This window comes from Lemur catta, chromosome 8, assembly GCF_020740605.2.
Source record: "Lemur catta isolate mLemCat1 chromosome 8, mLemCat1.pri, whole genome shotgun sequence".
Classification (NCBI taxonomy): Eukaryota; Metazoa; Chordata; class Mammalia; order Primates; family Lemuridae; genus Lemur; species Lemur catta.
In genome coordinates, this window is record NC_059135.1 from 24855210 (window position 1) to 25142997 (window position 287788).

A 287788-nucleotide genomic window follows, 5' to 3' on the forward strand; every position below is an offset into this window, starting at 1 on the left:
CTGCGCTAATCAAAATAAAGTGGGAATACTATAAGGCTGTGGTTATTAAAATAGCTTGGTATTGGCACAAGAACAGGGACACAGACCAGTGGACCAGAACTGAGAATCCAGATATAAAACCATCCTCATATAGCTATCTAATCTTTGACAAAGCAGACAAAAACATACTCTGGGGAAAAGAATCCTTATTCAATAAATGGTTCTGTGAAAACTGGATAACCACATGTAGAAGACTGAAACAGGACCCACACCTTTCACCTCTGACAAAAATCACAAAAATCAAATCATGGTGGAAACCTAAGGTGTGAAACTATTAGAATTCTAGAAGAAAAAGTGAGAAAAACTCTTACAGACATTGGCCTAGGCAAAGAATTTATGAAGAAGGCCCCAAAGGCAATCACAGCAACAATAAAATAAATAAATGAGACCTTAGATTAAATTAAAAAGCTTCTGCACAGCCAAAGAAACTGTCACGAGAGCAAACAGACAACCTACAGAAATGAGAAAAAATTTTTGCATGCTACACATCCAATAAAGGACTGATAACTAGAATCTATTTAGGACTCAGGAAAATCAGCAAGAAAAAATCAAACAACCCTATCAAAAAGTGGGCAAAGGACATGAATAGAAATTTCTCAAAAGAAGACAGAAGAATGGCTAACAAACATATGAAAAAATGCTCAACATCCCTAATCATCAGGGAAATGCAAATCAAAACCACAATGAGATATCACTTAACTCCAGTGAGAATGGCCTTTATCAAAAAGTCTCAAAACAACACATGTTGGCATGGATGCGGAGAGACAGGAACACTCACACTGCTGGTGGGACTGCAAACTAGTGCAACCCCTGTGGAAAGCATTATGGAGATACCTTAAACAGATTCAAGTAGACCTACCATTCGATCCAGCAATCCCATTATTGGGTATCTACCCAGAGGAACAAAAGTCATTCTATAAAAAAGACACCTGTACCCGAATGTTTATAGCAGCACAATTCACAATTGCAAAGATGTGAAAACAACCCAAATGCCCATCAATTCATGAGTGGAGTAGTAAATTGTGGTATACATGGAGTATTACTCAGCTATAAGAAATAATGGTGATATGGAGTCTTTTTTGTTCTCTTGGATAGAATTGGAACCCATTCTATTAAGTGAAGTATCCCAAGAATGGAAAAACAAGCACCACATGTACTCACCAGCAAATTGGTTTCCCTGATCATCACCTAAGTGCACATTTGGGAATAATACCAATTGGTTATCAGACTGAGGTGGGGGGTGGGGAGAGGGGATGGGTGTGTACCTACATGATGAGTGTGTTGTGCACACTCTGGGGAATGGTAACGCTTGAATGTTCTGACTCGGGGGGATGGGGGTGGGGGAGAGGGGATGGGAGTATGACTACATGATGAGTGCAGTGTGCACTGTCTGGGGAATGGACACACTTGAAGTTCTGACTCGGGGGGATGGGCAGGACATGGGCAGTGTATGTGGCCTGAACTTTTGTACCCCCATGATGATAAGCTGAAATTTAAAAAAAAAGTATTATTAACTAAATAAAAATGAAAGCACAACTTATCAAGATTTGTGGGATGCAGTAAAAGCAGTACTTACAGGGAGATTTATAGCATTGAATGCATATATTAGAAAAGAATAAAGATCTATAATAAATCACCTAAGGTTTCACCTTAGAAAATTACAAAAAGAATGGCAAATTAAATCCAAAGTAGCCAGAAGAAAAAAATAATAATAAAAATTAGACAAGAAATCAATGCAATTGAAAATAGGAAATTGATAGAGAAAATTAATGAAACCAAAAGCTGGTTCTTTTAAAGGATAAATAAAGTCTATAAGCCTCTAGCCAGGCTAAGAAAACAAATTATTAATATCACAAAATGAAAGAGGGGACATCACTACAGATCCTATAGACATTAAAAGGATAATTAAGTAACAAATCTGTGGCCACACATTTGATAACCTAGATGAAATAGACCAGCTCCTTGACAGACACAATCTGCCAAAACTTACACAAGAAGAAACAGGCATTTGAATAGGCCTGTAATCTATTAAAGAAATTGAATCAATAACTTTCCAAACCAAAAAGCACCAGGCCCAGTTGGGTTCACTGGTGAATTCTACCTAACAGTAAAAAAAGAAATTATACCAATTCTCAACCATCTCTTTCAGAAGATAGAAGCAGAGGAAATACTTCCTAACTCACTTTTTAAGGCCAGCATCATCCTAATACCAAAACAAGACAAAGACATTACAAGAAAGAAAACTACAGACCAATATCTCTCATGAACATAGAGACAAAAATCCTCAAAAAAAAAAAAAAATAGTAGCAAATCAAATCCAACAATGCATAAAAAGAATTATAAACCACAACTGAGTAGGATTTATACTACGTATGTAAGGCTGGTTTAACATTCAAAAATCAATTAATGTAATTCATCACATCAATAGGCTAAAGAAAAAAGATCACATGATTATATCAAGAGATGCAGAAAAAGCATTTGACAAAATCCTGCACCAATTCATGATAAAAACTCTCAGTAAAGTAGGAATAGAGGAGAACTTCCTTAACCCATTGAAAAAAAATCTACAAAAAACCTAGAGCTAATAACATTATTAATGGTGAGAAATTTGAAGTTTTCCCACTAGTATCAGTCAAGGGAAGGAAATCCCCTCTCACCACTGCTTTTCAACATCATAATGGAAGTCCTTGGTAATGCAGTAAGACATGAAAAGAAAAGAAAATGTATACTGTTTAGAAAGAAGGACTGAAACTATCTTTATCCACAGACAGCATAATTGTCTATGTAGAAAATCTTAAAGAATGAACAATAACAAAAGCTCCTGCAACTAATAAGTGGCTATAGTAACGTTGGAGGATACAGGTTAATATACAAAAGTCAATTGTATTCCTATATGCTAGCAGTAAATAATTGGAATTTGAAATTAAAAGTACAATAACATTTACATTAGCACCCCCCAAAATTAAATACTTATGTGTAAATCTAACAAAATATATTCAAAATCTATATCAGAAAAATCAAAAAAATTTAATGAAGGAAATTAAAGAACTAAATAGATGGAGAGATATTCCATTGTTGTGAATAGGAAGACTCAATATTGTCAACATGTCAGTTCTTCCCAAATTCATCTGTAGATTCAATGCATTCCCAATTAAAATTCCATCAAGTGGTTTGATAGTTATAAACAAATTCATTCCGAAGTTTATTTAAAAAGAGACAAAAGACCCACACTGAAGGAGAAAAAAGTTGGAGGACCCACACTACCCTACTTCAAGACTTACTATAAAGCTACAGTAATCAAGACAGTGTGGTATTATCGGTGAAAAAAATAGACAAACAGATCAATAGAAAAGAATAGAGAGCCTAGAAATAGACTGACATAAGTAGACTGAACTAATCTTTGACAAAGAAGCAAAGGCAATACAATGGAGAAAAGACAGTCTTTTCAACTAATGGTGCTGTAATAACTGGACATCCACATGCAAAAAATAAATAAATCTAGACACAGACCTTACACCCTTGACAAAAATTAACTCAAAACAGATCACAGTCCTAAATGTAAAATGCAAAACTATAAAACCCCCAGAAGATAACATAATGGAAAGCCTTGATAACATTATCCCATTGCTATTAATTAAACTCTAGACTTTATTTGGATATACCAGTTTTGCCATTAATCTCCTCTTTCTGTCCCATGACTGCTCTGGTGTAACACACTGCATTTCATACCCATGTCTCTCCAGTCTCCTCTGACCTGTGACAGTTTCTCAGTTTATCCTCTTTTTTCATGAACTTGATGGTCTTGAGGAATAATGGCCAGGCACCTTGTAAAGTGTTGCTCATGTCTAGGTTCATCTGTTGTTTTTTTCTATGCTTAAACTAGAGTAAAATGAGATATTTTAAAGGAAATTGCCTTTGTTAAATAGTCCTATGCTAAGAAGTCATTTTCTGTGGGGGGTAGGGGAGGGTGGGGAAGACAAAACCTGTGAAAATCTTTTGGTTTATTCTACCCCATCAGACCCCAAAACAAGATTCAGCAAGATTAAATCACATATTGCAGCTCTGGAGGCATATGCAGATTTTAGAGAGTTCTTATGATTTAACAAAGCATTTTTTTCCAAGCTACTCACCTCTGAATATGTTAGATGCCCTGGTAGCCAAGTGGAATGGAACCGGAAGGGATCGCCTCCCATGCTCCTCTAATTAAGCTGAATTGAGATGCCTGCCTTTTGCCTGCTGAGGTTGGCATTTTTCTGAGACGTGGATTTGTGTTGCCATGCTTTAGGGAGGTCTAGGTAGGCAAATATTGGAAATATGTCAACAAGAATCTGCTGTATGTCCTAGAGATGTGAAAAAATGTATGCAAACTCACAGCTTTATGTACTAATTTTATTTCCCTATTTAGCCATTTAAATCATTAATAAAATGAGCCACATAAACTCTCAAAATAAAATGTAGTTTTAGAAGAGATTAGAAGTCTACAGTGGAACTGAATTTAAATGTTAGTAGCATTAAATTAAAAGTCAGTAAGGGATAAGAATGTTTGCCTATTTACCTGGCTACAGCAGCATTTATGGATACTTTTATTGCTCTGTGTAGTTTTTATAATAGTGCATAAATGGAAACCTACATAAAAGCTATCTTTAAATGCCATAGAGATGAGTAATCTAAAATTATTCAGAATCATTTTAACAACAATACATGGGCAAATTTCCATGGTCTCATGAGGCAGCTTAAAAACAGGAATTAGATCTTTACATCTAGTTATTTGTTTTGGATGGGAACAAAAGGAGAATTTAGAATTTATTTTTATTCTGATAGTCATGAAATACTGGGAGATAAAAATGCTTTTATCCAAAACTATAATCACATTTTTATTATTTTTCACATTCCCATAATTAGTAGTAATTCTACCATCAAAATAGTTGAAACTAATTCTTATTTATTTATGGATTTGGCTTACTATTAGGCTCTCCATAAAGAAAGTAAAAATAATGAAAACCACATGGGTAAAATAATGATCAGGGGCTTTGGAGTTAAACAGAACTGGGTTTAAATCTTCACTCAGCTACTTTGATCTGGAGCAAATTATCTAGCCTCTCTAATTGTTTTTATAGTTTTGAGATGGGGATAATGATACCATCATGTGTTACAATGATTATATGATAAAACATACTGAACATACTATGTTCAGTTCCTAAACCAAAGCAAGTGTACATCAATTGTTTATCTATGTTATTCCTAAGCAACCACAGGGAGGCCATTTTTTTTAACCTAGAAGAGCTCTGGATGCACAGGTAAGAGCTTTACTGAACAAGTGATTCCCTGTTTGTCTTAGGGAGAGGGCTTGAGGCTGGAGGAATAGTCAAAGCAGGTCTAAAGAGAAAAGACTGATATCCAGCCCACAAAACCAGTTTATAACTCTTTAGAAAAGATGAGAATGTCTTCCACAAATTTTGAACAAACTCAACCATATAAATATTTACACTTCCAAGATAAAACAATTGCTGGAACATGTAAATTACAGTTAAATAGCAATCTAGACAACTTCCTTCCTTTTACATGCAGCACATAAAATACCATAAAAACTGGCAAAATAATTGATCTCCATGAAGGAATCAGCCAAATAGTAATAATGTAGTTTAACTTTAATCAACCATTAGAGTTCTTTTCATTTGGGAAATTCATATGAATCTCTGTAATAGTTTTCTATGGCTGTCATAACAAATGACCACAAACTTGGTGGCTTAAAACAACACAGATTTTTATTTTACAGTTCTGCAGGTTAGACGTCCAATAAGAGTCTCACTGGGCTAAAATCAAGTTGTCAGCAGGGCTGTATTCCTTTCTGGAAGCTCTAAGGGAGAATCTGTTTTTCTGCCTTTTCCAGCTTCTACAGGCTGCCCGCATTCATTGGCTTACAATTCCCTTCCTCCATCTCCAAAGCCAGCAACTTTAGATCTAGTCCTTACATCACATCACTCTGACTTCCTCTTCTGCCTTCCTCTTCCACTTTTAAGGACATCTGTGATTAAGCTGGATCTATCCAGATAATCCAAAATAATTGTCCTATTTTAAAGTCAACAGATTGATTAGCAATCGTTAATTCCATTTGGAACTTAAATTCTCCTTTGCCCTGAAACCTAATATAGTCACAGGTTCTGGGGATTCAGATGTGGACATCTTTGGGGGGGGGGGAGCATTATTCTACCTATCACAATATCCAAGGGAGATCACCTCTGAAGTATGTAATATTAATCCCTGGATATAAGTAATATACTGTAACTCATACATACCTTATTCATTTTATTCCAAAAGTTCAAAAACAGGGTTTTTTTTGACAACTTTAGAACCTGCAAAGCAAATATGTTTCCATGTAATTTCACAAGAGTAATAAAGAGTCACATAGCCAAAATGATTCCTCTTTACATTAGGCAGTGAGAATTGGTTATCTCTAACTTCAGTCTTTCTTTTGGCCACAGGAAAAATATGGTATCAAAATTTACATCCACATGAATAAGGCATATAAAGCTATCTTCACATATCCTTGCAACTTATCATACCATTCAAATCTCTTGCATCTAGAACTTGCTCTATTTCCAAAAGGAAACATATCTGTTAAATTAGCAATAAGTACCTCGGAATGATGACTCAGAAAGTGAAGTTTTATATAGTGTGATTGAGATCTAGAATGTGAATACAGAAATTGTGTCAGGCTTTCCTTTAAATAGGCTCATTCAGAGTAATTGTTGATATTTCAAGCTTCAGTTACATACCATTATACCTAAAGATATCTGATTGCTTGATTCCATTAGAAAAAATTATGAACTATATAGGCTATCACTCCTCAAGCATATTTTAGAAACCCATTGCTTAATTCTATGTAAGTGCACTGTCGAGGTGAGGTGGCACAGATCAAATGTATCCAGCGCCCAGGCAGGTAAAGGAAATAAATGGACAGGGCCAGGTGGGCACTGGACAGACTTGAGCCCTTGCTCTGTCTAAAAAGGTCAGCCACCAATCAGTCCAGCTGATGGCTATCTCATGAGATCCTCAGGTACTTTCATAATTCAGAAAGTATAATTTTATGTGAAGTTGCTCAGATTTTAGATGCTGGCAACTAAATAATACACTTTCAAATCCCTTGGCAGCGCAAATAAAACACAGCTATGGACCAAATTTAGCTCATGCACCAGTAGTTTGCACCTCTGGATCCAGATCAGCTAATCATTGATAACTGCCTGATAGTTCACTCAATAAAATCAACAGACTCGTATAACTTATTGTCCAAGCTAATTGGATGCAAACATCATCAAAACCTAGAAGGAAAAACGTGCATATAAAATGAGATTAAGCTGGGCACGGTGGCATGTGCCTATAATCCCAGCTACTCAGGAGGCTGAGCCAGAAGGATCCTTTGAACTCAGGATCCCTTGAGCTGTAAGCCTGGGTAATACAGTGAGACACCATCTCTTAAAAAGAAAAAGTGAGATTAAGAACTCCTAGGAACTAAGGAGTTCTTTGGTCCTTGAAGGAATAAATTATGCCTTATTCTTTTTTATGGTCCAGCACGGAACATAGTATCTGTCTCATAATAGACTCTAAGTAAAATGTTTATTGAATTAGTGAATTAATAAACTTTAAGGAAAATCTTCATAACTCTGAGGGCTTTATTCATACGTGTTAGTGTGAAGAAATGGTGATCTAGCCTTAGATTTTTGGGGTTGGCTTAGAAAGTAAGAACTCTTTATATTTTTTATATTATCAAAGTATATCTATTCTAACAATAGTACTGCAATGAGTAATAAGACTTTTTATAATATAATGGGGCAAAATGAGATTTAACTTAAAAAAATAATGTAACAAGAACCTGAACCAAGTATTTGTAAGGAATTTTTATATTACAAAGTGTTTTCAATATGTGATTTCTCTTAACACAGAACAACTCTCTGAGGTAGACAAATGTACTCTTCATTTGAAAAATTGAACTATAAAAAAGTTAATCTCTGTCTCAGCCCATAATGGTTCTTTCCTAATAGGGAGGCAGCCTAGGGATGTAACAATATAGGATTGAATCAGATGAATTACCTACACACAATGGCACCTTCATAAACAGGAAGGGAAGGAAATAGCCTACACTGTGGCACAGAAGAAAAAGGAAAGAAAAAGCATGGAAAGAGGTGTCATATTTTTCAAAAGTGTTTGTAGATATCAGAGCACTTTATTCATCGTGACACTATTTGCATATTGGTTAAATCATTCAGCAAAATAAGATAGATCAGCTTGATCTGTGTCATTTTACCTGGAAATATGTTGCTCTGATACTTTTTATTTCCTACATGTATGTCTTCTCCACTAGAATGGAAACTTCATGAGAGTCAAAGGCTGAAACATATTACAAGTTCCTAAAATACAATCTACCCAGAAAGAATTAACTGATTTTTTTATTGGTTAATGAGCTACAAATATATTGGTGACAATATAGCATGATTAAAAAACATGGGACTTAATATATTACCGGCCTCTGAGTGGAGGGTTTTACAAGTTTTTGGTGTTCTTTGCAGAAAAAAAATTTGAGGGTGCACCACATAAACCAAGCAAGAGAAAGCTTTATTGACAGTGAAAGTATTAATACACCCTCAGGAAAGAGAACAAGCAGGCTGGAAAAGAGCAGCTGCCCTGAGAGAAAGTGGTCCTAGGTCTTTTGTAGTCTCATTATTATAATGAAGGGGAGGAATATTCAAGTCCAAGGGGTTGGCTTTTACTAAGAATTTGGGTAGTAATTCCTAGAATTGAGTTTCCTCCCATTTTCATACTTTGTACGGTTGCTTCAGAACTATCACGGTGATCTCAAGGGCAGAGAAATTTTAAAATCACAATGTAAATGGTATTGTAATGAGCCAAAGTGCATGTAAGGTGACAGAGATAGCTGACAAGAATTGGTTGAAGCCAGCTCTTGCCTGCGGTTATCAGCCCATTTTGTTTAAGGGCTGTTTTACTTTAACACCTGCACCTGATCTCCAAACACCTGCATCTGGTCTTAGCCCTATCTCCTAGTGTCCTGCTCTAACAAATAGATCTGTGTGTAAAACCATGCTCAGCCAATGACTAGCTGTGCAACTTTGGGCAAGTTACTCTACTTCTATGAGCCACACTGTTGTCTGTCAAAAGAGTGTCAGTTGTAAGACTTACTCTGTAAGTTTGTATTGAGGATTAAATACGTTAATGCTTGTAAAAACCTAGCAGGATGCCTGCTGATACATGGCATGCACTCAATAAATCTTTGCAAAACTGCAATATGCTGAAATTTCAAGTTTAGTAAAGTAAGGAAGCTAAATGCTGATATCTGTACATCTGGAGAAGGTAAATTTGGTTGGTTTTCAAAAATAAAGTGGGATGCTGGAAGGAAAATTTAAAAAGTAACCCGAAATGTATTTTTAAAATAAACTTTTAATTTATCCCACATGCCATGTGCTTATAGTAACAGATCAAACAAGAAAAAGATACAGATGCAGTGTGATTTACTATCAATATCAATGATTACAAATAAAATCAGTTGCAGACACAGGCTCACTAATTGAAAAAAAACCTTTCTACATGTCATGATTTACAAAGAAGGAGTGAAGACCTGATCTCTGGTCACAAAAGGGACATTGAAAAGGAGGGCTGTGAAATATTCCTTTTTGAGAGATTTTCATTGTTCCTAGAAACAAGTTTAATTGTCATAAATTCATTATTTTATCAATGTCCAGCCAACTAATTTTCCAATGAGTACTTGTTCTTAGATCTTTTATCTCTCAACTGACATTTTCAGATCCTAATTGCTCCTATGCACAGGCAAAACGAATGCAATGATATAAAGTACATTCAAGTGAGAAAGACAAGAAGAGAGTGCTCATTTCTTAAAAGGAAAATGACATACTAAATGATTTTTATCCTCTTTAGGGTGACATTTATGAGAGAAAGCTGGAACCAAGCAACTGAAACTTTTTCCACCCAAAGTAGCAGGAAAAAAATGAATAATCAAGGAGCAAGTACCATACATGAATCTAGAGGAGAATCTGATGTCAACATAAGGTGATAAACTACTCCATTGACATTTCCCTTTTTGTGTCCTTAAGATTTATAAGAGCCAGATCCATGGAGCACATAAACTTCTAAATAACACCCTAACCCTGAATTTTCAGCCTTCAGGCTCAAGCAGAGGAATGCCAGACAACCTTCCCTCCCACAACCGAAGGGACCAGCCCGTTCAAGCCACCGGTGCTGATTCAGAGAACATCCTCGGTTTCTACTCTGCATCCTTCAGTGTCTGGGTGAAATGCCACAGGCCTGGAAGCCTCCATCGGGATAGCATCGCCCTGCTCCCCGCAACCTTCCCTGGTCTCCTCGGGGACGGAGTGCGGCGGGCAGTCCTGCTCCGAGTTGCTCCCGACGTAGCCGGGCAGCGTCACGTGGCCGTCGGGCCGCCGGCCCGCGCCCTTGGCCGCCGGGCCCGAGACCCGCGCCGCCGCCTGCGACTGGCTGCTGGTGCTGTGCGTGACGGTGGTGAGCACCGAGCCGTACCGGCGGCTGCCGCACGGCCGCGGCCTTCTCCAGTCGGCGGAGAGATGCCACCGGCTCCACATCTTCTTCACCTCGGCCTGAACCTAAGCCGCGAGAAACACGTGCATCAGGAATCACGGGGGCACCGGCAAGCCTGCTACGAGGGTGTTTGCCTTGACCTCAACGATGGTCATAACCATGGATTGAGGTTCCCCTGTGGGCCAGGGACTGTACATAGAGATATTCCGTCGCAGCCTCAAAAACCTTCAAGATAGGTTATTTGTGGAAACGAGCCAACTGAAGATGAGAGAGGGGTAAAGAGATTTATCTAAGGTTAGAATTTAAATAGAAGTTGACATGCAGCTTATAGAAATATAAGACTTATGAGAGAGGAAAAAAGAAGACTCCGGGTTGGAGGAGAAACAGACATTGCAAATAGCGTCAGGCTCTCGCTTGCACGTGACAGCCTCGTCAGAACCCTTGCACCAAGAGACCTGACCAAACTCGCCAGCATGAGAGCCATTTCTTTAAAATGTATCATAGTCATCAGGAAGGGTAAGGCCCCAGTCTCCCCATCTCTGTGGGAGGACAGAACCCTAAGTTAGACACCTGCCTGCTGGCAGACGCAGCTGGCCTGGTCCCCTTTACACTGACCAACTTTGTACTTCTTTCACTTCTCTGACTCTACTGAGCCCCTGCACTGCCCCCTCCCTCCTTCTCCCTTTAAAATGCCCAAATCACCTCTGCCCAAATTGGAATGCGGCTCTGCTCTTTCCCCTACTTGTCAGTAGTCACTAGATGACACCAGCTGAGGCTGAGGGATAGAAGGCACTCAGTTTGAAAGGTGACTGCCAAGCCATCAATTTGCATAGGCATACTGAAGGAGGAAAAACGAGGAAAAGATCTTAATAGAAAAGTAGGCACTGCAAATGCAGTCTTAATAGGGCAAGGCTCTTGCTTCCATTCCTGCTTGTGAAGATTCCATTCTACTTCTATTGCCACTTTCCAGAAGGGAGTTTATTTGGAAATTCCATGGAAAGCAGTGGAAACTGGTAAGCTGATGTCACCTGAAACAATAAATGCCTATCTGTTCATCTTGACAAAAAATCAACATCTGGTCTACTCACCTCTCCTGCCACATAAGGTAAAAACAATACAGAAGTAAATCAGGAAATTAATGAATTACTACTTAATTTAAGCTCTTGCTGCAAGAACTGGACTAGCACACCACAATGTCCAAACCCTAAACATAGTCAGAAGCATCAGCTGGTCTATGGCAATAACAAGTAACCTTGTGCTTCTGGGGCCTGCAGAAAGTTTAAAATTTGAGAGAAGAAAGGTGGCAACTCATCCAACAGCAGGACATATTAAAAGTTACAAGGTAAAATGTGTTATACAACGTGGTTACTTCTCTCTGGCCAACTCCTAAATAAACTGATATTGTCCCATCATCATCCTGTAGTTTAAAAAATATCAAATGATTTGAATGGATTTGTCACAGGAAAACATATTTGAGTTTCTTAACATTCCTCTTGCAGTGGAATGTATGTTTAAGTATTAATTGGGATATGAAGGTCCCTGTCCATCCAAGTATTGATTTGTATTCCAGCAAGGTGTTTTTAAATATCAGAGCTTACAACTGAGTTGACATTTAAAAGTTCTGGAAGAAGAAGACCTTAGATCATTTACACTAATTCTTGCTTTCCCAAAATAATAGTATGATTAAAATAGCTCCCTTCTCCCCACCTTTTCTGTCCTGTAAATCCTGGGAATTTAAAAACTATTTACAAGCTAACTCAGAGCAAGACTTGTGGATGTCCAAGGTTCCTACAAACCCACCTCTCCATTGCAGTAGCAGTAGATGATAGACACAAAGAAACCCTGCAGAACAAACAAAAAAGAATGTTAGTCCACTGACAATTCACGAAGCTCACAGCACCAGAGTGTCTTATGTCAAAATGTATACATGGAAAAACTGGGTTTTTTTAAGATTGCTTTAGAAAATTATACAAATTCTTATCTCCTAATGTTTCCAAATCCTTAAGTTTACGTTTAATTTGTTTCATTGGTGTCAGCCCGAACCAAACAAGTCACAACAAAACACTCCAAGATACACAAAGAACAAATTTCTTTTATATTAGTTTCATTTATGTTGTCACTCAAGGATCACATAATGTCCATCCCCTGCTTGGTCAAAAGAGATATTTATAAGCTGTGAATGCTGAAAACTACAGACATAGAGTCTTATGTGGTTACTACATAAACTTTTCTTCATTCATTCAAAAATATTTATTGAAATTACATAGTATGTTATGAGCTGCTCAGCCTGACAGGGTTAAACAATCTAGCAAGACAGACAAGGTCTCTGTTCTAGAAGGGAAGAAACATGGATTAACATATAAACAAACAACCACGTGAGAAAAATGCAAGATGATAAGGGTAAGGACGTAAAATAAGTGATGTTAAAGAAAGAGAATGATAGAGTAGATATATTAGATGAAGAACTCAAAAAAGACCTCTCTGAGGAAGTGACATTTAAACTGGTTTTAGTGACAGGAACAAGAAGCCAGCTGTGTGAATATATGGGAAAAGGGAAACAGCAAGTGGGACCCCCTGAGGTAGAATGAGCTTGAGGAACAGGAAGTGTGGCAGGATAGTGTGGCTCTAACTTAGTGGGCTACATGGAACATGGCGGGAGACAGGTTGAGGGGTGGGCAGGCTCCACGCCATTCCTCGTATGACAGACAATGGCGTTTGAATTTCATTCTGAGTGCAGTAGGAAGCCTTTAGACATTTCTGACAAGTAACTGACGTGATCAAATTTATATTCTTAAGATTCTTCTGCCTATTGTATATGGACTAGATCTAAGGCAGCAGGAGACGCAGCAAATGAGTAAGCAGGATGAAGAGTGATGCACGTGAGAGACGATGGCAATCACATTTCAAATGAGATAAAATGTGTGGCAGCAACCTCGTCCTCTTTTTTGTCTCCCTTATCCCCTTCCCCTTTTTTGTCCTCTTCCTTGCCTTCATCTTTTTTTTTCTTTTTGCCATTCTAGAATATTGTGTATTTTTTTAATTTTTTTTAATTTCAAAATTTTTACGAGGGTACAAAGGTTTGGGTTACATCTATTGCATTTGCACTGCCCAAGTCGCTTTCATTTATTTTCCATACACACAAGCAGAGGTCCCTGCTCTGTATGTGTCACATATTTTACAAGATGTTTCATTATCTCTCCACCCAGGCTTGTCTGTGTGACAGACGGCTCTAGAACTGCCCCAGCTGTGAGCAGAGGATTAACCTGACCTCTGTAGGACAGAAAAGCACAAGCATCTTAGAATATCACCTTCTCACGGTCCCCAGGAGACAGGCGCATCAAAGCCAGAGAGAGGGCAGAGAAACAGATTGCCAGGGAGAAAAAAGAAAGTGAATTACAAGAATCAGATGACCAGGTGCCACTCTTTACCTGAAAGGAGTTGAAGAAGAGCTCACAGTGCATGCGGATCTCCCACCCGAGCCCGGTGAAGGAGTGGGGCAAGCACACGAACACGATGTAATGCACTCCAAACACCAGGACCAGCACCAGCGTGGATTTGGCCAGTTTCCTGAAAAAGAACAGCAAGCCTCTTTACTAATCAACTAGAGTGCCCTAACATCACTCTGAAAAGAAAATTACATTTTCTCCTTTAAGATGAAAGGGTGAATCCCTCTGGAGACTGTTCTCAAAATCAAACTAACTTTCACTGTTCCTACTGTGTATGGCTAGGAGTCAAAAACTAGGTAAAAACAAAACACAAAGCAGTGCAACGCATTGTGAAACGATAACAAATGTAATGATAACAACCGTTTAGGGACAGCTTGGTTCAATGCAGAGTAAGGAGAAGTTGCCTCAGGCAACAAAAATTTAGTGGGTATCCTGCTAGCTCAGCCATCTGGGTTTTTTCCTTCTTTGTCTATGACTAAGCTCTTTACAACTCTGTAGAGATAAAGGTTAATTTACAGAAAACAGATAGTAATTATATTCATTTTCTATTGTTGTGTAAAAAATTGCCACAAATTCAATGGTTTAAAACAATACCATTTATTATCTCTCAGTTTCTATAGGCCAAGAGTCCAGGCACTGGGTCCTTAGCTCAGAGGCTCACAGGCTGAAATTAACATGTTACCTGGGGCTGCATTCTCATCTGGACCTCAGGGTTCACTTCTGAGCTCATTCTGATTGCTAGAAGACCTCAGTTCCTTGCAGTTGCACGCTGGCTGCTGGCTGCTGGCTGCTGGCCAGGGCTCACTCAGTTCCTACAGGCTCCTCTTAGGTTCCAGCCAGAGGCACTCACTACCTGTCAGATTACTTCCTCAAAGCCAGCACGAGAATCTCTCTCCAGGCTGCCAGGATGGAGTCTTATATAACATATCATAATCAGAGGAGTGACTATCCTATCACCTTTATTTGCCATATAATATAAACTAATCCATGGAGAGGTCTATCTCATCACAGGTCTTACCCACACTCAAGGCAAGAGGTGTGGGGGTGTGGTGGGGATGATACAAGCATGTACACCCAGGGGCAGGAATCTTTGGAGCCGTCTTAGAAATATGCCCACCACAGCAATGCAAAGAATTCCTATCCATAGAAACATGAATTCTCCAGTGAAATGCCACTAATTATAACCCTGTGGATGTTGATAAGTTTTGCTAGTTTGCATCCCCTTATAAATTCAATTCCTCATTCATTATCTGACTATATGTTGAGTTCTATTTTGAATCAGTTGTAATATCATTTCCTTCATTAATTGAGTTAAATAAAATATTTGAAGTGTGTTCATTTATATTTATATGAGTTATGATTATTTCTTCTTTTAAAATGTATCCTTTCCTAGCAGCAAATGAGTTATAGTGGCATGTGCCAGGCAAATGTATACATGGGTTGTCTGTCTATTCACTTATTAAGCTGGGCTTTTCCACTCAGTTCAAATTATACAGCAATCCTAGGCACTGATTTTTTTTTCATTATCCATCTGGCCACCCACGCACATTGTTTGTACGTCTTTACAGCCTGGCTATCTGAAAATGCACAGCTGTCTAATGAGATGAGTCAGGAATGTACCAACTGATAGTGGTCTTCTGGCTTGCTGGAAACATGGTAATGGCTTGGTGTCCAAAGCCAGAAGAGGAATACAGAGGAGTCAAATGGTTTGGGGACTCAGTGTCCTGTTTAGAAAATAGGTTCCCAATTCTTACAGAATCTCTCCCAAGGTGATCTCTCCCCAGGTGAATAGGTCTGGGAAATGTCTGATTTATTTAAGAGTCAATTTAGCTTTAAAAAAAACTGTTGCTCTTAAGCCTTTCTTGATCCCTTCTGACCTTGAATTAACTTTTCCTTCTTTTCTATACATATGGCATTTTGTATGGGCATCTCTACTGGTACTTTCCTCACTTTATTAAATCAGTCCCTAGATCTGTCTTTCTCCCCGACTTTTATCTCCCCACACCATCCCCACTAGATTGTGGGCTCAACAAGAGCACTCAGCAAATGAGCTATTAGCTAATAAGCACCACACTCCTGTTACATCCTGTGCTGGTTGTCTCATTTTATTCTATTAATAACAATTATGTGAGAGATCTATTATTATCCCATTACTAGGTGAGGAGAGAGGCTCAGAGAAGGAAAGTACTCACCCAAAGTTACACAGTAAGGTGGTGATTCAGCCCTAAAATCTGTCCTCTTTACTATCACTGCATAATAAATATTGGTTGGATTTATTCTAAAAATAATAAACATTAATATGGGTTTTTTTTGTCTAACATTGACTAGAAAGTCAAATTAGCCAAAACATTCAAGTATTCTTTTACAATGAATCTTGTACTTTTTGTATCTCTTATGTTTTTCCAGTCCTGGCTTACTTTTCCTTACTTTTCAAAGGAGTTAAGTTGTAATTTAAAAAAAAAAAAAAAAGTCTCTGTTTTTTAAATCCAATAGATTATTTCATTTTCTTCACATCAGTCTTGTTTTAAAATAACTGATTGTAAACTATAGTTATACACTATGTCACCCTGGGGGAAACTGGTTGAAGGATATACGGGATCTCTCTTTATTATTTTTACAACTGCATGTGAATCTACAATTATCTCAAAATAAAAACTCTTTGTATTAATTCATTTCCATTTTAAACCACCATATCAACTAAAGGATTTCATGTACTTCTCAGAAGTCTTTGTGTGTGAGCACATGCTCGCCTGGAGAGACTATCTCAGCTCTGAAAGATGTTTTCATTCTTCCATAATAGTATGTGTGGAAATATGCTTAATAATAACTGTTTTAGGTGCCACCATTTGGAAATATATTTTTATTGTTTTATCTTAGCAAGAATATTTGAATATTTGTTAGGCAAAGTAATAACAGAATGAAATATAAGTTAAAAGGTACAAAAATGAGTTGATGTGAATTTAAACAGTCAATTAAACCTCATAGTAGGAATGTCACTGAGACAGGACACAGATTAATTTTCCTAACTCCATTTAAAAAGTGAGATGCTATTTAAACTTGATGGTGGTCTAAGGCCTCAGAAACTAAATACTGAATTGAATTCCCAAATTGATTCCAAGTAGGTTCCCACATTTTTCTCTACCTACATTTTTATCTATGGCTTATCTCTGGACATGATTAAGGATACTAGATATGTTTCTGCTATGAAAAAAAATGCATTTGGCTGAAAAATATTTTCCCTGATTTTTATTTGTCTGGACTGTTTTAATCAACAACTTCAAACTTTAAAAACTTCTGGGCACCAGATTATTTAAAAGTTATTCTAAATTCTGAGTAGTAGTAAATTCAATCCTTGATAAATTATTTTCTTCAATTATTCTGAGAAATCATCCCCTATGAATTAACTCAAAATATTATATATTCTATCCATTTTTAAAAGTAAGCCACCCTTTGTTCTCTCCAAATTTCTCATATCTCTTGGACAACATTTTACTAAAAGTGTAAGTTCACATCATTCAGAACTATAGAAATAAGCAGCTTTTGCTTAGAACTAGAGAAATAAGTAGCTTCCAAACACCATTGTACTTTTTCACTTTATGAAGATGAATGAAAGGTTATTTACATTTTCCATTGTTTTATCATCCTTTGGCCTTTGTCTTTGCCGATGGAATGTGGCATGAGACAAGCAATAGCATAGGCCCTTCACTATAAACTCTCATGTACAATTTATATTATAGTACTACCTTTTGCTGCACATTGAAAATAACTGCAGCTAGCAGCTGCTGATTTGTTACTACTGTGCATCCTCTCTAGACTCCAGGCCATTCCTTTAGTCTCTGCAGCTCAACAGTAAGTTCTACCTTTATAAATGATGGAGAGGAATAAATCAACAAAGGACTTAGAAAAGATTCGTGAGAGAGAACCAAAATGCTAACTGTGATTTCTTCCTTTCGGTGTCTAAGATAGCATTTCATAACAATCTGAGGCAGAAAGAAAGAGTTGCCTGCTTTGGAATTATAAAGCCAAATCCACATCCACTTGATTACTGGATGGATGTGTCCAGTTGGATAGACAGCACTATTATTCAGAACTTCCAAAATGATCATTATGAGAAATGGACACGCCCTTAAAATAGTTTGATGATGATCATAAATATACAGTTTATCTTTTTCATCAGGAAAAATAGAAGAATGGACTGACCTCTCTCAATCAATTCATTTGAAAGTTCTCAAAAATTTATATTTGGTAGGAGCCAATTTGATGGAAAGATTGAAAACAATACAGCATATTTCTTGGTTTTCTTGATTTTGAAAAAGTTCTTGATTTTTTCAGTTACGGCATATTTTTAGAACACAGATAAAATTGTCTGCCAAGATCATCAACAAGAGATTTTTCTGGGAGTTCATATATGGTTTGCGGGAAACTCTCATCTGCTAAGAACAGATTAAAAACTATACTTACTTAGAATTTAAGCACATTGGGTAGGTTTGGGGTTACTTATATTTTTCTAAAACATATATACTTTTCTACTAAATCACACAATTGAACCAAACAAAAATATACATTTATAAATTTATCTCTTAAATACATTTCAGATCAATCAATGTCTGTTCTTTAAATAGTAACCAAAATATTTCCTCTGATGGTTATATGTCCAGGAATTACCTGTATTGCTTTCTTGTGTCATGCCCAACTGCATTGGTCTCCCAAATTTTGGTAGCCAGAACTCTAACTGTATTCAGAAACAGAATAAAATTTAGCTGAAAGAGAAGGTAAGATGACAAGGAATTATTAAGTTGGTTGTCAAGATATTTATAAAAATTTACATAAATTGAACATTTTTCTATTCAAAGACCAAAAATTACTGATTCCATAGCTGTGAATGAGGAAATCTGAGAGGAGCTATTGGAAGGCTAGCGATTCTTAATTTGCCCTCATGAAAACACCAAGATGAAAAGTTCCAACAGCACTGGAAATACCAGAGGATGATCTGCCAGGATCCACAGGGACTTTCTAACCCAAAATTCAGATAAAGCCCTGTGGCAAACAGGCAGGACAAGGATAATAGCTATTACATAAATGTAATGGATTGCCCTTTTTGAAATGAATTCCCAGCTCTGTCTCTATTTAGGGAGAGGAATAAAAGAGTTGTTTTGGGGATACTATCTCTCTACAATGTATGAAAAGCACTGGGTAAAGTATATAAAATTTTTAAAAAGACAAGATGTTATATAAGAAAAGCTCCCCAATGTAGTCATAAATTGATGTTGAAATGCTATAAGTGTGGGTACCACTAGAGACAATCAAGCTCCGGCTTTAAAAAGTGGGGGGAGTATTGGTGAGATAAGCCCTTTTATGCCCAAGACCCTTAAGGATCAGTGAAGAGGTCTAAAATGAAGAAGAAAAGGTCTCCAGGTCTGGAGTCATAAAAAGACAGAAGCCTGAACCCCTTTCATTCAGGGATGCCTGCTGTCTAGAAAGTGCTACTACTTAGGAAAAATGGAAATGTAGATTGCCGAGAGTGGGCATGTGTCAATGCCAGAGCAGGAGCCAGAGAGAGGACTCACTGAGTTCTGCATTCCTGGGGATAACTTGTCTTGCAGAGTCCTCAATCATTTCTGGGATTTGGATATTGGATGATTTGTGTGCCTCGGTCTCCAACTCAGCTGATCATCTACATCAGCCCTGACCCTCCGCCACCTCTTTGGCATCTACCATTGACTACCTTGTAAGCACCTCTCAATAATTTCACAGCTTTCTACAGGAACTGAGGGCTGGGTCTTGAGCCCCATACCCTGGGGGAAGGACAAAGATGTGCTTGGAGCTGATGAAAGGAGACAGATGTTTCCAGGCTAATAACAGCTGCCAGTTATTGAACACTCTCTAATTTAAAACCTCACATGAATATGGAATAGACCTCATTATTTTTATTATATCCATTTATTATGGATGAAGAAACTCTAGCTCAAAGAGATTATCTGATTTTACCTGGGCTACTCAGCAATCAGCTGGAATTTGAACCCTGTCTGTCTGAATCTATACTGTGAATTCTTAACCACTGTCTGATACCTTCTCTTCAAGAGGATAAAAAGATACAAAATATGAGAGTTGAGAATTTTCATCTTCACCTACTACAACACTTGGCTCACATACACAGAATCCTTTTCAACAAAACGATGAGAAGCTGCTTGTCTATCACATGGGTGCTGCTTTCTCTGTGGTCAGATTTATTTTATGCCCCATTAATTCCTCTCTCCCTAAGACAACAGTCCCTGGCAATACGATGTAACTGGGGTAAAGATATTGGGAAGTGATGCTGTGCAAGTACTGTGTGAAGGACTAATTGGTAGGAGCTGAAGCTGGAAGAGCTGTGGGGGCAATGGCTGCTGGAGATTGTCATTTGTCATTCCCTATTCCTGGAAAAGGAAGAAGTGTAGACGGCTTTGGATGGGTCAACCTTAAGCTCCACCATATTAAAATAAATGCCAAGGACCAAGCACTCTGTCCTCGGTCAGTAGACCACACTAAACAAATACTGCAACCCCCCAGAAATTTAACTAGATGAAATAAACACCAACCAGTTCCTCCATTTAATTACTGAGGAGATATGTTCAAGAGCGACCAACTGGATTATGGAAAGAATTAAGAAAAATTGAGACTAAGCATAACTTGATGGATAAGTAAACTTACAGGATAAGTAAACAAAATCACACACATGCACGCACATACATACATACTGATACATGCAACAATAGCTGGATGAAATTCTAAATAATTATTCTTAATAATTTAGGAAAATATAGACTATAGGCTAATTAGAAACTAAGTTATTGACTACTTACTATTCTAAATGTTTTTTACATGAATTGACTCTTAGTCTTTGCAACAGCTCAATGAAACAGGCATATTATTGCGCCCATTTTACAGATGAGGAATCAGAGGCACAGGCTATGCAAAGTATACCTGGCCACATAGCTAGCAAGTGGCAGAACGTGGATGCAGCCCATGCTGCCTAGATCCACAGTGTGTGATCTTAACCACAGTGCATCCTGCCCATAAAATAGAGCTGAGTTATTAGCAGGTTGAGGTGAAGACAGAAATGTTTTAAGAGCAAGATGGATTAAAAGATGGTGAGAAATCTAAAATAGAACCAAGTTTTAAAATCAATATTAGAAGCAGCAAAGAGTAGATCTGACAGAGCAGGAAAATGAATTCAGCAATTTAGCAGACACCTGAAGAATCCTCCCAAGTGGAGGGAAAAAGAAAAAAGGCTTACGTGATGATGTATATATACGATGCTTATATGGAAGGCATGAAACTGGGAGTAAACATGCTGATTATTTATTTTTCTGAAGAAAATATAATGACAGAACAAATCAATAAAGACTTAAAAGAAAAAAATCCTAACTAAAGAAAAACGAGTCTGCAGATAGAAAAGTGACATTATACACAGGGCAAAGGAATCAAAGAGAACAAGACAAAGAGGAAGTTTCTGGTGAGATTCTAGAAGTATTAGTAATAGTAGTAGTAGTAGCACTAGTAGTAGTAGTAGTATTCTAAAGGATGAAGACATAATTCTGAGAGATAATCATTATCTCTTTCATATTTCATGTAATCTTGGAGAGAAAATTTTGCCTGAAGTTCTACTTTAAGCAAACTACAGATAAAACAAAAGAAATGAAAAACAGAGCAGGTGTGGAATAAAATGACCACTAGTAAGCATTAAAGCCAATAACACATAGAATGAATTTTGTACAAACAGGGTTTTAAAGATGCAAATACAGAAATTAGATTCTTTTTCAATTAAAGATGTAAATAAATTTAAAGATTTGTTTGAAGTGAACCACAGATGAATTAAGACAAAGAACTCAAAATTTCAGCCATGAACTCTCTGGCTCCTCAGGCTTCCCTATCTCTGAGAACTGGGTCCTGGAGTTCCCTTTGCCTGGCGCCTTCTCCCCACTCCCTCCATTCACTGACCCTTACCAGGTCAGTTGTCAGTTTCAGGTTGGATGTCACTTTTTCTCGGAAGCACTTGTCACATTTAAACGTTTGCCTCGCCCACTAAGCTTAAGCTGTGTGAGGAGAAGCAGGTATCTCTCACCCTCTCACCTCCATTGTCTGCAATGTTCTTGGCGTTTAATCAAGATTTGTTAAAACAGTGAGTGAATAAATGAGTGAGTTTATGCACACTCTAAACACTACTTATTTTGGAGTAAATCAGCATATCCCCCTTCAGTGTAGAATTTTCACTTCTAGATGTGTCTCATAAAAGATATAATCAGAAAAAGAAGTCCAAATGTAGGTATAGGAATGTTGACTATTAGGAAATATCTATAAAACCATCTCTTTCCATTTGCAATTTTCATCTATACCTTTGGATACATGCCAGAAGGGGTGCTTTCTCCCCAGTCCTGACTTTTCCTTCCAGGGGAAGGGACTCAAGTGATATGCACGTCTTTTCTCTCCCCTCCCCTTTATTCACTCCATCCCTGGAGGAAAGGGATTGAAGTATTGGAGGAGTAAATGTGGGAAGAGATAGTGAGTTTGCTTGACACAGCCCATCCTTCCTTATCTTGGGAGCTTGCAGAGCTTGGGAGCTTGGGAGCTCTGCAGCATCTCCTATCCTTGGAGATGCTGCAGTATCCTGTCCCCAGGTAGGCTGATCCTGACTAATTATGGGGTTCTTCTGTAGGCACACTTGCCTAGCAGACCTAAGGTTGCACCCTCCAGCTCAGCCTCCAGCAGCAATAAGGGTTTAGTTTTGGTTCTCTCTCTCCTCCTTTGCTTTGTATCTCAACTTATTTAGAGTCAGGGCAGCCAAAAGAGATGCTATGCATTAGTTGCCCTCAGAGATTCTCTGAATACATCATACCTTCTCACCCATATAGTGGCTTATTTTGCAATATTATAAAAATAAGAAATTTTTTTTTGCTTTGCTTATTTGCATATTGGTACTAAATATGGAACTTTTAGATAATAGGTTAATAAATTCCCTAATCTATATCAAATACTATAATTTCATTATCTGTGTAACAGGTATACAGACAAAATATGTACCTCATTTTTTTATCAGTTGGAATTCAATTTATAACTTAGGGACAGCATCTATGGTAAATGTTAAAGCTTTGATTTCATTTGAAGTTTTATTTCTGACTGATTTAGAAAAGGAAAGGAGTTTCAACATATGAATTCTGGAGACAAAAAAAAAGAAAAGGAAAGGAAAGGAGTTCGGAAAGGGAGATTTTTCTCTGGGGAAAAATCAATTTGGTATTTGTGATTGTGTCAAAGATCAGAGATTAAATTTTATCTATTTTTCTTCAAATTCCTTCCTTACCAGTCATCCGTCTCATCTCCACCCCTTGTTTTTGTTGATTGTGCCTCCTTTAATAATGATTGGGGGAAAATGAATCATCGACCCAGCTGCAGCTAAGAAGCATGTACCTTGTTTGTCTCCTTTTCATATTTTAAAAAACGTACTGGATATCATATTTTTAAAACTTATCACCTAGAGTTTTTCCTGAAGCCTTTTATTAGAAGTACTATCTTATTCCTTCTACTAGAATTCCCTAAGATATCTTCTGACAGGTATGTGGAACGAAACATTTATAAGGAAAAAAAAAAAAACCAGAAAATCTTGACCTCTCTATTTAATGCACTCTAAGTAGTATGCAGCCTCCTCAAGTCACCTGCTTGGTTAGTCATTCAAATTAGATCATTACTCACACAATGAGCAAGCCCATGACAAACACTGCAGACTATTCATTGAACAAAAAGACTAGTTCCTAACTTGGATGCACAGTGGTAATGTGAGGCACAGTAAAGTAAACATCTAGAATCAAATAAATATTTACCAATAAAAAGTGACCCCAAAAGAAATAATCACCATTGCCTCATATTTTTCTAGTACCCATCAACATCTATAATGCAAACCATAAGCTCTCACCATTACATCCATTCTTTATAGTTTATTTAAAGGTCAAAATCTCTGCAATAGTGTTGTCAGATTAACATCGGGCAAGATATCCCCAAGAGGCTTCCCAACTTGAACTTTTTTTTATTCTATGGCTTATTTTTGTGGAGTTTCCCTCAACTACTGCTGAAAACAAGCATACAAATTCTGATGTCTCAATGAGTAATCAATCCAGATTTCCAATTTCATTTTTCTCTAATGCCAGTTCAGGGTTGTTTTAAAGACTGAGTTTTAGATTTTCTATTTTATTACTCCCATTCTATATACTTTGCTTAGATGTATGTACTATAAGAAAAGTGACTCTAAAAGAAATGTTTTGTTCAAGTATAAAAGACATGTCATTAAATTAGTTATATATTTACATTTTTATTGATGACAATATTTATCTTTTCTTGGTTCCTTAAAAAAATACTTCAACTTATTGTGCATTCATATTTTAGTTTCAGCCAGGATGAAGCAACCTATTGCACAAGGAAGAATTTTGAGGCTTTATGGCACCTCCAAAGACATGGATTTAAATGAATGGCCTATGTGGGATTGACCTCCATCAAAACAGCAAAACCCCATCACCCTGACCAAGATCACCAGCTGCTGCTGCAGTACTGGTCTCCCTTTGTTATTCACATTAGCATCTGACAGTTGTTTATGATCGTTACCATTTTAATGCGATTCTTTCACTCCTATCTCTTTCTTTGGAAGGCTACATCAAGAGTACAGTCTCTCATATAGATATCAGAGTTAATCAGATAGCACTATGCACTTAAAGATGATAATTAGTATCTCTCTTAAATAGACATCTGTACCTCCAAAGTAGTTCATCTAATCCATCTGTCACATGCCTCCAGAGTTTCCTTTTCAAAAACCCAAATCTAATCAAATCACTAACCTGCTTAAAGTCTTTCAATGTTTCACCATAATTTCAGGAAAATTCCAATGTACTTGAACACAGAATATGAGTGCAATCATGATTCCACTCCCATCCAACTTTACAGTCTGATCTGCATTTTCTGCAGATGCACCCTTCACTCCAGCCACAGAAAACATGACATGTTCACTTAGCATGTGCTAATTTTTATGTCAGGAAAACGCTTCTCCTCTCTTAGCCTATTAGGTGATTTCCCTTTTTCCTTAATATTTTTGGTTCAAATCTTACCTTCTTGGTGTTTCCTTTACTAAGCCCTCCAGACAGCGTTTGGTGCCTTTTCGTCCCTATTCTTAACTTCATGATGGCCATAGAAAGACTTAGACAAGCCTGTATTACTACTACATAAACCACCATTTCTGTTAACTACCACCTCTGCTAATACCATGCCACTGCTACTGCTGTTATCACCACTATTAGTATTGCTACTACAGACTACTATTTATTGAGTGCTTTTCCTTCTTCCCAGTTCCCCAGTTTATCTACTGGGTATGCATGTTTATTTATAATATCCTTCAAGAAGTATTTATTGAGAGCCACTCTGTGCCAGGAAACTTGCTAAGCACTGGGAATACAGATGGTTAACAGAAAAAAAAAAAAAAAAACATGGTTCTTGTTCACATAAACCTTGCAGTTTGGTAGGCAAGATGGACATTCAACAATCACAAACATCATACATTGTGATGGTATTGAAAAGAAAAATCCTCACTGTGTTGTGCAGATTATAATAGGTGATCTAATTTAGATTGGGGGAGAGATCAAGGAGGCCACAATGAAGAAGTGGCAATTAAAGTGAGGAATAGAGGGAATCACATCCCAGCCTTCCAGGGATACAGTGGGGCATATGGAATAGCCCTGAGAGGGGCAGAGGTGGATGAGTTCAAAGAACTGGCAGAAAAACAACACAGCTGAGGCATAGTGTGTGAAGGGGCATGGCCATGAGCAAGGAATGGTCTTCTCTGGATTATTAGGGATGTTAGATTTTATTATAAGTGCATGGAGCTCCTTGGGTGGGGACATTGATCCTGAAGTTAGAATCCTGGCTCCATCACTTGATAGCTGGGTGACCTTGGGCAGTTTCCTTATTCAGAGTTATTGTGAGAATTAGATAAATTGCTGTATATAGTACCCTTAAAACAGTGTCCAGCACATGGTAAGAACTATGTCTTGTTTGCTGTTGTTATTATTAATATTATCTTCATCCTTTCTGGCTTCATGACACAGAACAACTCAGGGCAAAGAGCACCACACTCTGAACACAGAGATTAAGTTCTGGGCTCATTTCTTCTTTTACAGGCTGAAATGAGGGGTGTGGGCCTCATGGTCCCTAAAATCCCTAAAACCTTCAAGGGTCTGAGATCCTGGAGGAAAATACATAGGAGAGTTTTGCTGGAAATCACTGCAAGACCATTTCACATTCAAATTAACCCAGAGATTTCAGCTTCTTCTTAGTGTAAGGCCAAATATAAATTAAAAATAAGAGGCTTGGTTCTCCTTGTTGAAAATGAGGGTAGAGATTTCCCTCCCCTCCTTTTTCTCAGAAGATTTACCTTAGAAAAGTTGTAAGTATTTTCTCATCTCTTTGAAATGTATACAAATCCTTTTGAAGATTAGATAGGCCTTTTGTCAGCTTTATAACCCAGGAATGTCTTTCTCAAAGACCTGGGAACCATCTCTTTGAAATGCAAACATCAAGGGAAATAGTATCTCCATCTGCTAGTTTCTATGGGAGGGTAGGAGTCTAACTTCTATAGGAGCCTATCTGAGGTTCAAAACTACCTCCTGTCATAAAGAGATGACAAGTTTGTCTTTCCTGCTGAGACAGCTAATTAGCTAATACAGGTGGTCACCCCAATTACCAGGTAAATTTAGGATGAATCATGTATATCAGATGCTATCATCAAGTCTTCTTACTTGAGAACTAGTTATTGTTTCTCTTGAAAACAATATGTATATAAAGGGTTGTATCTGCTTGGCTAAACAAAAGGGTGAGATTTCTTTTTGTCTTAGCTGTTTCTTAGCAGATTGAAAGTAATGCACATCACATTCTGGTTTAATAATTCAATACTAAAAGTGTTTTCTTTCTCTCCTAATTTTGTGGAGAAGATTTCTAGGTTAGGAGAATATTTTGTTTTAAATTATATTTCCCTAACAGTAGAAAGCTAGAAAAAAAATACTCTTATTCTCACCATTATGACAAAGGAATGCTGGATAATCTGAAAAAATAAAACTTAAAACTTTTTAAAATGCATTGGAGAGCCAAGTTACAGGATGATCACTTAACCCAAAATCTAAGGAAAGACTGGCACCTCCAAAGGGAGATGGAGTGTGAGCACTTGCTTCCCTGGGGCAGATGCTAAAAGCTACACAGAGCTGGTAAGAAGAATTCAGTTAAAATGTTTAACAAATTTCACATTGAACTATTCAAAAGAGAAAATTAAGAAAATGATCCAATTTACAATAACAACAAAAAGAATAAAATACTTAGCAATAAACTTAACCAATGTCTTGTGAAAGACATTGAAAACTGACATTGAAAGACATGAAACAGTGATGAAGGGAATTAAAGAAAACACAGATAAACGAAAACACATCCTATGATCGTGGGTTGCAAGAATCAATATTGTTAAAATGTCCATACTACCCAAAGTAATCTATGATTCAATGCCATTGCTATCAAAATCCCAATGGTGGGGATGGGGGTAGGGGCGGGGAGGAAGGGCAAGGTGGTGAACTAGAAGCAGCCTGTGCACGCTGCTCCCAAGGAGAGGATCGAAAGTTGCAGGTGGATGCTCGCTTACAGATGGGCTCTTGGAGAAAGCACTGTGAATCATCAGAGAGAGAAGTGGCAGGGGACACTCAGAGTGAAGGAGAGAGAGACAGGGTGATCCACTCGGCAAGACTGGAAGGTACCTGGAGGAGGCGTCCACACGTGGGGAAGGACAGGAGGAGAGAACCTTGGGGTTCCACGATTCCCCCGGGGACACTGCAACCTGAGCTGTGAGGTCACCCCCCACCACCACCACTGCAGACCTCTGGACTGATCAGGGAGCTGCTTGGAGTCTATGCAGTGATATTTCACTGGACAAGGCACAGCAGGGACCAGTGGCCTCTGTTCACAGGTTGCTGCAACTGATGCCATTCTGATCTCTCAGGTCTAGAGCACTTGGTCGACATAAGGCTTGGCTTTGCTGCAGTCACCTCCACATACCCCTGCACAGGCTAGGGAGGGATCAGGGAGAGCAGATGCTCTCATGCACCCACGTGACTCGGAGCTGAGCACCCCTCGCTCCCACGGGGGATTTGAGCAGAATGGGTGCCTCAAATGCCAACCAAGGAGCCCTGCGGTGACTGCCTCACTGGGACCTGGGCAGGGGAAGAGCCCCTCCTGAACAGCCACCTGGCCTCATGGCCCCACCTCTGAGGCTCTTACGCTGCCACTGGGCCCCACGGCCCCACCCATGTGGCCCCACCCTGCTGCTTGGCCCCACTCCCAGGGCTCCCACCCACCGACAGGTGGAAACGATCCCAACAGTCCAGTGTTCCACCAGAGACCTGCTAGCCATTAGCCACCATCACACCTGGACCCGAGTGGATTGAATGCCCACAGCCCTGACACCCATGATCACTGCCTAGATAGCCCTGCTTGGCTGCCACTGCCACTGCCACAGGGACCCAGGCAGAGCAGTCAATCATAATGCCAGCCTCTGTGGAGAGGGACTTGCCCAGTTCCCTGCTGGAGCTTACAACAGTGGCCTGGGGAACAACACACTACTCCACACAAAGATCATTCAGCACTGGCTTGGACTGTGACAATCACAAGGGAATGGGACAATACAGAACTCCTGAAGTACAGACTGTCTGCATCTGCTCCTCTCCTGTAGGCCAATCTTCTAGAGTAGTCACAAAAGTGCCATCTAGGGACCTCTCCTTCTTCTCACTAGGTAGGAGAGTTCTGAGCAAAGGGGAACAGATGCCCTGCAAACTTATCTGCCCTGAGCTGAGAGAAGAGGTTTCAGATGAGAAGAAACCAGCAAAAGAACTCTGGCAACATGAAAAAACAAGCTAGTTTGACACCCCCAAATGATCACAGTAGATCTACAGCAATGGTTCTCAACCAAAAGGAAGTTGTCAAAACGTCAGAAATGGAATTCAGAATATGAATGGCAAATAAGATGAATGGGACTGAAGAGAAAGTTGAAAACCAACACAAAAGAACCCCCCAAAAATTCAGGACATCAATGAAAAAAAATTAAAAGCCACTAAAGAGCTAGACAACTTAAGAGAGACTATAACAACTTAAAGAAATGAAAGAGTAATGTAGGGAATTTCAAAATACAGCAGAAGGCTTCAACAACAGGCTAAAAAATTTAGAAATAGAACTACCATATCATACAGCAATTTCGCTTCTGTGTATTCACACAAAGGAAATAAAATCAATATGTCACAGAGATGTCTGCTTCCCATGTTCACTGTAGCATTATTCACAATAGCCAAGATATGGAATCAACCTAAATGTCCATTGATGGATGAATGAATAAAGAAATTGTGGTATGTGTGTATATATGTGTGTGTGTGTGTACACACACACACACACACAATGAAATACTATTCAGCCTTAAAAAAGAAGAAATTCCTGCCATTTGCAACAATATGGGTGAACTTGGAGGACATTATACTAAGTGAACTAAGCCAGGCACAGCAAGATGAATAGGTTCTGAAGATCTAATGTACAGGAGTTAACAATACTGTATTATATGCTTGAAATTTGCTAAGAGGAGAAATCTTAAGTGTTCTCACTACAAAAAAAAAAAAGTTTAACAAATTGCTAAAAGCCAATTGTGGGCTGGAGAGAAAGTGGAGAGCCCCTGGGAGCCACAGACACAAGGAGATTCTTTACCATGGGCCTCCCTAGGTGCGAAGGAGAAAGGGGAGGGTTGGGGGAGAGGGCAGACAATCATGGGCTGGTGTTGCAGAGCTTGGCCCTCTCTTTACATCTTCACGCAGATCCAGTGGGAAGAGACCTAGGCTGCTGGCGAGGTTCAACACGGGTGCTAACTTACTGTCTGCCTGCTTTACCAGCAAGTCATTGGGAAGATCATGGGATGAATTAAGAAGCAGGTTTCTTTTTAATCAAATACTTATTGAATTCAGGAGCTGGACCTCACACAGGAAGCAAGAAAGTGAAAATGAAAACAAGAACATTAGGTTATACTTTTCTCACCTCGTGCTTTATTGTGTTTGAATAGAAGGTGAATCATGGAATGGTTTACCTGGAAAAATTACAAAAGTAAAAGCTTAATAATGTTTTCAAAATCTAAATATCTATTTCTTGATTACAAAGTAAGGCCTTCTAATACCCAAAAATAGATAATACTAAAATGTTTAATGATAGGGTAAAAATAACCTCCAATCCTATCAACAAGAGGTAATAATTACACTATTTTTGGTAGATGACTTTACAGCCTTTTAAAACAGTCAAACCAATGGCATGCTGGGCTTTATGGAACATGGGAGAGAGGACATTCTGTGATCACAGGGCCTCTGCATGGCCCGAGGAGCCCTGATGGGGCCACCCTGGGAGACTGTGGAGTCTGGGAAGCCAGATGGTCCCTGTGGGGCTTCTCAGGTCTGAGCATCCACTTACAGATATACAAGGCACAAGTGTTACCATTATTGTTGTCCAGAAACTGACATTATCTTTATTGCTTTATGGAGACATTTTTTAAGATAATGTGTTGGGGGAGGGTGTCTGCCTCAGTTGTGGGCAAGGCATTAACACATGAAAAATAAAAATGATAATAGCTAATGCTTATAGTGCTATGTGCCAGCCGCTGTTCCTAATGCAGTTATGTGATTAACTTGTGTAATTTACACTATTATTCCCACCTTGCAGATGGCAAAGGTGGACCCCGAAATTAAATAACTTGCCCAAGGCCAGCCTGCACAATAAAATTTCAGCCTGCAGGCTCAACAAAAGGGCAGGTCTGGGATTCTAACAAAGGCAGCCTGGCCCAGAGACTGTGCTTTAGCTACCGTGACACTCTAAGGTGCTCAGAAATGGCCTGTCTGAAAGGTTGGAAGCTGGGACTTGATGGAAGAACAGGCATTAGGCAGGTGACAAGCGGGGAGAAAGGTACACCAAGCATACAGAACAGCACAAAGGTTCTGTGGTGGGAAACATGACATGTTTACGGAACTAAAAGAAAGCCATCATGTGGAGCCAAGGCAGCAAGGAGAGAGGAGGTGATGTGATACAAGATTTGGGGAGGAAGAAGGACCCAGGTCAGGGAAATGGGAAATGTATTCCACGTATAAAGGGAAAGTACTCACAGTTCCACACCCCAGTTCCTGGTCTCTTTTGCCTCCCAACTCTCTCAGACCCACATCCTGTCCACTTGCCATCCTTGTGGCTTAAACCCCCACCCAGTAGACCTGTCATTATCTGGTTACCCTGAGGCCAGCAATAAAGATCAATTGTTTCAATAAAAATTGATAAAGATCAATATTTTCAATGAAAAATGTCCTACGATTTACTTTTCTCCACTGTCCTTTGCTTCAGTTCCTAATAATTTTACAATGATCCCTTGAATTTTAATAGGTTTTTCTTTTTTATCAAATGAAAAATCAAACTTAAGCATTATATAAAAATGTATGTAAGTTTAATAGCATTCATTAGTATCTCTTATTTATCAGTCCCAGTACAAGGCACTGAAGGTAAAAAAAGTAATAAGATATAGGTTGTTCCCTTAAAAAGAGAATAGTAAGATATGGAGGAGCAAACATATACAGAAGGAATTAGAAAGCAGGAAAATAAAAGGCTTAGAAGTGTAGATAAGGACACAGTACCAATGGATAAAAGGGAAATCAGAGTAGTTCATTTTTATCTTTAAGTTCATTGACATTCAGAAATACAGTTGTAGTTCTGGGTTGGTTTATCACTAGGTTAATATAGCAGCATTTCATTTACATTATAAATTAAAATTATAAGAGTTTACCAGTGAAAGTCATTGATTCAGTTATTTACAATCCAATTTTGAGCTTCTCCTAGGACATAGAGAATTGGGTCTAATTTGTTAACAGGATGTTTTAGCAGGGGTACAAATTGCCTTCTCTGAAAGTGTTCCAATTTTATTTTCCCTTCTAACCATTTACATTAATGGGCTTCTAAAATTAAGATTCCTTTTGATCTCTTCTATTTTTCTTCGTGCATTTTTCCTATGAGGTAAATAAGCTTTTATCTGACTATTTGGATGATCGTACAGAAACTCAACTACATTAATAGCCGTCCTTCTGGATCTAACAAGCCAATATGCTGATAAAGTGGTCGACATGTTGTTCAAAAGAAAACAAAATGGGAAAAATAAGAAACTGGAGAACAAAGAAAAACATAAAAATTAGTTAGTAATCAGGTTACTAAATTACTTTTAAGTGATTTAACATTTAATATTGGGACATTAGTCCTCTTTTTAAGATGCTTACAATCTGCATTGCATACATGAACACCAGGAAAATGCAAAGTGGTATAGTTTCTTCAAACCAAGAGAAGCTGATGCTGTAAAGTCTTCAAGGATGGTCAAGAGTAAACATTTAGGTGAGTTTTGTTAGACACAAAGAAGTGTGAAATTCTGTTTTCCTTTGCACCCTAGCTGCAATATACAGCTGAAATATTCCAGGCAGATAAGGTCCAATGCCACGTGCATTGCTGACTCCAGCCTTTTTTCCTATTATCTACTGACAGAATTCTGCAGGGTATTTCTTGGTATGGGACCCATCTAACTCCTTGGGGGAAGTTTGCCAAATAAAAGCTTTAGGAGATACTTTATAATGGATCACACTGTCCTCCTTCTTCCTCAGTAATTTCCCTCTTCTCCTGCTATTCTGTCTTTCCCTCTCTACCACCCCAACCTACTACCAGGTGATCAAAACATTAAAGTGGAAAATTATAATGGATGAGAAAGGAAGAAAGATTTAGGATCTTCCAGCTCCCTAAACATATTATATAAATGATCGTGGGTATTTTGAAGTCTCAGAATTGTCCCCAAGTGCTAGCTGATTAAAGGAAAGGTATGTGCTTTCTGCATTGAGTCTCAGTATCAGCCACAAATAAGGGTCTAATCCCAGACATAGATTTTCCCAACAGCTATTGCTGTACACGTAAAAGTTTCCCAAACCTACTATAGAATAAAGTGACAGACAAACTTTCTCTGGGTTTTAGTAGCAGCTTGGTTTTTGTTTTTGTTTTTTTTTTAACTATACAAGATTTTGAACTTACCCCAATAGCTGCTAAGATTGGTGCTTGATAAATCCACTTGATGTCTCCAGCGCTGAGTTCCCAGCACCTAACACGTACGAGAAAGAAAAAAAAAAAAAAAGACCTTCATGAATAAATTGGCAAAACAAATGGGTAGTGAGAATTCAATAGCATTTTAAGTTTTACCAAAAACTCCAACCCCAAATTTCTGATTATGAAACAAAAACAAACAGACAAAAAAATATTTTTTAAATGCCCAAACCAGTGAAAAAATATGTAATGGGTACTGGTTTTCATAGTATTAGCTACCACTTGTGGACAAGTAAAAAATTATAAATATTAGTGAATTACTTTTATAGTGAAAAGAGTTAAAACCATGTTTCCAGAGCCACAAAAAAGGTATAGTCTTCTAAATGTGTTGCAATTGATACATCACTTTTATTTTCATTGGCAAGCAAGAATTCTACCACTGAACCACCAATGCTTGACTTTTAGTTTCATTGGAATGGTCCTTAATAATTAAAACTTGGTAATAGAGAAAGCCTTCTCTCTTTCAGAAATTATAGGAATTCTATTTAATAACTCCTTAAATTGTAGAACACTGATAATAATGCAAATCATTCTTATCCATAGCCTGTCTTTGGAAACCTAGCAGCAGAGGTTGAAAGAAAATCTATTCTAGTAGCCTGGCAACCAACTGCTGGAGGAGGCATCAGAGTGGTCCATTCGTCTTCCAAACATTTAATGAGAACGCAGTAGGGCCAAGCTCTCAATCTGCTTGATACTAGGAATACTGAGTTAAAAGCCACAAGTTCTCCCCTTAATGAATTTTAGATAGAGTTGAGGAGACAGATGGTAATAGGCTGCCAAAAAAAAAAAAACAAGAAGGAAAGAAAGAAATAGAAAACTGGATGCAAACCATTCTTGTCCATAGAAACGAAAATTAGCTGTGTTCAGTGGAATATAATTGATTAGTGTCCTGTTAACATTATAGAGTTTTTGCATTTATGTATAAATTTTGAGGATTCATTTTACTGAATATAAACATGTGGTTCTTTGATTTTTCCTTTGAACAAATTATAACATCTTACTACTTCCCTCATTAACTGAGTTTAAAAAAAAAATCTTTGACAGGTGTTCATATAAGATCCATGATTGTATCTTTAATTTAAAAAGTTTGCTTTTAACAGTAATTAATAAAAACACTATTTGCCTATTTCTTACATTTATTTTCTGTTTCCCTCCCACTCTAACTAGATTCAAGTTCTACATGGGCAGGGATCACTGTTGTTTTGGTGTTCTGATGTATTACAAGTGACTAGAATAGTATGTAGGTAGTCAATAAATATTTGTTAGATTGAATTGCCATGAACTGAATGCAAAGTAAGTTTCACTCAACCTCACTCAATCTGGTTTTACTAATAAAGGTCTTACATTAGAATAATGAGCACAGAATTAATTAAAAAAAAAAACCTAGTTCCACCTAAAATTTTAATGTAGCACTTTAAACAGTTTTTTTTAATTAAAGATACATTAAAAAAAGGCTTCAGTTTTTTTCTCCTTAGACAATATCCAGCATTGCTTGTGGCAATGGTAAATGATATCTTATAAAGAAATTTGGGAGATATAATGATAAGTTTTTAATTCTAGATGATAAACTTATCAAGAAATAACTTTTTATGAATGAGCAATTTATGGATAATAAAATACTATTTCAACTATTTCTTAAAGGTAAAACATTTTCAGTACATATCTAATAACTATAATTTTTAAAGTTTAATTTTATGTATTGGCAATACATTTTTATTTTTAAAATCAAACTATATACAAAGACAGACATTGAGATGTCTCAATCCTGCCCATGTTTCTGCCTGCTTCTGCCCCTCTATCCATGTTCTTTTAGATAACATCTTTTATTACCTTATTTCATATACTTCCAATGTTTTTATACATATACAGATACGAATGTTATATTCTTATTTTCCTCTATCTTGCAAAAATGTAATGTATGCACTGTTAAACAATTTTTTTTTCCTCTTAAACGAGTATCTTTTATTTCTTTCAATATCAATACCAAGCAAGCTCAGTAGCACAGCATTCCATTGGGGTATATACCACAGTCAAATCAACCAGAACACTACACAGAAGTGTAATTGTGGTCCAGCCAAACTGAAATCTATTAACACACATTCAATGGATTCGAAATCTGAATAACATGGAAATATAACACACAGTGATTTTACACTTTGCACATTATTGAACATTTCCTAGCATTGTTTACATGCATCTATTTTTCACATTATTTAACCATGCAAGCAAGACAAGGGGACGGGGAACCTGCAGCCTTGGGGCCACATGTGGCCTTCTGGATCCTTGAGTGTGGCCTTTTAACTGAATCCAAATTTTACAGAACAAATAAAGGCATTTTTTCTGTGACATTTGGATTCGGTCAAAGAACTGCACTTGGGGATCTGGAGGGCTACATGTGGCCCTTAGAACATGTATCATACTCCCCTAAAAAAGCTTTCTACTATAAGGAAGGTAGCATATATTGTGTGACTACTGATTCACTAACTACAAGGCTTTTGGATTCCATAAATTTTCTTTTCAGTTTCTGACATTTGGTAATACCTGAACGATCTTCTTTCTTAGCCTCAGTGACATTTCATCATGGTGTCTCCTAACACAGTGGGATTCAATTAAATAATTCAAGTTCTACAAAATACTTGTAAGTGGAAATAGGTCAAAACCAGTTACCTCTAAAAACATGAAAAGCTTGACTTAAATGATTTTCAGTGTCAAAGTTTCAAATTTGCCCTTTGATATGAAAAAGAAAACTGAGATTTCAAACCTTTTTGAAGAAAATGCCATTAATGCTTGTTTTAAATTAATTTTTCAATGCCCCAGCTCACATGGTATTTTTAATGTGTCCCAGAAACTACTCTCTGTTCAGATTTTTTAAAATAAATTTTAACACTCTAGAAAATGCAGTTCTTTTTTTTTTATTTCAGCATATTATGGGGGTATAAAAGTTTAGGTTATGTATATTGCCCTTGCCCCCCCCCACTCCCCCAGTCAGAGCTGGTGGAGCATGAGGCACAAAGGTCTGACTAGAAAGTAGAACTTCCCACAGCCAGTGTTGGAAACAGGTGCACTGTTCTGCCAGAAAGATCCGTAGAATTGTACTGACTGCATACTCCATTCTCTCCACAACTCACGATCAGTAAGATAGAGGAGGTGAGAGAAGCCTGGCCCCTACAGCCCGTGCGGATGTCCTAGAAATGTCAGAGGGCATCTTTTCTTGGCACTTCCATTGCAGGCCCCACCCACCCTTCCTGCTGGATGGTGAAACAAAAATATAGCAAAGAAGTAGGTTTCTCCATTCATTAGCCTCTCTTTCCTCCTTTGAATGAGGTAGGGAGAAGATTATAATGTATCTTGTAAGGTGTTTTTGCTTTTAAAAAAAAAGAAAGAAAGAAAATTACTCACTTTTTAATTTCATTTGTCCAACCTAAACCAATTCATTATCTTAGCCTACCTTAGTCAAATAGCAATCTTGGTAGAAGTTTAGAACTGGAAGAGGCTCCCTTTGTATATTTGATAAAGTTTAGATTATTTTTTAAAACTAGATCTTATCTGCTTATCTCTAAATGGCCAGGATGCAGAGAAAATCAGAGTTCCAGCATTGAAAAGCTGGCTCCGAAAAAGTTGAGTCTCAAATGTAAGAGACATGAATATGGACCCCATCTATCCTTTGGAGATACTTAATATCTTAATATCTATTCTCTACACCTGAATGTTGTGACATGGCACTACGTGTAGGACAGATTACATCCAAGAAAACCCACAAAAACTTCCTGTCTATAGAAAACCTGAATTTCATGAGAAATTGAATCAGGCTATTTTGAAATTATGCCAGATAAATAGTAATATAGTTTAATTTTATATGCAAAATCAAATATAAAATGACCCCTTCATCCAATTATCCCAGATTAAGGCACTGTAAAATTCAAGAATTTATTCTGAGTAAAGCAGGAAGAATGAAATATTTTGTACAGTGGAGTCACATGATTTAACATATATTTAATTTTTTACATTAATTTAACTGTTAGTGCAATATTTAGTATGAGTTATATTTTTCAACATATTATATGCTCAATGAATTCTTTGCCTCAAAAATAATAAACATATTTCTTATTTTTCACTGAAAAGACTTATTAATGTTTTAAGATAGTTTATGGTCATTAAGAAAGAAAACAAGATAACTAAGAAAACTAATTATCTAATTCAGTATAAAATGCATTGTGAACTTACTTGCTTTCTCGCTGTGCTCAAGACCTGGAATATCTGTAAATGAATGAATGAGCCGAAATTCTGCTCGAGGCTGAGGATAAGCCTTGAGAACACATCCTGATGTTTCTGGATCTCATTTAATTTATCTCTAAAATGAGGAGATTGGACCAGAAAATGCTTCAGGTCCTATCATCGCTAAAATTCTGAATCTAGGTTATACACTCACACATCTCAGAATAATTATTACAGCATTACCTATACCTCTGTACTGACTCAACCTCCTTCCCACAGAAATCAAACAGCAGATGCTGCAAGTTTTCTTTAAGATTTCCGATATCACTGTGTAACAATATTGATAACAATGTAGGTAAAATTAGGAAATCCAAATAGCATAAAGGGATAAAAGCAGTAAAAATGCAAAGCGGATGCGTTTTGGAACTGAGGGAAGTTCATGAATGAGGAGCTTTGAAGCCAATAACAGGGACGCTGCACCTGAACTCTGTACAGTTCAGATTTGCAGGAACAGTGAGTGGCAGGTTCTTTCTAGAGTTCAAATGCTCACACAGCATGGCATTTTTTTTTTTAGTGCATACAGACAAAATAGAAATACCTAGTAACCCAAAACAAATATATTGCTTCAAATTAAAGAAAGGCTCCCAGAAGCTAATAAAATGGGAATTTCTATCATGAAATGTATACAACCTGTGGATATTAAATTGTATTCTGTTAACATAAAAGAATGCTCAGCATTACCGCCTATATAAATTAAAGCTGTCTCTTTAAATTGCCTTTTTGTTTATTGTAAGTGTGTTGTTAATCTGCTAGGGCTGTCATAGCAAAATACCACAAACTGGGTGGCTTAAACAACAGACATTCATTTTCTCAGTTTGGAGGCTCGAAGTCCAGGATCAGGGTACCAGCATGTCCGTTTCTGGGGAGGCCTCTCTTCCTGACTTGTAGGCAGCCTCCATCTCGCTGGGCGCTCACATGACCTCTTCTTTGTGTGCAGGGAGAGAGAGGCAGAGCAGGCTCTCTGGCATCTCTTGTTACTAGGACACTACTCCTTTCATATAGGGCCCCACTCCTAGGACCTCATTTAACTATAATTACCTATTTATAGGCCCTAACACCAAATATAGTCACAGTGGGGAGCAGGGTTTGCACATATGGATTTGGGGGAGACACAATTCAGTCCATAGCAGTAAACTTGACCATGAGAGAAAACAGCAGGTACCTGGATCCTTTTCCACTTTCTCCTTTTCCATTCTTTGACTCATCATTATTAAAACAGAAATGATATGAAAAAATGATTGTTTCAGTGTCCATTCATCATATAGCCCCTAAAGAGAATCACAGACAGCTGGGGGCTCTGGCCAAAGTCTATCTGAGCCAATTGAAAGTCTTTACCAGGCAGCCTGCCCCGCAGTCAGCCAGGGAGGGACAGACAGAAGTAAAGGTGACTTACAATCTATCAGATATTTATAAGGAATAGTGGGAAATAGGCAGTCAAGATTTTTTTCTATTTATATACAATGATCAGGCCTTTAAAATTATGGATTCTTTGCCCACACTGAAGGTAATAATATTTAATGTTTGAAGTTAGAATTTACAAAGCCCTTTCATTAGGGGTTCACAACCTTAGTCATGGCCGAGAATATTATTCTCATTTTCCAGATGGGAAGACTGAGGCTCAGGAAAACTGCCACAACTAGTGAATGGAAGAAAAATCACACTTCCTAATAACTCACAATTGTATTAGCTCAAACTTTATCATTGCTCAACAGATACTTAGCAAATGGAGAAAAATAGCCAAATGGATCCATAAGAATTGATCGATATGCATTGGAGAGTTCTCTATTGTAAAACAGAGAATGTCACTCATGATCATTTAAAATTCACAGTTTGTTGGAAAAAATAAGACAGTTATGCATGCACATTAAGAAAAATAGATGGTAGATAAGAAGGGATAATTTTATAATATGCACACTAAATGCTACAGGAATTTGATAAGGAACATTTTACATGGTGGAGCAGATTTCAAGCATACTAAAGAGGTAGAGCATTTGTAATTATGGGGCTTTTTCCTAAACACCATGAAATATAGATATATTTAATTTTACCATGTGAATGAGAAAAACATGTGCCAGTAGACAGCACTATATGTATACATGGAATACAAATAGATAAAAAAGTGAATTGTCAAAAAGTCCGTGGTAGCTGACAGCTTATTTCTGATTTAGCAAACAGAAAGAACTCTAGAAGTGGTAAAAGGACAAAAGGCTAGATATAATGAAGGTAAGAAAAATACTTCCAATGTACTATGGACATTATCTACTGTATGCTCCTAATTATCAGACGTGTTAAATCAAGTGAAGAGTGAGAAGCTGACAGTAATATTGTGAAAGGAATCCTCTACAACTCTCCTCCTCCACAGATAATAGAAACCCCCTTATCTCAACAGAAACATCTCCCTGCGCACTTGCATTTACTGGGTTTACTGACATTTACAAATGTCTGAGATCCAATTCCTTCTCTACCACTTATGGCTGTGCAACCTTGGCACAACTTCTCTGGCCTTGGTCTTGTGGAGTTGATATAAGGTTAAATTAACTCAATATGGGTAAAATTAGAAAGTACCTGGAATGTAATCAGCACTCAAAAATGCTATCTGCTATTTTTATTACTATGTTTCTCCAATTTCTCCCCCATGTTCTGGTAATGATCTTTATAAAAGGCAAATTTTCTGTCATCATCACTGTTCAAGACCAAACATCCTAATGTGGCCCACAAGGGTCTGTAAGGCCTATCAGGCCTGTGAGCTCCCACCCTTCATCTCTCCTACAGCCTAACCTTTGAGCTCTAGCTTTAGCAGAATCAGGGCTCCATCGACTTCACAGGACAAAAATCAAAATAGCATAAACTGGATTAATGGAAGGATACGTCCTGCTTTCTAATGGAATAACAATCAACAGAAATGTTATTTTTTAATTTTTTAATCAGACATTACCTGTAAGTACAAATTAATGAAACAATTAAAGGAATAATACTTCTAATGAGTATTTAGCGCTTACTACCAGTATATTCCAAACATTTACATACATTATCTCATTTAATCTTATAGCAACAGCCCTGTGAAGAGTAGTACTCACTTTATTGGCATTTGACAGAAGAGGAAACTGAGGCTCAGAGAGGTTAGGCTACGCATCTGCTGTCACAGAACCAAGAAGTGTCAGAACAGACCTGTCAGACCCCTGCCCTGAGCTCCTCCTCAGCACACTCCCGTTTAGTACCTCCTCGCTGCCAAGCACTGTGCTAAGTGCCTTGTATGTATTATACATTATTATGTCTGTTTTATAAATGAGGAACTGATACACGAAGAGGCCATGGGTCCTTCCCATGGTCCCAAAACTAGCAGCAGCTGAAGCAGGATTTGAATTCCAGTCTGTCAAAATCTGAAGAGAGTGTTCTTTACCACCACCCAGCATCGTTGTTCTGTACATTTTTCCCCCAGAGAAACCAGTTTTATTTATTTATTTTTAATTGACACATTGTAATTGTACTTTTAAATGCTACCTTAAATTAAGCCCATGCTACCTGGAAGATCCTAATGATTCACAAATAGCGATAGATTCCATTTCTAATGTGTGTTTCTTTTATTATTTACAAATATTTAAGTCTACTATAGAAGATAAGAAAACAAATGGGATGGATGAAACCCCTAATTTGCATTAAATATAGATAAGTGATCAACAAGTAGGTGTGTTAGACATAGGCACTAAAGATACATGAGGCAACTGGGCACAAAGCGTTCATGACATACTAAATATACAAGAGCCACAAAATATCCCTGATACACAAGAAGTGCTCAATATTCTTGAGGTCTTAATTCAGCCACTGATTGGTGAAACCCATTCCCACACGTACTTTGCCCAAGGAATGCAAATAAAACCCAGAGCTGCTCTTCAGGCTACCTGGCAATCTACAGCTGCAGGCCAGCGTGCTTGCCCCTCCATCTCTCTGAGAGAGCAAGTGTGTGTCATTGGCCCAGGTACCTCCTGTCTTTAAGTCCCCTTTTTACAATCTCATCTCTAATCCTCATAACCACACCACCAGGGGGGAAAGCTGAAGTGGTACAGAGAGAGACAGAAAGTATGAACATTGCCTATCCCACGAATCAGGTAGTGTGGTCCTTCCACCTCCTTGCACTATACCCTAAGTGGGTTCTCCTACCCATCTCTTTCCCCTTGCTTCATACACTGTGTTTTAAATTGTTTCCATAAACCATGGAGTTCAAGCATCTTAATCTGGTCTGTGAATCTTTCCATTCTATGACCTCTGGGCTAGATGGCTTGCTGGCAATAGATTGGAGGCCACCATAGCATGAAGGTAATTTCCCACATGACATCCCTAAAGGGCAATGGCATCCAGAACAGCAGCAAGTGTGAATCCTGAGCAGGAAGTCTGACAAATCTGAGGCTCTCTCCTTGTCACTTCTTTTCCACTCACCTTGCATCAGCCAGGGCTGCTCGTGCCACAGCCCAGGCAGCGACAAATGCCGCTGGAAACCCTGTAATCAGAAAAGGATTCAGAGATTATATTTCTTTTAAGATTGACAGTTTTTTTTCTCATATTCACCACACATAAGAATATACTATGAGCAGTTGAGAGAGAGAAACAAACATGAAAATTGTTGATACAGGAACCAAAAAAAAATCCACTTAAATTTCATCTTGTCAGTTTGGGAAGTGAGCAAGAACATTGATGCTTATTCCTGAAAGTCTGCAGATGAAGGCTGGTCCAATTTTCATTTGAGAAAAGTAAGGTAAAGCCACATTTGGAGGAGACTGAACTTCCTGGGGCCAGAAGTAGGCCGTGCTTGGTGCATTTGACTTTGACTCTCGCCACACTGACAGCCACGTGCTTTCAAGGAGTGAAGCAACAAGAGGGACTTGTGAGAAGCTGAGGGATGCTGCTGTTTTAAAAAATTAGAACTTTTCCTTTTTAAAAGTGGAAGGCATAGAGAGGCTACACAGAAAGTTATAGAATCAGGAGATTTTGACCTCTTCCTTTTTTGGCTTATATTGGCTCAAAACAAAAGCATTTGCATGTATTAATAACTTAACAAAGGGTGATCAGTATGTTAGTTTGATGATATTGAGCATGAGATATTTGTCCTTCATAAATGATAAACACCTTCTGCACTTACAACATCAAACCCATTATACTGATCTTGAGTCCTCTGCCCTCCCAGTAAAAACTGACTGTTCAGTTCATGTTACAGTAGATTAGACTCTGACATCACAAAAAAAATCATAAGCCATAACTTTTATGAAACATGCAATAGGGGACTGAAAGACTTAACAGATGACTTTTCATTATGAGGCCTTTACAAAAGATGTTAAAATAAAGGCTATATGGAGACCATAATGAAAACACTTCAGAAACTAGGAGGCATCTTACAAAGGGAGGAAAAAATCATTTTAATATAGCTTAGAATATTTTTTATAAAGCACAATATTAAATTCTTTACCTTTTAAAAAACACATTTGTAATGTTGTAGATATTCTTTCTTAGCAACAAAGTGAACAAAAAATAGGTTCAGAGAAAAATTTCAGAAAAAGATGAAAATAAATTTATACCCATAATAAAGAATTTCATAATAAAGAATTCAATTTCATAATAAAGAATTCAAGATGGTCACCAAGGAGACCATCTAAACAACTGAATTCAACCTCAGTCTGCCTTTATGATTGTTTAATTTTATGATTCTATATTCCCATTTTATTTACTGTTTGTATATAATTACTTTTTTAATCTACTCTAGTTCTGTGTTCTAGGAAATTTTTGTAAAACCAGATCTACCTAATTCTAGTTATTTCTTAGGTTCAGCCTACATATTCTCTCTCTCCATCTGTCTAACCATTCATGCGTTAAGCATTTATGAAGTGCCTATTTATGTGTGAAGGATTGTTCTAGAAGAGATAAACAATGAACAGATAAATAGACAATATCCCCATTTCCCTGAAACTTATGCTCTGGTGAAGGAGGAAAAATTAATAAAACAACTTTAATTATCAATTAGTGCTAAGAAGAAAAAATAAGAATAACACGATGTAAGGGGAGGGAACAGCTGCTTCTGAGAGCATGGCTAGAAAAGGCCCGACATATGCCCCTTGGCTGTTCTGCTGTCTTGGCCATCTTCAAAAGTGTCTGTTCTTGATCAAAATTTTCACATTTTATCATTTTTAGATCAGTATCTTCTGCTTCCTTTACAATCTCACGATCTGGCGATTTCCTGAATGATGTTCTATACAATATTAATTAATGGTACTTGAGTTGGCATTATGTTTTAGATGATAATTATATCAAATGTATTACATAGGCATCACATCTTAATGAAATTGCTTTTCTCATCTTCTTAGAAGATTCTTATGCACAAGAGTAGCATAGAGACAACCATGGAGTAATAAAATGGATAATCACTTTGGGGCTCTTTAAGAATTTTTTATCACCAATTTTAGTATAACATTATTACATAATTCAGAACACATAAATACAGGGAAATATTTGGAATTTGAATGTTATTTTAAACTTAAATGTTAACTTAAGTAAATTTAATATATAAATTTAGATGTTACTCAATATATGCATTTACTAAAAGTTGAGTTATTTTCATAAGACCTGTCAGTGTAAATAAATTTTGTGAAGAACAGGTTTTATAAATTTAAAATTTTGAATATGATACGTATGGTCAGGACAAGCAAATAGACAAACAAAATAACCTAAAGGGTCAGAATGCATGCTTCTTGTACGGGGAACTTTAACACATATCTCTGCATTTAAACTATATTCACTGCTAAATGGATGATCCATAAAATGAAAATTTCAAGCCATGATGCTTGTCTATTTTGTTGTCATTCCAATTCCAAAATTTTTGTGGCCAAATTAATAAAAGTTGTAGAGAAAGATAAGAAACCCATACTTGCATATAAGCTCACTATTTTGTATTTTGTATTTTCTTTTTCATAGAAAGTTTTGAAAACTAGTTCCCTGGGTTTCAGGAGGACAAACTCCTGACTCTAAGGAAGGACAAACTGAGTGATACAGCCCAAATAGACTTGATGGGAGGCCTGCGCCAGTTAGCTATCAAACCAGAAAGTAAATAGAGAAAAAAGAACTTATTACAAGTATGAGCAATGATGGAGAAATTTTAAAAAATAAAATATAACTCAAACAAACAAATGTCTACACTCATTGTTGAATTTTCTATCAGTATCTTTACAAACTTCTCGTAATTATGTGGGTGCACAGATAAAATTTTGATTTGAAAGCAAACTACTAAGAACTGTCAGGGAAAAATCCAAAGTGCTCTAAAATATATCTTTTTTATTTTTAGTAACTGCTGGTCAAAGATAAGAGAAAGCCTTAAAACAGATGAGCTGCCTTCAGAAATAAAACTTTGTGATAATTACTATTTCATAATAAATGAAATATAACAGCAAATTGATCCTTTGTCTTCTTAAAGGTTATTAATTAGCTAGCAGGAAATTCAATATTCCTTACTTCACATTTCAAATGTTGAAAAAATATTAAGGCAAAACAGGCAAAGGAATATTCTTATTTTGGAGGGAAAAAAAAACCTTCAAATTTCATCTAGAGCTACTTAGTGAATTTTTTTCCTATGCTGAGCACCTCATAACTTAAATATTAAAATAGAAATTGAGATCTGCAATTGTTCATTTTCAGACTCTTCTCAATTTTAACTACATGCAAGTTTTAATTCCCTTTAATTTTTTTTTTTTTTTTGAGACAGATTCTCACTCTCTTGCCCTGGGTAGAAAGCAGTGGTGTCAGTCTAGCTCACTGCAGCCTCAAATTCCTAGGCTTAAGTGATCCTCCTGCCTCAGCCTCGGAGTAGCTGGTACTACAGGTGCACACCACAACGCCCAGCTGCTTTTTCTATTTTTAGTAGAGACAGGCTCTCGCTCTTCCTCAGGCTGGTCTCGAACTCCTGAGCTCAAAGGATCCTCCCACCTCAAACTCCCAGAGTGCTAGGATTACAGGCATGAGCCACCTTGCCAGGCGTTCCCCTTAAGTTTTAACAAGCAATTTATTTTCTCTGTATCACATTGAGTTAGTGTCTAATGTAGTAATCACTCCAGTACTGATAAGTCATTTCTGGGATGTGAGCTAAATATCCTTTTTTTTAAATTACTTATGCCAAAAGTAATTTGAACGATTTCCTTCTGAAAGACATGGTAAATCCACATAATCAGTTTGTAATTTGTATGTGCTAAATGCAGTCAAGACAGTCCTATAAATGCCTTTCTGGCATTCTCATCATATGACCTAGAAATACAAATCAAAGATATGTCATTATAGCTTAGAAATTAAAAAATGACAATTTTTAATTTGAAATTATTGATAAAGCAGAACACTGACATATGACATGAGCATATCAGTTCTAAATATGTCTGGCCAACAAAGTGTTCTCTCGCATTTCCTCCAAAGAATCCTGTCAAGAATCTGGCCTAAGAACACTAACCATAAATTCAACTTGAAAAGTTTGTTACTGCTAGGAGGATTATAGACTTGATCTTAATAATTTTCATCTAAAAATAGAACAATGAAAGAGAAAGGGGGGAGTAATGATAAGAGGGATTATTTCAGGAAAATGGCTGCGGGAATGCTAATGATGGGCAAGACAGAAAGTCCTCAAATCCATAATCCAGTTTAAAAGGAAAGGTAATGCTTTACCCCAGCCTATCAAGGTGAAGCCCCACAGGTATTTCGTGTCCGAAAAAAAAGCCACAAAGATTAGACTATGTAGGTAGAGACCTTCCACCAGGATCCAATAGTAGTTTGTAGCCAAGAAGTAAATAAACATCGCAACAGCAATCTTGCACCCGATCTGTTACAAATAAACCAGAATTGCATCATGTTAGAATTCTTCATTGTACTGGATGCCAACATTAGACCATTAAAAAACAATTCTTCAGGGTTTTTTTTTTAATAGTCTAAAAGTTCTCCTATACATAGAATGGCCAAGATTGTTGAGAGACCAGAACAAAATTATTTAACGTAGCATTTTTTAAGACTATATAATTTGATTCTATTTTTAAATACGGTTTTTTCTTTTAGAAGTTACGAAAAATCACTTTCTTAATTTTTTTCTCTTTATATAAATAACATACAATCATCAGAGAAAATTAGGAAAGTATAGAAAAGCACAAACAAGAAAAATATTACCCATATTCTACCATGAATTTATTTTATTGTGGTCGTTTTTACGCAGCTATTGCTGTAAAACAAACTGCCCCAAAAGTTAGTGACTTAAAACAATAAACATTTAACATGTCTTATAAATGTAGGGATTAGCTAGATGGTTCTGCTGATCTGGGCTCAGTGCATCTTGGCTAGCCTCACTCATAGAACTCTACTCTCAACTGACTCACCATCATTTCCACTTCCTTCTATTGGGTAAAGCAAGTCACAAAACCAGTCCAGAATCAGAATTAGCAGGGACTACAAAGTTACAGGGCAAAGGCACAGATACAGACAGGGCATTGATTTGTACCATCAAGACAATAAATATGCTATATCTAATTTCCAGATATATTGCTTCAATGATCTAATTAACTGAATTATTGGGTGACTCTATTTACTAAGTAACACCAAGACATTTAAGAGCAGAATCAAATACCACAAAATTTTATATTGGAACAAGGCTTTGAGTCTACAATAAAGGAACTAAATATTGTGGGGTTTTAAATATCAAGTTTCTGGTTTTACTGACGAGTTTTTACTTTTGAAAGTGGTAAACCATGACAGTTTCTATGGTCCATACATCAAATGCCATTCCAATCATGTGTTTTTGGCAGTTTCCATTCCAGAATGTTCTTGAGGAAAGAATCCAAGCACTTTTAATCATCTACAGTGATGAGTGATTAGACATGAGAGGGCAGAATTGAGGGAACAATCATCACTATACAAATTGGTAGTCTATTTTAGTTCAGAGATCAGGTAAGCAAAAACAAGTTAATGCATATCTAGTACCCACTAAAATTTTACTTATTTGTAATGTTATACAAATCAGTAACAAGAGAAAATGGTGAAAACACTTACATATTGTGATTTGTCTATAGTAGGTGCTTCAAAGGAATTTTGTAGGTCATCCTGCATTATCAGGGACTGCAGCTCCTTTACCCCTATGTGAGCATGGACCACTCTGTCTTTGACAAAGATGCTTGTAGCTCTCAGCATGAAAGATACAAATAAGTGCATGTGGATATAGTTCCTAGTGCAATGCAATCGTCTATGGAGAGAAACATTCGCTATTTAGATCTGTATAAAATGAGAAATGGGGAAAGACACCCAGTATCCACCACTACCACTACTGGTCAGCCTACCCTCTCCCCAGGGATTTGTTCCAGAACCCCACATGGATACCAAAATCTGCAGATACTCAAGTTTCTTATATAAAATAGTGTAGTATTTGCATATAACATATGCACATCCTCTCATATACTTTAAATCATCTCTAAATTGCTCATAATACCTAATACAATGTGAATGCTATGTATTAATAAATCATTGTTATACTATATTGTTTAGAGAATAATGGCAAAAAAATAAAGTCTGTACATGTTCAGTACAGATACAGCCACCCACTTTTTTCCCAAACATTTCTGATCTGCAGTTGGTTGAATCTGGAGATGGAGAACCTTCAGACACAGAGGGCTGACTATATTGGTTGATCAAAGTTTTGTATTGATTCAGATTAAGCTGAATGGAATTGGACACAAGTTTTAAGTGAATAAAAAATAAATCACAGCAAAAGCAATAAAAACTATTTCTTTATGTGCTTCTATCACATAATTTTGAAGATTATTTAAGATGATTTTTTTGTCCAATGAAGGCAAAATCATCTGGGAAAAGTGAAATAAGTCATTATCTCCTGAAAGAAAATGTTTGTAGTTCATTCAACTCTATGCTGTACCATTTTGCAAACAAATACACTGCAATGCATACCTATTGGCTTGAAGGTTTTTTTCATACTGCTTTGATACTTTTTTAAAAAATTAGTATGTGGTTAATGGGCACAAAAATATAGTTAGATAGAATGAACAACATTTGATAACACAACAAAGTGACTATAATCAACAATAAGGTAGCGTATACTTTAAGATAACTAAAAGATGCTTTCAGTTTTTAAATGAAAAAACCCTGAATTTGTCATGATAAATGAACTGTAAAACAATATAATAACATTAGGCTGAATTAAAAAACTTGCATTTGGGAAAAATATTTGGAGGCACAGATTGTGAGACCTATATGTCTTTTATGGATAGGAACAGAACTCCCAGAAGGCACTGGGAGTCACTCACCTAAAGTAACCAATGATGAGAATAGCCACAGCCAAGGAACCAAAGGAAATGGAGTAGCCAACAGTGTACATTACAGACAGACGTTCAAAGAATTCTTGCTGTAGGGAAGAGATAGTCACATATGTTTTAGGACTATTTCACCAGGAAACTGGTAAAAAAAAAAAAAAAAGATAAAAAAAAAGATCATTTTTGGAATATTATTTCTAGTTTTCTTTAACTTTTTTGAGTAATTTACATGTAATAAAATGTATAGATCTTACATGAACATTCTGATGGGTCTTGACAAACCAAGTTCATTTGTGCCCCTTGCTAGTCAAAAAACCACCAACCATCTACGCCCAGGTAATCACTGTTCCAATTTCTGTCATCATGGATTAGCTTTCCCTGTTCACGTACTTTATATACTTCTTGACTGTTCTTAAATGTCTTAGAATTATACAGTATAGTAAAAGCTCCTTTTGTCAACATACTGTTTTTGATACTCATCCATATTGTTACATGTATAAATGGTTTGCTCCTGTTTAATTTTTGTTTTATTTTAAAATAATTATAGACTCACAAGAAGTGGAAAATGTAGTAAGAAAGGTCCCATGTACCCTTCACCCAGTATCCTCCAGTGCTTACATCTTACATAATTTTACTAAAATATCAAAACCAGGAATTTGATATCAATGCAATGTGTATATTTACAGTTCTATGTCATTTTTATCACATATGTACATTATGTAACCATCACTGTAACCAAGATACAGAACTATTCCACCAGCACAGAGTTCTCCCTTGTGCTGTTCCTTTGCATTGCCACCTCCCTTACTCCTCCCACCATCCCAAGCACCTGGCAATTATTAATGTTTTCCATCTCTATTATAATTTTTTTTCATTTCATAAATGTTATATAAGTGAAATCACATAGTATGGGACTGTTTAAGATTGGCCTTTTTCACTGAGAGTAATACCCTTAGGATCCATCCAAGTTGTTACACATATCAATAGTTTGTTCTTTTTTGTTGCTAAATAATATTCCATGGTACATACATAACCAGTGCATCTGTGAGGGAGAAATAAAGACTGCCCCAGACAAACAATCACTGGTGATATTTGTGAAGACTAGACCTGTTCTGCAGGAAGTACTCAGACCTGCATTACACACTGAACAGCGCAATAGACACCCACGAAATCAAAAACACTCAAGAGTTAGAGCCCAGAACCCAGACTCCACAATGGCTTAAGAGGTAAAACAAAACAATAAGAACTTACCCAACAATATGAACAGAAATCTACCCCAAATATCAATCCTCTCAGTAAATGTGAATGGCTTGAATTGTCCTTTGAAGAGACATAGACTGGCTGAGTGGATAAAACATTATAAGCCAAATATCTACTGTCTCCAGGAAATGCATCTAACCCACAAAGATGCTTTCAGACTCAAGGTCAAGGGTTGGAAAACAAACTTTCAGTCAAATGGAAACCAAAAGAGTGTGGGGGTAGCAATTCTGATTTCAAACAGCATAAATTTTAAAATAGCAAAAGTAAAGAAAGACAAAGATGGTCACTATATAATGGTGAAAGGAAAAATCCAATGAGAAGACTTAACAATTCTTAATATCTATGCACCCAAGACAGGAGCACCATTGCGAATGATCCTTTTACTGTGATGTTGATTCAGTTTATTAGTATTTTGATGAGGATTTTTATATTTATATTTAACAAGGATATTCAGGCCATTGTGTTTGCTTTATGCAGCCAATAGACTTTTTAATTAAATTATAGATATAAAGATAAAATAAATATAGCAATAAATATGCCTAGATATATAGTTTTTCTTTTTAGTCTTTCATTTTTATCCATATATTTACCTATTTTGGTACTCCTCATTCCTTCCTGCCAGTCCTTGCTTCCATAAGGAATACCCCAATGGCAATCATGGCAACAACAAAAATTTAAAAATGGGATTTGATTAAACTAAAAAGTTTCTGCACAGCTAAGGAAACAATCAACAGAGCAAATAGACAACTTACAGAATGAGAGAAAATATTCTCAAGCTACACATCCAATAAAGGGCTAATAACCAGAATTTACAAAGAACTCAAGCAAATCAGCAAGAAAAAAGAAAACAACCCTATTAAAAAGTGGGCAAAAGACATGAACAGGAGCTTCTCAGAAGAGGAAAGACAAATGACAATAAACATATTAAAAAAATGCTCAACATCACTAATTATCAGTTAGAATGGCATTTATCAAAAACTCCAAAAACAAGAGATGCTGGCATGGATGCAGAGAGAAAGGAATGCTTATACACTCTTGGTGGGACTGCAAATTAGTACAACCTCTATGGAAAACACTATGGAGAGTCCTCAAAGAACTAAAAGTAGATCTACCATTGGATCCAGGAATCCCACTATTGGGTATTTACCCAAAGGAAAAAAAGACTTTTCATCAAAAAGACACCTGCACTCAGATGTCTTTAGCAGCACAATTCACAACTGCAAAGGTGTGGAATCAAGACATCAATTTATGCCCATCAATTCATGAGTGGATCAATAAAATGTGGTATATGTATACACTGTAGTACTACTCAGCCATAAAAAGATGAATTAATACCTTTTGCAACAATCTGGATGGAACTGGAGACCATTTTCCTAAGTGAAGCATCTCAAGAATGGAAAAACAAACACCACATGAACTCACTATTAAATTGGAACTAACCAATGAGCACCCATGTGCACAGAGGGAAGTAAAACTCTGGAAATTAACCAAGGCGGAAGGATGTAGAGGGGAGTGGCAACTAACGGGTTCTATGAACACTATTTGGATCACATTCTCTTTCTCTTTACCTCTAATTTCACGGTAGACAGTTAAATATTGTCTTACATGTCTCAAATGGTTCAGTTTTATAATTTGTTTTACTCTGTTAGTGCTTCAATTGAGTAATGCTATTGATCTTTCTTCAAGTTTACAAACTATCATGCTATGTTCCATCTACTGTTGAGCATATCAGATGAATTCTTCATTTTTATATTGTAGTTTTCAGTTCTAGGACTTCCTTTTGGTTCATTTTTAAAGTTTTCATTTCTCTGCTGATTTTTCCTTCTGTTTCATGCATCTTTTTCACTAAATTAACTAACATATTTATAGTAGTTATTATTAAGTCATCATCTGCAAAGTCCAACATCTGGATCATCTCTTCTTCTACTCTTATTTTTAATCTTGATTTTGGGTCCCTGCCTTTTTTTATTACCTTATAGGCATTGTCAGTAACAGAATAGTAAGGACTGAAATACATAATATTTACTCCCCTCCAAAAAAGAGCAGGCCTCTTTTCTGTCAGGCTGCCTAGGGAAGGAGGCTGAATTACTCCATCATTAAAGGAGGGCTGGGATTTGTTGTAATTTTGCTTTTTTAGATTCTTTTTACCCTGGGTTTAGGTTTTGAGAATGGAGTCAAGGCTTTTTCTTCAGCAAACCTTGAGATCTGAACAGCAGCAGCCTGCAGGGGGCTGTTATATGGGTTTTAGTCCACCTGGCAGCTTTTAAAGCCGCAGAAGAACTCTTTCCTTTGGAATTATCCACCCTCTTTTTTAGTTGCTGGGGACTTCACTTTACTGTCTAGCTCTTCCCCAGTCTTTCTGCATCTCAGCAAATTTCAGCCTACCCTGTTGATCTGCCACAGTCTTCAATTAGCCACTGCCTTCCTTTAGATGAAGGCTCCGTGTGCCTAGGAGAGATCTTTCTCAGCTCTCCTTTGTCAGGCAGCTGCCTTGCTCTCAATGAGACCTGTGCATCTCTAGGGGATTTCTCTGGGCTTCCCTGCCCTTCCCCTGGCCAATGGGATGCAGCAGTCATGCACTTAGTGAAGGCCCCAAGGGCCTCAAGTGATGTCTGTCAGCTCCTCAGTTCTGATCCATGCCTTCTGCAAACTGTTGCTTTTCATTCTGGGAGAGGCCTATGCACATCTGGAGGGATTATTCTTAGCTCTCCCAGCACCTTCAGACTTTGGCATACTGCCTCCATTCACTCGGTGAAGGCCCAACAGGAAAGAACTGGCTGGTGGATAAATAGCTCACTGTGACTAGGGCACACTCCTTGGAGTTCTAAGCCCTATGCCAGCCCTTGTCTGTTAAAAGTTGGTTTAAAATCTTGACTCATGGACAATGTATATAACCTGTACCCCCATGATGAGCTGAAAGAAAAAAAAAAAGAATGAATGTTGGTAAAGACGTAGTAAACATAAATTACTATAAAAATAATGGCCAAGCCTGTGTGGGTTAAAAATAAAACATTAAAATATTAGATATGAATTAAAAAAAATAAAAATAAAAAAATAAAAGCTTGACTCTCTTCTTTTTATTCCCTTCTATGACTTGGTTGCTCCCCTTCTACTGTGGTCCTAGGGATAAATGCAGCCATGGGTCTCTTCTCTCACAGGAAAGGTTTGCCCATTTCTGGAATTTAGTTCATTTAAATTTCTTGGCATCCTCGGCTCACTGATGGATTTTTACAAATTATTGGTTTCACATTTTACCCAACTTATTGTTCCAACTACCCACATTCTAACTGGAAGCAGAAGATTTTGCCTTTTGTTCCTTTTTTTAAAATGTTACTTACTACATATTATTTTCTTTTAATAAAATATTAAAGCTTTTTATAGAAAATATTTGGATAATGTGTAAAATATAACAAAAAAGAGAAAAAAATCTCCCAAATTCTCACCAACCAAAAAAAAAAAAAAAACAGTTAGCACTTCATGTATTTCTTTTCATTCTATTTCCTATTTCTATGCATCAATTCCTATTGTTTTAATCATTTTCATTCTCAATTTATACACAAGTTTATTCCTGAATTTTTTTCAGTTAATCGTATAACAAAAAATTTCCCAAGGCAGCAAACTCTCTAATATATATATCTGAGCTTATTTAACCAGCTCTTCATTGGAAATTTAAATTCTTTGAAATTATTTGTTCAGTAAACATTTTTTCCATTCAGTTCTCCCATTCCAAATCCTTATGCTTGATCTTAGAAGTAAAATTATAAGATCAAAGGACATGACCCCTTCGAGGTTTTTTTAATATATATTGCTAAATTGCTTTCCAAAAGTGCATCTAGCCTTTAGACATGAGATATATTATATGGTAATTTATACAGTCTGCTACTGTCTTAACTATCATATACTAAAAAACTTAATAACCTTGTAACCTATCACTAGGTTTCCTTTTCTTCTTTTTATTGAAATAATTACCTCATTTTGCCAAGCCAATGATATGGAAATTATTTAGGGAAAAAAATATCTAAGTCTTATTTTCCCAATAGAGAAATTTATTTATTCATTTATTCTAAATACACATATTTTTAGTTTTTTGCTTTTCCTTCCTTATAAAAAAGTCTCATTATAACCATTAATAATTTATACCTCATAAATAAATAATTTCTCCCTACAGTATATCAAAACTTCAGGAGATATCTAGTTTTCTTATTAGAAGATATTTAATTTTCTTGAGTTTTCTCAAATTATTGCTTAAAGGTTGTAAACAATAGAAAACCCTTTTTGTGTTTTTAATTAAGAAGATAAAATTAAATTATTTATGCTAACAAAACTCAAATTTTAATTAACTTTTAAATCATTTTATATGAAATAGTGCATATCTCTGGTATATTAACCATCTTTTGGTTATTTTGATTCTTAGAATATACCGTAATCACAAAGAATGGTTATAAAATTAGAGTTCAGTATAAATAAAACCATAATTTAATTTAATGGCCATTTAACAACTATGAAAAACTTGTATTTCTCATAATTTAGTGTACAAATAAAAATCATCACAGAGCACACTAAAATATATCAATGAATGCTTATTTCTGTCAATGAGATTGAAATTATTAATATTTTGAAGCATGTTATATTAACTCAGTGTTGGCATTAGTGTATTATAAAGTATCTGACAATCTCCTCATATTGACTAATTTTATCCAAGAAGCTTTCAATGATGAAACACAAAACTGAAGGTCTTTCAGCAAATTACTCAAAAGCTCATTAAGAGGGTAGTGCTTTGTGTTAGAAAAGAAGAAATTAAGAAAGGAAGTTCTTTCTGATTATTAATGTAAAATTGAACAAAGAAACCTTTAACTCACCACTTCTCCCTCTCCACTTCCCCACAAAAAATCACCAGGCATAAAGAAAAATGTCTATTTGGGGGAGAGTTTTTGTATGATGGACTGTTCTCAGGGTGCTCATAAAAATCATTTATACACCAATTTATCATATTCACTTAGCATCATATATCTTCATGCATTTTTGCTCACGAGGTCTCAGTGAAATGACGTTAAACACAACTTTTAAAATACTATATACAACTTTAAAAATAACTCTCTAGAATTTCGCGAAGTTTATATATGATTGCTATGCTTGAAACAGTGCTGATGTAAAATTAGGACATCAGGCTCTGCTTTAAACCCTGCCATCAGCGAGTGATGTCATTCTGACTGACACTTAAATCTCTGGTTCTCAGTTGACTCATATCTGTGAAATTAATGTATTGTGCCGGAAATTTTATGAGATGCCCCTTGCTCCTCTTTAATCCTACAACTTTAATCTTTCATGTACTAATGTAATCACCTACTGACAAATCTTCTGAGATGGAAACTGCACCTGTGAAGTGCAGGGGTCCTTCAGGAATATAGAGCGGAGCTATAACCATTCTAGGTAACTAAGAAGAAATTGTGATTCATGTTGCTGACTACCTGTTGGAATTTTTAGACATAATATAATATAGCATAATATAATGTAATGTATATATAACATAATGTACTATTATAAATACACACACAGATATAAGTATATATGCATGTATTAATAGCTCAGCCAGGTAGCTCTAGCCTAACAAAAATACCAGAATGTTTCATATGCATCTGAAAAGATCCCAACATTGCTTTTATCTTTTATGATCCTCGTGTCATAAAATAAAAGGGTTTTTAATGTATAATAATTGACAATCAAGAATTGCATAAAAATATTATTCTACTTTCCCTTAGGGGTTCACAAATACAAACATTCCATTACCTTTCCTATGCTGATATCTGGCTGTAGAAAGCGAAGGCAGTCTGAGTAATTGGCCCATGTTTTATTTAAGCTGTGCATATAGTCCCATGTTCCATTGGGGTTACAGTGCCGGAAAGCAACTCCTGTAAAGACATGAAAGACGCTGAGATTACTCAGTTCATTTAGAGTCTATTACAAAAACAAATAAATAAATTTGTTTCAAATTAATCATTTCAGAAAAATTCAATACCTTTATGATTAAAGTCATAAATATAAGGGGGACACGGGACAGCCGATATTTTCCCCACTGTTCCTCTGGGCCAACAAATGAGTCCATCCCATTCTGGGAAACAATTACCTTCTGATGAGGAAAAAAAAAGTTTAAAGCAAATAAAGAAAAATCAAGCAGAGAACAAATGCATTCAAAATACAAAATTTCAACTCACTGCCTGTGGTGAAATATAAAAAAACTGGTAGTTTTGGAAACTAGAATAGGATAGATATGATGCAAATGTTACAAAATTCATCTTCCTGACTTCATCAAAGGCTCATTAATAGCAGCATTTTATTTGTATACATTAAAAATATTCAAATTATTTCAGTATATTAGTTATAGTAGTTATAGCAATTAATGTATAAGAAACATTGGAAGTCATTGTGAACAAGTTCTGTAATAAAGTTCCTCCAACTATCACAGTTGTAGCAACATTTTTATACTGGATTTTTAAAATTGCTGTTAAAGAACACGATATACACAAAACATTGCACTTTGCAGGCAAGGTTCAAGATTCAGCTTTACCTTTTTACCAGTCATTTTAGTAATTTCTTTGAGTCTAAAACTCACCTCAAAAAAAAAAATTCTCCTAAGCTCTACTCCTCTCAAGATGAGTCCAGAACCCCATCACTTCTCACAACCTCCCCTGCCACCAGGGTAGTCCCAGTCACCCCCTCCGCAGCCGGAATGGATGCAACAATCTCCAACAGTCTCCCCAATTCCATTCTTGCCTTCTGTGGGGCAGTTCTCTGGGTGGCATGGGACAGACCCAGTTCTCCCCGTCCCTTTTGCTCATGTAATAGTTCTCAAGAATAACCATAGAATGTACTGGGAACAAAACATCCTGAGATAAAGGCGGAACTGCCTGGAACAGCCCCGGCTTTGTTGCAGTCCCTCCCAGAAACAGGATATCCTTCAGCACTTTAGCCCAGTGCATCCTGTCTTCCCTGAGGTACAGAACCTGGGGTGGGCTGTTTTCTGGGCCGCCACCCCCACCCCGTGGCCCCTCCAACCACGGTCCCCTTGCTGTAGGCAAGTGGGACATGCGCAGTCGAGATCCCGTCTGCCTTGGGCAGCTTTCCCGAGCCTTGAGAGACCTGCGCCCGGTGACTCCCAGGCTCTGTTGTCCCCTGATGCCTGTCTGTCAGGAACAAACCTGCTTCACGTAACTTGTCCTGTGCGTGGGTGTTCGCTTCACCACGCTCAGACAAGTTGGTAAGGGGTGCACAGCCAGCCTTCTTCACAGTCTCCTTTCCTTTATTCTTGACACGATAGCCTAAAGTCTTCCCACAGCACCCCATCTCAAAAAGCCTAAGCTTTTACCATGGCTGAGGGCCCTATAGGATCTGCCCTCTCTCCCGGCTCATCTGACTTGCCCTGGCTCCGTCTCTGTCCCTAACTCAGTGCGCAGGCCCCGTCCACTCTTCCCGGACTTGGATGCCGTGCCCCAGACAGCCTCGGGCTATTCTCTCACCTCCTTCGGGTTTGTACTCAAATGTCAACTCTGAGCAAATGCTTCCCATTTAATATTGCATCCCAAAGCACTCCCTATTCTCTTTTCCTACTATATTTTTCCCTGATTTCTCATCACCTTCTAATATTAAATGTTATATTATTATTGTTTTCTCAAGCCACAGGATTTGAGAAACCTCAGGGTGGGAATCTTTGTCTGTTTTGTCTCATGCTTTAGCCGTGTTCCTGGAACAGCGCCTGGCACCTGGTAGGGGCTTAACGAAATTCAACGTCAATACTTTGTGCCCTTCAGGACTCCTGTCCATTAGTGATGACCTGAAGACAGCCTGTCAGCCAAGTTATGCCCCAGCTTCCCAAAAGGAGATGCCTTCAGTGAATGCCGTATTAGTTTTCTATTGCTACTATAACAAATTGCCACAAACTTACCAGGTTAAAGTAACACAAATTTATTTTCTCACTATTTCTATAGGTCAGTAGTCGGGTTGGCTTGGTTGGACCTCTGCTTATAGACCCACAAGGCCAAAGTCAAAGGCTGGGCGGAGCTGCACTCCTTTCCAGAGGCTGCAGGGGAGAATCCATCTCCTTGCTCATTTGGGCTGTTGGCAGAATTCAGTTCCTTGCAGTTGTAGAAATGAGGCCAGTGTTTCCTTGCTGGCTGTCAGCTGAGGGCTGTTCCCAACTTCTAGAAGCTGCTTGCATTCCTTAGCTTGTTCCCCCATACTTCCATCTTGAAAGTCAGCAAGTCAAGTGGAGTCCTTGTATTTTGAATCTCTCCTCCACTCTCCTTTTCTGTCCCAGCTTTGATTCTGCCTTCCTCTTCCATTTTTAAGAAGCCATGTGATCACATTGTGCCCACCCAGATAATACAGAATCACCTCCTCATTTTAAGGTCTATAACTTTAATTCCATCTTCAAAATCACTTTTGCCACATAACAGCATATAGAGGCACCATACCAGATATTAGGGCGTGGATATCTTTGGAGGGCCATTATTCTGCCACCACAAATACTGGCCATTATAATTCTCTCCATTTTTAGTTACTAGTTACACGAACTGTAGCTGATGATTTTTGTTCTAGCTAATGTTCATATTGTCAAGTTGTTTGCTCAGTTTTGAATAGTCAGCATAATAGAACCACACACAAACACTCATTTCTACAGAAAAGAATTCAGCATAAACTTGAAATTCACTTCTTAGTATCCACCATATCACACTGACACAAATACTTGATTTGCTTCATGGACCACTGAAGCAATAAGAAAAGAAAATGTCTTTCCTCGCCCACACTTTTCTCATAGAAGAGAACATTTTCTCAGAAGCAGCCTTGCTTTGCTCACACAATAAAAGCCTGCACTGTACATATCACAAGCAATTCAGGAACCCATCACATTGTGCTTCTGGTGGACAGCTCCACTTGCCTCTTTTCCCCCCATTACCTGCTTTTTGTTTGTTTTCCTTCTGGTTTATACAGTGGGATGAATCAATCTCTCCCACTGGATTCCGTCAAAGAGCCACAGCATTCCATTTACTTTGTCATTAACAAGTCACATGCCTTTATACATCTGAACTGTCTAATCAATATGTGCCTGATATCTATTGTACAGCTACATAAATTGGACCTGGAAACACATTCTTTTTTTCCTGTTACTAGTTGTCCCTCTAAAATGTATGCTGTTATGTCACGTGCTATTTTCTAATAAGAGTTAGTTTCAGGATGGAATAAGGTCTTCATATAAGTGTAAAATCCAATGTCCAATTTATCCTATAATTATGCAGTTTAAAAACTGCTATGGAAAAAGCTGTTTTTCTTCATGCTCTAAAGGGGACAGTTTTCTAGTTCCCTATAAGGTACCACCCCACACATGTACATACACAGACACACCTCCCAATATTCAGAAAACCCACACATAGATCATGTTTATTTCTCTGGTGGCTCATTGACAAAAAGAGTGATGAATATTCACAAAAGATAAAAAAAATGGGGAAGCCATGACCTCACCCAGAAAATACAGAGATCTTAATTAGCATCTTCTTTGATCTTCATTTCTATCCTATGTGAGTAAATACTTTTATTATTTGGCAAGAAACTAATTAATTGACTAATGGCTCACCAATCTCCCTTTATAAGTTAGCACCATTAATTATAACTCTGTAATCCTTTGTGTGTGCCATGAGAGACTAATTATTAGGAAGCCTGTCAAACCATGATATTTACACAGAACAATCAAAAATTTGGAGAATCTAACTTTTTCTCTTTCTGGTTCTTCAGTTATTTGTAGCAAAATGTGACCATATACTTGGAAGTAGAACCAGGATCAATCAATTATATTTTGGTTTTGGTTTTTAAATACTTGAATAGTTTTATAACTAGGTATTTCCATTTATGTTTCCATTTTTCATAAACATTAGGAACATTTTTATGTTCTTTTTATTATAAAAAATTTCAGAAATAAAACAGAATATTATAATATATCCATAACCTAGAATTGAGAGATTTTAATATTTTCCAATATTTATTTCATCTAATTTATCTTTTGCTATGCTATCTTAAAGTATAGACAGCATAACAGTTCACCCCTAAATATTTTGATATGCATCTCTCAATTTTAGAAGAATTTAAAAGCGAAAATTTCTTAAATTGGCTAGTGAATTCAAAAGATTATTCTAATTTTTTAAAAATTTAAAGTGAATAACATTTGAGTCAATTTGTATAGAATTAGACATTTTCATTGAAAGGTAGACCAAGCTTGACCATATTTAATTATATCCTATTTGTATGGAGAAGAATCTCAAAGTATCTTTTCTCTTTTAATATTTATTCATCTACATGTTTCACAGGATTCACATCTTCACAAATTTTAGATGCTACATAAGTTTACAAGCAGTTAATATGTTCTTTTAGGTGTAATTCATAGCGTGTATGACTGATTCACACTTGCTTACATTTGCCCATCCTATTCCATCTTCTTGAAATTTCATTTTACTTTCTCCTCCACACATCTAATTCCTACTACTTTAATTTTTTTATTTCAAAATATTAAAGGGGTACTAGTGTTCTTGTTACATGGATTAATTGTATAATGCTTAAGTCAGGGGTTTTAGTATGCCCATAACGAGTAGCATACATTGTACCCAATAAGTAAGTTTTTATCTCTCACTTCCCTCCTATCCTCCCCCATTCTGAGTTTCCAATGTCCTTTACACCACTATATGACCATGCATACCCATCATTTAGCTCCCATTTATTAGTGAGAACATGTGGTATTTGTTTTTCCTTTCCTGAGATACTTCACTTAGGGTAACAGTATCCAATTACATCCAAGTTGCTGCAAAAGACTATTTCATTCCTTTTTATGGCTGAGTAGTACTCCATGGTGTATATATACCACATTTTCTTTATCCACTTGTTCACTGATGGGCACTTAGACTGATTCCATATCTTTGCAATTGTGAATTGTGCTGCAATAAACATTTAAGTGCAGGTGTCTTTTTTATAAAATGACTTCTTTTCCTTTGGGTACATACCCAGTAGGAGGATTGCTGGATTGAATGGTAGGTCCACTTTTAGTTCTTTGAGGAATCTCCACACTGTTTTCCATAGAGGTTGTGCTAATTTGCAGTCCCACAAATGGTGTATAAATGTTCTTTTTCACCATATCCACCCCAACATCTATTGTTCTTTGATTTCTAATAATGGTTATTCTGATAGGGGTAAGGTGATAGCTCATTGTGGTTTCAGTTTGCAGTTCTGTAATAATTAGTGATGTTGAGCATTTTTTTCTATGTCTGTTGGCCATTTGTCTATTTTTGTTTGTTCAGGTCCCTTGCCCACTTTCTTTTTTTTTTTTTTTTTTTTGAGACAGATTCTCACTCTGTTGCCCTGGCTAGAGTGCCGTGGCGTCAGCCTAGCTCAAGCAACCTCAAACTCCTGGTCACAAGCTAGGACTACAGGCATGTGCCACCATGCCCGGCTAATTTTTTCTATGTATTTTTAGTTGTCAAGCTAATTGCTTTCTATTTTTTTTAGTAGAGACGGAGTCTCGCTCTTGCCAAGGCTGGTCTCAAACTCCTGAGCTCAAACGATCCGCCCGCCTCGGCCTCCCAAGTACTAGGGTTATAGACGTGAGTCACCGCACCCAGCCTTGCCCACTTTCTAGTAGAGTTGTTTGGTTTTTTCTTGCTGATTTGTTTGAGTTCTTTGTAGATTCTGAATATTAGTCCTTTGTTGGATGCATAGTTTGCAAATATTTTCTCCCATTCCGTAGGTTGTCTATTTACTCTGTTGGTTATATCTCTTGCCATGCAGAAACTTTTTAATTTAATTAAGTCCCATTTATTTATTTTTGTTGTTGCTGTATTTGCTATTGGTGTCCTAGTCATAAATTCTTTGTTTAGGCTGATGTCTAGAAGAGTTTTTCCTATGTTTTCTCCTAAAATTTTTATGGTTTCATGCCTTACATTTAAGTTTTAATCCATCTTGAATTAATTTTTGTATATGGCAAGAGATAGGGATCCTGTTTAATTCCTCTGCATGCAGTTACCCAATTTTCCCAGCACCATTTGTTGAATAGGATGTCCTTTCTCCAGTGTATATTTTTGTCTGCTTTGTCAAAAATCAGCTGGTCATAGCTATATGGTTTTATTTCTGGGTTCTCTAGTCTGTTTCATTTATCCATGTCTCTCCCTTTACACCAGTACCATGCTGGTACTACTGTAATTTTAAGATGAGATGATTATTCTTCCAGAGAGCCTTCCTTGATCCCTCCCTGATTAATTAAGATGCTTCTTCAATGGTTCCATAGTTGTGAATACCTCTGTTGTTGGAATTACACACCATCCTGAAAGATGTCTACCTTCCTTACCAAATCGTCAACCCCACGTGGCAAAGACGTAATCTTATGTATGTTTTTCAGTGATTACTACAGAATCAGCACATTGTGGGAACATAATAATATTTGTTGAACTGTTATAGGAATACTCAAGATGACAATGTTGGATGAGGTAATCTCTGAGATATCTTCTTACTCAAAATTTCATGAGATTTCATAGAAAATAGTTCATTCATCCCTCATAGATAATAATCCTTACAAATTGCTTCATGGTGATGCTTCTTCTTCTTAGTAGATTTGCATGTCTGAGATATCAAGGTCAGTGTTTTTTAGAGGTAGCATGTGCGATTCCCTTTTCAGACACTATTAGACTAGCCTTTCAGAAAACTCCCTCGTAGTACGAGACACCTACAAAGGCTGGATTAATATAAAAAATATTCTTTCTTAAAACATGGCTTAGCTGTCTATAAAGTAAAGGAATAAATCTGAGGCCAGAAATACAGGGAAATCACTGCATTTGGGGCTTAACTTAGAGGCCTCTACTGATCTTTTGCCTTAGAGCTAGGGTTTTGATGATGTCCAGGTAACAAAAGATGAGCCTGAGGCTTGATGAGGTTGGGAAATTGGATGGGAGACACCTATATATGGTTAGTATCCCTAAAAAATGATCCCTCTCTTAGTGGGTGGACAAGAAACAAAACCATCCTTCAGAAAGAGATTTCCTTGTTTCACTTTTGGCTACATTTAGAGTTAGAATAGAAAATAGTGGAGAAAAAATTCTTCTCTAAAAATTTCTAACTACATACCCACACTCATGTGTGGTCTAAATTTAGTTTAAGGTGGATTTAGATCAATAGTTCCTCTAGGAACCTTGCAGAAGGAAACACAAATTTTCTCTGGATGAATGCACTTTAAATGAGGACTTTATGAGTTCCTCATCATAAACCATTAGACACGTAAGGAAATAAGCCACCATGTGTGGTAGTGAGCATTGGCCAGCAAAGTCTGTGGATATTAGAATTATCAAATGCAGAATATAAAACATGTCTAGGAATGTAAGAAGAGATTGAAAGAATATTGAAATTACAAGGGACTATCAAAATTCAATATGTAGATTTCAGAAAATAAAAAGAATAATAATCAAAATTAACTAATGGATATATCAAACAGCCTTAGACAAAGCTGAACAAAGAGTTGGAAAACTAGAAAATATATTTGAATAAATTACCACAACAGCAGTAGAACAAAGGAAAAGAAAATATTTAAGACATGGACACACAAAGGGTATTATGAGAAGGTCTCATATTTGTCTATTTAAAGTTCCAGGAGGAGATAACAGACAAAATGAAGGAGAGCACATTTTCAAAGACAAAATAACGTTCCCATCACTGAATAAAGATAGATTTTTTCATATTCAGGAAATCCAATACATCTATACCTAGACACAGAGTAACAATGCAGAAAGTCAAAATCAAAGAGAAGTTCTTAAAAAGAGCCAGAGAGAAAAAGAGCTAGTCAGCAACAAACACTGAGAACTGATTTATCAATAATAGCAATGAAAGTTAGGAAAAACATGCAATAATATCTTCAGGTAATAAAAGTAAATAATTTTTAACCAAGGTTCATATGACCAGAAAAAGTATTTTTCAAGATTGAGACTGAAATAAAGACATTTTTCAGATTAAAAAAAAAAAAAACCTGAGAGCACTACAAGAACATTCTAATGTAAATAAATTTTTTATTAATAAAATAAAGACGTATTTCAGAAATAAGAAAAAGTATAATAATATAAAATTAAGATAAAACTAAAACCTTGTAGGACAATAGCATATAATTTGGAAGCAATTAAAGTATCTCAAACTGCTTATATTTTTTGGAAGGAGAAAGTTATTTATAAACTTTGAACTTTCTTAAATTAAATATATATGAAAAAAAATTAGGATAACCACTAAAAGAATTAAATGTATATCTTCCAAACTAGTTGTCAGGGAGGGGGAATGAAATAAGAAAAAGTCTCCATCCATCCAAAAGAAGGTTGGAGTGAGAGGAGTGGAAGAGGTCACATAAAAAGAGCTGGTGAATGAAATGGGAAACCCAAATAAGATAAGAGAATTAAATTTAAATACTGTAAGCTAGCTGTGGTGGCTCGCACCTGTAATCCCAGCACTTTGGGAGGTAGAGGGGGGAGGATTGCTTGAGGCCAGGAATTCAAGACCAGCCAAGTCAACATAGTGAGACTCCATCTCCACAAAAATTTAAAAAATAAAAAATTAGCCAGGCATGGTGGTATGCACCTGTAGTCCCAGCTACTTGGGAGGCTGAGGCATGAGGATTGCTTGAGCCCAGGAGTTCAAGGCTACAGTGAGCTATGGTCACAACACTGAATTCCAGCCATGGTGGCAGAGTGAGACCTTGTCTCAAAGAAACAAAACAAAACTATATTTTAGTAATTATAATTAATGCAATTAGGCTAAACTCTCCAGTTATTAATAATAGACAAAGATTGTCAGAATAGATAATAATAAAAAGTCCACATGTCCTGTTTATAAAAGATACTCCTCAATATAAGTATACAGAAAAGTTTAATAAAAGAATGGGATAATATGAGGAGTTGTTTAATGGAGATTGGTTGCACAACAATGTGAATATACTTAGCATTACTGAACAGTACAATTAAAAATAGCTAAGATGGTAAATTTAATGTTATGTGCATTTTATCACAATTAAAACATTTTTAAAGAATTAGAAAAGATATACAAGGCAAATACTAACCAACAGAGAAAGAAACTAGTATTGTTTATTCAATATTTTAATTTTTAATATAAGTTAAAATTATACACATTTTAATATTTAAAACAAATGTATCCTAAAGAGGGCTATTCCATATCAACAAAATGCTTAATTCATCAGGAAATATACTGTTTCTAAACTTGTATATACCTAGTGACATATGTTCAAAATACATGTAGTAAAAATATCCAATGAATTTGTCAATTTTTATTGACAAATTCATCATCATAGTAGTACATTTTAAGGTATATATATATGTATATATATATCTCAGTAAATAAAAGGTCAAGCACATAAAAAATCATTATGCATATAGAATATATGAACCACACAACTAATAAGCTTAATCTAGTGGACACTATAAAACACTGTACTCAGAAACTGGAGAACATAAATTCCTTTGAAGACCATATGGAACATTTACCAAAATTGGCTACAGTATAAGCCATTAATCTCAATACATTTTTAAAAATCAGTATCATGTAGACTATATTCTCTGATCATAACCAATTGAGAAAATCAATCACAATTTTTATAGTATTTAGAGACTAGCATGAAGCAGATATCAAACTACATTTATTTTATCTTTTTTTTTTTTTGAGACAGAGTCTCGCTTTGTTGCCCGGGCTAGAGTGAGTGCCATGGCGTCAGCCTAGCTCACAGCAACCTCAAACTCCTGGGCTTAAGCGATCCTACTGCCTCAGCCTCCCGAGTAGCTGGGACTACAGGCATGCGCCACCATGCCAGGCTAATTTTTTCTATATATATTTTAGTTGGCCAGATAATTTCTTTCTATTTTTAGTAGAGATGGGGTCTCATTCTTGCTCAGGATGGTCTTGAACTCCTGAGCTCAAACAATCCACCTGCCTCGGCCTCCCAGAGGGCTAGGATTACAGGCGTGAGCCACCGCCCCCAGCCTTCAAACTACATATTTTATTATAAGGATGTAATTTCAGGAACATTGCTGCATTTAGTAGGGAATTCAGAGAGCTCAGTAAACAACACTCCACTTCTCACTTGAATTTAGAACTAACAAAGATTGTATAGTCAGGCCAATGGAGATAAAATTATCATTTTATTAACAAAAAAAAGGTTTTTCGAGAATATGGCATAGCTGTGGGCTTGCTTATTTACTGCTCTGAATTCAACTTTCCACCTAAATCTGCAGACAGTATCCACAGGGATAGAGCCTGCCCCTCCGAACTTAACTGCAGGGTCAAGGGCAGACCGGTATGCACACTCTCTACAGGTAGACAAATCCCAAGGAGAGGTCTGAGGAAGAGACTGATGTGCACATGATCAATTGCTATTCTCAAATTCAGTAATGGAGCAAGTCCCACTCCTTCCATAGGGAGAGATGAGCAAGTGGGGTAAAGGGATTAAAAGAGTGTTATTCTGCTACACTCCTCTCCACATGGAAACATGGAATCACCAACAAGGACCTTCCTAAGACAAAATAAAGAGGGAAATTTGCAGTCTTTGGGAGAAGGGGTGGGAGACACAAGGAAACACAATTTTCTGAGCATCTTTACCTCCCTCCTGGAGTTGAGCTGTGATGTTGAGTTCACATTGTACTTTAGCTTTTAGCACAAGGACAATCTGCTCCTCTATAGTAATGGTGCCATCATAATCCAGCTGTAGAAATAAATAAAATACAAACATTCTCAGCATTTTTTTAAAAAGCCAGGATGTAAGCTTTGATTATTTCATCTTCTAATACAATTGAAAATGAGTTTTGATATCGAGCTATCTGAAATACTCCTTTATCTGAATCAAAATTCAAAATCCATCAAAATTTCAGAATAATCTTATTTTTACTTGATTAACCTAAAGAATAAAAAAACCTCATATCAGAAAATGTGAGGAAATTCTTAATATAACAAAGTAATTATATTAAAGGTAATATAATTATAAAAAATAATAAACATTGAAAATTTCCTGGAATGTTATGCAGATCCAATATTTTATTAATTCTCTCACAATATGTCAGTTATGACACATGGAAAGAGCAGTGAACTAGAAAACTAAACTTAGATCTACCAAAAAAATTACCAGTGAAACCTTCACTCAACATCTTTGGGCTTTGGTTTGTTCATCTATGATATAAATGGGTTATCTCAAATGGTCTCTAGTTACCTATTTGCCTTAATACTGGGACTCTCTAATGGTAAGATATGAACCAACATATTCATTGTCCATTAAATCAATATTTGTTAATACATTTTATATAAAACATAATGTGCTTATATTACAGTGAAGACTTTCATGTTCAAATATTTGTTAAGTAGTACATTTTCTTAAAAAAAAAAAAAAAAACACCTCATGAGAAAGAAAATCCCAACTATATAGAGAGAATAGAAAAACTGCCCTGGCTGAAGCCTGCGGAAGGTAATTGCAGAATCATAATGTCTCGCTAACTTGGACTTTCCTTTACACCTGCACCTGCTCCAAAATATCACAGGGTTTCTCAAAGCATTGCCAAAAAGCCACTATTGAGGAATACAAAGAGGTATAATAGCATTTAATAAGACCCCAACACACATGCTTCTCTACACTGCATACCGTGACTTCACTAGATATCTAGATATTCATTCCCACCGGGGAGCATGTTTCTAACATGTCAGGTGAATGATAAGTGATTTTTGGACAAAATCAAATAGATTTGGCTTTAATACCACCAGTAATGGAAAGAAAATTCCATTATTGGAAAACTTTAATTTCAGTGAAATACATTTCAAATGTGTTTGTTTAAATCACGGTGCTTGCATCACCTGAATCTGATGCCTGTGAAAATGTAGATTCTTAGGCTGCACACCAGACCCAGTGAATCAGAATTTTATTTCTGAAGATGAAGACTGGTAATCCTCATATTTCACAGGAACCCTTGGTGAGTCTTGAGTTTACCTTATAATTTGAGAACCAACATATTTGAAGGTATGAGATGATGTGAAGATTATTTTATCAGTCAAGTCTCAATCATAGAACAGAACTACTAAGATATTAAGATAGATTATAGAGAAGGGGGAGAATAAATTGTTATAGGGATTCAATTCTTAAATCAAATGAGATGATAAAACCAACAGATTTACCTAAGTGACAAATTCCTAATAATACAAACCTTTACAACTCTCAAATCATTAATATCAGGCTACAAAGACACGTATTTTCCAGAACCATGCTTTAAGGTAAGTGGGAAAACAAGCCTTTTTATATTATTCAATAAGATATTACAGACTCAACATAAGAAATAAAAAGATGTTTACATAATTAACCACAGGAAATATACTTAGAGATTATTGATAATTATGATTTTAAATGACACATAAAATGATAGCCTGGTCAGTTAAAGTAAAATGGAGGATATAGAAAGAAAATTTACCATAAGAACTAGTTTTAGCATTAAAAACTATCATCCCTGAAAATTATGAGTTTATTATTTTCTGATATATTAATATTTATAGTACAAAGAGAAATTCAGTGAATAGTCAGGCATATAGTTTTGGGGATTTCTGTACTATATTCATAGCTCAGTGCCCACATTATTTTAGTGATTTTTGTGAAAGGAAAGAATAAGCAAAAACTAATTTGAGGGGTTAGAATACATAATGGAATTTTAGCTATCAGGATAATGCAACACAGATTCTGAGTTATAAGTAGCTACACTAAAAGTGAGCCTAAAATCTCAGATATCAAAAAGAGAGAATGAAATGGAAACATGAGTCATCTGAGTGGGCATGACAGGAAAAATTGACTCCTTCCTATTCATTCTCTAGAAACAGTCATGTAACATTCAAGTTTTTTGTTTTGTTTTGTTTTCCTGGCTGTTTTATTTTTCAATTAAATAGTTACTTTCTTTTACTTCAATCTTAGAAAACACTGGGTAAGTTGTGCCCAAGTTTCAGAACTGTAAATTTGATTGAGAGAAATTTGGCTTCAATTATTAAACATGAACATTTCAAGTTATCCCTTGTACCATTTTTACTTGAACATATTCATTTTTGTTTCCTTTTGTGCAGATGTAGCCTTTCTATTGGAATAACCTTTTCAGGAACAGAAACATCTTATAAACTACAGCTTCTAAAGAGATTTTGTTCTCAAAAAAAAATTTAGCCAGTTCAGACAGGAGCAAGTTTTATTAGAATGTGCTAATTCATGATCTGTTATAAATTGATCTTTAGTCAGTTCCAGTAGGAGCAAAAAATGCTTGTTTTTTATATCGTTTTGTCTTCTTCCTTTGTTACAGGTACAAGCATTCTTTATCATTGAGTGACATTAAAATGATAATGTACTTGAAACAGAACAGAGATTTTATATTCAGTGTCTATTACTCCAAAAGCAATAATTGCATCCAAAACAAAAATGTTACATTCGTTATAGAAAAATGGATGTTAGTAATTTTTTCTAGGCAAGTGATCATCTACAATTTGAAATAAAATGTTGAATTCTAGTCTGTCATATATTTGATGGCTAACAGAAGCCTTAATTTTGTAATGTGTATTTCATTGAAAGTCCCTAAAGTTGTCATTATAAATACTAATTGTTAATGTCAGAATATGTAAATGTTCATAATTGCAATATTCACATTTATTTCATTTTCAAGTAAACATAAATCCATAAATTTGATGTATTTAAAAAGAAGCATTCTGGAACTTCCACGTATGGCATAATGGGGTAGAGGTACTTTCCCCTATTCCTTCCAGTAAGTACAACTAAAAGCCCTGGATGTTATATATAAAATGAATATAAGAAGATTCTGAAAGGTGGAGAGAAGATAGCAGAGCAGCTAGGGACCGCAGACCCTGAAAAACAACATGGTGGTAAATTCCCTGGGTTTCCTTTTTTGTTCATATATTCCCAACTTGGAGTAGTTGGAAACTCTGCAACACCAACAGGCACAGATAAAAAAAAAAAAAAGTCTCAAGAAAAGCCTGCTCTATAGCCAAGGAAGGAAAAGGGTAGCCTGACAAGATAGAAAACTTCTAGACATTAACAGTTTGACCCAAGCCAAACACCACAGGAAAAAGCTGCAGTCCTACCCCAATCCACAGAGCAAAGGCCAACAAGTTTTCCTCTTAAAGTTTTTCAGATTCGTATCTCAAAGATTCAACTTTTTACTGTATCTCACTACATGTGATTTGGGAATCTAGCCCTCTAGTAGGTCAGTAAGTACAATATGGTTCTCAGGTACTTACAACACAATTACCGTGAGTGGTAAAAAATTCAGTACACTCACAAACAAAATGCCTTTACTAGTATATTACCAATCTGGTAGGAAATAAAAGTATTCTGTGTCTTTTTTCTTCATGCTAAATAACTGATTTTAATAAATTCATCTTTAATACAATTATAAAACAACATTCCTGCCATTTCAACTACAATTGAACCCAAACTTCAAGTCTAATCAACAATAACATGTTAATTTTAAAAAGTTTTTAACTATAAGAGTATTAAATATAATACAGAACACTTAAATATTTAATGTTTTTATCACAATATTAAAAATAAAATTCTTAGCATTCTAAGGCTATCAAAAGTTCCCCACTCCCAGTCTTTCTTTTTTAAAACAAGTACAGTGTCTGATGGTGTTTATATTTGTTAAAAGTTTTTTTTAGACAAAAACTTCTAACTTCAACATAATTTTAGTACTTCCAAGCCACCCAAAAATACCTTATACCAGTAACAGGTTCATGGTTTTGGTAGAAGAAATCATGTCACAGAGTTTTAATGTTATAACTGGACTTTTCAGCCACAAAATAAAGCAAGAAAAACTAGCATCATTTAATACCATTTCTTTGTTGTTTTTTATTTTACCAATAAAGAACTAGATTTAATGTCATCATTCTTCATTCAAATGGACTACCATATGAGATTTTGGTTTCTCACTTTGTTATTGGTTAGCCAATTATTATCAAATGCCCAAAGACAATACTCATTAGAACTGAGCATCTTCACATGAAGGTAATTAGCTGTCATTTAAAGTAAAATTATTTTTCCATCCCTTCACCTTGAGTCTGTATGAGTCCTTGTGGGTTAGATGTGTTTCCTGGAGACAGCAGATACTTAGGTTGTATTTTTTCATCTATTTAGCCAGCGTATATCTCTTGAGTGGGGCATTCAAACCATTTATGTTGATTGATAGAATTGGTATGTGGGATGCTGTTCAGTTCCTCCTGTTGAGTAGTTGTGCTATTGTTTTGTATGAGCTCTGAGCTTTAGCTTTTGGGTAGTTTTACCCTGATGGGTGTCTATTGTGCTGATCCACGTATTATGTGGTTCTGAGCATTTCCTGCAGGGCAGGTCTGGTCTTGACAAATTCCCTCAGTGTTTGCTTGTCCAGAAAAGTTTTTATTTCTCTTTCATATATGAAACTTAGTTTTGCAGGATACAAAATTCTAGGCTGGCAGTTGTTCTGTTTAAGAAGACTGAAGATGGGGCCCCAATCCCTTCTGGCTTATAAGGTCTCAGTTGAGAAGTCTGCAGTTAGCCTGATGGGTTTTCCTTTGTAAGTTACTTGATGTTTTCACCTCATGGCTCACAGAAGTTCCTTCTTCATGTTGACTTTGGCCAGTCTGATGACTATGTGTCTTGGTGATTGCCTCTTTGCAATGAATTTCCCCAGTGTTCATTGAGTCTCTTGTACCTGGATGTCTAAAACTCTACCGAGACTAGGGAAGTTTTCCGCAATTGTTCCCTCATATAGGTTTTCCAGCCCTTGTGCATTTTCTTCTTTACCCTCAGAGATGCCTATGATTTTTATATTTGGCCCTTTTACATAATCTCATATTTCTTGTAGGCTTTGTTCATTCCTAATTTTCTGTTCTTTATTTTTGACTGACTGATTTAATTCAAAAGAGTTGTCTTCAAGCTCTGGGATTCTGTCTTCTACCTTATCTAGTGTATTTTTAAAACTTTCCACTGTGTTTTGTATTTCCTTAAATGAATTTTTCATTTCCAGAAATTCTATTTTTTTTAATGTCAATCTCTTTAGTGAATTTTTCATTCACTTCCTGAATTGTTTTTTTGTTTTCTTTGAGTTGGTTTTCCATTCTCTCTTGGATTTCATTGAGCTTCCTTACAATCCACATTTGGAATTCTTCATCTGTCTTTTCAATATTTTCATTTGGTTGGTATCCATTATTAGAGAGTGGGTGTTCCCTCTTGGGGGTGTCCTTTTGCTCTGACTTTTCATACTTCTGGAGCTCTTTCCCTGATTCCTTCTCATCTGGGGCAGCTATTGCTTCTTATTTTTGGATTTTCTTTTGTTTAGATGGGGCTTCCCCCAACACACATTTATAAAGAAGTTCTGTAGCATATTTTTGGCTTTGCTTGTGGGTGCTTTGATGGAGATCTAGGTTCTGGATGGATGCCGTGGTTATAGATATCCTTAGTGTGGTGGTTTCCTCAGTTGCTACTTGTTTGTAGGCTATAGCAGTGGTGAGCTATGTGTGTAGGCAGATTCCCTATCTCTGTCTCTCTTTGATGAGGGAGGATGGAGGTCTTTGAAATACTTTCTCTTTCCCCAGCCCTGTGGTCTTCCTAACAGTGTGAATTGTATTGGCATGCCCAGTTAAATCTCTGAGACAGTAGGTGGTGCTTGTGGGTAAGAATCAACCACACCCTGTATGACTGGGTTGGTAAATGCTGTAAAAGGGTGTGCAAATTGACCTCCCTGTCAGTAGGTGAAGCTTGCCAAAAAGGAACAAGCTGCAATGATGTTTTTGGATCCTGTGACCAGTTCTAGCCCCACAGGAGAAGCACTCAAATGCCAGGTGGTGGGTGAAAGCCTGGAATTTCCAGGTGAGTCATGTAGACTAAAATATAACCATATGAAAACTAGTAAGAGAAATTCAACTAGCAAACTAAGAAAGTACCCACTATAAAGAAGACATAGAGGGAAAATTTTAAAATTAAGATAATACCTTTCTTTTTGAATCATTAAGATACCTACTATCAATGTGTTCAGACCAACTAAGATTAAAAGAAAGAACATGGTAAAAGTGAATAGCCCTGGGCAACTAGGTCGCACGGGCAAAAAAATATAATATACCAGACTGAAGATTTCAGTAATATATTAGTGTGGTTTGCAAGAAACCTCAATGGAGGCTCTGCAAGCAGTATATAGGATAAAATTTCTCCACCAAAGCAGTGAGGCATAGCAGTAAGCCAGCTTGAAATAGTATTCTTCCATGCCACAGCTGATGTTTCAGAGCCATCACAGACAGGAGATGGTGGGCGATGTCAGAAAAGCGGAACATGGATGTGTGGGAGAAGGCCAGAGCCAGCTCATCCCACTGACAATCACCACCGACCGTGGCGGCCAAAGCAGCCTCACCCTATGCATTGTCTTTAGGATTGGTTTTAAAGGACATTTTTGAAGATTCAGGAAAGCCCCATGAATCTCTTTAAAGTTTCTTCCAGCTTTTAGAGATCTCTAAGCTTAATTAATCAACCTGAAAATTGTGCTTACGTTTTACTTACATGACTACAAAAAGCATCTAGATATTGTGTTACAGACTTTCTTCATCTAGGAAATAAGATGCCAAAATATATGTTGAGAGAAGTTCCACTTTGTTACTCATTATATGCATGGGTGCCTTCCTGAAAGCATTTTCTCTAGTAGTATAGGCAGAAGGATATACAAGCTTAGACATAGCTCATCCCCACAAAATTGGTTTAAATACATTGTTAAACAATCTTTGCTCTCAGAAAAATATATATTTAAAAAAAAACAAAAACTTTGTCTCATAGAAAATAGATGTGCCCTAATTATATAAGTAAGGGAAGTGACAAGTATAAATTATTCTCATTTAGGAAATTTCAGCCAGGTTGCATTTGAATAAATGGTTTCATAAAGGAGAAGCATAAGTTTACCTTCAGAAACTCTGGTTACACATATAAGTCTATTCTAATTTTGTCACCTAAAAATTTGGTCTGAAAATATTACACAAATTTTTCTGTTTGCTGAATATTTTAATTTGTTATCAATCTGTATCTTATTATTAAGAGTATTTTACTTATTATTACTTATAAAAAATAAAAATAAAGACAAAAAAATTAGTAATGATGTTACATCTGTGAAAAAACTAGAGCAAATATCATACTTAATGATAAATCTTTTTTTTTATTTCAGCCTATTACGGGGGTACAAATGTTTAGATTACATATATTGCCTTTGCCCCACCTGAGTCAGAGCTTCAAACGTGTCCATCCCCTAGACATTGCACACCACACCCATTAGGTGTGTATATAACCATCCCCTCCTTCCCCCTCCCACCTGCCCAACACCCGATGAATATTATTACTATATATGCACATAAGTGTTGATCAGTTAATACCAATTTGATGGTGAGTACATGTAGTGCTTGTTTTTCCATTCTTGTGATACTTCACTTAGTAGAATGGGCTCCAGCTCTATCCAGGATAACATAAGAGGTGCTAGATCACCTTTGTTTTTTGTGGCTGAGTAGAACTCCATGGTGTATATATATATACCACATTTTATTATTCTACTCATGTATTGATAAGCACTTGGGTTGATGCCACATCTTTGCAATTATGAATTGTGCTGCTATAAACATTCTAGGGCAGATGTCTTTTTTATAGAATGCCTTTTGTTCCTTTGGGTAAATGCCCAATAATGGGATTGCTGGATCAAATGGTAGTTCTACTTGTAGTTCTTTGAGGTAGCTCCATATTACTTTCCACAGAGGTTGTACGAGTTTGCAATCCCAGATAAATTTTTAAAATCAATCCCACTGAAGCAAGAAACAAGATAAGATGTCCATAATAATTACTACTATTCAGCATTATACTGAAAGTTCTAGCTAAAACAATATGATAAAAAGGAATAACAGGTACAGATATTGGAGAAATTTGTTACTATTCAGTAATAAACTTGGCAGGTATTAATAAAAATAATAGAGACTCTCTATGCTAGTAGTAAGTAATTAGAAAATATGATAAAATTACGATAATCATGATGATGATGACAACAACAACGATGGCTAACACTTACAGTAAGCAAACTCTGTGACGGGCACTACATTAAATGCTTCTTCTGAGTCCTCATGTAATCCACACACCAACATAATGAATTTGGTATTAGATCATCTTTCATATAAAGAAACAAAGTTTTTGAAATGTCAAGTAACAGAGAGTAAGAAACAGACTCCAAATTCAGTTCTGATATCAAAGCCCATAATGTTAACCATTTTGTATAGTTCCCCCTACCCCAGAAAGCTATGATTTACTTTGAGAGTCTATTAAGTTCCACCAGCCAATGTATTAACTGATAAACTCAACATTTAGCCTGCTTGTTTATCAGTTACTAAGATAAGAAAACTGTGGAAACACTCACTCTCTTAGAGATGTGCTTTACCAGCAGCATTCATCTCTCTGCACATCTTTGTGACCAGAGGCAGGTTCAGGTGCATGATGTGTGCCCACCTCTGCCCCTCAAATCAGAATAGAGTGACATTTTTAAAATTAAAAGTGGAATAAATGATTAGAGACTTGAGTTCCATGTGGGATCAAAGATGATGAATTTTCTTGGAATGAAAGAGATACTAATTATCTTATTCAAACATTTTTGGAGAACCTACCACCCAAAGGCATTATGCTAATCGTCACAGAGATCCAAATGGTTTAATATAGAGTCCCTTTACTGGTGAGTTTATAATCCACCAGTGATTTTATAGGAAAAAATCTGCATGCCCTTTTAAAAACAAGTTGGCAAGCTCTTTTAATCTTTTATATGTTCATTGAGAATATTGTTCACACATGTGGTTGCAGAGGTTCTCTACACAGAGATGATGGTAAAGACTTTCTTTAAGATCTTTTCTTCAGACCATTCCTTAAACTCCATAATCCAATATCCGAACATCTACTAAATATCTCACACTGAGCTTACCTAAAAACCTTCCCTAACCCATTCTTCCTTCAGTTAAGTGTACCTTCTAAATCTCTCTTGAATCCATCTATTCCCTTGCATTTCAACTTCAATGAGGACACACCAATTATTACTAGGACTCCTGCAACTACCTTCTGATCAGTTGCTCTGTCTTCAGAATGACCTTTTCAAAGAGGGAGATAGATATTAATCAAGTACTTATATTAATAAATGTAATATTATAAAAGCTATCAGTACTGTGAATAAAAAGTCCAACTGCTATCAGAAAGAAGTTAGGCTCTGAAGAAGCCATAAGGAATAAAAAGAAGGGGAAATAGTCTTGCAAAATTCTCACACGCCTACACACCCCACTTAAAAGCTTTTAGGGGCTCCCATTCATGTTTAGAAGTAATCTCAACCTAATAATCATTCCATTAAAAAGGCCTCACCTAATCTGCTAATAGAAGAGGAAAGAGCTGACATTTTCATTATCAGACACCTTAATGCTTTTATTTGTTTGTATATTTTTAAATACTCATGTTTTATGAGTAAATGTCATTGTAATGCTTATTCTCTGAGTAAATCCCATTTGACAGTGGAGCCAATGGAGATGCAAAAAGATGAAATAAACTGCCTAAAGTCACATAGCTGCTAAAAAATTTAAAGAATAACCCAGAGAAAAAACAAAAACAAAACAGAGGATAAAGAAAGCACATGGATGGGTTCTAGTAGACAACAAAACCAACTGAAGCTCAAGACAGGAAAATAAATGGAATGCATGAATATTGATCGAAAAATGGTCTATTTTTATTCACAAAGAACTGAGGAACTTCTGGGGAAGTGAAACCTAATCCCTGTGCATTGCCAAGAAAAGTCACATCTAGGTTTCTTCAATCTCATGGCTTCTGGGCTACTGGAGCTAAAAAGACTACCCACAATTAATGCAGCCAACAAGATGCCCAAACCCTGAGGGATGCAAGGCTTCCTCATAACTAGAAGACAAATGGAAACAGTCCTGGCATTCAACTGGAAAGAAAGAGAACAAACCAACTCTCAGATCTTTAACTGCAATAGTGCTTGTGGCAATAAGCACAATATAGAGATAATCAGCAGTAAAGTTTCAGTGTGATTTTGCCAAGGGTAGTCCCCTAGCTTACCATCTTGGAAAAAGCTGCCTATGTCCTAGGACTGTCCTCATTTTTCAATCCACCAGTAATGGTTCGTTGGTAGTTCCATCTATTATCACCACAATTTCCAATTAAAACATGAGTTGAGATAGAGTGTAGACCCACTAGATTTATCAATTTCACCCCTTTAACCTCTATACCCAATTCCTATTTCTCTACCTCCCATATATAAGCATTTATGTGAGATACACATACACATATCTAAATATGCTAACACATGTATTATTGTTTTATGTGCATGTATCTTAATGTATGTAAATGGTATTATATCATGTATCCCATTGTTTCTGTGTCATACCCTGTTTTTACAATCTCATCCATGCTAATTTGTATACACTTAATCCATTGCTTTTTATTGCAGCATAATACCCCGTTATAAACACTCAGATTGTCCCCACTTCTGTAACACCACAGGATTACTGCAATGATCATTATAGACCTGTGTGAGAAATTCCTTGGGATGTAGACCCAGGAGTGGATATTGCTGAGACAGAGGGTGTACACAACATCCCTAAGCAGTGCCTAGCTGATCCCTGCAATGAAGGCACCGCTAGGAGAGGCTCCAGAGGTAGAAGCCAGAGTGTAAGTCATAGCTATTCTGTGTGAGTTGAGTATTTTATCTAACATTTCCTGGCCCCATTTTCTCATTTATAAAAATGCAAATAATTACAGTGGCTATCTCATAAAGTTACATAAGAATTAAATGAGAGAATAAAGTACTTAGCACAGTATTTTGCACTTAGCAAGTAAATAAATAACATTATTTATTATTTTTCCCCACCCAGTAAGAGATTCCCAATTTTCCAGTAGGTTCTGAATCATCATACTGGAAAGTCAATAGAGCTCACCCTTTTCAGAGGGGAGAATACTAGGACATGACCATTTTTCCATAGCATGAGATTCCTCTGATGGGTAACTTTTGCCCCAGGGCTCTCCATTGAGTTGGCCAAAACTTGGTCAGATTTGCTTGCTGTCCAATCCTGCTTCCCCACTATTTCATCTTTCACAAGAATTATCCCTTCCTCCAATACACTTCTTGCATCCTGCACCCCTAATTCCATCTCAAAGTCTGTTACCAGAAGGATCCACTGACATAGTAAAGAAAATACTAAACAAGTGCTTCTCGTTAGCATGTGATAATTAGACTTTAGGAATTAAAAGAAAAATGCACTGCTGAGATCTATAATGACACCTGATGTATGAACACACTGGTTTTGAACTGTGCATTGAGACAAAAGCAACATCTTTACCAACCAAAAACCACAGTGATCCTTAAAATAACTAAGGAGCACTGGTCTATACTGTTTTGTGATGTGATTCAACATCTATTGAGTACTAAACATTTATCCTATATAAGTTTGGATGAGTTCCCTTTGGTGCTTTGTCAATATACTATAATTTTTTAATACATATATTAGCTAGGAAATATATTCATCATTAACTGGGTACTCTAAAAAATAAATAAAGCCAGGCTCATTTTTCATAAATACCCTGTCTCTCATACTTGGGATAACAAAATCAACAGCTGACATTTAGAGTAAATAATACCCAGAATGTATTTAGTCTATATTATACCTCCAAGTTAACTAATGGAACTTCAGAGTGGAGAATGACCATAATCAAAAGTAATAAGCCAAGAATTACAGAATTAAAAGAATCTTGGTTTAATACTACTCTTTTGAAGATGAAGAAACTTGAAGGTCAGCGAATGTGTCAATATGTCAATCACTTTAATTTAACCTTGAGACTTTGTTTAAAATGGCAAAAATTTTGACGCAGGTAATATATTACCACAAACTGTAATTTTATATCATTCTTAATCTATAAGCATAATGGAAATTAGTGTAAAGCAATGATTCTCAACCAGGGGTGATTTTATCCCCCAAAATACATTTGGCAATATCTAGAGACATTTTTGCTTGTCACATTTGGGGGTGAGGGGTGCTACAAACATCTAGTGGATAGAGGAGCCAGGAATGCTGGCAAATATCCTACAATATGTCAGACAACCCCGCTAGAACAAAAAATTATATGACTTGAAATGTCAATAACGCCAAGGTTGAGAAACCCTGAGTTAAAGTTATTATAGAAAAAGTTTTCAGTGTCCTGATTGCTTTATTGAAAGCAAAAGGTAAAGGACTTTTCTCCCCATCAACCCATGGTGATTTTTTTTCCTATTGTACTATATAATATCTCCCCATTTCCTTGGAAATAGTAAACTAGAACACTAAACAAAATAAATGGTTAATTTGCCTCTTACACAAGGAGGCGGTGTGTTTGAGCATATTATTCAAATGTCTTATGAGATAGAAATGTAGGATGTACATTGGAGATTATCAGAATTCTATAACTGTCATGGAAATTTATCACCAATTTTTTTCCAGGCATTCATATTCCTTTTGTTGTTGATTTTTTTTCAGGTTTAAGTGTACCCTACTTTTAAGCACCCATTGCTAACCTTATTAGTCAATGTATGACACACAAATTGTTTTAGTTTTTATCAGAATAAATCTACATGAAGAATTCTGGTCATTTTAAGTGAAGACCACTTTTAGCAGGGCACCTATGTCCTAGAAATCCCCTTTAAGTTTGAATTGATGTGGTTATGACTATGACAGGTTTAACACACTGCACTTTTAGAATAATTGAAATTTAAACTGGTCATAGGAAAGCCAAGAATGTAGTATTAAGTTTAGATAGTATCGGTACATAAACCAATGGCATAATTTTCTCACGGTGAAAGAATTTTTTTAATAGGGCTTCATTTGACGGTCTAGGTGCGCCCCCCACCGAACCGGAGAGAAATAACCTTGATTCAGTTTAAGTTCGCAGAGCTCTTAAACTGCGTAACATCCACCACTACACACACGCACCTCTTTCTAGCCCGTCTGAAAAAGCTGACTGTAAACCCTACATTTTATTTGACTCAAAAACATGTGCATATTAATTGCGACTTGCACATTAAAGAGGATCTATTTCTTGGGGAAAGATTGCCCAGAAAAATCTCTAAACGATATAGCAGTACAAAAATGACAAACCACCACGTATTCTTAACATTAACAACTGAGCTGTGCTTAATATGATATTTTTATTCTATTTAGTCTCCTCGCTTTAATGGTACGTGACTCTGTATCAGAGAGAGCCAGTTACCCTTTCATACAGCGATCACAATCTATCCTAGAAGTTTAAGCTCTCAAAAGCGATAGTAAATTGCCAGCAGACGAAAATAATTTTGATTAATTAAATGGGGAGTACGGAGTTTAGGAGTAAAAAAAGTTCCTTCTTCACCTTCCGGTCTCGCATCCTGATCCAGAAGCCCGTTCAGAAATATCCCCTTAGTTTGCAGACGTTAAGATGTTGGTCCGAACAATACCGACCCTAGGACAGCACCGGCCTAAAGCATTTATCTTTGCAGCTCCCCTAAACGCCTGTCGAACCTGCCAGGTGCGCTCGCTCGCGCACACCTTCGTCTGGGTCTCGCTAACGCCGCAGGCTCCGGGTAGCAGGCGCCGTGGGGCACTGGCTCTTACCTGGGCTCCGGCGAGGAGACAGCTGCTGAGCACCAGCCACCCCCAGACGTGGAGCGACGCCCCTAGCCCGGCCATACCCCGAAAGGCTGGAACGAGACGCAGAGACCCTCCTCCCAGAGCCAAGGAGAAGCTTCCAACTCGCCAACTTGGCCGGCGCGGGGCAAACTTCTGGCCAGGAACGAGGCGCAGCTGGAGCGGCCAGTGCCCGGGGCCACCGGCCGACGATGCGCGGGGTCTGCTCGCCGGCGCCACGCGCGTCTCGGTGCCCGGGTCCTGCAGCGTCGCGGTTCAGGGCTGGTCTAGCCTTCCGGGGAGAGCGGCTCGCGTCCCGGGCTCGCCGCCCACGGTGGGAAGAGGGGAGCTCCCGCGCCCCGCGGTTCTGAGTGCGCCCCGCGTGGCCGCAGAAACGCCTGGCAGGCGCTCACGCTCCTTTCTTGGAATCGCTCCGTCCCGCAGCCCAGGGGGTCCAAGGGCAACGGATTCCGAGGTTTGCTACCGCCACTCCCAACGCCCCGGGTCTCTGCTTCCCTCCTCTCCGTCCTGGGTCCCAACGCCCTGTCTCTAGGGGCGCCCTGGGACCACTGAGAGGGGACCAAAACTTCCCTCCTGTGCTTACGCGCGCTGACCATCAGCCAACGGGACACCGGACAGTGAGGTTCACCGAGGCCAAGCCGGTCACGTATCTGTGGCTGTTCACGGAACAGTTTCTGCAGCCCTCTAAAGTTCTCTGATTCATTTTCTCCTAACCACTAAAATAATTGTGGGGGGGGGGTGGAGGAAGATGAGAGAGAGAGATTATTTCTGGGTCAACATGTTTTGTATAGCATTGTGAGTTTTAAATCCAGGCATTAAAGGCAAGTAATATTCTTGGACACTTTGTGTGTGGATGTGTAAACACCTTCATGTGGGACAAAGCCTGTTCCTATATTGTCTTTAGAGGCATAATTATAAAGATGCCAGAGTCCTTGATTTACAGACATTGAGTCTCCCAGGATCTGGTACAGTTGGGAAGAAATAATTCCCAAAGATGAAACACAATAATTCACTGATCTCCTCTTCACAATGATCTGAGATTTCACACAAATCGGCTTTCATTTGCTGCCAAAACTAGGTTTGCTTTTAAAATGTGTAGATTATTGATTGCTGGCCAGCTCTAAAACACTTCAGAGAGGGAGCATATTTCTATTTCTACATGTCTGGAAACATTCACTCATCTCTATTTTAATAGCATTGTTTATATTATGCATATGTATTCTACACAATCTCGTGCTTTTATGAAATAGCAGCACCTAAATTATATAACATATACACATTGGCTCATGCCTGCAAAATTACCCCAAAAAGTTCACTGTCCACTAATTCCATCACAGATTTAAGGTTTTTGTTGTTGTTGTTGTTGTTGTGGGTTTTGTTTGGAACTCTTTGTCAAAATAGAACTGTCTATAGTCACTATTATCCAAAATCTTCAGTTTGATTAAATGATTTAGAATTGTTACCTGTTACATTACTATATTCAAGCAAGGTAATGGTAATAACAGTGACAGATAACATGTATTCAGCGCTGTATTACATTCAGTTACTCTTCTAAATACTTTGCATAACTAATCTTTACATGAACTATGAAAGAGAAGTATTATTGTTATGATATTGATAGATAAGGAAATACACACTAAGTATTTGCCCACAATCCAGATATTCTGTCCTTGTGGCACTCATTTATTGTCCTATTTGTGCAATAGTGTTACTACATTTTTTTTTTCATGTTCCTTAGGCCTCACAAAACCAGCAACACTTTTCTACCCGTTTTTTTTTTTCTTTGTTCCACCTCCCAAAAATTGAGACTAATTTCCTGTGCACTATAGCAGGAGTTTTGAGCCAGGAGTCCTTTCATGCTCTGCCTCAGGGAATCTGGCAATGTCTTAACACATTTTTGGTTGTGTCACACTTTAGGCATGTAGTAGGTAGAGGATATGGATGCTGCTAAACATCCTATAATTCACAGGAAAGACCCTGGAAACAGAGAAATATCTGGCCCAAAATGTCAATACTGCCACAGTTGAGAAACCCTGCATTACAACAAAAAGGGTACCCAAGACTGCTAGTAATTTATTAACTAAACATTCAATAAAATAAGATAGTCCTGTACACTGGAACTTACAATCAGTTTTTGTAAAACATATGCTATTCAAGTGGTCCATTCACACACACACGTATAAATCTACAAGCTCCAGACTGAAAGTATTCAATATTAAACTGTGGTAAATTAAAATGTTAACTAAGGTAAAAAATTATTGCATCAATTGCTGTGATATCATCAGGATATTTGTGGCTCTTACCATAAAATATATAACTGCTTATATAATATAATGGGTAAATTTGGAATAATTAGTTAACATTATTTATGAGCTGGTAACTTTTTAACAACAAATTTTTATGCAAAGTTGATGGATTGACTTACCCACCAAATTTCTTTTCAAAGAACATCTTGTGAATCCTTAAAATCAATGAAAGGCAGGGGACAGGTCTGATCATCTCCAATTATAAATGAAAAATGGGATTTTGATGATAAAGAGATTCAATCCTGATCAAATCACAATCCCAAGAAAATTGGTTATTTCTGGCAAAGCTTTCTTTTGTTCTGCTGTTGTTAATTTGCTAGTTTGTCTTCGTCTTTTACGGGTCCACTATGTCACATGCTGACTGCTGGCACCACAATCAGCTCGCATGTTTGGTAAAATGGGCTTTACCTGAGACCTGCTGAATCACTATAATAATTATCCTTGAACATGTATTTTAATGTAAATAACTGAATACTGCTTTAAAATAAATGTTTAAAAATGAATTTTTTATTAAAACGATATGCTCAAATTTAAGGGTTATTTTGAATATTTGTAAATTAAACCCATTATCGTCTTAGTGAAGCATTTCCCTACACCCTTGTCTTACCTGGTATTTTTCAGTCTTGACAACTTAGCAAAGATTATGTCCCATTATTGTTTCAATTTTAAATTTTGCTTTATTAATAAGTTTGACTATTTTATGTATTTATTGCTGATTGTATTACTTCTTTTTAAAATCTCCTGTTCTTGATGCTTGAGGGAAGAAAAGAACCGCCACACATTCTGAAACTGGATAGCCTGGGTTTTAATTCTGACTCTGCCACTTGCTAGCTGCATAACCCTGGGCAAATTACACAGTGGCCTCTTTTAGTCTTAATTACCTCGATTATAGAATGAGGGAAATAAGAGAACCTTCTTGTCTTAGTCATCTCCAGATGCTATAACAAAATACCATGGACTGGGTGGCTTAAACAACAAATATTTATTTCTCACAGTTCTGGAGACTGTGAAGTCCAAGATGACGGTACTGGCAGATTCACTATCTGGTGAAGGCCCACTTCTTCATTGCCCTCTGCTGTCTTCTCATTGTAACCACACATGGCAGAAGGGGTGAGGGGTCTGTCTTACGTTTCTTTTAGAAGGGCACTAATCCCTTATAAAAGGCAGAGCCTTCATGACCAACCACCTCACAAAGGCCCCGCCTCCTAATATCATCACCTTGGGGGTTGAAACTTCAACATATGTATGGGGGGCAGATAAAAATCATTCAGTCCCTAGCACTCCCTCAAAAGTTTGTTGGAAAAGTTAAATGAGTTTAACCTTTACAAACATAAAGCCCAGGGGAAATGCTCAATAAGTGTTAGCTAGTATGATTAGTATTATTTGATAATGATTATGATGATGATAGTTATTTTGGTTTTGTGATTATTGTCTATAAAAATGGGCAAAGGACTGTAGTGAGTTTGCATGTTCCTTCTCAATGTAGAAAAGCACTGTCTATATTTAGAATATTAAATCATTTCCTGATATAATTACCAAAATGTTTTTCAACTTTGTCGCCTAATTAGAAGTTTTTTTAAAAATGTTATATATCTAAACCTAATCAGTGTTTTATAGCTTTTATGCCAAGAAAAAAATTGCATACTAAAAATTAGAATATCTTTTTTCTAGTTCTTTTCTACTCCTTCATAATTTTACATTTAACATTTTGAAGTATCAATTTTTATGGTATTTTAATAATTTCTCCAAGTACCTAGCCAGTGAATGCAGCATCATTTATTAAAGAATCCATCTTTTTAATGGAAAAGCTAGTTTGAAGGGAGGTGGAGGATGAAAGTTGCTAATGCCTCTAAAATCACTTCAGTTTTTTATAAGGCTGGTCTGCAAGAAGAGGTTTAGAAATTAAAGCAGGGTTTGCAGATGGTTTAATAGAGCATCTCTCCATTTTACCTGTGGTGGAATCCCATTCATCAAACCCAGATGTCAAAAAACCCTTTCAAATAGTTGGCAATGTTTCCTCTGAGTACCTGACTTTTAGATTTGGAAAGCAGTAAGAAATTAGGCCTCCAAAGCTCAGTCCTGAGCCCTGTAACTCAGGAAGCTGGCAGATAAGAACAGGGAAAAAGCCTGGCCATTTAAACACAGTTATTAGTCAAGGTACAGCAGAAGGAAAAAGGTGCTCCACAAGGTAATGGCTTCTGTCTTGACTCCAAACTGATGTGCAGTTGCTCATATGCAAGTGGCTCACTCTCTGTTTAACCTGGGAAGGTTGTCAATAACAATAACAGCTTACCTCACAGGTTTGGTGTGAGAATTAAAGGAGGTAATGAGAATGTCAAAAAAAACTGCTATCAGTTGTACATACAGAATTATATGAATGACAGTAAGCTTGGTATTTGCAGAATACTTTCATATATACTATCACATTCAATTTATAATTATTAATATGCAAAGCCTATTATAAAATACTCAGCAATTAATTTGTAGCTTAAGGGAAAATAATGAAAAGGAAGCAATAGCAAATCTTAAAGTTTACCTATGGAGGATTAAAGAAAATAATTAATAAATTCAGGGCCCACCTCAGTCAAGATAAAGCCCAAAGAAAATTAAGTAATTGGACAATTATGTGCTTGCCACCAACTCATTTCTTTTCTCATAAATCTACATTTGCCCTAATTGTTAAATACCCAGTGTGCTGCATTTATTTCTTGACTAATTAGATAAGAACTTTCTCCCCAGTAGCTAACTAGCAGCCCCACTCAAGCTTGTCCTCCCAAGACTTAATGTTCTTCTGCCCTCTGTTATCTCTTGATGCTCTCTATCTGTAGAGGTTTGAAAACTTGTCCCCAGAATTCTTTGACGCACACTTCCCATTGAGAGGTGGAGAATTTATGTGTCCTCCCCATGATTCTGGGCTCTGTGACTGCTTGACCTATAGAGTACAGTGGAAGCTAACCCTGGCCTTAAGAAACTGGTATCTTCCAATGCTAGGCTCTAGGACTCCCTTCAATCTGGGAATTTAGCCACTGTGCTGTGAGGAAGTCCAACACGCCCACAGAGAAGCTCAAAAGAGACCACTGAGGACGTCAGGTATGAACCCTAACTGATATTCCAGGCAACAACCAGTGCCAACTAATAAGCCATATGAATGAGCCATGTTGGAAATGGATCCTCTAATCCAAGTAGAGCTGCCTCAGCTGATGCCAAGTGAAGCAGAGATGAGCCTAGTCCAAATTTCAGATTTCTGAACTAAATAAATGGGTGTACTTACTTTGAGTCATTAAGTTTTGGAGTAGCTTTTTACACAGCAATAATAACTGAACATTATCCCACTATTAAATTCCTAGGCCTGTGGTGTGACTATTTCATGTAGCTGCTAACATAGGATATGAGAACAATTTTATTTCATTAACTATTAGATCATTTGTGACCGGGATTCAATTCTGTCCAAATGCTAACTGGACAAGTAACGCTTTCTGCCCTTATAACTCCAGTTTGTCTTTCCAAAATCATGTGGCTTTTCCAGAGTTGATACATTTTTCTGTCAAGAATTTCCAAGAGCTGTGAGTCTACTCTAGACATGCCATATGATCATAGGATATTAGCATTTGGAAAATCTTTCAACTTCTTCCTAATACTTAAATCATCCCTACACATCTATAGCCATATTTCCTCAATAAAAACAACTCTAATGACGAAAATCTTACTACCTCAGTAAGTAGTGAGATTTACATGAAAAATATCTGATTGAATTAGCCAATATCACAGATTACATGGCTATAATTGGCTATAACAATAATGCATATTTTATAGTATTCTACATTTTACAAATTCGTTTCATAAATCTGTATCCTACAAAATATTTGCATCAGCAAACTGTACTAATCCCTCAAACAACCCCAATAGATAGGTAAAGTAAGGTTCCCATTTTAGTGGTGGTACCAATTTAAATGAGGAAACAACTCAGAATGAAGCTAAGTGACTTGCAGAAGGACACAAAGCAGCAAGAGAAGACTTTGGCTTAGGTCTTCTGTTTCCACATTTATTACTTTTCCTACTATCCTATCTTGCCCTTATATAATGTACTTCAGCATTTTTATAAAACTCCACAGATGTACCAAGTGCCTCCTCTGTTCATTTTGTCATTTCCCCCACAGAGATAACTTCCCAGTAGAATCACATTTTTCAGAGAGATTCTTGTTAAACGCAAAGATTAGTCACATTTTGGGCAGTATGACATATTTACAGGTGATTTATGTTGAGTCTTTCAGCACAGGGAGGCATATGCTCCCAAGAATGTCCCAAATAATACTAAAAAGAGAAATTTAACCTACATAAGAAAAGTAATGACCCTTTAATTTGGCAATGGATTAGGAAAGAATGTTGAAATTTTCAATCTAGTTATTTCTTTATCTCTTAAAAAAAAGTGCAAAAAGCCTCGCAAAAAAAAATGATGAAGAATTTTTGACTTAGGGAGCTATGATATTTTGTTGGCAATTTATATTAGGTACTTTCTAGATGCAAAAGTTCAGTGTAAGAAGTAAATATTGACAAAAACAAAGAAATAGAACATATAGGTTTTGTTCTAAAGAATTTATAGGATACCCATAATATCCTGAATTAAAAATAAATAAACACATAAATAAAAAGAATTTATAGGACAAAGCAAAATATCAATGTAGACAAAATAATGTATTATAAATATAGCTACAAGCTGCAGAGTAAGGAACTGATTAGTTTGGGGCCAAGTTACTTGAAGTAGGCTTCCAGGATGGTGGGAAGATTTGCAAAGCTTTTCATTTCATGTGTTTTGAATGGCATGAGCTCACTAAAAGCTGGATGTGTTATATTATGTGCAAAAACAGAAAGGAACTATCTGTTGGTAAGAATGGAAAGGTGAGGAGAAGTAGCAGGAGCTGGGAGTCCCTCAAAGCCTGGTTAAGGTAAAGAATTTGGAACAGCATGGTAGCCAGCCATACATCACTGTAAAGTTGAAACAGAAAAATATTTTTGTAGGGAAAGTGTTCTATTGGCTCTTGTAGAACAGATGCAGTGGACTGGAACAAGAGAGGTGTGCAAGAGGACAACTTGTAATGATGACACACCAGGGTCTCTGTTAGGCACCAGAGCTTCAAAGAGAATGACCCTGCCCTGTTCCCAGCACATCCCCAGTGCACTCACATGACACAGCCTTGGAAACAGTGGAAGTCCTCTTAACCCTGTGTGGGTGAGAGAGGATTTCCAGAGGAAACATCAGATCTGCACGTGAAGAATGGCTGTGTGTAACCTGATGGAAGACATGGAAGAGGGCACTCAAGGCAGAGAAGAAAACATTCACAAAGGCGGGTAGACGTGGGAGAGCGTGATGGATGAAAATGATAAGAAGGAAAACACACAGGAAGGAAGAGAGCTGAGAAAAACTTTGAAAGAAAGAAAATATTAATAGGACCTGGTCACTGAGTGGCATTGGAATGTAAAAGGGATGATGAGGCTAAAAAAACAAAACAAAATAAAACAAAACACCTCTTTGCAAGTCTTGGGGACCAAAAGGAGACTAGTGTTGGTAGTGATGGAAGGGCAGGAAAAGGTACTGTTTTTACAATGGACAGACGCTAATCTTAACTCCCCTAATATTCATTTTAGGTAACATTAGATCATACAGGTGGCAGGTGGGGGAGAATTTAGAAACTGAAGAGAATGTGAGATTGGAGACTAGGGCTAAGACAAGTGCTGTAAACAGATTTAGGAACAGCCCAAATACAAGTGGACGCTGAGACTGTGAAGAAACTCAATGTGTGTGAGAATATGAATGATTTCCTCATAGAATTCATACACATACATTCAGTATTTTCAAGCATGGCACAATCCTACTGGATACCTCCCCTTAGACATGTGGAGTACAATTAATGAATGAGCATGAAGTTTGTAAAATAGGTCTACTGACTCCCATGTATCATATCCAGTTGATTTCTATTCTAGAACTATGAGGTAAATACATGTAAATATATATTGAGATCTACTATGAAATCTGCTTTTATTTTCCACCCAAACAAAACTTTTATACTTTTACAGAAAAGTACAAGAGATATAAATACATCTGGTTAAACACTTGTCACCAAATATCTTTTCATAAAAAAATCTTGATTAATTGACTATAACACACATAAATCATATTTCCAATAAAATATAAATAGGCTTTAGAAATTAAGGAAACAAATTACTCTTAGCAAATATGTACTGAACTCTTGTTGACCTAATTTGCAAAACATTTAGATAAAATTAAGTTATTGTCTAATTTTACCACGTCTAATATTATTTTCTCTAAATTAAAATAAATCAGTGAGATATGCATAAAAAGTTATAGATAATATAACAAACCTAATACCAAAATAACCACTCACATAATTTATTCAGAACCATCTCTTAGTGATCTGGATAATGTTGCTATTTTTACTATGTTAACAGGTTAAGCCAGACATCTAAAACAGACATCCTAATAAGAAATTCAAATAGCTTTTACTATTTCTAGAAATATAAGAATATTCCATTGATGGAGATATCCTTTTATTGTAGGTAGTCCCAAAGAGATATACTGTTGACTAATTTAATAACTGGGCTTATATTTTTGCTTGGTACTTCTTGGAATATTTTAACATATTGCAAAAGAGGAAAAGTCTACTAAAATTAATTCTACCACTTACATTTTTAGAAATTTGGACATTACTATTTGGATTTCATATTTTATTTTGTTTTCAGTAAAGAAGTACTCTACTAGCCTCTGGACATATAACCACTACCATATAATATTTATTTTAGTAGGCTATAAACAGCAGCATTATCTGCAAAACAAATAGGTAGGTCAAATAGCTAAAAGAAATAACTTGGGCTTTAGGAAGAGTTTAATTTTCCAGGTGATATAACTGGAGACCTACTGAAATAATGTTGTATTTTCTATCGAGTTATTAACGAAGGTTTAAGACCCCAGAGACAGGGTAAGTATCAATATAAAGGGCTGGAGGGATGCCAGCATAGAGGTTTGCAGCTCCACTCTGTGGAAAAGGTGACCAGCAGACCTGCAAACTTCTCTATCAGGGAGACAAGGAAAACCTCAAATAAATCTCTCTGGAAACATGCTGTGTTGGGAGTTCCCAAGACCAGCACCTTTAGGCTTCATGATTTGCTAGAAAGATTCATAGGATTAGAAGCTGTTATGCTCATGGTTACTACTCATTACAGTGAAAGGATACAAATTAAATTCAACACAGGGAAAAGACACATGGGATGAAGCTTCCAGGTGTCTTCTCCCAGTGAAATCGCACAGATGCACTTAATTCTCCCAGCAATGATGCATGAAAACCTGTGCAAAGTGTTGCCAACCAGGGATGCTTACCAGAGCTTTGGTGTCCAGGATCTTTATCACCTGCTCCTGACTCCAGCCCCACCTTAACCCTGCCCCAAGCTAAAACAGGCATTGCCAGAGATCATATTGTTAGCATCAACTTCCTGGTCAAACTGGTATAGCATGGCCCAATGCTTCAGGCATACAAAACCATTCTTACCCAGCAGATTATGCCAAGGACTTAGAGTTCATCTCTGAGCAGCCACCAGAGGGCTAGTCCTGAATACTGGCCTTACTTGGGAATGTGAAACCCAGACTTGCTGAGTTAACCCTTTCCTGCACACATATTAATGATCAGATTCCCCAGTAAACATACTAATGGTATTTACTAGGAATGGAAAGATAATGGAGAGTCTACATCTATAACATGTCTTCATATAACAAAATTTACAGATTTATGGACGATATGGCTTGCTAGAAAATAGGAAGGGGGGATTATACAGTTAAATCAAGGGGCTATGAAGAAGAGATGTTACATAACTGAAATTATTCCTTTTGTTTAAACAATGTCTCTGCATATATTGCTAAGGAAGAAACTTGTCTGCTAAATATAAAACCAAAACTCATCCTACTATGTGAGAAGAGTGTTATTTTAGAAAGCTGTGCTGAATAGTCTCAGACTTCTCCAAGAAAAGACTTTCATTTGTGCTTGGTGTTTGCCCGATCCTTTGAATCCTTAGTCAAGTTTAGTGCTGGTTAGGAGCTAGAATTTAAGAGACTTTAATTTGATAATTCCAGCATTTGTGTTATCAAAAGAGACATTGGTAGATGAGACAACTCTTCTCTGCTTTAAGATTCAAATGGCACAATATTGAGATAGTAAATAAATTAGTAATATAACAACTTTTGGGGAAAGAGAAATCCCTTTAACCAGTTTTAACAGAAAGATCTAATTACATTCCCCAAACCACATTCACACAAATGACTCTCTAAGTAATGATACAGTACCCCTGAAAGAAGTTTTTCATTTTGAACACCAGAGTGTGATTGTCTTTCTCATTCTCCTTTGCAGGTTCTGCGTCTAGGGACACATATCTAATTCATCCACTAAATCACCATAGCCACTAGAAACAGTTGGAGCACTGACAGTGGCTGCTACAAAAAGTAAAAATTTCCAACCTTCATTTCCATAAACCAACAGGGAGTTTATCGGCCCACTTCTTGCATGAGACACATGTTTGACTTCCATGGTCATTCTCACATCAGATTTTTGAAGAGAATGCCAAGGAGTGCTAAGTGTGACATAGACTCTAGTTATACATTGAAAATTAAATAAACATTTCACTAAAGGTAATGAGGATATATCTGCTCTGAGACTTAGACTACTTCATTCTGAGAGAAAAAGAGACCAATATTTTTGAATGAAATGCCTAGTGTAGCAAATTCAGTCTTTTCCATGATTTCTGTGGCTTAAAGAATATTAAGAATCAAAGAGCCAATAAATTAATTTTCTATTTTTTTTTTTTTTTCTTTTTTGAGACAGAGTCTCGCTCTGTTGCCCAGGTTGGAGTGATTGCCGTGGCGTCAGCCTAGCTCACAGCAACCTCAAACTCCTGGGCTTAAGCGATCCTACTGCCTCAGCCTCCCAAGTAGCTGGGACTACAGGCATGTGCCACCATGCCCGGCTAATTTTTTCTATATATATTTTTAGTTGGCCAGATAATTTCTTTCTATTTTTAGTAGAGACGGGGTCTCACTCTTTAATTTTCTATTTTTTGATTTTTATTTTTAAGCTAGATAAATAAAAAGCTTTCTAGTAATAAATCACATGTATGATTATTATTATTATTGGATAATAAATATTTACTTTCAATAAGTATCTTCTGATATGTAGTTGGAGACTCAGAAAAAGTGAGTACCCCTCTCAAAGACAGGACTAAATAGCAATTTGTTTATCTTTCCAACAAACATTCATTAAATACCTATGTGCCAGGTGCTTTTCTAGGTTGTAGCAAAATAGTAGTTTAAAAAAACAAAACAACAACAAAACTTTCTTCAAATACCTTAAAATTTTGCTTATTAATGGTTGTGAATAAAACATCAATGCCTGGCACACTATGTTAAAGATAATGGAAGAGTCAGCCTAGCCATGATTCATTACTTCTTCTCAACGGTCATACACAGCCTGGAGATAGGGGAAAGGTACTATTTCAGAGTCTACACATTGACAACAACCTGCAAACTAACCTGAGCTAAATTCCATTTATAGCCTAGAAACTAAAAGATGTGTTTAATTATCAGTCCCCCCAGTGCGTGTGCTATCTTTTGGCATTTATGAAAGTTACTAAACTGTTATGGCTTCTGCAAATATAACTGGCAATAATCCACAATTTATTGAGTTAATTAAGCATAATAATTGTCAAGAACTAAAATAATGAGAAGGAAGAATTCTAATGGAATGCTGCATAATGCCATAGAGCTGCACCAAGAAATGTAGACAATCTGGAGACTTTTCCCCAATAGATTGTGTGTGTGTGTGTGTCCTTGCTTTTAATGTATTATTCTATAAAGTATGGCATATTCCTAATGTTCAGAGTAATGGAAAAAATTATTAAAAATTTAGTATTTTCTAGTACCTCGAATGTCTAATACTCTCTAATGCTTAAATTCAGATACAATGAAAACATCTTCACAATATGAACACCCTATTGTTGCTAATTAGAATCTCTTGATTCTAAGAAGTGGGCAAAGATGTTAACGCTAAGTTTACTTTATTTAATTCAACATATTCATGAAATGCTTAAATAATCTTCCATTGTTTTCTTTTTATTCATGATTGATTGATTGCAGTGACTTGGAACCATTGCTTTCTATATGTGTTATGCTCCAAGAGGTCTGGGCTATAGGGTGTCTACTGCTTACATCCATGAGTGCTTACTGAGTACCAGACCCTGGATTAGTATTCTCCCCCCTGGTGTAGTTGCTAGCTAAAAATTGCCTTTGAAGCTCTTGCAGGTAGAATTATAATATCAGGAGAAGCAGAAGTTCAGGGATATAAGTCACTGAACTGGTATGTCTCATATCCTAATCATTTGACGATGGTCTTTGACAGTTTTCTTTCTAAAGTTATATTTATTTCCCTGTGTCTACCTTATAATGACTCTTATCTCAACATGTCTGTTTCAGAGAAACCACTATTACTTGGTGTTTCAAACCACACAATTTATAATGATTATTTATGCAATGATAGAGGATTTCAGCGGCTACAATATCTCTGAACCAACACAGAGTAGGTATACAGGAAGATAAATATGTCCTAACAGGTTACCCTCACATCTTGATGGATTGGGACTCAGGAGTGAACATGACAGAAGAAAGAGAATTCATTGTGTTAAAGGACAACATGGAACATCACCTGAGGTTAGACCTTCCTGAAAGTATGTGTGGAATTATAGCTTCAGTGTTGTTGGGATCAATGTGATTGAAGGGTGAAGTCGTAAGACTTTGCTAGTTACTTCATAACTCCATCCAGGACCGTGTAACCTGTGTCCCCAAGAAGCATGATGCAACGTTTATGGATGGCTTTGAGTGAGAGAGCCCTGCAGCCAAATCCATGTTCTGCCACTGCAAGGATAGTCTGTGATGCTCGGATAAGATATTTAACCTGAGATCACCAGTTTCCTCCTCTTTGTAAAAAAAGGTTGTTATGATAATGTAATCACTGATTGAGACAGATATGGTCTCTGCCTGTCAAAGACTAATCACTTAAAAAGATTGCAATATTGTGACATTCTCTAGCTATAACAGTATGATGGTATAATAAAAAGCAAAATCACCCCAATGTTATTTTGCCTCAATTATTTTCATAATGGAAATTGGTCATCTAATTGGAAAAAACAGAGCTACATTTTAAAGGGAAGATTAAATTCTAAGGTAGTTAAATGGCTCTTCATTTCTGAAGCCCCAGGAATTTTTCCTAAAGGAACAAAGCAACAGAGTCAGAAGCTTCAGCCATCACGTGCTGACAAAGAATACATTCATAGTATGGTAGAGACTTTTAGGAGTATGTGTCATTTGTGAGTGCAATGTTATAAGTCGGAAACTTCCAGTTGGATTAATATGATTTCATTTGATATGGATGTCTGAATGTGCATCTGGGAAAACAGGACTGTTTATTTAAGATTTAGCACCACCATGTTCTAGCCATGTGATTTAAGGTACCCTAGACTCTCCCTAGAGATTTAGCTGTAAAGTAAAAAAATATATGTCCTTTTTATCTCATAGAATTTTTTTTTGCAAAATCCAATTTGATACTGCATGTGAAACTGTTTAAAAAAAATAAAGTGCTATCTCTGCACACATAAGATGGGATGACTATGAGGATATTATAATAGGTCAAATAATGATCCAGATCTCAAAAAGCAGAGGACACTTAGTCAAATTGTTGTCCCTTTGTGTATGGAAGTTCAAAATCTAAAAAGTCAAAAAGAATTTTAAAAAAGAGAAAACATTGACTACAAATTAACATTTAAACTTAAAATTCTGCTAACTGTTAATGATCTCACACATGTAAAATACAGACTCTTGAGATCTCACACCTCGCCTGTCATAAGCTGGATGCTTGTGTCCCCTTCCCGGAATTCTGTGTTGAAGCCCTAACCTCCAGCGTGATGGTGTCTGGAGGTGGTGCCTTTAGGAGCCAGATGTATGGAATGAATTAAAGATTTGATGATTCATCTATTTGCTGGCACTTTCTGTGTCTGAAGAGACACAGGAAAATGGAGGGCAAGGAACAGTAATCCAGCTGCTTAAAATAATTACCTACAGAATATGGTGAAAACAAATGCCCAGATTTCTGGGTCTCTGAGTCAGGAGAGGGGTGGGCAATTTCTTCATATGTGTTTTAGTTGGGAAGGGCTGCTTTGTTTCATAAGAAATGCTTTTCTTTGAAGTTTTTCCTCAATGGACCTAGTAGTAATTTTGGCAATAATTTCTCTATCAGACTTGGATATTTTTTATGTTCTGTGTTTTATTCTGTGTCTAGATCTTCACAGGTCATTTACCCCAAATTGGGACTGGCCACATCAAGGCTGAAAGCCTGATTCCATTTCAAATCTAGAGTCCAATAAATAAAGTTGACATAGGAGATTTACTAGTAATATGTACCTGAAAATTAGAGAATGGGCCACTGCAAATAAGACTACAGCCCAGGATAAAATTGCTGCTTTTCCCTGGCTTTACTTTGCCTTAATACTTTCCCCCAGATGACCAAAGATCTATGCAGCCAACCCTAGAAATGGAATTGCTGGGTCAAAGCTTAAGAACATTTTTTAGAATCTCTATTATGTACATCAATTTCCTGAAAATTTACATAATAATTTTAAAACTATTAATATGAGAGGCAAAAAGGGCATCTCATTATTTTAATTTGCATTTCTTTGAATATTAGTGAGGGAACTTTTTTTGATGTATTTATTAAGCACTTTTACTGCTTGCTTTTTAAATGACCACCAGTTCGTGTCTTTATTCAAAAGGCCCATTTTACAAATAATCACAGCACACTATAATTAAAGGACATGGTTTCTTGGAACAGATCATTTCCCTGCATATTGTAAAGAAAGGTACTACACAAAGGTATTAAAATTGTCAGGTGGTGAATGTAACTTGGAGAATAACAAGTACAAATAAAATTCTTCTTTCTACTTTTGTAAAGCACAAGGCTTTTATTTCTGTTCCAAGAAGGGAGTGGTGGAAGGTAGCTGAGTGCTTTCCAAATGTTTGTGCTGTTTTTGCTTATGCTTTTTTAGTCCAATTCTAAGCACTGAAAATTAGTTTGTTATACATACATAACAATAATCTCTCCTTTTGGAGTTATCAGGTAAATGTTTCATTGTTTTATGGGACTATATAACTTTGTAGTTTAAATAACAGTTCATCTATCTAATAGAAAATTCTAAAGGAAAAATGCGTGTCTTTAAAAAAAACTAGCATTCAGCAGCAGCACTAAATCAACAGCCTTTTTTACACTAAATTGTTATTAAGGGAACCATCCCTTGAGGGAGAGGTAATACAATGGTAATGTGTTTTGGGTTAACCCATCCTGCATACCCAGATCAGACTTAAAAAGAGTTGTCATTATATTTCTCCCCAAATCTCCAGAACCTCTAGTTAACACTTCTCAAACTTTCTCCATACTATATCATGCCCTACTCTTACTGGTTTTCCTGACACAAATCCTTAACTCTTCTCAAGTCCACTGGCCTAGCCTCTTTTTGACATGAGATGCCCACCCTGTCTCATTCCACCAGTCCAAACCCTTAAGGGCCTGGTCAATCCCCCCCTTCCCTGAGAAACCTGTTCTAACCTGTCCAGCCTATGCTGAACTCCCACTGTGCTTAACTGCTATTGCACTTGTTTTCTGCGTCACACATGCAACTGCCTGGTCACATGCTCTCTTGTTTGGGTTTTGGGTATTTTTTACATAAATACCTTCTCTTCCAAATTAAATATTAGTCGAGACACTCATTCCCTACTCCTAGCTTCTACACGAAGCTAGACACCCATTCCCCCCTCCTCCATTTGCTGCTCCCAGATTGTTATCTTCATCGTGGCAAACAGACATTCAGCTTGGAGGAGATCTGTCTTGACCAGAGCGTGCAGATCCCCACTGATGCTCACTGTGGCATCGGGATTATACCTGAGTCTCAGCACGGAAGTGACATTCAGCTGTGTCCACTGAGAAGCATCAATGTCAGCCCTCACATTCATGCATTATGTTTTGTGTTCAACTATTGGCGATTGATATGTCCCTCATGCATTACTTCAATATAATATATTTCTAGACTATTTTCTGGGATCACTCACAGGCCAGAAGAAATTTAGATAAAGAAGCTAAAAACAGGCACATTTTTGTTTGCTGCACAATATGGCCAGAATAAAGCAAATTTTAGAGTATAGTTGGATTTGTCACTGAACGTTGCATAAGTTTCACAAGAATCTTCTTTAAACATTTTTCTACCTTTTGCAACAATTCTACCAGAAAATTTAAGGAATTCCTTACGTCTCCTAAAATGCACTGGGGTCCCACTGGCAATGTTATATTATTTCTCCTTGGCCATGTATATCACTCCCCTAAATCTCTGCCTTGTAGCTACATGTGAACTGTTGAACAAAGATACCAGGGATACCTTTATTCACATCCATGCTCTTTAACAAGTTTCTGCCCAAGATATAAGAATCAATTGGTATGTGCTATACAAATAATGAAAGGAAAAATCTTCCTTACTTTAGATCCAAATATACTTAAAAAGAAAGAAAGAAAACATTTAGCATCTTAAAACCTCTGACTACTTCCCTTGGAATAGTTTTCTCACTGGTGAATTTCTAAATAACAATTTTACTGAGAAAAGGCTTGGTATAGAAATTATGGGGTTGGGCCAGGTCTACAGCTGCCAATTAGGGTAAGACATAAAGAGTGAAGTGGTTAGTGCACAGGTACAGACCTTAGACAGAATAGACTAATATTGATGAAAATGATAAGTCAGATCCCCAGATCCCCCAAGGGGGCAGTAGTGGGAAGGCAGAGCAAGGAACCTGGAGTGGAATCAATACACAAGGGCCAGGCTTATGAACCAAAGCACACTAACAGCATGAAGTGAACCTCAGAGTAATAATTCCAAAAATTCCCTGGAATAGGTTATGTTCTCCCTGTCTCAGTTCAGTAACTAGAGCAGAAAAGGGCCTAACAGCAGATGAATTTATTGATAGGAATAAGGAGGATCAGACTCAACTGAGATGGGATGGGAAAGCTAATGCAAAACTTTTCAACCCAAGTTTCCTGTGCGCCTGCTCCATCCACATGTTCCATGTATTACCTAGGCAATTCCTACACTGATAGAGTGGGAAGCTATTATTAGATTCTCTTATGTTGTAGATATAGAGCATCCAAACAGCTAGTAAATTTTTTCTTTTCTAAAACACCAAGTATGGTAGAAACATTTTAGAAAACCGTTTGACAGTTTCCTATCATTTTAAACATACCTAATACTTAACATATTACCTACCAATTCTACTACCATGTATCTATCTACACAGGAGAAATGAAAACCTGTTTCCACACAAAGACATGTACATAATAGCTTATTTAAGTTTTCCTCAAAACAGCTAAAAACTAGGAACATCCAAATATCCATAAAAGTGTATGGGTAAACACACTGGGTATATCCATAAGATGTAATGCGACTCAACAATAGCTGTACGTGTGAGCTGCTGAGCAGACACCAGATACCCATTTATTCCCCATCTATTCATATCCATGCTTTTTAGCAAATTCCTGCCCAAGGTCTAAGAATCAATTGACACATGCTGTGCAAACATGATTCCATTCATATGACATTCTGTTTGTAGGACTGAAGCCTCTGTTTTCTTGCTAGGATTAGGTTAGTTTCACCCACGATAATCTCCCTTTTGAATAACTCAAAGTCAGCTAATTAGGGCAAGTCACTCAAGAGGAGGGTATTCATTGTACAAGGGCCTGGGTCACCCGGAGTCATCTTAGAATTCTACCTGCCACAAATAAGTACTATAAAAGGTTTCCATTGCTATACTGAACTTTCAGATGTGACAGCATATTGATTAATAAGTGATTTATTCAAAATTTAAGTATAGAATAGTTTTGTTATAAAAATTCTAAAACTTAATGAAAAAATTATATATTGTATTACTATCAATTATGACAAGAGATGCTAATTTTCAATAAATGTTTAAAATGGGAAATAATAAACACCTGGAGATGTGTTTTATCCAGCAACCTACTAGAGATACCTGCAAGTTTCAAATAGATTTCTTTTAATTGGATGTTATACATTTAGGGGAGAAAGGGAAAGAGAATTCAGGCACTGAAATAGGCTCTTTGCATACACTGTATTAATTCTCGCAATAACCCAGTGAGGTAGAGGTTATTATCCGTACTTTACAAATGAAGAGGTAAATAAATTCTGAGGGGCTCAATAAATTTCCCCAAATAACAGTGCTGGTAAGTGGTGGCTCAACAAATAAAAGTTTAAAATAAATAACATGTGAAAGGAAAGTGAGATGAATAAATTGTGTGATTTACTGTAAAGAGTGCAGGACTCTGTGTCTGAAGATTTGGATTTACTAACCAGGAGAACTTGAATTAGTCCCTCAATTTTTTTAACTTTAATTTTCTTTAGTTGTGCAGGGGTTCAAGAGGAAAAAGAACATTATTTTTCTCACCAATGTGCAGAATGAATAAAGTCATATACATAATGGCTTAGCAGACTAGAATGTCACCTTTATTACTGATAAAGCCAATACTGCAGAGGGTGTCTTAGGTCTACCAGCCAATAGTCCCTACCTGTTAAGTGCAGGTTTCCAGGCAAGTCCACACAAGAAGAAGCTAGTGCTACACAAAAGACACACTCGATAGCACCTGGGTGAAGAGAGCAGAAAAAGACCTACATTTGTGGACTTTTATTAGATGAGTTCCAACCCCTTGAGAAACATGGCCAATGGCTGCACCTAACAACCAGGTAACTCACTCCATTTCCAAGGAGAACGGTAAGATCAGGGCAAGAGGCCAGGGGAATTTAGAAGTCTTCATCCAAGTAGAAAGGAGAATGATAATTTAGGTAGCAAGACAAAACAATGTATAATATATATAGAATGCACTGATCTTATTTCCAATAAAATATAAAGTACTTTTTTCCATCAATGATGAGGATAAAATTGCTGACATACATAACTCATAGACAGGGTTTTTATAACACCCAAGACAAGAGAAAAAAAGGCATTACTAAATTATAAATATTCTTATTAATGTCTGGCACTGTCATAATTCACACACAAGCATCTTGTAAATTTAAAGTGGACATCCTTTCACTCTGGCTGCTTCCTCTGCTATGTAGCTTTCCTGAACAAGTTTCCACTCGATATGACAGTTTGTGTAAACTGTCATATTGAATGGGAACTTGCTAAGAAAAGTTGACATATTAAATGGGAAATAGCTAAGGAAAATAACACTTACTGAGAAGCTACTCAGTGCCAGGGAAATTTGGTACACACTGTTCACTGAATCCTCACACTGTTCTGTAATAGGCATTAGAAAATTCCTTGGCTCATAGAGGTCATGTACCTTGCCCATGTTCATAGGGCTAGTGTGGATGAAATCAGGATATGCCAATTGCACTGGAAAATTGGTTTGGGATGATTAGGTGCCTTTGAATTTTTCTGATGGTAGAGACTTGTGGATCAGGTCAGGAACGCTCTGCGTAGCACACACTTACCAAGGGTCTTTTCATATGGAATTTAAGATGCACATTTTTATTTTTTATTACTGCAGTTGATTACCTGCGGAAGAACACAGGCTGAAATGATTACTAAATATTTCACTTATTCCAGGAAGTCTTCCTCTGTGAATCACTGGAGAAGCAACTATAAAACTCTGACCCCTAACTGTGTCAATGTACATTTACCCTGATTCTTCCTTTGTGCCTTACAATATACAACAGCATTTCAACAAAGTCTCCCATATTCCCATGAACACTCCCAGAAAGTAGCTGATGCCTGAATAAAATTTTTACGTACCTAGCCTGGTGTCAAACACAACTATTTGTTAGACACTACATGATAATCGTGGTATGAACCACAGAGTCACACTTTGCAGAGTCACAGGTGCATGTCTCCCTCTCCCCAACTGTCTCAGTCTGTTCAGCCTGCTATAGCAAAAATACCACAGACTGGTGAATTAAACAACAAAAATTTATTTCTCAATCTGAAGGCTGAGAAATCCAAAATCAAGTTGCTGGCAGATTCAATATCTGGTGAGGGCCCACTTGCTGGCTCATAGACAGCTTTCTCACTGTGTTCTCAAATAGCCACAAAGGGCAGAACGGCTCTCTGATGTCCCTTTTATCAGGGCACTAATCTCATTCATGAGGACTCCACCATCATGACCTAATTACCTCCCAAAAGCCCTTCCTACTACTATCATATTGGGGATTAAGATTTCAACCTATGCATTTTGAGGGGACTGCTGAAGGCAATCGCCTATCAATCCTGCCTTAGATACCTGAAAGAGGCATTTTTCATTATCACAGAAGGGGTGGAAGTGGGAACACATAATAGGGGCAGATGGAAGAGGGACTGAAGTACTGCAGAGAATAGAGCCCAAATATGGGAACATGACCAAGGCATGTGCTCGATATTACAAGATCAAGAAATAAAATGATGTGTCATTGGGTGAAAGCTAGATTTTAATAGATGATTCAAGGGAATGTTTTCTTTTTTTATACACTTATTACTTAATTACTTGTGTGGGATGGAGAACAAGTCCAAAAATAACAGTTAAAACCTTGTAGGTATTCTTAAAAATTGATTTGCATATTGTAAATGAACTTCTGCTGACCAATTCATGTGGTAACATGAAATATTAGCTTCACAAAAGAACAAGTTTTACAAAAATACTTAATCTTCAATCAACCAAAGCCTGTCTTATGAAAACCACATATTTGCCAGCCCAGATTTTATTTATATGTATAAACACACATTACAATCTAACAGTAGGTGTTTTAATTTAAAAAAGAACTATTCTAAAACATGGATAATAAAATTCTTTCTCAAGCTTACCTGGTTGGTTTTCTTTGTAATACTTTTTAAAGTGCTGGTTTATATTTTAAAAGCCTAAAATTTCAAACAAACCGCTTAACGCTGCATTATCTTGGCAAAAATGTAATCATTACTGACAGAAAAACTCAGAAACACCATAAGGCTAAAAATTAATCGTATGGTAAATTGGCACGCTCTTACAATGTATGAAATGGCAGTGAAGCACTCGTTAATTCCTTTTAGAATTATTGTGCCTAAATATTGCATTAGACTCTTTTAGGGCATGAGGAGCAGGCCATGCCCTGGTTACCTGATGTGCATTTATTACATGTATGTGAGGAAGAAAAGAAACGCTGGAATCTATTTGGACTTTATGAAGAGCTAGAAAAGGTTTCCCCATTCCTGAGAGAATAGTAACCCAGGCAACCCAAAGAGTGCTGGAGACACAGGCATGTGGTCACCCCTCGAAGCCAGCTCTCTCTTGTTCCCTGCTCCACCTACTGAGGCCACCATAGTAGTGACACAGCTTCTCTTCCAGTTCCTCCCTTTACTGCTAATACACACAGTACCTGTTTCTACTGCCTTCTCTGGAAATCAAAATGACTGAGAAAGAGAATTTAATCCAATCCATAGGTACCATCCAACATGGAGACTTTCTATGGAACAGAGAAACCAGATCCCTTCATAGGCTGGAGGCTCTGGTACATCTAACCTACGCAGAAAGTTGCTTTAGGAATAAGAAAAGGGTGGATTAATCAGCAACGGCCATGATAATCAACCCACACGACAAAAATCATGGGAGTTTATACAGAAGAAAGTGCTTGTGGACCTTAATTCTAAAGGGAAAACAGCCATGGCAAGTCCCTAGAGTTCCATGGCCTTGTAGCTAGCTCGCCAGTATGAAGAAATATTATGGAGAGGAAAAAATGAGTACAGAAAGGTCCCTGCCTTCATAGAGCAGCTAGTTTCAAATTATTAATAATGTGCTTTAGGTGGGATGAAATTAATATTTAGGTGTCTTCACAAGAGTTTTGCATTATCTTCTACCTTACCTTACCTTACCTCCCTCCCTGAGCCATACAGCATGTTTCATGAGAAACACTTGAAATTAGGTACTCAAGTTAAAATTTCTTCTTGATGTTCACAGGAGGGATGTTTTACTTTACAAAAGAGACTGCATCAAGTTTATATCTTTTTTTTTTTTTTTTTTTTTTTTGAGATAGGGTCTTGCTCTGTTGCCTGGGCTAGGGTGCAGTGGCATCATCATAGCTCAATGCAACCTCAAACTCCTGGGCCCAAGCAATCCTCCTGCCTCAGCCTCCTGAGTAACTAGGACTATAGGAGCATGCCATCATGCCTGGCTACTGTTTCTATTATTTGTAGAGATGAAATCTCACTCTTGCTCAGGCTGGTCTCAAACTGCTGGCCTCAAGCAATCCTCCCACCTCGGCTTCCCAAAGTGCTAGGATTATAGGCATGAGCCACCGTGTCCAACCCCCAAGTTTACATCTTAAAAAAAAGTCAAAGATTTTTGTAACCAACATGATTCTCTAAAATTAAAAAAGTGAAAACAAGTCTCAGTTCTATATTCACTTAATGATAACATTCTTTATATCAACAAATTTGTCACATTGCCAGTAAACAATCTCTGAGAATAATGTTTGCCTCCATCAACAAACCAAACCTTTATCAGTCTTTATATCACATCTTATGATTATTTTATAACTATTGCCACCACTAAACTGCAAGTTCCTTGAGGCTAGGAGTAGCATCTTCCAACTCTGTAGCACCAGTACCTAGCCAAGACTACATGTTCAATGCATGTTTGTTGATTGAATAAGTGAAGGCACTGCCTGGATTTAGTTGCTTTTAAAAATAAATGCCTTTTCAATTCTAAAGCATAATCAATATGCATTTAGGCCATTAGATTTCACAAGTGTGATAAACCAAAGATGACCTTCATAAAAGCAATCAGTGAGGGGTAGAAAGCAGACTACAACTAGTGAGGAGAGTTAGTACTAATAAAAGGTAATAGGGAATGTGGTGTGTGTCTTCTATAATAGAAAGTTCTATAATAGAAAGACCAAGTAAAGCAGAAATTAAAGGCATGGTAAAAATAGGGGCTATTTTTTAGAGAAAGAGCCAGAAGACAGGAGAGTAAGGGATCAAGAGTAAAAGAGGAGAGAAGAGTTAATCTTGAAGAAGAAAAGGAACTCTTTCTCCTTGGGATGAGATTAACAGTACTACAGACGAATTAAAAAATAAGTTCATCTAGTTCACACAATGAATTAAAAATATTATAGACTATGTAAATAGACTATCTGTACTATAACACTGGGTAATCTGAGGAGGCATAAAATTCCACCTAAAAATTATATTTTGTTGCTGCCCTGAAAATATATAAGAAAGTTCTTCACTCATACATATTTTTCTGGAACAATAGTAGGAACTGTTAATTATTAGTCTGCAATTTTAAAAATCAGTAAATACTGTAGTAAATATAATTATCAGCATTAAAACCTATAAATCTCATCCATAAGATGATTTAAGCATGAACATTTTAAAACCATCAGCTTGTTTATATTGCTACATAAATTAATATATTCTTGATCAAAAGTAGTTTCCATTATATACAACTTAAGTTTTCTACAGTTAACTAAACTTGGTTGGAAGCAAAACAAAAAGTATTTTAGCACCATTCGGCTATGTTAATAATTATTTATTATGTTAATAATTTTCTCAGTGAATTTGCATACCCCTGTGCACACACACAGAGCAATTAGGGAAAATGTTGCAAAATCAAAAAGGAATTGAGAATCAAAGTGACATGAAGCAAAATAGCCACAGATTGATTTATTCCAGAGGAAACTTCTATTCACTAAGTGGTCCTCACTGCCGGTATAGAGCAGGAAAGTGTTGCTAAAAAAAAGTATTGTGAACAGCACATACCATGTAAATGAGAAGTGGCAGACAAAACTCCCAGTCTTAAGGCAGACAGACAGAACATGCCAGATAGCAGCTTCTGGACCTAGATTAAACCTTACCACAGTGAGCAACCCCCTTACACCATAACCAAAGAGCTTGTATTTCTGAGATGTCTTAGCCTGCTTCTTCAATGTCACCTACAACTGCATTCACTTCCAACAGACAGAAGAAAAAGCAATCCTCTGAGATTTGAGTAATACTTCTGATGTCTACCTACAGGCATTTAGGAATGAGCACAGAAAAGATAAAACAGGGTCCTTAAACAGTAGTAGTGTGATCAGACAGAACAGACGTTACTGGAGGAATCACTTGCAGAACACCAGGATGGGCTCTTCTTTCAGCAGTTTGAGCTAGCCTCTCCTAAGAAGTAATTCTTGAATGATACTATGTTTAAAAGACATGACTTCAGGGAGTGAAACTATCAGATTCTGTGGGACTAGAGCTGTCAGATGGGTTGCCCCCAGATGAAGTAGCATGTTAGCAGAAGAAATGCCCATCAAATTCTATGGAAAAATCTAGAGGTACCTACCAAGCTTTGCTGCCAATAAGCTAGTTGCTAAAGGGACTAAATTATACCTAGACATTCTTGAACAACCTTGAAGTTCTGCTGCACTTTGAAGACAAAAAGAGGCAAAGAGAGTAGCAACTCCAGGGTTCTTTGCTCCTAGGAGTGTGCTATTAAGATGATTATGTATATCCATGTCCAAAGTCATAACTACATGATAGTATCTCAAGGCATATTTTTGCATATTGAGCTAATGAATTTTTTTCTCCCCAGTTATGTTATTGTCTATTCTGATTTGTTACAGAAAATAAGAGAAAAATATCATTTTTAAACTAGTCATGAATAAAGAAAAATTAATGCCTTCTGTTTCAACAGAGAAAACATTATATCAAATAGTCAATATAACCTTTAGACACAATCTCTATAAAATCTCATCTTATACGGGTTTGGGCTTCTGGCCAGGAACCAGATTTACCCTCCTACCTAAAATAACTAAGAAAACCAGGCAAAATATATAAAACTACTGTTTTTAAGACAGTGGATATCATCCAGTAAAAGACAATAATCCCTGGGAAATGAGAAACAAATAAGGTAAGTCCTGTCTATCCCAAATTAGACCTGGAAAGTTTCTAGGCTGAGGTACAGAGAGGAGCAACTGTGGAGGACCCTGTTCTACTCTCTGGGTTGAGGAGACGGAGTTAAGAGTCCAAGGAGAACAAGGCAGCTCAAGTTCGTAGGAGAGAATAGCCGAGGCGTGAGAGCTGCACAGAGAGAAAACCCCAGAGATCTGTCGAAGATCCCACTCAGGTATCCAGCAGAGAAGTGACCATATCCATGAGAAAACTATCCAAGGCCAGGGAAGGAGCCATCAGAAATGGCAGTACATTCTCTTTTCACTTGCCTGTCTTCTTCTAAATTTAGAACAGTTGGTTCTTTGAACTGGGAAAGAGGGAAATATTTTGACAGTAAATATAAAGGGCAAAAAGGACCCTCTCACTTAATTTCATTAAAATCAAAGTCTTGCCTTTCTGTGCTACACAAAGAGGGGCCCATATGGCGCTGTTCTGGATTCCCGTCGAAACTTTAAGGGAAACTTTCACAACATCCAGAGCCCTGATGTCCTGCAAATGAAGGAGGATGACTTTAAATTCCTTGCAGCAAGAACCCACTTAGGTGGCACCAACCTTGACTTCCAAATGGAACAGTACATCTACAAAAGGAAAGGCGATGGCATCTACATCATAAATCTGAAGAGGACCTGGGAGAAGCTTCTGTTGGCAGCTTGTGCCGTTGTTGCCATTGAAAACCCTGCTGATGTCAGTGACATATCCTCCAGGAATACTGGCCAGAGAGCTGTGCGGAAGTTTGCTGCTGCCACTAGAGCCACTCCTGTTGCTGGCCGCCTCACTCCCAGAACATCCACTAACCAGATCCAGGCAGCATTCCAGGAGCTGCACCTTCTGGTGGTTACCAATCCCAGGGCTGACCACCAGCCTCTCACAGAGGCACAGTACGTTAACCTGCCCACCATTGCTCTGTGTGACACAGATTCTCCTCTGCGTTACGTGGACATCCCATGCAACAACAAGGGAGCTCACTCAGTGGGTCTTGATGTGGTGGATGCTGGCCTGGGAAGTTCTCCCCATGTGTGGCACCATTTCCCGTGGACACCTGTGGGAGGTCACACCTGATCTCTGCTTCTACAGAGATCCTGAAGAGACTGAAATGGAAGACCAGGCTGTTGCTGAGAAAGCTGTGACCAAAGAGGAATTTCAGGGTGAATGGACTGCTGCAGCTCCTGAGTGCACTGCTACTCAGTCTGAGGTTGCAGACTGGTCTGAAGGCCTGCAGATGACTCTGTGCCTGTTCAGCAGGTCCCCACTGAAGACTGGGGTTCTCAGCCTGCCACGGAAGACTGGTCTGCAGCTCCCACTGCTCAGGCCACTGAAGAGGTAGGAACAACCACTGAGTAGTCTTAAGTTCTTCCACAAATTCTTAAACAAGATGGAAATAAGGCTGATGGAAAATAAACACGAGTTTTGTTTTTTTTTCCAAAAAAAAAAAAAAATCAAAGTCTTTACGGTGGGGCTATTCCTATATACAGCATAGGCATTCATTTTTACAAACAGCGTTGAATATATTATTTCAATGGTGGATATATGAAGCAAATTTATAAATGTATATAGACATATAAGGCAAATATATAAAGCACTTAAGTTTATTTGCTTTTAAATAAGAAGCTTTTAGTGCTACTTTCTTTTTTCTTTTTTTTTTTTTTCCAGACAGAGTCTCGCTCTGTTGCCCAGGCTAGAGTGCCATGGCGTCAGCCTAGCTCACAGCAACCTCAAACTCCTGGGCTCCAGCAATCCTACTGCCTCAGCCTCCCGAATAGCTGGGACTACAGGTGCAAGCCACCACACCCGGCTAATTTTTTCTATTTTTAAGTAGAGACAGGGTCTCACTTTTGCTCAGGCTGGTCTCGAACTCCTGAGCTCAGGTGATCCTCCTGCCTCAGCCTCCTAGAGCGCTAGGATTACAGGCATGAGCCACCACACCCTGCCTTTAGTGCTACTTGCATTTGGAAAAAAAAAAAGAATTACATTTCTGAATAGAATATGTTAAACTATTTCTAACATAAACCTCCACCTGAAAACTACAAATTCTGAGATGTAAAAAATTGTTGTCAAGGAATAACTTAGAAGACATTTAAAGCTCAAGTAAAGATGTTTGGGATTGGGTTCCCCTAGTCCCCGTGGTCACTGTAGGGCTGCTTCTGCTCTGAAGAGCAAATGCAGAAATTTTAGTATCAAGTACTTCAGGGCCCTCTAGTGGCCACTGCTCACCACTGCAACCTCACTTTGGTTCCTCTTGAGCCTAGCAATCTTGCTCCAACCATATGAGCAGGAACAGCTTTTACAGCACCTTGCTAAATGCCATGTAAGAGCAGGCAATGTCCTAAAGGTGAGAGTTTATCAAGTTAGACATTTCTTCCACCCTGACACACATATTCTGGAAAATTTGAAATTTTTCAATGCAACAAGCAGCAAATGACAGCAGGGCCAAATTCAAGACAGCTAACTCCAAGGATGAATTAAGTGACATTACTACAATAAAATTATCTCTTCATAGCTTTTGAGTTTAACAAATCAGAAATATAGATTTACAAAAAATAAAAAAAGTTCTTTCAATAGTGAAGACATTGAAAAAAATTTCTAGGGCAGCAACTACTGATTTACACATATATTATTCTGTGGCTTATCAGTTTTAAGACACTTCACTTGAATCTCTACCTCATCTTTTTTCTCTTTTGTTTTAGCCTAACACATCAGAATATATGTTATAGAGCATAAGTTTTCTTTTGGGTATAAATTGGGGATGGAAATATTTATTGTTCACAATTTCATCATTAACACAATTCTTTGTGTACTCTTTTCCTTTATGTACCTGTAATGGACACATTCTCCAAAACTGATAACTATTGCCTAGAGTATCAGTTCTCCCTGAGTTTCATAAACTCTTTCTTAGTTGATATGCCCTAGTTTATATAACCACACCTTTCTAGTATATTAGGCATTTGTTTCTAGTGTTTTACTATTACAAACAGTACAATACTTAGCATTTCTAAAAGTCTACCTACTTCTGAACATTTAATTAAGTGAATGTTAATCCAAAAAGCTGATCAAATTTCAAATATATTATTATTGCCAAGTATTCTAGATAAGAAAACTACTTATATGCCATGATAAGCACTTACATGGCCTAGAATGGATTTAAACTATAATAAACTTGCCCCAGCAGAAGTACTCATCCAGCCCTGGTTAATCAGACTTGACCAAGGATCCTTTCTAAAAAATAATCCCTAATCTTTTAAATGACAGTCTCTTAAATCAACCAAATAATATATAGGAAAATCTAACAGTATCTGTCATATATAAACATAATAAATGTCAGCTACTGAAAATTTCTGCCTTGCACTTCTGCAACGTTAGTGGTGAACCAAAAAGGAAACAAGCAGGGAAAGTGAAAAAGCAAAAGTAACATTTTGTTCTGTCCTTATGATGAGTATGTCATATCACAACACCCAGTGAAGGGGGGAAATTAATACTTTGCAACCTGTGATAACCCAAAAAGTCACCTTATCCAGTTCAAGTTCCCCAAATCAATGAAACTTTGGGCATTTCCTGAAAGTTACTGCAACACTAACAAATACATGTTATACTTGACTATGTAATCTCTGCAGATATAACACTTTAAAAACACTTTTTCTACCAGAAATAGACTATAAGCTTGGTCATGTTGGGAGAAAACTTTTCCTCTGTCAACTTAGGTTTAAGTGGTCTTGGGCTTGTGAATTAATTGACAACAGATTAATAGGAGATATCATCTTATACCCATTAGGACATCTACTATCAAAAAAGAAAAATCCAAAAATAACAAGTGTTGATGAGGATGCTGAGAAATCGAAACACTTGTGCACTGTTGGTAGGCTTATAAAATGGTACAACCACTGTGGAACCACTATGGGAAACAGTATGGAGGTTCCTCAAAAAATTAAAAATATAACTACCAAATCCAGCAATCTCACTTCTGGGTATTTACCCAAAAGAACTGAAAGCAGAGTCTCAAAGAGGTATTTGCACACCCATGTTTACAACAGCATTATTCACAATAGCAAAGAGGTAGAAGCAATCTGCATTGGTCAGGGTTCTCCAAAAAACCAGATCACACACATACACGTAGATAGATATTGTATATATTACATATAGATACATAAGAGGAGATTTATTATGGAAATTGGCTCACATTGATTACAGAGGTCAAGAAGTCCCACAATATGCCATCTGCAAGGTGGAGAATCAAGAAAGTAGGTGCTGTAATTCAGTCCAAGTCCAAAGGCCTGAGAAACAGGGAACCCTATGGTGTCACCCCAGTCTAGTCTGAAGACCTAAAAACCAGGGAAGCCATTGGTTTAACTTCTGGAGTCTGAAAGCCTGAGAACGAGGAGCTCTGATGTCTGAGAGCAGGAGAATATGAATGTCCCAGCTCAAGAAAAAAGGAAAGGGGGTGGCGGGGAAGGAGATATTGACATACAAAATTAACCATCATACAACCCAAACTTCTGTGGAAGGATAAATGGATAAACAAAATGTGGTACATATATATGATAGAATATTATTCATCCTTATAAAAGAAGGAAATCCTATCACATGCTACAACATGGATGAAACTTGAGAAATTAAATGAAATAGCCAGTCACAAAAAGACAAATACAAAATACAGTATGATTCCATGTACATGAGGCATCTGAAGTAGTCAAATTCGTGGAAACAGAAACAGAATAGTGGTTACCTGAGGCTTGGAGGTGAAGTGAAATGGAAGTTAATGAGTTGTGCAAGATGAAAAAGTTCTGGAGATCTGTTTCACAATATGACTGCATTTTACAGAATTGTGCAATTATTAATAAAAATCATTAAGATGGTAAACTTTATATTATGCATTTTTTTACCACACCCCGCCCCCACACACACAAAAATCAGAGTGCTGCCTGGGCGTGTCCTGCCCAGAGTCCGCAGGCCAGGGTGCCCTGAGAAGCCACAGCTTCCTGGTGGAGCCCATCAGCCGCCACCCTAGAACAAGGACCGCACCCAGGTCGCTACCTGCCCCCAACAAGGAGGTGCACAGCTATGGACAGAGCGGGGCCAACTTGGCGCTAGCTCTAGTAGCACAATATGCAGATGAAGCCAACTACTGGGCGCCCACGAGTGACCTCACGTGACCTGCGGCACAGACTGAAACGCCTACCTTTGGACGCTGAAGGGCCGCTCGCTGCCCCCTGCATTCGCTGGGTCCCCATCCAGAAAAAGTTTGCCGCGAGCGCTGCCGTGTCACCTCCATCTTAGTTCAGCGGAAGAACGACTGGTGACTGTACAAGCACATCAACATGCCCCTTCACTCCACCGTCCTCAGCCTGGACCTAACGAGAGCTGGGTCTTCTCAGCCTGCATCAGGGAGGTGGAGGAGCAGCCGACACCCACACCGTGGGGCTCCCGGGTGCCCTCTGCAGAGCCCGCGCTCGAGTCCGGCAGGAGCCGCGGCTGGGCGCTCGGCGTCTGCTTCTCAGCCAGCGGGTGCCACGGGGCCGGGTGAGCCACGACAGCGCTGTCCGCCTGGCCGACGCCAACAAGAGGATGGCCATTGCAAGCCTGGTCCCCGCCCGAGACGCTGCCGCTGCTGGCCCTCACCTTCCTCACAGAACACGCCTGGTGGCGGTACTGTCTCCGGACGGCGCGGCGGGGATGATGAGCTTCAGCAGACGGCTGGCTGTGCCCAAGCAGAGCCCTCGGCGCAGTGACAGCCCGAGAGCGACTCCGGAACCTCAACAAGAAGGCGAGCAGGGAGGGCAGGGCGGCGGGGCCCCGGGCTCAGCCTCAGCCCGACCTCAGATCTCGGGGCTCAAGGCGGACCACGCCAGGAGCTGGAGCTCTGCACCAACCGGCACGGAGCAGACTGCGGCGTGAGCGCCTCACGGCGAGGAGCTTGCAGTCGGCCTTGACGGGCCTCAGGATCAGATGACCTGTGAGGAGTGCGTTGCCCTCATCCCAGGTGCTGGGGAAGGGGGGCAATGAGGGGCTTGGGGAGGTCAAGGGTCGCTTTGCTGAGTATTTTTAAGGCACCAGTACAGGTCCCTATGGGGGGCGTTCCCTCAGAAGGGGAGCGGACATTGGGGCGCTTTTCTTCCCTATTCAAGGAACATGCGCCTTTTTCTTAAAGAAATGGTTTCATTTATTGTGGAAAAAATGCCCCCAAAGCACTATGCTGGTCATGAACTGCTTCAAAATATAAAACTGTAATTGTGGGGCAAAATATAATTCTTAAAAACTTTTTAGTCTCCCTAAGTCATTAACCCAGGAATTTTATAAGATAATTAACTTCCCACACAGGAGACTTCTGGGTGAATGGGGACCGGAGAACTCGCTGAGCCTCCTCCCACTTCTTTTGCCCTGCAGGAAAAAGCGGAGACAGTGAGCCAGAGGTGCCCACCGCGCCAGTCTGCGCCCTCCCCGCCTCCCGGCGCAGCCCGGCCACCTGCCCAGCCGCCTCCACCCAGTCGCTCTGACCTTCACCCCACGAATCCAGGGAGAAGGTGGGCCGCATGGGTTCACGTCCATAGGTGCTACAGGTGGCAGGAGACCTGCCTCCCACCGCACCGAGAAGCTATAGCACGAGCCCCGCCCACCCTCAAATTCAGCCAATCACAAATAGGAAAGGGCAGGACTTCCCTGAGTGCCCTATCAGGAAAGCGAAAACACAGGAAGGATGGGAAAGCCAGTGCAGCCATGCCTATCATTGGCCGAAATGAACCACGGTTTAAGTGAAAGACATAGTCTCTACTTGGAAAATAGAGGTGAAGAGAATGAACAGAAAGTGCCGAAGATGGAACTGCCAGGCCAGGGAACAGGCTTGTGCACCAAATTCCATTCATTTTCTTTTGTTGTTAATTCCCTCAAGCAGATTCAAAACTAAATGGAGTAATCAGATTCTCAGTTTATTGTTAAGTCTTCTTTATTTACAAGTTTTCAAAAAGTCAAGGCAGTTATCTTTTAAGTAACATGTCAATTATATAAAACAGCAGGAATCAAAGTAGAGAAATATATACATATAATACATTAAGTACTTTCAATATTGTTGAGTTTTTCATATTAAATAAACTGTTACAATTTACAATGTTGTTTCTCTAGTTTAAAATTCAACCTGTCAAAAGACATAAGGTACATTTTTTTTACAAAACTGACACAGCAGTATTAATAAAACTGCTAATGATTGTAATTTTTATTTTTTCTATAATACACACACCTATGTTACAAAAACAAAAACAAAAAAACATTGCACTAGATGGTTTGAATACTGTGTAAGTCAGTATGTTAACACTTAAGGAACAATGAACGGCCTGACTGTTTCACCACCAGGCTCATTCACAATAGTTTTACTCTTCAAGCTCAGCAAACTTTTTCTACAGGTAGATTATGTTCATTGGCAGTTTTATACAAGCCCACTGCTTAAGAGTAAAATGCCAAGAAGCTGATGGCCACAAAGCCATCACAAAAGCTGATGCCAATCTAACCTAACTATTTACATTACCCAATAAAAGCCAGAGCTAGAAAACTACTCACTGCTAAATCATGGAAAAAAATTATTAATATAAGACATTTTGGAGTAGGAAATTTTGAATATCTATAAAGTATTCAACAAACTACAAAAGGGCTCGCAACAGCTTATTCCCAGTATTGTTATTAGGCTAGAATAAGAAAACAGTAAATCCTTTCTATTTTTTAAAATAAGTTTTGATGGCATCAAAAAGCTTCACATTTACAAATAAGATTTTTATACAAAGCAACGTGTTGACATAGTTTTCTCTTGCTACTATCAATTATTCTCAGGATTCACACTGCATTCTAAGGAAGGAAGTATTAAGATTTCTTCCTCATTCCTAACTTTTCAAGCATTGATACTCTTTAGGCCTTAAAAGGGAATTCAAGAGAAGAAAATAGTCAATGCTAAACAATGAGTAGCATAACATTTTAAACATCTTATATATATATATACATAGTAGTGGTCTAAATAAGAGCAGCAAGAAGCCAGGCATATAGTTCTACCACTCAAAACAAATGGTTAAATTTTGTATTCCCCCTTCATTAACACAGCCCAGACATTAATTTTAAAAAGGACAAATAGCCCTTGTAAGGTGGTAACTACTGCTTCAGAATATACTATATTTGAATTTTTTTTAAACCATAAAATTACCTACAAGGCAGTAGTACTTACATTCCTGCTATACACATAGTACTGAAACTAAAACAAAGAAACAACTTTGATTACAGCTAGGGGGAGACACCACGTACTTCAAGTGTTCGTGACTAGAGGGGGTACAGGAAATGAACAGGATAAATAACCCCAAGTCTCCTGACTGAAAAAAACAACAGAGAGACAAAAAAGTGTTGGCATTTCAAATCAGACAGAAAATCCGTTGTTCCTGCACACAAAAGAAGTTAACAATTTCCACGTATCTTTCACCTCTATATAACTCCTTTCCTAGTCTTTGATGTCAAACCTGAAATCATCAGTGTTTTGTGTATCTTCAAAAGGCACATACACATGTTTTAAAAAGAGGTCGGGAGGGGCTTATCATCAGATCAGTCATAAATCCTTGGTCAATTTACTTCCAGTTTTACCCAGAACAAACCACATTTTTAATAAGCACCAAATACCAAACTACTGTCTTCATTCTCTAACGCAAACTTTCCAAAATATTCCAACTTCACTTACTTATTATACTCTCTGTAACTGAACATATCCAAATTACTTATTATGTGAAAATTAAGGTGCTATTATAGGTAGTCTGAAAGAGTGGAATCCTTAAAACTTTATGAATCCCCAAATTATCCTTGTTACAGAAAGAAGCCAAGAGGATATATTGTGGGATTATAGTTATCTCCTCAAAGAAACTACTCTGATCACTTTTTAAAACAAACAAAAATGCTATTAAACAAGTTCCTTACTAAGAATAATTTTCTCTCTTAACATTTCTTAGTAGTCAGAACTAACCAGTATGCAGAAAGTTAGAAAAATGAGGATGTCCCCACCAGAAATTTTTTAATTCTATAGATGCCACTTAAATTGCTGGTTGTATCAGCAAAGACATTTTACCTCTATAAAAAACAAGCAAGTCTTTCCTTCTCATTCATTTTTTTTGGATTGGGCCTAATTCATTTTTTATATTAAAAAACTTCTTGATGACTTCTCCCTTTAGGGATTTAATAAATGCAGACTCATTTACTAATGATAACTATGTTTCCCTAAAAATGGAGGGAAAACCTAGAATATGAGCATATGCAGATAAGTATAGTTTAATATATCAATTACATAAAAGTTATAAACAAGCTTTAAAAAAATAGCTCCAAAAAAGGCTTAAAGTTAGTAGCCACCTCTCATCCACAGAGAAGACAGAACTTTTAAAAACATTAAACATACTCAAGAAAAAGTCAAACTGAGATGATAAAGAACTTCACAGGATTCCCAGTTTAAGTCAAATTTCTCAATAAAACAGTAAGTGCCAACCTGTTTAACTGGCCATTAATGGAATAAATCAGAATTTTTCTAAAGGTTTCAGAAATTCTGATAATAGGCAACATTAAATTATTACATAAAAAATACAAAACAAATTCAGCAGCTTCATAAATGCTTTGTAAGTAAAGAACATGTCAAATGTGACACCATAATAGGCACAATCTGTGAGACACTGCTTTCTTCTTAAAACGATTAAGTTAGCAACTATGACAACCCATTTTTTCACTCTATCTACTGATCTCTAACTTTAGTCCTTTAAAGTCTTAGGTGAGAAAATTTTCATGCAACTTCCCAACCTACAGACAGCTAATCTGAAGGTATCAAAAACCAAAGTACAAATCCATGGAATTTTTACCCTTCAAAATTATGGATAGTCTAAAGAGCCACAGAACTCAAAGTCCTTTGCACAGAGTGGTGAATATGGTAAAGAAATAAAACATGTAGCTTATTTTTGGTCCTTTGTTCCTGCCCTCTTTTCCTTCATCATCCATTTCAAAATATGTGCTTGATTGATTTCAGCAATTCAGACCCAGGCCTGTCCAGTGGTCTGGTACCATCAGGAAATACTTGTCCATTGCTTCACAAAACCTAGTTCTGTACAACTCTGGAGACACCACAGTTGGCATTTTGCCTAAGATTATGAAAGAGAAAAGGGGAAAGAAGCTGTTATATAATTGATCGGGCAACTGATAAACTGCCATAAGGACACATACCCTGGCCCAGAGAAGTCTAAATGAGGAGATAAAGTTATCAACTGTGCCACATGCCATGGGACAGGGTCCTTCCTGATAAGATTTTCTATTTTAAAAGACTAGCTTTTGCCTAGTGATGAAAGATATTTAAAAGCAAAAATGAGACTAGCAGTGCTTAGAGAATACAGAAGATCTCAAGTGTTAAGAACAACCTCTTATTGAGAACCTGTGGCTTTTTTTTTTTTTTAACTTTTTATTTTGAGAACCTCAGCATTTTAACACAAATTTCTACCCAATATTTCCCTAACTATAGTACTCCCCTTATTATTTGGTCATTTTGGAAATGACAATGAATTAAGAGATAGTCACTTATTTTTTAGAACTAAAAAAAGAATCAGTATCCACTTTAAATTTTAACTAATAAGAAGTACATGAGAACAGTTTAAAGAGTAAACAAAACAAAAATTCTGCTCACCTTGTCCTCCTAAAATTCCTGTTGATTTCACAACCATCTCAAGCTTTTTGTCCCATGTAAATGTTCGAATATAATCTGAGGGTAGAAGGAGGGGGGTAAAGTTAGCAGTAAAGTCATGCAAATGATTATGACTACCATGTCTAAAATAGTTTACTTTCATGGAGTGCTGATGATATGCCAGGTGCTATTCTCAGGGTTTTCTCCATATTAATTTGTTTAATCCTCATAACAATCACAAACAATCCTCATTTATTAGTGACTCTTTTTTTTTTTTTTTTTGGAGACAGGGTCTCACGCTATTGCCCAGGCTAGAAAGCAGTGGCATCATCAGAGTTCACTGCAACCTCAAACTCCTGGGCTTAATCCTCCTGCCTCAGCCTCCTGAATAGCTGGGACTATAGGTATGCGCTGCTCCATCCAGCTAATAGTGACTTTTTGAATTCACATTTTTTGATAAAGGTAATGAAAATGGAAATGAGGAAGGTGAGTAGAAGGGGCTAGAATGAAAAACCATTATTTTTGGAAATTTCAAATGAAAGTTTCTAAAAATACTCAATGAGGTATTCCTAGACTAGGTTCAATAGAATCTTTGTTTTACTCTAGCTTCAATCATGAACTGTAAGTAAAGTAGACTTATTGACTTACCTATAATTCCAACTACTAGCTCATTGCTAGTATCATCTCGCCCAACCAGCAAAGAATAATCTATAATGAGGTGGCTAGAAAGGAAATGGGAGTCGCTATGGATCGAGGTTCTCAGCACAGCTTTGGAATGAGAACGAATATACAGAGGATTGTCTCGAACCATCTTTAGGAGATTTTCATCCAGCAAGACCACATCACAGCTTTCTTTCCCAGTATCAGTTTTTACATTTCGATTCCTAAGTGAGCCCTTCAAATCAAAAACCTAGCAGAAAGAAAATCTTTGTCATTTATGTGTGAGCTGCCAAAAATGGTTAATTAATTAAATTTAAAAGGCAGAAAGACTCCTGTAGTCACTATCATTACATACCCTTTTAATCTTTAAATTTAATAATTTTTATAACTTAAATCACTAAATACATGCTGATATAATTGTATAATACATAAAATACATAATATAATTCTTTTTTTCTTTTTAATTTTTTTTTTTTTTTTTGAGACAGAGTCTCACTCTGTTGCCTGGGCTAGAGTGCCGTGGCGTCAGCCTAGCTCACAGCAACCTCAAACTCCTGGGCTCAAGCAATCCTCCTGCCTCGGCCTCCCAAATAGCTGGGACTACAGACATGTGCAACCACACTTGGCTAATTTTTTTTCTATGTTTAGTAGAGACGGAGTACCACTCTTGCTCAGGCTGGTCTTGAACTCCTGAACTCAGGCAATGCTCCCGCCTCGGCAGTCCAGAGTGCTAAGGTTACAGGTGTGAGCCACCATGCCTAACCTATGGTACTATAATTGTATCATATGAAATTAATACCTGGGTACTCAATCACTGAAACGTCAGAAATACACTGGCCAATTTAATCAATTTTAAGCTACATTAACGAAAGTAACTCCAAAAATATATCTGGATCATAAAAGCAGCATTAAAAAAGAGAGAGATGCAAACAGTCTAGGAAACAAAGTTTTGATACCAAACTCTTATAATGGCAACATAGAAGCAACAGCATTATTCCAGGAATATTGGGATGGTAGAAAAAGCAATGCACTCAAAGATTAGGACCAGTACAACCCAGAGTGTACTCCACAGACCTGTACTGGTCAGTTGCTCCTAGCTCACACTGATGTTAAGGAACTAGCCCCAGAATGTACATAAATTAAATCTTTAAGTACACTGTTTAGTTCAGCTGATGTTTTTCTCATAGCAATAATGTTCTCAAGGAAGAAAGCACTGCACTGAATTACACTCTAGCACAAGCTCCATAACTCATCACAGACTAGAAACAGTTTAAGGACCAGCACTTTGCAAAGCACTGTTCTAGAACCTAGACCAACCTGAGTTCTAGGAATAGCTGAGTGGCTTTAATAAAGTACTTAATTTCTCTAGGCCTCAGCTTCTTAATCTTTAAAACTGAGATGGTATAAGTAGATCTGCCTTCTTATTCTACCAGTTCTATGATTCTGTAAGAGAATATTGGATATGTTAAATTTTAGGACCAATCCACATCAATAATTCTTCTTTGTTCTTTCCTCCAAGGCTCAACAAAAGTTAATTTTGGCCTAGCAACCAAAGCTAAATATTTACTATAAAATGGAAGATGTTATTCTCTGATTCATTATATTCGAGGACCAAATGTACAAAGGGTTCCAGTAGCTAAATGTTTCACATAGTCCAATATCCTTACCTGTGCCATCTTTCTCCCATAGAAAAGATTTTCCATGACAAGGAGATCTAACTTCTTTTCAGTGTTGTTCTGAGAGTTCTTATAACCAATTCTGTAAACTCCAAGAATTTTGGCCAATGCAGTGGGCCTCTAATCAAGAAAAGATCAACGTAAACTCTTATCAAAAAGAGTTATTTATAATTTAATACCGATACCTGGATTATCTGTGTCATGTCTGAACATGATTTTCTATTAATATGACCAGCCAAAGGACCCTGAAAGAAACTCAAACCCTTGAATCTCAGAAGTGCATATAGCAGCAATGCCAGTAAAAATATCAGATCTTTAACATTCTTCCAAAGGATAATCCTTCAGTTGCTCATATTCAAAAACTTAATTAGGACATGTAATTTCCCCCAATTACAAACAATAAAAATAAATCATAACTTAAAAAAACCTATGTAACTCCTTCATAATCTTATAGGAGGTGGAGTCACCACTCAATGATAAGTGGGCAAACCTGGGCCATTGGCCTCTAGTAATGGGAGGCACTCCCTCATTTCTCAATACATGTTTCAAATTTCTGTCTCAGCAAAATTACTGAATGTCCAGCTAATTTCACCCAGTCTTAATGTCTTAAGCTGATTTTTATTTACATACTAATGAAAAGCAACTTGCTCAAGATCACTTGGTTCCTCACTGGCAAAAGTAGGAAAAATATACTTTGAAATCTCTGCATTCTATCACACCTCAACAGCACAACAGAGACCCAGTCATGTCCTGTTCATATCTTACCTCAAGAGAAAACTGCCATTAGGACTAACCCTCAGGATGTGAAAAAGCCCAGCAAACTCTGATTATAGACCAAGGTTTGGGATTTCTACCTTTTGTTGAACAGCATTTGTAATGTAATTGAAGTAGTGTGGTGCAAAGTCGAGGAATGACTGGACTTCCAGACGAGGCATTTGCTTCAAAATGAATCTATCATCTAAAAGGCAGAAATTTCAAGGGTTTATTCAATCACAATATATACTGTAATATATAATACATCATTCCAAAGATCTCAAATGATTTGGTTGCTTTATGATTGTAAGCGATATTTCTGATGTCACAGTGAAAATTTTGATCAGAGAACAATTCTCCAGTAACTGAAGGGCTAGAAGGGATCCTGAGAATTTCCACAGCCAAGAACCCTCTACTTTTGACAGTAGCATACCTAAATTCATTGCTAGATGATCACTTTTTACAACTACTAAAGAAAACTTTATAAACTCCTTTGTTAATAATCTAGTAAGTCACATTTATGAAAGTTCTTATCAAGCAACATCACTTCTGTTGCATTTTCTCAAATAATTATGTTTTCACTGGGTACAGAGAATGGAATATGAAGTACAAATGGTCATGATATTCTGTAAACCTTAATAGGTTAAGAACTTGACCTTTCTATTTTGAGGTTAAATATTTTCATTTTTACCTTTCTCTCACCAGTTCTCAGGTACCCTTTTGAGTTTTCTAAAAGTTGTCTGTTATTATTTATATTTGGAAAACTCAGAACTACAGAGAATCTAGTAAAGACTTGATCGGTGCCTAGGTCTCATTACAAACATACACATGCATATTCTTTTAAGTATTTTATTACATCCTTTCAAAATATAAGAAAAGAAATAGTTTGCCAGTAGATGACACCATCCTACTTCTGTTCAAGTGATTCATAAATCACCTGAAGAGAAAAGATGGAGATTAATCAGTAAATGACTGGAAAAGATTTACCTTCAGTCGCATAGAAGGCAGCTCCTGATTTGCCTCCTCGGGCCTGCCAGGGTGATGAGTGGGAAAGGGAACGAATGAAATCTTCCTCACTGCTGCCCAGAATCACCTCACGCATCTTATGAAACTCTCCAGCATAGTAGAGCCGACAGTAAAACTTTGCATTAGCATCAGAAAATTCTATAAACAGAAGTTTTTTTAACAAAAAAAAAATGTGTTTTAGGATTCAGAAAACATCTTTTCCTTCTCTCCTCCATTCCCAGCCCTGGCCCAATGCAACCATTTAAGTTTCTCCATGATAGTATTTTTCATGTTAAGTCTAAATCCTTGCTTATCACAATTCTGTTAAAGTGGTCTTCAAGGGAAATTAACATCTCATGACCACCCTTACATATTTTCAGAAAAAATATCAAACAGTAATAAGACTCAGATCTAATTTTATATTAGTTACTATATTTTCATCATCGTACTTTTACAGCAATTAACAAACATCTTAAAATTTACTGTAAATGATATTATTCTTGATCATATGTTTCTGGCAAATATACACAATTCTGAATGTTTTGTCAATGCTCTATGGCTCTAGATTACAAAATAAGTAAATATTCAAATGTTAGAAATTAAATAAAAGCATAATTTATAAATTAAATTATAATTTAATTAAATTTCTGGGTTAAATTTCTTTATGAATTGAATCATGTAAATCTATAAACTACATTACAGTTTACATATACCTCATGTCAGTATGCAAAGTTAATATTCATTTTAAGAAACAGGATATTTATCTAGTAAGAAACTAGAAGTCTTAAATAATAGAGTTTAACCCAATTACAGTCCCTCTCCCCCAACCAACAATATATTATTTCATACTTACGAAGTTCCACATGAGGATTTGTGATTTGTTTCTTTTGTGTATCTCCTCCGTCTACCTCATCTAAAAGGTTTAATATCATTAGTAAAGACAAAGTTTTAAGTAGTTATCAGTTCATTTTGCCCTTTTCCCCCCCAATGTAACAAAAATTAGCAAATCAAAGTAAAAATATCCAAGTCAAATCACTATCAAGCAAGCATTAAATATACAATTAAAATTGTGTAAGCAATTTCAATGTATTTTTTGAAATTTCAATTTTTAGATTAAAAAAGAGAATTCAGGTTGAATAATTTTTCTTACATTTTTGAGTGATTTCTATGATAGAAATACAGTAACTCAGCTCTTATACCAAGAATTTCCATGGCTTCTTTATCAGAGTTTTATGACCAGATTTCCCCATGTATGTGGAATAATGCTTCCCTGATAGTTTGTGCTGCTTCCTTTATCATATACTAAGATATACATATAATAATATAAAATATATTAGTCTACTTCAGATCTATTTTTTGTATTGGATTTGTCTGGCAAACCTGCTGCCAGATCCACTGTTTAATTACTGTAGATTTGAAATACATCTTAATATCTAGAAGAACAAATCATTCCCTAAGTTTCACTTTTCAAACACTGAAGCCTTCCAAGGATCACATTTAAACACCTATAGCCTAACAGCAACCTACAGGATACTAAACAGATATCTTAATTACTACTCAAAATTTATTATAGCAGTCGCTATTTTTTAAACTACTAATCATGGTCTAACCCAGGGATCAACAAACTATTTCTATTAAGGGCCAGATAGTAAATGTTTTACTTAGCTCAACTATTTAACCTGCCAATATAATGTGAGAGCAAGCATACAATAAGTAAACAAATGAGTGGGCCTGTGTCCCAATAAAACTTTATTTACAAAAACAGGTCAGCATAGTCTGCCAATTCCTGGTCTAAACCCATAACCAAACACAATGAGGTAGATATATTTTTTAAATATCAAAATGAAGGTGGACATAAATAGCCACAACCTTACAGGGACCAGAAAAGAATGAAAACATTTAAGGGGATAGCAGAATGAAAACAGTTGAGTATATATTCATACTATGAGTTACATAGTGAGACAGATGTTTTTTTACCTGTGTAATGTCATGTAAACCTTGGAAGACATTGTTTTGCCACTTTACAGATATGGAACCTAAGGACTTCTGATGCTACTACAAAGTGATAACAATGAAATCTATAAACAGTTTGACTCTCCAAGTTCCATGCTTTTTCCCCTCTACCACACTGAGAAGTAAGAAGAGAGGGAATGCCGCAGCTTCTGCAGTAAGAATTATCTACATAAGGCTATAAGGAACATAAACAACTAAAATAAATAAATCAAAGCCTAGAATAAGTACATTTGGTCTCCTTTAACACACCTTGAGACTCAATGCCTTGATTCTCTGTCCCCTCCTTGCCCATCTGCCCAACTTGGTAGTAAGCACTGTCTGCTCCACGTAAGGTCTCTCTCTTCTGGGAAGAGAGATCAGGGCTTTTTCCTGCTGTCCCTCTGAAGAAGGACAACATTCCAGAAGGTTTTTTGGCTTAAAATAAGAAAATAACACATTAATTTTAAGTATAGGTCACTGCAACTGGAAAATAAAAAATTTTCAATTCATTCCTTTGTTAGCAGTAACCACAAATCCGAGTAACACAGATACTGTCAGTTGCACAGATTATTATTCCATGTGCTGCTGCTACTTGAGTATAAATATCTGAGAAATTCTCTAGAAACCCTTTCAAAAAGATCTTTCAATGACAGTCAATATCTTAAGCAACAAGATTAAATTAGGGCTGAGTTCTTACAATATTACAATATAGCTAATTAAACTAACAAAACAATTTCACAAGCTACAAAATTCAGTTAAAGATAACATCTTTGTGTCATTTGCATTCCTACATTTTAACATGAGAAAATATAAGATTTCATTTTTAGCATTCTTCCAAAAAAAAAAAAAGGGTCATAGGATGGCCAAGAATTTAATAAAGCTTGCTCTACACTTTTATTCCTAGTTTTGAGCTTCATTCATCATACTATTAATATGTATGATCCTAATCTTGTAAATTTACCATTTATAAAATCCATAGAAACTATACTTAGGGTGGTAGACACTATCAAGGCCTCTTTAGTATCTACTCCTATCTGGTTTATAGCTAACAGAATTCTGATTTTGGAGGGCAGGGGATAGCTATGTGTGAGCCCCAGGAAATGGATCACAATTTGTATGAGCCAACCAGGATGTGCTGCCCTCTGCTTTCTTGGTCTCCTTCACATCAGAGGTGGCCCTGAGACTCAGTTCTGACCAATGAGACTAAAGAGGGAGCCTCTGCTTTCCTAATAAAAGAGAACAGCTGAAGCTCGCACCACTCTTCTTTCTGTCTCGAAAGTGGACAAAAATGAAACATTTTTGACCAGGGGGAAACTTAAGAGAATCAGAGAGAAACTATCCCTGTACTGAAATAACAACACTGACCAGCTAGACCAGTGCCAGCAACTACCCATGTCCAGGTTTGATTATTTCAGAAAAATAAACTATCATTTGTTTAAGTCCTCATAGTCAGGTTAATTTTCTGCCACTGGTAGCTGAATATATTCCTAACTGACAAAGTCAAAGAGACTCAAACCCAAATTCAACTCCAGCTCCATCACTGACTGTCTAATCTTGAGCAAGTTACTTAATCTAAACCTTAATTTTCTTTCTGAAAAATAAGGATATGACAAATAATATTTTGAGGCTATTGTAGGGATTAAGATGATAATGCATGAAAATTTCTTTTCATAGTGCCAATAAGGCTATAAAACTCAAAAAAATTTAAAAAGTAACTTGCTATTTACATCTTAGGTGGTATATTTTAAACCGAAAGCTCTAGGAAGGAAGATCCTCTTTTTGCATAGACCAAGGAGTTTCTAAGTGTTTCAAACTCAATAACTCCAATTTGCACTTAAGGTAAGAATCAAAAAGGAAAAGTAAAATATCTATAAAAGATGATATAAAAAATGTTTAAATTTACATATATTTCAAAGACCAGAAGTAGTAAATCCTTGCCAGATGGCACTTGTTTTTATGTGTTTTCTTTTTCAAACCATAACTTTAAATATAACTAATTATGAATACTCCTTCATTTGTAATCTTACTTGGTTGTGGTTCTGCTTCTGCAGGACGGTTTGTCTGGCCACCACTGATTTCAGGTAATCTAATAGGGCTGCTACTCTTTGGTCTGCTGTCTAAAATACTAAAATGAAAAACAAAGGAAAATTTGGTTGTATACTAGTTTGAGATAGAAAATAGGAAGTAATCTGATTCCTACACTTATTAACTTCCCACCTAACTCCACCCACAACATCAAAAATCTGATGCATAACTCATATAAACACAGGTTGGAACATGGAAGAAAAAGTCTTTAAATATCTACTGGGTATTAAAAAGTAAAACGCTATAACTATAAAAACATATGGAAGTATAGACTTTTACAATATTTTTCCCCAAGTCCATTAGCACTAGATCAGCACCTATAAGTCAAACAATTACAGAAAATACCAATTTCATTGTTCTTACACTAGTTACCATAATAATTCAGATCAAATTTTATCATGTTAATAGAGTTGGAAACCCTATTTCAGTAAGGATCGTAACAATGGGCCTGTGACAATTTCTACGTAAATGTCTAAAATACTGAATATGCTAAAAGACTGGTTTGGATTTTTTTTTAACTATTAGGATCTTTAGCTATAATGAACAATTCACAGATACTTTGAATTACAAAGCCATGCAGTAGATCACTAATTTTATAAGTTACTATTTTTTTAAATAAAAACAATAACTTTTTCATTTTTTTTTCAAAAACATTTAAAGTTTAAACCTGTAATATATATTGAACAGCCATAACAATTATCAGGAAACTGTATCCCAAGGGACCATTTAAGGTTTTTTGCTATATTTGAATTTTGTTGTCTCTATTATTTGTTGTCTCTATTGAAATATGAGTGCCATTATCTGGATCCTAGAAATTTTTATACTGATAAGATGCTATAATAAAACTGAAGTACAAGCATATAGAAAATGATGATATAACTAAATTAAAATAGATTCTACTTAATCATGAATCACCTATTTGTTGGAAGCCCTTCTTCGGCACTGTTCCACAGAGTCGCTTTAGACAATTCCTCTAAGGCATTTCGGTATTCTTTACAACTTAGGGAAGAAATAGGTTGAAAAATGTTAAACATTAAGTTCTACTTTAAAAATAAATCATATGCTTTAGAATAAGTTTTGCAACATGGAAGCACAATCATTTTAAGTGCTTAAATACATTTTGGTTAACTAACAAAAGCAATTAAGTAGAAGCTTTACAAGGAAGGTCAACGTCTTCACAGAGAATAGAAAATACAACCCATGAACTCACCAAGCAGTATCAATATCTTCAGCAAAGATTTAAAAAGATTGTGTACTGACACTTAGATCAAATGACTTCAGGGGTTGAACAGCTTTAAAGTCTGGAGGTGGAAAACATGACCCACCAACTCACCAAGCAGTATCAATATCCTCAATAAAGATTTTAAAAGCCTATGTACTGACACTTAGATCAAATGACTTCAGGGGTTGAATGGGTTAACTTTAAAGTCTGAATCCTCAGGGTTTAGTACAAAAGAGAATAAAAAAACTTCAGAGTGCTTTTCTACTTAAAGGTATTAAACTTTAAGGGAAAAAATTTATTTTTAATGTTCTATTAACCAAAAATAATCTGACTCTTGGACCAGCAGTCTTGGGAGCCCTGCTTTAGATAAACCTAATGTCATGGAACAAGAGAGGCATGTTAAGGATATATTACTTTTCCAAGACCTTGAAAGAAAATGACCTCAACTAGAATACTTGCTTCCTAATAGTACAAAAAATATATTTGATTTGGTTGACTTCCCTACCTTTTTTGTCTATTATCAATAAAGTGAGAAGCAAATACTATCTTCATAAAGGCCAAAAGGTAAAGATAAAGAATTCATCATATGGAATCTTATAAAGGAAAAAATTCCTCATTACACAAACAGTAAACTCTAAACTCCATAAAGGTAGAAGCACATAAGTCTATTTCTTTCACTCCTGCATATCCAATACCTAGTATATCATTTTGTAGACATTTAACTATTTCTTGAATAAATGACTTATTATAACCACTACCTAAAATGTTTGATGTCTTCCAGTGGAAAAAAATTTTAATTAAATATCCTAGATTCTACTTAAAATAAATTCAACCACTTCCAAGATACTTTTAGAATTCAAAATCTTTGCTCTTTTAGCCATACTATATAAATATTTTTAAAGTATGATACCTCTTTAAGACATATGATAATGGTGTAAATTAAAAAGTCAGAAATGTCTATGAGGTAAGGAGTAAGAACAGCTTACAGTAGGATCCCCTTATCCACAGTTTCACTTCCCATGGTCTGTTACTCAAGGTCAACTACAGTCCTAAAATATTAAGATATTTTCAAAGAAAAAGAGAGATTACATTCACATAACTTTTATTATAGTGGATTGTTAAAATTGTCCTATTTTATTATTATTACTGTTAATCTCTCATTGTGCCTAATTTATAAATTAAACTTTATCATAGGCATGTATGTATAAGAAAAAACATAGTATATATAGAGTTCATTACTATCCATGCATTCAAGCATCCACTGGGGGTCTCAGAACATATCCCCCATGGATAAGAAGGCACTACTGTACTGTAAGTAGGAACACTTTACTTCATGTGTATGTGTGAAGCAGGAAGGAAGTGGAGGTGAAGAATATAAATGAGTGAAGAATATAAGAAAAGATATTCAGATGATACATGGCAGGATGTTCCAAGTATTATGTCAATAAGTAAACTGAAGGAAGGGATCAAGGGATACATATTATAACAGAATGGTTAGAGAATTCAAGAATCAGTAAATAATTTGCCTACTCAATTTGGTCATTAGGAGCTTGCTTAAGAATCATCCTATACTCCATTATTTGGGTAAAGGAAAGGTTTCCAGGTACAAAGAGAATAGGCTATCACGACTAAAGACATATTTTGCTTATAATTAATCATTTTGCTTTATTCTATCTGAAAGATCCCCAAAATAAGGCCTATAGACATACATAAAATATACAGATATAATAACAGGTGAAAAAGTCCCATGAATAATACCTGAGAGCAAAAGCAATGATGGAGCTGGGTTCCTTTTCACACACTGCAATAGGCACTCGTTCATGTTCATACATTAAGTAGTGTTTATCTGGATCACTGTTCAAATTTTTTGAATACATAAGTAAATAAGAATAAACTTTGCAGAAAATCACATGTAAAAACCATTAACACATTACAAGTAAATCTCAGAACAATTCTGAGTTAAATAAATACTGTACAATAACAATACAATTAAGAAAGCCGAAATGTACGCATATGATAACATGAATCAAACAGGCAACAAAAAGATATCAAGAGAAAGTTGTTGAAGGCAATCAGAAAATTATAAAAATTAGGTTTCAAATCGGAGGGTTCTGAAATAGTCACTTCAAAGAAAAGTTTCCATACTGCCAAGACTTTGCTCATATCAATCTCAAAAAGAATTTACAATGAACAGTGGAAGTCTAAGATATTTTGTTCTATTATAAGCTTGAGAGAAGTCTTCTAGACACTGTGGGGAAGACATACTGCTAGTCCAAAAATAAATAACACAACAAAGGCACTCTACTATTATCACATGGAAATTCAATTTTGCTCACCTGACTTTCACTCTATCTGCACTGGGCACTGTTAGGCACCGTCATTCATTTTATTAATATTTAGGTGCTATATTCTAAGCACCTATTGTGCCGGGGATGTAACATGCAGAAAAACTATTATTAAGCACCTTACATGTGTGAGATGTTAACAGTTACAATGGTGAAAAAAATAGGCATCACAGAATTTATAATTTAGTGGGGTAAAGAAACAAATAATCCTACAAATAAACATAATCACTGTGATAAGTGCTATGGGAGAATTATTAAGGAATGAATGTTTGCGTTCCCCCTCCCCAACTCATATGTTGAAATACTAACCCCCAATGTGATGGCATAAAGAGGTGGGGCCTTTGGAAGGTAATTTAGGTCATGAGAGTAGAGTCCTCATAAATGGAATTCGTGACCTTATATTCATGACCTGAGAGAGCTCTCTAACCCTCTTTCTACCACGTGAGGATACAAAGAGAAGATAACAATCTACAACCCCAAAGAGGGCCCTCACCAGAACCCAACCGTGCTGACATCCTAATCTCACACTTCTAGCCTCCAGAACTGTGAGAAATAAATTTCTGTTGTTTATAAGCCACCCAGTCTATGGTAACTCATTACAGCAGCTTGAACTAAGACAGGAATCATGAGAGCACATAACAAAGAAAACTAATCTGGCTGGGGGAGGGAGCTGGTAACATTTGCCTGAGAAAGAATAGGACTTAATGATTAACAAAGAAGGTAAGAATATGAGGCCAGGCACAGTGGCTCACGCCTGTAATCCTAGCACTCTGGGAGGCTGAGGCGGGAGGATCGTTTGAGCTCAGGAGTTCGAGACCAGCCTGAGCAAGAGCGAGACCCTGTCTCTAGTAAAAACAGAAAGAAATTATATGGACATCTAAAAATACATATACAAAAAATTAGCCGGGCATGGTGGCACATGCCTGTAGTCCCAGCTACTCGGGAGGCTGAGGCAGGAGGACTGCTTGAGACCAGGAGTTTGAGGTTGCTGTGAGCTAGGCTGACGCCACGGCACTCTAGCCCGGGCAACAGAGTGAGACTCTGTCTCAGGAAAAAAAAAAAAAGAAGGTAAAGAGTATGAAGGATCATAGCCCATTCAAGAAACTAAGATATTCGGGTCTGAAGTAGAGAAAATGGGGACCTTTTACATACTACTATCATGTGACATAACATATACTGTACTAAGTCTCTACTTGTCTCTTCTCCAAGATTATGAGCTCCTAAGAGCAGTGATTTTTTTCCTTATGAATCTTATTCTACATCATAGGGCACCAGAGTAGGCACTAAATAAAAGTTTGAATATTGACTGAATAAATATATAAGTCAGTTAAGAAAAAACAGAAGATCTAATTAATGTTCTCCTTTTGGATATACTTGTACCACGATAACAAGAGCTGCATTTGATGGCCACACAGGTCAACCAGTGGAAGAAAAACAAACTTTCACAGCCAATCTATATTCTTTCCCAATCTGAGTGAGCCCAGCACAAAAAGATCATATAAAAACTATTATAGGTCACTATAATTCATCATCACTGCTAGAACAATGGCAATGTCTCAGGAAATTATTAGGCAGTAATACCATCCTCATATGCAACCAGCAATGTTTTTATTATTATGAGATAATTGATATAGCAGTGTACCTTCAAAAAAAAGGTAGATATATTGTTTTCAGAACTAGTAATAGTGAGAATTAAACAATATTAGGTAATGCTTTTTTATCCATTCATCTACTATATAATGATTACATGTTCTACAAATTACATTGTATCAAAAGACATCTCTTTTATTATGATGAAATGAAATCGAGAATGGAGAAAGACATATATACCAATAAATATTATTTAAATATGTAGAGAATAAGTCTAGAGACTTTTTTAAATTAAACACCCAATAGCCACTGGCTTTAATAATACTTACAAAGGAAATGGAATAGGATTATAGCTATTTCCCGGAAGCAAATTTGCAAAGATGGCTTTCATGGTTGACTTTTCCTTCACCTGACTATCTGTGGATCCCAGCAAATGTCCATCAAACACATCTAAAATGAAAATTAGTCTACTTATATATTAATATTCAGAGAAAATAAAGAGTATAAAGTATTGACTTTATTTCTTTTCCTTTTTAGAATATAGACACATGCACACTTAATTACCAATTATGGTTTAAAATTTCTGATCTAGGAAAAAGATCCCTATAGGATGAAACAGGAAGCAACAGTGAAGCATAATAGCACTGACCCCAAGGGACTTTTTTTTTTTAAACTACTTTAAAACTTTTTTTAAAAACATTTTGTTAACATCTCTGAAACTGAGATCATCCCACAATCAACCATTACAGCAGCCAGACAACAGCCATGATGGGATTACTGCTTGGGCATGCATGAACTTAGTCACAGCTGTTCATGTTGTCACTTCAACTCAGTTATGTGCACTGTGGCTATTACACCTGAATTTAATAGAAATTTTAAAGTTAATTTCAAAGTTTATACTATAAGTAAGTAGTTACTGCTTAAATAGAAAGCAAGGAAAGAGAGGAGCAAGACATAAATTTGCTGTTATGAAGCAAATATTTGTTGTTGGAGAAAATGCTGCAATTTTCTTACTTTCTTACAAAGCTACAACCATGTGCTTCATGAAACTTAAGAGAATAAGATCCCCAGAAGGTAGATGAAGCTAAATGACATCTTGTTAATGAGATATTTACGTATCAAGTAGTACAACTAAAGGAAGAAATAATATGATAAAAAGTTGTATCTAAAGAAGCATTTTTAATAAGTATAAAATAGAAAAATTCTAAGGGATAAGAAAGCATTGTGTAAAGAATCAGCAGTGTTTTTCTTCCTTGGAGACACATATAAAGCAAAGATACATCTTTCAGTCTTACATCCAATGAAGTTCAGTAAAAGTGACTTAAACTGTACCTTCAGAACCGCTGGCTGTATCTGGCTCAGGGGGCCCTCCCACGGACTGCTCAGAAAGGACTTCAGGTGGAGTGGGTAACTGGAGATGGGTAGAACTGGTGGAGCTCTGGCTGGACAGGGTTGTTAAGAAACGATCCTCTAAAGAAAGATACAATCTTAAATGAGTCGTTTACCAATATTGCATCCATTTATTTCTACCTAATATTATTTTTTTAAATGTCAATTCATATTTCCACTTTCTAAAACATAGAATTTTCACTTCTTAAAAATCATCTAGTTCATACAGCTCATGTCATAGAAATTGACACAAAAATCCAGAAAGGTTATATATGACTTGACCACAATCAAATCCTGGTAGCAGTATGCAACTGTCAATCAAGTCTGACTCCTATCCAACTCTTCCCACTACACCACAATGCCTACCTAAATATTAGTTCATTCAGTTTAAAAGAGAATGAAATTAGGATACTATGGGGAAAACTACATGCTTATTCTAGGGGAGAAAGAAACCATTAAATCATAAGAGAAAAATACCAAGAATTACAAGTTGAGCTCTTGTTCTATAAAGATAGTCTACATAAATTTCCACACAAAGTTTCTGTGATGACACCAACTTATTCAATGAATACTGTGAAAGATATCTTTGAGTCTAGAAAAGAGTTTAGTGACATTAAAAATATAAATTAAACTTTGTAAGATTTTTACAGTGAAACCTGGGGGTTGACTTGGAACAAGCAAAATAGAAATCCAATTTCCTTTTTTCTATTTCTTCTTCCTCCAATAACATCACCCTTTGTATTTCATGTATTTCTACAACCTAATTTTATCTTTATATCAATATCCCATATGATAATCTTAAACTGATAGAGTTACAAATGCTCAACAGGAAGAAAAGTCTATCAATAATTGCGCCAGAAAAAAATGCTCAAAGTTGGCAGTTAAAAATAACTTGTACACTAAGAAATTTCTTTAAATCCAATGGCAAGTGATCACTAGACTTGAGAACCAACCTTTTTCTCCATTTTGAAGCCCTGGGGAAATATTCCGCGGAGATGCATCCATTGCACTGATCTACAGAGAAGTAAATACTTCATTCTTAAGGAAAACATTAAAATAACATTTAAAATGTTTTTAGCCTGGTGAATCTTAAACTGTTTGGTCTCAGGACTTGTTTATACTCTTAACAATTACTAAGGATCCCCTTAAGTTAAAATAAGTTTTTGTTTCCCTCATTAGAAATTAAAACTGAAAAAGTTTTAAAATATGTATCTAGTCATTTAAAAATAATAAGTCCATTACATATACACATAAGTAACATATTTATTAAATAAAAACATATTTATGTTCCAAAATTAGGAAAAAATGGGTGAAAAAGTGATATTGCTTTATATTTTGACATATCTTTAATGTGTAAATAGAAGACAGCTAGATTTATATCTGCCTTCTGCATTTAATCTTTTGGGATATATTGTTATTACTGAAGTACATAAAGAAAATTGGCTTCATACAGATATGCAGTTGAAAAAGAGAAAATCTGTAGAGCCTATGAAAGGGTCTTGGACTCTCAGGAGTCATTGAACCACACTTGAGAATAGTGTTCTAAATAGTAGCTCACTTCTTAGCATTAAAGCATCTGGGAATACTCAGGATTATCCATTAAGCCTAGTAATCTTATATTATCTAATGAATCTTCTCAATTCCTATTATTTTTATATAAGAATATATTTAGAATGACTATAAGGCCCATGTCCAATTTCATTACAAAGACATTTCTTACGTCTTCGATTATAGGTCACCATATCAGAGACACCTCCCTGGCCACTCTATATAAAATAACCCACCACCTACTCTCTCAGCAATACTCTCTCTCTCTGTCTTCATAGATTTTTTACATATTTTTTAAATGTTTATTGGTTCATATGTTTATTGTCATTAGGCAAATGTTCCACAAGGACAGTAACTATGGTCTTTGTTCATAATGGTATGTCTTGACCTCAGAATTATGCCCAGCACACAATAAGCCCTAGAGAATTATTTATCATGTAAATACAGTAGTCTTCCCTTATCCATGGTTTCACTTTCTTAGGTTTTAGTTACCTATGGTCAACCTTGGTCCAAAATTGTTAAATGGAAAATTCCAGAAATAAACAATTCATAAATTTTAAATTGCATGTTGTTCTGAGTAATGTATGGAACCTAGTGCCATCCTGCTCTGTCTTGCCCAGAACACGAATCATCTCTTTGTCCACCATATCCATGCTGTCTATACTATATACCCCTTAGTCACTTAATAGCCAGTTCTGTTATCAGATTGACTGCCATAGTATGGCAGTGCTTGTGTTCAAGTAACCCTCATTTTACTTAATAATGGTCCCAAAACCCTCATTTTACTTAATAATGGTCCCAAAGCACAAGAGTAGTGATGCTGGCATATTGCTATAATTGTTCTATTTTATTGTTAGTTATTGTTAATCTCTTACTGTGCCTCATTTATAAATGAAACTTTATCATAGGTACATATGTATAGGAAAATCATTGTATACATAGGGTTCGGTACTATCTGTGGTTTCAGGCATCCACTGGGGATCTTGAAACATATCTCCCGTGGACAAGGGCTACAGGATTTCAAATCAACTTTCAGCCTTTCGAAAGATGATCATCTGTTGAATGATTTTGTATCATCAATTCTGTGTCTACCTGCTATAATTTAAAGATCTTACACCATCAGCTTTATAGTTTGTTCAGTGGACAAATGGAAAGGCCACCAGCAAACTGCATTAGTCATTAATAACCCTAGACTAGCTTTCAAATACTAACATACATATCATCCTCAGTAGCCTTATTCTTAACTCACATCTAACCTTTAAGGAAAAGTGATTCCTACACAGTTGTTTAAGAGACAAAAAGGAAGAATTCATTATATATCACTAAATAACAAAAACATATAAGGCACTTGAATCCATCACTCCATGAAAATATTCTTCTACAAATACTATACACTGTACAAAAAGAAAATAATCTCTCAAAAGCTCTTATGATAGAACATGAAGCCCTTATAAGATACTGGCATTAATTCATGTGAAATACAGTCAGTGTGACAGGCAGAATTCTAAAGTGGCCCCAAGATTCCCAGCCCCTGGTATATATACACCTTCTCTCAATTACTCGATCAAATACAGACAGTCCCTGACTTAAGATGGTTCAACTCACAACTTTCAACTTTCTGTCTTTATGATGGTGCAAAAGCAATGCACATTCAGTACGCTCCTTGACTTCCAGTGGGGTTATGTCTGTATAAACCCATCATAAATTGAAAATATCATTAAGTCAAAAATGCACTTTCAACATTTAAGATGTTTTCAATTTATGATGGGTTTACCAGGGCATAACCCCATTGTAAGTCGAGGAGCATCTTCACTAAATGAGGAATTGCTGTGAAGGGATTTTGCAGATATAATTAAGGGCCCAAATCAGTTGACCTCAACATGGGGAGATTACCCAGATGGACCTGACATAATCCCATGGGTCCTTAAATCTGTGTCTACAGATCAGAGACCGAGAAAATAAGTGATTTGAAGCACAAGAAGGATTCAATGCATTGCTGCAGGCTTTGAAGACAGAGGGGATCGCATGGCAAGAAATGCAGCCAGCCTCTAGGAGTTACAAATGGCCTCTAGTCAACAACCAACAAAAAAACAGGGACATCAGTCCTACAACTACCAGGAACTGAATTTTGTCAGCAACCTGAATGAGTCTGGAAGAAGATCCTGAGCCTCAAATAAGACAGAAGCCCAGGCCCAAACCTTAATTTTAGCTGTGTGAGATTCTCAGCAGAGGACCCCAGCCATATGTGCCAGAACTCTGACCTACAGAAATTGTGAAATAATAACTCTGTACTTTTGGACACTAAGTTTGGTGTAATCTGTTACCAAGCGAGAGAAAACTAATATAGTTGGGAAAGACTAATTAAATCAACATGTAGAACTTAGAACTTACCCACTTCAGACACCTTAAGAGTTTCTCATTTAAGTACAGAGATAAAGAACATCCAAAACTGTATAGTAAAATACATGAGGACTGTATTATATGCTTAGAGCATCCACAACTTTTCCTCTGTAGCACTTGCTGTCACCATGATGCTATCTTCAGTGATGCCAGTAGATAGGAGCTTTTATAAATATTTCAAATACATGTACTATAACAGGTCATTTTATTTCAGGCTAGGATATAAAAGTAATCCAGGTCCCATTTCCTTAATACCTCATAATTTCAAAATGCAAAACCCTACTTGTTACTATTAATAAAGTGTGTATTAAACTACCACTGCTAAGTGTTATAAACAGAACTAACTATATATCTATCAATGAAGGACCAAAGACAAGACTGCATTTTATTACCTTGCTTTCCTCCCCTTGTCTCAGTCTTCCAGGACTTGGAGGAACTGAAGGTCGCTTTCTACCCTTTTCCTGCTGGAAAAGGTCCTGTAACCTATGGCCAAAGGCAAAAGAAGCAGCAGCAACAGAAGAACAAAAATATATGGTTTTGTTTCCAGCACCTTGAATGATGTTTATAAATTTTCTCTTTACAACCTTGAAAACTTAATAAATTTTCCTATTTAGATTATAATAGACTTTAAAGTTGTATATAACTAAGACTAAGTATCTTAGTCTGTATTTAATCAACTAACCAAGAGCTCTTGTTGATATGACTATAGTTATAAAACAATAGAAAATTATATAGAAAAATATTTCTCAAAATATTTAAATAAAGGTTTAACATAAACATGTCAATATATTTGAAATTCCTGGCCCAAATACCAATAATCATTCATGGCATACTAACTCAGTTAAATATGATTCAATAGAGCACACATTTGAAAAAGCATTGTTTCAAATTATATTCAAAAAAAGCCTGTTCTCATTTTTGGTTTTACATCTTCACAAACTATCTAAAGATCTGCATATATAATTTAAAGGATAAAGGGAAGGGAGGGTGATAGAACACAAAAGCTTCTATAACTTGAGAGTAAAATGAACATTCATAATCAATAAAAACTTTTCAATTTAAAAATATTATGGCAGAGCAATGTGGCAATAATATTAAAAGGAAACCAGACTGCAAAATCATACCTGTTATTCCAAGCTTGTAGCACTTCACAGAGACTTTGTTTCTTGGCAATGAGTGACTCAAAGACTGACTGTAGTTGCTGAGGGGTATCTACAGAGGAAGACATGAGCCTTGCTTGCATCTTCTCAATCCAGTTCTTGAACTCGCCTTCTTCCATCTACAAGGAACAGAAACAATTTCATAAACTGAGGCATTATACACACAACCCCTAAAAGAAACTTCTAATAAGTTAATAGTTACCTTTTGAATTTTCTATCAAAGAAATGAATTACCTCTTTTTGTGCAAAAATATCTTCCATTTTTTCCTCTCTTGTTTTGCTAAATGTATCAGTTTTCAAAGATGCGAGTCTTTCATCAACAGCAAGATATACTTGTGAAACCCTAATAAAAGATGGAATCAAATTTTCTCTCACATAAATAGAAAAAAAAGGTGTTACATACAAAACTATAACTGAAATATGTTTTATCTAATTAAGAATCACATATAATTTTGCAGAGCAAAAAACACCTGCAAGCACATACTTTAAAAATATATATATATATATATATATATATATATATTCTTTTTTTTTTTTTTTTTTGAGACAAATTCTTGGTCTGTTGCCTTGGGTTGAGTGCAGTGGCTTCCTCATAGCTCACTGAAACCTCAAATTCCTAAGTTCAAGCAATCCTCCTGCCTCAGCTTCCCGAGTAGCTGGGACTACAGGCCTGCACCACCACGCCCGGATGGGTTATCCCTCATATTCAGGCTGATCTTGAACCCTGCCCTCAAATGATCCTCCAGCCTTGGCCTCCCAAAGTGCTAGGATTACAGGCATGAGCCACTGCACTCGGCCTACTTTATAAATTTTACAGTTGTTTGTTCTATGTGAGTTTCACTTCTTTTTTAATACTTTTCCGTATTGTCTGCATTTTCATTTTTTTACACCAAGCACACATAAGCACAGTTATTTACATTTTCAAAGCAAGTTAAATGAACAAACCTGATACTTTAAAATAGCTGTAGATTATAGACAGTACTAAACAAAAAATGATAATTAAAGAAAGTAGAACTTACTTTTGAAAGAAGTCCTTCAGATCCTGAAGAAGGGACACTTTTAATGGGGCCTGACGTTTAATGAATATTTTGGGGAGTGGAACACATACTTCAAGAAGCCGAATGGGAGAATAACTGAGAGAAGAAAAAATACAAAAAATAATAGAAAAATAAGAAATGTTTTAATATCTTAAGAAGAGCTGGATCATGCTGGCCAACCAAATCCTTTAAGGCATAAAAGAAAATAAAGTTTCTGTAAAATGGCATTTTAAAACAATCATAAAGATACTGATATCTTTCTGATATCAACAAACATCCTCCCCAATTTTGGAAGGGTTTGGTTTTGTTTTTTCACGGCATTGTGGTGCCATCATTTATCCCTGGCAGCTATCCTCATCTGCTATAAAAACAAAAATGACTTTGATATAAACCTTTTCTATGAATGAGGAAAGGAACTTCTTCCTAAGATTAGACATAGGTATTCATTACTTTCCCAGCTCCTGAGGTTTCTTCATGAGTCTTTATTTCCTTTCCACCTGAGAATTTATATTGACTAATAAATGCTACTCCCTACCTAGACCCTAGATTCACGATTAAAGCTCTTGCTTAAAAAAGGAAATAAACTCTAATTATTTTCTTCATGAGTCTTTATGTCCTTTCCACATGAGAATTTATATTGACTAGTAAATGTTACACCCCATCTAGACCCTAGATTCATAATTAAAGCTCTTGCTTAAAAAAGGAAATAAACTCTAATTAGCAAATATTTCCTGAGAGTCTATTATGTGACAGACACTGTTTTGGGTGCTAAGGATATAGCACAAAACAAGGGCCAAAATTTCTGTCCTCATAATTCAGAAATAACAAAATTTTGGTAACAAACAAAATAAATAAATATTCAAAACATGTATCAGATGGTACATACTTTTAAAAAAATAAATTAGGAAAGAGAAGCAGGGAGTGCTTGGGGTAGGAGGGTATCAGGGCAGATGAAATCTGAACCAATACCTGCAGAATTAAGGAAACGGCAGGAAGATATCTCAGGAATGAGCAATTCAGAGAGGGAAGAACAAAGCGCAAGGCTCTCAGGCAGGAACCTACCTGACACACATAGCTGAGGCCCAGCAAAGGAGGCTGCAGTGGGTTACGTGAGGGGAGAGAAGGTGGTCCTGGGCAGCCAGAGCAGGTAGGGGATTACAGGCCAGTAAATAGACTCTGGCTTTCACTCAGAGTGAACAGACACCCTTTGGAGTGCTTAGAGCAGAGGAGTGACATGAGCTGATTTTCCTGTAAAAGGACCACTCTGACTGCTTTGTTGAGAGCAGGCTGTAGGGGCAAGGCCAAAGGGAGATTGGCAGAGGCTACTGCAATAACCTAGGTGAAAGATAACACAGGCTCAGCCCAAAGTCGTAGTGGTAGAGGTGGCGAAAAGTATGTAGATTCTGGATATATTTTGAAGGCAGAACCTGAAAGCTTTCTCGAATTATTTAATACCACAATGGTAACTATCCACTCTTTGAACACAGACAGAATTTTAGCTCTATCAGAAATATCTGATTATCCTTATGCTAGTTAATGTCTTATTCTGACAGTCTTTCGGATGCCACAACAACGGTTGAGAGTGAAGCCAGTAGTAGAAGATTGCCTAGGGTTCAAATCTTGACTCCATCGTTTACTAGTTCTATAAGTGAGCATAATATCATCTATTTCTTAGGAGTAAATAATACTGAAAGCTCTTAGCAGAGTCTGGCCTTCTACATTTGAAAGGGTAGAGATGGAGAATGACACATACCTACAAATTAATTCAATCTAGTAATAGTGAAAATGTTACTATAACTTCAAGGGATTACGTGATCGGGTACAAGGTCCCTTGAACTTCTTACCTGAAAGATGCCACCATCTGGTTATAGGAGAAATACTGGTGATAATCATGATGGATGGAGTGACCACATGGCTCAGCATTGGCTCTACGAGTGTACTGGTGCCCATAAAATCTAAGTTCAAGGTATTTTGCAAATGACATAGACCAGGACTCATTGGAAAGAGCAACAACTGGTGTTACCTAGAATTCAGCAAAAATAGTTTATCTAGTCACATATTGACCATCTTCTTTAAAAAATTATATATTTTATCTTCTAACATAAACCAAATACATTCTGACTGCAGAAAACTGGGGAAAGAATGAAAATTCAAAGGTGTGTGAACAAATGTGAAGCTGAAAGAACCAATCCTTCAAGATGGATCTGGAGTGGCTAACTGGCTTTAAATTTAAAATAGAGCCAAGCAACCATTTGCTAAGTAGAGATCACACACTGTACACTGAGTTCTCCAAAAACCCCTACATTTTTAACTTTGAGACTCATCTGAACCAACCAACCAGAACTCACCTGCCTCAACCAATCAAAACTAAGAAAGTTTTAATCTTTCATTTGTATAAATGGATCTAACTAGGAACCTAGGCAGGAACTTTTGCTATAAAACCTGAATCCAGGGGATCACTTGAGCCCAGGCGTTTGTTGGAAGCTGCAGTGAACTATGATCATGCCACTGCACTCAACCTGATAGACCAGCCTGGGAGACACATCGAGAACTCCTCTCTTTTAAGAAACAAAAACAAACCAAAAAACCCCCGGAAGCCTCTCTTTGTTCTCTGGAACACAACGCATCTTCAGTTTACATTGAAGGCTAAGTCTCCCTGGTTTGCAAACTGTTCACTAGAATAAAGTCTTTTTTCTCCAAATTCCTTTTCAGAGAACTTTTGTTCATAGGTAGGTAGAGTTGGGAGTGGTGAGGGAGAGCAGCATCATTAATAATCCCACCACCAACATCAATAAAATAGTACATGTTTATTTTCTTTCTATATATGAATACATATATATTAAATACATAGCCACATAGCCAGTATATTTATAGAAACTCTTTTCTATAATTAGCTTTATAAACTTTTCTTTTTTTACTTAGCAATATAACATGAATATTTTCCCCCACAAAATAATCTTGTACAACTTTTTAAATAGCTACAGAGTATCTTACTATATAGACATATATTTACCAATTCTTACCAATATACACTTAAGACATTACTAGTTTTTCCTTATTAGAATGCTGCTCTGAGGAACACCTTTATATATACATATTTACAAATGTCTGTAATTATTTCCTTGGAATAAATTAATAAAGGTGGGAATTGTTAGGTCAAAGGGCATGAACATTTATACCGTCCTTTGACACTTTCTGCCAGTGTCTTCCAAAACAGGTACACTGGTTTACACCATCTCCAACAGTATTTGAGAATACCAATTTCCCCTCACTCTTACCAATCCTAGGAATTAGGATTGAAATCTTTCAAATGTGATTTTCTCAAAAAATTCTTTTAAAAAGGCATTTTACTGGTTTCATTTATACTTCTTTGACTATAATAAGTAAAATTTATTTGCACATTTATTGGCTATTTGCATTAAATTGCTTTGTCGTATCCTTTGCCCATTTTTCTATTATAATGGAATATAGAAATTTAATAGTAAGTGTATTTATGTTTGGTTACATATGGTGTAACTTCTCCTGACACTAGAAGTTTTTCATTTTAGTATAACAAAACTGTTTACCTTTTCCTTTCTAGCATAACCCCAAAAGCAGAGATTTTTGCTTTAAAATAAAGTGCATCTACTGAAGCATGCAAAACATAAAGATCAAATTTGAGTTATTCATTTAGTGCAATGGTTAACCTGCAAAGTTCACATATTCTACAACAAAACATTATCAGCTATACAACAGGAAACTAAAGGCCTATAAGAACAAGTATGAAAGTAAGACTAATAATTGCTAGAAATAGTTTCATGTCTGTATGTTTGCTGATACAGGAGGAGGTGTGATTTTGCCTTTCTCTACCACTGATTAATATGTCACACTATTTATTATTTTATCTGTGATTCCCATATGCACCCTCCAAAAGCACACTCCAAAATAAGCCAATTAAGGTAACAATTAAGTTAAATTTGGTACACACTCACTACAATTTGGATAAAAATTACATATTAAAAACATAATATTGGCATCAAATATTTGTTCCAGAGTTAGAAAAGTAAAGAGAGGCATGCAGAAGAAATAAGACACATGCCCTTTTCTCAAGAACATACATGAAAACCAGTACAAATCAATTTCAACATGGTCTCATCTGTATCTCTTAAGACAGAAACATTGATATAAGCTCCAATTTATCATACAAATATCCTTATATGCTACAGTTATTGCTTTATAAGCCCATCTCATCCTTTAGAGGACAGAAGTCATTTCTTAATCTTTTTCCACTCCTAGGGCCTAGCATAGTACCTGGCACATAGATGGTATTAAATAAGTGTTTTCTGAATAAATAAACAAACATAATTGAGAATTGTCAAGATACAATCTCCAAATATTCTAGTGGACAAGGCACTTGTATTTTTCTTTAATGACTGACATATTCCCAAGATGAGATCTTCAAAAAACAAATATTAGATTGAACATATAGCAGTGGAAGGTAAAATAAAAAGAGCCCAATGACAAATAACAAATCTAAAGTAATACAGACCACTCTCCCACCAAAAGAAGAACTATACAAATAAATAAATGACACGTAAAATATTATAGCAACAGAGAACATTACCTGTTTGCAGATTCTGCACCAGGAATATGTGAGAATTGTATGTTGATATCCAGGTACTGGAGAATCTAACTCCTTCAGAATTATCTGCACACAGCCTTGGCCATGGACAAAGCGCCGAATGTGATGCACCATGGGGGTATCACAGAACATGCTAGGACACTGATAAGAAGGCCTTTGACAAACAAGAGAGTCCTTCTCACATTAAGCATGAAACAGAGAAGCCATATATAATGAATAATGGCAAATCAGAACCACTGTCGAGAAAGTGCAGCATCCTTTTTAGAGTAACAATGACCGGTGAACAATCTCTACAGAGACTCATGCTGCTCTGAGACTGCAGTTGAACATCCTGTCTTCAACTATAGCATCGTGACTTGCATTCTTTAAAAGCACCTTCTATATGCCAACAGTTTTAAAACATTTCGTTTTACCCATTAAAAGCCTGACATTTCTGGGAATTGTTATTTCCTATAAAGGGGATTGATAAAGATTAAATTACATGTGTTTTGCCATGTAAGTGGTGCGTGACAGCACTAGGAATTAAAGTGAGGTCTAGCTAATTTCAACATTTCCTTTGCCTCTCATGTGAATCACTGTAAAAACAGACATGCTGAAAATGTCTGAGTGATGGCAGGGTAATCAGACGAACAAAGATATGAGGAATGCACTGAATAAGATGTCCCAGTATGAATATGAAATAGATTACTTCTTTGTATGGTATACTCTGATATGTGCTATGAAAGTAAGTACTCACACAATAATATTTGACATTCAACTCATGTTTATGTTTCAGATTCAAAGTCTGGGCATCAAAAATGCACAATGGAACATATAAGGAAATTTGCTCTTACCTGAAACAGTATCTCTCTAAAAATATTCCTAATGTAAGATCATTCTTTCCATAAAATTCCATCGTTACTATCCTAAAAGAAGAGATCATCTCTTAGAAACATAAGAATTACCACACTCCAAAGACATTTCATGAGACCACAAATTCTAATTAACCTGTTATATGTATAGTATTTATAATGAAGTATCAAAGCAGGTAATATTCTCTGTTGCTATAGAACAGGTTTTACCTCAACCAGTAAAATAGGTTTAGACTATCCATACTATGGCATCTTTTTCACTCCCAGTACATTAGTATCTTATGAAACTATTTAATGAGTATACGTAAAAATATAGTATTAATTGAGTGAAACTAGTTAGGAAGGAGCAAAAGTTTCCTTTACAAAGGCTTAATCCCTGTCAACATAAAGTGGGATTCCTGCTCTCTAGTCCACACCTTTACTGAGCATGGAGAACAAAAACTTATATTCTTGCTAAAGCACCAATTCTTAACTTTGTATCTAACTTATAAATGCCCACAAATAAGAAAGTTTGGCCACATACCTGTCAAAGTCCACAACTTATTCAAGCCTTGACCTAAGGAGTCCATACACTCCCAGAGAAATTCCTAATAGGCTCCTCCAGCCCAAGTACTCCTGCTGGAGCTATACCACTACTGGAAGAATCCTTCATCTCACTGCTGGAAATAAGTGCTTCAGGTGTCCAAAATCAAAACACGGAACACATTTTGTCAGGTAAACAGTGTTCCAAAATAAGCAGTTAAGTTCCATTCTATTTTTTACGCTAAAGGTAAAGTATGTTATGTTAAGGCTATGTATGTCTATGCAAGGCTTTTTGATTATCATTTGAAAAAAATAATTTAAAACATTATAAAATGAGTTTCTATTTCTATCAAACCACTTAGAATTAAGTTTTAGAATAAAACCCATTAATAAGTCAAAAGGCTGACTGCTTTTATAAAAATGATATGTGAAGGAGAACCTGCCTAAATTACATGTGCTATCATCAAAATGCTTTTAAACTAAATTTTGTGTGTCAGCTTTCTTGGATATCTATGTACAGGCTGAGCATCCCTGATACGAAAATCTGAAACATGAAACACTCCAAAATCCAAAACTTTCTGCGCACCAACATGATGTCACAAGTAAAAAATTCCACACCTGACACCTTTGCTTTCTGATGGTTCAATATACACAAACTTTGTTTCATGCACAAATTAAAAATCTTATACAAAATTACCTTCAGCCTATGTGTCTATGGTATATATGAAACATAAATGAATTTCATGCTTAGATTTGGGTCCCATCCTCAAGATATCTCATTATATAAATGCAATTATTCCAAAATCTGAAAAAATCCAAAATCTGAAACACTTCTGGTCCCAAGCATTTTGGATAATACTCAACCTATACAAATTTCTCTTCTATCCCTCACATTTTTTTCACTGTTGAGGTACTCTCATTAACTTCTACCCATGAACAAACACGTATTTTCATATTTACTTCACAAGTTTAGAAGTTCTATCAATTCATATATACCAGCAGCAGGCCATGTACCTAAAAACAGGTCCTAATGGCTATATTTTTTTTTTAAGTTGCTGGAATTCTGTTCATAAATGCAATAGTGTAGGGAGAGAAGAACCCTACCAAGGACTGACACAAGCACTGGGCGCGTTGCTGGACTGGGCAGAAGAGCTGCTGAAGAGCACGCACAATCTCTGGTGGTTAACGGGATTCAGACAATCCACCTGAAAGAGAAGAACAGATGAGTGACTGCAAGTTGGAAAACATTCCAACCTCAACGAATGCTTCTAACACCAAACACATTCCACTCTATTTGGAAAGCCTCCAACCTTCACTGTAGGACTACTGGTGAAGATTTAAAACTATTATTACAAGAACTAAATACAAGAAAGAAGGGTAGTTGGTTTTTGAAGGAAGTCAACTCAAGAAGTTTCAGTTAAACTTAAAAATAAAAAACAAGATGACTAAATAGCTTGTTTTCTTAACTTAAATACTCTTAGTTTTATAAAACTGCATTAAATTATTTTGAAGGAAAAAGTTAACTAAATATATCCATATGAAACAGTCTGAACTGATGGCTAGATGGAACATCAATCTGAGACACCCAGAAATCTAAATTCTAAGGTATTTATTTAATCTGTGTCTTCAAATTCCAGTATTGTTGATGAAATAAAAGATCAAAATATTTTTTAAAGAAATAAAACTATCTGTGCTTTATGACTGTTTTTGATCATTACAAAGGTAACACCTGCTCTCTGTTAAAATTCAAATAGTAGAGAGGTACATGAAGAAGCTCAAGAAACACATAAAGCCTCTCCTCTTTTGATTCCATCCTACTTCCTGAGCTGAGTAGTTTGACAGTATTGTTTTAAAATATCCATTCTAGAGCCAGGTACAGTGACATACAACTATATTCTCAGCTACTTGTGAGCCTGAGACAGGAGAGTTGCTTGAGCCCAGGAGTTGGGGGCCAGCATGGGAAGCATAGAGAGATCCTGCTTCTAAATAAAGAAATAAATAAACAAACAAATAAATAAAAAATAAATCCATTCTTTTTGGTAGCTCTTACACATACACACACATACACCCCCCTTGGTAAGTACACACAGGGGATTTTGTTTTTATAAAAATGGGATGATGCCACATATATGAAAACAAAACTAGCTTTTTAACACTTAAAAATATATCATGGACTTTTTCCAGGTATTAAATAAGATTCCACTTATCCTTTTTATTGCAAAAAACTGGAAACTTCTTCAATAAATATCTTTGTACCTAATATTCTTACAAAATGCAAGCATCCTTATATAAACATGCTTAATTACTTATGCAGTAAAAGATTATAAAAAGTAGGAGTCCTGGGTCAAAGGAATACACATGTATACATAAATTAAGAGACATCACTTTCTATAAATTTATACAAATGTGTATATAAACATAAATTTATATAAAATTTATGGAAGGTATTTTTTCACATTGTCATTAACCATGGCTCTTTTATCACTTGCCTTTTTGACAATTTCACAAATAAAAAATTAATTAGCACCACTATTATTTAGCACTTCCTTGACTACCAATATAATTGAACATCTTTTTGTTTTATTAAACAATTGCCTTTCCTTGTCTAGAGATGGATTTGTCCCATTAGTTTTATTACTACCATTATCAATAATGTGTCCATAAATAAATCTTCCTTAATATGGTCTCAATTTCAGTCTAAAAAGAAAAAACTACTGTCATAGATAAATAACAAGGTATACAATTTTATGTTAAAAAATGAATAAATCTAAAATTTTTTTAAAAAGGTATCCATTTCCTACAATAAGCTTCTCTCACCCTCCCTGTCACTACCATCAAAAGGATCAAAGGCACATCACACCACACCCAAGTCATGCTGACAGATATTATAAGCAGCTCCACACTTCCCTTTATCCCAGGACTCTTACTGCTTTACTGTGCTCTCATCTTAAAATCCTAAAAACCAGTTTCATTACTTTATAATTCTAAATCACACATATTAAAGTAATACATAAGCCAGCAGACTCAAAACAAAACCAAAAAAAGCACAGGAGTAGAAATACTTAATAAACCTGCTTTTTCAAACTGGCTTACCTTTGTTGACCACACTGCATCACTCGGAATCAGCCCTCTCTCTTCATCATCCTCAGTTTTGCTTCCTGATTTACCACTTGAGGTACCTGGTGCATCCTTTGAATGAGCAAAAGGGTCTGAATTTTTTTGCTGAATTCTTCCTCCTCTGGCTCGATAATCGGCCAGCATTCTACCCAAGCTCTGGCTATCGCCCAGATGCTCAGCAATTCTAGTGCTCACTAGCTCATGTGAGGGCAAGACTTGAATAGACTTGGCCTGAATACTTCCATTCATGCCCTGGAGTCCAGAGAGATCCCTGAGTAGCTGTTTCTTCCTCCTGTTTTCCATTTCTTTGAACTCTTTATTGAGGAGAGGAGACCAATAAACCTGCTCTGCAAAATAATCTCGGGTAGAGCACCTCATCCCCTTTTCAGTTAAAAGGAAGGGTTCCCGGAATGTGATTACTGGGGAGATACAGAGGATCACATCTTTTAATTCCTGTTTAAAGGCCAAAGAATAAGTCTTTCGTTTATCTTCAGAGGAGGTGACTTCCTCAGTAACATATAACCCAGAGTCATCCTGTAGAGGGTCTCTAAAGGCTCTCATCTGGCTTTTAGGATCCTGCAGTTCATCTGTTTGCAGCAAAGACTCTGGATGCTCACTGCCCACAGCATCCTGTTGGTCATCCACAGGGAGCGGTAACAAGGACTCTGGTACCGATGGGAAAAAAGCACAAGGGATACCTGCAGGGCAAGCTGTCGTGGCATATTCTTGGTGCTTCAAGGAGGCAACAGCCTGTGGAACACTTTTACTTTCCTGCTCACTCTTCTCAAACACAATCCTTGATTCCAGCACAGTGCTATCATCAGAAGGCAGAGACTCAGGAGGGATGTCAGGTTCCCAGGGGAGGGAACTTCCACTGTACTGCTCTTGTGCAGCTCCCTCATGCCCCCGTCCCTCAATTAGAGAATGGAATGAAGGGTTCTGCATTAATGTGGGAGGCATAGCAAATTCATCCATGAGGAAGGAGATTTCCAGTTGAGAATGATAAGCTACACAGATCATGAATATTAGGATCTCCTTAACTCGAGCCAACTCATAATCAGAGCCTCCTCTAAGCTTGATTGTACAGCCTAGGTGCTGTGGACAGCCTTCAAAAAACATCAGTGTTTTGGTTTGTTCTACAAATAAATAAACAAATAAAAAAGTTAACAAGGCTTAGGAAGTCCAGACAGAATTAATTTACTATCTTAACATCCACAAAAGAAAACCCCTTATATGACTAAGACCACAGTTGCCTATCCTCACTTAACCACTACTAATAGATATTTTCTACTGAGTAAACATTGTAGTACTGATGAATGAACTCATTTCCTCAGTTTCCCAGTCTCAGGTGAATCTATGCTAAAGATCACTCACCATTTGGCAACTGGAAAATCTGCATATAAAATTTGTGACAAGTGCCCAGGTGTGGTTTCGTAAGCAGCTGGTCCATCGACATTACTAAATCACCCTGGGTCATCCGACTGATTCGTTCTAAAACTTGCTACAACACAGAAAAACATCACATTAAAAATTTAGAGAAGAATAAAAATCTTAGTAAATTTAATCAGAAAATGATGGAAAATTTTAAAAATAACCCTCATAATCAATTTCCTTAATTTTAATAACTGTATGACAAATAAAATTTTTTGATTCTATATTAGTCTATGCTTAGTTGCTTACTAATCAATAATGTGCCCACTAAAACAAACTATATTCACATTAATAATGTTATCAAAAGACATTTAAGCATCACAAATTAGCACAAGATACTGTGGAAAAAACAAAAAAAAACTTCCTAAAATTGGCCTCTGTTCTGCAGAGGGTATACTTTTCAAGGGAGAGAACATTTTCTGCTTGTGCAATTCCTCAACCACATTTGGATCAACAAGTGTCTACTGATTAACTCATGTTAATTCCACCTTTGATTGTATAGATAACCAATCACATTTTCTTCTGATCTGAGAGTCTCCAGTCTTAAATAATGAAATAGCTGCCATGCCTTCTGTCCCACTTTCAATATGTATGGTGCAGCAAAGAAATAAAGATTCCTTTATACCTACTATACATGCACATAAATTTAAAAATAGAAAAATAAGAACACTCACTGATTTTACATTAATGACCAAAGTAATGCCATGTTCCAGTAACATGTCCTGGGCAATCCGAGACACTGTTTTCTCAACTAGAACCAATGTGGGTCGAACATCAACTATTCGCTGAACATAATTCTTCAAGAATTCTCTTTCCTAAAAGGACATTTTTTAAGAAAGACACTTGCACCCAAATGTTTATAGCAGTACAATTCACAATTGCAAAGATGTGGAAACAACCCAAGTGCCCATCAATATATGAGTGGATTAATAAAATGTGGTATATGTATACCATGGAGTACTACTCATTAAAAAAAAATGGTGAACTAATACCTCTTGTATTAACCTGGATGGAACTGGAGACCATTCTTCTAAGTGAAGTATCACAAGAATCGAAAAACAAACACCACATATACTCAATATTAAGTTCATACTAATCAATCAACACTTATGTGCACATATGGAAATAAAAATCATCAGAAATCAAGCAGGTGGGGGGCAGGGGGTGAGTAAATTCACACCTAATGAGTACAATGCATACTATCTGGGTGATGGCACACTTATAACTATGATTCAAACTGTATAAAAGCAATTTATGTAACCAAACCGTTTGTACCCCAGTAATACTCTGAAATAAATAAGATAAAATATAAAATAAAATAAAGAATTCCCTTTCCTAAGTAAGACAAATCAGAAATATTATGCCTGGTACAATTCAAGATCTGGACATACATATTAAAATATCAGAATAGCTTGACTATAATATCAACCTCAGCCTTAATTTTCTTCATCCATAAATAAATCTGTAAGCAAATTAATTCAAACACAAGCAAGAATCTCATTCATCATTTCAAACTGTTGATTATGCTGACAAGAGTTTCAGGAGAAATTCTTTTCTCCAACTAATTTTACTTTGAAGAACTTTCAATTCTTAATAACCTATAATATAAAAGCCAAGAATCCAATTCACTAGCTCTCAGAGATTAAAAAACAAGAATAACAAAAAACTCAACCTCACAACTCCTAAAATTAAAGTAATTTCTAAGTGCTTTTACTATGGTTATAAATTCCTCTTTTATATTCTGAAACAAATCAGAGTATCTCTTCTTGGTATCTGAATAACTCACTCTCTAACAGATGATATTGCAGCTACTTCCTAATTCCAATCTCCCAACAGATCATAATCTACCTAGAACAACTATACTTAACACACTGACTGCCACTCTAGAAAAAAAATTTTTTCCTTGGAGCCATGGTGTTTTATTACAAAAATAGAATTCAAATTTTGAAGACAAAATGATCCTTTCACTTAATGAAAAATTTATTTTTCAGTGTTTTCTGTGCATAAGTTATATGCAACTTGAAAATCAGTTCACATGGCTCCCAAAGGGAAGAGACATGTGAGTTACATATGCTTCACGAGGCCCTGGGCTCAAAACTAGCGTGAGCTAAATACAACTCACATGGCAGTTAATGTGTTAAAGACCTAAAACATAATGCTTAATATAATCTCATCACAAAGTCTTCATTTCAAAACAAATACATACTGTAAATGACAACCAGTGTTAAAACAATACAATTCATTAACTACTTCATAACATTTCTGAGCTCCAGATGAGAGACAACTGAAGGTGAGTCTGTGGTCATCCTGCTCCATGTGTAAAAGTGTTTTTCTGAGCAAGACTGTATTAATAATGTTCACTGCTACCAGAAATGGAGAAGCCTATTACCTGCAATGAACCTGCCCTGTTATGGAGTATATTTCTTCTCACCTTCCTCTATCTCACTGACAGAAATTACACATTTCAAATTCTCCCACTATTAACAAAATGGAATTTTTTCCTGAAATGTGTCAAATTCCTACTCTGCTTATTAAATTGTAATCTAACAGCATTTAAAATGATTTCATCTGTGCAGCTCTAATAAAGTATAATTAGAATAAGTTGATTATATAAAAGTTTCTGCCTTTGGTACAAGAATGGCAAATAAATTTCTTCTCGGTTCCAACTCCAACCAACTATGGCTGTTCATGAAGCACCATGTTAAAAAGGAGGTCTGGTCCAAACTCAGCCAGGAGCAAGTATCAGGCACTAGGCCACGAGCATGGAACGTATTATAGTAGTGGTGGACCAACAGAGTTGGCAGGCCCAGTCTTATGAAGACAGTATAAAGTCACAGGCTAATCATCTCCCTGCCTTTTGTTTCTCATCCTCCTTTCTCTATCTCCCTTTCAGCTTCTTCTGAAATTAGTTATTCCCCACTGGGTGGACAAAAAAAAAAAAATGAAAAAACTCAAATCAGGAGTTAAAAGTATAATAAAACGATGTTTGAAAGAATTGATGAACAAAACGCTTTATGACATACAAGTTAAACCATGCTTCTGAAGTTCACATCTGCCCAGAACAGACCTCTCTAACATGAAAAGACTTCAGTCTGTTAACCTCTTGCAGTATGGAGCAATAATAAACTGAATAAACTTAAGTATAACTTTTTAATAAACAAACACCTGTGGATTTTAGTTACCCTAGCTGAGCAACTCTAAGACATATAATTTTATGCATTTTAACATCTCTACAGCCAGGATGTATCTTACAATCCATGTAGTAGTGATCTAATCTTGTGAAAGTCTTCTGCTGACATCTTCTGTGAGATACATCAAAGTATCTTGGATTTTCATGAACAATAAGAATTATGTTTCCCAGCTGGGCAAGGTGGCTCACGCCTGTAATCCTAGCACTCTGGGAGGCCGAGGCGGGAGGATCGCTCATGTTCAGGAGTTCGAGACCAGCCTGAGCAAGAGCAAGATCCCGTGTCTACCAAAAATAGAAAGAAAGTAGCTGGACAACTAAAAATAGGAATAAAGTATTAGCTGGGCATGGTGGCATATGCCTGTAGTCCCAGCTACTCGGGAGGCTAAGGCAGAAGGATTGTTTAAGCCCAGGAGTTTAAGGTTGCTGTGAGGTATGCTAACGCCATGGCACTCCAGCCCAGGCAACAGAACAAGACTCTGTCTCAAAAAAAAAAAAAAAAAAAAGAATTATGTTTCCCTTCATTCTCATTAAGTTCTCTTCTAAAAGTCATAGTAAATCAGAGGTAGAAAGGACGGTATAAATCAGTAGTTAAAACCCCTCATTTTTACTGAAAGCATAGCTGAATTCCAAAGAGGAAAGAGCCCCAGATAAAAGAGTTCATTTAGTAATACAGTAGAGTTTTATAAAGCACTGTGCCTTTCACTACAATTAAGTTTTTCTTCTTCGTATCTATAAATTCAGTACAAAAGTGATTGCTCTGAGCACTCTTGCAAAAACGTTATTACCTACGAATTTTCAAGGAATGCTTTTCCTAAATGTTTCTGGAACCAGGTCTAAGTGTTTCCACTATACTATCATATACAAATTTCTTAAAACCTTCCAATTTTTATGACCACAAACTAAACAGCATTTATGGGAAAAAGAGGGTTGGTGCAGGAAACTTAGAAAACCTATGCAACTTCATATCCACAGCACAAAAAAAAAAAAAAAACCTTAAGAGAAAACCTGTACAGCCCAGGCAGACAGCACAGCATGGCTAGAGGCTGCCTCAAGGGAAATTTAAAATACACAGAAACAACTGCAACACTACAACTACAACTAAAAATGGAGCTCTGAGCAGCAGAGCTACCAAGAGCCATCCAGGGCCAGGGGTGAGCCTCTCTGGGAAGAGAGCACTCAAAGCAGATGCTTACTTTTAATTTCTTAAAACAGAGTTGAATGGGCTCCTGCCTGTTTTAGCAGCCAAGCTGAGGCCGTTTTCCCTCCCAGCTGAGGGTTATAATCCTACTGCAGCTATTTGGGGACCCCTTGCTTGGGAAAAGCCACACTGAAACCAACACAACTTCCATCTGATGTTATTCCCATTTGCCAACTACAAATAAGCTAATCAATGTGTTAGAAATGTCTTTTAATAGAATAGACTATATTATAAACCAGAGACTCCCTTAGGGACTTGATAAGTTAGAGAAGTTCTCACAGTAAATCAATGGCCTAAGTGGGAAAGGGAAACCAGTATTTGGATTTTCACTTTTTCTTCCATATATTCCCAGAGTCATATGTTCCCTTTAACACACTGAAATTTTAAAAATAATGAGTGACAGATTTTAGTAAGCTAGCTCTAAAGTATAACGCATACAACTGTCATTTACAATAACTTTGTAAAATATAAGAGCAATCAAATTTGTCTATCCAATTTAATCATCTAGAATGAGTCAAAATAATTAAGAATTTACAAGTATCACAGTACACAAACATTGCTCCAAATTATTATTTTCAGTAATAAGTTCTTACCTGAAGCACAATAGGATCAATACAAGTAAACTTTGTTTCTTCTCTGTAGAGATACTCAATGGAACACTTCAACAGAAGAATTTTGGGGTTTTTAATACAAGAATTCATCTACAAAAAATGAACAGTTAAAGCTTTTAAAGGTTTATACTTTGTAGACCTCCTTTATAATAACTTTAAATTCATACTGTTCATATTTCCTATTAAAAGTATCTCACATTAGTATTAATATGCTCTTATTTAGTTCTTCTGTGGTAGTCTCTCAAATTTTTTCAAAGCAAATAATTTGTTCAGAGCAATGCAAAATTCTTAAAAAATTAGCTTTGTTTTCCTAATATAAGTTTAATCTATTTCTCTATACTCTCAACTATTTTTTTATTTCTAATGTTGTAAAAGACATCAGTGTGTACCCTCAGTGTGTGCATGGGGAAGTGGGGAGTGTTTAAAGACAGGCTATTTCACACAATCCAAGAGATCAGCAACTTTTTAAAAGCAAATTTTAGTCTTTATAAAATTCAGTTTAGTCTTTCTAAAACTCACTATGCCCATAGTGGGCAATATAGTGAGACATCTTGGGCAACATAGTGAGACATAATCTCTACAAAAAATTTAAAAAATTAGCTGGGCATCGTGGCGCATGCCTGTAGTCCTAGCTACTCAGGAGGCTAAAGCAGGAGCATTTGAGCCCAGGAGTTCAAGGTTACAATAAGCTATGTTCATGCCATTGTACTCTAGCCTGGGTGACAGAGCAAGACTAGACTCTTTGGCTCTCAAAAAAAAACCCCACCAAAAAAAAAAACAAACAAGAGGGAAACAAGAGAAAGAAAAGAATTAAAAAATTAAAATGCCTCTTGAACATATTTCTAACAGAATAAATTTCCAAACAAATTTAAGCTGGCAAGTTGAATTCAGAGCATGAAGTTAAAAAAGAAAACCTTAAAGCAACTCTAGAAGAGACTCAAACAATATACCATAACCATGCAACTATCAAGCCACAGGCAAAACAGCCTAAGCCCTGCAATTGAGGTTCCAGACTGACCACACTTACAGATCCCAAACTGGAAAACGGTTCTGAAACAGTGACTCACTAACTGGGGAACTATATCCGGTGTTCTTTTAGCAACTATAAATAAAAACTATCTCTAAATATGATCAGTGGGGCAAAACAGTCATTCATGCATGTTGCTACCACACCCACTTACAATTTTCTTCAATTCCTGAAAAAAGCACAACACACTGATCTCTTAACTCAACAAACATCATTTGAGTTTAAAGTTTTCCTTTAAAGGGTAATGTGTTGTTTTAGTAAGACTCTATGTGGAAATATTGACTTGAATTACTGCCATGAAATATTATTGAATCCAAGAATACTTTTATTTATCTGTGGATACCAACAATTTTCAGGAATCTTGACGCCTTACAAAAAATTATTTGTTTCCACTTAGAAAAGAGTGAGAACAGGACTATAGTTTATCCATCTAGTTGCTCAAGCTAGAAATCTGCCTCAGCTTTTGCTGTAATAAAATCAGTATCCCCAGAGGTGGGGCCAGGGTATCTCTTCTTAATAAGTTCCCTTGGTGATTCTGAAGCACAGCAAGGTTTCAGAACACTGCTATGTATCAATGGCATCACAAAATTTGAGGACCAACAAATGACACTGGAAACACCAGGAGTGCCTACTTTAAAGACAGTACAACACTTCCCCTATCCCCCATTACACTCCCACTCTCCTAAACCTATGGAATGAGAATTTCTACGGGTTGGGCTTAGGAATCAACGTTTTTAACAAGGTCCACAGGCAATCCAGCGATCCTGATGTACCCTGCACTTTGAGAATGAGAAGCCTTCCGAATAAAATTCAAGCCCCTTAGATACAAAACCCTTGCCTGCTTCCTCCTACCTCATCTGTCATTTCCCATCTTACACTTAGGAATTCAGAGTTTCCTTAATACCCCAGGTTATCTCACCTTCCTCCTTTATGCTAGTGCTAGAAAGAAGCCTAGGGGCTGAAGGTAGAGATACAAGGTGAGAAGGATAACAGAATAACATTGACAGTTCTATAGCTCAGCCCTAGAAGAGAGACCAGTTTTAGAATGCTAAGCCTTTGGAAAAGCTCCAGTCTATAAAAAACCCTGTCTTCCTGAGATGTAGCAGGGTCAGAAGAGAAATGATAGCAGTATCCTATCATTCTGTTCTGGAAGCCTGACCTCCCCCTTCCTTCTTCTGTCTGGTGAATTCCCATTATCCAAATTTCAATCCACTCATCATTAGCTCTGGGAGACCTTCCCTAAACCTCCAAATTTCACCCCTATTGCATACACTGCTTGATACTCCTCAATGTCCATTCTCCTTTTCTGCTATGATTAAGGTACCCCAACTTGTTAGCTTAGCACACAGCCATGGTTTGCTGAACTTCACTGTTGAACCAAATCACATTACCTTTTTATGTGCAATGTTCTTCGTACAAACAAAGCCATTGACAACCACAGAATCAAACTTCTTTCCACCTGGGATCTAATGGAACAAGTAAGAAAACAGTAAAATCTAATGATATATCCTTGAAATCCAATCAGATGGACACTATTATTCCTTTCCATTTTTTTGACTATTATGTAACCAAATAGGACCAAAAGTTCCAGAATATAGTTCTTCCTTCCAACCAATGATTAATGGCATCTCAGCATGAAGCCTGTTTTCCCACACCCTACTCTCTAATGTACCATACCAGGTACTCTAAAATACTCACTGTCTGAATAAATTGGTGCCATGTGGCAGTTAAAACCACCATTGTTTAAGTTAAATATAATAGGCAAAAAAATACATATAGGATACCGTTACTATTAAACAAAGCAACTATCCACTGCTTTATCTCAGAACAGTGACAGTAATCTGTAAGAATGGGCTTTCTCATAGCTGACGTATCAAGAAAGAGGAAGCAAGAAAGGAAGAAACTAAAACTGAGTTCCCAACTCATCCCCCATCCAACTCACTTTGTCCGTTTCGTCTCTCACTTCCTATGTGTGGCTTCCATGACTCCTAAGAGCATCATTAACAGAGCAGATGGCAAAACTTCCCACTCCTCACCTAGCACCCCTGGGGATAATGACTCCTTTTAGATGACCATTAATAGAAAAGCCATGATCAGTCTTGCCTCATCAATTCCTACAATTAGCAAAGCATTAACAGAGCTCACTTTTTTAATGTGGACAAACTGACGGATATCCATGTCATCATCCTGATTCTTGACATCAGGCCGGACTGTCTGAACTACCTGGCAGACCAATGACACAATGATGTCCCTCCAAGATGGTGACAATGAGTCATTATGGAGCAACTGCTGGAGTAGTGCCATCATGTGGTTATGATTAGCTGAACTACAAGAATATTACAAGAAAGAAGTTTGCATAGTTCATACTTCCAGACACAATAATTCTGAAGACACAACAAGCAGTCTACAAAAAAATAAACATTTCAGTTATGGTTCTCAGATACTCTATACCGAAAGAATAAAATTGAATATCTACACCTTAATGATTTTGCACATAAATGAAATCTGAGAATATCTTCAACTAAGATGTCTCCTTTAATTCACAGAAATGAAATTTTAACACATAAAATGGGGATAGACAAGCACAGTCCGGGATGCTTTGTTCCATAAGAAATTTCATCAGAAATCAGAATAGGCTTTAGGTTCTAAGTAATCTTAGTATTTTTTACTTTATATAAGGAAGAGGGACTATGCATATGCCTATCAAGCCACTGAAGATTATAAAAATGGAAAATTAAAATTAAAAAGCTCACTGCCTTACAGCAACCTTTCCATGGCTTGCTTCTCCCCATTCTCTTCCCTCAGGAGCTCCAGGTTGTTATGATGCCAGCCCAAAGGTGTGAAAGGCAGCTCTTTGGATTTTTCCTCTACCCGACGATTAAATAAGGATTCTACGTAGGGTATAAAATAAGAAGTTATTACTTGATCATCATGTTTTATACCATCTACTGGTATACTTAGAAATTACCAATTTTTCCTTAAATTTTTTAAGTTGGCCAATGTAAGTTACTGTTCTAAAAAGGCAAGGACATGTAACAAATACATAAGTAAAATACATAATAAAATACATAATAATACATACGTACATTAAAAACACATAATTTAAAAAATTAAGAACAGCAGTAATCAGCTACAGCCAAAATCAAAGACAGAACTGTGAGAAACAAATTTACATGTGTAACTAGGACTTTCAAGCCAATAATTATAAACACAGCTTCTGAAAAGCAAATGAGATTTTTGCACTGTCCTTTTATTTATTTAGGAACACTAAAAAAGGAGCATGCTAATTTTCCCTATAAAATCACAAACTGAAAACTGCATTCAACAGAAATCTGAATGCTGGCAGAACAACACATAATGTGGGTGGCTGAACTTTCAAGCTCAGCTGGGATATCCCGAAACAGCAGATGACAGTATGCAAAGCCTGTCTATTCAGACAATCCTTACTAGTGTTTCTTTTTCAATACTGGCACAGAGGTTTTTTAACAAAATTTTAACTAGATAGACTCAAAAATAAATTACAAATATTAAAACATTAAATAGCAATTTATGTAAAATTTTGTAAAATCTTCAAATTTTTTAAAAGGGTGAAAATTGATCAAGATAAAAAATTGATAATAAATGTCCTGCAAAAAAGACGCTAAGTAATTGTAGAATGTAACTGACTAAATGGAAAGAGGAGGGAAAAGCTTACCAAATTCTCTAATCCTTCCCCTCTTAAAGCAAACCAAACAAACAAAAAAGCTTTCACCCAACAGTCCAGCAAACAACACAGTAAAGCCTGTGGTCCATGACATGTGAGGTACAAGAACTGTATATTTCAATTACGTGAACGGCCAGGCTATGAACTTCTAGTTGAACCAGATGCTTGGAGGTGAATTTAGAAGCACTGCCAAGTTAAGAGATCAGCTGCACACATGGCCTCCTTCCAGCTTGCCCTACCTTCTTTTATGTGAAACCATGAGAGCCAAGAAGACACTGGGAAGGGAACTTTTCTCCCATTATCTGAGGCCTAGCTGTGGGCTGTTGTGGCCCAATTAGCAATGTCTTTACTCCACAGGAAGTTAAGCAGGGAAAGAGTGAGAAAAGGTTTACATTCTTCCATACTCCTTTTGTCCAAAGGAAACTGATCAGCAGAATTAGTTCTTTATCCCCCTTCTGCCTACTTCTCTTCACAACTCCAAAGGGCAAGCAGCATCCTTAATTGGATGAGATCTGTTTTGTGGGCTTTTTGACAAATGTGACAATCTTTGATGATATGTATATCAATATTTTATATTACCTTTACAATATGGTAAAGTACAAACTATTTATGCCTTTAAAGAGTAAGATTCAAATTTTACTTAAATGTTTTTTGGGTTTTTTTTGTTTGTTTGTTCGTTTTTTGAGATAGGGTCTGACTCAGTTGTACAAGCTAGAGTGCAGTGTTGTTATCATAAGCTCACTGCAAACTCAAACTCCTGGGCTCAAGTGATCCTCCTGCCTCAGCCTCCCAAGTAGGTAGGACTACAGGCACACGTCACCATGCTCAGCTAGGGAAATTCTACTTAAAAGTTTTGAAAAAATTAATTTTTAGCTAAAAGACCTCCTTCTCTCAAACCAAGTCCAATTTATATTCTTGATTTTCAACATTTTCAAAGTCACCATACATATTATAAACTGTGTTCCCATGATACTAACATAACCAAATATATTTTCAGCACCTTCTCTATGCCAATCAATGTGCTAGGTCCCAAGCATATCTTCATGAAAAAAAGAGACGCCACCCCATGTATGGCTGTTGATAAAATTACCTTTGATGAAGGCATCACTTATTGAGAGCTGTTGTCCTCCAGTGTCGGAAATCAAATACTCTGCATACCAGGAAGAGAACAGAGAGGAGGAAGGAAAGGAAAGACGAATGACTACAACATGCCAGCATAATTATACACAGAACACACCCCCACAGAAAGTATTACTCATACTAAACCTACCACTGTCCCGCACATTCAAGAAAGCTTTGGGCTAAAATGCCTCTTTATACTTGTTCCACATACTTCATACTAAACTTCATAGACTTGTATTAATAACTCAACAGAACCATGAAACAGCTCATCTTAATTCAAATGTCAGATAACCTTTAACAAGTCATTTTTCCTTTACCAAACCAAACCAGTTTATGAAAACTGAAACAGTAATTTATATGACAACTGTAAAAGATTATGCTATCTTTCTCATTTATAACTGTATTTAACAAATAAAGACTTTGTCTATACACAAGGCATTTCACAAGTAAGGAAATCACCTGATAAAATATAAGGTTTTTTTAAATTTCAAAATATGACCTATAAAACAAATTAATACAAAAGTGATACTAGCAGGGAATAAAGATATAACTCATCTGGGTTTTTATTAGTTTTGAATATGTGTTTTTGTTTTTCAGAAATTTTACCGAACACTGTCAAATTTTTGCCAGACAATAACTGTTGAACACACATTGAATGCTTTTAAAATATTAAATATTTTTCTTATGAGTGAAACTTACTCTTTACTTCCCCATGAACTTTTCTCTAGGTACGTGACCAAGCATAGCTCAAATAAGGTTCTTTCCACTATGCAAATTAAAACATATCACATTTTAACTTCTTTAAGGTAAAGGGGTTCTCACCAAAATTTTTTCCAAATTCATTTACAAACAAATGGGCTTTAAAAGGCAATATGTTTATAAGCCAGTATGCTCATCCTTTCAACCAAAACAAAGAGAAAATATTTTACTTAGAAAATTCAAGTGTACCGTGCCAAACACAATAAAATCAAGTGAGTAAGACAGATGTTATATTTTATTTCTACTCTTCCTTCACAGAAATGAATAATGCCAAATTCTGTTAGTTAAACTAAGATATTGTTCTTTAGAAGCCTTACTTCTCACACTCAAGCTTAAACATATACGAGATTCCAGACATGATGAATTTTCCCCATTTTATTATGAAAAAATTTCAAATATAAAGAAAGTGCTGTATACCGTCCACCTAGAGTCCACAATTGTTAAGGACTTGCCATATACGTGTGTGCTTTTTTTCCTGACCATTTGAAGTTACACATAGCATGACACTTTACCACTAACAAGTCAGCTTGCCTGTCTTATTAATATAGGGGCATCCTTCTTTATAGCCACAACACTATTTACATATTTGAGAAAACTGACATATTTGAGAAAACTGACAATGTCTTAATGTCATAGAATTGGTCCATATCCAAATTTATCCAACTGTCCCCAAAATGTCTTTAAAAGGTGATTTTTTTTTTTTCTCTGAAACCTGGATCCAATAAAGTTCATACATGGCATTTGGTTATTGTGTCTCTTCATTCTCTTTTAATCTAGAACAGACTCTCTACCTGTTTTCAGTGGGTTTTTTTGGGGGGTGGAGTTTTTTGTTTGTTTGTTTGTTTGTTTTTGAGACAGAGTCTCACTCTGTTGCCCAGGCTACAGTGCTGTAGCATCAGCCTAGCTCACAGCAACCTCAAACTCCTGGGCTCAAGTGATCCTCCTGCCTTAGCCTCCCAAGCAGCTGGGACTACAGGCCCTCACCACCACACCTGACTAATTTTTTGTTTCTATTTTTAGTTGGCCAGCTAATCTTTTTTTTCTATTTTTAGCAGAGACGGGGTCTCACACTTGGTCAGGCTGTTCTCTAACTGCTGACCTCAAGCGATCCTCCTCAGCCTCTCAGAGTGCTAGGATTACAGGAGTGAGCCACCACACCAGGCCCGTTTTCCTTTTCTTGATGATGAATTTTGAAAGAACCCATGTCAAATGAATGTCCTGTGAAATGTCCCACATTCTGTATATGCTTGATTGTTTTCTCAGAAAATTAGATCCATAGGTTTGTGGAAGCCATGATTTTCACTTTCTTCTCTAGGTTCTACTTGCTAACTTTCCAAGAATAGTTCAGAATCCTGCTTGCAACACATAAATAAAAATGTATTATAATTGTGCAATTCTCCAAGACCAATAGTGAAAAATTAATCAACCACAAGATCATACTCAGCTTTACAAACTTCTAAAATTAAGAGGTTTTCTTACATAAGATAAAAAGAATGAGTAGTTTTAAGTACAGATATTTCAGCCAATTTTATAAAGCCAAATTTCATCAGCCTTAAAAGATAGAGGATGATCCATAGGAAGATTTAATAAGATTTAGCTTTAATTTTAATGGAAAAATAAAAACTATTTGTATTCATTTAAAGGGAAACAGAAGAATTCTATTATTCTTTTACATTACTACTAGTTCACTCTGGCAATCTTTTCTTTCCGCTAATCATCGGTCATCTTAACTGCAACACAGAGCAAAATATTTTATTATATTTCAACTTTACATGAAAAATGTAAAAAGAATAATTCTTGTTAGTATGGTAATAAAAGAGAACTGTGAAAGCCAAATAAAGTTATTAAGGGATTTATAAAGTCCTCAAATTATACACTCTCAAAGTTGCAAGTGACCTAAGTGGTCAATTAAATAATTACCTTCTTTCATGTTGGACTGCCTCTACAATCTTCTTACTAAGCAGGCTAAAGCTGTGGTCCCCAGCCCCCAGGGGTGTAGACCAGTACCTGCCCAGGGCCTGTTAGGAGCCAGGCCACACAGCAGGAGGTGAGCAGACAGTGAGCAAAGCTTCATTTGTATTTACAACCACTCCCCATAGCTCACATTGCTGCCTGACCTCTGCCTCCCCTACAAATGTATCATCTTCTCCTACTCTATCAATCTCTTATCACCATAAAAGATGGAAATGGGGTTGTTATGGAATGACATATGTTGGTTAACCAATGTCAGTGCCCAGTCACCATCAATCCCTTTTCTAAACACCATAGTACATTCTGTTCATTAAACTTTTCTACAATTTTGCCAGCTTCTAATGTCAAGTCAAGAATCCCTCTTTTCAAAAAAATTTAATCATCTATCACCACAGTCATCTAGACTCTCTCCCACTCTTCATAATTCTTCAAAGATAACAAACTCTGGCTCCATGATCCCAGATCTAAAGTCTTTCAATAATCTAGCATATAGTTTTCCTAAACCTGGTAACAGACTTACTTAAAATAACCAGGCATTCTCTATCTCTGCATTACCTTGGATTTTACTTTCCTCTTAACCATGTGTGTTCTTTCCTGATATGATTAATCCTGACAGAGGGGGAAAAAAAGCTTCTTTCAGTCATCAATCAATATAATACCTTTCCCAAACAACTGGTCTAATTTTTCTTTCTATCACAATTTGAATCTTTTCTCAGATATCCTTGGCATTTTTGCCAACTTTCAGTGCCATCTGAACTTCTGCTATCCTGTCATTTTTCTTAAAAGTGCTAGCCCCTCTTTCAGATTCATCGTCCTATGAAGGCTGCTGTTCACACATAAACAATCTTTTTAAAGTTTTGAGATCAAAATAATTAAAAAAGAAAAAAAAAAAGGTTTGAGATTAGAGCAGTTCCAGAGTCAAGTTTTTTTTCAACTGCAGGTGCTTCCCCTTTTATTTTCCTTGGAGACACCATCTGAGGTTGCCCTGTAAATGTCATTATTGGAGCCTCCTGTTATACTCCTCTCCCAAAGTTCTGAAGTTAGATTTCCTAATATAAATGACTCGCAATGCTCAGCGGTCCACCCTGTGCTATTATGAATTCTATAATGACAGATTTGACATGATTTTCTTCATGATTTTCAAAACTTCCTTAACTTTCCAAGATGTGAAATCATTAGCAAGTCAAAAGGGTACTTCACACTCTGCTTTCAGCAAAATATAACTGCCAACAGATGTGTCCAGAGAACAGATATCCTCTGACATGTGTGCCTCTGACCCACATCCATCAGTTTATATTCAAAAGCACCATAATATTCTCCATGTGACCACCATCGACAATTAATTCTCATATAAGTGCCACATCTGCTTCACTATCCTTCCACACTCACCCAAATGTTCATCATCATTTTTCTAATTTCTGCTTTGAGGACTGCCATAAAGATGTGTATTTTACTCGTGCTCAACACTAGGCAAGTCTCCTCCTTTACCACTTTACCACATCCTCTCTCTAAATTTCTTATTTTTAAATAACATATACCTTTTTATTACTATTACTCTTAAATGCCATTTTACCACATCTTGATAATGACTAATGCTGACAATTATGAGAAATTTCTTGTAGAAATTTGTTGTAAATTTGTTTCAAATTATTTTTAAGAACTTCTCTTTTCTGATATTTTTAGGCTCAAAATAGAAAGTAGCAAAGAATTAGGCAAGGATTTCAAATCTAAGTGAAGAGACAATTCAACTTTAGAGCACTAAATGTTCAAAATTCAAACTCCAAGTGAAATCATGGAATGAAGTGCTTCATCTTTGTAATGAGTTTTCAGTTAATATGATACAAAATGATGATGATAATATGATAAAATCCCATAGTTATTTACTCATGTATTTTTAATTTATTCATTTATACATAATGCCATTTTAGGGCTATAATTTTTTTTTTTTTTGAGGGTCCCACTCTATCATCCAGGCTGCAGTGCAGTGGCATGATCACAGCTCAGTGCAGCCTCCAATTCCTGGGTTCAAGTGATCCTCCCATCTCAGCCTCCCAAAGCACTAAAGCGCTGGGATTATAGGTGGGAGCCACTGGGCCCAGCCTAGGGCTATAATTTAAATGGGCTTTTAATTATACACAATAGAGTAAACCTTATCATCCATTTAAAAAACAGGCATTTCTTTTCTACGTGCTGCTATGTTAGATTTTAGTAATGGTAAATTTACATTATTTTTCCTTTTATACCAAATGTCTTTTGAATATGGCCATTATTATTTTTGAGTCAATATACTAAAGCATCAAATAAGATAGCTAAAAATAATGAATTCGTTTCATACATATAGTATATACATAATAAACATTTTAAATTGTAGTGGAAAGATGTTTTGAAATGTGTGAATGATTTTCCCCCAACCTAGCGCAAGCATCTTAACAGGTTTAGTGAAATACTATGTTATTGGGTAATAGCAAAGGCAAATAGGCTTTAAAATATTAAATGAAGAAAGCAATAAGAATAGAGCAGAACATCCATGTTATAAATGCAAAGAAATAAATGCCACCTTGGAAGTTGCACATTATGAGTAAAACAGTCAGATGTAGTTCCTTTTAAAGACTACAAGCTTTAAACTGGGCATGGTGGTACTGAGGGAGAAAATAAGAAATAAAAGGAATTAACCAAAAAAGGTATAAGGAGGAGGTGTGGGGAAAATGAGAAAGGGTGGAACAAAACCCACACCAAATCCCCTCAGCCATATGGGACAGAGGAAGCCAGAAGGACAGGCTGACATGAGATCCTATGGCCCAGCTCTCCAGCATGTGTTTGGATTCCAGATGGTGACTACCTCCTACCTTTTTGGTCAGCAGGGTGAGGGGGCACATGTGGGTACTTGGAGGGCTTCTTGATATGGAAGTTCACGTTGTCCAGCTCCACGTTCAGGCTGATAGAAGCAGCTGAGTCACTGTCCACTGTGGACTGGAAACTGCTGACTGATGTGCGCTTGCTAGGACTGGCAGAATCTTTTAGTGTTGGGGAGGGTAAAGAAATATAGGGAGAGGAGGGGAGTAAAAATGGGTTTTATCAGGGTATTGGAGGAAAGGAGAAAAATGATTTTTTAATACACAAGCCCAATGTGCAATACCAAAATGGATACAGTATTTTCATGTACTTCTGTGTAGACTTAATAAAATTTGAACCAGTTAAATATAAAATCAATTTTTAAAATAAAGAAATGTATTGGAGGTTCTGCAGAGAAAAAGTCTGATATCAAAGTGAAAAGGTGAGAAAGTTGTCTGCTGCGATATTATTAGTTCAGTTATTTTTAAGCTGCTGCAAACTAGAGACTATGGTAAAATCTAGAAATGTCAGTTGCCTAACAAGATGGTTTCTTAAGAAAATACTGTATCTAAGACAAGACTGCTATCAGATGTTTACATTTAGGTGGAGACATAAATTGTATAGTAGACTTGTTTCAGCTAAAACAAGACACTCATTTTATCATACATACACAGTAACGACCCATAAAAACCAAAATGTTAGAAAGTTAAACTCACTAGCCAAATTATCGTCACCTTCTTCAGCTATCTGTTCTGTGTCGCTGTCATCAAACTTTATGTCTTTAAACCAGGATGGCTCAGAGTGTCCTTCCACAGAGTTCACCGAGTCACTGTCTGGAGAAGGTGTCTCAGAAAATTCTGTACTCTGAAAGGATCAAGACAGGATCCAAGCAATTGACCTTCAATGGCAACAACGTTAAGGCTGTCACACTACAAATAAATTGTAGCCCAATAGTTCTACAAATCTAACAACTGAATAAATTTATATAAAAATAAACAAATTAACAGAACCAAGTTATAAAACATTATACTGGCAATTCTGCTCTTAAAATTATAATTTTCATTAACTAGAAGGCTTAAGTAGCATATTACGAACAAAACATTGTTCTGATACAGATTTTACACTGTTTCATTTCACTCATTAGTCCTGAGAGTGAAGACAGCTTAGAACTTATTCTAACACATCCTAGAAAATAACTTTTAACAAATCATACCACACCAGAATTTGGGGTCATTTGTCTTTTCTAACCAATTAGTTTCCAATTTTAGTTCCCAAAGGTTTTACTAAACATTATACAGTTCACTCTTGAACAACACGGGTCTGAACTGCTCTGGTCCACTTATATGCAGACACACAGTTTCTTCCACCTCTGCTACCCTGACACAGCAAGACCAACCCCTCTTCTTCCTTCTTCCTCAGCCTATTCAACATGAAGATGAGGATGAAGACCTTCACAATGATCCACTTTTACTTAATGTATAGTAAATATATTTTCGCTTCCTTATGATTTTCTTAACATTTTCCTTTCTCTAGCTTACTTTATTATAAGAATACACTATATAATATATATAACACACAAAATATGCATTAATCAACCCTTTATGTCACTGCTAAGGCTTCTGGTCAACAGTAGGCTATTAGTGGTCAAGTTTCAGGGGAGTCAAAAGCAGATTTTCAACTGCTCAGGTGATCAGCAACCCTGACTCCCATGTTGTTAAAGGGTAAACTCTGTGTGTGTGTGTGTGTGTGTGTGTGTGTGTGTGTGTGTGTGTGTATGTAACATACATCAAACTATATAAGCCAAAAGTGAAAGTACATCTTTTTTAAAAGTTTTCTCTTTAAATTTCCATTTCCCTAAAGTAAAAAAAATACATCATTTTACCATTATTATACAATAGTGCTAAATAGTCAAAATCTATTTCAATAGGTGACATTAAATTTTTCATTTTATTGTGTATATTCCCTATTAGCTCTATGAAAATAGGAATAGTATTAATAAAACTGAACATCATTAAAATTAAATGACAAGCAACTATATAATACCCACAAAGCCAACTTTAAGAAAAGCCATACCAACTGAATAAAGTGTTTGATTCTAATAGTTTTCTCATCACCACTATCCTATCAAGTAAAAAATGTTTTAACCTTCCTGAAACAGCAGGAAAAACATGTTTTTAAAAAGTATCTTTGGGTAACTAAACTACTTTTTATTCCTACTGATAAAGAAAGACATCAAAACAAACTTGCTATATTCTCATGAGCTGTAAACACTGAAAAGTACCTGCAGTGGTCTGTACAGTGCATACTCATCTCTAAAAAGCTGGTCATGATGACTAACACAATCCAGCCAACGTCCATCAACCATTGCTTGTCCAATTGCTATAGCTTGTGCCCTGAATCAAGATCCACAAAAATAAAGTTTTAAAAGTCAGTCAAAATAATTTCAATAATTTACAAGATAAGATACAATCTTAATTATTTTTTTAGTTCTAAGCAGAGTTGGAATTTCAAATGATCCTTCCATAGGTAAGGGATAAAAACAAGAAAGACTTGAAGCAAATTAAAAGATTCTTCCAGGTACCATAGTAATGGAGAAGAACCTATTGGTAAGGCGGTCTTAACAAAACTTAATTTTAATTACAACAAGTATATACTGAGTACTGAATGCATGCATACCCTTGTTTTACTACAAGAGTAAAAACATGTTGAGAATAGCATGACTCCTACCCTCAAGGAGCTCAGTCTTGATGAGAAAACAATACTAAATATTACAGATATAGGTATAAAATATATATACAAACCTATATGAAATAGATACTTAATGACACATTGCATCATATGGCATTTCACAATCTATAAAGCATTTTAGCCAATATTTATTTCATTTCATCCCCACAGCTTATTCACAGGACAATATATTTTCCTCATGTTGGAAAAACTGCAAAGAGATTGAATAACTTGACTAAAAGCACAAAGCTAAAAGGAGAGATGGCCAAAATTGGAACCCAGGGCTTCACTGCTTAAAGCTGTTTCTGGCTTTACTTGTTTATGTACCTGTTTCTTCCCATAAGAGGAAGAGTAGCTAATCTTAGCAAGTAGTAAAAGCTAGGGGATATGTTAGAATAACTTGAAAGATAACAGGACCTGTCTGTTATTCTTTTCCAGAAATGATTTGTGAGGTAGGGTAGGAATTCTAGGTGTAACTTACGGACCCAATTCTCAACACTAGATTAGAGGACAGCAGGAGAATCCTTCTGTCTTACTCCATAGCTAGCTATATTCTCCAATCAAGAGTTCTGTTTTGGAAATTACTGCGCACTTCCATTTTTAATAAGGTAAATTATGACTCCATTTGGCTCCTTGCCTCTATTTTCTACTGGTTAAAACCCAGATAGGAGAAGGGTTAAGTAATTAGTACCCCAAACCATCAAATACATAAAAACAAAGAACACCCTAACCCACAAAGAAATCTGTTACTCTTACATCTTCAAATACATGTCCTTATTAAAAATAAATTTAAAAATAATGTCAAAACCTCTTTTTTAAGATCATACTACCTTGTAGCAATGTGTCCATTTCGGATTAACCAGTTAACTAACTCCTTCCCAACGATGCAGTTAGGATGCGTTCTCAGCCAGTAGCGGTGATCCTGAAACTCCATTCCACTGCTGTGATGGCAGATTTTTTTCCACAGATCCTTTAACTGAACACTGTCCTATAATCACATGAAGAGTAAGTAAGTACTCCTGAGAAGAATGCTACGTACCTTTTCAGATGCTTTCCTGTGATTTTTAGATCCACAAATGGAAATTCAATTTGGATTTCTTTATAGTATAGTATTACTTGTTTTACTATTAAGAACTGTCCTGTTGATCTTATTTCTACCTTTTTTGTCCCCCAGAATCTCACTATGTTGCCCAGTAGCTATTCACAGGCTCAATTATAGTACACTACAGCCTGACACTCCTGGCCTCAATCAATCCTCTCATCTCAGCCTCCCAACTAACTGGAACTACACTGCATGCCACAGCACCTACCTCTTATTTCTACCTTATAAACTGTAAGCTTGACGATAAATGTGGTATCTTCCATTTCTTTGAGTCACTCTTAGGTGAGTGACTAAAAACATAGTATTTTACAAATAGATGAATTCAATAAGCAACTGATTATTATCTCATATAAACATATAGTATTAAATGTCTGAAAAGTTTTCCATGTGTATAAGAAACATATTTGTTTCCAAGTTCAAACAGCAATCTGGGACCTAACTAAGAGTTAAGCTCTCTTATAGGCAAAAGAATTGTGATCTTACCAGATGAAAAGTGTAAAGAAAATATTATTGCAATGAGTACAGAATAGTTGACCTACTTCCCAGGTAATTCTAGTAAAAACTTGAGCAAATGACTTCTCTGTTTATTAGTAATTGATATGCTGACTATTTCATTTATATATTTCTTTTAAAAAAGAATCAGTGAGGTAAACATTCTCTATGCTCAAAACTAGAAATAGGTCAAAAATACTGGACCAGTACCAGAAGAATTTTGCGTTCATCCTCAGTGGTCTCTGTCCTAACATACGTTCGGTTAGCCTGCGGACTGACAGATGTCTCATATGAAGGTACCATAGGAGAACCAGATCGATCCAGTGACAGGTTAGTAATGCTGGCTGATCTGGAAATAAAAACAAAAAGTGAAATCACAGGTATAAATTCTTCACCAATAAATAAAGTTACAGAGAAAATTCATTTTTAAATAAATGCTTACTTGCATTACTTTTAAAAGTAGTTATTATGGTTATGTATGATGTTATCATTGGGGGAAATTGGGGAAAAGATACCCAGAAACTCTCTCTACTATATTTACAATTCTACGTGAGTCTAAAAATTATTTGGAAATAAGTTTACAAGAAAGTCATTATGGAAAAATTATAGGAAAACAATTATATAGTTCATATATCAGTAATATTAATATTTCAATGGAACTAGATACAAAGTCTTCTTGCTAAATTGTTACAAATTAGTGGGGTTTTTTTAATTGACAAATATAAAAAATGACAACTAAATGCAAAAATAATCTTGCAGATCAGGGTCAGGAAACTAGAGCCCACAGGCCAAATCCACCTAGCCTCCTGTTTTTGTACAGCCCATGAACTAAGAATGGTTCTTATTGTTAAACATCTAGAAACAATCTGATAGGTAACATTAGTTTTGAACCCCAACTAAGCAAAATGTTATGCCTCCAAAAAGAATTCCTTTTTTCTCATCAGTAGACCTATATTTAAAACATGGTGCTCAATTACTACTACATTCTAATTTCATCAGTAAAAAATTAGTAGAAATTTGTTTCTGCTTGTTATCTGGGTATTCACATATATCCTCAATTTTGCCTCTTGGTAAAGTTACCAGACAAATGACTTATAAATGGAATATCAATAGCGTTGAGCAAGTTTTTATCATTAAAAAAAAAATTTTAGCTAGAAATTTAATTAGTTTCTACCTAGAAAAAATGAAACTCACTTTAGCTTCCAAATAAAAGATAAAAGGCAGGAGCATCTCTGATTTGTTAAGCACTATATAACTCATTCATTAGTACAATATATGTATCCTCCCTCATTTAATCTTCACAGCATGCTATGGAGTAGGTATTGCTAGCTCTACTTTACAGATCAAGAAATCAAGAATCAGACATTAGTAATTTGTCTAACTAAGGTAACTCAGCTAAAAAATATCTGGGTTGCCATTTAAAACTAGGTTTTAACTGAAAATGATGATTTACCCAGGATGAAGATAAAGATATATTTTAAATAATTTAAGAAATTAGCCTGTAGTCCTGGCTGCTCAGGAGGCTGAGGTAGAAGGATTGCTTGAGCCCAGGAGTTCAAGACCAACATGGGCAATATAGTGAGATCACATCTCAAAAAAAAAAAAAAAGAAAGAAAGAAAAGAAATTATTCACAGGTTTAGCAAAGAGTCAGTTAATGGGAAATCACTAATATCAAAGAAATAGTCTATAAGCAATTTTTTAAAATAATCAGTTATTCATTTCTCAGCATATTCCTTTAGTGAAAGAAGTGCCATGATGTATTATTCAATTAATTTAAATCTCTTTTCCAATGGGTGCATTATCCATGCATTCTGCTTCTCTAACATTCTACCCATCCATGCACATATTCTAACATAGTGGCAGTAGAAAAAGAAAATTAGTCAATTTTGCTGTCAAAAGCTCTAATTAATACACCAGTGCCAAGAATACTGATTAAAATTATATTTAGAGATAGTACCCATTGACTAAATTACATCTCTCCTAAATTGACTTAACATCAATCTTAGCAGTAATTCAAAACACATGGAGAGACACTAAATTACCACAGCTATCTCCGTATTTGTACACTTGCCAATAGGAAAACTATTATTTGTCCCACCTTTTTAAAAAGCCATCTCTTGACTCCACCTCCCTCTGCTGTACTTTCTCCTTCACTTTACAGCAAAAGTTCCATCTCCAATAACTCTTCCATGCTCTCTAACCCCAAACAACCCACTTGAAATTGCCCATCAGGGTTACCAATGTTATCATTAAATCCAATGGTCAGTTTTCACTCCTCATCTTACTTAACATAGCAGCATAATTTCCTCCTCCTTAAAAAACTTTCTTCACGTGGCTACTAAGACAAATACCCTCCTGGTTTTCCTGTCACCTCGCTGGTGTCTCCTCAGTCTCCTTTTCTGGTTCCTCTTATCTCTCTAATCTCAGTCCTTGGTCCTTATTTCTTCTCTTTTCACACACATTCTCTTGATAATCTCCATCCAGGTTCATAGCTTTAAATACCATCCACATGAGGACAACACCCCAGTTTATGTCTCCAGCCTATACCCCTCTCCTAAATTATTGACTCATATATTCAACTGTCTATTTGACATGGACGTCTAGAAGAGATCTCAAATTCAACATGTCTAAAACCAAACTGCTCCTCCCAGTGTTTCCCCATCTCAATAAATGACATTTCCATCTTTCTAACTACTGAGGCCAAAACCCTGAGTCCTGTTTGATGTCTCTCTTTCTGCTTACATACAATTGATTAGTAAATTCTATCAGCTCTACAATCAAAATATACCTGGAATCTGACCATTTCTCATCCACCCCCCCCCAACTCTGATCTAAATCAATTGTCTTGCCTGGATTATTGCACCAGCTTTCTAAGTGGTCTCTCTGGTATTGCTCTTATGTACTACAGTCTACTCAACAGAGCAGCCAGAGTGCTTCTTTCCAAACATAATTCAGATCATATCATTCCTCCAACTCCCCACACAAAACTCTCCATAAAGGTAAAGCTTTTTTAGAGTAGAATGTCAACTAATTAATGTAGAAGAAATAATCGAGTTAGAAAATCAACATTTTGCAAATATCATAGTAACATTTGACTTGAGCAAGAATCATAAATGGATGCTAAAACTATTGAGTCAAATATTGGTAAGAAATAGGATATTTATGCAGTCTCAAAGTATCTCCCCCACATATTACTTATTAACTGCAAAGGGGAAAATGGTAACTTTACAACAGAGAAACCCAGGACACAACTTTAATCAAGAGATCAAGTCAACACCAACGGGATAAACCTCTATCACATCCTTTCTGACAGGATAGATTGGGAAGGATACATCACTCATGTAATATTGAGGGGGAATACTTCCTAACTCATTCGGTGAGGACAGCATTATCCTACTACCTAAACCAAAGATGTGACAAGAAAAGAAAATTATAGACCAATAGCTCTCATGAACACATACACAAAATCCTCAACAAAACAGTAAAAAATCTAATCCAACAACATATAAAGAAATTTATACACCACAACCAAGTGGGATTTATCCCAGGTAAGCAAAGTGGGTTCAACATTCAAAAATTAACATAACCCATCACATCAACAGGTTAAATAAGAAAAATCACATGATCGTAATAGATATAGAAAAAGCATTGAACAAAATCCAACACCTCTTCATTACAAAAATGCTCAGTGATCTAGGAACAGAAGAAACTTCTCCAACTTGACGAAGAAGATCTACAAAAAACCTACAGCTAACATCATATTTAATGAAGAAACTATAGGCTTCCCACTAAGATCCAGAACAAGGCAAGGATGTCCCCTCTCATCACTCCTTTTCAACATTATACTTAAAGTAGCTAATGCAATAAAACAGGAAAAGGAAATAAAAAGTATACAGAGTAGGAAGGGAAAAATAAAACCTTGTTCACAAATGATATGAGTATCTATATAGAAAATCCAAAAATAACTGTCCAAAAAAACTCCTAGTATAAGTGACTATACCAAGGTGGCAGGACACAAGATTAATATATAAAGGTTAATCACATGAGATAACACTACACAACTATCAGAGTGGCCAAAATCCAAAACTAACAATACCAAATGCTGACAAGGATGTGGAACAATAGGAACTCTCATTCATTGCTGGTGAGAACACAAAATGCTACAGCCACTTTGGAGACAGTTTAGCAGTATCTTAAAAAATTAAACATCCCCTTATCATACAATATGCTCCTTGGTATTTACCCAAATGAATTTGAAACTATGCCCATACAAAAATCTATTCAAAAATGTTTACAGCAGCCTTACTCACAATTGCTAAAACTTGAAAGCAACCAAGTTGCTTCAGTAAGTAAGTAAATAAACAAACTACGTCATATCCAGACAATGGAATATTATTCCGCACTAAAAAGAAATCAGCTATTAAGTCATGAGAAGACATGGAAAAAAATTAAATGCATATTACTAACGTGAAAAAAGCCAATCTGAAAAGTCTACATATTGTATGATTGCAACTATATGACATTCTGAAAAACACAAACTATGGAGATAATAAAAAAATCAGCAATTACCATGAGTTTGGGAGAGAAAGGGATGAATAGAAGGAGCATAGCATAGCAGATTTTTAGGGCAGAGAAACTATTCTGTATAATACTGTAATGGTGTATACATGTCATTATACATTTGCCCAAACCCATAGAACGTACAATACCAAGAGTGAACCCTAAAGTTAACTATGGACTGTGGATGATAATGATGTGTTAATGTAGGTCCACTGATTGCAATAAATTTAACACTGGTGCATTTGCGCATGTGTGGGGACAGAAGCTATAAGGAAACTTTCTGTTCAAGTTCACAGTGAACCTATAACTGCTTAAAAAAAATAAACTTTAATAACTAAAAAAAAAATGTAAAAATTGATGATGTCTGCAACTTACTCTCAAAATGGTTCCAAAAAAACTATGTACATTATTAATATACAAAAAGTGACAGTAAATCAAAATGTAAATTAGCAAACCTTAATGAAGAATATATAAAGATATATTTTTCTATTCTTAACTTTTTGCAAGTTTGAATGTTTTTCGAAACAATTAAAAATTAACAACAAAAAAGTAAAACTCTCCAATAGCTTACCATCTCACTCAGAGTAAATGAAAAAGTCCTCAAAATTAATTTTAAGACTGTTCTACTACAGCCACACAGGATTCCTTGCTATTCTTTGTCAGGCGTGTTCTCTCTCAGGAATTTGCTATGCTATTTCGGTTTTCTTGGTACACTAATCCACAAAATGCCCACATAGCTCATTCCCTCACATCCTTGAGGTCTTATTAAACTAGAAGACACAGGATGTTGTAGGTTTTAAGCTCTGAAGCCAGTGGAGAATATTGAAAAAAAACACTGATAATAGCGAAAGCTGACCAGCAAAAAGGAAAGGATAGTTTAATTCAGCTTTTAGAGTTAAAAAAAAATATGATGATTAATCTCACCCTTTTTTAAACCCATTTGTTCTAGTCATTACTATGAAAAGGAGTAAAAATCAGACACAAAATACAGTGTTTTCATTTGGCAGTTTACCTATTTCGAGCAGGAGATTTCCCAGCATCCTCTTGAACAGATACAAGTCTTGTTGAAAGAGCAGTATTTGAGGAATCTGGATGAATCAAACTATAAAGAAAATAGGAAAATACTGAAATCATTTGAGACACTAAGAGGCAATTTCAATGAGGTACTTTAACATTAAAAAACAGATTAAATATTTTTCCCTGCAATAATGAGATTTTGAGTCACTTTTGTTCTTCCTTTCATTAGGGTGGAAACAACACATAGTTTTTATCTTAAGCATAACAAATGCTAAAAGAATGATAAAGAAAGTTCTTAAGTATAGGGAATGCCAATCAAATAATAAAATTGGTTAGATGGGTGACTTATAAAACTCCTTTTTACATCATAAATACAAGATGGAAGTGATTTCGGAGGGAAATCTGAGTTCAAATATTTCATTCTCAGTCCCCAAAACCCACTGGAATAGCACCACAGAGTCTGACAAACATAGATCCAAGTGCAGGCTCTATCTCTTACTAGCTGTGTGACCTTGGGTTCATTACTTAATCTCTCTGAACCTCAGCATCCACGTCTGTCAAAAGGAGAAAACAGTGCCTACTACAGAGATATGATGATTAAAAGAGAATGAACATTAAACAATTAGCATAGAACCTAAATTTTAACTATTATTCTACCTTTGACATCTACCCTACATCTCAGGAAGTTTTCATACCTAGTTTGTTTTGTTAAATCACACTTGCCAATTCTGGGCTCACAAAATAGGACCAAGCACAACTAAAAAGCATTACTAGCTAAAGTAATCAAGAACTGAAGAATCCCTATACTTTGTATTGTTTTATTAAATATAGAATCAATTTTTTAAATTTACAAAATATATGTAAAATATAAAGAATCACGATGCCATAAACACCCAAAGTACCCTAAAACAATTTAAGAAAAAGAACACTACCAATGACTGTGAAGTGCCCTACCCAATACCATTCATTCCCTTCCTTACCCACAATAAATCCAGTTATAAATTTTACATTTATCATTGTCTTCCTTTTCTTTTAGTTTTACCATGTTTGTATCCCTAGGCAGTGTATTAGTTTTATATATTTTTTAAATTTTATATAAATTAAACCTTACTGGATATATGATTAGATGATTTTCTTTTCTACTCCACATTATGTCCCTGAGATTCATACATGTTGAATGTAGCTGTAATTAATTCATTTTTACTTCTGTTTAGATTCATTATATGCTAATTCCTCACTCCCTTAATGGGTAACTGAGAAAGTAACTTATCAGAGAGATGTTAGTGAAAACTCTAAGCTCTTTGACATGACTAGATTTGGTATTATGCCTAAGAAAATAATTTAGCTAAAGAAAACAATCAGAAACAGATGAACCTAAGATTCTGATTCAAACAACTTCAGGTAACTTCCAAGAAAGCATTAGTAGCAACCTCCACTACAAGGCAGTGCAACATATTTAGATATACAGAAAAACATGAAATGTTCCTTCAGAAGAAAAAAAATCTAATTTCATTTGGAAATATTACAAATACAAATGTTCTAAGCATTCTCATTCCCAAAGAAGGCTACATTAGGAATTATAAATCTCAATGACTTCTGTTGCCAACTCAACAAGATCATAATACATGCCATGCCCTGCTCCTGCCACCTGGTGTAGAATAGTGAAAAGAAAGGTATAGGCCGAGAGCGGTGGCTCACGCCTGTAATCCTAGCACTCTGGAAGGCCGAGGCGGGCAGATTGTTTGAGCTCAGGAGTTCGAGACTAGCCTGAGCAAGAGCAAGACCCCATTTCTACTAAAAATAGAAAGAAATTATATGGACAGCTAAAAATATATATACAAAAAAAAAATTAGCCAGGCATGGTGGTGCATGCCTGTAGTCCCAGCTGCTCAGGAGGCTGAGGCAGAAGGATTGCTTGAGTCCAGGAGTTTGAGGTTGCTGTGAGCTAGGCTGACGCCACGGCACTCACTCTAGGCCAGGCAACAGAGTGAGACTCTGTCTCAAAAAAAAAAAGAAAGAAAGATATAAAGTCTTCTCTCACAGAGCTTACATTCTAATTAGTCAATATCATCACTATCCATAAACATCTGTAATCCTTCTGGAAGCAAGCCAAGGAAAAAGGAGAAAATAATGAATTTGCAGGAAACAGCTCAAAGAAGGTAAATGTTAACCAATAGCACTCAGGGGCCAGAAGACTATCAGCATTTCTCAGATTTAAATAAAATTACATTTAAGTAACAATACCTTTGCCAGGCTAAATCATCCTCTAAAAATATGTTACGGCTGGCTTTTCTACTCCCTACAGGTGTTCGTGGCTCACTCGGATCAAGTATAGACACAGAGCAAGCAGAATCTGAAAGCGCATTCAAGTCTTCCCCAATGGAATTACTGTCTGTGGAATGAGCATAACTTAAGGCTATTTTTCTACAATACGTGCAAGCTCGGAGGTCGCCTAGAAGAAAAAAAAAGAAAGAAAATTAAGTAAAAGATACCAGTAATAGATTACTTAACAAAACACTAAATCCTTGGGTTAATAGTTAACCTATTAATAATAAAAGGAAAATCAATATCTTTAAGTAAAGACTACCAAAAAAGACATTTTAAAGGAGTGTAATAATTTTGTTAGCTCCGTTATATATTTTAAGAACCATCATTATAGTAAATTCATGCAGGTATCTAAATTACCTCAAATATTTCTAACAAATTAAGAAAATATCACCCAATGATACTAGAAAATTCTGCTTAAGAGAGTATATTTTTCAAGGTTGCAAAAGTGAAATAAGGTATCTATCACCGAAAGGAGTTTCAAAGAAAAACATTTTGTAATAGAATAAACAAACCAACACAAATGGAAACAACATTTTTTCCATAGGCAAAGTAAGGAGAAAATTATTTTAAGGTCTCTATTGTGAAGCCCTGAAGAATGGCCTCCACAAGGGGGCACAATTTTAAAAACAAGCTAATAGAAAATGGGCTTATATGCAATATAATATATGGGGGTAAAAACTATAAAAGAAATTCCTATAGTGAAAGTTAGGATAGAAATGAAATATTTTGGGGAGGGCAAAGTTATTTAATACTTCTAAATATATTTTGTTAGGATGCAGTCCTGCCCAAATATAAGTTTTCATTTCTACCCTGTTTTTCTGTAACGTTTTGAGTGATTCTGTAACACTTCAGGGTACTAAAAAAGGAGGTAGAATAATTAAACCGTACTAATAGCATGTTATTTAACAATTCCCCCTAAATTTTTTCCCATTAATATTATAAAACTGAAGTTATACAAAAGACTTCTAAAAGTTAACTATATTGTGTTTTTTTACCATAATAATAAGTGTAATAAATGGCCTTTAATTTTTTCATTTTAAGACTATTATATAGTAGTCCGTTTTATTAAATTATACAAGTAAAATCAAAATAAAATACCACTTGTTACATTACTAATTTCCAACACCACAGTTTAACAAATGAAATGTATTAAAATCTAAAGAAAAATATAACCACTTCAATCAGCACCCCTCCACCAAAAAACAAAAAATGAAAGAAAAGTAAACTTCAGTCTAGGATAAATGAAAGTGTTAGAACATACTATCACCAGCCAACCAAAGTAGAATTGTGGTGAGGAAGTAAAATTACTCCCTGCAGAAAGACCTTCAATTTACCACAACAAAGCCTGGTTTGTTTCTTAGACTATAAAGAAAATCTCCCTTAACCAGTCAGCTATTAGAATCAAAATTATCAAATTAATAAACAGAGCCAAATCTGACCAGAAAAGTTTTCATTTCATTCAGCAAGGGCCTATTATGTGCAAGCCTACATAATGTGATGTGAATACAAAGGCTGATATGACACAGCCCTGCCATCAAAGAACTTGTAGTTCACTGAGGGCGACAGACACATAAAAAATCAAAAAGCTGCATGACAGATGCAGACATTAGCACTACCAACAATAATAACATTCATCAATCCCCTTTTACGCGCCGGACATTTTTCTAGATATTTTACATTTATTCAGGGTCACAATGTACACTTGCACCCAGCATATACTACCCCATTTGCAATGGTTAATCTTATGTGTCAACTTGACTATACTAGTTGTTCGGTCTAGCTTAGACGCTGTAGTGAAGGTATTTTGGGGGATGTGATTAACATTTACAGTCAGTTGACTTTAAGTAAAACAGATTACCCACCCATAATGTGAGTAGATCTCATCCAATCATTTGAATGTCTTAAGATCAAACACTAAAGTTTCCATAAGAATAAGAAATTCTGGCCGGGCGCGGTGGCTCACGCCTGTAATCCTAGCTCTGGGAGGCCGAGGCGGGTGGATCGCTGGAGGTCAGGAGTTCGAGACCAGCCTGAGCAAGAGTGAGACCCCGTCTCTACTAAAAATAGAAAGAAATTATCTGGCCAACTAAAAAATATATATACAAAAAAATTAGCCGGGCATGGTGGCTCATGCCTGTAGTCCCAGCTACTAGGGAGGCTGAGGCAGTAGGATCGCTCAAGCCCAGGAGTTTGAGGTTGCTGTGAGCTAGGCTGATGCCACGGCACTCACTCTAGCCCGGGCAACAAAGTGACACTCTGTCTCAAAAAAAAAAAAAAAAAAAAGAATAAGAAATTCTATCTCAAAACTGTAAGATAGAAATCCTACAGGAGTTTCCAGCCTACTGGCCCGTCCTGAGAATTTCAGACTTGCCAGCCCCCACAATCACTTGTCCCAGTTCCTTAAAATAAACCTCTCTCTATATATAAAGGTGTGTATGTATTTGTGCAGGGTGGTACCCTATTGGTTCTATTTCTCTAGAGAACCCTAAAACAGATTTTGGTACCAAGAATGGTTCTAGAGCAAAAGAATCTTAAAGATGAGTTTTCTGAGTTGGTTCTTGGGTTTCAGTAATTGGTTTTCTAATCTGATTAGATTTAAAGACACTAAAGACTCTATTTCCAATAGTAAAGAGAACACTGACAGTCCATGGTGAGATGTGACAATAATGACACACAAAATGTCACCTATGGAGATTCCTGAATCGGGAAACCTAAATGCAATGGGGATATGTGGATACCAGGGTGGCAGGGCCCAGGTAACAGTACTCAATTGCCAAAGACAAGGTGGGCACAGTTACCATAATAGACATCAGAGCCAAAGCAGTAATCAGAATGGCCTGACTCAAAGAGACCTATAGCATTAGCTAGTTGATCATGCTGTCCCTAGAAGTGAAGTAGATGGGCAGTGAACTAAATTCTTACTTGACTTGTATAAGAGGAAGAATTCTACAGCAAGTGGACAGAAGTCTATCTAACTTGAATCATTAAAATCAGAGACATGATCCCTCTCAATCAAGTCCCAGACTTGAGCCCTTTACAGACCCAGAACTCCTTGAATAAAAGGAAGACTGGGTCCTCTTGAGAAAGAATCCCACTATACTGCCAGAAATTTATACTGTTAATCTTTCTACCAGCCTTCCCCAAAGGGATCTACAGCCTGTTACTAAGGTTACTATACATTTAGAAGAAGGAAATGGTCACACTCTTCAGGGATTATTAGACATTGACTTAAACACACTAAGTCCAAGAGACCCAAAACATCACAATCTTGAAGAACAACAAAATTGAAGAACTTACATCACTAGTCATCAGCATTTATGCTAAAGCTACAATAATTTTAGACAGAGTATTGGTGCAAGGATAGAGAAATATCCATAGTGGTCCACCAGTCAGAGTAGAGGCTTATGGAAGTCTGGGGGTCAGTGGAATTTTAGATCAGGTCCACTGTGCAGTGGATTTAGTGGGTCCCCAAACCTACTCTGTGGTTATTTCCACAGTTCTGGAATATATATTTGGAATAGACAACTGGCAGAATCCCTACATTGGTTCCCTGACCTGTATTATGATAGATCTGGCCTCCAGAACTGCAAGATAATAAATTTCTGTTGTTCTAAACCACTCAGTCTGTGGTACTTTGTTATGGCAGCCCTAGGAAACTAATACACCAACCAAGACAAGACAAGTTTTATCCTAAAAGTAATGGGAGTTCTAAAAGGGTATTACACAGGGAAATAACGTGACATGATCAAATTAGCATTTTATAAAGATTACTGACTAGAGTATGAAAAATGAATTAAAGAAAGGGAACAAAGTCTTTTAAAAGCTGTAGTGATAATCTGGGTGAAAGATAATGGGATTCTGACCTCTGAACTCTGTAGTACTTTAGGTGAAAAAAAAAAGTGAGTAAGACCAAGAGAAAGATCTGCACAATAACAAAAATAATATAAAAGATGTTAAGAATATTCTCTTTTGGGTAACTTCTGCCCACCTTTCACTCCCAAATCACTGTATAAATCCACATACCATTGGTCAGTTTTTTCTGTCTCAACAAGTAACTTAAATTTTCTGTATTGCTAAAATTTGACGGTGTTCCTTATGGAAGAACATTAGTATGATACAATTTGCCAAAGCACAGTGTCATACAAGGCAAGGAAGATTTGTACTTAGTAAAATGAAAACTCTCATAGTGATAAAATTAGTAATCTACTCTATGCTAATAATCTTGTCTAATAAATTTTTGTGCTCCTGTAGTTTTTTGCTAGCATCTCTGATAGACTTTTACTCTAGTTATTTATGAAAATTCCCATCTACTTTATTAAGCATCTGTAAAGTTCTTAAAAGCAAAGCTGTATCTTCCTCACCTTTGTGCCCCTATATCTTACACATAAAGCCCAAAATACAAATTGGCTTAATACTGGTCCTGCATTATGACTATTTATAATTATGGCCTTTAAAAATTGTAAAACTGTCAATAAAATACATTTACCTGTATAGCCCATAAATTTTCCAGGGATTTCTTGATTACAGCAACGACTGCAGAAAATCTGCCCACATAGTCGGCAATGGTGTCTGCGCCTAAAGGTTGTAAATTTCTCACTACAGTCATAGCACTCTTTACATTGGCTATCTGGCATCCAGTATTGTTTAAGGTCACTATCCTGTAACAATAAAAATGTATGAAGGCTTCTTGAAAATACTATTTATTAAGAATGCAATGGCAAATGAGATCCTAGCTTTCTTTTGCAGAAAATGGCAAGCTAACACAAAAATTCACAGGAGAATGCAAAAGGCCAAAATGACCAAGACAATCTTGAAGAACAATAAAATTGAAGAACTTACATCACCAGTCATCAGCATTTATTCTAAAGCTACAATAATTTTAGACAGGGTATTGGTGTAAGGATAGAAAAGAATAAAGCCATAGAATAGCAAAGAGAGCCCTGGCATACCCTCACACATATATGGGACTAATGATGAGATTTATACTGCAGTCAGTGAAGGATGGTCTTTTCAAAAACAATGGTGCTAGGTCCAACTGGACGTCCATGAGGAAAAAAAGAAGCTTGACCTCTATACTTCACACAAATAAAAAAGCCTCTTGAAGAAACTGTAGAATATCTACTAACCCTGGCCTGACTTCTTCAACAGAACACAAAAGGCACTAAGCATAAGGGAGGAAAAACTGATAAATTAAACTACATTAAAATTAAGAACTTACGTGTAAAAATACAGTGTTTATAGCTAGAGGAAATACTAAACTTTTTTTCAAGTGGCATTATACCATCTTTAGTGGGTATGACATGATCCCCGTAAGTGCTTAATAAGTAAACCTTCCAGTACCTGACTTTTCCCCTCCATGATTTCCTTGAGTCGTTTTAATACTGTGCTGAGGCTTCGAAGCTGAACAGCTGTACGAGGGTCATGACCTCCAAAGGTAGGTTCTGCTTTCCTTCTTGTGTCTGAGTTGGATTTAAAAAAAAGCATCATTGTTAACAGTGCCTAGTATCTATCTATCTACAAAAAGGTATAAATGTGATGCAAAGGGCCCTTATTGTTAGTATATATTAATACTTATGTTCCCCCAGCCAGTGATATGGATCGAGGGTTAAAACTAGTCTTTATTAAGAGGCTGTTGAAAGTATTTTTTTTAATAATGTAAAAAGAGTTTCACAAGCAAGTAAGAACCACTGAAGACAAGCAATTTCTGAGACTATTGATGGTTCTGAGGCCTGAAATGAGAACATCACTTACATAGCCCAGAATTCATTAATGACTTCTTGCACCCCTTGGTCTCAATCTAAAATAAATAACTGCTAGAAATTTAGCAGAAGAAAAGGCAATCCCAGTAGGTTAACCTAGCTCGGTCTCTAAAGTCAAACAAAAAAACAATAGGATCAAACAGTTCAGTTCTGTCTGAAGACCATCTATCCAAAAGTCTCGTGCAGCACATCAGAAAGAAATTTAATAGCCCAGCCCCCAAAGATTTTGACAGACTTCACAACATCCAGGATGGTAAATTTTGCCATAGTAAAATATGACCAATGCCCACGTAGACTAAAACTGCCAGAAAATTGACAGAACTCCAATCCTACCCCTCTCTGTCACTTACCCCACCCTGCAGCTCCTGAAAGAGATCTCTTACACTTTAACAATACTGAAGCCAATTCTATCAATAATAAAACAAGCTCAAATTCCAGCTTTATGGCCAGAATGGGGTATGCCTACCAAACTTGCCACTTATTATTTCCTTATTTTAAACCAAAATTACAACTGAAATTTCTACCTATTCTGGCTCCAGCAGTTACAAAACCTCAGGATAAAGTGGAGGTGGTTTGACAAAAGGGATGAAAATCTTATTAGATTAAACCTATTTATCTAAACACAAGTTTAGTAAATGAGCAAAGTAAGATGAAAAATACCCCGCCGTGAATCTTCCTCAAGCTCACTATTTGCTAGATTTGTTTTAGGTCTTTGTTTGAGTTGAGTAAGAAAGAAAGGATTACAGAAAATGAGAGGTTGGTGTCTCAATCTAAATCTATAAAGAATTTCCCAAGATAATTTAATTAATGAAATATCTAAACTGCATGTCAATGGAAAAGAACTCAAACTCTGTAAAATAATTTAAAGAGGTTTATTCTGAGCCAAGTATGTGCAACCATGGCCTGGAGAGCCACACCCAAGAAGCCTTGAGCAAGTGGTCTCCCCGTGGTTGGGTTACAGTTTGGTTTTATACATTTGAGGGAGACAGAAATTACATGTAAACTCATAAATCAATGCATGAAAGACATACATTGGTTTGGCCCAAAAAGGTGGGACATCTCAAACTGAGGGATTACAGATTATAGATGCATTTAAAGATTCTTTGATTTCTAATTGGTTAAGTAAATGAAGCTTTGTCTAAAGGCTTGGAATGTTTTAAATTAAGATAAGGAAGTCTGTTAATCAGAGACAAGTCACCTACACTCAGATATATACTTAGATTCAAGGGATCTGTTAAGTAAATTGAGGACCTGCAGGTGTGGTTTAGGCTTTATCTCGCATAGCCTTAGGCCTGTCAATGCGGTACCATGACTAGGCAGGTCTGACCTCCCTTCTCATGGCCACCAACTCAGCTTTACAGTACTTCTGGGGTCCCCTTGGCCAAGAGGGGGTCCATTCAGTCAGCTGGGGCGCTTAAGAATTTATTTTAGTTCACATGCACCTATTTTAGAAAACTTTGAAAACTTTTACCTTTCCATAGTTATATCTTAGTTTCAGCATAAACCTCAAATGTGTTGTTACTAATGTATAAGTATTAGAATGACCAAATTTTTCTTGAGTCTCAAAACATAAAGCAACTCTCCATGATTTACAAGTTGAAAAAGGAGACAGATTAAGCTGTTGGAGAATCATAACAGCTATGCACAATAAACTGTGAAGCCCTTTGCATTTAGCCACTATAAGAGAGTATTAATAGCACCATTCACTGGAAAAGGATAAGAAAGTCGCTTCCTGGAGCCAAGAGAATCACAGATATTGGATGAACATGAAAGAGACCCTGGGAGAAAATCTGGTCTAGCTCTTTGCCTATAGGCAAACAACGTTAACTGCTTCTCTTGCAAAATGGACATGAGAAAATTAAATAACTCTCCTAAGGTCAGAAAACTAGTAAGATGTAGAATAACAGCCTTTTACTAGAGGAAGGAACTTGATTGGCCAAATAGTCCCAAGCTTCTGAAGCTCAAAAGCCTCTGAGGTAGAATCAAACAATCAAGTAGACTTGGTAAAAGACAATGATTGGAACCACAGCAAACTAGATATTACAAGCTCCATCTAGAGATTTTTTTTTTTTTTTTTTTTGGAGAAGAGACATACAAATTTTATTAATGTGTACACAGGGAAAAACCACAGAGTGATTACCCATGTCCCCAACAAGTTTCAGAAGTTTATATACCATCCTGCCAAAACAGGTTATGGGAGAGGGGAGAAGAGGAATTCTGTTGAGGGGCAATAAAGGATTACTAGGGAGAATGAATGAATCCATCTAGAGATATTTAAATTCAAGTTTATCATAATACCAAAGTAAGGTTTGGCAGGCTGCCAACTTGCCCTAAAAGATCAGATTCTAGTCTAACTCCTCAGTTTTACAAATAAAATTGTATCCTGTGTTGAATTAAACATAGAATTTAGTCAAAAGAGCTCCCTCAACAAAACAGTGTTGCCATGGGTCAGATTCAAGAGCTAAATAGAGTTTATTGGGTTAAAGATTAAAGTGGAGATGATTTGCAATAAAAGAGAGCTCCTTTCTCCCTCCTCCCCTATGGATTCTTCCTTCCAAATGGCTAATGTAACCAAGACTGAGGCTCATTGCCCTAGAAAACCTGGGAAAATGATATAGCCAGCTCTGCTCTAGTCCTTACATAGAAACTCTTACTCTGCTTGGTTTCTCCTTATTCTTCTGGTAGACCAAGTCTCAACTAGCACTAAAAATATCCTTCTGCCACCATTACCTGCATCTATTTTTCTCTCAAGGACCTCATGAGGAAGATTAGCCACACCAGACCAGATCTGGTGTTCAGGGACACCTGATTCCCAAAGCTGCATCCTTTCCCCTCTCATCATGCCACCTCCCACTTCCTTTCTTCCATCACCCTGACTTGGATAACCACTTCGCTGAATTTAACAATCTAACAGAAATAAAACATAAACCATCTCACCTTCTCTAGTCTCTCAATTCTGACACTGATCTCCAACCCATACTCATCAGAAGAGCATGAAAATGAAGATGACTGTGTAGGAAACCAGGATGGAAAACAAACAAGCAAGAGGAGCTCAGCTTATCCAGCCACACTGACAGTTTGTACCCCAACAAAGACAGAAGGCCAAGAGCAAGTGGCAGCCCACTAGTGAAGTTGACAGAGTTCTGTAGCTAGAGGCATGCATATCACATTTCACTAGCATCCCAAGAATAGATGCAGAATTCATTCACAAAGTTGAAACTAACCTGTGTTCTCCTGGGGATGTTGCAAACTGTTTTCTGCTGAAACCCAAGCAAGTAATTAACCAAACAACAGTCAAGAGATCTGTGCCTTGCCTAAATTAAAGGTTAATGACATGTTTAAGAATTTTTTTCAGGTGTCAACAAGTTCTTTCACTAAGTAGGTAACAATTTTATTTATTCTGAAGAGTATTTGACTATTACAAATAGCAGAAAAGTTAAGACGATAACCTAGGAAACACAATGACTGTGGACAAAATCTAGCATATAGAGAGGAATGAAATAAAATCACTGTTTTACCTAATATTGCTGAAGAGCGCCGCTGAAGTTCCTCATTAAGCTCTTTTTTATAAGGTGTAGGTGACCTCACAGATTGTGCCCTTGGAGGGAGCTGAGGGCTGGTCCAACTTCCACTCTGAGGCTGCTGCTCCCCCTGGCCTCCTTCTGCTCTCTCTGTAGCAAGAGAAACCTTCGTGTTATTTGCAACACTAAGAACTAAGAGGTCAGCAAAGAGAAGGAAGTAGATAAAATTTTTCAGGCAACAATCTATACATGTATTACATACATCCTTAAAAATTAGGGGTTTAAAAAATGAGGGGTTTTTAGGCCTGGCATGGTAGCTCAACCCTATAATCCTAGCACTTTGGGAGGCTGAGGTAGGAGGATCACTTGAGGCCAGGAGTTTGAGACCATCTTGAGCAACATAGCAAGACCCCATCTCTACAAAAAATACAAAAATTACCTGGGCGTGGTGGCCCACACCTCTAGTCCCAGCTACCTGGGAGGCTGAGGCAGGAGGATCGCTTGGGCCCAGGTGTTTGAGGTTGCAGTGAGCTATAATGACACCATCACACTCTACCCTAGGCAACAGAGTAAGACCCTGTCTCCAAAAAAATTTTTTTAACTTAAAAATTAGGGGTTATAAAAAAAAAATTTAAAGAAGGAGGCAAAACTGCAGGCCAATAATCACACCCTTGGTATATGTGAACTTCTGTTTTATTTTTCATTAGAAATTTATTGGGCATACTAAAGGAAATAGAATGCAAGCTTCACACAAAGGCAGGGATTTTTTTTTAATCTGTTTATGAGATAGATTCCTTACACTATTAAAACAGTGCCCAGCACAAAGCAGGTACTCATTAAACATTTGCTAAATAAAAATATTATTATATTATGACAAGTAAATGTAATGGGATCCTAGAACAGAAAAAGAACCTTAGGTAAAACCAAAGAAATCTGAATAAAATACAGAATTTAGTTAATAATGGTTCATCAATTGTAACAAATGTACCATACAAATGTAAGATGTTAGTAACGGGGAAAACTTAGCGTGGGGGTATATGAGAACTCTCTGTACTATGTTCTCAATTTTTCTGTAAATCTAAAACTGTTCTACAAGTTTTTTTTTAAAGATCATTGTCTTACAAATGTAATAAGAAGAGTTTCCATAGCACTTTAAACATGACCACTAACAAATTCAATTACTACTATTAAAATTTCTACTGAGTTAATGAAACTATAATACAGACAAATTAAAGGTGAAAGATATAGGCCTTTTTTTTTATTCTTTTTCCAGGCAAAAAACATATTACTTAAATAGAGCTCATTAAAAAGGTATCTTTCCATTTGATGTCATTACATGTACACTTTAATCTACTGGGTTTAAGTCAACAAGAGGCCTACTGACAGCTTCTAATTTTTGAAAAACAAGACTTTCTTCTCATGTACTGCTCCTTTTAGTTTCATTGCTTTAATTAAAATGTTTTGTCCATTAACCCCCAAAAGAACAAAGTCTACTCTGTGAACTTAGGGAAGTTGAAGCATATTAAGAAAAAACAACAACAAAACAAAGAGCACTACTTTCTCTTTAAAAAGGGACCTCCTTTTAACATTTAGTTTTCAATTCAGACCTTCAGCTACCAATAATTAATGAGACTACAGTGAAAATTCCAGTTTTCTCTTAATGCATAAACCCTGGTGACTTATGATTAAAGCTATTAGCTTGTTAATATTTTGCTTTCTCACAAAGACACAGCATGCAAGTTGAACAAGAGAATTTCAGAGAATCAAACCTGTAAGTTCTCTGATCTTTAAGAATAAGTCTTACCTTTGTTAAATCGAAAGAGATTTACAAAAGAACTATAAGCTGATTTAAAAGGAGGGTCATCCTGATCAGGAGTCAAAGGTTTAAAGTGTGTGAGATGAGATGGACTGGTAGGAGATCGAGGCAAATCATTAGCAGAGTCCAACGTTGGGGAAGTCTTATCATCTGTGGCCATTTCATGAGTCTGGGGAGGAAAAAAAGAAACAAGCAAAACATATAAATTTCTCAGGAAACCCAAAACTTGATTCCAAACAGCATCCAAATATCTGAAAAATCCTATTCTGTGAAAATTCAGATCTGTGAAAACCAAAGTATAGAGAAATCTAGTTTAGTGTACTCCAAATTAAGGCTTGAAAACACTGCTGTCCAGATCATAGGAAGTCTCAATCACAATCACCAAAACCTATGATTACATAGACAACCTAATTTTAAAATTATTATTCCAATTATAAAAAATATTAAAAGTAATGAAAATTTGGAAATAAAACATTAATATGAGCAGGCAGAAAGAAAAAAAGCACTTTTACATCATTTATATCTTTTTCATTTTAAGATTTTTTGGAAAAAAGAATACTCAATAGTTTTTTAAAGTTACGGGAAAAGTGGTTTTACACAAGCATATAAATTCTTAAGTCTCACAGTCTTATCTTACTTACATTAACTTTTTATTTTAAAAAATAATGTAAAAAAATCAATATTATATTTCTAAGAAAAGGAAACAAAAGTCATTTTTTTCCAAGATGGGGTCTTGCACTATTGTCCAGGCTGGAGTGCAGTGGCATGATCATGCAACCTTCAACTGGGTTCAAGCTATCCTTTTGCCTCAGCCTCCCAAATAGCTGAGACTAAGATGCTTGCCTCCACTCTTGGCTCTTTTTCTTCCTGTAGAGACAGGCTCTCACCAAGTTGCCCAGACAGGTCTCCAACTCCTGGCCTCAAGCAATCCTCCTGCCTCAGCTCCCAAAGTGCTGGGATCACAGGTGTAAGCCACTGCACCCAGCCAAAAGTCATCCTTTAATGACATTTCTATATAACCTCAACAATTACCTCAAACTACGCTTCAATCACCTATGACAACTATTCAAATCAACGAGCTGTTTCCTATCGTCTTTCCTCCTAGACACATGAACCTGGTTTTTCTTCCTTTTAAGCCTCAACTCTGTACTATGTTCTCAATTTTTTACATTTAACATCTCAACATTAAGATGAAACTCTTCTTAAAGGGATTTTTCTCTAAATAACCAAAAATCATAATTCAACCAAAGCAGTAAAGCTAAGCACATCACCAGATGTGAGGTTACTGAAAAGCAGTAATATCTATTTTCTGCCACATTGATTTATACTTCAAAAAGAAGAATCATACATAACTCTAGTCATTAAAATGCTGTAGTTTATAATATAACCTACAAGTTACAAAGAGGACATTACACTCTTGTAAAGTGCTTTTTCACATTCAAAATCATTATCTACCATTTCATTTTATTCTTACAATAATCCTGGAAGGCACACAGAACTGGCCTCATCACTACATTTTACCTTTGAGGAAACCAAGGCAACACTGAACCTAAAACAACTTTCTTGGGGGCTACACAGTCAGTAGTAGAGCTGTAACTACTAGACTCCAAGCCTCACCCCCAAATTCTTCTTTAAATCAAAATTACTTTTGTAGCTCTTCAGACTTCCAATTTGAATTCTCTAACAACTCAAGACTTTGCCTGATTAATAATGTCATTGATTAACAAATTAATTAAAGCAGAAATGAAACCACTGACTTGAACAGAATTTTGGCAATAAATGTTTATTAGAAGGGATGGGGAGAGGAAAGGGAAAAGAGAAGAGGAAGGGAAAGGAGGAAGGAAAGAAAAGGAGGAAGAAGGAAGGAGAAAGGAAAGGGTCTCTAATATCATCTTCTATTGGGGAAAGTAATCAACAACCCTTCTAGTGTCACAACACTCCATATTCCAGCATAAATAAGCTTGTGATTGATCAAGTATAAACTCAAAGCCAGGCATGGTGGCTCATACCTGTAATCCTAGCACTAGGGAAGCAGAGAGAGGCGCAAGGATTGCTTGAGGTCAGGAGTTTGAGACCAGCCTGAGCAACAGCAAGACCCCATCTCTACTAAAAATAGAAAAAATTAGCCGAGCATAGTGGTGCCCTCCCAGCTACTCAGAAAGCTGAAGCAGCAGGACCACCTGAGCCCAGGAGTTTGAGGTTGCAGTGAGCTAGGCTAATGTCACTGCAGACTAGCCACGGCACACAGAGACACTTTTGTCTCAAAAAAAAAAAAAAAAAAAAAAAAGATAGATATATATATAAACTCCTTAAAATAAAGTTTATATATATTATATATGTAAAAAACATATAAACGTTATTTTTACAAAAAAGCACGGAGAGAAAGGATGTGATGCTGATAACAACCCTCAGGCCTCGGAAAACAGCCTACATTCTACTTCCACAAGTAACATCAGAAACAGAGATTGTAATCTGTCTGAAGAGTCTTAGAATTACTTCTAAAAGTTATCTAAACACAAAACTTTTATTTGGCTTTAGAGACATGAAGATAAAAATCTCATGAAAACACTCAGCAAGTATAGTCTCTGATATACAAATAGAATCACACAGAGTTAATCCTAACAATTACATAATGAAACTAGGGTCCTGAAAAAAATACTTAACAACACTTATTCTTTGGCACCTTAATAACTGTTTATGATATAAACTAGGAGTCTTTCCCAACAGGTAATTAGAAGTATTAACCTTCTTACCCAAAGACCTCTAATGCATCACCAATACCTCTTCTCATTTCAAGGCTACTAGTATACACAGACCTACTACACACTACCTTGTTGCTAAAGGCAATTAGAAGGCTAATCAGGTATTAAAATACAGAAAATAAGCTGATCTACCAGCCAATATCAAAATTTTAGCAGATGAAAAGTTCAAGTATCAGTTTGGTCATTTCTAAGTATGTAAAAGATTTTAAAATACTCAAAATGTATCTAATAATTCAGGACAGCTGAATACTAGGAATGTTAGCATGAATCAACAGTTTTTTTTTTTCAACTTTTGACTTGACACACCAACAGAAACACTAAAAAAAAACTACAACATGATCCTCATACTCTTCCCAGAAAGAAGAAAAGGGGAGGACCCAGAAAATTAGTCTTGCTGCACAGAAGAGATTTAACCTACCCAATCTTTGTCACAAAATCAAACCCAAGAGAAAGAAACTAAAAACATTTTTTGTAAGAATACTGACACAGTGGCAGTTTTGGAGTACCAAAAACCAAGATGCATATAAATCAAAAATAAGCACAACACACCAAGCAACTACCTCTATTGTCAAGATTGCACCAATTTTACAGCACAGGATGCACTGAATCAATACTAGATGATATATACACACACCAGATACATAGAAATAACTGCTTTATACAGAATTCTAGTATTTCTCATATTTCTTGAATGTCTTAGGAATAACCTCTGAATTAGACAGAAGACTCATAATTCCCACAAGTATACACCACATTCCATTTTCATTTTTTTGTTAGGAACATTCTAAGCAAAGGGCAAATGCTAATTGGGAAACTAAGTCTCCTTCTTTAAAGAGATTCTGAAACATAAGTTGAAACCGTATGGCCTCAAATAGCAGAGGCCAGCACTTAAAGACATATACACATATTAGAAACCCCACGGTCGTCGTTTCTGTAGCTCGTTAACTTTCTTTCCCGGCCTATGGATGCACCTCTCACACGCAGACTTAGAGCTCATTCACTCTGAAAAGGAATTGGCCTATTCACCGCCAAAATAAGTTCAGGCATAAGGGACGAGAGAGGGGCAAGGGAACTTCAAATGCTTCCAAACAGATTTCTTCAAGAAGAGCCCCACCCGACTCCCGTACCCACCGGCCGGACAAGGGGAAGCCAGGCAATCAGGAGGACCAGCTAATTCTAGTGACAGGTCCTCTGCCCTTCCTCGCCCAGCCTCGGCCGCAGCCAGGCCTCGGGCCCGGGGTGGGAGCCCAGCTCTCGCCCTCCCCTCAGCTTTCCCCCTCCGGCTCTGGCTCGGGAGCTCCCCAAACCTGCCTTCTTCCTTCGCTCAGCCCCAGCAGCCGCGCTGCAAACCCCTCACTTACCTGCGCCTCCCGCCCCGACCCCGCTGGCCGCCCTCCACCCCAGCCGCCGCTGCACCCGGCTCAGGCCCAGAAAGCCGGTTCCGGAACGCAGCGCTGGGATACTCCAGCCGCCAGCGGCTGTGGCAGGAAGCGAGGCTGCTTACATGGTTGCTGCGGCTTCTCGCTTCCCCTCGAGGCTCCGCCCCCTGTTTCTCCTCCCCTCCAATCCACAATCTTTCCAGGGGGCCGGCTCCGCCCTCTTGTTCCGGCCGGCACAGCGCTCGGATCTGATGCTCAGGCAGAAGGAGTCCAGCCCAGATAGAGTCGTCCCCACCTTTTGGCCGAGATCAGGCCGCCTCAGCCTTAGTAGAAGCAGCCAAGACCAGGAGGACGGCGCGCGTGAGCATCACGCGTGAGGGGGTCACCGGATGGGTGCGGGCTGGCGCGGTTACCGTATGTGTTAGATACTTTGGGCACTCATGATATGTTACCGCATTCTCACCTCGGCGTTCTTGTGGTCTGACAATTGGCTTGTGTGATACAGAGCGGGGGCGTTAAGAGAGAAAATTTTTCAGACTTGCATGACTACCCATACGATCTTAAACAAATCGCTAATTTCTTTAGCCCTCAGACTCTGGTGTGTAAAGTGGAGTTAATAATAGGACCCACTTCATAATATTTTCTTGAGGATTTAGTAAATGCACTTAAAGCGATTGGCACAGTGCCTGACCCAGAGTAAGAGATGTTGGGTCTGTCGTTAACTTTTTCGTTTAGATTTTGTGTTGCAAATACTGATGCAAGTAAAGTTTCCAGTCCCTCTCTTGCTCAGCCTGGCTAGCATTTTTCGTCACTTTTGTCCTGCTAAGAGCGCTATGCAGTTAACTGCAGAAAACATGCCAAAACCTGCTGAACCCAGTTGTGGGGCTTAGCAGGGGAGGATGGAAAGGAGAGGAAACCTTAAGGTAGGTGCTATTTTAATTAAATTCTGCGGGTCCTTTTCCTCAAGAGTTTTGTGGCAAAGCCGTGTCACCATCCTCAACTGGGCCCTTTAACAATCATTCTAGGAGTCTGTAGTCAGCTTATCTTTCCATTCCTCATTACTGCTGTGCCAAATCACCACCACCACCCCATTACCTTGACTCATTCTCAGCGGAGAATCTCCTCTCATCTTTTACCCAAGTGAAAAAGCCGAGGTTATTTGGGTGCCACCCTTAACACCGAACGACTCCCACCACATTTACCTGCATCCGCATCTGCCCTGGCCTGTTTCCCTCATCTCTGAGAGAAAGGGGCCTCTTCTTACTCAAATCAATCCTCCTGGCCCCCCGTCCACCCTCTCCTGTCTCCCTAGGAGCTTGCACCATTACCTGCAACCTCTTCTTTTCCAATGACTCTTCCTCCTCAACCCATAAAGATGCTCAAGTGTCTGCCCTCCAAAAAAAAAAAAAAAGACAAAAACAAAAAGCCCTTCATTGTAATTAGCCCACCAGTTGTTAATACTTCATAAACCTACAATACAGTATAAAATAGACCCATAGGCCGGGCGCAGTGGCTCACGCCTGTAATCCTACCACTCTGAGAGGCCACAGCGAGCCGAGCTCAACTCCTTGCTTGAGCTAAGGAGTTCGGGACCAGCCTGAGCAAGAGCAAGACCCCTGTCTCTACTACAAACAGAAAAATTAGCCAGGCGTCATGACGCGCACCTGTAGTCCCAGCTACTCAGGAGGCTGAGACAGAAGGATCTTTTGAGCCCAGGAGTCTGAGGTTACTGTGAGTTAGGCTGATGCCATGGCACTCTACTCAGGGCAACAGAGTGAGACTCTGTCTCAAAAAAATTCAAAATTTAAAATAGACCCAAAGAGCGTATGAACAGAATAGATAGCCCAGCCAAGAAGACCTTTGGTATATGTAGAATATATAGAAACTCCATGTATGGTAAAAGGAAACATGCATTCCACAAACATTTTTTGAGTCACTAATTTGACAGGTAGCGTGTTAGGTAGGCACACTGGGGCTAAAGCTGTGAACACAACACAGTCCATGTCCTCAAGAAGCTCACAGTATAATTAATACCTGTAGTAACTTACATTTTAATTTCTGTGGAAAGAGATGGAAAACCAGGCTTCCATTTTGGGGGAAAAACTCAATTTAGATTCTTACCTCATACTAGACATCCAAAATTAATTCCATATGAATTTTCTTTAGAGAGTTTTTTGGGTTTCTTTCTTTTTTTAGAGGCAAGATCTTGTTCTGTCACCCAGCCTGGAGTGCAGTGGTGTAATCATAGCACTATAACCTTGAACTCCCAAGCTCAAGCTATCCTCTTGCCTCAGCCTCCCAAGTAGCTGGAACTACAGGGACATGCCACCAACTTATTTTTCTATTTTTTGTAGAGATGGTGTCTTGCTATGTTGCCTAGGCTGGGCTCAAATTCCTGGCCTCAAGCAATCCTCTTGCCTCAGCCTCCAAACGTGCTGGGATTACAGGCATGAGCCATCACACCTGGTCTAGAGAGATTCTTTGTGTAAATATCCTCCTCAAAAACTTTCATCGCAGCACCCATTTAGGATTCTTGCTGAGACAATTATTGTTTGGTGGTACTATACTTATGTTCCTCTTTATGTATTAGCTGCATTTTACCGAAAATAAATAGCTTTCCTTTCTTCCTTCCTTTATATTAATTACTATCAATATGGACTTATTTTTTTCAGTGTGTTATAGTTCATTACTACCAGTATTCATTTTGATCCTTAAGTTATCCTTGATTTGGCCAGTGAGAGCCCCTTCCAGCAGTCATTTGACATGCCTGAGTCCATTTGACATGCCTCCATTACTTTTTGAGAACACCCTTACTTCTTTTTATTTTTTTCTCTCCTCTCACTATTTTACTTTCTACTTCTATGAGTTCAACTTTTTTAGATTCCCACATAAGTGAGATCATGCAGTATTTGTCTTTTCTGTGCCTGACTTATTTCACTTAACATAATGTCCTCCTGGTTCATTCATGTTGTCACAAAAGGCAGGATTCCCTTCTTTTTTAAGGCTAAATAGTGTTCTATTGCATATATATATATATATATATATATATATATATATATATATATATATATATCAATCATACTTTCCTTATCTAATCATCTGTTGATGGACACTTAGGTTAATTCTATATGTTAGCTCTTGTAAATTATGCTGCAATAAAGATGGGAGTGCAGATATCTCTTCTTCAAGATAATGATTTTATTTCCTTTGGATATACCACTGTGATTGCTGGATCACATAAGAGTTCTATTTTTAATTTTTTGAGGAACCTCCATACTGTTTTCCACAATAGCTATTCTAATTTACATTCTTACCAACAGTGTGCAAGTGTTCCTTTTTCTCCACATTCTCTTCAACACTTACCTTCTGCCTTTTTGATAATAGCTACTCTAAGAGGTGTGAGGTGATATCTCTCATTGTGGTTTTAATGTACATTTCTGTGAGCCAGCTATGGTGGCCATGGCACATGCCTGTAGTTCCAGCTACTCAGGAGGCTGAGGGGGAAGGATTGCTTGAGCCTAGTAGTTGAGTCCAGCCTGGGCAACATAGCAAGGTGCCATCTCTAACATAAATAAATAGATAATTCACATTTCTCTGATGATTAGTGATGTTGAGCAGTTTTTTCATATGGCCATTTGTATGTCCTCTTTTGAGAAATGTCTACTCACATCATTTGCCCATTTTATAATCAGATTATTTGTTTTCTTACTATTGAGTTGTTTGAGTTCCTTATCTACTTTTGATATCAGCCCCTTATCAGATGTATAGTTGGCAAATATTTTCTCCCATTCTGTAAATTATCTCTTCACTCTGTTATTTTCCTAGCTGTGTAGAAGCTTTTTGGTTTGATGTAATCCCATTTGTCTATTTTGCTTTTGTTGTCTGTGCTTTTGGGGTCATATCAAAAAAAAATCATTGCCCCCCAGACCAATATCATGCTGCTTTTCCCCTATGTTTTCTTCTGTAGTTTTACAGTTTCAGGTTTTATATTTAAGTCTTCAATTCATTTTGAGTTGATTTTTATATATGGTGTGAGATAAGGGTCTATTAATAATTTCATTCTTCTGCATGTGGATATCCCATTTTTCCAGTACTATTTATTGAAGAGACTGTCCTTTCCCCATTGTGTGTTCTTGGCCCTTATTGAAATCAATATTGATTGTTAATGGGTGGATTTATTTTTGGGCTCTTTATTCTATTCAATTGGTATATGTATATGTTTTTATGCCAGTACCATGCTATTTTGATTTCTATAGCTTTGTAGTATATTTCAAAGTTAAGTAGTGTCATGACTCTAACTTTGTTCTTTTTGCTCAAGATTGCTATGGCTATTTGGAATCTTTTCTCATTCCTTACAAATTTTAAGGTTATTTTTTTCCTTCTCTGTGAAAAATATCATTGGAATTTTTATAGAGATTACATTGAATCTGTAGATCACTTTGTGTAGTATGGACATTTTAGCAATATTAATTCTTCCAGTCAATAAACATGGGATGTCTTCTCATTTATTTCTGTCTTCTTCAATTTCTTTCATAAATGTTTTATTTTCAATGTTCAGGTCTTTCATCTCCTTGGTTACATTTATTTCTAAGTATTTTAATATTTCTGTAGCTATTGTAAATAGGATTGCTTTCTTGATTTCTTTTTCAGGTAGTTCATTGTTAGTATATAGAAACACTACTGATTTTTGTATGTTGATCTTATATCCTGCAACATTACTGAATTCATTTATTCTACTAGTTTTTTGTGGAGTCTTTAGGGTTTCTATATATAAGATCTTGTCATCTGAAAACAGGGACAAATTAATTTCTTCCTTTAAAATTTGGATGCCTTTTATCCCTCTCTCTTGCCTAATTATCCTGGCTAGGACTTCTAATACTACATTGAATAGAAGTGTGAAAATAGGTATCCTTGTCTTGCTCCTGACCTTAGAAGAAAAGCTTTCAGCTTTTCATCATTAAGTATGATGTTAGCTGTGGGTTTGTCATATGTGGCCTTTATTGCATTGAGGTACATTCCTTCTATACCTAATTTGTTGGGGTTTTGTTGTTGTTGTTGTTGTTTCTCTAATCCCATGACAGACTGCAGTATCTGATTTGTTGAGAGCACTTCCTTACCTTCTTTTTTTTTTTAACTTCAGACTTTATTTTTATTTCACCAGTTTTTCCATTAAAGCCCTCTTTCTGTTCCAAGATCCAACCTAGGGTAACACACATTGCATATGTTTGTGAAAGTTTCTCAGTCTTTCCTTGTTTTCATGACCTTGACAGTTTTGAGGAGTTCTGGGTGAGTTTCCGGAATTTACTCATTCCCTCCTCCCCCACTTCCTTGCTTTCTGATTCAGCAGGCTCATCTTGAACTTTCGCTACTCCAAGCCTAGAATCAATCAGTTCTCTAATGAGCCTTGGTTCCCTTTAGTAGGGAATGCAAAAATGTTTGTAAAAATTACAAAAATCAGTTCTGGCTAGGATGCAATGAAATTAGCACTTTCTTACACTGCAGGTGGAAATATAAATTAGTATATCCCTCCTATAAAATGATTTGGTAGATCTAACAAGCACATTAAAAATGTTTATACTCCTTGATCCAGTAATTCCAATTCTAGCAATCTAAAGTACTGATCGGAGTATTAAAAAAAAAAAAAGATGTTTGTCACAGCCATTTACACAATAAAATAAATAAAAAGGAAACAACCAACACAAACCAACACAAATGACATGAAAGTAATACAAATGATAATAGAATATTACATAGTCATCAAAAATTATGTTGACTAAGACTTTATAGGGCTAGGCATGGTGGCTCACGCCTGTAATCCTAGCACTCTGGGAGGCTGAGGCGGGAAGATTGCTTGAGCTCAGGAGTTTGAGACCAGCCTGAGCAAGAGTGAGACCCCGTCTCTACTAAAAATAGAAAGAAATGATCTGGACAGCTAAAACTATATATGGAAAAAAAATTATGTTGACTAAGACTTTATAAAGTAATTTTTCTTCACTTCACAATCAACCTTCTTGAAAAGGTTTCTTGTCTCCCTTTCCATATTTTCCATACTTGCTTCAATCCCTTATAGTATGGCTTCTGTCAGAATCATTCTCATAGAATCATTCTAATAAAAGTGTATTCAAGAGGTCCTCCTACTTGCCAAAATTATTTTCAGGCCCTGCCTTTTTTTAATCTCTCTGTAGTACTCCCTCTTATTTAAAACTTTTTTGTCTATTAGCTTCTGTGATATCATGCTCTTCTAATTCTTCTACTACCTCCCAGACTCCTTTGCATTCTCTTTGGGAGTCTCTTTTTCCTCTACCTGGCCCTTAAAGATGTAATTGTCCCTCAAAGTTTTTGCTGAGATAGACTTTTATTCTTACTCTGTAGTCCTAAATGATATATACTGTATGTCTTCAACTACTATCAGTACAGTTGAAGATACCTAGATTTCCCTCTCCAGCCCAGACATGCCTTCTGAACTGCAGATACATGTGGCTAACTGCCTCCTGGACATCTCCATCTTGCTGTTCCACAGACATCTCAAATTTAACAAATCTTAAATTTAACTCATTACATTGGCCATGAAATCTGTGATTCTATATATATCCCGTCCTTATTGAAGGGTACCCTGTTGCCCATACTTCAAATCCAGAAGTCCTCTTCACTGTTCTCTCTCCCATATACTTCATGGACAATCAATGATCAAGCTCTGTTTATTCTACCTCATTTTTTTAGATCATCAAAATGAAAATATAACCACCTTAGAATATTCTTAAGAATCCCCTGTTATCTGGATGACTATCTCATATTCAAACACTAACAGAAATTGTATGGCCCATGTTTCCATTTGTGTTTACAGCAGTATTTGGGGCCAGACAACATTGAAATATTCATATTCTTTTATTGGTTAAATGAAAGACAAATGATGTCAAGGCATGCAATAGTAACCAAATAGAGAAGAGTGGTAGGATAAATAAATCATCACATGGCATCTGGTAGAATATGCTAGGTAAATTCAAAAGAACCTGCATGTAAGCAGTTAGCTTCATATTCACATTTTAAGAAGTAATTTAGTTTCTGACAAACATCATTTGTTACATTTAATTGACTTGACATTGTTAATGATAATGTGTTGTTTCTAGTTTTCTTTCTAATCATTTTGTCTATAAATTTATTTTATAGTTATATAAGCACCATCAGCATAAAGAGCTTATATCTAGTTTTATGCATATCTATAGTAATATTTTAATATGTCAAGTCTAGGAATCTACCAAAAAAACTTTTTTAGTGGTGAAGGAGTTCCTACATTACTGCCTTAGGAAACAGTGTTTAGATGTTGAGACTCGCTTAAGTGCCACCTTTTCTACCACATTGGCTTAAAGTCAAATTTGCAGCAATCTCTAGCAAGTGCTTAGGATTCGATGGAGTATATCTTGTGATTAAATTTCCCTTGGTTCTCTGTAATATCCTATATTTATTCTTTTTCACCTCATTTTCTCCTATAATCAATGCTTTTTATCATGCTATATTCTATGTATCTGGATAACTACCCTAAATCCTTTCAGGAACATGAATGGATATAAATGCTTACTTTTAGCAGTGGGCAAGGGATAATAAACAATGTGAACCCGCTATGAAATGGAATACAATTTACAGTCTCAGATGATTTAGGGCCTGAGAATCGACATAAAAATAAAAGCTCACCCACCTCTTTAATCATTTCTACAGGAATGAATGGAGGTGTATGCTAATGTCCCTTAATCCATCTCAAAAACTAAATTGACAGGTTTCGGCTTTCTTCTTTTCTTCGTAAAAATACCAGTGCCCTCTAGCGGCCAAAGTGCAGCTTGACTAGTACTCTGCATATCAGTTTATCTTGGAAAAGTAATGTAATAATCCAATGCTAGAGATACTTTTTAAAGATAAATTTTGAAGCATTGAATCCTGGGCAGCGATATACAAGTATGCTATTACCCTGCAAATCACAATATAAAATGCTTTTTTTCAAGTTTTCAAGAGTAAAGAATACACCAAAAAAATCATTTTTTGGAGGCGAGAGGAATTTTTTTCAAATCCACCATTTTCTAAGGCTTCACCTTTCTAGTCCAGCTTCACTGCTCCCCAGATAATGATCCCTTTCATTATCTTCTAACGCAAATGTCGAATGTGGTTTATTTATACTATGTAGCAGTAATTGGAATTATAGGTACAGAAACCCTAAAGACCTAGTCATTGGTGGTGGCGTGAATTATTTACGATGGCATGCCTGCTTTTGCAACTGTTCCATCCTCTGCTTTGTAGCCGCGCCGACGCCCCCGACGCAACCCACGCTCGCCCGGAGCAATCTTTCTTCCGCCAAAGGTTCCAGTCGCGCCAGGTAGGGGACCGCCGAGCTGCCACCGTCTGTCTGCCCCAGTGCGCCCCACACCCCCGCCTGCAGGTGGCACATGTGTTCCTCCGCTGCCAAGAGTCAGGGCGGAATCCCAGGACCCGAGAGCCCCTTCTTCCCACGGGGGCGCTGGGAAAGCGGCTCGAGGCCCTGCTGCTTACCCTGGCCCCGCCCACCCCGGCCGAGAGGGCGCGCGGCCATTGGCGGCGCGGAGGGGGCGGGGCTCCGGGAGGTGGGCTGAGGGGGCGGTACCTGGGAGGGGACAAAAGCCGGGAAGAGGCGCAGCCCTGACCCTCCCATCTGGCTCTGGATTTCTGCAGAGGCGGTGTCCGAAGCCAAAGAAGCTTGGGGCCCATTTAGGACTGCCTGTCTGTGCGCGTGTGAGTTTAAGCGTGAGAGTGGCTGTAGCGCCGCCTGCTCCTCGCCATCGTACCTTTCCCGACAGGTAACCTCGGGCTCCGAGGGGCGGTCTCAGCCCCGACCCCAGCCCCGACCCCAGCCCCGGCCCCAGCCCCTAGCTGCTGGGACAGGCTCTAATTCTGCAGATGGCTGGAATGAGGAAGAGGAAGAAAGCTCAGATCTTGGGTATGAGGGAGAAACTTAGCGGCGAGGCCTGGGTGCAAGGAAGGGAACAAATGCAGGTATTGGAAGTGGGAAAAGGAAACGAGGAGGAAAGGGGTGCTGGATGCGGGGATGGATAGAAGGCCCGCTTTGGGGCATGGGAGGGAGAAATTGGACGGTGGCGAAGTTGGGTGCAGTGACAAGTGGAAAACCAGGTCTGCACTCAGGGAGGAAACTCGAGCGGTGGGAGGCTGCAAGGACTCGTAGAAGACTGAGTCGTGAGTGTGAGAGGAAGAAAACGTGCGGCAGCTGGGAGCTGAATGCAAAGAAGGGTGTAAAATGAAGGCTTGGGCGTGTACAGCGATCTCAGGCGGCGGGGACTCGCAGTGAGCCCGAATGAATGCGTCCGCCAGGGGGCGGGGAGCGTGCGAGCTCTGGCAACCGTTCAGAGGAGTGTACGCTGGGCCGCCGGGGGCGGGGTGGGGTGGAGGGGGTGGCAGAGACACCGCGGGGTTTAAAGGTCCTGGCACCAGGGAGGGAAGGGGCGGGCCTGGAGACGTGGAAGGAGGAATCGAGCCAGCTTAGGTTGCAGCCTCCTTGCACAACGGGGACAGGACGTCTACAGGCCAAGAGCCTGCTGGTCACAACGTCACTCGAGGACTTGCAAACCCCAAGACCAGCTAACGGACTACGAATCAGGGACATGCCCTCGGACGCCCTCGAGTGTGCACACACGGAGAGATTCCTGCTCTCTTGACTTTTATTTGGAAGGTGCCTGCGAACCTGAAACTGCCCTTTGCCCCTCTGGATACACTCAGCACCGTGCTTTAAACCAGATAAACCGAGCCTCCTTTAAGACTTTCTGCTCCATGTTTTGTTTTAGGAGATAAACTGCATTCAGGTGAGACTGCAAGACTGAGAGGACTTGGGGTGATTAGCAACTGATTCACTGCAAAGGTGAGAATTAGCAATTTCCTACCTTCTGTATACTTGGCTTTGATGTGGCTGCACTGCGTTTAATTGATCTTGGTCGGCAGGCCTAGGCACTACAAGGGAGTGAGTCAGGAATATTTCCAATAATAAACTGCAACTGCTTCCTTGTTTCTTCTCTGCAAGAGACTATTTTTGCCCAGAAATTATTGCAGTTCATGAACTCATCAAAAAACATTCCAGCTAAAAACTTGAGGCTGATGAAAATAAAATTAAATTTGGCAAGCAACTTTTTTTTTATAAAACTATTATTATTCCAGGTTTGTTTTCTGGAATTGCACAAGTATGTAAGGAGATTGGATTGAGCTGCTTTCAGACTAAATGAACTGGTGATTGTTGGGCTTGGAACAGGCCATTCTTCGAAAGTTGGCTAAGTATTGTGAGGAAAACTTAATATTTCAGGTATGCATTACAAGATTTAGAAAGATGATTGCAGAGAATATGTTTGCTTTAACTGAGAAGGAAATAGTGAACTAAAAAAATAGTCACTCAATCGTGACATTTTATTTATTTAATTTTTTATAAAAACTAGACCTGGAGAGTCTTGACATTTTAAGTACAGAATATGACCTTCTATTAACTGTATTTGTCATCAGTGAAAAATATCCAGGTCATTAGTGTTTCATGATACTGTATAGGAACATGGACATGGAAATGTAGTATTGAGGCCAAGATAAATTCACTGCCTCTGTTTTTTTTGCTGTGTTTTAAAACAAGGACAGGTGTGACAGATCAAGCATGACTGAATCATATGCTTTAAACTATAAGTTATTCTTGAAATTGCAGTTAAATAATGGACATCCATATCTGTCTGTTCATTTCTTTCCTTCTAGATAAGTTTGAAAAGGTAAGGCCGGGCGCGGTGGCTCACGCCTGTAATCCTAGCACTCTGGGAGGCCGAGGCGGGTGGATCGCTCAAGGTCAGGAGTTCGAGACCCCATCTCTACTAAAAAATAGAAAGAAATTATCTGGCCAACTAAAAATATATATATAGAAAAAATTAGCCGGGCATGGTGGCGCATGCCTATAGTCCCAGCTACTGGGGAGGCTGAGGCAGTAGGATCGCTTAAGCCCAGGAGTTTGAGGTTGCTGTGAGCTAAGCTGACACCATGGCACTCACTCTAGCCCGGGCAACACAGGGAGACTTTGTCTCCAAAAAAAAAAAAAAGAAAGAAAAGGTTTCCCAGTAATGGGTTAGGGAACCTCCTAAACTCTAGTAAACAGGATTCTAGAATTGCAAATTTGGGAAGTGAAAATGGGCCTGGGGGTTGGAAATCTATCCTAGCTTGTCAGAAGAAACTGAGGCTTATTGTCTACTAATCATTACATTTTTTTATTTAAAGGCCAACTTACTATAGCTCAGCTTTCCAAGAGAGACTGTTTAGGCCTCTTACCTAATAATTTTTTAGAGTCAGTTGTCCTGATTTTCTGGTCCCCAGCTATAATTTAAGTGCATAAAAGCAATTTGCAGTTGTGTTGCTGGAAAAAAAAAAAAAAGATTCTGTTAGAGCACCATGAGAAGGAACAGATACTTTTAGCTTGCTCAGGGCTCCCTCTGTCTCTGGGGAACAAGCACAGGACATGGCCTTCTTTGAAGCCTCACAGTTTCACTTCTCCCAAAGACCCACTCTTACCCTTTCTGGAAATCTGACTGATTGGTATTTGTTACCCCCACACCCCATTTCCTTAAAGTGATGTCTCTTCGCAGAACAATGCCACTTCCATAGCCCACCCACTAGCAGTTTAACCTTTCCCATGAACAGCCAGAGAAACAGTCCAGGAGTTGGGATACCAAAGAACATGGCAGGGACATGCTTGGATCCTGGGCAGCAGCCCCCTCTATATAGATTTCTTTAATTGAGAAAGTACTTTTGTATTTAGCCCCATGTCTCCAGTATCTGTATTATCCCTAGGAAAACATAGTTCCACCAGGAATTCTTCGTCTTTCACTTTTAGACTTAAAGTTTCCTTGAATATGAGTCACAAGAACCAACTGAATCTCCAAGGATAGTTATTTTAATGAAAATAGCCTCTTAAAAGAGGGAAAATACTAGCAGTCATCACTCTGGTCATCTTGAGGGCCTAGTAAAATGAGAAGTTGAATAGAAGTGTTCAAATTAATATGATAGTGTGGAAATAATCTCATTTCATAAGACAAGTCAGTAGTCGAGAATGATGATTGCGTTATTAAGGAACCATTGCAGGGTCAGGCTCCCTCAGGCTGCAGCTAGGTACAGGCCATGGGAAAGCTTTTTTTTTTTTTTTTAACAAAGTAAAATGGGGAAATGATTTCCATTTTATAGGATTGTTATGAGAGCTGACTCAGAAACCACATATGAAACATATAACACAATGCTTTATAAAGGGAAAGTGCTCAATTCTAACGGTAAATGTAATTGTTAAACTAGCTTCTTATGCAATTATGCTATTATGAATTATTTTGTATTCACCAGATTGTTTATATTTTGCCTCCACTTTATAATGAAATAAATGACAAAGCATATATTTTATCTTTTTTTCTTCTTAGGTTTATTGAAGTCAAAATGTCCAAAAAAATCAGTGGTGGTTCCGTGGTAGAGATGCAAGGAGATGAAATGACACGAATCATTTGGGAATTGATTAAAGAAAAACTCATTTTTCCCTATGTGGAATTGGATCTGCATAGGTAAATGAATTACCCCTCCATGTAGCAAACTCCGAAAGCCTAATCCAGCTAGAGCGGTGGTGCACACCTATAGTCCTAGCTACTCAAGAAATGAAAGTGGGAGGATCCCTTGAGACCAAGAGTTCAAGCCCAGCCTGGACAATATAGCCACAAAGCCAGATTGCATCTCTAATAAAAAGGGGAAAAAAGATTAAAAAAAAAAAAGTGTAATCTAAATTATTTCAAGGTACAGTTAGCCTTTTTTTACATAAATGTATCTGTATTTTGTGGATAAAGTTTTTTGTAAGCCTAAATATATTCAGATGAATTTCCTATATTAATATATAGCTAGAAAAACTGGATTCATCTTTATTTAGAAGTCAGAAATTATAAGGGGAACAAAGTGATTTTCAGGTCCTTTTAACCCTCTGTTTGCTGTGATGGTTTTATTTGTAATAAAGCAGCGGCCAGGAATAGCACAATGGATTATTTGTGAAAGGGAAAATAAGAGCAGATATAAGAAACAATGAGTAAACTAAATGTAGCTAATACAATTCTGTCCTTTCAAGTTCAAATTTTTCTTTTTTCTTTTTTCTTTTCTTAGCAAGTGGATCTTGCTTTGCCACCTAGGCTGAAGTACAGTGGTACAATCATAGCTCACTGTAACATCCAGCTCCTGGGCTAAGTGATCCTCCTGCCTCAGCCTCCCGAGTAGCTAGGGCTACAGGAGCATACCACCACACCCAGCTAATTTTTTTAAGTTTTTGTAGAGACAGGATCTCATTATGTTGCCCAGGCTGGTCTGAAACTCCTGGCCACAAGCAATCCTCCTACCTCAACCTCCCAAAGTGCTGGGATTACAGGCATGAGCCACTAAAGCTCAATATTCTATCCCTCTACTTACTTTGTCAGTGGACCCTTTTTCCTTGCCTTTGGCCCTTTTTATAGAATTGTAGCACAGAAAAAATCCTTGAAGTTTCTTAATGGAACCTCTACCTTCCTGTAGAAGTTCCCTTAAATCACTGGTGTCCCCTTGCCCTGTATTTAAAGTGTTTGGGGGCAGATGTGAAAGTATGTGTAATTTTCTTTTTTTTTCCCCCTTGTGTTTTTCATAAGCTTGCTCCTGCTGCTCTTTGTACATTTAAACTAGATAGAGACAGAATTTTTAATAGGATAAAGTGGCTGAAGACTAGCATTGGTAAAATCTTGAGCAACACATTTCAGCCAAACTATTGGCAACTGTAAGTGTGTTTGCCTCAACCCAGAATTACTCATCAGAATGTGTCCTAAGGACCTATTATTTTGCTTGGGTGTAGACATTTAATTCACCTGGTGTCGTGAAACATCCTTTTTAATTTTTCTAAATCTAAGCTGCTAATAATAATGTCTATATTGCAACCATGATAAGGTGTTACTTGCAGAGGTCAACCAAATATAGGAAATGAAGCATAAAAGCATCTTCCAAGTGGGTTAAAGAAGCATTTTAGGAACTCTCTCCTGTTTCAGAACTTTACATAACAATAAGTGAATTTGCAGACTTCTTGTCTGTATAATGGCTGGGATGAGGGTGCTTTGAAACTTCTTAGCCTGGAAGCATAAGGAGTTTTATTTTTTTTAATTTATTTATTTTATTTTTTAAAATTTCAGAGTATTATGGAGGTACAAACATTTTGGTTACTTATATTGCCTTTATATCGCCCAAGCCAGAGCTACAAGCATGCCCATCCCCCAGACAGTGCCAGACAGTACACTCTGCACCCATTAATTATGAATTTACCCATCCCCTCCACCCCCTCCCACCTGCCCAGCACCCGATCAACATTACTTCTATGTGTGCACCTAAGTGTTGATCAGTTAGTACCAATCCGATGATGAGTACATGTGGTGCTTATTTTTCCATTCTTGTGATACTTCACTTAAAAGAATGGGCTGTAGCTCCAACCAGGATAATGCAAGAGGCTCTAGTTCACCACTGTTTTTTGTGGTTGAGTAGTACTCCATATTATACATATATCACATTTTATTAATCCACTCATGTGTTGATGGGCTGTTGGGAAAACTCTTATGGACATCGGCCTAGGCAAATAATTTGTAATTTATGAAAAAGCATAGGCCGGGCGCGGTGGCTCACGCCTGTAATCCTAGCACTCTGGGAGGCCGAGGCGGGTGGATCGCTCGAGGTCAGGAGTTCGCGACCAGCCTGAGCAAGAGTGAGACCCCGTCTCTACTAAAAATAGAAATAAATTATCTGGCCAACTAAAAATATATGTACAAAAAATTAGCCAGGCATGGTGGCGCATGTCTGTAGTCCCAGCTACTTGGGAGGCTGAGGCAGTAGGATCGCTTAAGCCCAGGAGTTTGAGGTTGCTGTGAGCTAGGCTGACGCCACGGCACTCACTCTAGCCCGGGCAACAGAGTGAGACTGGCCCAAAAAAAAAAAAAAGAAAAAGCATAAAGAGTTTTAAGGGGGCGTCATTATGCCTAGGAGAAAGAGTCAGTGGCTACAGACTAAAGAATTTTGGGAGGCTCAAACAAGTTTTAAGTTGTTCCAAAATTGCTATTATCATTACTGACCAGTTCTTTTTGAGGGGAGTGGAGTGGTTTGTTTTGTTTTATGTGGGTTAGATGGTGGTCCAGGCAATTTATTCCTTCTTTTCTCTTAGAAATGTTAAGAGAAGCAAAAAATCCATTATATTTGCTGGTAGATTCTTCTGATGAGAAATGATTCCCAAGAACATGAAGACTGCTGACCATACTTCTTATTAGAGTTTGGATTTGACATTTGTAGATACTCAGCATATCCTGTGCAAGCAATAAGAGAGTACATGGCTTTGTTAGATTTATATGAATTATCCAAAGTCAAATTAGTTGGAAATTATTTTTATTTAGAACTATGTCAAGATTGCTATCTCTGTGTTTGCATCATGAGTTGGGTGAGATATCTAAGGAAAGGAAGATAATGAGAACTAAAAGGAGAAATCTAGAGGCTTAATGGTTCAGCAGGTTTTGAGAGCTGAAAAACTTTTCTTTAGACCCTTGGAGAATAAATTGTTACATTATTTTGTTTTCCTACTTTCAACAATCACATACTTCAAATAAAGCTTTGCAGTCATTTTCTGTGCTCCACGGACAAACAGCATTCTTTCAGCTCTGAATAACCTGCAATCTGAGTGTTGATGTGTATTAAGCTATAACTCTCTGGTATATACAAAACCGTTGATGGATTCCATTACTTATCCTATGAACTGCAGGCTTGTTTCCAGAACAAAGAGACTTGCCTAAGAATTAGGGAAAGGTTCATTTTATGACTACCTGGCATTAATGAGGGATCATTAGCATTTTTGGCCTTGACTGTTACATCTATTTTTCTTACCACTTTAATGCCAAAATACAAAAAAAATCCTTGAAACCCACCCCCCCTTTATTTTTAAAGCACAATATTTACTAAGGGAAAAAAGATGGTGGTTAGGCTTACATTTGTAAGCTAATTATAGGGAGGGAAACCAGGCCCAAGGGTCGCCCTTGTGCAGTCATTGCCTCTATAGGCAAGGGGCTGAGTTGGTATCATTCAGTTTGCTGATAGCTTCCCACTACAACACAGGAAGGTGTGGCCCAGAAGTCCAGCCTATCTTAGTTCCTTTATTCTTTGACAGCCATCTTCTGAGTGTAGGGTGCACTAATGCTAAAACTTAGCAGATTTAGGGGTATTTGGAGCTTTCACCGTTTGCATGGCAAGCTCTGCATGCCATCACTGTGGTCATAGGTTATAATCTGTTGGTTTGTCTGAAAAGTTACGCTTCTAATTTTTCCCTCCCAAGCTATGACTTAGGCATAGAGAATCGTGATGCCACCCAAGACCAAGTCACCAAGGATGCTGCAGAGGCCATAAAGAAATACAATGTAGGTGTCAAGTGTGCTACTATCACCCCCGATGAGAAGAGGGTTGAGGAGTTCAAGTTGAAACAAATGTGGAAGTCACCGAACGGCACCATCAGAAATATTCTGGGTGGCACTGTCTTCAGGGAAGCTATTATCTGCAAAAATATCCCCCGGCTTGTGAGTGGATGGGTGAAACCCATCATCATAGGTCGTCATGCTTATGGGGACCAAGTAAGTCATTTTGGCACAATTCGATTTTCCATATTATTTTTTCATGACCCAAATGTTCCTTTTTACATGCGTTTTATTCCCATCTTTTGGTGTCTATGCCCATTAAGCCAGGTGCAAAATTGAGAAATGCATATATGTATATGCATAACTATATATGTACATGCATTTAAATAGAGGAAGAACAGGTAAACTTACAGATAGGTACCCATCTCAACACATGATTTATCCTTTTATTAAGTTATACCGTATGATATTGCCATTTTTATGTTAGTAATTTCATATGGTCCATTTAGATCAGTGGTTTTCAACCCTGACTGCATAATAGGATACCTTTATGAGTTTTTTGGTGGTTTTCTTTGGTTTGGTTTTGGTTTGCTTTGCTTTTTTTGTTTCTTTGTTTTACTTCCAGTGTCTGAGTCTCACCTATACAAGTTGAAATCTGAATTCTGTGGGGTTCAGGCATTTTAAAGCTCCCTAGGTGATTCTAATGTGCAAAGTTGATGACCGTCCAAGATTATATTACATGTGATCACTTCATGCATAAAAGAAAAAACTGACCCAGCTGTTGAAAGTGGTCTCATGAAAGCATTCCTTCCTGCCTGGAAAGAAAGTATCGTTTCTGTAGTTTTGTACCAGTAGGCTCATTGCCAAATTAAGCAGAAAAACTGCCAACTAAAAAACATCCAAATTCTGTGTTGAAACTGAGGCTTCAGACTTTCATAGAAAGTAGCTTATGTCTTAAAAGAATCTTAAAAACAGGAATCTTTAGATGCTGAAATCCAGAAGCTTCGAGGTAGCTATCCTGGAAAACAGTGTGGTTAGGGTCAGTGGTTCAGTCCTTAAGGGGTCAGTTAACTTTGTTCCACCCTGTCGCTAAAACTATCCCTTCTTCTCGGCCAGTCCCTTCACAGAAACCTCCCAGAAGCCCAGGCAAGGGAATCTACGTAGGTGGCAGTGGTTCAAACTCACCAATCCTGGGAACATCCCCCTAGATTCTTACCAGTTCATATCACATTTTTTTTTGTTTGTTTGTTTGGTTTTTGGTCCTTTTTGGCTTTTTATTATTTTAGCATCAGTAATTTGAAAGAATGGCCATTCTGTTTACTAATGTCCAGATTAAAAATTCTAAAACCTCAGGTTGATTCACTGGCTATTTAAATGTGCATACACCTATACAAAGCATTTATGGTGCTTTGGTGCCTCAGTTTCTCCCTTTTGACAAATGAAAATAAATTACTACCCACAGTGAAAGTGTTTATATAGATTTTGTATAGATTTTTTTTGTTGTTTTGTTTTGTTTTGAGATAGAGTCTCACTTGGTCACCCCAGGTCAGAATGCAGTGGCATCATCATAGCTCACTGCAACTTCAAACTCCTGGGCTTAAGTGATCCTCCTGCCTCAGCCTCCCTGGTAGCTGGGACTACAGGCACACGCCACTGAGCCTGTCTAATTTTTCTATTTTTGTTAGGGAAGGAGTCTTGCTCTTGCTTAGGCTGGTCTTGAACTGACCTCAAGTGATCCTTTCACCTTGGCCTCCCAGAGTGCTAGGATTATAGGCGTGGCCACCGTACCCATCTTAGATATTTAATCTTTACTGTTATCTGACTGTTCTTGTACCTACTGTTAATAGTGTTAATCTAAACAATTACATGTGGCTGCTACCTGACTCTACAAGCATTCTGATCCAAATCATTGAAGAAGGTACAAGCAGCAAAGACTGCTGGGTGCCTAGTGTGTGCCAGGCACATTTTTCTACTAGAGTTGCTCAGGCCCATAAGGGAGGTGGCTGAACTTGAACATCCCATTTCTAAGGATCGTCATCCTATTACCACTGCTTTTAGACTAACTGCTTCATATGGATAAATCCTGGGCCTGGTATTAGTAACAATGATCCCGTGGAGACACTGAGCCCTGACATTCTAAGTAAGGACCTGATCCCAGGTCTTTTGACCCTGGATGCATTATTTCCACTATATCACAGCTCCTTCCTTGTAAGATTGGTGTAAGAATCAAATGAAACCATACAAGTTAAGCACTTAAAGCATCTAGCATATAGTAAGGACAAAGCATTGGTTCTCTCATCATCATCTTCAGTACTACAACTAGTATTATTATCATCCCCCTCTGGGAAGACTTCCCTGACCTGCAACCTATGGTCATCTCTATTCCTCTGGCATCCTATAGCATTTTTTTGTCTATGCCCTCTTTTGACATTTAAAAGCTCTTATATCGCTTCTCACTTATATTTGTCCTTATCAGGTTATAAACTTTCTAAGGGAAAGTACCTTATGGTATCTCTGTCCACTCAGAAAACTGCCCTGTACATGGCAGGCACCTAATATTTATTGATTTGGGGGAACTCTTGGGACCTCTTCATCCCCATCTCTTAATAAAAAGAAGGTTGAGCCACACTGCCCTATTTGTCTAAGTGTCTTCTAGCTCTACATTGTATGATTATTTTCCTTATAATTCCTGTTACAGTAATTTTCTTTTTTTATACCTTTTCCCTCCTACACAGTACAGAGCAACCGATTTTGTTGTTCCCGGGCCTGGAAAAGTAGAGATAACCTATACACCAAGTGATGGAACCCAAAAGGTGACATACTTGGTGCATAACTTTGAAGGTATGTGTGAGTTCATTATAAGCTACATTTATTTAAACAAATTATTTAGATAACATTATTATTGGTTTTTTAAATTAGTTGTGTGACTGCCTAAAAATACAACCTGAATCAACAGTATTTCTGCAGAACCCTACTTCTAACATAAAAAAGTAATTGGCTCCCATGCCTTCTGGTGGCATGGATAAAGGCACAGAGGAGTTAGCCACTTAATTGGAAATGCATACGGGCAAAGACAAGGAGATAATTATGCAATCATCTTAAAACACAGAGGTAAGGTTGGCAGGAGTCTGTTGTGCATGAATTATATAAATTAAAGGTTAATAGTCCCCAAATCACCTGTCATATAATCCTGCCCTTTGCTCTGGTACAGTTTGTGTTTGGAAATGGTTGCGTTATCTATATGCTGAAATTTTCTTCTTGTCCTTCTGGGTATTTATCCCATGGAAGTGGAATGTTTACTACCTTCCTTTTCTTCCCCGGCCACACTGCTGCATCAAAGGTACATTGTGGCAAATCCCACCCAAAAGTTGCTGAAAGGACCAATGGTCCCTTTTTCTCCACTGTTGAAGCTGTTGAAAGCACTCATACACAAAAAAAGCCCAGCACCTCCCTAGCTTGTGTTTTCCTGGCCACCTCCAAATCATGTCATTTTAGTAGAATCTGGTTCTGCGGGTTTCAGCACCTTTCACATTCTGAGCCCAAGTTTACCCTGGGCGTTGGCATGGCTTCGAGTTCTGTCTTTTAGTGATAACAAAGTTTAGTAAGAGTTGTGAAACTCCAGTGATTATACACGTAGCATTATTATTTCTGCCAATTATAGTAGGAATGCTCGGTATCATCCAGGAAATTGTGAGAATTTTCATTCAGTATTTGAAATGCAAATTTTCTCAATGACTAAGGATTGAGTGCACCCCTAAAGTTTAAAATACATGTTCAGGAATTATTAAAGTACGTTAAAGAAAGTTTCAAAATTATTTATCCTTTCTTGAGTGTATTTCTGGTTCACATCAGTAATTTTTGGTATTTCAGTGTCTTCAGGATCCCAAAGACCATATGTTTTTCTCATTTGTATTATCCTTCCAAAACAAGTCAGAATGTCCTTGTCCAGAACTTAATTTTCTTCCATTATGTGCCTTGGCAACTCATGGAATACTCAGGTTGGAGGCCTACGTTGGACTTTTGAAGTCTGGTCTCATACATGGGGGCTGAGAATTAGGTCCTTTGGTTGTGGTGGGTGACTTTAGCCTTGTTACAACTACAGCCCATTTACCTTTTCTCCGTTTTTCTCTCATTGGCTTCCCCTCCGCAGATGGTGGTGGTGTTGCCATGGGTATGTATAATCAAGATAAGTCAATCGAAGATTTTGCGCATAGTTCCTTCCAAATGGCTCTGTCTAAGGGTTGGCCTTTGTATCTGAGCACCAAAAACACTATTCTGAAGAAATATGATGGACGTTTTAAAGACATCTTTCAGGAGATATATGACAAGTAAGTACAGTCTTTTTTTCCCCCCCTTTTTGTTTTCTCTCAAGTAAACTGGTATTTATCATGTAGAATTTGCATCTCCCTATCCTTTTGATTCTGGAACAAATCGAGTGAAAATTATCATTATCCCATAAAGATAAGGGCAAAACTGAGATTTGCTTTCAGAAGATAAATGTGCTCTTAAATAAGGGTTAATGTCTGAATAAAAGTGCCCTGTTAGTAGTGATTGAAAGCTCTAATTTTTCAAGTGTGTGAATTTCTGAGCCAGACCCATTTCCATTCTTTCTGAAGCTGATTGTTATAATTTAAAATTCTGTTTTAGTGCAGTCATTTGAACTTAAGTCTAAGTTTATAACAACTCTGAATGCAAGAACACATGAGATGAGTATATGTTAACTTTCAAGATGACGTAACTTCATTTTACATGCAAGTGTTCAGGCCAGGACTTGGATTTTAGATGAGAAATCTTTACCGAGGCATTTTGATTTCTCTTCCTGCTACCCATCTATACTAAGCCTAGAAACTATCCTGGAATAAATCTAGTTTCCTGAATAATATCAAGCAGTAGAATAGTCTCTTTTTTCTTTATTATACCCTTAAAATAAGCAAATCTCGAGAATCTGATCAGTAGCATATTGAGAACTGTGAAAAGTAAAGTAGCAGTTGGGATACTCTAGTGTCTCAATTAATCCGTATACCTTCCCTGCAAGGTGGGTAAAAACTCACTCTTACGGATGGCTAAATTAGGGTTTCACAGCTAGAAACTGGGCAGGGATTTGAGCCTGTGTCTGTCAGACTCCCAAGTTTGTGCTGCTCCTATTAATACTAAAAAATACTGTGTCCTTCTCTCACCTCCACCCCCTTTGAGAGAAGCAGATGATGTCCCTAACAACCAATTTTCTTTTTTATTGTTCTCTTTTCTCTGCTGTTTCTTAGGCAGTACAAATCCCAATTTGAAGCCCAAAATATCTGGTATGAGCATAGGCTCATTGATGACATGGTGGCCCAAGCTATGAAATCAGAGGGAGGCTTCATCTGGGCCTGTAAAAACTATGATGGTGATGTGCAGTCGGACTCCGTGGCCCAAGGTAAGGAGCCAGAGGGCCAAGCGGAGGTAGAGCTCGGCCCGTAGCAGTTGGGTCATTCTACCGTAGTTCGCCAATTTTGAAAGAGGGATTTTGTAGCCCTTTGTTGTAAAATCATGCGATGTTAGAACTGCAAGGCGTCAAGGTCCATTGTCTAATCTGACAGATAAGGCAATTTATCTCCGACTGGCAAGTAACTTTTCTCAGGGTCACATGGAAAGTAACTAAGTGGATTGACACTCCTGGCTCCAGCCTATCTGATCTGAAAATTGCTCCCTTTCTCTACCCTCATTTTCCTTCTGGTGAGAATGTAAAAAGCCAGGGCACTCTGGCAAGGAGGGGTTAAGTGAGAGGCCTGGGTTATCTAATAACCAAGGGGAGTGGGGGTCTCCAAGAGAGTATTCATCTGGCAACAGGCCCTAGTCAAGCCTCTCTGCCAGCCTTGAAGGCTGTTTTGGTACTATATAAAACAAATGTGTTTACTACTTAGCTTTAAAGATGAAGAAGTTAAGCAAAGAAACCCAGGGCTGTTCACAGAAATTCTGGGAACCAGGGGTTCAGGCCTGGAGTAGGGGCCAAATCAACAGAAGCTCTCCTTTCCCTGATTTCCTCAGTGCCAAGTCTTCTCAATTTCAGTTACCCAGGCTAGCTGTGTAAACTTGAATCTCCCCAGATGAATGTTTGTGTTAGCTTTAATTATGTTTGCTTTTCCCCAGGAGGTACTTTTTTCTTTCTCTTATAAATGTTAAGTGTCTCATCAGTGTGAAAGGTAACTTTTATGTCAGATAAATGAGTTACACAACTCTTTTTTCCTGCCTTCTATTTCTCTAAGTCCTCACTATCATTTGTACTGAATACAGCAGAGGAAGGAGTTATGCTTTGTGATAACTCCATGGTGGGTAAGGAAAACTATTCCTTGAAATCAGAGTTCTGGGAAAGGGACCCAAGCCATTCTATTGTTTTTAAATATCCTCATGGCAACAAGAAGAGAGTATTTAGAGAAATATTTCTAATGTAAATGTCAAGTTATGGAGGTTCAAAGGTCTTGGAAATAAGATTTCTTTTTTTTTTTTTTTTATTGATTTCTTTTTTTGTTTGTTTTTTTTTGTTTTTTTTTTTCTTTTTAAGAGCCCCACCTGGAGGAATGGAAATAAAATTTCTAAAGCACAGCGTGCAATAGTACACTGACAAGAGACCTTGAACCAAGGCTCTCTGTCCTTGCAGAGCCTGTAGATAATGTGGCCTCGAGGCAACTAAACAGATTATCAAAGAGCAGAGCTGTCCTTCCATTCATTCTTCTCTAGAGACATGAATTACTTTGGACTTTCACCATTTTAGTTATATCCTCAGTTTTGATAATGGTACCAGCCCATGTCTCCTGACATTAATAGACAGACTCAGCATGGGTATGGTCCTGAATTTATCTAGTCAATAAATATTTGAGTATCTACGAAGCCTCAGACCAACACAGTGCTATGGAAGGAATTACTAGTGCCACACAGAAATTTGTGCTAATTGTACTCAAAGAGACTGAAAAAAAAAAATCATAGTTAATTTACTTAGTCTCAGACTAAAAAAAAACAAAGGTAGCAGCCTATTGTAAATTTACATTAGTAACTTCTCAGGTGCTCTTGGGAGGTAGCAAAATTGAGAAAAGGGTTCTATGAATTCAAGTGTAAAAGAGCAAATGAAAGAAGAAAAATTAGTTGTATGGACTTATAATGTGGTTCTCCGAACAGGAAACCACAGAAGAGGATTGTTTTGTCGAGGGTCTTAAAGAGACAAAGAAAGGCCAGTGGGATGTTCTTGAATCCAACCCACCCATCCTGTTTTGGGGGGTGTTTTTTTTTTTTTTTTTTTTTTAAGACAGGGTCTTACCCTGTCGCCTGGACTAGAATGCAGTGGTGTCATCATAGCTCACTGCCGTGTCAAACTACTGGACTCAAGCAATCCTCCTGCCTCAGCCCCCAAATAGCTGGGACTACAGGGGCATGCCACCATGCCTGGCTAATTTATTTTATTTTATTTATTTTTTTTTTTATTTATTTTTTTTTTTTGTAGAGGTACGGTCTCACTGTGTGCCCAGGCTGGTCTTGAACTGCTAGCCTTAAGTGATCCTCCTGCCTCAGCCTCCCAGAGTACTAGGATTACAGGCATGAGCCACTGTGCCCAGCCTTAACTGCCTTTCTTCCCGGTCCCAGCAAGTATATTGGCAGCTTGAGGGCAGGAGACAGCTCTCATTCATCTTTATTTCCCCAGAACAGCAGAGCATCTTCATATAAGAATAACAATAATATACTGAGCTCTTTCTATGTGGCCAGTACTATTTAAGGAATATGAATATACTTTTCATATATATTTATATCTATATATTTATCTAATCCTTTAACAACTCAGTGAAGTAGGTGCTTTTCTTATTCTCATTTCATAGGTAAGAAAACTGAGCACAGTAGCTATGAAGTCACAACACTAGGGTGAAATGCATGCGGTCAAGCCCCTGAGCCCTCCATCATAGAGCAGGTGTCCCTAAGATAAGTGAGGAGAAAGTACAGCTTTTCCAGGTCCTTTGACTCTGACATCTGGGCAGGGACTCTGCTTTCAGAACATCAAAAGAATTTTTTTTTTTTTTTTTTTGAGACTGAGTCTCACTTTTTCACCTGGGCTAGAGTGCTGTGGTGACAGCCTAGCTCACTGCAACCTCAAACTCCTGGGCTCAAGCGATTCTCCTGCCGCAGCCTCCCAAGTAGCTGGGATTATAGGCACACACCACCACACTCAGCTAATTTTTCTATTTTTAGTAGACACAGGATCTCGCTCTTGCTCAGGCTGGTCTCGAACTCCTGACTTCAAACGATCCTCCCGCCTCAGCCTCCCAGAGTGCTAGGATTACAGGCAAGAGCCACCGTGCCCAGCAGCAGCAGAAGTACTGATGACTCCATGTGCTCCATGTACTTTGTTTTCTAAGACCTGTCAATATTGAATCATTTGCTCTCGTCTCTGAGAGACCCAGTGCATTTCATATAGTTGAACCCAATGCTTCATGCTCTGCCATCTATAGGTTATGGCTCTCTTGGCATGATGACCAGTGTGCTGATTTGTCCAGATGGCAAGACAGTAGAAGCAGAGGCTGCCCACGGGACCGTAACCCGTCACTACCGCATGTACCAGAAAGGACAGGAGACGTCCACCAACCCCATTGGTAAGATAGTGTTTACTTCTACATTGGTTTCCAGTCAGAGAGTGCTCTCCAAAGGAACTCAGTGTTTTGTGTGCGAAGTCATCACCAAATAGCTGATTTGTTCTACTAATAGGAGCTATTTTAATGTGCTTCTTAAAATACACAATATATGTGTGTTTCTATTTTGTGGGAGAACATAGGTTACAAAGAAGAATGTTATCAACAAGCCTTTTCCTTTACCTCTGATGCAGTGAAATGCCATATAAGGCTACAAATCTAAAAGCTACTTGGGTAGATCCTTCCAACAAGGTTTCAAAGACAGCACTTTAAAAAGAGATTACAGCCTGGAAAGAGAAGACCAATATAGACGAGATAGAAGAGATTGTGACCTCTTTCAAATTAGTAAATGCCTTAAGCTGCAAGCACTAGTACTACACTGTAAAAATGCACTTTCTTTTAAAGTTTCTATTTGGTAAGAAATATTTCTAACTCTCCTAAAACTTCTAGCCCATATGGATAACATCTAATGAAGTCTATCACCTAAACAAAAGCTATTTTGTTTTGGGGTATTGTGACACATTTGGGAATCCTATAACTGGGATGATTGGAGTGTTGTTGTTTTCCTCTTTCAGCTTCCATTTTTGCCTGGAGCAGAGGGTTAGCCCACAGAGCAAAGCTTGATAACAATAAAGAGCTTGGCTTCTTTGCAAAGGCCTTGGAAGAAGTCTGTATAGAGACCATTGAGGCTGGCTTCATGACCAAGGACTTGGCTATTTGCATTAAAGGTTTGCCTAAGTAAGTATAAGATGCCCAAACTCTGTGGTCAAATTACCACTTATGGCTCAAACCATCAGTGCTTTTTGGAATTATATTAATTGTTATTCATCATCTAGTTCAAGGGTCAGCAGGCATTATCTGTAAAATTGTGAACATTTTAGGTTTTGTGGGATATACAGTCTTTTTGCAACCACACAACTATTCAACTTTCCCTCTGCTATTGTAGCAGGAAAGCAGTCAAAGACCAATCCAGAAAGAAATGGATATGGCAGCATCCCAGTCAAATTTTACGTTCAAAACCAGGTTGCAGGCTAGATTTGGTCCATCACCAGGCTGTGGTTTGCTGGCCTCTGATGTAGTTGACAATCATTGAATGATAAGGTTCTATTTAATGTTAAGGAGAAAATTATAGACAATTAGAAATAAAGGGACCTCAGAGGCTATTTTATTCGACTCCTTTATTTTGTTTAACTTACAGATGAGAAAAGTAAGCAGCACAAGTATAAGATGTCCGGTTTATCATAGTTCCTTCCTTAAGTATCTGTAACCATCAGTCAAATATTTGAGGGCCCATGTGTTGCCCAGGGTTTTTCCGAGAACATGGTAGCCAGTATTCCGGTTGGATTAGCTGCTAATCAGAGACTCCGCCCTCAAAGTCAGAGTTAGTTACTACCACCCACCTCAAGAAACACTCCTAAAATTTGATACTAATACCATGTCCCAACCAGTGTGTCCCCAGAAGTCTCAGTTAAGGTCAGTACAGCCCAGTGATGGGGATATACTCAATCACTACATGTTTCTTAAATTTCTAGCAAGAATACAATGTTTGAAATGTTCTTATCAGTATAATACCTTTGTAGCCTATTTGATAGGCATCTATCAGCAGGAATATGTTAGCCAGTTCATTGTCTTATTGTTCTTACATAGAACACTGATAGAAGTAAGAGCATTAAAACTTTTTGTTCTTCTGGAAAGAGGCTAATAAGAAAAGAAAAAAATAAATAAATAAAACTTTTTGTAGGCCGGGCACAGTGGCTCACGCCTGTAATCCTAGCACTCTCGGAGGCCGAGGCGGGAGGGTTATTTGATCTCAGGAGTTCGAGACCAGCCTGAGCAAGAGCAAGACCCCGTCTCTACTAAAAATAGAAAGAAATTATATGGACAGCTAAAAATATATATAGAAAAAATTAGCCGGGCATGGTGGCGCATGCCTGTAGTCCCAGCTACTCGGGAGGCTGAGGCAGTAGGATCGCTTGAGCCCAGGAGTTTGAGGTTGCTGTGAGCTAGGCTGATGCCACGGCACTCACTCTAGCCCGGGCAACAGAATGAGACTCTGTCTCAAAAAAAAAAAAACTTTTTGTAAGGACATGAAACAGTTTGTGGGAAGGTGGGTAAAGGTTTGGCTGTACCCTGAATGAGTTTTGTTATCTTTACGAATGAGGAAGAGGAAGTAGGATGATTTTGGACTCACCCGCATTAGTCTGAACTGAAGCTCTGTGATAGTTTCACCCTCAAAGCTGTGTGACAAGAAAGTGACTGAATGTGGGTGTTGATAAGCCTCCACCTCAGGCTGCCGAGAGAGCTCAGAGTCCCGAGCCTGGGTCAGCCCCATGAGTCTTGAGCACAGTCATCATAGATTCGTAGCTTGTTAACATTAATGGATTTTCTTTCAGAAATAAATAGAATTTAAGTAGTATTTCTAGGACTTTTCTCCTACTTGCTACCATATCAGAGACAAACTAAATTTTCTTCTTTTTTTCTTCCCCTTTTAGTGTGCAACGTTCTGACTACTTGAATACATTTGAATTCATGGACAAACTTGGAGAAAACTTGAAGATAAAACTAGCTCAGGCCAAACTTTAAGGTCATACCTGGGCTTAAGACCTAGTTTTTGGAAACTAGGTCCACAGGTTTACATTTTTCTGTATAACACTCAAGGGTAAAGGCAAAATCAATTTTGTAATTTGTTTAGAAGCCAGAGTTTATCTTTTCTATAAGTTTATAGCCTTTTTCTTATACATACAGTTATTGCCACCTTCATGAATGTGGCAGGGGACTTGTTTTAAATTTTATTTTATTTTCTAGTAATAGCCTAGGAATTAGATTAGTACTTATTCGTATTCACTGTCACTTTTTCTCATGTTCTGATATAAATGACCAAAATCAAGAGTGCTCAAAAGGGTAAATGATAGTCACAGTTTTGTTCCCTAAAATATGTGTAAAATAGAAACTCACTCCCTTGCCTCCTTGTCCAATGACCATGGGCACTGGGATGTTTTGGTGTTACAGATGTCCCATTACGTGAGGTAGAACTGTACATTCAGCTTGCACATGATTGGAACAAAGTATGAGTGCAATTAAAATGTGTTGAAGACACTGCTGTCATTTTTGTGAAGAGCTTGTCGAATGTTTCCAATATACAAAGTATTTCTGAGGCCACTGGAGAGTTTGGAATCCAGAATAAATACTACCTGGAGGTCTTCCTCTGTCTCTTCCTCCTCCTAGCCTGGCCTGAGCATTATGTTACCCTACGTAGCATATTTTATCCAAGTGCAATAATGTCAGCTGCATCTTTTTTGGACTTCTGCTGGCCTGTTTCATTTCTGTTATATAAATGTGATTTCTCAGAAGTTTAATAAACACTATTCTAGTCCTGTTTTTCATCTGAACTGTTAATTAAAATTAAGTGCTAATGACTATTCTTTTGAGTTTTTATTTATTTGATGTACTTATATGCCAAGCACCATACTAGCCGCAGGAATTTGATTTGGAAAAAATCTCTGCTCTCAAGAAGTTTACTATGGGAAAAAATGGAAAAGTGAACAGTAAGATGTGGATCCTACAGTGAAAGGAAAGAGGACCAAAGATGAAACTGAAGGAGTAATTAGGGAATATTAGAGAATAGATTCCATCTATGCACATGCTAAGCTTAGGCATTATCTTATAAGCTAATAGGGAGCCAGTGAAGATTTTTGAGAAATAAGGGACTTGATCATATTTTTATTTTTCAAAATATTCTGAGCAGCTTTTATAGAGAATGGATGGTGGGGGTTGGGAGGGGAGTGTTGGGCACAGCTGAGGAAGAACCACTGGTTAGGAGGCTATTGCAGTACTGTAGGTGGGAAATGAAGATCTCACTGGAATCCTTTTTTGTGTGTGTGAGTCAAGGTCTTGCTCAGTTGCCCAGACTGTAGCACAGTGGGGTGATCACAGCTCACTGCAGCTCCAACTCCTGGACTGAAGCAACACCACTTCCCCGCCCCGCTTGGCTAATATTTTTTTTTTGGTAGGGGAGGGTTGTCTCACTGTGTTGCCCAAGCTAGACTTTGACATTTTTGAAGAGTACAAAGCCAGTTATTTTGCAGAAAGTTTTTCAGTTTGGGTTTGTGGAATGTTTCCTTGCAGTTAGATCCAAGTTATACATTTTTGGCAAAAATACCACTGAAGTGTGTTGAGGAAACATTATTCAATGATACTTGTTAAAACATGGTAAAGGGCCGGGCGCGGTGGCTCACGCCTGTAATCCTTAGCACTCTGGGAGGCCGAGGCGGGAGGATCACTCAAGGTCAGGAGTTCAAGACCAGCCTGAGCAAGAGTGAGACGCCCGTCTCTACTAAAAATAGAAAGAAATTATATGGACAGCTAAAAATATATATACAGAAAAAATTAGCTGGGCATGGTGGCGCATGCCTGTAGTCCCAGCTACTCAGGAGGCTGAGGCAGGAGGATTGCTTGAGCCCAGGAGTTTGAGGTTGCTGTGAGCTAGGCTGATGCCACGGCACTCTAGCCCGGGCAACAGAGCGAGACTTTGTCTCAAAAAAAAGAAAAACATGGTAAAGAATATTTTATTCAGGACCATCATAAGAGGTATAGGGATCACTACTGAATGGGGTCTTGCAATGGGGGAGAGAAATTGGGCTCAACTCTGAATACAGCAAGGGCAAGTAGGAATTGATAGCCAAGGAGCAGGTGGGGTCAGTGGATGGAAAATTACTAAGAACAAACATCAGGGGGAAGGGGGTTTCTGGCTAAACCGACCTAACAGGGTTCTTGCTGAAGACAGACCAGGGTGACCAGACATCATCTGGGGGAGCTTGGAGGATGAGGAACCAAATCAGATGTCTAGAGCGGGGGGTTCTTTCTAAACAAACTTAGCAGAGTTCTTTGCTAAAACTGGATTTTACAAGGAAGTGCACAGTGGGCCGAGCAGAAGGTTCAGAAGCCTGTCTGAAGTCTGACCAAGCAAAACTGTATCTTTGTCAAGTGATATGGTATCCTTCTCAGTATATGACAGGGAGGGAGGAGGGAAAGAACAGATGGTGTTGCCCAAGTACTGGTGAAGATAGCTTTATTCATTTGGTTAAGGTGGTAGCTACCTTGTTTCTCCACTGTGAATTTACTGTTTTCCACTTTGTATATATGTATAAGTAATATGTAGGGAGATGCTATGTATGCGCATTGCTCCTCATCAAACTGCATCCATAGTTTTAGCGTCCATTGGTGATTTTATAACTCCATCATACCTTCTATAATTATTAACATATAGTGTAAATATGTTACATATTTATATTCTACTATAAAAAACGGCTTTCCCTTCCCTCCATTCATCTATTTATTTATTAATTTATGTCAGTATAGATTCACAGATTTTTGTTTTATTCAGTGGGCTGTAATCTGTCACCCTCCTTAAGTATTTTGATGCTTAAATTGCCTTGGATTTGGCCAATGGGAATCCCATCAAGCCGGGTCCTGTCAGCATTGTAATTTGGGTGTACTGTCTTGTATATCAGGCCACCCAGTAACATGACTCACTTTTCTTAAGTGAGGCTTCCTCTGAGAAGGGTTTCCACATAAGATCTTCCTTTTCTACCAATAGAAGGTGTTGGTCCTTGCCTTCCTTTCCAGATCTGATCAGCAAAAAGTGTTGTTGAAAGACTGCCCTTTTCAAGATAGATCTCCAGAGACCGGAGACTGACTTAATTTAATGCTAACATTAAAGGACAAGTCTTGGTTAGAAGCAAACAAAGGTGCGAGAGTGCTAGGGTCACCAGCTCCTGACCCTTTGAAAAGAGGGGAATATCTACTTTCAAAATTCTATTATGGAGACTAAATGTGAGATGTACATTTAGGTAATAATTAATGGAGGCAGGGACAGAGTATGATTGGGACAGACACATGGAGGGCTTCTAGAGTAATTGGCCATGATCTGTTTCTTGATATGCGTAATGATTACAAAAGTGCCTTGTAATAATTTATTAAAGTATACGTTGGTTTTGTGTGGTCTGCTGTATCCATTAAAAAAAAAAAAGATTTTAAAAGTGTATTAGTACCCCTGAAATGTGCCAAAATTTAAAAAAAAACATTAGGAAACCTATTCTGAATCCCTTGGGCTAATTGCACAGGATCATATTCTCTTGGAACAAATCCAGAAACTTTCCTTCCAATGTTGGCTTACCCTCCTGACAAAGCCTTTCAGTCTGCCTTTGACAGAGTGACACAATTTTGATCATATCATCTTTCATCTTTTCAAATATAGGCTAGAAAATCTCTACGAACCTCTGTTCTATAATTTCAGGTGGATTGTATACTAACTATTGTCCATAGTGACACTTGAGGGTTCTTAGTTGGTTTTTCCGTTACCTAGATGAATCCACAACACTTTCTTGTTAGGAGTATCTGGTTTTAAAGCTTTCATTTGATTTCTACAGGAGAATATCCTCTTCCTGGTTGGGCTCCCTTTGTTTTGTTTGGAAAAGAATGCTTTGCCCATTATTTATATGTTCAGAGACTAAGCTTCAAGACATCTTCTCACTGAATCACATTTTCCTATTTTTCAAGTCACTAAATTTTTACCAATTTTAAAATTTTCTCCTACTTCTTTTCCCTCTTCAGGAGGTTTTTAGTCATTTCCTAGAGGGTTTGACACTGAAATTTTTAAGTAAATTCCAAAATGTTTAAACTATATGGTAAAAACTAATTATCTTTGACCCTGAATTTTTATTCTAATATTCTAGAACTACTTTTACCTACTTAAAATTTTCCATATTTTCCAGTTGCAGTTACACCTTTTGCTTTAGAATTAGTCAGTGAGTTTATTTTTCTTTTGATCGTGTCCCTAGTCTATTGTTTGAGATATCCTGCAGGTTGTTGACTTATTTTTTCCTACAAATTAATTACCATGCTCTTGTACTAGTCCATGAAGACTTACCACTTGGATCTCAGCCAACGGTTTCAATCTGGCCTTTCCATCTGTATCAACTTCTTTATAGAAGGATTTTTTTGTGTCCTACCTTATATCTTCGAACCCAATTCATCCAACAAATAAATTCGAGTATGCCCTCTAATCTTGACAATCTCTTGGTAAATCAGTGTCCTAGAGGATCCACAACTTCTAGGTGGGAGTACTTCTCTTACAGGTCAGGCTACACCAGGTACCCCAATTGTACCAAACAGCTTGGGTTTGGAGTTACTGGTTTTGTTACAGGGTTTTGTTATGATTCTTTAATCCTATAATGGGAATGCCTTTCATAACTTACATGGACTTAACTTGGGTTTCATTTTGTATGCATACATTGTTCGCATGTCCTAAAGCTATGGTAAGATAAGCAATATCTTTATCTGTACAATGAGTGCTTTAATTTTGCCCTTTTCCCCAGTGGTGATCAGCTCACGTGGTTTAGTGGTATCAATGCTGCACCAATAATGAGCCCCATTTCCTCTGGCAGTTACTGGAAAAGTATCAGGCCTGATGTGACTTGCCTCACACAAACTCCCTTCTGAGCACAGGGGAGTTTCAGACACACAGCATCTTTGCAATGACAGTATATGACCTTCCACATTATCCACCTAGAGATTTTACCGATAATCTCCAAAATAAGATGAAGGAAATGCATTTTAAAGATCACTCTTTTTGAGTCTGGGTAAGTCAATCACTTAAGGGACCAATATCAAGAATACAGAAGTTCCAAGAAGACAGCTGGTTCCTAGGCAGTGGGTTCAGTTACAGACACAGTGAGTTTGAGATAGGCAGAACACCCACCTAGAGAATTTCAAGCAGCATTTGAAGATGAGGATTGAAGCCAGGGCCAGAAATATAGACAGTATTCAAAGTCTTGAAAATAGACACTCTCTGGCAAAGACTATTAAAATGAGAACAATAAAGAGCCAATGATTAGCCACACTTAGGAAATCAGAAGAATTAGCAAAGGACACAGAAGCAACAATCTGAAAGGCAGATAGAGAGTCAGGGAGGTCAGTGTCAAAGGAAGTTAGAAGAAAAGCTAATTCACGTAGAAAGGAGTAGGCATTCAGGTAAAATGTTAAAGAGAAGAGAGATGAAGATGAATAAAAACTGGAAAACCGTCACTGGCAGCCCTTGACAATCATACTCTAAAAGACATTCTAAGATTTTTAAATACGTGCTTTACTCATTTATATGAAGTTTATTGCATTGCTATTTTCTGACTGATATTCTTTGCCACGTATAATTAGGAATCACCTTGAACAAAGGCAGTAAAATCATCATCAGTGAGGGAACAAAATACAGGCTATCACATAAACAACTGAATAAGCTTCTAAGAGAAATTCAACTCCCACTGAAACTCCAAACCTATGCATTCATTCAACAAATGTATTTTGAGGGTCCATTGTGTGCCAGGCACTGGCCTAGCCAACGGGTACACTACAGTGACTTAGACTTGGCTCCTCCTCCTTGAAGCTTAATCCTACACCATTTGCATACCACCAGGAAGAGAGAGAGATTGACAAGTTTATGCATCATTCTACAGCAGCGTTTATAAATTATATAGACAACTTTTGTAAAACAAAAATAAATTCATTTATTATTTCAGTAATTATGTCAATTGCTCATGGGAGATACAGTTTTGTTGTTTATTCAAATACAAAGTGAGTACACAGAGCCCAGCACAGTGGTGCGCACTTGTAGTTCCAGCTACTCAGGAGGCTGAGGCAGGAGGATCACTTGAGCCCAGGAGTTTAAGAGTTTAAGTCCAGCCTGGGCAATATAGCAAGGCCTCCAACTTCAAAAAAAAAAAACAAAAAACAAAAAACAAAAAAACCCACCAAAATCAGTGTGAGTAGGTACTTTTGAAATTTTAGTTTCAATGTCTTAAACATTGTTTTCTTTTTTTGTGTGTGTGTGTTGGTTGGGAGTCTTCCAGTGAGGACTGGAAAACCTGCTAGACAAATTCATAAAGAGCTGTAACACTAACATTGTTTTCTTAATCTGATCTTTGTAAAATTTATGAAAACATCAATGTCTTAAACACTGTTTTCTTAATCTGATCTGTATAAACCTTGCAGAAAATAAATTAGCTAATACAATTCTCTGGGGGTAGGGTAGACTAGGAAAGAAATATAAAGAAAGAGAAGGATGAATCCCCGCAGAGTCCTGAGATGGTAAGACCTCCAGACCTATATTACTGTAGTTGGGATATGTAAGTGAAATCATCCCATGTAAACCAGAGTTATGGAAAAGCAGAGTACAGACTGAGTTCTATGCAAAATTAATGACCTTAGCATTTATACTGACAGTCTGTAGAAAATAAATTGTTTTCTGCACACATGGTTTTCTGTAAATTAAGTTACCCTTATACCAGGTTCAAAGTACAAGCATGCAAATAGACCATGTTTCAAAAGTTTGGATAATGGAGCTCTTTGGCACTAGAATACAATTTCTTGAGGAAGCAATGTAATAAGTCTTCAGTTTCTAATTAGGGTAAAGGTGGAGGGAACATACATTTGTGCATGTGGTTTTTATGGGTATTTTCATTTTGTTCCCACCATGATCTGTCACTGCCTTTTACACAAGACCCTGAGGCCCAGAAAATAAAAGTGACTTGCTCAGGGTCAGCCAGGAAGTAGCAGAACCATTGTCTCAGTGCATTTTGTTTGAGAAACAAAATGTTTCTCAAAATATGAAACAAAGGTCACCTACATGAGGCTTATCAGTGTTAGGCAGAACACCAATTAGAGAATTCAGCTGGAAACACCCACTTGGATATTCAAATGTAGATTCCTGGGCTCCACCTACTGAATCAGACAGGACTGCAGGAATCTCCAGTTTAACAAGCTGCCCAGGTGTTTTTTGTGAATGTCAAAGTTTGAGGACCATGAAAGGAGGTTGTTAGGTAAAAGCTACCAGGTGTAGTAAATTTACAGGAAGTTTTGATTGGCCAATAATATCAGCCATTTTAAAAACAGGATGATGATAGCTAATTGCAAGTAATCCCTAACGGCTAAAATTTAAGACAGTACAATAAGGTGTATTATTTACTTTATGCCCCTTGCTGACATCAGCAATTATTGCTTTTAGGAAACTTTCTCTGAGGTCCACTATTCCAAGTAGTTTTTTCCAATTTCCTTTCTTCCACTTTTGAACCCATCAACTCTCTCAAATGGTTAAACTGGGTTTGTTGTCACTGTTGTTCCTTTAAGACTAGTAAGGTCAGGAGAGTGGCAGGGCCACCTGCGGCTCTTTGTAAATCAAGGTCATGTGTTGAAATTTCTTAATTCTGTAGCTGCTAGGATATTTGACCTAGTTTTCAGGCAATTCTATGATATTTTCTCCACAATCGCCTAGTAAAATGCACATTTGCATTCAAAGTCACTTTGGATGTGAAAACCTTAATGATAAAGACCATTAATCACAGACACATCAGGAAATATACTATAGCAATATTGTCACAATTGCCGCAAGAAGACTAGTGAGCCCAGGCTATTGTGCAATGCTGTTTTGTGGTAACTCAGGCAGAGTTCAAACTGATGATGCAGAAACTGTTCCACCATCTGTGTGTGTGTGTGTAGACCTCTGCTTTTTCCAGCATCTCTCTCCAATTTCTCCCCTGCCCGCCCCCCCCATCAGTTTTCTCTCTCATTTATTTTTGTCTAGGGATTAAATATTACAGACAAGATAAACTGGGCTGAGTCAGTCACAGTGAATCCACATTCCAGGGTAACCTCAAAAAAACAGCCAGGACCGGAACCTAAAGGTTAATGATTTGGCAGTTTCCAAAGACTGAAGTTCTAGATATTTTTCCAAATGCTGTCTGAGGGCTTCTATCGCAACTGTGCATCCCTGCCCTGGCCAGGCAGCTACAGTTAGCATCTTTGGGTGCAATGGACCATCCTTGGTTTCTGACCAAGCCCTAGCCCTTGAGGGAAACTCAGATGGATCCAGACTCCCAATCAATTGTGCCTCCCCTTCTGCCTATTCTTCCTTCCAAAGTTTGCCTACTGCCCCTACCCAGAGGGACACTGACAATGTTTTCAGGAGGTAAGAGTATGGTGGGAATTTTGGGGGGTTTTGATAAATGATATAGTGCAAAGAGGGTTTTACCTTGACTTAGCCCACTCTGTGCTCAAACTGGAAAAAGAGAGACAAGCAAGGCCTTTGATAGGGCTGTGTATTATCAATACAGCAACGGACTTCCAAAATAGCTCAAGAGTTGTTCAAGCAATAGATATTTCCTGTGAAAGAATGTTCTTTGACCCTAGGAGGCAGATTAGCACCTACAAATTCCTTTGGCTCTGCAGGCTTTTATCCATAGAGAAGAAAAAAGTTGCTACCTCTGGAGTTGAGGGGGTGGGGGACAACTCAGTAGAACCATCGCTTATATTTAGAAGATACGTTTACCCCACAGGCAAATCAGGGAATACGGGTCATCCAAGGGTGTGCCCAAGATAGAAACCATTCTATTGCCAAGTTCTTGTGGCTTGGTCTCAATCTCTGGGGCAAAAAGTCATTCAGTGCCCTTTTGGAACTGACCCAGAGCTATGTGAGCTATTCCATATCTTTCTTGCCCTTTTATTGCAGTTTGGATACACAGTAGTAATAACTGTAGTTAACATTTATTGACCCATATAAGCACCACCCTAGATTCTTGATTACTTGTTTAATGTTTGTAATAACTCTGCGGTCACGGTGCTCCATTTCATAAATAAAGAAACTGAGGCACAGAGGTGTCCAGGTCACATTGGTGGTATTCTGGTCATCTTTTGTGGGATAATAAATTATCTCAAACCTTAGTGGCTTAAAATAACACTAATCACTGTATCGTCACTTCTCATTGTTCTGGAGGTCGACTGGGCTCAGCCAGGCGATTCTCACTGGTGATACTCCACCGGAGTTGCTGTTAGGTGGTGACTGTGGCTGGAGTCATCTTGAATGTTTCTTCCCACATGTGGCTGTGGGCTGGGACCCTAGATGGGGCTGTTGTCTGGAATCTCACACATGGCCTTTCCATGTGGCCAGGACTTCCCCATGGCATTGAAGCCAGGCTTCAAAAGCAAGCATCCCAAGAGGACAGGTAAAAGTTGTATTGCTTTTTTTTTTAAAAAAAAAAGGAAAAAAAGAAAGAAAGAAAGAAAAGGAAAAAAAAAAAGAAAGAAAACTATTTTGAATTAATTATAGACTAACAAGAAGTTGCAGATATGGTAACGGAGTGTGATGAATCCTTCAGTCAGCTTACCGCAGTGCTGAGATCTTCTATAACTGTAGAACTGTATCAGATCGAAGAAATTGACATTTGCACCATACCATTAACTAGATTACAGAACTTATTCCGTTTTGTCAGTTTTCACGTGCACTCATTTGCCTGTGCATGTGTGTCCCACAAAGGGACTCTCCTGTGTTATCCCTTTAGAGCCACACCCACCCTCCCCACCCTCATACTCCTCCCCTGGCAACCACTGATTTTTTCCTCCATTGCTGTCATTTTGTCATTTCCAGCATGTTATATAAATGGAATCATACCATATGTAATCTTTTGAGATTGGCTTTTTTCACTAAGTACAATGCTTTGAGATCCATTCAAACATATGTGTATCAATAGTTTGAAAGGTTATGCAAGACCAATTTCATACTATTTTGTCCTTAATTTACTGATAAAAAAAACAGGTACAGAGAGAGAATAGACCACTTGCCCATCTGAAGGTCTCAGTGGTTACTTTAAAACAGTGGAATCTTTCCCCTACTAGCATTTCTGTGCTTTGAATAAACACAACAATCAGTTGCACTCTGCCTGCCCACCCTGTGGTGGTAAAGGGTGGGCCTAGGATGAGAATTCAAGTCTCTGTCATTCCAGGACTCATGTTCATCATAAGCTGCATCAGTTTATCTCTCCAAAAGACAAATAAAATACTTTTAAAAATAATCTACAGGCCAGGTGTGGTGGCTCAGGCCTGTAATCCTAGCACTCTGGGAGGCCGAGATGGGAGGATCATTTGAGCTCAGGAGTTCGAGACCAGCCTGAGCAAGAGTGAGACCCCCATCTCTACTAAAAAAAATATAGGAAGAAATTAGCTGGACAACTAAAAATATATATAGAAAAAATTAGCTGGGCATGGTGGCGCATGCCTGTAGTCCCAGCTCCTCAGAAGGCTGAGGCAGAAGGATTGCTTGAGTTTAGGAGTCTGAGGTTGCTGTGAGCTAGGCTGATGCCAGGACACTCTAGCCTGGGCAACAAAGCGAGCCTCTGTCTCAAAATAAATAAATAAATAAATAAATAAATATTATCTTTTCAGAGGGTCAAGTTTCAAACACAGCATTCTCTCCTACTCAAATGATAAAATAAAAGCAATTTTATTGGTCAAAATTCACTCCATTTAAAAAAAAAGTAATCAAATTATCCTTTTACTTGTCCTTTATCTGTTCTATATCATTAACTAGGTTGAGTATACAGGTATGAAAACCATTTGGACAATGTCCTTATTCTTCCAAAGAAAGAAGGTTTTATTTATTTTTATTTTATTATTGTTTTTTTTTGAGACAGAGTCTCACTTTGTTGCCCAGGCTAGAGTGCCGTGGCGTCAGCCCAGCTCACAGCAACCTCAAACTCCTGGGCTCAAGCAATCCTTCTGCCTCAGCCTCCCGAGTAGCTGGGACTAAAGGCATGTGCCACGATGCCTGGCTAATTTTTTTTTCTATATATATATTCTTAGCTGTCCAAATCATTTCTTTCTATTTTTAGTAGAGACGGGGTCTCGCTCAGGCTGGTCTCGAACTCCTGAGCTCGAACCATCCTCCCGCCTCAGCCTCCCAAAGTGCTAGGATTATAGGTGTGAGCTACCGCGCCCAGCCAGAAAGAAGGTTTTAAAGAACAAAAAGTTTTCTTTGATATATCTTTTTTTGTAATTTCCACAATGTTCCAAAGAATGTGTATTAATTCTTTTTTTTTTTTTTTTTTTTTTTTTTGAGATGGAGTCTTGCTCTGTTGCCTGGGTAGAGAGTGCCTAGCTCACAGCAACCTCAAACTCCTGGGCTCAAGCAATCCTCCTGCCTCAGCCTCTGAAGTAGCTGGGACTACAGGCGTATGCCACCATACCCAGCTAATTTTTTCTATTTTTAGTACAGACAGGATTTCTCTCGTGCTCAGGTTGGTCTCGGACTCCTGAGCTCAAGCAATCCTCCTGCCTCAGCCTCCCAGAGTGCTAGGATTATAGGCATGAGCCACCATGCCCGGCCCTAAAAATGTCCCAATCTTGAGGTGGGAAGAGGGGATGGATAAATTCACACCTAACAGGTACAATGCACACTATCTGGGGGATGGGCACACTTATAATGTTGACTGAAATGGTACAAAAGCAATTTGTGTATTATTATAAAACGTTTGTACCCCCATAATATTCTGAAATAAAAAACTGAAAAAAATAAAAACATCCCAATCTTGATGGTATGCCAGGGACATATAGCTTGTTGTCCACAGATGTCCTCGAACTTTGTAAATACACCATGTCTACATACATTTCTTTGTCTTTTAGTGTCTTTATCTTATGTTGCTAATGTCTCAAGGGTAGGATGTTACCTTTGCATCCTGCAGAGAACCAAACCGTGTTTGTCAAGAGTTTTTAGAAACTGGCTGTTTTATGACCCCGGTAGAAGTTCTGAATCTAATCGTGGTTGAGTGTAATCACCCTCCTCTGCATATCTTCTCTTCAGAATAACTTTTGTATCTTTCAAGCTAAAATCTGACAACCTTAATCCTAAGGGACATCTCCTCTGCATTATATACAACAGAGATTGGCAATCTTTAACCTTGGTGTCCCAAGTAGAAATAAGAGAGGACTCAAATAGCTCTCACTAGTCAGTTGATTTGGACACAGGTCAGTGACAATGGCCACATTATCTCTAGAAATTGTTATGAAAATCTAGGATGTAGATGAGAATATCACCAGGTGTGGGTCATGCTATCTTGAGGAAAGCAGGAGAAGAGACACAAAGAGCGCAGAGAAAGACAGAAAGGAGCAATGGAGAGGAGAAAGAGATTTCTACCCCTTCCCCTGACTCAACACAATTCTTAACCCTATCAGGTTAGGGAGTCTAGGGTTACCTGATTTAACAAACAAAAACATAGGACATCCAGTTAAATTTTAATTTCAAATAAATGATGAATAACTTTTAGCATAAGTAGACCTCCATCAAATATTTGAGACATACTAACAAATTATTTGTTGTTTATCTGAAATGCAAATTTAATTGGCACAAACTGCACTATGGGGAGAACAACAAAATTTTGAAACAAGACAAACATAGATTTGAATCCTGCACAATTACTTATTAATCATGAGGCTCTGGACATGTCATATGGCCTCTTTGAGCCTTAGTGTCCACATCTTAAAATGAAGAAATGACATTCCTTCATAGCGGTGACATGGGGATTAGAAATAAACATGCTCAGCAACCAACGAGAGCTCTGGAATATGATGTCCTCTAGTTTATGTTCTTAAATTGTTGTTTGCTGCTTCATCTTTCTACTTCCAAGTCTAAAATATCTCTAAAACTCCAAGTATTTTTACAGCCTCCTCCTCCATTTCCATTACCACTTGTCTTAAGTCTTTTCAGGCTGGTATAACAAAATACCATAAACTGGATAGCTTGTAAACAACAGAAATTTATTTCTCATGGTCTGGAGGCTGAGAAGTCCTAGATCAAGGCATCTCTTTCTAATTCATAATTATTCATATTAATAAATTGTCAGGCCGGGCGCGGTGGCTCACGCCTGTAATCCTAGCACTCTGGGAGGCTGAGGCAGGTGGATCACTCGAGGTCAGGAGTTTGAGACCAGCCTGAGCAAGAGCGAGACCTCGTCTCTACTAAAAATAGAAAGAAATTATCTGGCCAACTAAAAATATATGTAGAGAAAAAATTAGGCAGGCATGGTGGCACTGGCCTGTAGTCCCAGCTACTCGGGAGGCTGAGGCAGTAAGATTGCTTAAGCCCAGGAGTTTGAGGTTGCTGTGAGCTAGGCTGACGCCACGGCACTCACTCTAGCCTGGGCAACAGAGCAAGACTCTGTCTCAAAAAAAAAAAAAAAAAAAAAGAAAAGAATAAGTTGTCTATGGCTGCTTTTGTGCTATAGTGGCAAAATTGAATAGTTGAGACAGAGACTATATGGACAATAAAGCCTAAAAAATGTGCTGTCTAGTCCTTCACAGAAAATGTTTACTGACTCCTGGTGTAAAATAAATAAGAAAGAGCTGAAGACAGTTTGTTGAGATACAGTGCTGGTGGCCAAAGTGTGGCCCCAGGGAGTTGAGAAAGGACTGTGAAGGAAACTCTAAGAGATATCATGAAGAAGATGAGCTTACTGATAGAGATTATCTGTAGAGGTTGGGTGGAGAAAGGATAAACAAAAGGAATTACAGTAAGGCTAGAGAGAAACTCTTTTGAAGGTAAAGATAAGTTGAGTTTTAGAGTTTGCAGTGAATTTGGAGTGACTAAAAGATATCCCAATGAAAATATTCTGCTGTCAGTTAAAGATGTGAAGCTCTCAGGAAAAGAGAGGTCAAAATTTTAGATATTGACTTACAGACACTTAGAGGCCATGGTTAGGAATTTAGAGCAAATATTAAGATAAGGAAGCAGGTATGTAAGCAGGGAGACCTCTTAGCAGGAGAGAGATGATGATGGCTTGGACCCAGTGATGGCTCTCCAGGGTCTCCACTGTTCTGTGTCTACAGTTACCAAGTAAAATCACTGTAAGTCTGCAGTCCCCAAAGCCCAGGCCGTGGACAGGTGCCAGTCCCCGGCCTGTTAGGAACTGGGCCTCACAGCAGGAGGTGAGTGGCCAGGGAGCCAGCAAAGCTTCCTCCGTATTTACAGCGCTCCCCATCGCTCACATCACTGCCTAAGCTCCGCCACCTGTCAGATCAGCAGGAGCGTTAGATTCTCATAGGAGCACGACCCCTATGGTAAACTGGGCATGCGAGGCATCTAGGTCACTCCCTCCTTATAAATAGAATCTAATGCCTGATGATCTGAGGTGGAGCTGAGGTGGTGATGCTAGCGCTGGGGAGCGGCTGCAAATACAGATTATCATTAGCAGAGAGGTTTGACTGCACAATAAATGTAATGCGCTTGAATCACCCCGAAACCATCCTTCCCCACCCCACCTCCTGGGTCTATGGAAAAACTGTCTTCCATGAAAGAAGACAGTCCCTGGTGCCAAAAAGGTTGGAGACCTCTGCTCTAAGTGCTCTGGGGCACCCCACATATGTAGGAGCCAGAGTTTCACTGACTCCCCAGCAGTTCTTGCTTGGTCAATTGATTCCTATGTGTGCAGCCAAACGCTAAAAACACCATGGGAGAGGTAGACTCCTGGCATCCCCTTAGCTTTCTGATTAATCATTTAGATGGGAAACCTAAGCCTACTCAGGTAAAAAGATACATGAACTTCAGGTCACGATCACAATCCTGTCTCAAATATATGACTTTTTCCCCCCTCTGACTTGGGGTGGAGAGGTATTTTGAAAACAAATTATTTCATTCAATCCTGGTTTCCTAGCAACCTGGAAGAAGCATCTATTTTCCTCATCTTGTGAGCACCAGACTGAGCAGAGCCTATCCTCAAGCTTCCAGAAGCAGAGAAAGAACAAAAGCATTGCAATCTGTCTCGGGTTGGTGAGAGAGTGTCAAAGGGGAATTTGTTAAGAGCCGTCACCTAACAGAGCAGCCCGAGAGACCTGTATCTCAGCTGTAAGTGTACAAAGGGGAACCCGCATGAGGTGTGCAGGTATTCTGCAGTGCATGATATTCCTGTAGAATACGGGGACTGTGACGTCCAGGCAGTTGGTTTCTGTGAAACAGCTAAAGCCTGAGACTGCTGACATCTTTGCAGTAACTCCTTTGTGTGTGTTTCCAGCCAGCAGTCTTATTTCTTTAAAGCTCTGTAGACAGAAAAAAGGAGTAACTGGCAGAATTCAAATCTAACTGAATAGAGTCTGTGCACATGGCCCTCTTTCAACCAGGCTAGCTACTAAATGCTTGTAAATCACTGAGTTCTGCAGCTGGAAAGAACCTCTCCAATCTGTCAATGCTTGTTTTATGGAGGAAGAAACGCAAAAACATGGAGAGGCAAATTCACTTGTGCAAGGTGACACAGCTAGTTGGTGGCCTCCCAGGGTCTCCTGACCTCTAGTCTAATGATTTGGGAGCGGGAGATCCTCATATTTTTACAATTTAAACCTTTGCATATTACACCACATTGAATGGGAGGGTCTAAGAGGAAGCTGTCACAACAAGCAAGAGATACAAATGTTATAAATTGTAAGTCTGAATTTCAAAGGGTTTGCTCAGAATTACAAGACAAGCATGGGTTAAAGTAAATGATAAGTGAGCGTACTCCCAGTCCAGGAATTAAGGTAAGACAAATATTCTATCAACAAATGTTTTTCCAAATTACTGAATCAGAAGAATTTTAATGCATGCCAGACTTTGTAGAGTTACAGCACGTTAGAGTAAAACGTGCTCTTGGTGATGTTAACCAGGTCCATCATTTTTTAGATAACACCTAAGAAGAGTCAAGAGGCTTGGCGATGGCCACACCAATCCATGGTGAAGTGGACACCACATCCTGGCATTGAGCCTCCTTGGGGACAGTGCTTTTCCTTCTCTAGGCGATGGGGCCACCTCTCTGGCTTGCAGCGTCCTCTCCCAGTCAGCTCTCCTGTAGGGAGCAGTATTACAATCTTCATAGCTAATCCATTTCCTATGGAATGCTCTGACTTTCTTCCCCTCTTTCTCCTTATTCCATCAACTCCCAAAAGGCTGAAGCAGATGTGGCAGCAGCAAGAATGATCCCAAATCATTAAGTTGGCCTGATGAAAAATTCACTTAGCTTAGTGGCATCCTTTTGCTCCTTGCTTATTGTCAGAGAGCTGAATCAAATGAAGCTTAGTGTTTATATTCTACAATTTAAAAAAAAAGTTTCTAAAGTTTGTTTTCCAACCATCTTTAGAGCAGTGATTTAAAAACACATGCACAATATAAAAAGTACAAAAGGTGGTATAATGCACATCCATGGACTCATCATTCCAGAGTCAACAACTGTTAACATTTTTGTTATATTTGTGTATTAGGGTTCTCCAGAGAAAGAGAACCAACAGGATGTGTGTGTATATACATACATGCACACACATATATGCATATATCAGGTGCAGTGTAAGCTGCAGATACCTGCTCAGCTCAGCTTACATATATACATATATACATGGAGAGAGAGAGATTGATTTTAAAGAATTGATTCCCATGATTGTAGAGGCTTGGACAATCCAAAATCTGATGGGGATCTATTCGGATGGTTCTGCCCAAATAGTCTCATCAACTATTACATGAGCCATTTCAGTTTTACTTGCTAGATTATAGCAAGGATAAGTGTTGGAAAAACTTGGCAGGAATAAAAGTTGTCAGATAAATGCAGAGTAGTGCACTAGCCTCAGACGGCTTTCTGCCCTGACGCCTGCTGAGTAAGAGGCCTGAACACTGTGCTCCCTCGGATCCCTTCCAGAGCCTGGGACTCCATGACTGGTATTTGGAGTGACAGCATCCCTAACTCAAATTCTCTCTGATTTGCTGCTGTAGCCTCTAGGCTCAGAGAGGCTGGATCTTCCCAAAGGATATCCAGTGTAGTGTAAGCTGCAGATACCCTCGCAGCTGGATACGCCTTTCGTCATGGAAAGAAGGCTCGTGAAGAAAGAAATGAAAAAGCTCCTGTAAGTATGATTGAGAATAACTGTCATTTATGCCACCTGGCATTTGGTGGGTTTCATGTCGTAGATAGTCTGGGTATTAGCAGGGGGTTAAAAATCTAACGAAGAATCTATCCCTGCACCATAGAGAAAGCCAGAAGATGGTCTGTCCTCTCTCTGTCTCCTGCCGGGGAGGCCTCACCTGTGGTGCAAGGGACGATGTTTCTGCCGGCAGCCTGCATATCTGAGCACCCCATTCTAGAGCCTGAGAGCTGAGCCTACATCCTAGTCCACCTGCACAGGCAGGAGCTGCCTTGAGGAAAGGGATGGCCCTGCTGGTAAAAGATATAGGAGGAGAGATTCCTAAAAATGTACCCAAGGGCCCAGTGTTTAAATTGCAGCCTTGCTTCTTTTATCATAAGCTGTATTGACTAAATAATTCATCTCCTTTTTCTTGACATCTGAACTTTTTTTAAAACTAACACGGAAAGCGTTAAGTTTTCCATGGACATTTTTTGCCTCCTGTGGTAGTTTTTCTTAGACTTGATACTTAACTGTTGGTGAAAGATCACAAACCATATAAAAAAAGGAAAAAAGAAAGGTTATGTTCTATCTCATACGTATTATAGACACAACAGTAATACTCTTTTCATCAAAGAACTTGTCAGTGTCACCAGCAAATGTCTTTTTTCTGCTTACTAAGAAAATTATATTTTAATACATTCTTAGAAATGCTGGCCTAGACTACATATGAATTCACACATGTGTTCATGTATGTATTTGGAGGCCAATACAATAATAAAGAATAAACTGCGATCAGGAATGCCAATTTCTCTGCATAGCTCATCCAAAGAATCAGAATTTCAATCTGATATAAATACAATTTTATATCCAAAGGGTACACTTAGGCTACCTTAAAGTATCTTGGAATTTCACAGCAAAAATTCAAGAAATTTTATCAATCTAAAAAAGCTTAATGACTCAGAAGAAAAACTTTTAGAAGCCAGAAACAAACTTATTTTCCACACAGTAACTAGCCCAAAGTGTTCTAGTGTGGTAAATGGACAAACAGAACTGGCCTTATGTAAAATTGTGAGATGTGCCGAAATCAACTCCAGAGATCCCGGAGTTGTTTTCCTAAGTCCAGTCCCTCTCTCTGACTTCTCCAGGGTGGCACTTATTCTATCTCCTCGTATTAAAAGTCACTGTTAGGAAAGGATTTGATAAGGACACACTAAAGGAGAATTACTAATAAGTTTTAATGCATATCTCCTCCTCGGGGCATTTGCATTCTAAAGAGAAAAAGCCTTAAGACAAAAGAATACACCTCTACAAAATTTTATGTATCTGGAATTTATCAACTTTGGACATTCTGTCTGAATTTAAGCTGGGCAGCAAGGGACGCACTATTTTAAACAGTGGGTCTTAATCCTTCTGGTCTTATAAAACCATTTCTGTATATGGGTATTTGGCATACTCCTTGCTTTCTTGTAATTTTTGCTTCCAACTATGTGAGTTTAATTTTTAGATAAATGTGATTTAAGTTAATTATGGTTAGACATTTTAAACCTGCAGCATTGTGGAGCTATCGGGTAAACCAAAATTGAGCATTAACTCAGCTACCAGAGCATCAACGACTTCTCTTGTGTTTTGGTCGAGGAGGGAGGGTTTGGGAGGAAAGCCTCTTCTGCAGACTGAGCCCCTGTTATCCCGATGGTTCAATGCTGCTCTCTTGCTTTTAAGGGGAGATTATATTGGCATCAGACTTCGGGAAAATGAATTTGACCCCAAAGGAAGACGGCAACTCACCTTTCTAGATGATATGGTAAAGAAAGGCATGCTGATGCAAGTCACATTTGTGTTATATGTGTATTAAGGGGACACAATGAGGATCAATTTATTAATATATAATGAACAAGGCTAATACTGACACCCAGCCCCCCAAAGTCCTCTTTCTCATCTTCTCCTCATCCTGAGATTGTCCATGTGGTCATTTCAACCCACTAAACAGACAGCAAAAAGAGGATGAGAAAATAAAAGTCATGAGAGTATGTACTATTAGGAGAGAAGATTAACAAGCAAAATAAACGCAAGGCCAAATGGTACATACATAGTGTTAAAATTTTTTTTGACAAAATTAGCTATCATGTAGTTCTCAAAATAATTTCTTTTCCATTTGCATTAGTAGGGGCAGAAAAAACAAAGACATGAGTAATCCCAAAACCTTCCCTTTGTTAATTCATGTTGAAACCCAGATTCATGTTAGGTTCTGAAAGTTTACTTCACAGAAATTAAGGAAGAAACCACACAAAGATCTAATTCTAGGGAAATTAGTAAATTCTTGGTTTTTTACACTGCCCATTTACTGTCCTTATACTAATAAAAAGAAAAGATCTCTCGCTCCCCCTCTCATTCTCTGACTAAAGTAAAGCAAGGCTCACTGACTTCCCAGATTCCTCCAGAGCTGAGTAAGTAGTTAAGCCTTATTCTCTCTGAACACGTATCAAATGGAGAAATTAGATAGTTTAGAGCAGTGCTTCTCAAACTTTAATGAGCTCCTATTACAAGCTGTTTTGATTCAGGAGGTCTGGGGTGAGGCTTGGGATTTGCATATCTAATAAGCCTCATCTAATGAGGTGGTGCCAACGCGGCTGGCCCAGGCATCGAACTTTGAATTAGGTTTCGACAACTGGTTATGGTCCAATTTGTCCCATTTATTTATTTAAGTTTATTTTTCATTTTGGTTCAGTCCCTGAAAGAAATAACTCCATTGCTTAAAGAATGTTAAAATCTTAGAACACTGGACTGGTGCAGTGGCTCACGCCTATAATCCTAGCACTCTGGGAGGCCCAAATGGGAGGATCGCTCGAGGTCAGGAGTTCAAGACCAGCCTGAGCAAGAGCGAGATTCCATCTCTACTAAAAAAATAGAAAGAAATTATCTGGACAACTAAAAATATATAGAAAAAATTAGTTGGGCATGGTGGCATAAGCCTGTAGTCCGAGCTACTTGGGAGGCTGAGGCAGAAGGATTGCTTAAGCCCAGGAGTTTGAGGTTGCTGTGAGCTAGGCTGATGCCACGGCACTCTAGCCAGGGCAAAAGAGCAAGACTCTGTCTTCAAAAAAAGAAAAAAGGAAAAAAAAAATCTTAGAACACCTAAAATAAATAAAAACAAAACCAACCTTCCCTTTTCTGGGTGTGGGGATGGAGAAGAGAGAAGGAATGTTTTGATAGATAGATAGATAGATGGTAAATATGCTTACTAAACAAGAGCTCTTAGGAATTATCAGAAAAAGTGGTCACAATGATAGAGGGAACATTGGAATTGGTCCTCAGGTTTTTACTATATGTGAGATTCTCAGCAAGTCCCTTAATCAGGTCTACACCCTGTCCTTTGTTCATGCTGGTCCCTGCACCTGGGATGTCCCTCTCCATCTGTAGAAACTCTCTTTGTCCTTCAAGCCCTGGCTCCAGTGAAACTTCTTCTGTGAAGCCTCCCAGGATTCTCCCTACCTCCCCAGGTGCACATCAAGGCACCTCCCTGCAAGTTTCCACCACGCTTCCCCTGGAAGTGCATTTCTGACATTCTACTCACACAATCAGAAATTGTTCTCTGTGGCCCTCTTCCCCCACCCTCGCCTTTTTCTGTTTTAAAATATAAGAAAAACAAGGTCCAGAGAGCATCAATCACTTACCTAAGGATAGACTGTGAGCTGTGGACAATACCTAGATTTGAGCCCAGATTCCCTGATTCCTGGTTTAGTATTCTTTCCACTGGTGTCTCCTTTCCAGACCACACAAGTCAAATAACTGCTTTAGTGGAAGATAAATTTAATGCCTGAAGATCCCTAAATATTTCTGGCTGAGCATCAGGTTATCAGACATAGCTAATGATCCTTCCCATTTTAGACATGACAAAATAATGGGATAGGCTTAGTAGTGCCATTGTCATTGGGTCCAGGGAGTATTTCTTCCAGAGTCTAAACCTGTTCTGCCTGCAGGCTCACTATGACTTGGCCATCAGCGTTGCTTTGCAATGGCTGGATCACTCGGAAGACTTAACGTGGCTGGAGTGGGAGGAAGCGTAAGTTGAAATAGATTTTTTGTTTTTCTCCTTAATGTGTGACTATGATTAATGATAGAGGAAGTTCCAGCCCTATCTAGTGTCTTCCCTCTTGAGGCATTCTGATCTGAAAGCACTACAGGATGAACAGCCCTCTTCAACTAGACAGCTGAGTAAACCCCCCCGTTGCCACCTTGAGGAAGTCATACATGTGTTTACACATATTGCCTCTCTGCTAGTTGGCCTCTATGAAATGGAAGACTTTCTTACACAGGATGTTCTCTCTCTTAGAAACATGACAGTGTTTTATGTGTACATGCCATGATTTTTAAAATGGTCAATTCTGTGGATAAAGGCTGCAATCTTTTCCTAAGGACTAGCAAACACAATTTCTTAAGCATTTAAGTAAATTTGTACCAGAGCTGAGCTATTTGAGTCACAGAATAATTTTCTTTCCAGGATTATTGGCATTTTCCGCCATGTACAGTGTCCAGGCAGACTCACTCAATTGATGAGAACATGGAACTGAGGAGGCCAGGATCAAATATCTTATTCCAGAAGCCAGTTATTTTTTTCTGTTCAATGCCCTTAGATTACACACCACATCTTGGATAGATATAGCAGTTAGGGTTTAGTTGTAATAAGCAGAAAATCCAGTTTGAACACCCTTAAGAAAAAAAGCGGGGGAGGGGAGTTTTTGCATCTATATCTGAAAAGTTGGTGAGTAGGTCTGTGTTAGGCAGGCATGGTTTAATTCAAAACTCAAATGATGTCACTAGAATATACCTCTTTTTTTTTTTTTTTTTTTTTTTTTGAGCTGGAGTCTTGCTCTGTCACAACAGCTAGAGGGCAGTGCCATGGTCATAACTCACTGCAACCTCAAACTCCTGGGCTCAAGCGATCCTCCTGCCTCAGCCTCTTGAGTAGCTGGGACTACAGGCATGTGCCACCATGCCCAGTTAATTTTTTTCTATTTTTGTAGAGACAGGGTCTCACTCTTGCTCAGGCTTGTCTTGAACTCCTGACATCAAGCAGTCCTCCAGCCTTAGCCCCCCAGAGTGCTAGGATTACAGGTGTGAACCACTGCACCTGGCCCAGAATCTACCTCTTGACGCTATTTCCTCTGGGTGGACACCAATCTTCGTTTCAGCCTACTTCATTATAATGTTTAGTCTAAGGGAGGATGGATCTTTAAAAAAATTACAGAATCGTGTCTGAATGGCTCTATTTGCCCTGACTCACCTGAGGTTGGATGGGGAGGAATAGAATATACTGACTAGCTTAGTCCACAGTGTAGTTTCCATCCTTGGGACCTAGGGGTGTTGTTTGCTTCAGTGGGGTTAGGCAGTTTCCCCCAAGCAAATTGCCACAAGAAGGGGAAAGGACAGTGGTTGGTGAAGCCATAAACATCTGTCACGTGGCTGGTCTGCCAGTGTTTGATGTAGCTGTGAAATATGGATAGATGAGGGCAAATTCATCACCATTATTGGAAGATTAGAAATTCAGTGTGTTTCACCGATAGAGGGACAATCACATCAATTTTATAAGTAAGCAGATAGCACACAGCCACTGCACATAACTCATGGGTTATCATCACAACCTCAGCAGGTGTCAAGAAGAACAAGAATACTTCCTCCCTTCTTATTGATTCATATCCCCCCTTAGGAAAATGCCACTCCGTGGCAGACCCACGTATCCAAACCGCAGAGAACGAGAAGCTATGATTTTATCATCTTACGCTGGAATCTTAATGGTAAGGAAAAGAATACTATTTGCATATATGGATATTTCATATCTACTAGATGTATTTTGGGGCTTTTTGTTTGTTTTATTTTGTTTTGTTTTAGAGAAAGGGTCTTGCTCTGTCACCCAGGCTGGAGTGCAGTGGTGCAATCGGAGCTCACTGTAGCCTTGAATTCCTGGGCTCAAGCGATCCTCCTGCCTCAGCCTCCCGAACAGCTAAGACTGTAGGCATGTACCACCACGCCTGACCTGTATTTTGATATTAATGCATATTTATGTTATTTTTAAGCCAATGTTTCTACATGTTTAGGAGTTTCTAATAGTAAATTTTTCATATTTTGCAATAATAAAAAGACTTTGACTTCTATACTATAGTTTGAAAACATTTATTTAAGAGGCAAAAAAATTAAAAGAATGAGAGACATAAATAATTGATATTTGGAAAACTGATTTATCCATTTATTCAGAAGTTAATTACTGTATTCAGTGCCCACACTAGGTAAACATGGTTGTAGACATACTGGAGCTATAATAGCTTTGTTTTGTAATAAAATAAAAGTCAGGATATGATAACACTTTGTTGTTATTGTTGTTTAACAGAACAGTATCCCAATTGAGGAAGTCTTTAAAATTTATGGGGCTGATTCTTCTGCAAATTCTGGTTCTACCAAGGTAAGGGTGACCTGAAATTGTCTATATAAGGGATTTTTAGAGAGAATATATTTAGTGTATAAATTTACAATGTGGGGTGTTCCAGTGGCACAATCAGTGAGCACGAGGTATTTTCAGGCATCAGTTATGAAAATAACAGTTTTATATCAAAATATCCAGAACTACTATGGAGCCCTAGATAGGTCCCTTTCCCTGCTTGGGCCTCCATATTACTGATCTTAAAAAAAAATAGTTTTCTAAATACTCTTTAAGGCCTGTTTGGTTTGTGCCATTTACAAATGTATGAACATTAAGAAACCATTTAAATATGGATGGCTTTGTAGAGGTGAACTCCTGATGCCTTTATCTTCAGATACCTCTGGTCTCAAACTCCTGACCTCAAGCAATTCTCCCACCTTGGCCTCCCAGAGTGCTAGGATTACAGGCGTGGGCCACCACACCCGCAGCTTCAGATACCTCTGGAAGAGGAAAGAGGAAAGGGAAGATGGGGTGGGCAAGGGACATGCAGCAGGTGAGGGAGAGCAAAACACCCTCACGCCCAGGCCTGCGGGCTTTCATGCCTGCCCCAGCCTCGCCAAATTGGGAGGGGAGGCCAGGGCAGCGCGGGGCTGGGGCCACAGGGACGCTGCCTCCCTTGCTCTTTTGCTGCAGACCATACAGCAGGCAGCGGGCTCATGCGAAGTTCCAGAGTCCACCAGGTCCACCTTAGGAGTCAAGTATTTACTTAGTGTTGTAACTTTGAAACCAGCCCTCTGTCATCTTAATCTGTATGTAATTTGACTATAGTCCTGAGACACCAATTCCCTCCATCACTGCGGGGATCAAAACCTCCCTGATCATCTTAGTTTCAACTCGCTCCTTCCATTCATTCATTCGTTCATTCAGTAGAGTTGTATGTGCAGGGCATGCGATGGTGAGCAAGTCAGACAAGACTACTTTTCCTAAAGACCTTGTTTGCTATACTGGGGCTCACCTTGGTTGAGATATAAACCACTCGAGGCCTGGTGGTCTTCGGAGACCAAGCTGTTCTTGGCTTTTAAAGAAAGCCCAGCTCTCTGTGTTCCTTGGAGAGCCAAGCAGACTATACTGCTTCATTCCTGTTTGTCTTTTTCTGCAGCTTTCTCTCTTTCAGATCGCTCTCTTCCCCTCTTCCCCCAACCCCTAACATTTTCACATTAAAAACTTGAGCCCCCCAAGCCCCTGTTTCAGTTACTCTTTTCTCCCTCTCACTTCTGGGCCATGGGGGAGGTCTAGCGCAGGCACAGCTGACTGGCTGGTCTCCACTCACATGGCCAGAGCACAACTAGGGAAAATCGAATCCTGGAGAGGATGGCACTCTGAACCCCTTCGGTCTTGGCTGTATCATCAATCAAGAAGGTTTGCATGGCCGGGCGCGGTGGCTCACGCCTGTAATCCTAGCACTGTGGGAGGCCGAGGCGGGTGGATTGCTTGAGGTCAGGAGTTTGAGACCAGCCTGAGCAACAGCAAGACCCCATCTCTACTAAAAATAGAAAGAAATTATATGGCCAACTAAAAATCTATATAGAAAAAATTAGCCGGGCATAGTGGCGCATGCCTCTAGTCCCAGCTACTCGGGAGGCTGAGGCAGGAGGATCGCTTAAGTACAGAAGTCTGAGGTTGCTGTGAGCTAGGCTGATGCCACGGCACTCATTCTAGCCTGGGCAACAAAGCGAGACTCTGTCTCAAAAAAAAAAAAAAAAAAGAAGGTTTGCAAACATGGATGTCTGAGTAGCTCAGATGAGTCAGGTTCATTTAAAGGGCTAGAATGGGAAGAAATGCTGTTTAGCTGTGTGCAAGCCAATCTCTACCCATCCATCAGATCACTCATTTATTCATTAAAGAGTCTTTGTTCAGCACCTTCTCTGTTCGGTGACACATAGTCCCCATCTTCATAATCAGTGACCAGTGATGAGAAGCCCAGGTGTGTACACAGGCTACGTAATGGCCAGGTCTGAATAGAAACAGATAATATCATCATATAAGGAGACTTTTCTTTAAAGCCTTGCATTTGTTGATTGCTATGGGATGTGAGTGTTGGCTCATTTGCTGGTTTATATGTGAAAGGCAGATCGTGTAACCTTAAGCACTAGGATTCTAAAGTTCGGCTGCTTGAGTTTGAATCCCAGCTCCACCAATCACAAGCAGAATAATCCTGGGCAAATTTTCTAACCTCCATATACCTCAATTTTATGTAAAATCAGGGACAAGAAGATGGGGTTATTGTGGGAATTAAGCGAATTAGTACCAATAAAGCCCTAACCTCAAAATAATAGCTTTAAGGTTCTGGTACTCAGGGATTGGGTACCTGATTTCTTCTCTGTTCTTCTAATTCAGGGTTTCTCAACATTTTGGGCCAGATGATTCTTTGTTGTGTGTGTAGGGGCTGGGGGTTGGGAGCTGTCCTGTGCATTGCTCGATGTTTAACAGCATCCCTGGCCTCTACCCATTAGATGCAAGTAGTTTGTCTTCAGTTGTGATACTTTAAATGTCTCTAGACTTTGCCAAATGTCCCCTAGGAGGCAAAATCACATTGGATTGAGAACCACTGCTCTTAATATTAAAAAATGAAATAGCCAGTCAATAGCATCCACATGTGTTATTAACACAATGTAAGCTTTGCCTATTTTGAACAATAAATAATCACAAAGGCTGTGATTTAAGCTGCTGACACAAGAATCTGAGGACTTATCCTTGTGAGCCTCACCAGCTCCTCCCCACCTCAAGACCTTGCCCTTGGACTGCACATCAGCTCCACGCAGGGCCCTTTTCCGAAGCTTGAATACAGAATTAGCAGGGCCTCTCGATGGAAATGTAGCATTTCAAAGATTGAACAGTAAAAGTATTTTAAAACAGTCCTTTAGAATTTAATATAATTTCAAGAAATGGTTTTAACTAGGAGATGGAATCGTTAAAAAAATAGATATCGCCAAATAATCTTCATTAATTGCTGCATTTATCTGAATGACCATTGATTCCTTCTGATGAAATGTCTCCTAAGCAACAGCTAAAATCTTTCCCAAGCAAAGACTTAAAACCCTGTTGAGTACTAATCAGATTATGTAGAATTTCTGGCAACTGGAATTGGCCACTTGACACAATATGGATACTGTATGTAGGCTTGGTGGCTTTCTTCAGAACTATTTGCTGCCACCTGGTGACAGAAAGGCATTATAGGTACAACATTTTTCAGAAACTATTAGCCTCAGGTTCCGCCTCCTGAGAGCGTGCTGGGTTTTGCTGACACGAAGCTTTTTGTCTGCTGAGGACTCTGGACCCACAGAAAAAGTTCATTAAGGCCTTCACAAGTGAGGGTTGTTTACAAATAGCGTCAGATTAATATAAAATCTCCTCAATTTTAAAAGGAAGAAAACAGAACATAAATCTTCCTTCAGTAAATCGAGCGAGTGATACAAATATTCTTCAGCTTCATTTGATGGAGAAAGAGGGAAACAGAAAGAAAAGCAGAGAGAGTAAAAACTAGTGCATCAGAGAGAGGGAAGAGACGAGGGCAGGAGACCAGAGAGAACCAAAACTTCTGCTCTTCTTTCTTCCTAAAGCTGTATCCCAGTGTCTGACCGGTAATCATTCAAGTCCATCCCAGCTGGCATCCAAAGTCGAGAGTACGACTCCATCACAGGCAAACAGACCGGTGTCCAGTCCCATCTTTTTCACTTGCGAGCTGTGTGTCCTCTAATAAATTATTTAACTTCTCTGATTCCCAATTTTCTTATAAGTAAATAGGCATGCATAGACAGGCAGGATTACACTGGCCCACACACTCGGTTGCTCTGAGGACTCAATGAGACCATGCATACGGGACACGATGGTGGCACAAGGGACACCTTCCATATTAGCTCTACTAGTTCCAAGTCCCCCGTGCTCCCGTGGCCAGCCCCCTTCCTCCTGATAGCAGCCGGGTTTCTCTGTGACAGGCCTGGCTTCCTCCCTCTCACACTTCCTCCAACAATCTGCCAAGTGTCTTCGGTTCTTGGAGGATGCTGACCCAGACTGAATTGTGCAGAAATTTTAAAATGTTTTCATGCCAAGGGGAGGGACCTATGTTTTAAGCATTATTGACAGATCTTAATAATGAGGGATTAAAAACACACTTTCAATATTATGTCCAAATGAATATGTACAATGTATATTCAAAGTACAAAAACCAAGCAAGCCAATCCAAATGTATGAAATGGAACAGTATCAAGAGTTTTGAAGCTCTCTGTGTACCCTCCCCCGTCTCGTACCCTTCCTTTCGCCCTAGATTACCACTATCTTGAATTATGTGTTTATCAGTCTCTTTTGCTTCTTTATAGTTTTAACACATGTGCATCTCTAATCAATATATTGTTTAAGTTTGCACATTTTCTATAAGTAGAATATTAGCAAATGTGTCATTCTATGGCTTTTTTTTTACTCAACATTATATTTCAGAAACTTACCCATGTTGTTGCACTTAGCTATAGTTCATTTTCACTGCCTATAGTATTCCACTCTAGGAATATACAGTACCACAATGTATTTATATATTTTTATGTTTTAGACATTTGGGTTATTTCATTTATATGTCTCTTGTTGCACAGCAAGAGTTTCTGTATAGCGTATGCCTAGGAGCAAAATTGCTAAGCCACAAGGTACGAATATCTTCAACACTCTAAAGCCAAATGATTTTCCAAAATGGTTGTACGAATTACCTAAGCAACAGTGTAGGTTATCTACATTGATATTTTCAGGCTTTTTAAGTTTTGTCAGTCTGTAAGTGTATCAGGGCATTTAATTTAATTCGTGGTTTTAATTTGCATTCCCCTGATTGCCAGTGGATAACTATTCATGTTTCTTCTTTTCTAAAGTGCCTGTTAAAGTCTTTCAGATTTCTTTGTTGGGTTATTTGTTTTTTTCTTTTTTCTTAACAGAGACTCAATTTTTAGAAAAACTGTTATAAGGATAGAATCCGTCAAGTTTTAGCTTTTCCAGTACTTTTCTCATTTGACATTTGCCCTTTTTCTTCACAAACATTTAAATGTTTAGAAAATGTAATTTTCTAACATTCCAACCACATTTGCATAATTTCTTAGATTGCAACTGTCTTTCTAGACCATATGCCCAGCTTTTACTTTGGGCAATCTGATTGCTGTAAGCATATATTCAATTGCCTTGACATCCAGGAAAAATCCTTCACCTTCTAGCTCGGTGATATCATAATGATGTTTCAGTAAGTACCAGGTTGAAAGGCAAGTGAAGATTACTGGCTATGCCCTTCCTTCCTTAATGATGTATTCCCTTTTAGGGCTTTGCTTGGATAAGGTCCCACATGCCTTTATACATACCAACTTCTTCTCCTCCTCCTCAGCCTTCCAGTTAGAAGAAATTTTTGTTGAATGTGCTTTAGACATAATTTGGCATTCAGTAAGTACTTGAATTGAGAAATAATCATAATAATACTTTTACATTGAGACAATGAAGATATTAGTAAATAGCTTTGAAGTTAAAAAGAATATAATTAACTCTGGGTTTAGGATTTAAGTTTCATCCTGCTTTTAAATAATCTTTCATATAAACAGTTAATGTAGTAAGCTAAATTAACTACTTACATGAGTCATCAGGTTATCAGGACTCAGGAAGGTTCATATAATAGTCAAGTTGGAAGTGACCTTTAAATCTTTGACTTCTGCCTTCTCCAGTGAATAGGGAAACTCAAGCGTGAAAAATATCCATCTAACATCTACTAAATACAGAACTGCACCAGGAACAAAGTATGAGCCAGTTCCCTTTTCATTATAGCTGGCATATATTATCCTGAAGGGCTGCTATCATAGCCATAATTGCCCCATATTAAAATATAGCCTCCTCTTTAATTGCTTTCTGTGTTTTAGGATTGTCTTTCTGATTAGATTATTTACTTTATGAGTTTAGAGTCCACAGTTTGTGCTTATGTTTAAGTCTTTACAACACTAGACATGAAGTAAACTCTCAGTAAATATTTTTTCCATTTGAATAAAAGGCTGAGTTAAAATTTAGCTGTGCTCCTGGAAAGAATGGCTTTAAACTGTTCTGACAATAAAAAGAACACAACCTCATTTATTGTTTAATCCATGTTTCCTGTGTGATATAATAGAAAACCCATGGTAATAGTGAAAAAGAAAAGTTTACTTCCCATATAAAGCAAGTCTGGAGGCCCCACAATGATGCCACAGTTCCACAAAATTATCAAAAACACAACTTCTTTCCAAGTCTGTGGTCAGTCACTCCTATGGTGCAGCTGTCACCTTCTTGTCTAAGATGATTGCTGGAGCTCCGGCCATCACAACTATGGTTCAGGCAAGCAGAGACAAAGAGGTATTACCCCTTCCTTCTAAGGAGATGTGTCTGTAATCTCACAGAATACTTTATCTTACATATCACTGGGTAAAACTTAGTTATATAGTCATAGCTAGCTAGAAAGAAAGATCAAGAATATAGACTGTAGCTGAGCAACAATAAGTCTAACTAAAACTCAAAAAGAGAAAGATATCTCTTGGGAGGCAACAAGCAACCTCCATTACATTTTTTAGGCCACACCAGACATAAACTTAAATCAATTTACTGGGAACAAAATTATGTTCTTCTAATGCTGCAACCAGCCCATTGAAAGAATTTCAGCCCTTTGAAGTGATTCCTTAGCCAGTGCTAAGAGTATCCACATCATGTCTCACACACAAAATGGATTATTACTATCTATTAATAAAACCCATCATGTCTCAAAATGGAGATAATAGCAGGGAAAAAAATCAATCAATTTTACACCAACTTTTCCAGAGATTATATAATCTTTATATAAGGCTAGCATAGCTTTTACTTCAAAAACTGATAAAGCTATCACCTACAAAGAAAATTATACATCAGTCTCTCTCAAACATAAATGTAAAATCCTCAACAATATATTAGCAAATCAAATCCAGCAATATATGGAAAGGATAATACATAATAATCAAATGGATTTTATTCCATAGATGCAAGGGGAGGCCAACATTAAAAAATTATTCAATGTAATTCAGTATGTTAACAGAAGGAGAGATATGATTATCTCTATATATTCTGAAAAAAATGGATAAAATTCAATATTCATTCATGATTTTTTAAAAAGCAGCAACTTTGCACTTTGGGTGATAATGCCAATGCAGATTTGTTGATTGCAGCAATGTTCCACTCTGGTGGGAGATGTCGGTCGTGGGGAAGGTTGTGCCTGTGTGGGGATGGGGAGTATACGAGAACTCTGTACTGTTCCCACAATTCTGCTATGAACCTAAAACTGCTCTAAAAGGTAGATGTTAACCACTATTGCCTTGACTAGAATAGTAGTTGCTATGCGCTAGGCACTCTCTCTAAGGCACTGAGATAAAAGTTTAAATTATTAATAGTTAACTGGCCTCCCTGCTTCTACATCCAATCTATTCTCAACATAGCAATCTGAGTTTTCTTTTTTTAAAACTGAAATCAGACCTTGTCACACTACTGTTTAAAACATTTCAATGGTAGCCGGGCATGGTGGCTCACGCCTGTAATCCTAGCACTCTGGGAGGCAGAGGCGGGAGGATCACTTGAGGTCAGGAATTCAAGACCAGCCTGAGCAAGAATGAGACCCCATCTCTACTAAAAATAGAAAGAAATGATCTGGACAGCTAAAATTATATATATAGAAAAAAATTAGCCGGGCATGGTGGCACATGCCTGCAGTCCCAGCTACTCGGGAGGCTGAGGCAGAAAGATTGCTTAAGCCCAAGGAATTTGAGGTTGCTGTGAGCTAGGCTGATGCCATGGCACTCTAGCCAGGCAACTGAGCGAGACTCTGTCTCCAAAAAAAATTTCAATGGCTTCCCATCGCACCCTGGAATCAGCAGTGTACATCTCCATACCATGACCAACAAAGACCACATGACCTGGGTTCTACCTCTCCCTCAGCCTCATGGACAATCCCCCCACTTCTTGCTGTGCTCTAGCCACATGGGCTTCCTTTCTGTGTCTGGAAAGCACACGCTTATTCCAAGAAGACCATCTCGTTCCCTTTGCCTGGAACACTTCTCTCAAGCTCTTCCCAGGGCTTCTGCTGCTCTTCCTGTAAGTCTCAGCTGAAACTTTGCTTCCTTCTGGAGGCTTCCTCTGCCCTTTCTGTCTGCAGTGGTGGCTGTCCAGTAACTCCCTAAGCACAGAACTTTTAGTTTATTAAACTGATCCCAATGTGTAATTACTCTGGATTGTCTAATTCCTTTGTTAGTTTATGATTTGTCTCCCCTCCCTGAGCTCCAGAAGAGCAGAAATCTTGTCTGTCTTACTAACTACAGCTCGTAAAACAGGGCCTGGGCCCATGGCAGGTGCTCTTTGAACACTTGTGGAAGCAATGAATGAAGGGACAGTCCCAGCCTTGAAGACGTTTCCAGTGTAATGCAGGGACAGCCCGTTATAATTAGCTACAACACACTGGCGCTGTTCTATGTGACTACATGCTTGACTCACAGATGAGTGAGTCAATAATTCTGTGTTTGGTGATGGTGGGGAGGCGGGTGGTAAGTGCCAGTGTGGGAGAATGGGGATGGGGTGACAGAGGCAAATTGCTCAGAAAAGGTGATACTTGAGCTACCTCTCAAAGGAAAAATAGGAGCATCTGAGCAGAAAAGGAGGAAATGGCTATTCCAGGTAAAGGAAACTGTGTGAAGAGCGTCAGTGTGTGAAAGGGCATCGTAGGCAATAGGGCCACCCACAGGAGCAAAAGACAGTGTGTGAAAGTTCATGTTTACACGTGTCACGTGCCCCACCAATGGGCCGTGATCAATGTCTCAGGACTGGACTCTGGGTTGACTAAACAGGCCGAGTGCTATAACGGGCAGGTGTTCGCACCACAGGGAGTGTACAGCTGTTAAGAGTGGGACTGTTTTCCTTTCAGGTTCCCCAAGTTTCATCTCTCCGCCTCTCCTTGCACCCTTTTGCCATGTTAACAGCGCCCAAAGCAGCAGAGTACGCCCGCAAACACAGTAAGCCTGTTTACTCTCATCCGCTTAGAGAAATGAAAGTAAAATTAGGAAGTAGACTCCCAAGGCAAGGTCAATGGTAATTAGATTTCTCTGTCTCGTTGAATTAAAAAGAACCAGGAGGTTCTATGACTTGATTTCCCTCCAGTATGGAAATCGGGGAAGTCTTATTTCTCAGCCCCCTTGGTGATGGGAGCAAAGCACTCCTGAAGGGAAGGATTTAAAACTGTGGGTGGACACATTTAAAACAAGTTTTACATGCAGATATGGTTACTACATGTGTCTGTAGGTGTCAAGTCAAGAAAGGGAGCAACAAATAAAAATGCCACCAGCAGCTCTACAAAGGAAGCAAAGGCCACGGAATGGAAGTCATCAAAAAGGTTTTCAGGCACACAGCCAAAGAACAAAGTAGGTCTAAAATCATAAATTGGACCAAATTGATATCAGATGTTTCGGGAGTACTTTACTTATAGTGTGGTTAAAGGTTTAGCCTTTGGAATCAGATGCTGTAGGTTTAAATCTAGAGCCCACTACTTATCAGCTGTGTGACTTCAGGCAAGCTACTTAAACCGTCTGTGTCTCAGTTTCCTCCTCCGCAAAATGGGAAGAATAATGATACCTACCTCTTAAGGTTGTTGGGATGATTAACTGAGCTTATGATGTTAAAAGATTAGAACAGTGCTTGGCACAGAGTAAACTCTAAATAAACACTAGCCATTATTATCTTTTCAGCATTTGAAAAATACTATTCACAAGGTAATTGGCATTTATTCTATTGATTCAAATAAGCATGTTAAGGAGAAGGTTAGTATTAATATCTGGATCCCAAATGTTCCTATTCTTGGTCTCTCTTACACTCACTGATGAAAATTTTATCTTTCCCGGCTCAGCATCTCTCCTGCTCCTGCCCTGTGCATCTGATTCCTAATTTTTATGTTGCAATATTCGGAGAATGGTCAGAGATAGACAGGGCTGGAGAGAAAGGAGAAAGGGAGGAGGATTCTTTGCTTTTCTAGCTCTGGGCTCTCAATTGTAATGTGTAAAGTGAAAAGAAAACTTTTTTTTTTTTTTTGAGACAAAGTCTCACTCTCTTGCCTGGGCTAGAGTGCCATGGCATCAGCCTAGCTCACAGCAACCTCAAACTCCTTGGGCTTAAGCAATCCTTCTGCCTCAGCCTCCTGAGTAGCTGGGACTACAGGCACGTGCCACCGTGCTCAGCTAATTTTTTCTATTTTTAGTTGTTTGGCTAATTTCTTTCTATTTATAGCAGAGACGGGGGTCTCACTCTTGCTCAGGCTGGTCTCGAACTCCTGAGCTCAAGCCATCCTTCCCCCTCTGCCTCCCAGAATGCTAGGATTACAGGCATGAGCCACCGCGCCCGGCTGAAAAGAAAACTTAAGAAGAAGTTAGCAAGCCCAAGTTGGTGAACATGATAAAGTGGAGAGGGGAGAGAATCAGAAACGTGGTACAGGCTGGGTGTCTGGGGTATTTTAGGGCTTTGTTGAATGAGAGACTTTGGATGCGCTGGAGGGTCGTAAGGTAGGAAAGGGAGAAGGAAACTTTGAGAATTGATACACTGAGTTATGAATCGGGTTTGCATCAGGAAACACAAGTGAAAATTGAAATTCCTTTTTATTTAGTTTGGTTGCTGTATTGTGTATTTTTTAAATGGAAATCTCTGAGTCAACTGGACCAAGTGTGGCTGAGGATTTATTCATATTTCAGAGGCAAATTATTGATTGATTAGAAATGTAACCTGTAGTAGCAACTGCTTTAGGAACCACCTGAATTCTTCGGTCATATCAGGGTTTTAATAAGGGTTATTCTAATAACAGAACAATTGCACTATTGGGAAATCATAATCATACTGAGTTTCCTTTTAAAGGTATTAGCCACAATAAGACTTGAGGCTATAGATTTTCTAGAACCATATCTTTGTTTCTGAAGAAATTTTTGAAGTAAGATGAAGTTGTTTTCTATATGAGTTTGGAGACAGCAAGCTTTAGAAAGCAAACAAAACAAACAATGAAAAAACAGTAACAACTCCAGAAATTATTCACATGAACATCTGTGTACACATACAAATAATCCAGACTTTAAACTTAATCATGAAAAAATAGATCTCTGAAACAGGGGTTCATAGACCCCCCTGAGCCTCATTTATGGATCCTACATAAGGAAAACCAACTCTAAAGATTATTCATTGGTATTGTTATTTTGAAAATATAATTTCATTCCACATGCATTTTCTCCTGCAACTACTAAAGGTTGTTGGCTTCTTGGTGGAAGCAGATCTTCTATTTCCTTATTATTTCCCACATGTATATGAAGTACTTTGCAGGCAGTGGAGATTCAGGAACCATTTTTGATTAGTGAATTGGCAGTAAGTGAATGGTTGTTGGTGACCACTCTCAAATCTCTGTGCCCTGTCTATACTGATGAAGAGGCTCTGCTCTAGGATCCAGCATTTCTATAGGCTGATCAATGCTTGTAAGCCCAGGAGGGTCAGAAGTGCAAATGCCCATTTTGCAGTAGGGCTCCAGGTCCTGAGATGAATCCCTTCCATAAAGGCCCCTTCTTAATAATCAAACAACAGAAAATCTGTTAATGTTTTTACTTTCATGCTTTATTATCTGTGCACTTTAGGCATATTTTACAATGCCTGGGTAATGTATTTTTTTAAACTAGTTTAAAAAATTATAATAGTAATACATGCTTATAAGTAAACATTTCAAACAATACAGAAATTATGAAGTGAAAAGTAAAAGAACTCCATCTTCCCTACACCCCTTTCCCAATTCTCAGAAATAACTAGTTAATATTTCTTGTGATATTCAAATGCTTGCTATACATATATGTATGTCTCACTGGTTTGTTAAAGCTCTTTATATTAAAGAAGTAAATATTTTATTAAATAGATTAAAATATGCTTTCACAGTTTGTTGTTCAAAGAAGTTTTTAATTTTATGTATTGGAGCTTCTCCTCAGTATTTCTTTATGGAGGGTGAATATTGTAACAGGTCTTCTAGCTGAAGAACCATTTTTTTAACCTCAAGATAAAACAATGCCTTATTCAGAATTTTCTATTTATTTCCAGCTACTGAATTTCTCCATAAAGTAAGAGAAAAGGGGAAATTGTAATAAAAAAATCTCAGTATTCTGGAAAACAGTTTTGAAGATTTATTTTTTATCTTATTGCTATTAGTAGCTGGTCTATTAGTCAAGATGGGTATGAGCAACATAATTTTCTAGGAAAGTGTGAGTTGTGGGTACATTACTAGGAAATGAATTTGGAATGGACAAGACCATACCAAAGAGTTAGAAGACAACATACTTCTTGAATCCTGGCTCCCCACTTAATAAGGTGGGTGAGCTACTTACTCTCTTTTTGCTTAAGTTTCTCATTTATAAAAAGAAAATCCTAATAGTACCTACCTCATAGGGCTGTTACAAGGACTAAATGAGTTAATACATGTGTAAAGCCTTAGAAAGTACCAGGACCACAGCAAGCAAAGATAAAATTGCTCCCTTTATTACAACTCCTGAAGAACTCACAATATCATGGAAAGAAACAAGATAGAGAGAGGGCAATTTAAGTTTAAATTCAAAGCAATATATCAGAAATTCAAAATAATATGCTACAAGCTGAATATATAACTGCTAAGGGACCAAAAGCTGATTTGCTTTGGGTAGGGTTGGTCAAAAGAAGTATAACTTTTATTTATTTATTTTATTTTTTGGAAATAATTTCAAGCTTAGAGAAAAGTTGCAAGAATAGTACAAAGAACGTACATATTTCTTTTACCCAGAGTCACCAATTGCTAATGGTTTGTTCCATTAGCTTTATTATATTCTGTCTCTGTCTCTTTCTCTGAATATGGATAAAAATATATAATTTTTTCTCAGCCATTAGAAGTTATATACACCCTATCACTTTACGCCTATATACTTCAGTGTGTATTTCTTTTCTAATTTTTTATTTTTAATTATTATGGATTCAGTGTATATTTTTTTAAAAACAAAGTCATTCTCCTAAATAACCACAGTACAGTTATCAACTTCAGAATATCTAAACATTAGTACTTTAATCTAATGTCTATATGAATTTTGTCTATTCTTTTTAAGCATTTTTTTCCTTCTGTATAGAACCCAGTATGGGATCATATATTGCATTTAGTTGAGAAATATAACTCAATTTCCAAATCTATCAGAAGAGTTCCATGGAAATTCTTTTGTACCTGCATTTATCTAGTCCATCTTTGTCAGTAAATTAGTATCTGATATTTGACCTTCACTTCCTAATTCTGTGTCCATGTTAAATTGATGTGCTTGATACTAAAATCATCTTTTATTTTGTAGGTCACTTAGAAACTTGGAATTGCACCATGGAACTTCATGATAGAGTCTCTGGGAGCAGACAAGAAACGTCATCTTAAAACTGCAGCTCTTGCCAGCACGTTTTTCTTTACAATTAGCTTTTGATGCAAACTGCACTGAAGTGTTATTTCTGATGTTGAGCTTTCTTCTCTTAGAAGCATACTGCACAGCTACCTTTTGGTTAAAAAAAAAAAAAAGATCCTATACTACTTCATTGTGACTGGGAGACTGTTGGAGAAATCAGAGAGTATACAGTATTTCTGTGTCAAAACACGTTGGCTTTGTAGCAAATTTTACGAATTTGTAGCATTGAATATTGCACAGTGATGAAGTAGGAGGCAGTTTTCCAAAGATTTAATCTGAAATAAAATGAATCTGTCATTGATTGCCTTTACTATGTTCTCATATGAAAAAAAAATTTTAAATCATTTCAATAAAGCATTAAAAGAAAAATGGGTGTAGGCTTCCTCTCAGTAGAATAGAATGACCACTAGGAAAAGAAAATGTTCTAATCTTTCAATACCTTTCCAAAATGCTGATTAGGCACATGGCCTAGCCTGTCAAGGTATGTAATAACAATTTGATCAAATGAATGTCAGTACAGATTATACCTTTCTTAAGGTTTTGATGTGCCATCTGTTTGCAGAATAGTTCTCATCAGCATGGACAAAAACATGGTGGGATTTGTAGACTTCTGCTGGAATTGGTGGTGTATTCTCATTATGGCTATGGCTAGGGAGACCAATGCAACCTTTTCCACACTACATTTGATTATGGTTGTAACTAAGATTAACCACTAGGCCTGCAGCGGTAGGAGGAAGGCAAAGGAGGGATCAGTGACCAGTGGTCCCTGCATACACTGCCAGGTGTCTAGCTTCATAGGACTTTGCCCAGTTTTCTTCTGTCTAGCTCTGCTAGTTATAAGAGAATATGTTTTCTTTGTGGCTATTGCTGTCCCTCCTTTTACTTTCTGCACATTTGCTTTATTTGCTTCATGAGGATTTTCACAGCTGACATTGTGAACATATTGCTAGCTGTGATCAGACCCTTTTAGAGTCCCTTCATGGATCTAAAGCACTTGATTTCATCTTCCTACATACATGTGGGATGACAAAAGATGATCTGAGGTTTGGAGACATCCTCTGCCCCTGCACATCTTAAGAGTGCTTCTAAATCAATACATTGGCAGCAATGGAGAGAAAGCTCTTCAGGCAGTCACCTGAGTTCAATGTAACAGTGACACTATTGAAAGGGAAAACACAGACAAATCATGATGGTAACTTTAAAAACTAAAAGCAATGCTAGAAGACGGGTAGCGGGCGTAGGGAAGTGGAAGGATCCTGTATATTTTCCTGCTCTTTGAGCCTGCCACAGACTCTCAGAAGATATCTTTATTTTTAGCTCAAGAAGTGTTTAATCTCAAGACAAAATATACGTATTTTCAAAACTTACTGCTTTTCAACAGCAACTCAAAGTCCTATATTTAAAAATTGATTTTATTCTTTTCATCTCATGAAATTGTAATGCGTATCTATAATAGAAAATTAAGGAAATAGAAAACATCAAAAAGAAGAGATAAAAACGTAAAACTAAGATCTATAATCTTGCCATTCGTTGATAACCGTGATTGACATGTTGGTGCATACACAGTTCTAATCTTTTTTTTCCTACATAAATATATGCAAAATATTTTTTATCAAAACCATATCACGCTAAGGAAGTAATTTAAGAAATGTAATTGTCTTTTAATCAGAGGATTTTTTGTTCGGGACTTTTTTGTTGCTCCTTCACACTTCAAGTCCTTCTGGAACCCATATGCTTCTCGTGAGTTACCTTAGATGGAACCACCAACTTCCATCTCAGCAGTTTCCATGGGCAAACATTGCAGAATGCTGGGCATGTAATGTATTTCCAGCGAGCTGCATAGGATGAGAAGTGCGCCCTTTGTCTCCAAGGTCATAATGGCTCTGCTGACTTTAATACCTTTCACTGGAGCTAGTGAGGACAACTCGAAAATGCCAGAGAGAGCGCCCCCTGCCCCATGATCCCAGATGAAAAAAAAAAAAGCACAGAAATCCCCTTTCGCACTACCCCCAGGTCCCTTTTGTGTTGTTCTTGCCAACACAGCAGCCATCCTGCTATATATACCAGCTGCCGCTTTGTCCCCATCGTACTAGAACGCTGATCATCCGCTGTCAACAGCCATGGGGAAGGTGAGCCCGTTGAGGGGCCGAACCATGTCTACCAGGTGTCTATGGTGTGTGGGGATGTACCTTCCAGCTGACTGTCTACTGTCACCTTGTTTTCCACTGCAGATCACCTTCTACGAGGAACGGGGCTTCCAGGGCCGCTGCTATGAGTGCATCAGCGACTGCCCCAACCTGCAGACCTACTTCAGCCGCTGCAACTCCATCCGGGTGGACGGTGGCTCCTGGATGCTCTATGAGCGCCCCAACTACCAGGGCCACCAGTACCTCCTGCGGCGCGGCGACTACCCCGAGTACCAGCAGTGGATGGGCCTCAGCGACTCCATCCGCTCCTGCCACAGAATTCCTTATGTGAGTCTTCTTCAACCCGACTGATGCGAAAGCATCAGTGATCCGTGGCCACCAAATCCTGTTTGTAAAAGTCGGTTTGTTCCACCTCAGGTCTAGTGTTTGCAGTAAAGACAGCAAGGCCTGACTCTCAAGCATTAAAAAAAAATGTGACGGCAATCTCTTGTCTTACTTAAGGACAACAATATTGTTTTAGGGCACAAGAAATCACAACATAGTCTCTAAACTTAGAAACCTCTAGGTGACCCTAATTTCTAAATAAAAACTGCCTTGTTCAGTAATAAAAGTGTCTCTAGATAATAGATATATTTTTAATCTTTTTTAAGGATAAAAAATTAACAGACTATGAAAGAACAATATATTAGTAGGTATAACATATTCTGACTGTATTGGTAATTTTTTTACTACATTCTATACCATATTAATCTAGAACCCAGAGCAACACATTTCAGCTTGTGTGGCTTCGTATTTTCCAGGAGTCATTTTCAACTAGTTTGTTACCAGGAACAGAGACAGATAATTGATTAGGATTTCATAGAACACAGTCCTCACCAAAGTGCTGCTTAATGTTTTTTAATCATGTGGAGTATGTGTTTACGCTTTCTGATGGCATCAGATTATGTGGTTGTGGTAAGGAGTTTTAAGAACTGAAATCAAATTTAGGCTAGAAAAAATTTGCAGATGCACAAAGAGATGTAAATAAAACAGACATTTCTTTGGGGGAAGAAATTACAGTGGTACAAATGACTTGGCAAAATTTCATTTGAAAAGATGTGGACTCAGTGTAAATATAAATCATTGTATATTATAAGTGAAAAAAGTGACTTTAAAACAAGTTTGATAAGACTCAGTGATATGGAGTCATAATGGAAATGGGAGTTGAAATCCTCTGCACCCTCACTAACCACAATTGTGACAGATGTTTGCTTACAAAGGACACATCTTTATTTCCTGTATTTCAATGTTTGTTTCTTCCATAAGATCTCCAGTTCACTGATCAGGTCATCTTTATTTTAATACTCTTCCTAATTTGATGGAAGAACAGTGTAAAAAGTGAGATTAGGGAAGAAACGTATTTTACAGGATAGTTTGAAAATGATGCTTAATGAAGATGCAAGCTGATTGTATCACTTTTGTTGACAGCAAGGACGCACACAGTTTCTTTTTCTTCTTCTGTTTATTGTCACAACAGACCAGCTCTCACAGGTTAAGGCTGTACGAGAGAGAGAACTACCGAGGCCTCGTATCGGAGCTCACTGAAGACTGTTCCAGCATCCAGGATCGCTTCCATGTCCATGAGATCCACTCCCTCCACGTGCTGGAGGGCTGCTGGGTCCTCTACGAGCTGCCCAACTACCGCGGGCGCCAGTACCTGCTGAGGCCGGGGGACTACAGGCGGCACCATGACTGGGGCGCCATGGATGCCAGAGTGGGGTCTCTGAGGCGGGTCATCGATTTGTACTAGGCTGTGCTTTTCTTGTTATGATCCACATAGAAACACAATAAATATACAAATTGTGCTCCTGGCACTAAGTGGCTCTTGCTTATCTTTAAATAACAATGGAATTCTAATAAATGATCACCCCAGGCAACTTACCTGACCCTGAAAGATGTTTTAAATGTCCGCTTACTTCCTGTTGGTCAGGCAACGGTATTCATGGAATATCCATTCTTGTCATGGGAAGGAGGGAGAAGTGACTGTTTCTGCCTTCCATGACGCACAGGCTGACGGAGAGAGAAAAGGTGAACATAACAAAAACTATTAGAGCCAACAGAAAGTAGGAAATACAGAACCCTTTGTGGCTCGTGGCTGGGACACCAAAGACAAGGGCTTGCTGGAGGGATTAGGATAGGTGAGGTTTCAGAAACGATTAGGGAAGAGAGGAGTTTTAAAGAGAATTTCCAAAGCAGAGAAGTCCAAGCCTGCTCGGTTAAGTCTTTTTTTTTTTTTTTTTTTTTTTGAGACAGAGTCACACTCTGTTGCCTGGGCTAGAGTGCCGTGGTGTCAGCCTAGCTCACAGCAACCTCAAACTCCTGGGCTCAAGAGATCCTCCTGCCTCAGCCTCCCTAGTAGCTGGGACTACAAGCATGTGCCATCATGCCTGGCTAATTTTTTTCTATAGATTTTTAGTTGTCCAGCTAATTTCTTTCTATTTTTAGTAGAGACGGAGTCTCCACTCTTGCTCAGGCTGGTCTTGAACTCCTGACCTCAAGCAATCCTCCCGCCTCAGCCTCCCAGAGTGCTAGGATTACAGGCTAGGTTAGGTCTTATGTTAGGAAAAGTGTTAAACTAAGAGTGAAACAGCCTGATTCCTTTTGCTGTCTCTGCTGCTTATGAGTAGAGTGACCAACTCAGCCCCATTTCCTCTTAGCACTTCAAGTCTTCCACACCAGAAGCCCTTCCCTCTCAGGTAAACCTGATGGTTTGTTACCCTATTTAGTAGCTTCTCTCTTTGAGCAAGTCATTTCTTACCTTCTCTGCGCCTAAATTACTTCACTGAAAACTAAAAGTGATGACAAATCCCCTCCTAACTAAATGCCAGGATAATTATGATGAAAAGACGGGAAAAGATTAGGAGCACATTTTGTTACCTTTACATTATTATATAAATGTAAATGCAAGAACTTACTTAATAAACCCCATTGCCTCCTAAAATCCAAAATCACAATATGGTTATCTTTATTTTGGACTCCATTATTAATTTTTATTAAGACACAATGATACAGTATAAGGTATATTTGCCATCCTAAATGTCTCTGGGATTTTTTCCACTATAATAGAGCTGGTATCACAGAATAATAGCTCCATTTACAAATTTATATAAGCAAAAATAATACTTTGTCCCAGTTGACTTTTTTGTAAAAAATGATAAGCTGATTCTAAAATCCATATAGAATTGCAAGGGACCCCAGAATAGCCAAAACAATCTTGAGAAAGAAAAAAAATTGGAGTATTCACACTTCTCTATATCAAAACTTACCACATAATAATAGCAATCAAGATAGTGAGGTACTGTAATATGGATAGACATATAGATGAATGGAATAGGATTCAGAGTCCAGATGTAAACCCATAGTCTATGCTCAACTGAGTTTTGATAAAGGTGCTAAGACCATTCAATGGGAAATAAAAAATCTTTTTGTGTTTGCTTTTTTGAGACAGAATCTTGCTCTGTCACTCCGGGTAGAGTGCAGTGGCATCATTGTAGCTCACTGCAACCTCAGACTCCTGGGCTCAAGTGATCTTCCTGCCTCAGCCTCCCGAGTAGCTGGGACTACAGGCGCACGCCACCACGCCCGGCTAGTTTTTCTATTTTTAGTAGAGATGGAGTCTCGCTTTTGCTCAGGCTGATCTCAAACTCTTGACCTCAAGTAATCCTCCTGCCTCAGCCTCTCAGAGTGCTAGGGTTACAGGCATGAGCCACAGCACCCAGCCATAAATAATCTTTTTAATAAATGATGCTGGGACTACTGGATGTCCACATGCAAAAGAATAAATCTGGATCCCTGTCTCATATCATACATAAAAATTAACTCAAAATGGAAAAAAAAACCCTAAATATAAGAACTCAAACTATAATATTTCTAGAAAGAAACATAGGCACACATCTTTGTGAGCTTTTATTAGGCAATAATTTCTTAAACATTTCTTCCAAAAGCACAAGCAACAAAATAAAAAAAATTAACTTCATCAAAATTAAAAACTTTTATGCATCAAAGGACACTATAAAGAAAGTGAAAAGATATCTCACAGAATGAGAGAAATTATTTATAAATCATATATACAATAAGGTTCTAGTATCCAGAATATATAAAAAACTTTTATAACTTAACAATAAAAAGACAAATGACCTTAGTTAAAACATGGGCAAAGGACTTGAATATACATTTTTCCAAAGAAAAATATACAAATGATCAAAAAGCAAGTGAAAAGATAGTCAACATCCTTAGTTATTAGGGAAATTTAAATCAAAATCACAGTGGTATACTACTTAATATCACTAGGATGGCTATATTTTTTATAAAACCAAAAACAGAAAATAACTAATGTTGGTGAAGATGTGGAGAAATTGGTACTTTCATAAATTGTTGGTGGGAATGTAAAATGTTGCAGCCTCAGTGAAAAACAGTTTGGCAGTTCCTAAAAAAGTTAAACATAGAGTTACCTAATGACCCAGCAATTCCATTCCTAGGTATATATCAAAGGAATTGAAAATAGGTTTTCAAACAAAAACTTATATACAAATGTTCATAGTAGTACCATTGACAGTAGCCAAAAGGTAGAAACAATCTAAATGTCCAAATGTCAATGCATTATTGGATAAACAAAATATAATATATCCATACAATGGAATATTATTTGGCCATAAAAAGGAATGATGCATTGATACATGCTACAACATGAATGAATCTTGAAAACTTTATGCTAAGTGAAAGAAGCCAGTCATGTAAGACTATATGTTATGTGATTTCATTTATATGAAATACTCAGAAAAGGGAAGTCTATAGAGACAGAAAGTAGACTAGGGGTTCCTTAGGGCTGGGGGATGCGTGGATAAGGGAGTCGATAACTAAAGAATATGGGGTTTCTCATTGTGATGATGAACATGTTCTAAAATTGACTGTGGTAATGGTTGCACAAATCTGTGAATACATTAAAACCATTGAATTGTATATTTTAAATAGATGATGGTATGTGAATTACATCTCAATAAAGCTATTTTTAAAATGCCTTGACCATATCTTCAACAATAAAGATTCTTTTTACTGTTGAAGGAACACATGGGATAAATTACAAATAGGAAGATGCTCATATTATCAAAAAGTTGTGAATCTTATCAATACTAAACATGCAAGACTTGTGGTTTTGCTGCAGGCTTAGCTTATCTCTTTGAGCAAGACTTCTTTTCTTAGCTCTCTGGTAATCAGCTATATGTCTTCTGAATGAAATCTGTTGGGTGACTAATAAAACACGAGTTCTATTTCTCTACGTGAGAAAGACAATGCTTAAGTACTAAGCTGGGCAGTAATGAGGTGATGTAGATATTTGGAGAAGGGAGAGACGAGTGAGGGGTGGTTCTGAGAGGATACTTCCTAGGCAGAGGGGTCTGGACTGCCTTGAAGACTGGGTGGGATTTGGCAAGTTTCAGGGCAAGGGAAGGTGTTCCAGGCTTAGGGAACAGCTCCTTTCCCTTGGCCCAGATTATGATAGACACGATGAGTTTAGAAAGCAAAATGAGAAAAAAAATTCTCCCTAGTTAGCCTTTCTTGGCTGCCAAAATTTAAAACAAATACCCACAGTTTTCAGGGTGAATTTTCTCTACTCCCAGTACTTCTCTACTTAACCATTAGAGTTCAATAAAACAGTGAGGATGTGGACATTTTTTTTGACTTGTTCTTTATATATTGGCTCTCCTTTTCCAATTCTTCAAAGACCTCCAAAGCACTTTTATAGAAAGGATACACAGCTATAATAGAATAAAGAACAAAAGTTAAAACACCAAAAAAAGTTGCATTAATGATACAGAGAAGATAAAAAATGAGAAATTCTGCTGTTAGCCAAATCAGGCTGAAATCCCCTGATGGAACTGATACAATTACACACACACGCACACACACACACACACACACACACGCACACACACACACGCACACACACACACACACACGCACACACACACACACGCACACACACACACACACACACACACACACACACACACACACACACGCCTCTGTTACGGCTGATGAACAACACTGGGTTCTGCATCCACAGTGCACTGGCCACTGTGAGGTGGGTTTAGAAGAGGGGCTTGTTACAAATTCATGATAACATGTTCCCGGGAGGATTTCCCTGACGATTGGCATGTTCCATTGCAGACTACTTCCAGTGAGTGCAGCAGTGACTACTCCAATCTACAGTTCTGCTTCAGCCACAGCAATTTGGTGCATACAAGGGAACAGCAAGAGCTTGATGCTCCGTGCTGGGGAAGGTACATGGACCACCAGCATGGGTGGACTTCAACAACTCCCTCTGCTCCATCTGCACAATCTTCACCTAGGTCACTCATCCCCACAGTCATCATTTGACTGTGATATCAAAATTACCAAACAGAAGACCTTTGCAAAAAATTGAACCAATGTCTTCCAATATATGAAAGTATCCATTGATCACATTTAGTCTCTATACCATAAGCAAAAGTGTACACCATCACCTCAAAGCCCAGAAACACATATGATTAATTGATCTATAGAGGCTATTAATATCATAATCTTTAGCATTTATTAAAATAGTGACAAAACTCTCCCCTTTGACCAAAACTTTAGTTAGGCTCCTGAGTCCTTTGCTTTACTAGGTACAACCTTGGGCTTCCCTCTCCAGTTAAATCCAGTCTGAGCAAGAATCCTCCTAAGTCAGTTTAGTGAGTATCTCCCAGCCACCGTATGTGACCACCCTGGCCAGCCTTCAGCAATCATCCTAGCGAGTCAGCTTAGCTAGAAACCCCTTATCCTTCGTGTTTCCTCTCAGTAATTTTCCATCCACCGACCCCCACCCTGCTCCTTGGTTATAAATCCCCACTTGTCCTTGTTAGAGTCAGAGTTAAGTCCAATCTCTGTTCACTGCAAGACCCCATTGCCATGGTCCCTATTCATATATATCTCCATGGCCCCTTTTAACAAAGTCTGCCTTACCCTCTTTAACAGTATGTATGTATGATCTTTTAAAATCAGTATTACTTTACAATTTACCGTGTACTTTCACATCCATTATCTCATTTTATTTTCACAGTCATTCCTATTAATATATGGGGAAATTGAGGCCTGGGGAAGTTACATGACCTTCCACAAGCAGTAACAGAAACTACAGAAGTACGTGTGGATGTGTGTAGCCATCGCTCCCCTGAATGTGTTCTCCACAAACAGTGTCTAGTCAACAATTTCACAGGAGTTGTTAACTAGGCAACTAGTTAACATAAAAAAACTCCAGAGGAAACAATGCAAAAGCCAGGCCAGAGGACAGGCAGGGTAGGTTGAAACAGTGGAGTCATTTGCAAGTGCTGACTCCTCCACCAAGCAGGTCCTGAAAGCATCATTGCTCCCACCCTACCCCCAGCCCAGGTGCCTGAAGCTCCAAAGTTACAAGCTGATTACACAACTGAGAGCACTTGGGTATAGGTCTCTGATGTGAGGCTCAGACATTCCCATGACTTTGAAATCAGCAGATGAGAAGCAAGCTCTCTCACCAACTTCTTGAATGAACATTTTATTTCTAGATATTTTATTTGATTCCCCAATATGTCTTAATATAATAGTTTGCCTGAAGGCTCCTTAGGCCTGCCACTGGTTATGCAAGACTTTGGGATAAATTCTTCATTGTCATATGGCATAGGCCAAGGAATGGGCCAGAGCCAGCCTATAGCCACCCCATACTCTATAATCCCATGGAGAGTCATGCTAGGGCCTGTGTACCTGCGGGGTACAGTGTGGGTTCTGTTCTAATAGAGGGACCCTCACCCACTCTGGAGTGCCCTCTTTATAGGGTAGCATGAGTCACTGGGGGGTACACAAGCTGCTTGGATTGGGAGTATCAGCTATTTATAGGAGTTATCTGGAAACACTAGCTGCCATGCACCTGGAAACTTTGAGGCAACTGGGATCCTTGGGGTCAATAGGATATTAGGGTCCCTGCTCTTGCCAGGAGAGAAAGCCACCAGTCCCGTGGGAAGTGGGTAGAAAGTAGTTATTTCATTGTAAAAACTATGGTGAAAACCAAAGGTAATTACACATCATTCTGCTTCTTGAATTATAATGTACATTAACGTGCCAGGTCAAAGGCAGGTGCTCTGATTTGTGACCTAAGCATTGAACAAATTTTATCTTCAGTTAGGCTTTTATAAATTATAAAAGATCCTATAAAGACATAAAAACTAGAGCATGTACTAATTTCTCCTTTCTTCTCTTTTATTTTTCATCATTGCTCCCATAGGATAAGGGTGTACCAGATGGCAACAGAGGCCCGGTGTTAGGACTCCTTAAAGACTAGTTCCACATCCAGGATCACCTCCTCTCAAGGACATCTTCCCCTCATCCAATCCTCACACCTATGAAAGACCCTGGATCCCCTGTGAGCTGCCCGTCTGTAGGGGAGGCGATACCTCCAGGGGCTCCAGAGAAAACAGGACTCCACCACTAGGGGAAGACAAATGCCAAGGTGGACCCTTTAACGGGAGTCACAACTGATGCTGAAATATGTTTAATCTGTAAGTTTCTTCTGTTAGAATCAACGATATCCTGACTTTGTGTTCCTGATACTTAATTTGTCTTTCCTTCACAGGATTACTGATTTCTCTGTGCATCAGAACCGGAGATGGGGTGAGTTTGTGTGACTTAAAGGATGTTTCTCTAGGGTCCTAAATCATATAACTTCATACTACAGATCAAAATCTGGGTAAGTTGAAATCAGATTAATACTCACTAGGTGATATTTTATCATCATCCTCAAACACCTATGAATGACACTGCATATTTGGGGTCTTATATAAAAAAGGCTTGTGAGTTTGTTCTCTTTAAGGGTTAGAACTTTCAGCACATGAAAGACTGTTTATATTTTTTAGTGAGTCCATTAGCTGAATGATCCTCTCTTGAGGACTGACTAGGCCTATTGGGTATAGCGAACCAATAGACAGTCCAGAATGACTGTTCATTCAGAGTCTTTCATCACCAAAAAATAATTTTTCATTAAAAGGTTAATATGATCACCTTAATCAGTATTACTAATCACTTCATTTAAAAAATGACTTAGAAAAAAACAAAAGTATGCTATACTGTATAAATAATACTATACAACCACACATGGGGTTTACATATGTAAAAGCCAGGAAGATAAAACACCAAAATGTTAACTGTGGTTATCTCAGCTGGCAGGATGATAATTGATTCTTATTTCCTTCTTCTAGTGGACACTGCAGTGGGTTACCCAGACTCCCACGTAGAACTGAAACACTCCTTTCCTCACATGCTCACAGCGTAAAGCTGAGTTTGTCTCCGGGAGTTTTCCTCTGCTGTAGGGAGGTGCCCTGCCCAAGGTTACTCTCCTCCGCCGTGGCAGCCCACATAGAATTCCAGGGCAATGCAGGAGCATGAATTCTAGCCCTAGAGTTCCCTGAGGTTGCCACTATTGCGCTAGCTCTCTCTCAGCTCACACTTACCAATGCATGCAAGGATCCCTTCTGGCCAGCTGACAGAGGAAGAAAAAGGCTGAGCTTGGTTCACTGATGGATTGACTTGGTATGTGGGTGTAAGCCAAAAACGGAGTGCTGCTGCATAACAGCTCACTTGGAAGTGGTCCTAAAAACAGCAGTGAGGGAAATCCTCCCAACCTGGAGGCAGTGCACCTGGTCATCCTCTCTGTGTGGACAGAAAAGTAGCCTGAGGTCAGGACATATGTGGAATAATTGAGCACATTCGAGTGGCTTGGCTGGCTGGTCCGGGGCCTGGAAGGAGAAAGATTAGAAGAGTGGGGACACGACGGTCTGGGGTAGAGGCAAGTGTATGGAGAGATGGGAGTGAGCCCAAAGTGTGAAGATGGCTGTATTCCATGTCAATGCCCAGTGGAGGGCATCCACCATGAAAGAGGCACTACACAATCAAGTAGACCGAATGATTTGGTCATTTGACGTCAGCCAGCCTCTGCCAGCAGCCACCCTAGTATTGCAGTGGGTTCATTAACAGAGTGTTCATGGTGGCAGGGATGAAGGCTATGCATTAACTCCACTTACCAAGGCTAATCCAGCTATTCCCACTGTAGAATGTCCAGTCAATCAGGAAGAGATTTCAACTCTGAGCCCCAATTTGGTCCCATCCCTAGAGGAGACCAATCAGCCACTTGGCGGTGACAATTAAAGCAGGACAGGGACACCAAAGAACAAGCAGGGCTCTGGACAGCCCCCAGCAAATGGAAGGATTTAGGCCCCCAGGAGATGTGAGAAAGGAAGGAAGGCTACAGTTGTCTGCTTTTGTTCCGGTCAATGCCAAGTGTCCAGGGCCTACCACGTGCCAATCCTGTGCTCTTGGGCTCAGCTTGAGGCATAAATGAGCAGGAGAGAATTCCCAGCCTCCAGGATCCTATGAATTTCCAGTCTAGGATCAATTTTATTCCAGATAAGCCCCAAAATAACAACAATACAGTCACAGAATCTTGAATTTGAACTAAGCTTTACGGTTTTCAAAGCACTTTCACAGTTTACTTCACCTGATTCCCTCATCCTTAAGATTTCTTGTTATTTAAATTCTGGCTTTAAAGAAAAACAAAAAAACACCACCAGTCCCTGAGCAGAATCCATTGCTTTAGTTTCACGACCTTTGAGAAGTCAGTTAAGCAGAGTAAGCTATAAAATAAAAGCACGGGGATAGAATTTCGCTCATCCTTTTGCTCAACTAAGAGTAAAGACTCTTTTCATTTTGATGGCAACAACAGCTTCAGTGAATTAGAACAACCCGAACCTACCAGAAAGAATGAGAGTAAACCATTCAGCCAACCCCAGTGACCCGGGGGAGGGAGAGCGGAGAGCTTGCAAATCCCCTTACTCACCGAAATGGGCCCTTTTGTGTGATTTCCTGTGGAGGCAGCAGTCAGGGCTGCTATATATACAGCGAGGTTCCCCCAGTCCCACACAGCACCGAGGGAACCTCTGCTTACTCTCTCCAAGATGGGAAAGGTAAGTCCGGGGTACCTGATGCCCAGCCCTGATGCAGCATTCTCAGCGAGGGCAACTAGCTCCATGCTCCCACCGCTTCCATTTTGCAGATCACCTTCTACGAGGACCGGGGCTTCCAGGGCCGCTGCTACGAATGCACCAGCGACTGCGCCAACCTGCAGCCCTTCTTCAGCCGCTGCAACTCGGTGCGCGTGGACAGCGGGTGCTGGATGCTCTATGAGCGCCCCAACTACCAGGGCCACCAGTACTTCCTGCGGCGCGGCGAGTACCCCGACTACCAGCAGTGGATGGGCCTCAGCGACTCCATCCGCTCCTGCCGCCTCATCCCCCCTGTGAGTGGAGCTCTGTCTTTGCCTTTCATCTTTTCGGAAATAAAAGCTACTTGAAAATATCATTCTTAAGCCAAATAATTCCAACTAGAAGACAGGAAGTGGGAGTGTCGCACAGTGCATGCAGTCCGGATGTGCAGCTGTGCTTCCTAAACTTTGTGGTGGTTTTTTTTTTTTTAAATCACATGTTCCCAGATTTTATATTTTAAATGTAATCAAGAAACTGAAAGACCAAAGACTAATTAAGAAAAAGCAGGACATGAGGAGACTGAAGTTATCATCTGTTTAAGATATAATTTCTTAAATGTTCATTTCAAGCCATACCAAGTCAGAAATCTAATAGATCAAAATATATAAATGCAATCTGGGACTCTGTAGTTGATTACTTTTTGCTTGCTTTGCTTTACTTTTCTATTTGATTATTCTTTCTAGAGAAGATAGGCCCCTATCTTTAGATTTCTATTCTAATTTAGTGGCCAGTAACTATGAGCTCACTTAAAGGTACAAATTAGAGGAAAGGTCAAATCCAAAACTGTAAGTTTGAGATTCAGTATTTTCTGGGAGTGATTGCAGAGTTCTTAGAATTCTGGAGTGTGGGAGGCCTGGGATATAGTGTTGTCAAAACAGACCTTGGTGAAGGTGATTCTTGGTGCTGAGGGAAATGAGTAAGTGCAGAGTAGGAGGCCAGAAAGGAAGCCTAAGAGCCACATAGGTTGAAATTTGAATTGCAACTGAGGTTATGAAAACAGAGGAAAGGAAAATATGTCATCTTATTTTTCATAAGAGCTTAATAGTCCTTTGCTCCATAGCATACCTGAAAACCAGTACATCAGTCTTATGGGAAATAGCTAAATGTCAATAGCTTTTTAACAAGAATAATATATCAAAAGATACTTAGCTTTCTAATGACTCTCACTTTTCTGCTTCGAGAAGGGCCTTCTCAAATCACAAGCACAGAAGTGATGAGATAAATTTTATTTTAAGCAAACCTCGATTCCCAAGGACCGGGGACTGGTAGATAGCAGCAGAATGGCTGCTGAGCTCTGTTCCTTCCTACCTTTGCGCATGAACTGCTAGACCCATGAGCGGTGGACGGCGGGCGGTGGGAAGGCTCCTTAACTCTGCAACACGGTTGTTCTGGAAGCAAACTTGGATTCAGAGAACTTCTGGGCAGGTGTGGCCATGGAGATGCTGGGGCTGGAACTTTAATTTCTTTCTGTTTGTGTTCATTTTCTATCTGCCATCCCAGCACACCGGCGCTCACAGGATGAGGATCTACGAGAGAGAGGACTTCAGAGGACAAATGTCAGAGATCACAGAGGACTGTCTCTCTCTTCAGGACCACTTCCGCCTCACTGAAGTCCAATCCCTCAACGTACTGGAGGGCTACTGGATCCTCTACGAGATGCCCAACTACAGGGGGAGGCAGTACCTGCTGAGGCCGGGGGAGTACAGGAGATATGTCGACTGGGGGGCTACAAATGCCAAAGCTGGCTCTTTCAGACGAGTCATGGATTTTTACTGAAGTATTTATATTCTCTGCTTCTCTCCTTTAGAATGTAATAAAATATTTTAGCTTGTGTTTCTGGCACTAAGAGAGTCCTGTCTTTCTTTCAATCTATGAAGCATTCATAAACAATAATGACACTTGGCCAAACATAAAAACCATTTTCAAGATGGGAAGCAACCTCTTATGAGGGGAATATTGCAAAGGATATTATTTCCAGCACTCTTCTGATGACCAAAACATGCAGCCTCAAAGAAAAGTTCTATTCAGTTGGGCTAAGGCCACTTGTGGTTACTCCCACAAGGATATATTTGCAGCTACGATGATGAATTGGTACTTTTTGAAACAGCTCAAGTTATCCCTCCTGGTTACCCCTATTATCTTCCTTATATAGTACAAGTCTTAGCTAATGAGAAAAGTCATTCTCAGCATCTAGACTCTGCCTACAGCTCCATAAATAAGCACACAAACAGGAACATTCTCACTATTGCACTTCTCATCCTTCTGATAGTCAACATCCTTTTCTCCCAATTCCATTTCTAACACCTCATTCCTCTGAGATTTTTCAATCCAAATATAATTCACTATCTCTTTGCTATATGTGCTTTGTGGAAGAATCTCAGGACATTTACCAAAACCACATGTAGACGGGGAAACTCAGGCTCAGATCATTTTTATAGGAAGTAAAGTATTGTGAGTGTACATAGAAAATAATACTAAATGGAAAATAAGGAATTGAAATTTTTTGGAGAAATTTGTTTGTTGACTATATATTTGTTCCCTTTAGTTTTTAAAAATGGATTAGGGTTAGCAGGTCAGCTGGGAGTGGTGATGTGGGCCTGTAGTCCCAGTTCCTCAGGAGGCTGAAGAGGGAGCCCAGGGGTTCAAGTCCAGCCCAGGCAACATAGTGAAACCCTGTCTCTAAGAAATATATCTATTTTTCAAGAAAGAAAACTTTATACATATTTATGTACTATATTTATATACAGCATATATATACACACACACATACACACAATTTAATAAATTTTAAAAATTAAAAAATAAGTAAATGAGGAAATTGGGTCAGAGGACAAATGATAGTAGGAGAGATGAAATGGAGCCACGAAACTTGTGTGCTGTAAGGTGCTACTCTTACTGCAGGTAGATCCAGATTTCGATCCAGTAGTCAAGACAAAGAAGGAAACAGCATTAGACAAATTATTCAAGATAAGCCTAATCATTCCAAGTACTGAAACCTAAAAGAAAGTTTTCTTGTGGCTCCTGGAGGGTATTGAGTAAACATAATCCTCAAAAACATCCTGCAGTAATTAAATAAGTTTCTTAGGGCTGTTTCATATAAAGTTCACCAATGAAACTGATGACTTCAGGTCAAAATTCATCAGTAGTATCCCATCTTTTGAGATTCTAATGAATTGGATCAAATCCCACCTCACCTGGATTGGGAGTTTTGTGTGCTCACTTCTTCCAACACAACTGTAACCCAATGTCCCTTATAATTCTGGAGAAGGAATGAATAGTTTTATGATCCTCCCAGCAGCCCTCCACTCTGAACTCTCGCCTGGGCACTGGAAGGTTGTCTTGACACTGTCCTCATGCACCACGCTGACCCAGATGGGAGACAGAGCTCCTTTTCCTTTAACTCCTGAACCATCTCTCACACGTGGCATTGATGTGTGCAGCTGCCTTTATTATAGAAGTTCTGGGGACACAGATGCAAGTTTACATCATAACAACACATTGATATCAAATTTAATATTAGATGGCCTTGCTTTAGATGGTCTATGGGCCCCAACCTAGTACTAGGTGGGCTGCTTTCTCTCCTTTCCTTACTCTTCTCTTCTTGGTTCTTAGCCATACCACAGGGCTGTTCATTTTTTATAGTCTCCTTTCATCCCATGTCCTCAGGGTCTCCCTACCCAACACCCAAGGGGCTTATAAACAGAGCAAACATATAATTTTTAATTTAAACTTGGTCATTTTTGAGAGCAAAAGGATGTACTATTAATAATTACACTGGGACAAGAGGCATGAATCAGGAATATTCTAGGCAAACTGGGATGCATATTTAGCCGACTGTGTATATATAGTATATAAATATGTATAAAGTTTTCTTCCTTCAAAAATAGATTCTAGGACTATTTAGTATTAACTCTTCTTAAATCCCAGACCTTTAACTTTAGACTCCCAACACCAGTATTGGCTTCCTGGAGACATTCATCAGAGTTCTCTGTTTGCCAATAACAATATGTCAGACAGGAATTAGAAAACCAAAAGCTTCTTGGGGTGCTGAATTTTACACTATTTGCCTAATAGGCATAAAATCACAGACTTCAGGCATGGAAATGATCCTGAAATACGTGAACTGGAAGTGCATAAAATTAGAGTCTCTGGATCTCTTTGGCCAAGTCATTATTCTTGAAAATTGGTTGCTCCCATCTCTGGGATACAGGCAAAGAGAAAGATGTTCTACTCTTAATTCCAACATAAAGAGAAAGTCAACAACAGAGAGTGGCTTGGGGAAGGGATTATGTCCAAACTAACTCCTAATTCTACCCTTTATTATTTCTCTCCCTCTTCTCTCTAAAGCAAATACTGGGACCTCAAAGAGTGGAGTGGAAGGAGGCATATCCTCCAGGATCCCATTAAACTTTTCCCCATTAAGACAAACCAACAACCTGAGTTAACCCAAGTATTAGCCTACATACTGTACTCCAGATACCCCCCCCCCCACACACCAGTATTTCCTGCATTTCCTAGTTTATAATGCTAAGTTCAGATTTAAATCTTTTTCTTCCTTTTTTCCCCTCTTTTCTCCCTTTGAATCTATAATTTTCTCTTGCTTATCTAATCTTATAAAAGGCCCACTAAGCAAAAAAAAAAAAAAAAAAAAAACTGAAATAGCATCTATTCCACAAAGAAGTGCCAAGGACTACTGCGCTGAGTTATGCCCTCAAAGGGCTCTCCTCATTATGGGCCCCTTCTCCAGTTTTGCTGCCCTGCTACCATGGGTTTAAGTCCTCATGTTAGTATGTGTACTATTCTCTCTCCTTTTCAGATCTTGGGAGTTAAAATTTTCTTTTTTGTGGGTTTGTCAAAGCAGAAGTGACAGTCACAATCACAACCACCTGTTGCTTAAACAAGAAGAAATGTACTGTCAATTTGTTCCAAAAGGAATACTATTAGGAGTCAAGCAGACTGGGTGGATCAATGATTAGTCTGTCGTCTGGTCATTTGATGCACAGTCATCAAAGAGAACCAGAGGCTGATGCTATGATGGTAATCCTTGGTCCCTTGTCTAGTCTCTTCACTTCCGACACTTTGGTCTACATGGTCATCATCAAAATGACCTCTGCTTATTTAATCAAGCATGTACAGTCATGCACTAGTAACAGCATTTTGGTCAACAGTGGCCCACATATACAATGGTGGTTCTATAAGATAATAATGGAGCTGAAAAATTCATATCACCTAGTGACATTGTAACGTCTTAGCACAACACATTACTCATGTGTTTGTGTTGATGCTGGTATAAACAAACCTACTGCACTGCCAGTTGTATAAAAATGTATCACATACAATTATATACAGTATATAACACTTGATAATAAACGACTATGTTACTGGTTTATATATTTACTATACTATACCTTTTATCGTTATTTTAGAATGTCCTTTTACTTATTAGAAAAAAGTTAACTGTAAAACAACCTCAGGCAGGTCCTTCAGGAGATGTTCTGGAAGATGGCATTGTTGTCATAAGAGATGACAGCTCTGTGTGTGTTATTGCTCCTGAAGACTTTCCAGTGGGACAAGATGTGGAGGTGGAAGACAGTAATATTGATGACCCTGTGTAGACCTAGGCTAATGTGTGTGTTTGTGGCTTAGTTTTTAACCAAAAAACTTTAAAAAGTAAAAAAAAAAAAATTTAATAGAAAATATCTTACAGAAAAAGAGTATAAAGAAAAAATATTTTTGTACAGCTGTACAATGTGTTTGTGTTTTAAGCTAAATGTTATTACAAAAGAGTAAAAAAGTTTTAAAAAGTTAAAAAGTTTATAAAGTAAAAAAGTTACAGTAAGCTGAGGCTAATTTATTATTGAAGAAAAAAATTTTATAAATTTTGTGAAGCCTAAGTGTATAATGTTTGTAATGTCTACAGTAAGGTACAATAATGTCCTAGGCCTTTATATTCACTCACCATTCACTGACTCACCCAGAGCAACTTTCAGTTCTGCAAGCTCCATCCATGGTAAGTGCCCTATACTACACGAGTGTACCATGTTTTATCTTTTATACCTTATTTTTACTGTACCTTTTCTACATTTAGAGATACAAACACTTACCATTGTGTTACAATTGCCTACAGTATTCAGTACAGTAACATGCTGTGCATGTTTGTAGCCTAGGAGCACTAGGCTGTACCATACAGCCTGGGTGTGTAGCAGGCTGTACCACCTAGGTTTGTGTAAATATGACGTTTGCACGGCAACAAAGTTGCCTACTGTTGCATTTCTCAAAATGTATCCCCATCATTAAGAGAAGCATGACTAAATATGATACAAATGCTACATTAATCGCTAAGAAGCAGGAAGGTGAGTGGTAAAACCAACTATTGACTGAACCTCAGACACTAGCAAAACTCTGGGATTGGTTGACACTATTGTCACATTAATTTGTCATCTCAGAATACATAAAAATAGAATTACTAAGGAGAGGAGGGTTTAGGGGACAATACAACAGCTCTGTTTTCTTCCTTTTGCTTACCATCTCCATGGTTACAAAGGCCCATTAAATAGATCAAGGGGGGGTGCTTGTGTCATCCTACACACTGAAAATTTGCAAGTGCTGAACTTTGATGTGTTTAAGCTTGAGTAGGCTGAGCATTTGAAATAGGCCCTGTGGACGATTACAACAATGGATTTCAGACTGGGGAATAACATTCACATATCCTCTGAGCATTTATTGAGCAACCTTTATGTGTAGGCCGTTTTGCCAATGAGTGAGAATAGAAAAATAAAGACAGGATGGTCCCTGCCCTCATGGGGCTCTCCCATCTATTTTGAGGGACTGATGTCTAAACAAAATAGCTAGATAAGTGATAGCTACCATTACAGTTTTATAAATATGATGCTTGGGGAACTAAGGAAACAGTATTAAATCAGCCCAGAAGATTAGGAAGGGTTCACGAAAATCTTTACAGAAGAATTGACGCTTGAGCTGAGACTTGAAAGGGTAAAATTTCTCTGGGTGAAAAATAAAGAACTGATGTCTCAGTGAGAAGGATCAATATATTGAAAAACAATAACACTGTGCATCTGGAAAATGACAAGCGGGTGGTTCACTATGACTGGGCAGAAAGTGTAGGGACAGACAGAGGCGGTCAGATCAGGCGTGTTCCATGCTGAGGAGTCGCTACTCACCCTGGAGAAGGTGGGAGTCAGGGAAGTGTTTCATGAAAGCAGATGAGCGGCATGACTTGAGGTGTGTCGATTCTCATCACCCCAGAAACCTGGCAGAAGGCTGCCTGGAGGAAGGCAAGACAGGCTGAGGCAGGAGGCTGGGGAAACTCCACTGAGATACGATGAGATCCTAAGCAAAGCAGCTGCAGTGGGTGGTGGGCGAGTGTGGAGGGGGCGGTGGGGACAGAGAAGAGAAGGAGAAAGATCTGGAAAGAAGTGGGAAAAATTCAAGACTATGCCATTCTGGGACAAGAGTAAAGTTCCGTAGTATGCATTATTCTGGCCACTTTATCACTTTTCCTGCCTTAACAAAGCTGACATTTAAGTGCTGGTATTTCTGCTTTGATTCTCTCATTATGCACATGTGAAACTTTACAGAACATGAAAGAGTGCTACAAAGCAGAGACCATTTGTTCCTTCATGTTTAAAGAGAATGTTAGTACAATTGCTAATAAAGCATTGCCTGACAATGGCTAAAAACATGATTTGCTTATCGAAATATGAAGGAATAAACCATAGTAATGTTTTTAAAAGTTTGGTACAAGAACTATTCAATGTTAGCTAAAAATACAGATTTTGGGGCTAGGCATGGTCGCTCATGCCTGTAATCCTAGCACTCTGGGAGGCCGAGGTGGGAAGATCGCTTGAGGTCAAGAGTTCAAGACCAGCCAGAGCAAGAGCAAGACCCTGTCTCTACTAAAAATAAAAACAAATTAGCCAGATAACTTTTATAATTTTTTAAAAAAAATACAGATTTTGGGAACTTCTCCTGATCTAATGAAATTGGCCAGAGGGTGGAGACTGGTAATTTGCTTTTTTTTTTTTTTTTTGAGACAGAGTCTTGCTCTGTTGTCCGGGCTAGAGCGAGTGCTGTGGTGTCAGCCTAGCTCACAGCAACCTCAAACTCCTGGGCTCAAGAAATCCTTCTGCCTCAGCCTCCCGAGTAGCTGGGACTACAGGCATGTGCCACCTTGCCCAGATGATTTTTTCTATATATATTTTTAGTTTTCCAGCTAATTTCTTTCTATTTTTAGTAGAGATGGGGTCTCGCTCTTGCTCAGGCTGGTCTCGAACTCCTGACCTGGAGCGATCCTCCAGCCTTGGCCTCCCAGAGTGCTAGGATTACAGGTGTGAGCCACGGCGCCCGGCCTTAATTTGCATTTTTAACAAGCAAGGTGATTGTTATGCACACTAGAGTTTGGAAACCACTAATGAGTTTGAAAGACCCTTCCAAGCCTACTTTTTTTTTTGTAAACTACAAAATGTTTCCATAGAGGTTAAAATTTTCAGGAATCTTTTAGAGGATTAAATATCTTTGAAAGAGATAAAGAGGTCAAAGTCATCCTTAATAATGTCACCCTATTATTAATATCAAACATTTATTCAGTGTTCATTTGTGCCAAGTATGTGATAAATACATTATACACATAATCCTATTTATTCAGGTCAATGTCCTTTTAGCTAAAGACCACCAGGAACACACCTGTCTTTAAAAAATTTGGGTTTATTACTTGCAACACAGAAGCACATGCTCCATAGGGAATCATGGAATGTCTCAGTAAGAGGTTTAGAAAGAACCAGTTATAGGATTTGTATTTTGGTTGGGTGATTTGGGGAAGGGTCTAAACAAGCCAGGGTTCATTCTAGACTGGATGATGTCAGAAAGCAGGATTAATTTTATGATTGGTTATCTCAATAAACCCTACCCATAGGGAGGGGAGACTAGATGAGGATAAACTGAAAATTGATAAAGAAGGAGCAGTTAGTCATTTTGGCTGAGAAGAGGGGGTGTTTGGTATTCTGTAGGAGGCACATTGACTTTGTTTTTGTCTGTGCCTAGACAAAATTATGAAGTGGCCTTATTTAATTTCCTTTCCCCATGGTCTCAGAGTCACCTTGTCTGAAGTTGGTACTCTGTGAGATTGTTTATGGCTAATAGGGGAATAATATATCCTCACTGTGTCAAGCCAGCTTCCAAATGTCAGAGGCTGCTTGCTTTCTTTCTTTTCCTTCCTTCCTTCCTTCCTTCCTTCCTTCCTTCCTTCCTTCCTTCCTTCCTTCCTCATTAATCATACTATATCCCATGAGATAACTCATGGACTGAGAGGTTACGTGACTTGCCACTTTCATGCAGCTACTCAGTGGGCCTTGTGCATCTAGGCAGTCCAATCCAAAGCTAACAGTCTTGCTGGTGAAGCCGTGCAGCCTCCCCCTACCCTTGGGAAAGGGGAGGCAATCCATAAAGTACTATATACAGTACTTCTCAGTATTAGGCCTCATGGCCATAGCAACCTTTCCCCTGATTCTTATCATAATGTGACTACCAGAGGCTGATTTCTAGTTACTGAAGTGCACACGCAAAAGGCAAAGTCAATAGCTATCTATCAACACAGTCAAAACTGGCCAAGATAAGATTCTAGATTTGTGCCCTCACTAGATTGGCAAATCATGTAAAGAAAAAAAAAAATTAAAGCTAGAGTGTCTCTTTGATCAAGGGAAATTAGTCAGTGTTTGTGACATTCTGTCTCATCAACAACCTCTCAGGAATTATGGAGCACTTCTATAAAGACATAGATTTTTCCCAGAAAATGCACGGGTATAATTGAATCATATGTGTGGAGCCATGCATTTCAGGTCAAAAGTTCAGACTGATTTGCTGATAAACTTAGAAAACACTAAGAATCCAAATAAAAGCAACAGAGAGCAGCACATACAGGACAGTGTTAGAATATACCAGAGAACGAGGGCAAAATCTACAATCATTTCCACTGAATGCAGCACGTAAAAGGGATCCATAAAATCCCCTTACCCGCGCGGGCCCCTTTTGTGTTGTTCTTGCCAACGCAGCAGCACAGCGTCCTGCTATATAGACCCGCTGTGGCCGCCAGCCCCATCGCACTTCTCTCGTGTCATCCGTGTCAACCAGCCATGGGGAAGGTGAGCAGGACACAAATTAAATAAGCAGGGGGTGGGGTGGGGAGGGGAAGCCTTTAGACAAGGTCTTTGAGGAGCAAATGATTTGATTTGGAATTGTTCCTCTTTTGCAGATCACCTTCTACGAGGACCGGAGCTTCCAGGGCCGCTGCTACGAATGCAACAGCGACTGCCCCAACCTGCAGACCTACTTCAGCCGCTGCAACTCCATCCGGGTGGACAGCGGCTGCTGGATGCTCTATGAGCGCCCCAACTACCAGGGCCACCAGTACTTCCTGCGGCGCGGCGAGTACCCCGACTACCAGCAGTGGATGGGCCTCAGCGACTCCATCCGCTCCTGCCGCCTCATCCCGCAAGTGAGTGCCGCTTGCTTTCTGTCCCGCTGCCCGAGTGTCCTCGCTGTGTTACTGACATGGGTTAGAGTGAGGGGGGTTTGCCTCTAAAAATACCCAAGGGTTAAGTGGGCTTCAGATTCCTGCCTAAGACCAGATAGATACATGCACAAAAACAGCACACAATGTAAGGAAGAATCCACTTAGAGGAAGTGTTCGTTTTATTTTTAATTTTTACTACTATTAGATCAAAATTGTCTGTAACAAATGTAATATCATAATGGGATATAAAACTTGCAAATGGGAAGCTGGTGGGGCATAAGAAGGCAATATTTCCAGCAAATTATTTTACCCATAGTAAAGGAATTTCTGATGAATGAATTAGACAGATTCCACTGTGGGCTAGTCAGGTCCAACTTTGGAAAAGATAATTTTCTTATTTTGGAAAACCAGTTGAATTCTGGTTCCAAGTGACTATTTAAACTAACTTTCCACTGAAGTACATTATTTTTAAAATCCTATTTTAGCAGTAATTGTATATATACATAAATTTGAGAGATAATACTCTTAGGAAAAGAATACTAGTCAAAATAAATTATTTCTATTTTCCCCCAAAATACAGGTTCAAGTTAACATAGGGAGTTAGGAATCAAGACATGTGAGTTCTTGATGAATTTTTGCTGAGTTTGAACCTACTAAAAATTTCATCTCCTAGACAGGAAATAGAAAATGGGCGTGCAAGTATTTGTTAAATGCTAACACAGCAATCTCAGGGTCTAAATTTTACATTGACAATCCCATGCCCCAACTACCAAGCTCATCTGTTGTTTGGTTGGGTGAATTCATCTGCGTTTTCTGACCCTCCTTTCTGTGGGCCGAGCAGGCAAGCTCCCACAGGATTCGGCTGTACGAGAGAGAAGACCACAAAGGCCTCATGAGCGAGCTGAGTGACGACTGCCCCAGCATCCAGGACCGCTTCCACCTCAGCGAGGTCCGCTCCGTCCACGTGCTGGAGGGCTCCTGGGTCCTCTATGAGCTGCCCAACTACCGCGGGCGCCAGTACCTGCTGAGGCCCCAAGAGTACAGGCGGCCCCAGGAGTGGGGGGCCACGGATGCCAAGGCAGGCTCTTTGCGGAGAGCGGTGGATTTATACTAAAATAGGTTAACACTACCATTTTCTCATTTTGGAACCTAATAAAGTATTTAGTCTGTATTGTTGGCAATTGCTGACTTCTGTTTTTCTTTCCTTGTGTGCAAATCGATTCACCTGTCAATGCTCCTTGTTAAAGTTTGAGAAGTGAATGGGGGAAGAGAGGAGGGTCTGTTCACAAAGAACTTCAAGGTAGAGTGAGTCTGAACAAGACTCAGAAGTGGGAGTGGAGGCAGGATGTGGCCTGCCTGAGAAAGAAGAGGGAGGTCAATGCTAGAACATGGGAGTTGGCTGACTAGTGAGAAGGGAGGCATTCAGCCTGGTGCCTTGAGGAACAATATTCCAGAAGTTTCCTCTGACCCAAGAAGTGGGAGGAGGCCACCAAAGGCAAAGTCAGATGAGTGGTGAGGTCAAGGCTAACTTGGCAAATGACCTGATTAGACTGTATAAGGAATTGTGGTTTTGTTTACTTTCAAGCACAGTATTGTAGAACTAAAGCAAGAGCTGTCATCGGCCATTGCCATGCCTTTGTACAAAGTTAAAGACCATCTGTCTTCCTCTAACACAGCTCCTGACCCGGACTATAACTCTTAGCCAGTACCACCTCTGGCCCAAACACTGTGTGAAGTGCAGAAACTGCACGGCTATTCATGGCACCAGCTAATGCAAATAAATTAATGAGACACACATCAATCTATTACATAGACATGCATGATATAATGGGCCACAAACATAAAAAGTCCTTTAACTACAAAAAAAAAAAAAATAGGCTCAAATTTAAAGTCTTTGATTAAAGTAAAATCTTGCTCATAAGCAAAGCCCTGTAAATTAAAAAAAAAGCAAGCACTTGAGAATTTTTTTATCAGTAAAGAATTCATTTATTTTTAACTTGAAAATTTCTCTTCAAAGTAAAAGCTACCCATAATCTTCCTACTTTACAAATTCTATAAAAGAAGAAGTTGAGGGCGCCCTTCTGACATTCTTTGTTGCTAAGTCCTATTTATAGCTGGTGGGCACCTTTCTAAAAATTTCCCCTTGTTTATAAAGCTATCTCATGAAACACAGGTTTCTTTTCTTTACAAAAATGGAATCATGCTGTACACATTATTCCATAACTTGCTTTTAAAATGTATTATAATACCAACATATATCTAAGTCAGTACCTTATTCTGTTTCATGGCTGAATTGCATCCATTGTTTAGAGGTCCCCTAGATTATTTCACCGTTCATTTATCCATTGGTGATCGGGCTTTTTCAATGTTGTTCTTACAAACAATGCTCCAAAGAATGTTGTCATACATATACCTTTATCTTGACATGCCATAATTTCAAGAGGATAGAGACCTAGAAATGAGACTGCCTGCTCATGGTGCAAATTTATTTTTTATTTTAATAGACTCTGTCCAAGTATTAGCCACTGGAGATCTTAACTGCTTTCTTTGAGTTAAGATCTTTACCATTTATTGAGCACCTACCATGGGCCTGCTGAAAAAACAACTAAAACAAGCAAACAAAGGCATTTTGTATTGTGTTATTTCTACATATCTACCACCACAGAGCTCTAGGTAGATATAATACTAAATACTAATACTAAATGATAAGATATAATCACTTTTTTAAAAGTCAAATACTTACCAAATACTAAATAATACATACTTGGCAAACTTTTGTTTATCAAGTACTTTTACTAAGTGCTTTAAAATCATCCCATGACAAACTTCTTGGGGAAATAAAGGGAGCAATATTTATTTACATTTCTTGCGGTATATGTTTTTATTCCTTAATATTTTGGGAGGGAAAAGTGTTTTCCTGGTGTGACATACACATTTAACACTTTCTTACCTATCTTACCTTTCTGCAACCCTTTTTTCTTTTCTGCTTCAGAACATTTTCAATGAACACAGAGTTTCCTGTGAATAGAAAACACTCTGTCCTTGCTGCAACCGATAGCAGATGAAGGGTTGCATTACAGGGGCAGTTACTTCCTGCCTCTGGCCCTTTGGCTGGCGAACACATGACCAAGACGGAGGTAGTCATAGGTTGTGGATCACTTGCACCTTTAGGGTACCCTGCTTCCTTCTGCCCCTCCTCTCACTCCATTCCATCCCCTTCCTTTCTGCTCCTTTCTTTTTTTCTCCAGCCCACTGGTCTTGGGGCACAGGCAAAGTGAATCCAATGTCCTTCCTGTTCTTTGGAGAGAAATTTTAACAATGATCCAGAGCTAGAAAAACTGCCTATTTCTTGTGTTAAAAGTGCTTGAGACTGACATATAAATCTCTTAAGGATCCAAAATTCTAAAAATAATCCAAACATTTTGTAAATGACTTCTTTTCCCTTACACAAAATTACAGTGAGCTTACAATCCAATGAGATGGCCTGTTTCTTCCTTAAAATTCCAGAAGAGGAACAAGGTTCCAACCACTTTTACAGTCTTTTGTGTCTTTACTGGTGAATCATACATCTTTAGTGAAATGTTCTGAGAACAATAAAGATTAATGATAGTTAATGATAGTGGTGACATGGATGAAGGTACTTGAATATTACTACTTCATTTAAAATGAAAATGTCATGTGACACAAGAAGAGGATAACAGTTTTACAGGAAAAATTGTATTAATGAAGAACATTATCTTAAAGGAAAAAATATTAGCTCAATCATATAAGCAGATTCTATACTGGACAAATTAAGCCTATTATTTATAATACTTGTGAAAAAATCTGAGGTTTAGCTAAATTAAATGACAAATCCCGGTCCCCACAGCTAGTAAGAGGCAAGATTGAGACTCCAGCTCAGGTCTGTCTAATGTCCTTAATTGTTATGTTGGTCCTAATGTGCAGAGTTATACAGAAGAATAATTTCTGAAATAATTTTAGGATAGGATTTGGGAACATTATAATAAACAGATCTCCCCAAAATGCTCACTATATTCTTCACATTCTTTAAAGCACGTACCATAGTTCTCAATATTTTAGATTTCCCAGACAATTTTTCTTTAGATGAGGACAAACATAGGATTGCCAATTTTTATTTTACCAAGCAAGGACATTTAAAATTAAAAACAAAACAACAAAAATTAAAAGCTAAGTTCTGTCTAGTCTTACATCATTTTTTGAAAGAAAAGATATTTACAAAAGAATATTTTAACCCCCTCCCCATACAAAAGTTCCTAATAAAATATAGTTCAGACCGAGAAAGAATACTTGGGAACTTGGCCTTGATGTATAGTTTTTTCAGTTGGTAAAACTGGTTGAAACTGAGCAGAGTTTGAAAACTCTTGTTTGGGGTTGCAAGTCAATACTTTTAGGGGCCAAAATGGTATAAATAAGTGAAACAGCCTCCTTTAAGACAACAGGGAAGAATGGGGATTATAATGAACTATGTATGCAGAGCATTATTTAAAAAATCTAAACATTGCACCAGCCAAACAAACCACATTTCTAGATCCGCAGCCCTCAGAGCTGCCCGTTCTCATTTCCAAGCTGTCATGAAAGCTGGTGGGAGCCGCCAACCATGGACATCACAGTATTCCCTGTGTACCCTCCCTACTCCCATGAAATGCTTTGGTACCGTGTATGCGCACAGAGCCTTACCATGGAGACTGGGGAAGTGAGGAAAGGAAACTCCAACAATAACTAACACTAAATTTTCTCTCCATCCCAAGGGAGAGAAATGGAATAGACTGAGGTCTCACATTTTGACTTCTAGAAAAAAGGAAAATTCTATTTCTTATATACTTCATTTTGTATACTAGCATTTACACCAAATGCACAAATTATTGACCCTGCATGTAGCAAAACTTTCACCTGAGGTAGTCTCTTTCATTGTTACTTTTGTTTGAAACCACCTGAATATTTAGGAGGTGACAAAGGCCTACTTCCTGGACTAGATAGAGCTCAGGACAATGGCGCCTATTCTTCCTCTCTTGTTCGCCCTCCAAAGACAGTGCCCACCAATCATTCCAGGAAACTTGTGTGGGGTTCTGCGTCCGTGCCACAGATGTCAGGATTCTCAGGTCTTACCTTATGTTCACCTAGCACACTAAGTACAACTTGGGGCTCAGGTCTTACACACATTGGTCACTCTGGAACTTTCTGTAGAGCATCAAAATCAAGCCACATTTTGGCTCAAGCCTTTTGCTTTTCAGCTCTCTGAGGAGTCTGGGGTTTTGTCCCTGTTTCTTCAGCCCCAGGCTAAAGCCTTCTCTATTCCTGGTCAATGGAAAAGGCAAGCCCAAAGTCCCCTTGTTTTGTCCTCCAGACGTACCCTAAATTTCAGTTGTAACTGCATGTCAACAGAGATAGTGGTCCCCACAGACATTCCTCACCATACTCCTCCAGGTTTCCCTGAACCATTCCCTGGGACACTTTGCATTCTGGTTTTCTCATATTTTGCTGTTCATCCATCAGCACTCTCCCTACAGAAGCCTGGACACAGAAACAACTCTGAGCAAAATAATGGTTTCTTAAAAATTTTTTATTGATATAGCATAGTTGTACATATTTTGTGATATTTTGATACATGAATATAACATGTCATGATCAAATCAGGGAAGTGGAATATCCATCACCCCCCACATTTATCTTTGTGTTGGGAACATTACAATTCTTTTCTTCTAGCTATTCTGAAATATACAATAAGTTATTGTTAACTACAGTCACCCTACTCTGGTATTGAACACTAGAACTTATTCCTTCTATTTAACTGTATTTTTGTACCTATTAACCAACTTTTCTTCATCTTTCCCCCCACCCCACACACCCTTCCCAGCCTCTGGTAACCACTATTCTATTCTCTACCTCCATAAGATCCATTTTTTCAGTTCCCACATATGAGTGAGAACATGTGATATTTGTCTGTCTATGCCTGGATTATTTAACTTAACATAATGAGCTCCAGTTCCATCTACGGTGTTGCAAATGACTGGATTTCATTCCTTTTTATGGCTGAATAACATTCCATTGTGTATATATACCACATTTTCTTTATCCATGCATCTGTTGATCTGTTGATGAATCGATAAAGAATCACTTAGGTTGATTCTATATCTTGGCTATTGTGAATACTGCTATAATAAACATGGGGTGCAGGTATCTCTTCAACATACCAATTTCCTTTCTTTTGGATATATATATATATACCCAGCAGTAGGATTGCTGGATCATACGGTGGTTATGTTTTTAGTTTTTTGGGGAACTTCCATATTGTTTTTCATAATGGCTATACTACTTTACATTCCCATCAACGATGTACAAATGTTCCCTTTTCTCCACATGCTCACCAGCATGTTAGTTTTTGTCTTTTTCATAATAGCCATTCTAACTGTGGTTTTGATTTGCATTTTCCTGACAATTAGTACTGTTGAACACTTTTTATACACCTGTTGACTATTAGTATGTCATAATGATTATTTTAAATTTTATTTTAAATAATAATCATCACATTATTAATCACAAATAATAATCAATTTTATTTTACATAATAATCATTATTTTAATGATTATTTTAAGTTGTTTTTTAATTATTTTTGTTACTTAAAATGTTTAATTAAAACGATGATTTCTATTCTTTAGATCCTGGCTACTTATTTTCCACTATGTAAACATAAGTAACTTTGCAACACATGCATTGACATAGTGGATACAAAGAAGCCAGAAAATAAGAATTGTAATCACCATATTGCACATAGTTGGTGATCAATTAATAAATACCAACTTACAAAGATTTATGACTCAACTGCAAGGCAAAGAACTTCCATGGGTCAACACAGGACTGTGAATAATTCTCTGAACATGAAAGAGGCTAGACGCATAGGTCATCTTCCACTCCAGTGCTCTTTCCAGTCCATCAAA

General features: G+C 37.8%; 8 protein-coding genes and 1 non-coding gene across 16 annotated transcripts; 6 read left to right on the plus strand and 3 right to left on the minus strand.

Moving 5' to 3' along the window:
* Positions 1-9946: 9946 nt before the first annotated feature.
* On the minus strand, positions 9947-111511 carry PTH2R (parathyroid hormone 2 receptor). Its single transcript, XM_045560149.1, has 13 exons — positions 111498-111511; positions 66830-66932; positions 56181-56291; positions 55952-56073; positions 48899-48996; positions 47637-47826; positions 46269-46422; positions 42018-42078; positions 33240-33306; positions 18735-18829; positions 14052-14190; positions 12424-12465; positions 9947-10688 (listed from the first exon to the last, which is right to left on the minus strand). The coding sequence occupies exons 4-13, from the start codon at positions 56027-56029 to the stop codon at positions 10311-10313; spliced, it is 1302 nt and encodes a 433-aa protein (XP_045416105.1). The 5' UTR covers positions 56030-56073; positions 56181-56291; positions 66830-66932; positions 111498-111511; the 3' UTR covers positions 9947-10310.
* Positions 93945-107668, plus strand: LOC123644103 (40S ribosomal protein SA-like). Its single transcript, XM_045560278.1, is given in 5 exon segments — positions 93945-94017; positions 97173-97330; positions 106739-107302; positions 107304-107547; positions 107550-107668. Coding segments are annotated over 5 exon segments (1158 nt in total).
* A 1722-nt stretch (positions 111512-113233) lies between the features above and the next one.
* PIKFYVE (phosphoinositide kinase, FYVE-type zinc finger containing) lies at positions 113234-192417 on the minus strand. Its single transcript, XM_045560148.1, has 42 exons — positions 192248-192417; positions 188113-188293; positions 186306-186458; positions 182369-182487; positions 181515-181686; positions 176945-177152; positions 174696-174785; positions 169333-169471; positions 168359-168516; positions 167083-167194; positions 165518-165665; positions 164816-164983; positions 159208-159267; positions 157176-157305; positions 156560-156740; positions 155806-155880; positions 153370-153477; positions 149063-149203; positions 148332-148458; positions 146934-148093; positions 144945-145045; positions 143301-143372; positions 142450-142621; positions 139691-139869; positions 137829-137942; positions 137044-137152; positions 136774-136928; positions 136042-136132; positions 132655-132715; positions 131645-131782; positions 130642-130762; positions 128136-128231; positions 126071-126154; positions 125098-125195; positions 123341-123505; positions 121932-121991; positions 121061-121237; positions 120175-120278; positions 119312-119440; positions 117633-117894; positions 116988-117062; positions 113234-116451 (listed from the first exon to the last, which is right to left on the minus strand). Exons 2-42 carry the CDS (start codon positions 188282-188284, stop codon positions 116336-116338), a joined length of 6300 nt encoding a protein of 2099 aa, XP_045416104.1. The 5' UTR covers positions 188285-188293; positions 192248-192417; the 3' UTR covers positions 113234-116335.
* A 139-nt stretch (positions 192418-192556) lies between these two features.
* On the plus strand, positions 192557-220792 carry IDH1 (isocitrate dehydrogenase (NADP(+)) 1). Of its 7 annotated transcripts, XM_045560210.1 has the most exons (12): positions 192557-192625; positions 200552-200627; positions 200960-201084; positions 202084-202157; positions 204718-204855; positions 208653-208944; positions 211464-211569; positions 212879-213056; positions 213990-214141; positions 217197-217337; positions 217949-218111; positions 219866-220792. In XM_045560210.1, exons 5-12 carry the CDS (start codon positions 204734-204736, stop codon positions 219954-219956), a joined length of 1245 nt encoding a protein of 414 aa, XP_045416166.1. In that variant the 5' UTR covers positions 192557-192625; positions 200552-200627; positions 200960-201084; positions 202084-202157; positions 204718-204733; the 3' UTR covers positions 219957-220792. The 7 variants fall into 7 exon arrangements, with proteins under 7 accessions (XP_045416166.1, XP_045416168.1, XP_045416165.1 ...); XM_045560212.1 differs by lacking the exon at positions 192557-192625 and having other exon boundaries at positions 200960-201019; XM_045560209.1 differs by lacking the exons at positions 192557-192625; positions 200552-200627 and adding an exon at positions 202451-202592 and having other exon boundaries at positions 200928-201084.
* A 5468-nt stretch (positions 220793-226260) lies between these two features.
* LOC123644228 lies at positions 226261-226322 on the minus strand. Its single transcript, XR_006737047.1, has one exon. It is a non-coding gene; the product is annotated as a U7 small nuclear RNA (small nuclear RNA).
* Positions 226323-234919: 8597 nt separating this feature from the next.
* Positions 234920-257399, plus strand: C8H2orf80 (chromosome 8 C2orf80 homolog). The gene is made up of 9 exons (XM_045560216.1): positions 234920-235011; positions 236971-237101; positions 238821-238902; positions 241079-241161; positions 242806-242893; positions 243484-243555; positions 252491-252578; positions 252865-252983; positions 256935-257399. The coding sequence occupies exons 2-9, from the start codon at positions 237061-237063 to the stop codon at positions 256941-256943; spliced, it is 582 nt and encodes a 193-aa protein (XP_045416172.1). The 5' UTR covers positions 234920-235011; positions 236971-237060; the 3' UTR covers positions 256944-257399.
* Positions 257400-259156: 1757 nt separating this feature from the next.
* On the plus strand, positions 259157-260972 carry LOC123644063 (gamma-crystallin A). Its single transcript, XM_045560217.1, has 3 exons — positions 259157-259165; positions 259268-259510; positions 260700-260972. The coding sequence occupies exons 1-3, from the start codon at positions 259157-259159 to the stop codon at positions 260970-260972; spliced, it is 525 nt and encodes a 174-aa protein (XP_045416173.1).
* A 9244-nt stretch (positions 260973-270216) lies between these two features.
* CRYGB (crystallin gamma B) lies at positions 270217-272079 on the plus strand. The gene is made up of 3 exons (XM_045560218.1): positions 270217-270225; positions 270315-270557; positions 271804-272079. Exons 1-3 carry the CDS (start codon positions 270217-270219, stop codon positions 272077-272079), a joined length of 528 nt encoding a protein of 175 aa, XP_045416174.1.
* Positions 272080-280415: 8336 nt separating this feature from the next.
* On the plus strand, positions 280416-282012 carry LOC123644065 (gamma-crystallin C). 2 transcript variants are annotated; one of them, XM_045560220.1, is made up of 3 exons: positions 280416-280460; positions 280571-280813; positions 281673-282012. In XM_045560220.1, the coding sequence occupies exons 1-3, from the start codon at positions 280452-280454 to the stop codon at positions 281943-281945; spliced, it is 525 nt and encodes a 174-aa protein (XP_045416176.1). In that variant the 5' UTR covers positions 280416-280451; the 3' UTR covers positions 281946-282012. The 2 variants fall into 2 exon arrangements, with proteins under 2 accessions (XP_045416176.1, XP_045416175.1); XM_045560219.1 differs by having other exon boundaries at positions 280440-280460; positions 281670-281945.
* The last annotated feature ends 5776 nt before the right edge of the window (positions 282013-287788 follow it).

Coding starts and splice junctions, on each gene's coding strand:
- PTH2R (XM_045560149.1), bottom strand. CDS start 56,029: ATGCACAGCTTAAATAAAACATGGGCCAATTACTCAGACTGCCTTCGC. Junction 46,423..47,636: donor CTATAGACAAATCACAATAT/GTAAGTGTTTTC, acceptor TATTTGTAACAG/ATCGGGTGCAAGATTGCTGT. Junction 10,689..12,423: donor ACTGCTACTGCAATGGAGAG/GTGGGTTTGTAG, acceptor CTCGCGGCTTAG/GTTCAGGCCGAGGTGAAGAA.
- PIKFYVE (XM_045560148.1), bottom strand. CDS start 188,284: ATGGCCACAGATGATAAGACTTCCCCAACGTTGGACTCTGCTAATGAT. Junction 181,687..182,368: donor TCATGGAGGGGAAAAGTCAG/GTACTGGAAGGT, acceptor TTATTGTTACAG/GATAGTGACCTTAAACAATA. Junction 149,204..153,369: donor TTGATCCTATTGTGCTTCAG/GTAAGAACTTAT, acceptor ATGTCCTTTTAG/GAAAGAGAATTCTTGAAGAA.
- IDH1 (XM_045560210.1), top strand. CDS start 204,734: ATGTCCAAAAAAATCAGTGGTGGTTCCGTGGTAGAGATGCAAGGAGAT. Junction 204,856..208,652: donor GTGGAATTGGATCTGCATAG/GTAAATGAATTA, acceptor TTCCCTCCCAAG/CTATGACTTAGGCATAGAGA. Junction 211,570..212,878: donor CTTGGTGCATAACTTTGAAG/GTATGTGTGAGT, acceptor TCCCCTCCGCAG/ATGGTGGTGGTGTTGCCATG.
- C8H2orf80 (XM_045560216.1), top strand. CDS start 237,061: ATGGAAAGAAGGCTCGTGAAGAAAGAAATGAAAAAGCTCCT. Junction 237,102..238,820: donor AAAGAAATGAAAAAGCTCCT/GTAAGTATGATT, acceptor CTTGCTTTTAAG/GGGAGATTATATTGGCATCA. Junction 243,556..252,490: donor CAAATTCTGGTTCTACCAAG/GTAAGGGTGACC, acceptor TTTTCCTTTCAG/GTTCCCCAAGTTTCATCTCT.
- LOC123644063 (XM_045560217.1), top strand. Junction 259,511..260,699: donor CCTGCCACAGAATTCCTTAT/GTGAGTCTTCTT, acceptor TTGTCACAACAG/ACCAGCTCTCACAGGTTAAG.
- CRYGB (XM_045560218.1), top strand. Junction 270,558..271,803: donor CCTGCCGCCTCATCCCCCCT/GTGAGTGGAGCT, acceptor CTGCCATCCCAG/CACACCGGCGCTCACAGGAT.
- LOC123644065 (XM_045560219.1), top strand. Junction 280,814..281,669: donor CCTGCCGCCTCATCCCGCAA/GTGAGTGCCGCT, acceptor CTGTGGGCCGAG/CAGGCAAGCTCCCACAGGAT.